General features: G+C 37.5%; 2 protein-coding genes across 2 annotated transcripts; one reads left to right on the plus strand and one right to left on the minus strand.

Moving 5' to 3' along the window:
* The first annotated feature begins 30,746 nt into the window (after nucleotides 1-30,746).
* On the plus strand, nucleotides 30,747-80,365 carry FBXL5 (F-box and leucine rich repeat protein 5). Its single transcript, XM_043970355.1, has 11 exons — nucleotides 30,747-30,927; nucleotides 42,292-42,507; nucleotides 46,908-47,003; nucleotides 49,039-49,225; nucleotides 51,714-51,896; nucleotides 53,844-53,969; nucleotides 57,978-58,126; nucleotides 58,602-58,684; nucleotides 58,900-59,625; nucleotides 65,531-65,679; nucleotides 79,568-80,365. The coding sequence occupies exons 1-11, from the start codon at nucleotides 30,844-30,846 to the stop codon at nucleotides 79,642-79,644; spliced, it is 2,076 nt and encodes a 691-aa protein (XP_043826290.1). The 5' UTR covers nucleotides 30,747-30,843; the 3' UTR covers nucleotides 79,645-80,365.
* An 18,817-nt stretch (nucleotides 80,366-99,182) lies between these two features.
* On the minus strand, nucleotides 99,183-238,884 carry CC2D2A (coiled-coil and C2 domain containing 2A). Its single transcript, XM_043969640.1, has 39 exons — nucleotides 238,204-238,884; nucleotides 236,865-237,113; nucleotides 231,854-231,902; nucleotides 229,466-229,546; nucleotides 226,143-226,266; nucleotides 212,541-212,629; nucleotides 212,101-212,202; nucleotides 206,146-206,250; nucleotides 205,284-205,460; nucleotides 199,489-199,651; nucleotides 195,633-195,769; nucleotides 193,238-193,369; nucleotides 185,351-185,560; nucleotides 184,615-184,721; nucleotides 180,746-180,886; nucleotides 178,727-178,883; nucleotides 176,657-176,889; nucleotides 174,661-174,838; nucleotides 163,371-163,527; nucleotides 162,131-162,278; nucleotides 159,652-159,781; nucleotides 155,436-155,639; nucleotides 153,090-153,182; nucleotides 147,475-147,566; nucleotides 140,889-141,056; nucleotides 137,093-137,198; nucleotides 136,829-136,938; nucleotides 134,228-134,324; nucleotides 131,670-131,768; nucleotides 127,711-127,887; nucleotides 123,589-123,609; nucleotides 118,942-119,145; nucleotides 113,692-113,781; nucleotides 112,327-112,440; nucleotides 107,564-107,698; nucleotides 106,814-106,936; nucleotides 105,903-105,961; nucleotides 100,983-101,160; nucleotides 99,183-99,663 (listed from the first exon to the last, which is right to left on the minus strand). Exons 3-39 carry the CDS (start codon nucleotides 231,890-231,892, stop codon nucleotides 99,475-99,477), a joined length of 4,869 nt encoding a protein of 1,622 aa, XP_043825575.1. The 5' UTR covers nucleotides 231,893-231,902; nucleotides 236,865-237,113; nucleotides 238,204-238,884; the 3' UTR covers nucleotides 99,183-99,474.
* Between the last annotated feature and the right edge of the window lie 2,102 nt (nucleotides 238,885-240,986).

Raw genomic sequence — 240,986 nt, forward strand, 5'->3', positions numbered from 1 at the left:
TCCCTACCCTGTCCCTTTAAACTGCTAAGTACTGGCTGTTTTGCCTTTAAATTTTCAAATGGGTTTTTTCAACTCCCTAAATACCCTATTTTTTATTTTAGTCTGTTTAACCAGACAAATGGGAGATAAGATCATGTTAATGCTTTGTTTTTGTGGATTTTTACTTTTTATTTTTGTTAGAAGAGCCAGCAAGGTGCTCACACAAGGGAATATAAATATCCCCCCCTCTCCCAACCATGCTTTTTCAGAGAAATCTCTTATTCCTGCAACTTTTCCAAGTTCTAATACTAATTGTTGCTCTAATTTTGCATGCCTGGAGGCTATGACCCAACCTCTAGAAGCTTTTAATCCCCCTAGCAGTGGGGGAAGGGGAAACCAGGCCTGAGTTCAAAATCAAGTCTGATTCAAATTGCCCTGGTCCCTCCCCTCCTCTCCAGACCCCACCTTCTACCCCTCCCTTGGCCAAGCCCCTTGATCCTCCTGCTGGGGAGGTCAGGAGATATAATCCATCTTTCTCAGGTCCTCATCTTGCACATGCGCAGCTTTCTCTACCTGCATTTGCAGCTTCAGGCTCAGGCCTTCCCCAGCCTGGCTGTGCTTATGACTCAACCTTAGAAAACCCTTTAAATTCCAGATATGCTCATTTTGTTCATAATTTTGCTAATCTGCTTTTGTCTTTAATTAGTAACCTTATAAAGCATTTGTATGGTGAAAGGACTGACAGACAATATTAGAGGGGTTAAAGGAGAAAAACTTAAGCTGAATAAAAAGTGACAATCATCATCATAGTTCAAGACTCTGCTTCTTTTGCCATGGAAGGGTATATATATATATATATATATATATATATATATATATATATATATATTTTAGTGAGGCAACTGGGGTTAAGTGACTTGCCCAGGGTCACACAGCTAGTAAGTGTTAAGTGTCTGAGGCTGAATTTGAACTCAGGTACACCTGAATCCAGGGCCGGTGCTCTATCCACTGTGCCATCTAGCTGCCCTGGAAGGGTATATATTTTACAGAAATGTCGAAGTAAACAGCAAGGTATTGATATGAGTATTGGGGATTTTAGATATTGGAATCAAAAGTGTTCTAAATTCACTCAGAGTAATAATATCAGTTCAGAGGTTACATAGGATTTCTATGCTATTACATCTACATTTTGAAATTAATGGTATGGGTTTATTTTCATAGAGATTTTCATGCTTTTGAGATTGTGTTTTATACTTAGTTTTTAAAACAAGGAGAATATTTGTAAAAGCTTTTCATAGTCATGTGATCAAGTTTATATTTTATAATACTCTTATTAATGTTAAGTTCATATTCATTTAGATTTCCCTAGTTTGAATTTCATTGTCTTTTATTCTTTCATGTGTGTTTTCTTCTATTCATTCATCTATCTAATTTAGAAACGTTGCAAGATGGTTTTGATTTCATAATACAATGTTAATTCTAGGAGTATTGTGCTCCCATATTCTGAGTTGTTTGTTTTTGTTATTTTTTTCTCTCAACTGATTGTTTGATCAAACTCTTTAAAGCATTTCCCTGGCAAATTGGTTGCCATGGCAAGTGTAAATTGATTCTAGAAATATTATTTTTGATAAGCCTATTCCAAAAAAAAAGGGGACATTTGTAAAAGTTTTCTTTTTTTGAAAAAAGTTTTCTTTAGGATTGTGTTGTGCTTTAACTTGTATTTAAATATGTTCTGATTTTTCACAAAAGTAATTGTATACTTAGTAAAAAAAAGGTATTATTTGAAATTGTTGCATAATTGTATATTATATTCTGAGTCAAGGTACATTCACATTTTTTGCAATCATTTATTATCATCAATTTTTAAATCCATATGAGACTTGGATTATGGGAACTTATCATTTAAGACATTAATTGCCTTTATTCTGAGTTATCAGATGCCAGTTGGCAAAGATACCATCCAATATGTTCAGAGGAATACATGCAAGAGCAGACATTGAACTGTCACATGAGGGGAGACATGCATGAAGTCAAGGTATGACCGAGGGAACAGCTTTTGACAAATGTTGAGGCTGGATTCTCTCGGTTTAATTTTTTATTTTATTTTTCCCCACAATATTGTACAGATGGCTGGAAGTTTTGATCCCACCCATCTCATTCTACACCTGGCTTCTATGCCCCCTCCTATATGCCTGATGCCATGGACATCTCAATCCCATGCATTTGATTAAGTCTGACTCAGTTTCCTCCAATATGTTTGGAGCCTGGCATACTGCATGACTTGAGCAATAGCTCAAGTGTGGGAATGCTCATATCCCATCATTTCTCTGTTCTTTTACGGTAACTTGCCTAGAGGGCTCCTGGTTTACAGGAGGGTGGAGCCTCAGTGGCAGATTGTACCAGGCTTAGAGCTTTGCTGCAGGCCCCCTGTTGTGAGCTGCAAGGGGCTAAAATTCTAGCTAGTCTGTCTAAAATATCCAATGAATAGTGACCAATCAATTATAAGCTTTAGCAAGAGTTTAGACTTTTAAGTATTTATTAAGGAGAATAAGGATTCGGTGAAGAGAAAGAGAAAGGTCTAGATTCATCCATCTATTAAAGGGAGAGCGCATTTCTAGCTCCACTCTCCACCCAAGTCTGAGGAAAAAGAGCGAGAGAGCCAGCCTTGCCCCCTCTTCCTCCCACAAGCAAACATCACTTCCTGATGTCAAAGAAAAGCCACATGGCCTTGCCCTCAGAGGCCTTCTCCTCATGGTGGAGCTTTCCTACAGTAAGTCTCCAGGAGGTGGCATCATTCCAATTGTTACAGAGCCTAGCTGCTGTTGTTCTTGGACCTCACTCCATTCCCACCCAGATAAGACAGACCTTTCATGCCAGATTAGTAAACTGCTTCTCTGCTCTTGGAACAATTCTGAGGCACTTTTCTAGTTGTTTGAAGGGGAAATTTGGGAAGTCTATGGAGTGTTCCTTCCTCACTCCACCATCTCGACCCCAGAAGATGCTCTATCCAGTTCTGCCTCTAACCCATACTAACTATGTAACCCTTGGACAGAAATTTTAACCTCTCAGACCACTACACGGCTATCTATATTACCAAAGAGTTGCCTGTTTGTTTTGGTGGAAGGATAATCTGCATCAGGAGTTTCCCATATTGATTGAAGCACAGTCCTGGGCCCCTCCTCCTCAAGAAAAAAAAAAAACCTAGAACATTATTTTTCCATTGGCAGAGTCAAAACAGCAGGATAATTCAAGTGAGGCAATAGTTCTATATGAAAACCTTTTCCTTTATGTTCCTAACTTTTTAAAAATTTTGTTCTGATGAGACATGTATATTTCTGAAATATTCTGCAGTCATTTTTTGCTTTGTTGCTCAGTACAACTCTATACAGTAGGTCAATGTTACTCTTTTTCTTTGTAGGCCAGTCATTATGCTATACTTTTACATTGTTCAGTCACTTTTTTCAGTCATGTCTGACTTTTCATGACCCTATTTGGGGTTTTCTTGGCAAAGATACTAAAGTGGTCTGCCATTTCCTTCTCCAGCTTGTTTTACAAATGAGGAAACTGAGGTCAATAGGGTTAAGTGACTTACCCAGGATCACACACCTAGTAAGTTTCTGAGGCAATATTTGAACTCAGAAAGATGTCTTCCTGATTCCCAGTCTAGTGCTCTATCCACTGTGCCACCTAGCTGCCCGTTTCCTATGTAATCATATTTAATTTAAGAATTAGAAGGAAACTTAGAAATCATCCAGTCATTCCTCCTCATTTTATAGATGATAAAGCAAGGTCCCCAAAATAAACTGGTCCAATGTAGCAAAGATACAATGGAAAAAGTATTGTCTCTAAAGTCTCTACATCAAAGCTTCTTAAACTGGTAGTCATGGGGCAGCTAGGTGGCACAGTGGATAGAGCACCGGCCCTGGAGTCAGGAGTACCTGAGTTCAAATCCGGTCTCAGACACTTAACACTTACTAGCTGTGTGACCCTGGGCAAGTCACTTAACCCCAATTGCCTCACTAAAAAACAACAACAACAAAAAAAAAAAACTGGGAGTCATAACCCAATATGAGGTTACATAATTGAATGTGGGGGACATGAAAATTTTGGCATTAGTAAAAGGTTATGTATACCTACTTTATATACTTATATACCTGGAGTCACATAAACATTTCTCACCTAAAAAGGAGTCACGAATAGAAAAAGTTTAAGAAGGCCTGGGCTAAAAAGACTATAAAATTGTGCATACCCTTTGACCCAGCAATACCACTATTAGGCCTATTTTCCAAAGAGATCATAAAAAATGGAAAAGGACACACATGTACAAAAATATTCATAGCTGCTCTTTTTGTGATGGCAAAGAATCGGAAATTGAGGGGATGCCCATCAATTGGGGAATGGCTGAACAAGTTGTGGTATATGACTGCAATGAAACACTATTGTGCTGTAAGAAATGATGAGCAGGCAGATTTCAGAAAAACATGGAAAGACTTACATGAACTGATGCTGAGTGAAGTAAGCAGAACCAAGAGAACATGGTACACAGTAACAGCAACATTATGTGATGATCAACTATGATAGAATTAGCTCTCCTCAGCAATACAATGATTCAAGACAATTCCAAGAGATTCATGATGAAAAATGCTTTCTACAACCATAGAAAGAACTATAGAATTGGAATGCTGATGGGAGCATACTATTTTCACTTTTGTTGTCATTTTTTGTTTTGTTTCTTCTTTCTTGTGTTTTTCCCTTTTGTTCTGATTCTTCTCTTATAACATGACTAATGTGGAAATATGTTTAATATGATTGTAATGTATAACCTATATTGTATTGATAGCTTTGGGATGGGGGAGGGAAGTGAGGGAGTAAGAAATATTTGGAGCTCAAAATCTTACAAAAATGAATGTTGTTGGGGCAGCTAGGTGGCGCAGTGGATAAAGTACCAGCCCTGGAGTCAGGAGTACCTGAGTTCAAATCTGGCTTCAGACATTTGACACTTACTAGCTGTGTGACCCTGGGCAAGTCACTTAACCCCCATTGCCCCACCAAAAAAAATAAAGTTAAATAAATAATACATTACCAGAGTTGGTATTTGAACTCAGATCTCTTGAATATGAGAACACTGGGTATGAAGTCAAAAGTTGTTTTTCTGAAAAGTTGGAGAGCTTGATTTTTTTCCTGAGAATTAAGGCCTTTGCTTAGATTATTGAGCCATAATTTTTCTTCGAGTTACCAGTTCAGTAACAGGCACCATTTTACAAGTCTAACAATTTGATCCACCACTGGGGCAAGGGACTAGGGCACTGGCCCTTCTTCTTCTCCACTAAGAGGACTTCTCTAGCCTGGACCCATGAATATGATGACTGGGTTCTGCTTTTGGGGAGCTTAACTGAATCAAAGCAGGAAAGCAGGGTCAGACTTCCTTTTTCTCACACTTTCTGGCTCAACACACCTCTCCTTCCCCCTATCTCCCAAGGAAAATTACTTTTAGCTTAAGTTTGGCTCATTACTAAATTCTTTACAAATGGAGATTAGAAAGATACTCAATGTATAATATGAATCAGGTTGTGTGTGTGTGTGTGTGTGTGTGTGTGTGTGTTTTGGCGGGGCAATGAGGGTTAAGTGACTTGCCTAGGGTCACACAGCTAGTAAGTGTCAAATGTCTGAGGCTGGATTTGAATGCAGGTCTTCCTGAATCCAGGGCCTGTGCTTTATCCACTGTGCCACCTAGCTCCCCCAATATGAATCAGTTTTTGAACGGCTATTTATTTCCTCTAGGCAAAAGAAATTCTCAATATACACAAACATTCTTTGACAGGATACAGGACAGCTAGGTGGCACAGTGGATAAAGCACAGGCCCTGGATTCAGGAAGACCTGCATTCAAGTCCAGCCCCTGACACTTGACACTTACTAGCTATGTGACCCTGGGCAAGTCACTTAATCCTCATTGCCTTGCAAAAACTAAACAAACAAACAAACAAACAAACAAAAACCCCAGGATACAGTAATTATATTCTTCTGGAAGGCTGATGCTTGAAACTTCAAGAAATGATGCAGTTTGTAGGTATTTTGCATTTCTTTGCTCCATCTAAACAATTGCCTCTAGGTCAGCATTTTCTGAGAAACCCAGCCAGGCTTCTTCACATTGCAGGTGGTCATCCTATCCAATGTAGAATCTTCCCCTGCTCTCAGTGAATGCCAACCTGGGGACACAAGATTTTGAAATATCAAATACACAAAACTTCCTCGAAGGCTGATTGATTCCATCTCAGCATCGTTTGGCCACTGTTTGGAAAGAAACATAAAGCAAAAAAAAAAATGGTAGCCAGGAACTCTAAAGCCCAGGCTCAACTCAACTCACCTGGTGAGCAGAGGAGCCTGTCCCTTACTCTTCAAAGGAAAGTTTCTAATGGTCCTTACATGATTTGTATACAGAAAGAGAATGGTGACCATGGTTAGGGTCACCCCTTTTTAAAGGTATACTGAGTTGGCTACTGCTCAATACTAAGAGGATTATTTCATCATTCCAAAGCACTTAGCCCTTTTCAGGGAAGGGAGGGATGGGGGTGGGGAAAGAACAAGTACATATTACCAGCTACTATGTGCCCAGCCCTATACTGAGGGCTACACAAATATTATCTTATTTCATCCTCATTTGATTAAATCGGAGCAGCATTTTCAGTGTTGTGACAACATATGTGGCATACCAGAAGGAAACAGGACAGATCTGCTCTTACTCGATGGGTCATGCACCATGCATGCACAATGCATGCTCCAATCCCCACCAGACGAGGGGGAAAAGGTTGATATACTGGACTATAATTAACCTAGAAATTGTAAAGCTACACAAAGAAACCAAGATGGAGAAATGAAGGATATCTGGGGGGATAATACAAGATCCTTTATAATATTATTGAGGCAAAATATATTTTTAGAAATGTTTTGGGTTTTCCAGGTTGGCTTTCTACTCCACTGATATTGGTTTTCTAAAATCCCAGAGCATTTTCAGTCATCTCAAAGAACTTAGTGAAATTCTCTTCTAAATGCACAGGTTTAATTTTAATTCATTTGAATTATTTTTGAAGGATATATCATACTAGCACCAGTGTGACCTTGGGTAAGTCACTTGACCCCTATGGACCTCAGTTTGCACATCCATAAAATGAAAGTTATACTAGATGAACTTAGAGGTCACTTCCAATAATAAATGTGCCATCTATGGCTTTAAGGCTATTAGAGAATCAGGGTGGGATACTATTAGGGAATGCCACTGCATCAAACCATGAGGGGGTTCAAAATGGTTAGGAATCACTGGGATTCAATTTATTTGGAGAAATGCTCAATTCTCTGTTTCAATGTAATTGGGTAGACTTGAGCCAACAGATGTCATTTTCAAACAGCTGGAGAACTTGTTCCTCTGTGGAAGGATGAAGTAATTGACTGCTAGATTTCATCATAAAAGTAACTGGAAGCCTGATGACTTTCAGGAAGTGTGTCATTTCTGGAGACACTTATTGAGTAAAGCTTTCTCAATGACTAGAGAAACTCTGCCTTAGAATCAAAACAATGTAGAATACCTCTTATGCTTTTCTGCAGGTAGTTATATAATGTTAACCTGGAAATTAAGGCAACAATCAATAGAGGAGAAATAAGGTCTTTAATCGGGGCAAAGGAACTATAGCTCATGGTATTGCAAAGCTCGGAAGCTAGGAATACCCAAAGATGGGAACAGAGGACAGGGTTTTAATGGGGTAACAGAACAAAAAGATTGCTCCAGAGTGACATATAGCTAATTAATGTAAATGAACCTTTGACAAAAGAAATAATAGAACAGCTCCTCATTTAAGTATAGGTGTTGCTGACTCTGAATAGAAGCTACTTTTTACATAATAACATAAAGTCCAGGGAGTAAGGTGGGGAACTTTGGGAGGGGATAAGTTGCTTGGGGGAAGGTCCATAAGTCCGTCAAGAGTCTGGAAATGACAAAGACAGGCAGCCCCAGGCAATTCACCTGCCTGGGAAAGAGGGGACTGGGTGGGGAATCAGTTCTCAGTAAATTTTGTAGTTCTCAATAATAATGATATAATTATATAATAATATCTCTCCAATAGTAAAAAAAAGACAGTTATATTTATAGTATGGATAAATTGATTATCAGTCTTATTATAATAATCTCCACTTTAGGGAGGTACAGGGGAGGGCTTATCCTAATTTGGAGTTCCTGGGGGCTTAAGACAACCCCAGAGGCCAGTACCTTTTTCCATGGAGGTGTATTTTGGGGGTTTATGCATCATAAGGTGAATCTGGGGACAAATCTGGCCTTTTCTGCACATATCAGTTTTTGATTCCCATGTCCAGTTTTCAAAATATCTTCATTTATCGGTTTGAATTTCTATACCCTGTCTGTGTATTACTGTGATAGTTAAGGTCTCTATTACCTGCCTCTGTATGTTGGTGTTATGGGAATAGCAAGAAACTAGGCTTTGACTTGTATTAATGAATATTCAAGTCTTAAGTTATCCATTAACTGGGGTCTGAATGCCTTTTAGAGCTCATAGCTGAATTAGAGCTTGGGTCTTAGGTTTTTCTGTTAACCCCTTTTTTGCCTCCTACATCAAGATGATCACCCCATGGTCTTCTATAAAAGGATTTGCCTGTCTCCTGCTCAAGGAGAAAGGTATCTCAGAGAGTCATGCCTCTAGTGCTATGCCTTCTCCCCATAAGAAGTCCAAGGACCTCTCTCTTGGTTTACTTTCCCTAGCACCTAAATAAACTATTATTTTATTCTAATTGGATTTGTGTGCAAGAGGGTGTAATTCTTGTGTGTGTGTGTGTGTGTGTGTGTGTGTGTGTGTGTGAGAGAGAGAGAGAGAGAGAGAGAGAGAGAGAGGCATTTGGAGTTAAGTGACTTGCCCAAGGTCACACAGCTAGTAAGTGTAAAATATCTGAGGTCACTCTTGAACTCAGGTCCTCCTGAATCCAGGGCCTGTGCTCCATCCACTGCACCACCTAGCTGCTCCCAAGGGTGTAATTCTTTAAAGAGGAATTCCTAAGAATACCCACACCCAAATCCCCATCAATTTGTTTTGCTTGACTGCATATTTGCTACCAGGATTTTCTTTTATCTGTTTCCAGTGAGGGAAGGGAAAGGGGAAAGGAAAATAACATTTAACAAATTGAAAAAAATAATAAGTCTTTGATTTCTCTTTTGATACCCTAGCGCCAAAAAACCCCAAACAAAACATATTAATTATAATTAGACCGTGTGAGAGAGTGTAATTCTTTACTGAGTAATATCTAAGAACCCCTACCTGTGGCATCTTCCTCTCTCTCTCTCTCTCTCTCTCTAGTCCTTTGACCTGGTCTCAGAAGGAGTCCTTTTATTTGCTTAAGGCTAACACCTCTATTTGTGTCCTTAATTCAAGTCCTTACTGCTTTCTTGAATATTTTGTGTTAACCTGGAAATTAAGGAAACAATCAATATAAGAGAAATAAGGTCTTTAATCAGGGCAGAGGAAACTATAGCTCCTGGGTAAAGCAAACCTCTGAAGCTAGGAATACCCAAAGACAGGAAACAAGGACTGGGTTTTTATGAGGTAACAGAACTGAGGGAGCTATGAAACTACCCTAGGGAAAGGTAAGTTTCTCACTGACAGAAACTATTTAATGTAAATGAATCTTTTTACATAATAACCTAAAGTCCCGGAAGTAAGCTTGGGAATCTTTGGGAGGGGATAGTTTTCTAGCAAGATCCATAAGAGGTCAAGAGTCTGGAAATGACAAAGACTGGTTAGCCCAAGGCAATTCATTTGCCTGGGGAAAAGGGGAGTGGGTAGGGAATCAGTTTCCAGTAAATTTTGCAGTTCTCACTTGTTTTAGCTCAATAATTCCCTTTCTCATCTCCAAAGTTTCATTATCTAGAGTTGCAGCAATTTTCAAACTTTTGGTCTCCTGAATCCTTTACATTCTCAAAAACTACTGAGGATCTACTTAGTAACCCCTCCTCACCCCAACTTTTGTTCAGTTGGCTTATACCTATTGACATTTATATGAAAACATATTAGTATTGTTATGAAAATTGTTGTGACCCTGCAGACACCCTTAACGTGTCTTGGGAAATCCCAGGGGTCCCCAGACCAGTTTTGCAAACACTGATCTAGAGTCAAAAACTAGAGTCAAACATGTTGCTTCTACTTCTTTACCAATTAAACATTTAACCAACTTTTTGCAATCTGGTTTTTTATCCCATAATTTTACTTTTTTTTTTTTTTAGTGAAGCAATTGGGGTTAAGTGACTTGCCCAGGGTCACACAGCTAGTAAGTGTTAAGTGTCTGAGGTCAGATTTGAACTCAGGTCCTCCTGACTCCAGGGCTGGTGATTTATCCACTTCGCCACCTAGCTGCCCCTCATCCCATAATTTTAGTAAAAAAACCATTTTTTTCTCTCAAAAGTTACCAATTTACTTCCTGCTAAACTCAACGTTTTTTCCCCTCAGTCTTTATTATCCTTGACTTTGTCACGGGGTGCAGAGCACCCCAGAAGTTCTCTGGGGCACATCAAGGAATCTTCTCCTTGAGAAACTAACAGATAACACCTAGAGAGATAAGTGGAACCAAATCAGACTGAGCTAGCTTCAGATTCCCACCCTTTATTCTGGTCTCCCTTACCCTGGGGAGATAAATTTGGGTGTAGCTGTGGCCTTTGTGTCCTGTAAAGAGATCTGTAGCCACCCCTCACCCAATTCCTCTAGTCACTACCAGTGGGGGATGGTCCTCCACTCCTCACCCAATTCCCCCAGCTACCTCCAGTGGGGGATAGTACTCCCTCACTAAAAGAACTTTCCATAGTCAAATGGTAACCCCTCCCCCCATCAGTCTTCTATAAAAGTACCTGCCATTCTCCTGTTCGAGGAGATTGGTACTTCTAAGCCACTTGCTTTATACCTATCTCCCCACGAGAAGTCCAAGGATTTCTGTCATGGTTTCCCTCCCCCAACCCTTCCCTTCCCTTGCTCCTAAATAAATTACCACCTTATTCTAACTACTTTTGTGTGCAAGAGGGTGTAATTCTTTAAAGAGGAATTCCCAAGAACTCCAACCCCTGATTGAACCCGTACCCCATTCCCCACCATTACAACTTCTTGGTAGCTTTTTTGACACTGTTGGCTACCTTCTCCTTACTCTTTCCTCCGCTGGCTTTCATGAAGCAGCTCTATCTCATGGTCCTCACTCTCCCTGTCTGATGATTCCTTTTTGATCTCCTCTGCTGGATCATAATTTAGTATCTGCTCTCTAAACATGGCTACTCTACAAGCATCGTCCTAGGTACTCTTTTCTTTCTCAATACTCTACCTACAATTACTCCCATGATTCCAATATTATGTCCAATCTCTCTCTCTCTCTCTCTCTCTCTCTCTCTCTCTCTCTCTCTCTCTCTCTCTCTCTCCAGCATTTTTTGTTTGTTTGTTTGTTTTTGGTGGGGCAATGGGGGTTAAGTGACTTGCCCAGGGTCACACACCTAGTAAGTGTCAAGTGTCTGAGGCTGGATTTGAACTCAGGTCCTCCTGTATCCAGGGCCGGTGCTTTATCCACTGTGCCACCTAGCTCCCCCCTCTCTCCAGCATTAACAACAGTGTTTAGTAGACTATCTTCTTGGAATTGCATTGTTTCTGCTAAACTACCTTAAATCTAGGCACAGACTTCTCTGAGCTAAAAGGCCTATAAAAACAGTTTCAAGTTCTCTCCCAGTGGACCTTGTTATTTGGGTTGATTATGCCCCACTAGGCCTCATTGTAGAGTGGAATTCCCTTACCTTATCTCTGCTCCACACCCCTCAAAACACAGAATAACATTTTAAATAAAAGTAATACACTGTTCCTTAATTGTTTGGGTGTCCTTTTTTCAGGTACTTTGTTAAACCATAAAACTCTATATAAATGGGTGCTATCATTGTCATTATTTTGTTTAATTGGCTTCTTTTTATTCTTTCTAATATATACTATGCTCCAAATAGCAGTTTAACAGGAAGGACTGAGGTAGGTTTAAGAAGGGAATTCTGATGATGGTTGCCACAAGATAGATTTAAGAATTACTAAAATATTTACTCTTGCTTAAAGGGATTTGAAGGAATTCTTTAACGCAGAGGTCCTAAGATCATCTGAGAGAATAATTCTTCCCACTTTGGTTGATTTGACTGGTTGATTTGGGTGGTTACCACATGGATAGCAATGCCAAAGAATGCAGGGAGATGCACATATAATTTTATACAATGATATTTTATACATACCTTAAGGCAATGTTGTTGCTCAGTTGTTTCAGTCATGTCTGATTCTCTGTGACTCTATATGGGGTTTTCCTGGCAAAGATACTGGAGTGGTTTGTCATTTCCATCTCCAGCTCATTATATAGATGAAGAACTGAGGTAAACAGGGTCACACAGCTAGTAAGTGTTGTAATGGGGGGAATGGGGTATGGGATGGGGTAGGGGTTGGGGTTCTTAGGAATTCCTCTTTAAAGAATTACACCCTCTTGCACACAAAAGTAGTTAGAATAAGGTGGTAGTTTATTTAGGAGCAAGGGAGGGGAAGGGTGGGGGGAAGGAAACCATGACAGAAATCCTTGGACTTCTCATGGGGAGATAGGCACAAAGCACATGGCTCAGAGGTACCAATTCTCCTCAAACAGGAGACTGGAAGGTACTTTTATAGAGGACTGATGGGGGTGGACCATCTGCCTGTGGAAAGTTCCTTTAGTGAGGGAGGACCATCCCCCACTGGTAGTGACTAGAGGAATTGGGTGAGGAGTGGAGGACCATCCCCCACTGGTAGTGACTAGAGGAATTGGGTGAGGAGTGGAGGACCATCCCCCACTGGTAGTGACTAGAGGAATTGGGTGAGGGGTTGCTACAGACCTCTCTTCAGGACACAAAGGCCGCAGCCACACCCAAACTCATCTCCTCAGGGTAAGGAAGAAAAGAATGAAGGGTGGGAATCTGAAGCTAGCTCATTCTGATTTGGTTCTGCTCATCTCTCTAGGTGTTCTCTGTCCTCTGGTTTAGTTTCTCAAGGAGAAGATTCCTTGATGTGCCCCAGAGAAATTCTGGGGTGCTCTGTACCCCATGACAGTGTCTAAGACTGGATTTGAACTTAGATCATCCTGACTCCAGATCCAGCATTCAATCCACTGTACCACTTTAGCTTCCCCTAAGTCAACATTACAACAAGGCAAAAGGAAGCTATCCAATGAGGATGCTCAGCTATTTTCCTCATTTAGGAGGTTGAATAAAAGGAATTAGATGTCAGGCTATTTGGGGAAAGAATAGTTTAACCTTGGGGTTAGATCATGTTAATTTTGGGTTCTTAGGGTTTACAAAGGTCAGGCTTGTTCCAGTGCAATAGTGCATTTCTCTGAGGTTAGCGTGGTAAAAATTATTTGTGGTAAAAAATTATTGGAGTTTTAGCTGACTCATTTGGGAGGGGCCACACCTGGCCCACCCTGAAGTTACATATGCTATTGAGGTTAGAAGGAGAACTCTCCATAGGTAGTTTTTGAAGGACTTCCCCTTTGGGGGGAGGAAGATTGAACGCTCCATGAAGGGAGGCTGAGGCTCTTCCGGAGTGCTAGCTCTTTTTTTTTTCCAGGTTTTGATGAGTGAACACAGAAAACCCTAAATTCCTTTGAATTAGCTTAATTGGAAACGATCTGGGGATTACATAGGCTAAGTTTAGAGTTAAGAGAATTTATCTGTATTTCTTTCTTTCTTTTTTTTTTTTTTTTTAGTGAGGCACTTGGGGTTAAGTGACTTGCCCAGGGTCACACAGCTAGTAAGTGTGAAGGGTCTGAGGTCAGATTTGAACTCAGGTACTCCTGACTCCAGGGCCAGTGCTCTATCCACTGCGCCATCTAGCTGCCCCTGTATTTCTTTTTTCCTATTTCCTTATCTTTGATTTTTATTAGTTTCACCTTTGTTGTTTAATTAATTCCCAAGTAATAAAATCTGATCCTTCTTTGAATTAAAGCTGTGAGGCTCCTTTCTTATTAGCCTGGGAGAGATATCTAAAAGGGCAGTTCCGAGGGGAGGGTGAACCCAAAGGTCCCTCATATTTCCAGGACCCCAATATTCTGGCAAGTCACCCAATTAATGCTCCATATATCAAATTTTGGCCCTCGCATCAGTCTTTTTTTTTTTTTTTTGGTGAGGCAATGGGGGTTAAGTGACTTGCCCAGGGTCACACAGCTAGTAAGTGTTAAGTGTCTGAGGCCAGATTTGAACTCAGGTCCTCCTGACTCCAGGGCTGGTGCTCTATCCACTGTGCCACCTAGCTGCCCCCCTCACATTAGTTTTATCAGAATATCCTGATGGGGCAGGAAATCTCTTAAGATAGTATTGGTCAGGAGCAGCTAGGTGGCATAGTGGATAAAGTAACTGGCCCTGAATTCAGATTTCAAATCTGAAGATTTCAAATGCAAGTAGAGTACATCAAGACTTTAGAACAGGTAGTCAAATTTGCCTCAGTCATAGACTGTGGTCTATGTGGTTGCAAAATCACAAACATCTTAGAGTTGCACAGGTGTTTAGGAGGTTTTTAATCAAAGCCATCTAAAGTATTGTCCTTGCTGTCATTACCATTTTAGTAGGGACAGCAATGTGTGTCTAATAAGGTTGGAAATATAGGTTGGGGCCATATTACAGACGACTAAGGAGCCTCTATTTTCACAGAATCTCAGAATTTGCCCGCTGAAGGGGCCTCATTGGTTGTCTAGTCCAATATGCATTATAAAATGGCTATCAGCTATTCCTCCAGCTTCTCCTTGAAAACTTCCAAATCAGGGGTACCATAGCCATTCAAGGTTTTTGAGGAGAAAAAAAGATGATTAGATCAAAGCATTAGGACTTTTATTTTGGCTACTATGTGAAAGAAGGATTGCAATGGATACAAACCAGAGGCAAGGAAATTGGTTAAGAGGCTATTATAATAACTCAGGTAAAATCAAGCAAACAAATAAATTAGGATGGTGGATTTATAAAGGACAAATGGGAGACAGATTGTGGATGTAGGGTAGATAGGACTGGTCAACTGCATGTGAGAATTGAGAGATGAACCTTATTTTTCATTACATACAATTAACCAGGATTCGTCTTAAATAGAAAATAAAATAGTAAAGACTTAGCTAGCAGGAAAATTGAAGGTTTGTTGTTTTTTTTGATAGGGCCATGGGGGTTAAGTGACTTGCCCAGGGTCACACAGCTAGTAAGTGTCAAATGTCTGAGGCCGGATTTGAACTCAGGTCTTCCTGAATCCAGAGCCAGTGCTTTATCTACTGTGCCACCTAGCTGCCCGAAAATTGAAGTTTAAGATGAAAATTCTCTTGAAATGGTTTCATGCATGAGTGTGGTTATAATAGAGGGTGAATATGCCATTTGAAAAAAAAAATGTTTCTTCTTCCAGATTAATCAGGCAGGAAAATAAGACACAAGGAAATCAAAAAGAGCACAGGACCTTCTACTGATCAGAAATACCAAGAAGGTTAAAAGTATGTTCCTCTCCTTAGCTCTAAACTCCTAAGTAGGATGAATAGACAGTCTGTGGGCATGGTAAAGAGAAGATTATAGAATCATATTTGCCCAGGAGATGCCTATACTAGGAGAAGTATGCAGGAACTAAGACTGACTGAGGGAATAGCAGATTCATATTCACTCAGTGGTACATATTCTTTCAGTTGAGCTGAGGGCTCACTCATCTCCAGTACTAAAATTATTCTTCTTATAGTTGAATTTGTATCAGTTTAATGTGCATATGTCTCTACTCTGATGCTTTTATACAAAATTCTAAACAATTTCTTGGTTTTGATATACATTTTCAGACTCTATTTCCAACAATGGAATTATTGGGTAAAAGGGGCTGATTATTATTGTAACTTTTACTATATATTGCTAGATTGTTCTTAAAAAGACTTGACAAGTTTGCAGTTCTACTGGTAATGAACAAACCCTCCATTTTGTAATTTAGTCATGCACCAAAAAATTGTGAATAGTTCAAGATGTTTAAAGTCTATTTTTCAACTTTCACTTCTATTTGACCTCTGCTTCATCCTTGTCTCCTTGTGTACATTTAGAAAGAAGTCTCCCAATGGTCTCTCTGTTGTTATTTTGTTGTTGTTGTTGTTGCCCTTGGTTACTATATTTGCTTGCCCTTCCTGTATTTCTATTATCTGAGGTGTTTGAGAAGCAAATAATCTCTTGGGGTCTAGTTTTCTTCTCAAGACTGTTTCTAATTTTCTATTGAAAATTCATCTTTTTTTCATTTATGGTTAGGTTCAGATTTGCAGGGTAGGTCATCTTGGGATACATACATCTTGAGCTTCATTGTTCCTCTGAACACATTCCATTACCTTCTGTGTTTTCAGGTGGGTGCAGAATAATCTTGTGTCAATTGAATTTCCTTTCCTTTGTATTTGAAGGACTCCTTCTACATCACTTGTAGGATTATCATTTCTCTTATAAAGTATTTTTTTAAATTTATTTTTTTTCCCGTTACATGTAAAGATAGTTCTCAACTTTTGTTCATACAAGCTTTCCAATTTCAGATTTTTCTCCCTCCCTCCCTTCCCTCCCCCCTCCCCTAGACAGCTGGTAATCTGATATAGGTTTTATATATATATATATATATATATATATATGTGTGTGTGTGTGTGTGTGTGTGTGTATGTATATGTATATGTATGTATATGTGCATATATATGTATATGTATGTATATATAATAACATTAAACATATTTCTGCATTAGTCATGTTATAAGAGAAAGATCATAGCAATGAAGAAAAACCTCAAAATAGAAAAACAACAACAACAGCACCAAAAACAAAAGAAATAGTATGGTTCATTCAGCATCTATACTCCACAGTTCTTTTTTTTTTTTCCTGGATTTGGAGATCCTCTTCCATCATGAATTCCCTGGAACTCTTCTGCACCATTGCACACACAATGTTGATGATACTGTGTACAATGTTCTTCTGCTTCTGCTCATCTCACTCATCATCAGCCCACACAAGACCCTTCAGGTTTCTCTGAACTCCTCCTGCTCATCGTTTCTTACAGCACAATAGTATTCCATTACATTCATATACCACAACTTGTCCAGCCATTCCCCAATTGATGGGCATCCCCTCAACTTCCAATTCCTTGCCACCACATAAAGAGCAGCTATAAATATTTTTGTATATGTGGGTCCTTTTCCCCTTTCCATGAGGGATTATCATTTCTCAATGTGTCTTGGAGTTTTCAGTCTCAAGGTTTTGTTTTGTTTTGTTTTTTTTCCTGGAGATCTAAGGATTATTTTAATTGACACTTTGTCTTCTGTGTTCAGAAGTTCTAGGCAGTTTTCTTTTACTCTTTCTTATGTTCTTCAGGTTTTTTGACACGTGTTCTTTTGGGAGACTTATATTTTTTAATTTGTCTCTACACAACCTGTCTTCAAGATCATTATGGTTTTTTTTCTTTGTTTGTTTTTTTAGTGAGGCAATTGGGGTTAAGTGACTTGCCCAGGGTCACACAGCTAGTAAGTGTTAAGTGTCTGAGGTCAAATTTGAACTCAGGTACTACTGACTCCAGGACCGGTGCTCTATCCACTGCGCCACCTAGCTGCCCCCAAGATCATTATGTTTTGCTTATAGGGCGAGTATCTTTTCTTTTAATGTTATTGTTTTTTGCTTCCATTCTTCTAGGTTGTCCTGTACTTCCATGCATCTTCATTCCCAATAAGTTATCCTCTCTTTTGTTTTTTTGGTGACACTGGCCAATGCAAATTCAAGTTTTTCTATTCTGCCAATTATTTCTGCTTGCAGGTTGTAAATTCTGCTCTTACAATTCTTATTACTTGGGGCAGCTAGATGGTGCAGTGGAGAAAGCACTGGCCCTGGATTCAGGAATACCTGAGTTCAAATTCAGCCTCAGACACTTAACACTCACTAGCTGTGTGACCCTGGGCAAGTCACTTAACCCCAATTGCCTCACCAAAAAAAAAGAATCCAAAAACAATTCTTATTTTTTAAACCATTCAGGAATAGTATGTTGTGATTTTATGTTCTTCTCAAAATCCATAGTGTCCTTTTCCGTATCAGGTGTTGAATCATTTTGTCTTTATTTTACACTATATATTCATAGATGCCCAAATTCTCTTACTAGATCTGGAGTCATATTTCCATATGCTGTTAATATTTTCCCATTATCTGTTTATAATCAAGGTCTTAGAGTTTTCTTTCTCCTGAGATTTTTGGCGATTTCAGTCTTTTCCCCCTTGTTTTCCCTTATTACTTTCTGATTTGTTCCCCTCTTGGGGTAATTTTCCTGGGGGATGGATCTCAAGGCATGTCAGATTCCTCCTATGCCCAGCAATTTGTGGTTCATCAGATTAGGTCTCTTACCCAAGTGATTCCTAAGGTGAGAGACTTAGTCTGAGCTGCAGGCTAGGCTCTTTCCCTCAAGCTTAATAGGTTGCCATACTGCCCTTCCTAAAACGAGTCCTTGCCTCCTTTCATCCATTCCCCAACTCTCTGGTTCAGTGGCACAGACCGTTGCTGCTATAATAGCCTTGGTAAATTTCTGCTATTTGAACTCCTGGCATTGTGAGGAGGGCAGGGTGGAGTGTAGAACTGAGCTCTATTAAAGCCTGGACACATGTTCTCCCTCAATTCCCTCTTTTCCTTAGCTCTTTGGCAGAGCTCTGTTGCAGCACAGAAGGCTCCCTGGTGGCTACTGTTGCCTGAGCAAGTTCCTGCGTTTTGTAGTTTATATGTCCTTGCCACTGGACAGAGGGAGAAGCTGTTAGAATGTGCAGTTGAATGCTGTTGCAGCCAATAGGTCTTCTTGTACACAGCCTTGCTGCTGGGAGCATGGTGGGTGGTAGGTGCTCCTGGAGAGGGTGCTGAGTGAGCTCTTGTAAAGGGTTTGTTTATTAAATTTTTGCCTTGTTTGGATTCTTGCTGCCCTAGACTATGGAGACAACTGAAATTGCTTTATAACTGCTGCATTATTCCTATTTTGGAGAGGTTTGAGAAGTAGAAGATCAGAGAAAATGCCTAATCCTCCATCTTGTTAGTCATGTGACCCAGAAATCCCCATGAACAAGTATACCCACCTCTGCTAGAACTGTTTCATTGCTGTAAATCAGTGGTTCTTAACCTGGGATGTGTGAATAGTTTGATAACTGTATTTAAAATATAAGAAGTTTCCTTTATAATCCTATTTATTTTATTTTATGCATTTAATAACATAATGATGAAAAGGGGTCCATAGGCTTAACCAGATTGCCCAAGAAGCCAGGAAATTTAAAAAGTTAAAGAACCCTCACTTTAAATTATTCCTGCAAATTTGATGAGTGTAAGTTGTTTTAATTTGCATCTCTTATTATTAGTGAGCTTTATTATTATAATTAAGAGTATTAGGGTACAGCTAGGTGGTGCAGTGGATAAAGCACTGGCCCTGGATTCAGGAGGACTTGAGTTCAAATCCGGCCTCAAACACTTGGCACTTACTAGGTGTGTGACCTTCTCCCCACACAAAAAAGAATATTATAAGTGATAATCAAGTGATTTTTAAAATCGTTTTTATTTTTTCTTTTGACAATTGTCTGTTTACAGACCTTGTACCTTACTGTGTTGGCTAAGGGGAGAATTCTTAACCAAACAAATGATAGAGATCATAGCAAAAGATAAATAGACAAAACAAAACCAATATAGCTGGATTAACAGAGAAAGCTATCCTGGGGTGAAGGGATGGGGAAAGGACAGAATCTTTCTATGAGATGTCTCTGGTAAGATAGGAGAGGAACACAAATATGTAACATTCAGGTCATTACCCAGTGGATAAGTAGTCGAAAGATACAAACAAACAATTCTTCAAAGAAGAATTTCAAACTATTAATTATCTTATGAAAATTGCTTTAAATTAATAATGTAAGAAATGTAAGCATTCAAAGGACTTACTAGTAGGACTATTTCCTAAATTTTATTGAATGGAGCATGGCTGGGGAGGGTTCTCTTTACATTTTTTTTTTTGGCAGGGCCATGGGGGTTAAGTGACTTGCCCAGGGTCACACAGCTAGTAAGTATCAAGTGTCTGAGGCCAGATTTGAACTCAGGTACAATATTACTAACTGTAGTATTAAGTGAGTCAGTAGTTGCGGTTCACTTTAAACCCAGCAAACTGATAAAGATGAAGAAAGATGATGATAGTCAATGTTGAAGGGGCCATAGAAGTCCCCACACAAATCTACCATTGTAGAACTGAGGATAGGTCCAATCATCCTAGAAAGCAATTTTTAATTATAATAAGTAATGAAAAGGTCTATACCTTTTAACCCAGTGGTCTCACTACTTCCTAGAATGCTCCCAAAGTGGTCATTAACACCAAAATATGTATAGAGGCACTTGTTGTGATAGCAAAGAATGATAAACAAAGTAGATGCTCATCAGTTGGAGAATGGTTAAATAAATTATGGTGGGTAAATGTGATGGGATATTATTGTGCTTGAACAATGAATTAAAACAATGAATATGGACAATACAATGAGAGGCATGGGAAGACTTCTATGAAGTGGTATAAAGTGAAGTAAGCAGAACCATAAAAACAATATGACCAGGAGTATCACAGTGTAAACTAAAAGAACAATTGCAACATCAAAACTGAATGTGTCAAGGCAGCTAGGTGGCGCAGTGGATAGAGCACTGGCCCTGGAGTCAGGAGTACCTGAGTTCAAATCTTGCTTCAGACACTTAATACTTACTAGCTGTGTGACCCTGGGCAAGTCACTTAACCCCCATTGCCTCACCAAAAAAAAAATAATTAAAAAAACAAAACAAACAAAAAAACCCTGAATGTGTCATAATTGCAATGACTAAACTTGATCTCAAAGAAGATATATGAGAAAATACCTCCCTGTCTTCTTTGTAGAGGGTGAGAACTGTGAGAAAATAATTTTTAATAATGGATTTCTTGGGGGGACCCAGAGATCACTTTATTAGTCCTTGAAAATCTGGGACAAATCCAATGGAGCAAAAGGAATGAAGAGAAGATTCTCTTGTCTAGATCAGGGAAGGACTGATTAAAGGAAGGATCAAACCACATCTAGATAATGGACTTTGCCTTGAGCAACTTCAGTGAGGGTCTTTTGCATTCTTTTCCCAGATGGAATTGAATGATGCTAACCAATTAGCTTTGATCAATGTAAAATGACTCAACTGTATCAAAAGAGGATAGAAACTCTTGGAAGATGCCATGAGAGACTGGTAGGTCTTCTGAGTCTTCAGGGGCTTCTGGGGCTTTTCTCCTGCTTGTGCTAACTGGCATGCTGAAGCTCTCTCCCAGCTTTCTCTACCACCTACCTGTGTTAAGGGCTAAAATTCTAGCTAGTCTGTCTAAAATATCTAATGAGTGGTCGCCAATAAATTATAAGCTTTAGCAAGAGTTAGGCTTTTAAGCATTTATTAAGGAAAACAAGAATTTGGTAAAGAGAGAGAAAAAGGCCTAGATTCCTATCTATTAAAGGGAGAGCACATTTCTAGCTCTGCTCTCCACCAGAGTCCAAAGGAAAGAGAGCGAGACTGAGCACCAGTCTCTTCCTTCCTCCTCCCACTAGCCCGTGTCACTTCCTGACGCCAAAGAAAAGACTCCTGGTCTTGCCCTCAAAGACCTTCGCTTCATGGGCGGAACTCTTCTACAGTAAGTCTCCAGCAGGTGGCGTCATTCCAATAGTTACACCTGAAACCATGAGAAGTTAGGGAGACACATGGTCAATTCTTTATTGGTATAATATTAATAAAATAATAATATGCTTACCCAAAATTGATAGCTCCAGCAATAGTAATCAATTTAAAAAAAACCCCACAGAACTATGAATATAGAACGCTACATGTCCTGCTGGATTTGATTAATGTGTTGATAATTTCTGAAATTTTTTTTTCCTTTTTTTTGTCATAAAGGATTTGCTTCTCAGATTTGGGTATAGGTAGGGATATGGTGTGAAGTGAAGTTGTAAAAACAAAAAGATATCAGTAAAAAATTTTTTTAAAAAAAGAAAATACTTCAATTGCATATACTGTCAGACTTAGTAAATGTGTTGTTTTTGCACGACCTTTTTTTTTTTTCTCCCTTCATTACCAGAAGTGGCTTTCTGGATAACAGAAGGGTATATTTGGAAATAAAAGTAAGGAAAAACAAAAGATATCAATAAAAAGAAACAAGAAACATTTCCTTTTTTTCCTCTATTAGCTAATGGATTCACACAGGTAGCAGAACCCAAATAGAAAAAAAAAAGGATAGATAACAATCTTAAAATAAATTAAGAATATTACAAGTATACATACAACTATATCCTAAGAAATTAGAAAACTCACAGGAAATAGATATTTGCTTTTGGAAATATATATTACTCAAATTAAAATAAAAAGAAACTAATAATCAAGATAGACTAAGCTCAGAGATAGAAATAAGACAAATCAGTAGAAAATTATCCTGTAAAGAACACCTTGTCCAAATGGATTCATAGGTGATATATTTCAAAATTTAAATGAAGAAAATTTATTACATATTAAGAATTATTAATATACTTATTAATACACTTATTGCTAATGAAAGACGAACTACTACCCCACATGGTGAATATGGTATAAGTTTAAAAGCCTAATACTAAAAAAAGAATTAAGAATCAATTTCCCTAATGCATATGGGCACAAAAATACTAATTAAATATTAGGAGACAATATATTATATAACAATATATTAAATATTATTCAAAATGACAAAGCAGAGTTTACATAAGGTATGTGGTTGTTGTACCTTCTTGAAGAGGATGAAAATGACGTTACTGTGTTGGAGTCAAGTACAGTGTTGTCCAACTGTGGCTGATTAGACCAATAACAAGCTCAAAAGGCTCTATCACAGGTTGGACAGTAGAGCTATCTCATGTTCCCTTTGAGCTACTGCAATTCTGCTTAGTTCATAGAGCACACCGCCTTCTTTGATGCAGGAACACTTGCTGGGTGGTCCTTTGTCAGTATCGCCCATGTCATGCAATTGATTCTAAAGTTCTTCAGAGAGAACTTGAGACTGTCCTTGTATTGCTTCTTCTGACCTCTATATGAATGCTTGCTTTATGAGAGTTCTCTGTAAAATAGTCTTTTAGGAAAACATATGTTTGGCATTCGAACAATGTGCCCAGCCCAAGAGAATTGTGCTCTCTGCAGTAAATTTTCAATGTTTGGCAGTTTAGCTTAAAAAAGGATCTCAGTGTCAAGTACCTTATCTTGCCAGGTGATCTTGAGAATTTTTCTAAAACAATTCGGATGGAAGTGATTCAGTTTTCTGGCATGGTGCTGGCATATTTCGTAGGCATACAACAATAAGGTCAGCACAATGGCTCTTCAGTTTGGTAGGCAGTCTAATACTTCTCTCCCACACTTTCCTTTGGAGCCTCCCAAACACTGAGCTAGCTCTGACAAAGTGTGCACCAACTTCATCATCTACGTTTACATCCCAGGAAAGTATATTTCCAAGGTGAGTGAACTTATCCACAGTATTCAAAATTTCTGCATTTGCTGTAACCAATGGTTCCATATATGAATGGTGTAGTATTGGCTGATGGAGAGTCTCTGTTTTCTTGGTGTTAGGCCAAAATTAGTACAAGCTGCAGAGAATCTATTCATATTTTGTTGCATCTCAGCCTCAGAGACCATATTGAGTGCACAATCAGATATCTAAGGTATGTAAGGCTGGTTCAACAGCAGAATTATGAACATGATACAACATATAAACAGAAGGAAGTTAAAAATCCTATCAGTATGGGGCAGTTAGGTGACTCAGTGGATAAAGCATTGGCCCTGGATTCAGGAGTACCTGAGTTCAAATCCAGCCTCAGACACTTGACACTTACTAGCTGTGTGACTCTGGGCAAGTCACTTAACCCCCATTGCCCCGCAAAAAAAGAAAAAAATTTTAAAAATCCCATCAGTAGATATAGAAATAGTGATTTAAAAAACCCAACATTAATTCATGATAAAAATACTAAAAAGCTTGAAGTTTAAAAGTCTGCTACTTTATTAACTGAAGAGTAGCCTGGAGAACAATCTACACAGTAATTGCAATATTATTAAAGACATTCAGCTTTGAAAGACTTGGTAACTGATCAACACAATGACCCACAATAACGGTATCTTCCTCTATCAAGATAGGGAATTAATGGATTTGGAATGCAGATTTAAGCTTATTTTTTTCTCCTCCTTTTTCTTTTTTTCTTTTTCTTTCCGGTAACTTGGCTAACATAGAAAAGTATTTTGTATGACATCACATATTTGTGATAGGTTTTGTCTTTCTTGGGCAGCTAAGTGGTACAGTGGATAGAGTGCCCATCCTAGAGTCAGAAGGGTCTGAGTTCAAATCTGGCCTCAGATACTTACTAGCAGTGTGACTCTGGGGATGTCACTTAACTGTTTGCCTCAGTGTTTCATCTGTAAAATGAGCTGGAGAAGGGAATGGCAAACTACTTCAGCAACTTTTTGAAGAAAACCCTGTAAGTGAGATTTTCCCCAACCATTTGAGATAAGTGATTTAACTATGGTAATAATCAGTATGTAGTCTACAAACTGTGATTTAAACTGTTTAGGTAATCTTTAATAGTTTAAGAAAATGATAATAGAGTAAGATCGATATTAGTGGAGCATATATACATGCTATATTGTAGAATGATTCTGAAACCAATCCAATTGAAATCAGCTAAATCTGCTAAATCCAGCTTAAAGGTCAAATACTAAAAATAGTGAGTCCTGAGCTAGAATGGACTAATCAGCTCTTAAGGAAAGGTACCTTTGGAAGTTGGAGTTGATGGATTTCACCATCCAATTCTTTCATCTGTGGTTTCCAGCACTCTATGTAAAGTCCACTATGGTGGATCCACTAGTTGGATTATATAATACATCATTCTATGTAGACTTGTTGTACACACAGCACTTTGTGTAGTGTAAATGGTATTTGTGGGAATAGTCTGTCTAAAAATAGTATGTATAAATACTTTTGAGCCCTGATTTGAGGATAAATACCTCCTACTCCCAAGGTTCGGGATCTTTGGGTCCTAGACCTGAGACTGGCTTTATTGTGAGACAGGTACCCTCTCTCAATAAACCTATTTCCCTACATCCTGGAGACTTCATTGTTTCTTTCTTCATTGTTCTTAGAAATTTTTTGCGATAACCCTAAATGGGGCCATGATAAGTTGGATATGATATTAACTAACCAATTGCCTTTCTTGCCTTCTCAATATGGAAGGGGAGAATTCAGAACCGAAAAAAAAAAGGCTCTCACTTAAAAAAAAATTGAAAAAGAAGTAACTTGGATGTCAGCTCTGAGACCCCTAGCTATCTCCACTTCAGTGGAATTTTGGGGGTAGTCCTAGTAATGTAAATATGCCTTGAGTTCTCATTTCAGTACAAACTCTCTATTCAAACCATATAGGAGGCACAAATCAAAGAGCAAAGTACTAAATATAGAATATCAAGATAACTACACAGGGAAAAAATGAACAGTTCAACCATTCTCATTCCTTTAACTCCTTACTTAAATATAAAATAGCACAACCTCTTGGAGCTTCATGTGTCAATGAAAAGTAACTGACTCTCAGGGAAATGAAAAAACTCACCAAGAGGTTTGATTGTCAGCAGATTGAGATGTGTAGTAGCCTCTTGGATTTAGGGATTTGCTTCAACTCTGGTACCAGATTTCTTTATTTTACCTCCAATACAGTCTCTGGAGCCTAAATTTCTTATGTATGGGCTACAACACCAGTACTCCCTGTACTCAGCATGCCACATCAGTTTGCTCTTCTGTTTGCCCCCCTTAGCATACCTTCTTTGGATGGCAAGAAAGTAATGTTCCCATTATCCTCCCTCTTACTCCTAACTCTTTTCTTTAACAAAGTCCTTTGGGTACAATTCCTGTATCAAGGTAGAAGATCTGTAGAATTCTGACATCCTAGAATTTTCCTCTCAGTGAGAAAAAGCTTCCTTGCCTCAGTTAATTAGTCAGCCAGTCTAATAATAATAATAAGCATTTATTAAGCTACTGTTAAGGGTTAAAATTCTAGCTAGTCTGTCTAAAATATTTAATGAGTGGTCGCCAATAAATTATAAGCTTTAGCAAGAGTTAGACTTTTAAGCCTTTATTAAGGAGAATAAGAATTTGGTAAAGAGAGAGAAAGGCCTAGATCCCTATCTATTAAAGGGAGAGCACATTTCTAGCTCCGCTCTCCACCAGAGTCCTCAGGCAAGAGCGCGAGACTGAGCGCCAGTCTCTTCCTTCCTCCTCCCACTAGCCCACGTCACTTCCTGACTCCTGGTCTTGCCCTCAAAGACCTTCGCTTCATGGGCAGAACTCTTCTACAGTAAGTCTCCAGCAGGTGGCGTCATTCCAATGGTTACACTACTATGTATCAGGCACTGTCATAAGTGCTGGGGATATAAAGAAAAATAAAAAATATTTCCCATAGAATTCAGACATTATGGGTAATTTCTAACATGCCCCTTATTAGAGAAGCAACTAACTCCCTTTCCCCCAGAAAGGCATATCTCAAATTTTCTACAGAAAGTGAATGGGAAAATAGGGTTCCATATGAAAAAAGAGATAGGAAACAACAGAATATATATTCATAAAGTAAGGTACAACTATATTCAAAATTATTTTTAAAAATCTAGAGTTATGATAATATTTCATTTCAGTAAACTGGTTACCTTTTTCCTTAATATTATTTACTCCTAAAAACTATTTTATGCCCAGTCCAAGATGCTCTTGAAAAATCTCATAGAAGTTATTGATTGACTAGTTTGATTGACAATTTTACTAACTGTAGTATTGAGTCAGTAGTTGTGGTTTTTTTTTTAAATTGCAACACACTTTGATTTTGTAAGCCAACTACTAGGAAAACACAGGTTTGCATCATAATGTAGACATATAGTTACAATAGTGAACTCACACAAAGAATCATATAAATAATTAAGTTTAATTTTTTTCTTTCTTTTTTTTTTTTTAGTGAGGCAATTGGGGTTAAGTGACTTGTCCAGGGTCACACAGCTGGTAAGTGTTAAGTGTCTGAGGCCGGAATTGAACTCAGGTCCTCCTGATTCCAGGGCTGGTGCTCTATCCACTGTACCACCTAGCTACCCCAAGTTTACTTTTTAATCAGAAAATCTTAATTGCTTTGAAAAAAATGAGTCATATTCTGCCAACCCTAGCTTTATGAAACCAGGAATTACTGAGTTCATAGAAAATTAAATGTGTTCAATCTAAACTCTTCATTTTACAGTTGAAGAAAGTGATGCCCAGAAAGGAAAAGTTACTTGGTTAAGGTCACAAAGATAGTAGTAGAGTTCATATAGATAATAAGAGTTGGGATTTGAATACAGATACTCTCCCTTTAAATTCAGTGTTCTCACTGATCCATATTAGCTCTTTTGTATTTTCCATTATATTACACTGATGTATACAGTACTCTCAGTTCAATAAACACTTATTAAGTGCCTATTATGTGCAAAGTACTAACATATCATTCTTTCACGTCACTAGGGAAGCATTTAGGTATTATTGCTATAATATGCCATGCTTGGTACACAAAGATAACCCTTTTGACCCATCATCAATAGGGTATCCACTTAGAGTGTAGATGGTTCAGCTCAATCATCTGATCTCTCTTGTGACCACAGAATATATTTGTAAAATGGTTGGTTAGGGTCAGAGGTGTAGTATGTGGTCATGGAACAGTGAACTCACCCCCAGAGGAGGTCACTGATCTTTACAGAGTGGGTCATATCCATGGCCTTGGCCTCTTTAGCTAATCAGCTGTCGTTGCTATAACCTGAAGTGATAATACTTAACCAATATTTTCCATTTCTCTCTTGTAAGGGTAAAGTTCAGTTTACATCAGCTGTTTTATTCTGGCTATCTCATGTGATAAAATGCCACACTAGTCAGCTTCTGGAGTGTTATTGGTTAGCTTATATGAGCTGAAATTCATCTTTGGAAGGAAAAAGATAACCCCTGGAAATTATCTCATGTTATAACTTCAGTTCTGTAACTTAAAGAAGACAAAACTGAATGTTCAGAATCCTGGGTGGTATTCAGTGGTGGTGGTGGGGGGAGGTTGTCTCCTGTTTAAAGGACAGCAGGGCTCAAATCTCATGTCACAATAAATCTCTTAGGGTAGATCTATTATTATTTCTGTTGCAACACTGAATTGTTTGATGCATATACCTATCCTTGACTTACCAGCCTATTATAAGACAAAATAATTTCCAGGAATTAGAGAGAAGGCTAGAGTGAGACAACTGAATGAAAGAAAAGTGAGAGTAGGAGAAAGCAAAAGTGATCTAGCAGTCCTCCACGTGGAAATAAGAAATTCAAATTAAGACAATTTCTAGAGAGAAGTTCAGAGAACAACATGAGACAGTAATTGGTACTAAAGAGCAAAGACGGAGTTTTTTCATTTGAGTCTTAAAGTGAATGTCTTATATTGTTATGTTTTGTGCATTAGGCTACCCAATGGATCCAAGATTGAAGGTTTATCCTGGTATGAATCTGGTACTTTTACTTCCTATTATATAGTCATATAAAGAACCTCCAACTCTAACTTTACAATGACTTCTATTTTTTTGTAAACTAGACCTGGGATTTTCTTCCTCAGTGTTGTCTTTTTACCAGTGTTCTAGGACAATTTAGCCACATCCTTGCTTTCCCCTAGATTTACTTACTTCATCCTATAGTGAGTCAGTTATTTAGTCAAGGTACTTGGCAAGATTTAGGGGTATGGCCTATCACTGACAGGGGTCCTTATTAGGAGCACTTGTATTAGGTACTGTTAGGGAGATACAAAACAAAGGGATAATGTAGCAACCCTGATTTGGGAGTCTGCAACCAATTCACACTCCGGTGTCCATCACTTAAAAGCTGGGAGACCTTAGTTTTCTTTGATAATGAGAACTACAAAATTTACTGAGAACTGATTCCCCACCCAGTCCCCTCTTTCCCAGGCAGGTGAATTGCCTGGGGCTGACTGTCTTTGTCATTTCCAGACCCTTGAGGGACTTATGGACCTTCCCCCAAGCAACTTATCCCCTCTCTATGTTCCCCACCTTACTCCCCGGACTTTATGTTATTATGTAAAAAGGGTCCACCTGCATTAAGTAGTTTCTATTCAGAGTCAGTAACGCCTATACTTAAATGAGGAGCTGTTCTATTATTTCTTTTGTCAAAGGTTCATTTACATTAATTAGCTATATGTCACTCTGGAGCAATCTTTTTGTTCTCTTACCCCATTAAAACCCTGTCCTCGGTTCTCATCATTGGGTATTCCTAGCTTCTGAGCTTTGCTATAGTTCCTCTGCCCCGATTAAAGACCTTATTTCTCCTCTATTGATTGTTGCCTTAATTTCCAGGTTAACAATGCTGTTTCCTTAAAAATAGGCGGAAATGAAGGATAAATTAGAGCATCTCCGTTCTACCTCTAAAATTCTGTTCTTTTGTTCCTCTCTGCCCTAATCCAGCTTCTCTTTCTTGACTGGGCAATGCCAATTTTGTCTTGTACCGGAAATACATACTTCATCACCAAGTCCTTTCCTACTATTAAAAGATATATTTTACCATCAAAATACCCAGCAATTTTTGTCTATTGAATGAAAATTAGAAAGTAATTCCCTTTCTTATTTCTCCGATCACACAATTCGCACACATCTTTCACATCTACAACCACATAAAAAAAGAACTAATAAGGAATCAAAGAATTTTAGCACAGAATGAGAGATCATCTAATGCATCTTCGATATGGAGAAACCGAGGCCAAGAGAAGTTACGGGAACTAGTCCAAGGTTACAAGCTCCGTCGTAGTGTTTGCTGATACTATATATAAAAAAAACCTTTATAATAATTCCTTCTGCCACCATGATTTCTATACGAGTATCTGCCGTGGTAGAGTCTGAACAATGCAAGGCCCACGCGGCTTTCGGTGCTGACGATTGCGATGGGAGCCGCCTGGGAATTCGGAGAACTCCCGCACCAAGTCCGGGGAATGACAGTTCTGGGTAGAACATGGTCAGTGGGCCAGCGCAGGGCTTATCCCGGAGATCGGGACGGCGGGCTAACTTTGGCCTCGGGCACCGAGCGCTCCGAGTTTCCTGGTCCAACGATGTTACCTAACCGCAACACCGCTACAATCATGGCTATTATTGTAGTTGGCACCGGCAGGGAAAAGATGAATCAGAGTGGGGGAAACCGCGGAGGGGTTGGGGGGGGTGGGTGGTCTGAGATTAAAAACTGCAAACGGGAGGGAGGGGACGGAGAAAATGCACCTTCTCCTCACCCTCCCTACCCCCAGCATGTTGAAAACATTTCGCCAGAATGCATCATTTCGAGTAGCGCCAACTGAAAAAGTCTTGTTTTTTTTCCCCTGGGGTAGTGACTGAGTGAAGTAGTGGGAAACAAGGTAGAAGAATGCAGGAGGCTCAGCAAGGATTAGGGAGCCTGCAGGAGTCGCAAGAGCAGTAGCAGACGCTCCGGCGGGGGAAGCGCGCGTGCCTCGATCACGTGAGCTGGGTCCTTTCTCCCTCCCTCTGCGGGCCCCCCCCCAACCCCCCAGCATGGCGGCGGCCTGCGAGCCCACAGGCCTCCCCCTGGGAGGGAGGGGAAGAAGAGCATTGGGAGTGCGCGCCTGACGGCACGGTGCTGGCGCATGCGCGCGCAGGGGAGGGGCGGTCGGCGCGCGGCCGCCTCTGCCCGGCGGTGAGGGAGTCTATGGAGAGGCGGCGGCTGAGGAGGAGGAGGCGGAGGAGATGGCTCCCTTCCCCGAAGAGGTGGACGTGTTCACCGCCCCGCACTGGCGGATGAAGCAGCTGGTGGGGCTCTACTGCGACAAGGTAAAGGCGAGGGTGGGGCCTCCACCTCCGGGAAGCTGGGGGGCGGGCGACCGAAGCGGCCGCGGCCCCGGCCCCCCTTGGGCGGCCTGCGCGGCGGCCGCAGCCCCCGCGAATTAGTGCCTGCGCAGCGCAGCTGTCACCGCCTCTGCCTCCGCGGGGATGCCCCGGCCCCAGCCTCCCGGGCCCGCCTCCGCGCCCCTCGGCCCCGGAGCCCGGGAGCCCCGGGGGCGCGGGGGCTGAGCTAGGCCTCCCCGGCGGCGCTCTCGGGGGTTGGGCGCTCGGCTGCTAGGAGACTCGGGAGTTCATGGGCTGGGAGGAGGTGATGATGCCCTCCCCCGTCTCCTGCCCTCCTCTGCACCCCTTTCCCCAATTCACCCCCCATCTCACTCCCCTTCCCCATCTCGCCCCTCACCTATCCCCCCCTTCTCGCATCTCACCCCTCCCCCATCCCAACCCCCTTCCCTATCCTCACTCCTTCCTTGTCCCTCCTCCATCTCCCCCTCCCTCATCGCTCCCCTTTTCTCACCCCCATTTCTCCCCTTCCCCCATCTCACTTCTCCTCCCACCCTCCCCCCTTACTCTCTCCTCTTTCATCATAGAACCCTCTTATTCATCTCCCCCTTTCCCAATTGACCCCCTCCCCAACTGATAACTCTCCCTATCTACTCCCTCATTTCACCATTTCCCTCCTCCCCTCCACAATCTTACGATCTCCCCCCTCTTCTCCCCCTTTTCACCCCCTTCCTTCATCTCTCCCCTCTCCCCATCTACCTCCCTCCCCTGCTTCCCAATTCAATGTGTTTGATTCTCTCAGACTTGCTTCACCCACCCCCACCTCACCTCCCCACCCACCCCTTTAACTTTATTTGTTTGTATGGGGGGTTGGGATACCGAGCGCCTCACTTTCTTCCCCCTATGCTCCCTGCTCGTTTGGAAGGACCCTGAGCCAACAAGAGCTTCTGCCCGGGGGGGTGAGGCGGGTGTGCGAAAGACCTGGTTGGGTTTGTATCCTCACTCACCTGTGTGATCTCAAGCAAGTTACGTGATCACTCTCTGCCTCAGTTTCCTCAACTGCAAAATGAAGAGGATGAACTAGATGATGTCCGGCCCTCTCCAAGCCCTGAAATCCGTTTATGAATTTGAGGATTTTTGGTGCTAATGATTTCATTACCTTGAGATTGCTTAGACCCTGTCTCCTTTCAGTTTTGAAGTCGGCCAAGAGCTTGACTTTCTGCTACATGCTGCCTAAAAATAAAGAAAGAATAATTTTAAAATCTTTATTTATGTGTTTTGTTGAGTCCATTATAGATGATGATGGGGGGGGGGAAGGCTAGGCAAAGATTATCTCAGATAACTGTTCAAATTAGCTACCAATTCATAGCATTTACAGTTTCACATTTTCGAGTCTACTTAACTCGAAAAACAGAGGAGGTAATAACTTTTTTGTGTGTATGTGAAGGACATTACAATTATTGTTCATTTAAAAAATCTCATTGATGGTTGGAAAGATTTTAACTGTTCTGTCAGGTTGTTTATAGTAATGTCCAAATAGTTTAGTACTAATGCAGTACCAAGGAACAACACCATAGATTGTTCAATTTGGATTTTGTGTCCTTTAAAAAATTTTTTTGCCTGCCATTTAGAGATGTAAATGGAGAGTTGTCTACAAGTCAGACGGTCTTAGTCTGAATTTCCTTTTGCTTACTAGCTGTGTGACCTTAGGTTAGGCTTCAGTTTCTTCATCTATAAAGTAAAGGGGTTGGATTAGACGACCTCTAAAGTCACTTTCAGCTCTAAATTCAACAGTGTTATGAAATGGCCAAAGATAGAAAAAGCCTGCGAGGGAAAAGCATGTGACTTGAACAGTAGATAAAACTGGACATTATAGAACAGAATAATTGGTTGTTTAGTGGTAACTTTTTAAAAACAAACTTTCACATTTTGTGACTTCACCATTGTGGTTACAGATGAAAAAAAATGGTTTTGTGACATTTAAGATCAAATGCTAATTGATGGGAGACTGGATTAGTGGGACCTAATGAGACTTATGCCCACAGGATTGTTTAGTGGCTTATATGTTTTATGATGGAACACTTTGCCTCCTTTTTTCACTGAATTAGAAATCAAGAAAATTCTGGCATAAATGAAACAATTTGAAAATTGAGAAAAAATGTACAGACTATTCCTGTAAATGTTGTAAGTTACATAGTCTTCTAATGTTTACCCATTAGTTTGTTTAGGAGAAGCTTGCTTCTTTCTGGACAGAATGTTAAAATGAACTTGGTGTAGCATCCAAATGGATTATTTTATTTATGCAGACACTAAATAAAGATGAAGTGATCCTCATTCTGTGAACCATAGACTAATTAGTCAACAAATGATAAGTGCCTACTATGTGCCTGGCACTATACATACTAAGTCCTGGGGATACATCAAAAGGCTGGGGGCTGGGGGAGTTAATGGCATGCCTCTGAGAGGCTGTGGGTTGTAAATCTGCACGTGGAAATCCTGAACCTTTTGGTTGTTGGGAAAGGATTGGTCTTCACCTATGTGATAGCATTTGAGTTCCTCCTGGGCTTAAAAATCTTATTATAGCTTTCAGATCTGAAGTGGGAAATTTCTCCAGCTAAATATTTCAAGCATTATTGGAAAAATAATTATTCTTATATCAGATAACATCTTAAATTCTGAGGCATCATCTCAAATATATTGACCACTTGTACTCACTCAAAATAGCTATCAATGCCTTTTTTACAATAAAACTTTGAAACTTAAAACACTGATGGGAAAACTAACTCCTCTAATGCAGATGGGCACTTACTTGGTAGGGTACCGTTGCCTGGGGGCAGTGAAAGGTCTAGTGACCTGCCCTGGGTAACACAGCAGGTATATGTCAGGCAGTACTTGAGCCCAGGTCTTTTGACTTTGAGACCTACTCCTTTCTATCCACCTTACTGTGTTAGCCTTTTATTTTATTTATATATATAGAGAGAGAGGGAGAGAGGGAGAGAGGGAGAGAGGGAGAGAGGGGGAGGGGGAGGGGGAGGGAAAGGGAAAGTAAAGAAAAGGCTTAGGAGTATACTTTGTTTAGATTCTAAATTATTTGGTGGGCACAGAGATTGAGTACTAAGTAACTATAGAGTCAATTCATATTAGCTTGTGAACTAGCATTTTAGAAATAGGCATGTGCAAATAATTTTAAACCATTGAAGCAAGTGGGGAGCTTGCTGGCACAGTGGATAGAACACTGGGCTTGGAGTCAGGAAGATCTGTGTTCAAATGTGGCTTCAGACACATCCTAGAAGATTCACACTGGTCAAGTTATTTAAGCCTTAGTTTACTTATCTGTAAAATGGGGACAGTAGTGCCAACTTTCCAGGGTTGTTGTGAGGATGAAATGAGGTAATAATTGTAAAGTGTTTTTAGTACAGTGCCTAGCACAGAGTAAATGCTACATAAATGTTGTTAGATATTAAGTCTCTGGCAACATTATTAAGCTAGATTTTGTTAGTGTCTATGGCATTTCCTTAGGTTTCCCAATTATTTAAACTTTTTAAAATCACTTTTACACTTGTTAAATCCACAATAACGCTGAGATAGAGCAGTTTATTTCTATTTTGAAGATGGGGAGGTAAATACTGAATAGCTTGCCCAAGGTCATACAAGCAGTTAGCAGTGAATCACAGCAAGAATCTGGGTTTTCTAAATCTGTGCTGTCTCTATTCCTTGAAGAAGTTAAACTTCATTTCTTTAATATGTGAATACTTCATGAATTTCGTCATTGTGTCCCTTAGCACTGTCATAGATTGCAACTTTGTTATACTTTTAATAGTCTCTGAGTTTTTGTGACCAAAAAAAAAATTCATCACCTGTTGAAAATCTAATTGTGATGATCCTATTTCAACTTAGACTGATCTTTGGACAACAGACTGATGTGCAGTCAATCACTGGGCCTGTAAGTTGAAGTCTTATTGCTTTGGTGTAGGATCTTTCTGAATTTGAGTTCTACAGAACCTAGGGTTACCATCATGCCATTATAATGCTCTGAAGTTGGACTTTGATGGAAGCATTTTTCTACTAGGTAGTTAAGATTGAAATCCTTGTGCATTTCACTTATTCTCTACCCTTTTTTTCCTACTTCAGGATCTACTTGATTACGAAAAAGTAGGGGGAAAGAAAGGGAAAGAGGGTGATAATGGTTTCGCTTAAGATAAGAGGATATTTTATAGTAGTCTACCAGAATGTTTCTAAAATAACCTAAATTTGTCTTATTTGATATTAGATACATACAGGAATGTAAGTTTCTCTTTTTCAAATAACAAACATTAAATGCTTACTAACACTGTGCTAGCTAGTCTGCGGATAGAAAAATAGATTTCAACAAGGACCTTACCCTTTTTTTTTTTGGCAGGGCAATGAGGGTTGAGTGACTTTCCCAGGGTCACCTAGCTAGTAAGTGTCAAGTGTCTGAGGGCAGATTTGAACTCAGGTCCTCCTGAATCCAGGGCTGGTGTTATCCACTGCCCCACCTAGCTGCCCCCAACAAGGACCTTACTCTTAAGGATTTTTCATTTATTTAATTGAAGGGAGTGAAGGCATTTATACCATTTGCCTTAATACAAAGGACAATATAAGAAAAAGAGTCAGGTAAAGTTCTATGAGATATTTGAATATCTAATAGATGTGATGTAGGTTCTCTCCTAAGACCCTGTCCTTAGGCAGTGTTTCTCTGGTCAGATCGTTAATTGATACATACAACTGCAACCTCCCCCCCCCCCCAAACAAACAAACAAACACCCCACCACACAACCCTGTCATCTTTTAATTTTAGATGCATTTCTTTTTGTGCAAAATCTTTAGTCAAATCTATTCAAAATTTCAAATTAGTTTCCAATTTGCTTAATGGGAATAAAATGTTAATATAAAGTTCATCCTTTTCATCTTTGAGACTTTTTTTCTGGCTTTTTAAAAAATGACAAATTATTTACATTATTGATCTATTTAGTGTTTATTATGTAATGCAAAGTGTTTACTATATAGTATGAGGTATGCTTCTAAGCCCATTTTCATTTTATATCAGTTTATTTTATTTTTTATTATATTTTCACATTACATACTAATTTTACTAAGAGTTCTTTTTAGTCATGGGTTTTATCATGTGCTAACCTATGAATTCTATTTCTGAATTCTCTTAACTGTTATTTTTTTTTCCCCCATACCATACAGTTTTGTAATTGTTGCTTTATAGTAAATATGGAAATTTGGTAGGACAAGTCTTTTTTCTCAGTTATGTTTTTATATTCTTGCTTGCTAGAATTTTGTCATGATTTTAATTGTATAAAGTAAACTTGATATTGTGATTGTTATTTTTTAAGTCTGTAAATCATTTTGGAAAGAACACTCTTCAATTTATTTATTTTATCTAACCAAGCAAAGGAGAGCCTGTTATTTGTTCAGTTCTTTGATTTCTCTCAAAACAATTTTGAAGTTGACTTGGTAAGTCAGTGCCCAAATATTTAGTAATCTTTATTGTGCAAAAGATGTCTATTTCTCGATTTTTGTACATGGTATGTAGAATTGAAGATTACTTTTGTGAGTTTATCTCATGTCTTGCTATTTTACTGAAAACATTTATTATCTCTGTTCATCTCCTTTTTTCTCTACACTTTTCCCCTTAGAGATCTCATTTGTTCCCATGTGCTCAATTATTAGCTCTATACAGATTACTCCCAATTCTTTATATGTAACTCCATTCTCCCCAGGGCTATAGTCTCCAATTATTTGCTGGACATGGATGCCTTGATATCTGCAGGCACCTCAAAAATCAAAGTACCTAAGATTGAATGCTTAATTGGTATTTCTGAGCCTTAAGCCTGCTCCTCTTCCTTATTTTCCTTAGTTCTTTCGATTGTATTGTCATTCTCACAGTTAAACAGGCTTGAAACCTCAGCAACATCTGATTCTTCACTTTCTTGATCTTGATATTACAGTTACCTGTGAGGTCCTATTGATTATACTTACATAATATTTCTTGTTATCTGTCTCTACTCCATTCACACTGTTACCATACCTCATCACTTCTTGTCTGGACCATCTTCTTAACCTCCTTACCAGTTTTTCTACCTATGGTTTCTGCCTAACCTTTCCACTCTGTCTTTAATATAGCTGTCAGAATAATCTTCTAATGCATAGCTCTTGTTTCTTCTTTGCTCAACAACTATAACTGACTTTCTTTTTCTTTCTTTTTTTGGGGGGGGGGCGGGGCAATGAGGGTTAAGTGACTTGCCCAGGATCACATAGCTAGTAAGTGTCAAGTGTCTGAGGCCAGATTTGAACTCAGGTACTCCTGACTCCAGGGCCGGTGCTCTATCCACTGCACCACCTAGCTGCCCCCTATAATTGGCTTTCTACTGCTTATGGGATAAAATATAATTTCATTGGCCTTTAAAGACCCATGCAATCTTGGTTCCACCTGGGTTCAATGTACCTTTTTAGATGTATAAATTACTTTTGAATTATACATTCACATACTCTTTATTCTAGCCAAGAATATTACCTGTTGAAATCCTTTCAAGATTCAGCTCAACAGCTACTTCTTCCATGAAGCCTTCCCAGATCGTTCCTCCCTCCTCAAATTTTCGGAGTACTTTTTGTATGGATTTTTCTTTTGCACCATTTATACTGCCTTAAATAGTTCTGTGCATATCTCAGTCCTTGCAACTAGATTGTAAACTTATTGGCAGGCTGGTTAAACACTTGTTGTTGACACAAATACATTATCAAATTGAATTGGAAAAGGGAAAAGCAAGCAACATTAATGTCTTATGGGCTGATAGCCTCGGCGGTGTAGCATGATATAATGGAGAAAATATTGGCCAGTCTTGTAGTCAGGATGACCCTAACTTCAGTCTTCTTCTTACATAGAACTGGATTTGTGATTTTGGGCAGGTTAGTAAAGATCTTATTGTGCCAGGTTGGGAGTTCCATCATGTTAATAAAAACAGATTTGGAATAACTTCTCTTCCTCCCCATGCTCTTGGTATTTATCAGAAGATCTAGGTTATTGAAATATTTGGTGTACACCAGTAACTTAGTGGGATCAGATTTTGAGGTATTCTTTATGTTGGATATTTTCCTATATGATCAGTTTATGATACTTTCAAGAGCCATACCTTGGAGATACTGCAGATTCGGTTCCAGATCACTTCAATAAAGGGAGTCACATGAATTTTTTGGGTTCCCAGTGCATATAAAAGTTGTTTTTAAACTATACTGTAGACTAGTAAGTGTGCAATAATATGTCTTTAAAAACATACAAACCTAATTTTAAAAATATTGCTAAAAATGCTATCATCAGAGCCTTCAGTGAGCTTGCTTTCTTTCCTTCCTTCCTTCCTTTCTTTTTTGCTGATAGAAGGTCTTGCCTGGATGTTGATAGCTGCTTTCTGATCCAGGTGGTTTCTGAAGGTTGGAGTGGCAGTGACAATTTCTTAAAAGAAGACAATGAAGTTTGCTGCATTGACTCTTCCTTTCACTTGAACACTTAGAGGCCATTGTAGGGTTATAAATTGATTTAACTTCAATGTTGTTGTCTTTAGAGGAATAGGGAGGCTGGTGGAGAGGGAGGAAGAGAGACCAGGAACAGCTGATGATTGGAACAATAAGAACACGGGGTAATTGTGACACCCCCAAACCAATTATAATAGTAACATTAAAGATCACTGATCACCATAACAGATAAGATAATAATCATAATCAAATAATAAAAAAAAAACCTAGTGTGTGAGGATCGCATTATTTATATAGGCCAACTTGCAAATCATTTATGTTCACAGCTTGGAGATTACTTACTTGTACAATTTAAAAAGTACTTTTAATTACTAATTATAACATTTAGTCAGGTGTTGCTGGAATTTAATTTATTTCAATTCAAACATTTACAAAGCCGAATGTATTTAATTTCTCAAATGTACTCTTAGAACAGTTATCATTTGGATTGAAATTAAAAAAAAATCTATATGTAAAATTTCCCAATTACCTCTCCACAATAAAACCCTCCTTGTAACAAAGAGGCATAATTATGCAACCTCCCCCCCCCCCCAATATGTTGGTATTTTACAACTTTACTATTTCTCTGGAGTATATACCACCATTCTTTCAAACACCTAGATTGACAAGTTTGGAGCTCTTTGGCTCCTTAGAACCAGTACTTCTTTCCATTGTGCTACTCTGCCTTCCCTTCCTATTTATTACCGCAGTTATCCATTTTCTTCTTATTTGGGTTTTTGTGTGAATGAAAAATTAAAGACCAAAAAAGAGAACTGTAGTAGCTTTTAAAAAATATTTGTCATTCTTTTTTAAAGCAGTGAGTAGTGGGGGCAACTTAGGTGGTGCAGTGGATAAAGCACCAGCCTTGGATTCAGGAAGTTTGAATCCAGCTCCAGACACTTGACACTAGCTGTGTGACCCTGGGCAAGTCACTTAACCCTCATTGCCCCACAAAAAATAAAGTAAAAAAAATAAAATAAAGCAGTGAGTAGTGTAGTAAGTAGAGCCCTACTGGGTCAGAGCTTTCTGATTTAGAGTTCTAGTAAGCTCTTTGAGGGGAAGGGATTGTTGGGCTTTTTTTTTTTTAATCCTTTGTATCTCCAGTACTTACCATAGTACCTAGAACATGGTAGCAAGCCATAAATTGCTTATCAATTGCTTCATGGGGTAATAGAAGTCATCTACCCTAACCTCCAAAGAAGCTGTGATTTTCCCAAGGTTATTCAGATAGTAAGTGGCAGAACCAGGATGTGAGTTCCTTGAGAGGTCTAAATGTTTACTTACTCCAAGGCTTGAATTCTGTCCACTATGCCAGAATTCTTCCTAAAGGTTTATTACATACTTTTCATCTTTTGGGGGTCTAAATTATTCTTATTATAAAAAATATTATGATGTGGCCAACTTCCTTTTGTTTTTAACATATTTACTAATTGCAAATATATTTGAAAGTTTTTTTCCTCTGTTCCACCCCACCCCAATCTCTTCATTTTGATCTTGATCAAATAAAAATATTGTATTTTTTAGAAGCAAAAAAACCACAAATTGGTAATTGCATTACTTTTAGATTTACCTTTGAAATAAAATGTCTTCTATGTAGCTTCTTTCTGAGATACACAGACAAGGCTTCTATAAAACAATCTAATCTATGGTGTAGACATGGTCAGATAAAACAAAGCACAAGGCTGGAAATCTTCACTGGTAGTTTTCAACCAAAGATTATTTTAAATGGAAAAAATAGAATACTTGGTTCACAAGGAACCATTAATAGTATGTTTCTTTAGTCAAGACTTGTTAAAATATGCTTACCCAGACATAATTTATCTTAAGAAAGATGCCTATTAATCTACCTTGCTTTATTTATTTATTTGTTCATTCATTCATGTTTTTTTGGTGGGGGGGCAATGAAGATTAAGTGACTTGCCCAGGGTCACCAAGCTAGTAAGTTTCAAGTGTCTGAGGCTAGATTTGAACTCAGGTCCTCATGAATCCTGGGCCTGTGCTTTATCCACTTAACCACCTAGCTGCCCCTACTTTGCTTTATTTGTTTATTTTTTTAAAGTGAGGCAATTGGGGTTAAGTGACTTGCCCAGGGTCACACAGCTCGTAAGTGTTAAGTGTCTGAGGCTGGATTTGAACTCAGGTGCTCCTGATTCCAGGGCCAGCACTCTGTCCACTGCGCCATTAATGATGAACTGTCATTGGACTGAAATTATAGTTGAAAAATAGTATTAAGACAGATCAGACCCTAAGTGTTGAAATTGCAAAGCACGTTTAGAAAGTATAGTTTTGTTTAATCATGGACATTTTCATAATTGTGGTTGACTTAACCAGAAAATAAATTCAATAAATACTTAATTGCCTAATGTGTTGTTTGTTAGTCAATATGACTCCTCCCTTCCCTGTCCCCATTTAATTGGGAATTGATATAAGGGTTTGCAGGTTTGAATATTTGAATTTTGTTTGGATACTGTAACCCAATTTTGAAGTGTATTCATTGGTTATTTTAATTTTGTCATTTAATTGAAGTGATTAAAAAACTAGATCAAGGAGCAGTCATTGCTGCTTTTGGACACTCGAATTTGGGAAAGTCATCAAATTGTGAAACTCATTTTCTTGCTCTTTAGATTAAATACTCTGCTTAACCATTATTTTTCTATTATTGATAATATACTCGTTTCTGTAGTCTGCACTATATTTCTCTTAGTTGCTTGGTTGGTATCCCTAATATTTGTTGTGAAACTATCCCAGAAGAGAGTAAAAAGACATTCTCTTAGACAATTTATTGTCTTTGATTTTTGAAAGAAATGCTTAGCAAACTTAAGTATTTGAAGTGCTTAATTTTGTACCTCCTGTATTAATAGTCATGATAACATTTTAGAGGGAGCTTATAATCTATCATCCTTGGAAAGATACTTGGGAGTACAGCTACTTTACCAAGTGCAAAACAGGTGTATAGACTTCTTAATGTTGTGCCAAATAATGTATGTTGGGGGAACCAAGTTGTAATTTTTATCTCATTACTTAAAAATTAGCCCAGTTCTGCCCCCCCCCCCATGCTAGGTTCTCAACCTATTCAGAACTGTTTCTCAGGTTTATAATTTTATTCATTTCACCCTTAAGTACACCTAAAGTAATGTCATAGAACCAGTCTTTAATGTTTTTGTTGTTTCCATTGATACAAAAATGCAGTAAGTACTGTTCTGGAGTCATAGAAAAATAGAATTTTAAAATTTAATGTATCCTAGTCCTTGGGTCATAAGATCATACATGGATAAAGAACTCAAAGGGACCACAGAGGAAATTTAGCACAAACCTCTCATTGTGCAGATGAAAAAACTCTTAACTAAGGTGGAAAGTTTCAAAGGTGCATTCGAATCCAGGTTTTTTGATTCCATAGCCCAATGCTTTCTACTTATTTTACCATACTGACAAATAATAAATACAGGAAGAGACAAATAAACACAACACTGAATGATGTCAGCAGAGTTTAGACAAAAAAACTTCCAACAGTTCATTCAAATAGACTAGGTTTATGATCTTGAAGCTTATTATCTCTTTTTAGTCATCCAAACCATTGAGAGATGAGTCATTTAGGAAGAGGGAGAGTGAGTAGTTTGCCTAAGATTACACAGCTAGTTGTTGGCAGAGTTTATATATCAGAATTCAGGTATTCTGAATTCTATTTTAGCAGCTTGCAGCATTTCCAGAGTCCAAAGTATGAAAGTCAGGGCCTTTTAAAATAAATGGAAGGATTGTAATATTCTTTGTACATGTTAATTTGAATTTTTATTTTGAATAATTTTATTTTCATTTCAGCTTTCTAAAACCAACTTTTCCAACAACAATGATTTTCGTGCTCTTCTGCAATCCCTGTATGCTACATTCAAGGAATTCAAAATGCATGAGCAGATTGAGAATGAATACATTATTGGCTTGCTACAGCAACGCAGCCGGACCATTTATAATGTACACTCTGACAACAAACTTTCTGAAATGCTTAGCCTCTTTGAGAAAGGGTTGAAGAATGTGAAGGTAAGCTTTAAAATATTTAATTAATATTTTTATAGTCTCAGATTTATGTCATTGGCAAAACTTGCTGAAATTTCTTATCAGTCAACGTACAGGCATTTACTGGAGACAAATACATTTTTTAAATGAATTTTCTTAACTCCCAAAGGGCTTATTTGCCATTTAGGATACAACATGTCTATATCAATTTTAGAATAAATACAAACATAAAAATTCTAGGCATAAAGGATACCACTCAGTATTTTTTTGGTGTTTAACATGACTTTCATAGTGAACTAAACCGAATTCTTCCAGATCTTTCTAAAATGCTGTCAGGTGGAAACATTAAAATTTTCAAGTTTGTTTGGGTTAATTCCAGGACAGATGTTAATTCCATGGACAGATGCAGTGACTTAGAACTGACTTAGAACTGAATGCTTCAATTCATCATATGTTTGTTGCCAGTTTAAGTTTAGTCTTATATTTCTTTTTTGTTGTTGGAGTAGAATAATAAAATAGTGAAATAAGATGATGTGATAACAAGATATTTTTGAAGATTGTTTTTTTTTTTTTTTTTTTGGTGAGGCAATTGGGGTTAAGTGACTTGCCCAGGGTCACACAGCTAGTAAGTGTTAAGTGTCTGAGGCTGGATTTGAACTCAGGTCCTCCTGACTCCAGGGCCGGTGCTCCATCCACTGCGCCACCTAGCTGCCCTATATTTTTGAAGATTGTGACTAAGTTCACTTAAAAGTGTTGAGTACTTTTACACTTAGTCCTGATTTATCCATACTTCCAGTTTTGATGGAATAGTCCCAGATAGCAATCAGTCATTGTCTTTGTATGTTAATTTTACAAATTGAGTTTTTATTTATAATCCTGACTCTTAGATAAAGAAAAATTGAAAAGGTTTGCGGGGTTTGAATAGTTGAATTTTGTTTGGATACTGCAACCTGATTTTGAAGTGTTTTCTTTGGTTATTTTAATTTTGTCATTTAATTGAAGTGATTAAAAGCTAGATCAATGAGCAGTCATTGCTGCTTTTGGACACTCAAATTTGGGAAAGTCATCAAATTTGTCAATAACTTCTCATTATTCATAAGAATTAGAATGTTGAGCACAAACATTACCTGATTTTTACATATTAAACTCCTAATGTATTTGTTTTGTCATAGTTCAGGCCCAGTATGCTTTACAAAGTTGTGAGGAAAGTGCTCTATAAACTCTATAGCTTTGTAAAAATGAGTTATTGGGTATTTTTTTTTTTTTTAGTGAGGCAATTGGGGTTAAGTGACTTGCCCAGGGTCACACAGCTAGTAAGTGTTAAGTGTCTGAGGCCGGATTTGAACTCAGGTACTCCTGACTCCAGGGCCGGTGCTCTATCCACTGTGCCACCTAGCTGCCCCTTTATTGGGTATTTTTATGGTTAAATTTTTAAATTGGAGTGAGCAAGGGTGTTCACCATTTTTCTGAAATGGAGCTACTTGATTAATTTAAGAATAACTTCATATTTATATAATGCTTTTTATATTTCATGAAGTATTGCATAGAAGACAGAATTTCTGAGAGTGTGAGTTGTGTCATGGAGATCAACTTTGTGGGACTTTGAGATATTGTGAACTATAATTTGGGGACTCCTTGCTTAGAGTTGTGACTTAAGTGTTTCCCCTCATTGACCACATGCAAAAAAGGGTAGCTACAAAAGACTTTTAGGGAACCTATGGAGGGAATGTCAGAAACCTTGGAGTAGTGGCAAATATCTGCTGTGCCTTGATGTAAATTGGGGTACTAGTTTATACTAAAATCTGAGAAGCAGATTTTAAAAAGAAAAATTAGGTGAACGCTATTAAGTGTGGTTATTTAAAACTGTAAATTGTAGTGTTAGAGAATACTTTTTGTATAAGGCAGCCTGATATACTGGAGAACACTGAACTTTGAGTTGAAAGGCTTAGATCTAAGCAAGTCTCAGTTTAGGTATCTACTGACTGTTACTGTGGGACAGTCACAGAGAAGTTAAGTGAACATGCTTTTAATTTTTTTTTTTTTTTTAGTGAGGCAATTGGGGTTAACTGACTTGCCCAGGGTCACACAGCTAGTAAGTGTTAAGTGTCTGAGGCCGGATTTGAACTCAGGTACTCCTGACTCCAGGGCCAGTGCTTTATCCACTACGCCACCTAGCTGCCCCTGTACAACTTATTTTAAAGGATAATTAGGAAGAAAACGCTTTGTAAACTACAATGTACTATATAAGTGTTTTGGTTGTTTTGTTTTGTTTTTGTGGGGCAATTGGGGTTAAGTGACTTGCCCAGGGTCACACAGCTAGTAAGTGTTAAGTGTCTGAGGCCAGATTTGAACTCAGGTACTCCCGAATCCAGGGCTGGTGCTCTATCCACTGCGCCATCTAGATGCCCCTATAAGTGTTGTTGATTAAGTCATTGGTAATATCCTGAGTGGGTAAGGTAACTAGGTGGTATAATGAATAGAGCTCTGGGATTAGAATCAGGAAGACTTATCTTCATGAGTTCAAATCTAGCCTCAGACATTTGCTAGTTGTATGACCCTGGGCAAGTCACTTGTCTCTGTTTGCCTCTGTAAAATGAGCTTGGAGAAGAAAATGGCAAAGCACTGTAGTATCCTTGCAAAGAAAACCCCAAGTGGGGTTGCAAGGAGTCAGACACAACTGAACAGCAGCAACATCCTGAGTAAGGGTTCTTTTGGAAACAATATTTTTTTCATATTAGAGATAAAGTACTGGACCTGGCTTCAGGAAGACCTGGATTCAAATGCGGCCTCAGACACTTGACACTGGGCAAGTCACTTAACCCTCATTTCCTCACCAAAAAAAAAAAAAAGAGAGAGAGAAAGTTCTGATGAGGAAATAGGAGGAGTTGGCATAGGTAAGAAATATACCAACCACTTTAGATGTTAAAAGCCCATGTATTGAAATGGAAATCCAGGACAGGTATTATATTTAAGGATAAATGTGAAATTCTACATGACAGGTTCCTATGAGGAGAAAATGTTGCGTGGCAAATACTAAGTTTGATAAGAAAAGCTGTAGACAAAAAAATTGTGTTTTTTTAAAAAGCCATAATGGGGGGGGAAAGAATCAAAGAAGGGGGCAGCTAGATGGCACAGTGGATGGAGCACCAGCCCTGGAGTCAGGAGTACCTGAGTTCAAATCCGGCCTCAGACACTTGACGCTTACTAGCTGTGTGACCCTGGGCAAGTCACTTAACCCCAATTGCCTCACTAAAACAAAACAAAACCAAAAAACAAAACAAAACAAAAAAGAATCAAAGAAGGAATAAAGCCATTATTATTTTTTATTATTTATATCATTTTAAAAATTCAATTTTTTTTTTTTGGTGGGGCAGTGAGGTTTAAGTGACTTGCCCAGGGTCACACAGCTAGTACGTGTTGAGTGTCCAAGACCGGATTTAAACTCAGGTCCTCCTGAATCTAGGGCCACTGCTTTGTGCACTAAGCCACCTAGCTGCCCCAGAAATAAAAAACATTATTTGGGGATTGGATGGAATGGAATGATGATAATGGACAATCAAGAGAAGGCAAAACTATTCAACTCACTCTCACAAGTTTTGTCTCACCAAGTATTGATTTTTTGGGGAGGGTTTGTTTTGTGAGGCAGTCACCGTTAAGTGACTTGCCCAGGGTGGTGACACAGCTAGTGTATCTGAGGTAAAATTTGAACTCAGGTCCTCCTGACTCCAGGGCTGATACTATATCCACTAAGCCAACTAGATGCCCCTGTGATTTTTCTAAAGCTGTATTTATTTACCTCCTTGTGTTAAGACCTCTCCTAGTTCTAACTATGATCCTGTAATCTTTGTGGAGTATCACCACTAGAAGTACTTAATAAAATTGTATATCTCCTAAGGTTGCCCCATTTAACATGATTTCCAATCAATAGCATTGGTACATTATAACCAAAAATCACTGTCAAGTTATAAGATCTTGTTATAATGTTTTTTGATCATTTGCCCACTTAAAACATTTATGATGGTGTCTTGCTTATATCATATTTTGGTAGTATCAGTTATAACTGTTAGCAGGAAAATGAAGGTAAATTGAATTTATTATTGAAATTCTTATAAAATAATTTTTTGGACTTATAAGCAATTAATGATCATCTTAAATTTTAATAGAGTAAAAGTGTGCATAATCAAAATTTTGAGGTCTTTTGTCATATAGCAGAAAAAAGTGTATTACATTAAAGGAACTGAAGGGTTACTATTTTAAGGGCTCCCCCCCCCAACTAGGTTGATGTTTATGTTGTAATAACTTGTAACAATTTCGCATAAAAGTTTAAAACTGCTCCCTGAGATCTGTATGGGATATAACCAAAACAAAATATTTCAGCATTTGTTACCTTTGTTTTAAAGTACACTTCTTTTTGTTTTATCCAGAATGAGTATGAGCAACTAAATTATGCAAAGCAACTGAAGGAGAGACTGGAAGCTTTTACAAGAGATTTTCTTCCTCACATGAAAGAAGAAGAAGAAGTGAGCATACGTGAATTTTTTCTTATGAATCAGCTTTGTCATTGCTTTGATAGGGGTGAAATTGGCTCCACACCTATCTTTTTGTGAACTGTTATAGAGAAGGCCAAGAGAGCAAGAAGGTCTAGATTGTTTGTATATTAATTCCTTAATTTAACAATCAAATTCCTTATATGTGCATAGCTTTGCAGTAGGTACCTGGTAGTTTGCAATTATGTTTTGAGATCCCTCTGATACCTGTATAGTGAACTTTTAAGATGATATGTATATTTCCACACTAATTTTAGGGAATCATCATGACAATTTTGCGCTAGTGGTGTTTGAGTTTGTATCAGTGCAGATCAGTTGAATAAATATTTATGGAGCATTTAAAAGAGCCCTATGATGGGCAGTCCTCATGGAACTTAGAAGCAAATAAATATTATATTTTCTAGCACAGCATGAGTATTCATACTGAAAGCTCTTGTAGCTCCCTGCAAAGAATATAAAATTGGCCACATTTCTGTACTTTCCTTTGCTAAACAGAATACTTCTAGATTGTGTGTGTGTGTGTGTGTGTGTGTGTGTGTGTGTTAGAGTCACAATCTAAAACTGATTATACCTTAGGAGTGTGTCCTCTCTTGTGTTCTTAGTATGGATCAACATTGTCTTTTTCCTTTAATGTACCCTTTCAGATAGGCAATTTGTATATTTTATTTACTCCAGTTTGTGTTGAGAAGATGGTCTTTCCCTTTGCCTATCCTAGCCAGTGTGTGCCCGTCCTCTAACTGATTAACCCTGATCATGACATTAACCTCTGTTGGCCTCATTTTACTCATCTGTAGAATAGGGACAATGAATAGCACCTCCTGCTGTTAGCACCATTCACTTTTATGTGTCCTGAATGAGATAATATGTATGTGAAATGCTTGGCAAAATGTACAGCCCTATGTATTAGCTATTATGACCACCACTACTGTAACATTTTCCAAAATAGCCCAACTTAATATAAAATATTACATATATAATAAGACACATGGTACAACTCCAGTATTTTTCCAGTGTTCCCCCCTTCCCCCCTAAAATGATAGAAAGGAAACATCACTACAACAAACCAGATTAATTTGAGCACTGGTTTAGTCATCACTGCTCATTTTGTGAAGCAACTTTTGAATTCGTTCCCCCAACTTGGAATTTATTCCTTGATGATTTGCTACCCACATGAATGGAAGATGCCCTGATTTATATCAATAAAACACATTTATATTTACAAAGATGTTTAATGGTTGATTTTTGGTAGTATTAATGATGGTCATATAGGTTGTCCTGCTTCCTTTAGGCAGACCTACATTTAAAACATTTAGTTAAATAATTGTATTTTAAATTAGAGTTGTCTGGGAATTAAGTTCTTTTTCATTATTCTAATGAGTCATGAGACCTGCTAAAAAAGACATGCTGAATGAGAGTAAAACTTGGTAATGATTAAAAGTTAAAATCTGTTTTGAAGCTTAGACTTGTTTTGTTTAGTAGTAGTCTCTTTAATCTATTCCATTTCACTTTTGTTCATTTTGATTTGTTTAGAGGTAGTTAAACATTAAAAATAACCAAATAACAGATATCCTTTGCAGTAAATTTAATGTCATTATAGCATTTCCCTCTTTTGGGCATGGTGCAGAATAATAAATATATTTCTTTTTAATTGAAAGTTGGATCAGGATCTTAATACTTTTTGTGGGGGGGGGGGGGCATGGGGGTTAAATGACTTGCCCAGGGTCACACAGCTAGTAAGTGTCAAGTGTCAAGTGTCTGAGGCTGGATTTGAACTCACGTACTCCTGAATCCAGGGCCAGTGCTTTATCCACTTGCCCACCTAGCTGCCCCCAGGATCTTATTTCTTTTTAGGGGGATTTTTATGTAATGCTAGAATTCTGAATATTAAGATTTTTCTGAATTTGTGAAGGGAATTGCCTTTAAATGTAGAAAAATATTTGTATAGCATCACTAATACATGAAAATTGTAACATTTCTTTTCAAATAATTTTTCTTTGTAATAACTTAGGTTTTTCAGCCAATGTTGATGGAATATTTTACTTATGAAGAGCTAAAGGACATTAAAAAGAAAGTGATTGCACAACATTGTTCTCACAAGGACACTGCAGAACTTCTCAGAGGGCTGAGTCTCTGGAATCAAGCTGAAGAGAGACAGAAGTTTTTTAAGTATTCTGTGGATGAAAAAGCAGATAAAGGTAGGAGTTAATGAAGTTCAAAGTTAAATCACTGTTTACCATTATAGTTCAAAAATACTTCAACTTCTTAAAATGAAATGTAGATTTTTTTTTTGGTAGGGAGTTTGGAAATGAAGCTGGTACTTTAATTCAGAATTGAAGTAATTATTTTAAAGTATAAATTTGGTTTAAGCTCCTTATCCTGAACTTTTAAGTATATGCATTCTAAACAAAGGCATTTTAGTCTCAGGAGACAGAGGTCCCTCTGGTACTTTTTAGATGTAAATATGGGAAGAGGGAAATTACAAGAAACTTCCTTTTTGTTTTTTTGTTTTTTTAATGTGTATTTTTTGCTTATCATATGCATATTACTGTGAAGGATTTTTTTTTGTATGTTCTCAGTATATAAAATACCTTCTTGTTTGTTTTGATGACAATATGAATATAAATCAATCAGCAAGTGTTTACTGAGTGCCAGGTACTTTGCTAGGTGCTGGGGATACGAATACAATGAATGATTTAGTCCCTACCCATAAAGAGCTTACCTTCTTTTTTTGTTTTGTTTTGTGTGTGGGGCAATGAGGGTTAAGTGACTTGCCCAGGGTCACACAGCTAGTAAGTGTCAAGTGTCTGAGGCCGGATTTGAACTCATGTCCTCCTGAATCCAGGGCTGTACCACCTAGCTGCCCCCAAGAACTTACCTTCTAATGGAGGAGACACCAAGGAGATATAAACACACACACACACACACACACACACACACACACACACACACACACACGAATATATGTATATACATATAAACATATATAGGCATCTGTACATATTCACAATGTAAGTATAACTTCATATTTTGTCTGTGGAGGAATAGACATACATACATACATACACACACACACACATACATACATACATACATACATACATACATACATACATACCTGTACATGTGTGTGTATAGCTGTAGCTAGCTAGTTAGATAAGTCTATTCCTACACATATACAAAGAATAGATACAAATGATCAGGGATCTGTTTCCAAATCCATTAATACATTTTTTCCCCTGCATAGTTACATTATCTGCAAAATTAGATTGGACTATATATCTACAATAATATATTATTCATTCTTGTGACCCTCTCTCCCATTATCTTTTCACTGAGTCCAGTGTATACACAGACTTTATCTGTATAGAGTTCTTTGAGAAAGCAATTATAAAAATAAAAACTGTGTGTGACTTTATCAATATTACCTTTAATTCTTCTGCCATCCTGTTATTTATTAATATTTTATGAAGTATTTATAGCTATATTTCAGTGGAAAGCCCTTTGCTCCTCCAAGACAGAATATTTAGTCATAATAATGCTGTTGAAATGCTCTGAGTGATGTTTGATGAAATTTGTTCCCTTTGCTCCCTTCTTTATTAAATGAAAAGCATGGAGACTCTATAATTTGAAACAAAAATGTGTAGGTCATCATTAAATCCATAAAACTTTTTCACTGGGATCCTTTACTGGGAATCACAAGCTTATGTCTATATGCCAGTTGTGTCATGTTTTATTGTAATTATAACATACTATTTAAAAGCATCATACCTGGTTAATTTTAATTTCCCACTCCTTCAAAGAAAATGCTAGTTGCATTGTTTGATCTTTCTCTCTTTCTTTCTCTCTCTCTTGCTCTCTCTCTCTCTCTCTCTCTCTCTCTCTTTTTTTCCCCCTCTCCCTTTCTCTCTCCCCCTCTTTCCCTCCCTCCCTCCCTCCTTCCCTTCATTCCTAGGTTATTTTGTGAATCTAGTCAGTTATAGAACATAATTAATTCTTGGTATAATTTATAAGATGAAGTTTTTATAATTTTATGTTACATTTTATATATTTTTTCATCCTTGAGAAACTCATTATTAAAGTTATAGACTTGATATGTGAAATTGTTCATGTTACAATTACACTGAAAAACAATGACTTGTTAGTACATGATGTGTGAGGTTTTATACAAAGGTCAGAATAATTGATAGGATTTTGACTTGTTTAATTTTGAAAAGTAATTGTTAATAATAGAATCTGGTTAAGCATCCAGTAAATAAAGGGATTCAGTTTTTGGATTTCATAATTTGGCACACTTTACACATGTTGTTTGTTTTAATAAAGGCTTGTCTGCGCTTAAAGCTGTACAACCTGTCTAGTTCCTTTTTCAATGATACTGTCTGTGCTACAAAGTGAAGATTGTTTTCCTCTGACGCCATTGTAAAAGAAAATTAACTCAGTTTCTTCATAATTGTGTATCCCATTAGTAAAGTATTACTTATGTCATAGTAGTTTGACTCTACGGATCATTAGCAAGTTAAGAATTCTCATGGTACCTCTAATGCATATTGTTTCATTTGTACACCTTGCAGGCAGGAGGAATCCGATTTCAGGCATTGGTTTTTATATGTAGAATTATATGATTGTGTTTTTGCTTTTCATTTCTTATAGGCTTTAGTGTTGAGTGGTTGTATTTTTTTTCCTCAGAAACTGAAGCGCCAGATTACTCCACAAATATTACCCATCTTCCTCCTGAAGTAATGCTGACAATTTTCAGTTATCTTAATCCTCAAGAGTTATGTCGATGCAGTCAGGTTAGCACTAAATGGTCTCAACTGGCTAAAACTGGATCTCTCTGGAAGCATCTTTATCCTGTTCATTGGGCTAGAGGTAAGTGATGACAACTTTATTTTTGTTTTATAAAAATATTTAAGCTGTTTATTTAGAGCTGGGAGTCATCTAAGTTAAATAAAAAAGGTAAAGTGGGAAAGCTCCATCTAACAAACTAATTCCATAAAATGGAAATATTTTTTAATTATTTTAAAATTAAATACAAACTAAAATAGGTTAGTTGAAGTTTAAAATAATTGGAAGAGGCTGAATATTGATTTAAATAGAAATTCTGTTAAATTAAGCTAACTCTTGGGGAAGAATGGTATAGAATTTAGTGGTTATCCAAAATTATTTTGCCTAGTATTTTTGCTCTTTTGAATATCATTGTTTATGTTGATGCATTCTTTTTCTTTCAAAACATTCAATTTGAATTCAAATTTCATTATAACTTAATCCCTTTCGCATCAATACATTATAGAAAGTTTGGGCTTTTCATGAGGACTCCATGCAGGCAAAAGATAAAATGCAACATAATATGAACTACTTTTCCCTCTTTGATTTAAAAATAATTTAAGTATTGCTTCTCTAGGTGAGTATTATTTAGCTTTAGATTCATATTTGTAAATTTTGTAACCATTTGTTTACTATGAATTGTGACAATTAAGATTGAAAATACTTTTTCCTACCAAATTGTGTATATGTGAACATATACATAACCCGATTATATTTTTACATTCCTTTCTTATTGTTTCTTTTTAATTCATTTCACTCTTAAAAATGTTAGTTAGAAATGATGTATTCTGTGACAATAATTAAGAGCCATTTGGGGCAATTTATAAATATTCTACATATTCTTTTGGATGTTACACTAAATTATTAGAATTGATACTTGTTTCTTTCGAGATAGTTTTCCTGATGATTTTTATATAGTAATAAAATAATGAGTGATGTGTCAAAAAAAGGGTAAATACACTGGGCACTTTTTGTCCTTATGTAGATGTTTTGAAATTTTTAATTGTGTCCCAGACAAATTAGATACCATATGATATAAAAGTTTCTATAAAGTCTAATATTTTAAGGTATTTGAGCCATGGTATATGTCCTTAAACACAGGGCCAACATAAAGATACTTAATTTCTATGTGACCTACATTTTTGCTTCTTTTGAGTAAGTTTAATCAAAAAGTCTATGCAAGAAGTAATAGTTTTATTCGGTCCTTCAAGCACATTGGTCATCTTGGATGTACGTAATACTAAAATAGTTGAGAAAAGACTTTACCTGTACAGATGTCATGTGCTTTGTATTAAAATAGTAATTGCAGTATGTTCTGCTAGAACTTTAGCTTTTCCTTTTATCTTCCCCTTTGACTTCTGTACCCAATTACGTCTGTTTTCCTGATCAATTCACTGCAGGCCAGAAACTCCTGCCTTTGTGTATCAACACCAGCTTATTGGGGTACTACTGCCATGGCCAGTATGCAGCCACAGTTTTCACCAGTAGGGGTCAGAGGTTAGGTCACTTTCATTGACTTCTAAGTTTGCATGTAAGATTATTGCTGTATTGCTATGGTTACCTGTAGGAATGGGATTATACTTTTTTGCTTTTCAAGCTAAAACAAAAACAAAAATGAGTCCAGGCTCTTCAAAAATAAAAGAATACAGACTAGTATGTTTATATGTTTATTGGACAATTGCATACTTTCAAAAGGAACAGGGGTATACCCTAAACACATTATTAATTAATTTTTCCTGTGCTTACATTTCATGTTGAACATATCAAAGTGCCAAAAGGTCAGATCCTGTTACAGTGAACTTCAATGAAGTATCCACAGTATTTGTTGAACTGGAATTTTGATGTATTAGAAATTGATGGGCCACTCTCTGTAACTCAGAAGTATCTTCAGAATGTTTTCATTATGCAGTGATATTTGTTGTAATGGGATTTGATGTAAGATGATTTGGTCTGCACTTATTTTTTAATTTTCCTTTTCCTTTTGTTGAGAAGGTGATTGGTATAGTGGTCCAGCAACTGAACTTGATACTGAACCTGATGAGGAATGGGTGAAAAACAGAAAAGATGAAAGTCGAGCTTTTCAGGAATGGGATGAAGATGCTGATATAGATGAATCTGGTAAGCCAAATTATTGACAAAAATCAATTTTTGCAAAGTGTTTTCTGTTTTTTCACAAATTGTATACAAATAGTTTTGCATTTAAAAATTTTTAACTTAAGTGATTACATAAACAAATTAAAATTGTATCATTGCTGACTGAAAATAGTTTTGTCAGTGCAGAATTGTTTTATAGCCATGTTTTTGGATAATAAAATTTGTTTTAAAGTTTTTGTATTAGTAAGGTGCTAATACTGTTATTTTAACTGAAAATAATTGAAAGAAAATTATTTTCTTTTATCTACCTGAGAGCCAGTGTAGCTTCAGAAAGGGACAAGGAACAGTCAGTATGGTGTTTGCTGCCTGACAACTGCAGGGGAAATGCCAGTAGCAGAACAGAAGTCTGTATGCAACATTCATCGATCTGACCAAGGTTTTTGATACTGTCAGTCATGTGGGCTTGTGGAAAATCATGGCAAAATTTGTTTGCCTGGGAAAGTTTGTCAGTTCTATATGTCAGTTTCTTCATGGCATGTTTGCCTCCATTTTGGATGATAAATGATGCTCTTGCACTTTCTCTGTCACTAGTGGACTGAAGCAGGGCTGTACTTGTTTCCATGATGTTTTTTAGTAATGTTGTTAGATGACTTCAAGGAGGACAAAAATGGCATCAAGGTCACCTGTCTACTGTACTGATAGTAAATTGTTTAACTTGAAAAGGCTATAAGCCAAGACTAAAATAGAGGAAGAGTTTGTGCATGGCTTTTGTTCACAGATGATTGTGCACTCAGTGCAGCCTCTGAATCTCCGATCCTTATGTTAATTTTAGCCTAACAACACCAAGAAAACAGAGGTTCTCCACCAGCCAGCATTATGGCATCGACACATGGAATCATTTTTACAGCAAATGGAGAAACTTTGAATGCTGTGGATATCTTCACTTAACTTGTCAGTATACTTTACAGGAACGTACATATAGATGATGAGGTTGACACATGCATTGCCATAGCTTGCTCGGTGTTTGGGATCCTTTGAAAGAAAGTATGGGAGTGAAGAGGTATTAGGCTGCCTTACCAAGGTGAAGGTCTTCAGAACTGTTGTGTGGATCTCATTGTTGTATGCTTGTGAAATCTGTATTCCTTCACCATGCCAGGAAACTGAATTGCTTCCATTATTGTCTTAGGAAGATTCTGAAGATCACCTGGCAAGATAAGGTACTTGACACTGAGATCTTTCTTGTGCTGAACTTCCACACATTCAAACAGTACTGCGGAGAATGTAGTTCCCATGGGCTGGCCACATTGTTGTAATGCCAAATATATGTTTGCTTAAAAGACTATTTTACAGAGAACTCTGACAATGCAAGCATTCACATGGAGGTCAGAAGAAGCAATCCAAGGACATTCTCAAGTTTTCTCTGAAAAGCTATGGAATCAATTGTATGACATGGGAGACACTGGCACAAGACTGCCCAACTTGGCATGCCTGCATCAAAGAAGGCACTGTGTTTTATGAGCAATGCAGAATCTTAATAACACAAATGAAATGTGAGATGTGCAACTTTGGAGACATCTACATTCTCAGTGTTCATATGGACTATTCATGCCTGGCTTGTGGTAGAACTTTCTGAACTCATATTGGTCTGATCAGCCACAGTCCAACACACTAGTACCTAGACTCCAACATAGTGATGAAATTTTGATTCTCTTTGAGATTGAAGGGCAACCATCACCCCCACCAAAACCCCGCCTTCTGCAAAAAGGCTTTCCAGTCCTCCTTAATACTAGTGCCTTCTCTGATCTCCACTCTATCCTCTTTATATCTTGTATACGTGTTTGCACCCATTAGGATGTGAACTGCTTTTCTTTGTATCTCAAGCACTTAGCCTCTGCCTGGCAGTAGTAGTAGGTGCTTAATAAATGCTTCTTGAATAATGTAATTTCTTTTTTAAAAAGTCGTCTTTGAATTTCATGTTTAATGAAAAGAACATGGTGTACTGTACATGGAGTCAGAAGTTCATAATTTTAATTCTGGCTTTGCCATTAACTAGCCATTAGACTTTAATCAAGAAAGTTAACTTGTTATTTCCTCAGTTTCCCCATTGTAAAGGAGGTGTCATTAAATATTCTTCAATCCCTTCCAGCTCAAATAATCTGATTCTTCGAGATCTATCTTTGGGGGGGGGGCGGGGCGGGGCAATGAGGGTTAAGTGACTTGCCCAAGGTCACACAGCTAGTAAGTGTCAAGTGTCTGAGGCTGGATTTGAACTCAGGTCCTCCTGAATCTAGGGCCGGTGCTTTATCCACTGTGCCACCTTGCTGCCCTGAGAGGAACCTTTTTAAAAAAAAAAATTTTTTTTTCCTGTTCCAAATTCTTTTCCTCTCTCTACCCCTCCTCTTTCACTGAGAAGGCAAGAAACGTACCAATTATACATAAGTCATTAAAAACATTTCTGTGTTAGTCATGTTGAAAATAGAAAGCAAGAAATATAAAAGAAAAAAAACCAGTTCAATTCCATTAGTTCTCTCTGGAGATGGATAATTTTTTTTTTCATTACTGATTTTTAAAAAAATTAATAAAGTATTTTATTTTTTTCTCAGTACATGTAAAGATAGTTCTCAACTTTTGTTTATACAAGCTTTCCATTTTCAGATTTTTCTCCCCCCCCCCAGACAACAGGTAATCTTATATAGGTTATATATATATATATATATATATATACACACACACACATACACACACACATAATAACATTAATCCTATTTCTGCATTAGTCATGTTATAAAAGCAAAAATCAGAGCAATGATGAAAAACCTCAAAATAGGAAAAAAAACAACAGCACCAAAAAACAAAAGAAATAGTATGGTTCATTCAGCATCTATACTCCACAGTTCTTTTTTTTTTTTTTCCCCTTGGATTTGGAGATCCTCTTCTATCACAAGTTCCCTGGAACTCTTCTGTACCATTGCATTGGTGAGAAGAATATAGTCCATCACAGTAGATCAGCACTCAATGTTGATGATACTGTGTACAATGTTCTTCTGGTTCTGCTCATCTCACTCATCATCAGCCCACACAAGACCCTCCAGGTTTCTCTGAACTCCTCCTGCTCATCGTTTCTTACAGCACAATAGTATGATGGATAATATTTTTAATCATAGGTACTTTGGAAATGATTTGAATCAATGTATTGATCAGAGTAGCTAAATTTTTTACAGTTGATCATCATTACAATATTGATGTTACTGTGTACTGTGTTCTTCTGGTTCGGTGCATTTCACTTTGTATCAGTTCATGTAAGTGTTCTCCAGGATTTTCAGAAAGCATCCATCTCATCATTTCTTTTAGCAAAAGTAGTATTCCATCACAAGCCTATACCACAAGTTGTTGAGCCATTCCCCAAGTGATGGGCATTCCCTCAATTTCCAGTTCTTTGCCATTACAAAAAAGTTTCTATTTGTTTTTTTTTAAACAAATAGGTCCTTTTCCTTTTTTCTCTGATCTCTTTGGGATATATATAGATCTAGTAGTAGTTTTTCTGTGTCAAGGGTTATGCATATTTTCATAGCCCTTTGGACATAGTTCCAAATTGTTCTCTACAACATTTGGACTAGTTCACAGCTTCCCCAGCAGATAGGAGATCTGTCTAAAATTATGCTAATTTTAAGGTAGAAAAGGGAAGAAAATTAAGAGGCCAGAGTTGTAGGTTAAATAATTGGTTCTTTTTCTGCTATAACAGAACTGTTTAATAATTGACTAGTTAATTACTTTCTAAATTATGTTGTAAAAGAAGAAAATATTTTGTTCATGCTTTTCACCTACATCACAAAATGCTGTTTTTAAAATGTTTAAGTCTGGCCCCAGCATAGTATAAAACATTCTGGCCTTTGGGAGGACTTAAGAAATTATGAATGATGGAAAATACACATTATTATTGCTACTCTCACACTTCTTTAAAGTCATTCAATATGTAATGTACCACTTAAAATTGCCATATCTTTAAGAATTAACTTTTTTTTTTTTTTACAGAAGAGTCTGTAGAAGAATCAGTTGCCATCAATATTGCACAAATGGAAAAACGTTTACTACATGGCTTAATTCAAAACATTCTCCCACATGTTGGCACCTCTGTAAAAACTTTGGTATTAGCATATAGCTGTGCAGTTTCCAGTAAAATGGTAAGTATCAATCAGTATACTAAGGTGGTTATGAATGAATGCCTTTATTAATAATAGTAACTTTGCACAACTGCAGGTTTGCAATCAATGAGGTGTTGTAAATTGATTTTGTTTTAAGTATGGATTCGGACTGGAAATCTGAGGTTCCTTTTAGCTTTAAAATGGTATGACTCGGGGGCAGCTAAATGGCGCAGTGGTTAAAGCACCGGCCCTGAATTCAGGAGTACCTGAGTTCAAATCCAGCCTCAGACACTTGACACTTACTAGCTGTGTGACCCTGGGCAAGTCACTTAACCCCCATTGCCTGCAAAAAAAAAAAAAAAAAAAGGTATGACTCCAAATAGGTAAATAAATATGTATGTCTTGGTGAAGGGAAAGTTGTTTAAATTATTATGTTATACATATTTTTTATCTAAGAATCACAAAGCCTAAACATTTTAATTAAAAAATTCTTATCCCTTCCTTTCCCTCCCAGGTTAGACAAATTTTAGAGCTTTGCCCTAACCTGGAACATTTAGATCTCACCCAGACTGACATCTCAGACTCTGCATTTGACAGGTACGTTATTTTTCAATTTATCCACATTATGAAAATAGTACAATTTTTCTTTTTGTAGTTTACATGATTATTTAAATTGTAATTTGTTTTTTATTATGATATGTACCATTTGAAATGGTAAACCTTTGGCATAGTTTGGTCTGCAGCTTTGTAGATTGTTAATTATTTTGGAATTTTTAAAAAAAGACTAATAAGTTTTTAACTCTTGGTTATAGTTGGTCTTGGCTTGGTTGCTGCCAGAGTCTTCGACATCTTGATCTCTCAGGTTGCGAGAAAATTACAGACGTGGCTTTAGAGAAGATTTCCAGAGCTTTGGGAATCCTCTCATCTCATAAAGGTGGCATTCTGAAGACTTGCAGAAACAAAAGCACATCAACTACATGGAGAAATAAAGACGTTACCATGCAGTCTACCAGCAAATATGCTTGTTTGCATGATATAACTAATGAAAGTCTTGGCAAAGAAGTAGATAATGAACACCACTGGACTAAACCTGTTCCTTCTGAAAATTTCAATTCTGCTTATGTGTGGATGTTAGATGCTGAAGATTTGGCTGATATTGAGGATGCTGTAGAATGGAGACATAGAAATGTTGAAGGTCTTTCTGTAATGGAAACAGCCTCTAATAGCAATTGTTCCACTTCTGGTTGTTATAATAAGGACATTGTTGGACTAAGGACTAGTGTTTGTTGGCAGCAGCATTGTGCTTCTCCTGCCTTCACATATTGTGGTCATGCATTTTGTTGTACTGGGACCACATTAAGAACTATACCCTCACTCCCAGAATCTTCTACACTCTGTAGAAAAGCAACAAGGACTAGACAGTCTGTGGGAAAAGACTTACTTTACTCTGGGAGTGAAAAATCTGATCAAGAGACTGGACGTGTACTTCTTTTTCTCAGTTTATCTGGCTGTTATCAGATCACAGATCATGGGCTCAGGTAGGTAACTCATTGTAGAATGTTAGGAAATGCAAGAGCTGAGCCAGAACCATTCAATTCTGAAGTTCTGATGAATGATGAAATAATATAACATGGTCATCAATAGTATCAAAATGTTTACTGAAGTCTTTACGGAAATTTTTGGCCCCTTATAAGATGATGTGTTGCAGGTGTGCTGTATTATTCATAATTTATCTATGTCTGAAAAGTTATTTGTAAGTTGAGTCATTGTAAATTAAATCTTATGTTCATTGCACCTTAAAGGAATCATCTGGTTGATTCCTTTTGGGTTGTTTTTTCTTTTGTTTTGTTTTGGCCAGGCGGTGGGGGTTATGTGACTTGCCCAGGATCACAGAGCTAGTAAGTGTCAAGTCTCTGAGGCTGGATTTGAACTCAGGTACTCCTGAATCCAGGGCCAGTGCTTTATCCACGGCGCCACCTAGCTGCCCCTGATTTCTTTTGTAATGAGCAAATACTTTTATGGTGTAAAAGTCACTTTAAACTATTTTCTGAATGGTATTTTGTCTATATTAACCTTAAAATGTTAAATTACTATCCTTATAACTGAATTACCAATCCAGTTTTTATATACTTTAGTAATATCAGTTAATGTATTATATAATGGGGAACATGCTATTTTGAAGGGCCCCCCTCTGTGTTGGACAGTGTCTGAAAGCCATAGTTCCTATTGTAACTTTTCAGGAGCAGTTTCTAGATTGGAAGTAAACTAGCTCACACTAAAGTTTGAATTCTGTGTGTGGCCGTGATATACTAGTTTTCATGCCTGGAAAGGCATACTGTATCACTCTTTGGTAGTGAAGCTATTTGTGATAGACTTTACCATATTTACATTTTATTTGAGGAAATATTTAACATTGTCAGTAACTTTTTTTTTAATTTACTTTTTCCCCCAATTACATGTAGTCAATTTTTAACATTCATTTTTTAGAAAATATTCATTTAAAATTTTTTTTTGAGTTCTAAATTTTCTCCCTCCTTTACCTACCCCTTCTTTGAGATGGTAAGCAATTTGATATGTTACTACATGTGCAGTCATACCAAACATTTCCATATCAGTTGTGTTGTGAAAGAAGACACGGACCAAAAGAAACCACCCCTAAAAAAGTGAAAAATAGTATGCTTTGATCTGCATTTAGACTCTATCAATTCTTGGATGTATCCTTAACTTTAAAAAAAAATCATTGATTGGTACTTATTAAACTTTTATGGTTTGATAAGATCTCATGAAAATTTTCTTTACCAAAGAAGTATGGGATAAATTACATCAATTAAAATATCACTCTAAGGGAGGCATAAGCTTGCACCGAGTCATTTGCAACTTCTTTGTACTAATTTTATAAATTGGTGCTGCCCAATATTTGAGTTACACTTTTGTTTTTTTAGTGAGGCATTTGGGGTTAAGTGACTTGCCCACAGTCACACAGCTAGTAAGTGTTAAGTGTCTGAGGCTGGATTTGAACTCAGGTACTCCTGACTCCAGGGCCAGTGTACTATCCACTGTGCCACCTAGCTGCCCCTAAGTTACACTTTTAACATCCCATTGCAACCCTATCCTGCTTTGTTGATTACCCTAGATGTAAGAACTAGTGGATATTGAACAACTTGTACCCTATATTCAGTTTAGATTTTATTGAAGATTTTATTTGCTGAAATGTAAGGCTTTGGGCAGAACAGCTGTTAAAAACAAATATATGTTTTATCATAAAACAGCTTGAGGAAAGTTTTAAAAAAATTCTTATAGTAGCCAAAAATACTTTTGAGATGCATACAGATCACGACTGGGCTTTATCACGATAAGCTTAGTTAGGATTGTTTTGCCAGATTAAATACTCTTGGCACTCTACACAGTGCCAAATTAATTTTACATATGCTTTGATTTTTTTCTGATCCATTATTTGTAGAGATATAGATAGATAGATAAACAGACACAAATACTTTAACCAAAAAGCAAAAGACTTGATAATCCTTTCTTTCTTCTCCAATTTACTATCATACTCATAGTTGTTACAAAGTTTATCCCTTCTTCTAACACCTAACGATGTGGAAAAGATCTTGAAAATTTTCTCAGTGGATGTCTTTGCCCTGTTTTTTGAGGAAAAAAAAAATCAAGAACTGAGTTCCCTCTTCTCACCTAATCCACACTTCAGTATCCCTTCTGTGTCTTCTTTCCTTCTTTGCTCCAATTTCTGAGGAAGAGGGAGGTGGTCTTTTTCTTTGCCAAGGCTTTTGCTATCTACATGTACCTATGCCCAGTTCCCTCTTGGTCTCTGTCAGGAGCTTTCCTCACTGACTATTCTCCTTTGTCTTCTCTTCCTCCCTTTATGACATTGAATTTATTTTTGTTTATGTATATCTATATAGCTATACATCTCTCTATTTAAAATTTTACATGATTTTTTTTTTTTAGTGAGGCATTTGGGGTTAAGTGACTTGCCCAGGGTCACACAGCTAGTAAGTGTTAAGTGTCTGAGGCCGGATTTGAACTCAGGTACTCCTGACTCCAGGGCCAGTGCTCTATCCACTGTGCCACCTAGCTGCCCCAATTTTACATGATATTACCAAACCTGCCTTGTTTTGCGTCTCTTCTGTGTATTTTTAAATGTTTCGTTGACATTGTTTTCATTTTCCTTTCAATAATTTCCTTCTGTTTTTTCCATCCATTGCATTCTTTCTTACTGACTATAATATATACTTAGATCTTTCTTGTCCTAAAAAAGCAAAACAGAAAAAAAGTGAAACTTGATTTGACCCCCATTATTCTGCACTCCTCTCATCTTTACCTTCCAAGAGTAAACCTTCCTTCCAAGCTTTCCTTTCAATACACATCAATTCATCAAGCCTTGATTTTCCCCCCCACCCCCACCCCACAGCCCCAAAATTTAATGTCTTCTCCTCCCTTAAATTCTATTGTATTTATTTTTGTACATAGTATATCCCCCTTCTGAGATTGTAAGCAAGTTCCTTGAGGTCAGTGACTTTTCTTTATATGCCTTGTATATAATAAATTCTAAATAAGGTTGTTGAATTGAGATATGGTACTGGGTAATGAAGACTGGTGTTCCAGACAGAGGACATGGAGTTTAATCTTGCTACTATCTGTTAGTAACTGTGTGATCTTTGGCAAATCACTCTCTCTAGGTAAGGAACTTGATGGCTCCTAAGATTTCTTCTGCCTCTGAATACATGATCTTACACACCATATTTTTCCTTTGTAACTGCCAGACACACAGCAGAGATTGTTTCGGTTATCTTCTTTGTATCCGGCGTGTAGTGCCTGGCATACAGTAGTTGCTTAAATACAAGTTGGCTGATTAATAGATTGGACATAGGTGTGGCTAGATGAGTAGGAACATCCACTTTTGTCTGCTTTTGAGATGGAGTTTTAGTTTTAAAGTTTGCTTTTTAACTTTTCAAGGGAAGTTTATTTGCAGAGTACAGTATCTCTGAAGACTTGTTGAGTGTATGTACAGGTTAGATGAAGGAAACCGGTTCAGACCACTGTTTAAAGCTCATTCACCTAATGAATACAGTATGGTTTGTGCATTTAAGCCCTAGTTTCTTATGTCCAGATCTAGTGTCCCAGATCTAATGCTTTCCCAAGCATTTTCAGGTAACATTACCATGGTGTCAGGAATAAAAACTATAATCCTTTTACAGTTATTTAAGTAATCTCAGAAAATTCCATTTTCCCTCCTGAATAGCAAATGACTTACTTTAAACACTTCAGGGTTTTGTGATTGTCAGTAAATGAAGCACTTTTTCATGCTTGCTTGGTGATCTTTCTGAATTAATTTGGCCCAAACACTGTTGATTGTGGTGATAAGCTTTCTCTGAATTTGTTCTTGTTTAGTCATTTCGGTTGTGTCTGACTCTTCATGAGCCCATTTGGGGTTTTCTTGGCAGAGATGCTGGAGTGGTTTGGCATTTCCTTCTCTACCTCTTTTTACAGATAAAGAAACTAAGGCAAACATGGTTAAGTAATTTGCCTAAGGGTCACACAACTAGTAAGTGTCTGAGGACGCATTTGAACTTGGGGCTTCCTGACTCCAGACCTGGCACTTTATCCACTGTAGCTAGTCTAATTGGATTACAGACAGGCAACTTTCTGTCAATCACTCCATTGATATTTTTGAAGCCTTTAATTCTTGGTTGGACCCATGGGAACTAATACTCTTACTTTTGTATATGGTTGTAGACCCAGCTTCATCTCCATGCCAAGAAATAAGGCATTAGAGGAGGATTGACTATTTGCCTATGTTGAACAAAGATTATTGCATTCATGTTGAAATTTGAAGTGCCTCCTTTTTGCATGGAAATACTTTCTGTAGTATGGCATGTCAATCTTGTTGATTGTTATTTACCTATTGCCCATTCTAGGGCAATAGGAACTCTTAAAATACGCTTGCCAATCCTTCAGAGATTCAGAACTGCTGCTGTTGTGACCAGCATTCCCTACCAGGTGGGAAATTATATTAAAATGTATTTCCTTATCAAAATTTTGGGAATGTATGTGAGTAAATCTTATATTGTATATTTGACATGTTTTCAGATATAATAAATAATCCCTTTTTTATTTTTCCAAATTTTTGCATTATACTTTTATGATTTTATATGCCTTCCTCAATCATCATAGTTCACTATTTTTATGCTACTTTTATGTTTTTAGTTTTGAACTCATTTTAGCTTTTAATAGCTTTTTTTTTTTTTTTTTGCGTGGGGTAATGGGGGTTAAGTGACTTGCCCAGGGTTACACAGCTAGTAAATGTCAAGTGTCTGAGGCTGGATTTGAACTCAGGTACTCCTGAATCCAGGGCTGGTGCTTTATCCACTGCGCCACCTAGCCGCCCCCTTAATAGCTTTCTTAATAAAAGTTCTAGTGCTTATTTTATTTTGGACAGTAGAGAATGGCTAGAAATCACAGAATGTGAAAGCAACAACTTTTTTCTTTAAAGATTTCAGGTTACTGGAATACATTTTACTAAGGCAGGTTAGGGGTTTCCTTGTTCCTGAGATCTTTGAGGGATCAAGTTAACTTGAATATAATGTTGCCTGAATGAAGTCTACTATTTAAAAATGATGGTGGTGGGGCAGCTAGATGGCCAAGTGGATAGAGCACTGGCCCTGGATTCAGGAGTACCTGAGTTCAAATCTGGCCTCAGACACTTAACACTTACTAGCTGTGTGACCCTGGGCAAGTCACTTAACCCCAATTGCCCCTCAAAAAAAAAACACCAAAAAAACACCAACAAAAAAAATGATGGTGGTGGTGGTGGTGTGTCTGTGTGTGTGTGTGTGTGTGTGTATGTGTGTGTGTGTGTGTGTGTGTAGACTAAGGTTGTCATTTCAACACTGTTGTGAGGTCCTAGCAAGCAAATTCCTCTACCAATGTAGATTAGTACCTGTACTGAAACTGTAATAGTCTTAGAGCAAAGGTTCTTAACTTGGGGGAAAATTACATTTTTATTTAATATAGTTTCCTTTATAATCCTATATATTTTATTTTGTGGATTTAAAAACATTATTCCAAGAAGTAGGGTTTATAATTTTCCCCAGAGAGCCAAACTCACATGAAAGGTTAACTCCTTTCTTAAAAGAGTAGCCTGGGACACTGAGAGGTTAAACAGTTGTTATTTCTCCAAGGTCTCACAGCCTGTATGTATCAGAGATAATCCTTGAAGCAGGACTTCTTGACTCCAAGACTAGTTTTTTTTTTCCTATTTCACCATGCTAACCTCTCTGTTTTATAAATTTTGATAAATACTTTTATTTCTGATTTCTATGGACATTATGTAGAAAAAAATTTAAACTGTTCAAGTGGACCATCAGAATTCTTGCTCAGTCTTTTGGACAGCTTAATGTGATTTGATTCTTTCTTTTTTAACAGGGTTCTGACTCTGGGAGGAGGACTGCCTCATTTGGAGCACCTTAATCTATCTGGCTGTCTTACTGTCACTGGTGCTGGCCTGCAGGAATTGGTTTCAGCTTGTCCTTCTCTAAATGATGAACACTTTTACTACTGTGACAACATTAACGGTAATGTTTCTTTCTTTTTTTAAAAAGTGAGATAATCAATTAGAAGTTGTGCTTTAAAACCACTAATATTTATACTCATTTGCTTGGCTATCTTTTTTTCATCAGGCTACTTTCATTAATTTCAAATTCATTTCTTCCCAATTTGGTAAATATAACAATTAAATTTACATTTACTAGCTTCTCTTAAGGTAAGTTTTACTTGTGAATAAATTTATACTTAGATTATAAGCCTTATCAAATGTTATTGTAGTATATGGCCGTTTAAGTATTCAAATTGGTGGATGTTTAGAAGTGTTTGCAATTTAATTGGTTACAAAGGGTTTAGAAACATCTGGATCATAGGGGAACATCCCCTGTTGATAGGCATTGGACTGAGTTTCTATTTCCTAGTTATTTCTGTGGCCCTTTTACAGTAATTATAACTCCTTTGCTTCTAGTGGCAGCCATGACTTTGTCTCTGAGTTGAGTTATAAATTAGAGTAAATATTTGAAAAACAAGCATAGTGTAACAAAATCTAGAGTAAAAATGAGCCTTAAAGATCACCTAATATGAGGTAAAGGGTCTTCTACCATTCAACAAAGTACAGTTAGGATTCAGATCAGCATTTTCTTTTTCCTTGAACAGTGGGCAACCCTTTTATAGAACTTTTAAAAATTCTTGGAAATATGAAGTACAGAGGGTAGAAACTTTGCTCACAGCTTGGGGGTGCATCAGAGTTTTAAGAACAAACAGAACAAAGCTGCCTTGGGGAGACTACATCCGAGGATCCTGTTGAATTTTTGGACAGTGGGCTTGTAGGAGGGAGTAGTGGTGGTGCTGGAATATTAGTTTAGGATGCCCAAATACCCTGGAATTACTCTGAAGTTAATCAGAATCCTTAAAGGGTTCCTGATCCCTCATTCTCTCTACTAGAAGGTCTTTTATTTTTAATATTTGGAGGATCTGTGGATAGCTCTAGTTGTTTTAGTCTGGTAATGAGACATATATTTAGGGTCATCCTAGTGACATTATTTAAAATTACACTAAAGTTCAAGGTGTTGATTAAGATGATTAAGTACTTTAAAAGTAACAGCTACAGGGCAGCTTGGTGGCGCAGTGGATAGAGCACCAGCCCTGGAGTCAGGAGTACCTGAGTTCAAATCTGGCCTCAGACACTTAACACTTACTAGCTGTGTGACCCTGGGCAAGTCACTTAATCCCAATTGCCTCACTTAAAAAAAAAAAGTAACAGCTAAAATGCAAGTAAAAACAAATAAGGCAAGTCAATTTGTTAGCATAAGCTTGCTATGTATAGCTCACCCTCAGATTCCCCTTTTCCTACTTGCCTTCTACCCCTTTATTCCCCTTCCCCAGCCCAAATAACAGGTGGTGATTTCTGTTTAAAAATAATTTAATAACTCTGAACTGTGATTCCCTCTCCTGGATGGATGTGTGGAGGTGCTTTGGTGTTTTTCTTTAGGGTAAAATCACCAACTCAGTTTAGGAAAACAGGAAAAAATAATTCTTGTTTAAATGAAGGTATAGAAAAAGTAAGCAGATAAAGAGATCTATTTAGTGGTTTCTGAGACCAGTTCAGTAATGTTAGGGTCAGAGCTGGAGTGGGGTGGGGGAATCATCCCTTTCTTTTTGTATCAACAGTAATAGGCCAAAGAGTACTGCTCTTGCCGTATTGTCTTCAATCTAATATTAAGGGCAAACTGGAAAGGCAAGTGGGTACCTTGGATTCTCAGTGGAAAAAGTGGTAGTTTTTTAGCTGGAATCCATTAAGTTTATTAATTGTAAATTTCTCTAAACTGCAGTGAAGATATTTTTGGCATTAGAATAACTGTATAGTCATCAAAAATCAAAAGGTCTTTTGCTTGTAAATATTTGTGACTTTTGGAGGATAATATAAAATTAATTTTTTCTCTGCCTTAAAAAAAAGTCAGACTATAAAGAATAGGAACTTGAAATAACCACTGATATAATTTTATGTAGATTATTTAATAAATATATATCTTATTATTGAAGTTCAACAAATTGCAGTTATGCCTGTGAAGAGAAATTTATTTACAGTAGCTTAAGTGATGATGACCACTAAATTCATTAAGGGTTATTTTATATGACATTAGTAAAATAATAAATTGTTCCTGTGTTTTTATTGCATTTACATATATACGTAGTATGTGTAAGATGCTGAGCTACAAAGAGAGATATAACACAGGCCATTGCTCTCAAGGATATATTGAGATAGTAGAGAAAAGTACAAATAACTGGTGTTATGGGCCAGTGAACTAAGTGTAAGAGGTAGATAAACTTTCACCTTAAGAGGATATGGTAGGAAGGGATCAAATAAAGCTTCACTGAAGAATGACATCTAATTTTGGCTTTGAATAAAAATAGCCGACATACATATGAATTTATGTGTATATATTTGTGTATTTGTATATCTATATCTATATCTATCCATATAGTATTTTAAGTTTTTCAAAACACACACACATAAAATTTAAAACTCATCATGGTCCTGAGGGATGATACAACAAATGATATTAATTCCATTTTACAGTTGAGTACTAAATGCACATTTGAAATCCAAGGACCTCCAAGTTTGAATCCTGGCTCTGCCATTTAACTACCTGTGTGACCATAGGCTAGTCACTTAATATCTTTAGTTTTCAACTTCCTCATTTGTAAAGTGAGAGGACTAGATTTGATGATCTTTTTAAGGTCCCATACAGTGATCACTAGATCTGTGATTCTATGATTTGCTCTATCACTCATCTAGTTAGTTTCAGAAAATGAATGAATTAAAAAAAAACATGAATTAAGAGCCTATTAAATGCTAGCCTCTGTGCTTGGATAAAAATATGAAAGTGAGCCAGTCTTCATCTCCCACTTTGTTCTAGTAAAGAGAGACAAAACTTTAGGGTAATGGTGACCAGAGAAAAGAAAGATTTGTTTTTAGGAGTTTCAGAGGAAGATGAATAGTATCATAGTGTCATAGATACGGTATTTGGTTGTCATTCACTTTCTAGAAGCAGCGGTAGTTTTGATTAGATTATTCTTTCAGAGTATGGGTGAATGGAGAGCAGTTTGGAGGAGAGATTGCAAAATGATGAATGTGAAACATAGTTTTAACTTGGCTTCTTATCTTGTTCCATGGATATCAGTGTGCTGTGAATGTGGGTGAAAAGCGCATCTTCATTTCAATATGATTGAATTTCCTCTGTATTTAGAAACATCCTAAGGAGTACCTAGGCTTTACCAGACTTCCAAAAGGGTCCTTGACACAAAAAAGGTTAACCTTAATATAACTAGAGTGTGTTAGGTCAGTTTGCACTCTTTAATCAGGACAGCTCTGTCCTGAGGTGAGAATTCAAAAGTTTGGGGGATTAAATGCCCCAGAAATGCATGTTCTATGAAGATTTGTTCTGGTGGGCACTTTTTCAGGTGGAGATGAAGGGGTAGTGTCAAGGCAGATGAAAGACAAAATTTGAGCCCATGTTTTCTTGATACTAAGTCCATTACTTTTTGCGCTGTTCAATGCTGCTGCTTTAAATTTAGGTGGGTAGGTTGGAGTCAGATTGTGGGAGGAAGTAGGGTTAGAATGCCAGTCAGGAGTTAATTTATTTAGTGACCCTTGGGAAGCCAAAGATTTTCAAGTAGAAGAATGATCTTTTATCATACGAGTACATTAGGAAGGTTAATAGAACAATGGTATTAGGGTATTGATAAAAAGAAGGGAATAATGAAGGCAAAAAGATCAGTTAGTATAGTAACCCATTACAGTGCTTAAAACAAGAAAATAAGAGTACCTGAACTTGAGTTGTAAACACTTTGCAGAGTTTTCAATTACCTTGAAAAAAAGAAGATCCATGCAATGATTCTATTCATTTAGTCATCCTTAGGAGGCAGTTAGCTAGTTTACTGACTTTAACTATGATATATATCTAAATATTACTCTACAGGTGTATATATATTTGTATATGTTTATATATGGCACAGCACCCTCACAAATGTGAAAAGACAGGAACAAGTTTAGGCCCCATCCCAAACCTTTATTTGTAATTCTGTTCACATTCATTTAATACACTAAATAAGTAAAACAACATACTGCATCCATAAAGTCCTATGCAGGAGAAATTCGTTTCACACATTATGCAGAGTCTTTGAAGCTGCGGTGTTTCTGTAGCAACTGCTTCCCCCATTTCCTTCTACGAAAAGTGTGTAAGATACTAGGATCACTGTTGGAGAAAGTCATGTGACTTGAATTTGGTTGGTAGACAAAGAGGAGATGGTCCCAAAGAGAGTGCATAGCTCATAATTCTTTATCCTACCGAAACTTTTAACAAAATTTAACTGTTTATTTTTATTTATTTTTTGGAGGCAGTTGGAGTTAAGTTACTTGCTTGGGGTCACACAATGAGTATCTGAGGCCAGATTTGAACTCAGCTCCTTCTGACTCTAGGGCTGGTGCTTTATCCACTGTGCCAAATAGCTGCCAGCTTAACTGTTTTTTTGTTTTGCGGGTCAATAAGGGTTAAGGGACTTGCCCAGGGTCACACAGGGCCAGTGCTTTATCCACTGTGCTACCTAGCTGCCTCCAGCTTAACTGTTTATAGTAAATTTATATATGTATACTTATTGTAGTAATAAAATAGATGAATAATATATATTATATGCATTTATTACTCCCTAAATATTTTTATCTTTTTTTTTTGATGAGGCAGTTGGGGTTAAGTGACTTGCCCAGGGTCACACAGCTAGTAAGTATTAAGCGTCTGAAGCTGGATTTGAACTCTGGTACTCCTGACTCCAGGCCGGTGCTCTATCCACTGCGCCACCTAGCTGCCCCTATATATATATATATATATATATATATTTTTTTTTTTTTAAAACATAACCATGTCATCTGCAGTTTTCTGTAGTATCACACAAATCTCCAAGAATTCCCATTTAATTATTGATGGCCAGCCCACAAATAACCAAAACCATGAATGTGAAATCCTTGAATATCCAGGAATGACTATATAGAAACACACTAGAAGTCCCAAAGTCAGAGAGACTATAGAAGTCATATGGTTAAAACCTTAATATCTTTCCCCTTGGAGTGATCAGAACCCTACTCTGAAATTTATTTGGAAGAGAATTTGAAGAATGTTAGACTCCAGTTTTAGATGATTAGTGAGGAATACTTCTTACATTTGACATATTGGGAGTTTAATTGATACATCAGTTGAAATTTATTATAAAGGCACAGATATCTTGACCATAGAAGAGTTGGTTTTTTTGTTTTTGTTTTTTAAATTTTAGTCAGTTTTTTGGAGTCTCTTTGTCAAGAGCGTTCACCTTTTCTAGATATTTCTAAGGAAGGGATGTCTGTAGTTTAAAGAAGTTTCTAGAATTTCAGAATTAATAGAATGTCAGAACTGGAAGCAATCTTAAAGATCATCCAGTTGAACTTCCTTATATTATAGGTTGAAAACTGAAGTCCAGAGATTAAAAATTGATCTGTTTTAAGTAGATATGTAGAAACAGCTAGCTATTATAAAATTTAAATTATCGTGTAGTATTGTCATGCAAAATTCAAACCTTAATATTGAGGGTTTTTAAGGCATTTTTTACCTTGGTGATAGTAATTTAAAAAAAAATTAGTTTAGCTTATCTAATATTAGACTTTGATTCGATAAACCTTGAAACAATTTAGATGCTACTTTTTTAGGGGTCCATACCTCTGATTTTATCCTTGCAGAATACTCCTACTGATGCATATTAGCAATATATCTCTAATTTAGCATCAGAGAAGTTAAATTACTTGCCCATGGTTACATAGCTATAGAATGTGTTGGAAGCGGGACTGGAAGTTTAGATCTTCCTAACGCTTATACCAGTCATCTAATCCACCTTAAGCCATACTTTCTTTCTGAGGCCACCTAATAAAGAATCAAATAGATTTGAATTTTGTTTGCTTTTTCAATGTTTCAGTTTTAATTGTAAATTCTTGTAAAGATTCAAAAGGTGAAATTAAGTTTATTGAACATGCTGTTGATACTTAAGACATAGTACTTTGAATTCACAGAAAAATTTAAAATAACTCCACAAGAGAAATGTTTTTAACTCTTTTTTTTTTGGTTTGTTTTTGTGGGGCAGTGAGGGTTAAGTGACTTGCCCAGGGTCACACGACTAGTAGGTGTCAAGTGTCTGAGATGGGATTTGAACTCAGGTCCTCCTGAATCCAGGACCATTGCTTTATCCATTGTGCCACCTAGCTGCCCGTAACTCAGTTTTAAACTCTTGTTTTTTGCACCCTGACAGATATGATTTGAAAAGCATGGCAACTCTTCACACTTTACACGGAAGCTTGCTTTATGTATAATATTTACCATTGTAATATAAACTTGTGCCCTGTCATTCTAGCCAATTTCCCTCAAAGCAATGTTGTGATAGAATCTTTTCCTTATGTCATTTGGACAACTTGTTTATTACCTTGGAAATGAAAAGTAAGATTTCATTGTACTTAATTTTGTACAATGTTCCAATTATTTACCTTCTTCTAAAAATACTCAGTATTTATTGAACTCTTATTATGTAGGCCCTATAAATTATTTAGCATAAATGCTTTGATGCCCCAGTTTTCCTGTTTGTGCCCTTTTAAAAAAGGAAAAGTATCCTAGCTAGTTAGTATGTCTTCTGCAGGTTTAGAATAAGATTTATGTATTTGAGGAAGTATGCAGAAGAGGTGAAATACTGAAGAATTAAGGGAAGTTATTTGGGTAAAAAAATTTGTAAACAATTACCTAATTAAATGCATGCAACTAACTTTTCCTTTTGTCAACATTGTCACTACTGAAGGAAAGAATGGGTTTTTTATTTTAAAAATAAATATAAAAAATTGAAATGACTAGTGATATATGACATAATATGTTCCCCATCAAATGTCAGCCCTTGTACTAACAATTGGTGTTTTGAGGAAGGGTGGGTAGAAGGGAAGGAGGACTGAGTTACCCAGCAGTGAATTGGGATTGAGTGTCTGTCTATTCACTTTATTGTGCTTGTGTCATGTGCCAATTTACCAGCTAGTTTGGTTTGACACTTTGTTTCCCTTTATGGCACTTAACAAGATTTGAACATAAATTCAATTTTGGAATGAGAAAAAAGTCATATCTTTAAGACTCGGACTTTCATAATCCTCCATTACTTAAAAACACATTTTAAAAAAATCTACAGTTTTAAGATTCTAATTCAATAGTGTTTTGACTATGTGCACTTTAAAAAGTAATTATTTGCTTTTCAAAGCATATAAAAAAGTCATAGATTAATTCATAGTTCTGGAGGTAATACAGCTTTAGATGATTTGTTGTTTTATGTTTTTAATTTAAGTTGAAGAGGAGTAAAGGTAAGTTAAGGTAAGTGCAGATGTACATCAAAAATTATATAAAAGAAAGTAGACAATTTATCAGCATTCCAGTAACATTTTGGGGGACAGTAATCAGATTTGACTTTATAGTTATTTTCCTTCAAGCGATATTTAGAAAAATTTTATTTTTCTCACAAATTGTAGTTCATTTTTATTTTCTGAAACATTTTAGATAATAGTCATATATACATTTTAGTTTAAAATTTTTAGAATTGTTTAGAATACTTTGGTTTTAAAATATTGTAATCATAATAAGCCTAGTTTGCCAAGTACATTGTACTTATCTTATTGGATTGGAATCTTCTCATAAGTGTCTAAAGAAGATTATTTTTTGAATTATTTCCTGTGCGGTAAAATATGCATATACATCTTATACCAGTCATATCATTTTAAAAGTTATTTTACTTAAATAGTATATTTTATACATTTTTACAATCCACTTAACTTTTTATATGGGAATTTCTACGTTGATAGTTTGCTGATTCTTATGTACTAAAACATTTTTATTTATAACTTATTAGTTTCTATGCTTCAGATCCTTGTGACTCCTGGGTATTAAAAACTATTCCTCTTTGCCCAACATATACCCAGCCTTAGGGTGAAAGCAGTGCTTGTTACTAAGGATTGCTTTACCCATTCACTTTCCCTTTTTTGTCCCTCTTTGTCATGGCAATTAAGGAAAATCAAGTGATGAGTTGCCACCACATCCATGGATTGATTACAAGAGCTTTTTAACCAAATGGCTATGCCATTTATAAAATTTGAATTTTGAGATGGTGAAGATGGTTGGGATTACAGCTTCTTTGACAAATCATACTTTCTGATTTTGACATTTTCCAAATTTAGTGAGGCAATGGAAGGAGCAATGGATTTGGTGTCACAGGGCCTGGGTTTGATTCTTAGCTCTCCTTATTTGTGTCTTTGAGTAGGGTCATTTCCTGTCTCAGGACCTCAGTTTCTTTATCTGTTAAATGTGAGGGTTGTATTAGATGCCCCTCATATTCTATATCCTCTGCTTTTGGGGACATTGATCTCTATTTTACTTGAAAAGAAACCCTTTGAAATTCAAAATATTCACAGGAAGTTTTGAGCGAGACAACTTTTAAATCATTTTTACAATAGTTGATGCTGAGCATTAAATATGTTATCAAAAGAGTGTAAAATGGGTGACAGCTCAGTTCTGAAGCAGGTCTTCATGTTGATTTCAGTATTTTATTTGATATAATTTCTCAAGAATACTGGGCATATTCAAACATAAACATTTGAACTGAGCCTTGATTTGAGTTACGGATTTTAAGAGCCAGAAAGGATGAAGGAAAACATTCCAGATATGGGGGAACAGCCTGTGTATAGGCAGAGAGGCAGGAGATATGATGACATTTATGGAGAACAACAAGGAGACATTTTTGTCTGGGAACAGAGTGTATGAGGGGGAGTAATTGCACTTAAGTCTAGAAAGAGTCATTGGAGCCTGATTGTAAATGGCTTTAAATTCTGAACTTGGAAGTTTACATTTTTATCCTACATGCCAGAAGGAATCCCTGAAGTGTCTTGAGCATGGGAGTGACATGGTCCTATCTGTGCATTAGGAATATCAATTTTGTGGAGATTTGTGGAGGATGTTTCAGAGAAGATTATTGGAGGTGAGATCAAGTAGAAGGCTGCTGCATAGTTTAGGGGAGAAGTGACAAGGGCCTGAACTATTATTGTATTTATGATGTAAATGGAAAGACAACAGATGCAAAAAAAAAAAAGTTGTGGAACTAGAATCGGCACAATTGGTAAGTGATTAAAATGAGAAATTTAGAAAGGTGACAACAAACCTTATAAACCTGGGTGTTTTAAAGAGTAGGATGATGGTCTCCTCCAATAGAAATTGGGAGAGAAAGGTGAGTTTTGGGGCAGAGATAATGAACTATTTTGTGGCCATGCTGAATTTAAGTTGCCTTTGCAATGTCCAGGTGTAGATATTGAGGTAGTCAATGTGTTGGACTAGAGTTTAAGGGAATGATGAGTACGGATTGTAGATTTGAGAGCCATTTTTATAGAAATTACCATTACCAGATGAGATTATCAAGAGAAACTAGTGAAAGAATGTTTAAGACAGAGCCAGGGCCATACCCAAGTATAGGGCAAGGCATAGCATCATTGATTTAGAGTTGAAAGGGATGTCAGAGGTTATTTGTTCTCTTCTAAGGCCCTCATTTTATAGAAGTGGAGACTGAGGTCCAGAAGAGTTGAAATGATTTGCCCAATGTCACACAGTTGACTGATGAATATAGCTGGAATTCCAAGACAAAAAGTGAGTCTTTCCTCTTAGGGATCTTAGATTCATTCTGTAATTAAATACAAAGTTAGGAGAGAAAGTAGTAGCATTGGCAGGGATCTGGAAAGGTTCCATATAGAAGGTACTTCTTTCGTTGTTTTGAAGGGAGTGAGGTATTTTCTGAGGTAGAAATGAGGAGGGCGTGTCTTCTAAATATGGGTGGCAAGTGCAAAGGAGTGCCAGGGATGAGGAGCAGGAGGAAGGCTTGTCTGTAGAGCAGCCTATGGGAGGAGAGTAATGTGCAGTGAAACTGGAAGCATAGGTTGGAGCCAGGTTGTGGAAGGCTTTTAGAAGCTAAACAAGCCTTTATGTGGATACCCTGGAATTTATTGAGTAAGAGAGTTTCATGGCCAGATTTGTGTTGAAGAAAAATCACTTTGCAGCTGTTTGCAGAATAGAAAGCACTAGAGAGAGAGAAACTTCAGGCAGGGAGACCAATTAGGAGAATTCTGAAGTCCCTTCCAGGTCATCCATCTGGGTAAGAGGTGATAAAAGACTGAACTGAGATAGTGACTATGAGTTGTGATAAGTGGGTTGGTGAGAAGTCAAGAATAAGGCCAAGGATATGAAACTGAGAGACTGGAAGAATAGTGGTGCTATTCATAGAAACTGAGAAGTTTAGTAGAGGGGTACATTTGTTAGGAGAGATGATGTTTTCTTTTGGACAGGTGGAATTCTGGATGTCTGTGAATTTGAAATATTTAATAGATGTTGATGTGGGCTGGAACTCAGGAAAGACTAGGGTAGAATAAATAGATCTTGGGAGTCATCTGCACAGAGATGATAATTAAACCCATGGGAGCTGATAAGGTCACTAGTACTACTACTACTAACATACATGTATTTGACACTTTAAGGTTTGCAAAATGCTTGACAAATAATCACATTTGATCCTTACCTGTGAAATAGTTGCTAGTCATTACCCCATTTTTTAAAGATGAGAAGACTGAGGCTAAGAGGGCAAATGATTTACCTAGTTCCACAAGTATTGGAGGCAAGATTTGTACTCAAAGTTGCAAAAGCTTCTAGGTCTTCTAACTCCATGTTTAGTACTCTGTCCTCATTGTACCATCAATCTACCACCAATACCAAGAGAGAATGTAACAAAAGAAAGATGAGGACCTCGGTTAGAGCATTTTGGGTAAACCCACACTTAAGGGTGTCATTGAAGATGAGGCAGTAAAGGAGATGGAGAAGTAGACCGGCAAGAGGAAAAACAAGAGACCAGTGATGTCATTAAAAAACCCAGCAAGGAGAGTATTTTGGAGGAGGTGGCCATCTGTGTCAGATGATGCAAAAAGACCAAGGAGGAGGACAGAAAAGACCCATCTGATTCGCCAATTAAGAGATTACTGGTGACTTTGGAGAGAGCATTTTCACTTGAGTGAGGCTAGAACCCACATAGGGTTGAGAAGTTAGAGGAGAGGAAATGGAGGAAAGGGAAGTAGATCTCTTTAAAAAGTAGTTTTCCCTGAGAAAGGAGAACACACACACACACACACACACACACACACACACACACACACACACACACACACACAGCTTGAGGGGGTATTAGTGCTTGTTAAAGTTATTATTATTATTATTATTTTTGGTGAGGAGAGTTTTTTATTTTTAATGGAGGAAACATTTCTATTTTACAGATAGAAAGGCTATCTTATTACAGATTGGAGTAAAAGGAGGCTATTGAAGGGTTTTAAAAGGAAAAGAAAAGAGATATGGCCCACACTAAATGATCTCAGTTTTCTCAGTGAGTTTAAAAGGCAGGGTTCTCAGATGAGATAGTGAGGGATGTATGGAATATTAGAAGAGGAGCGAGGAGGTTTGGATCAGCTTCTGTGCAGAGTGGGACAGAGAATCAGTTATAGAAGAATAAAATGATTGCTTTACTGCATTAATGCAGTTGGCCTAATTCAAGTTTGGGAGCATAATTTGTAGTGGACACCTTGTTTATTTGTATTACTAGCTCTAGTAATCCAGCAGGGTTGGCAAGGCATGACTACTGACAGGACAAAGGCTTCTAGAGGCATGGGAACATTGTGGGGTTGAATTGGTAACTATAGGTAAATATTGGAGAGAAAGGGCAGAGAGTTCTTAGGGGCTGGTGGAATTGGAATTCATGATGGAGAAATAAGATATAGGGGCGGGGAATGGTATAATCCAGGGCACAGGCATCTCTGCTTGTAGCAGAGATGTAGTGAAGGAGTAGATAATGAGATTTGAGGAAATTTAGGCACTGGGAGGTTAGGGTGCTTGTCCTTGAGCATGTTTTTTCAGAAAAAAATATTTCTGCTTTAAAAAACTGGAATCATTTTTTCCAGGTACTTTTTGTTAATAAGCTTTCAGACTCGCCCATCTTGGGAGAAAAAAAAAATTAAGCTGCTGAAAAGCAGTTTATTAATTTCCTTTACTGGTTACATATTTTGACATATTGAAATGTTTGTACTTGTATTTATTTTAATTCCATTGGTCATTTTTACTGATAAATTTACTATTCTGTAGTTTCTGTAATTTCACACTAAGAGTGAGAACATGGAATTAAATTCTCAGAAACAAATATACTTTGTATTTTAATTGCTTGTAATTATTAATTTATATAATGATCAAGCTAGTCTGTAGTTATCTTTTACATTCAGTACTTCAGAGATCAGATACTTCAGTGGTTATAGGTTAGAGGTATCAAACTCATGCCTTGCAAAACTCCAGAATAGATTAATGTGTAATTGGGAAATGTTTAACAAAATAAATAAAAATACAACACACCACAGATACTGTTAATTTTGTGGTTTTCTAAGTTAGTATTCTGCCCTCAGGGATCATTTCTATTTGAGTTTAATGCCACAGGCATAGGCATTGCGCTTACAGATGCAGATTTCAACCCTTTCATCCTTGAGTGGATAGTTTTTCTGAGCTTTGGTGCTCAGATTTACCTTTGGCCAATCCCCTCTACTGATGTACTACTTCTCCAAACTTAACTAAGCCAGATAATAGAAATACATTCCGACTCTATATTGGATTTTTTAAAAGTGTGACTATATTAGTATGACTATTTCTGAAGTTTTGTTCTGAAATTATCCATGAGTTATAAAGCCAGATTTTCAATGATAATATGCTACTTAGTTTGTCCAGTGAAACAGTTCATAGAGGCCATCTTAAAAAAATCAAGCACTTCTTAGGAATCACCACTGCTAATATTTTAGATTGATCTAATTGATAAAAAATCCGACTTACTCTTGAATTTTTCAGTTTTGAATGAGATAAAATTTGATGAGGCCTTGATAGTTAAAATGTATTTTGCCACATTCTTTTGTTTTTGTTTTTGAAAGCTCACATTGATTGAATTTATTTTTTCTTTTAATAAACATTTTTATTTAAAGTTTTGAGTTGACCTATTGCTTTAAAATGTAGACACCTGTAATGAAACCTTTTTGATGGCAGTAATTTCATCTTGAACATGACTCTTCTTGCCATGCTCATGGTTCCTTTGCTAAATGCCTAGGCATCCAGAAAGCCCAGGGGATAAAATGTTAACCATGTTGTGAGTGGTTGGTTGGTTTTTTGGTACTTGCTGCTTCGTAAATGAATCACAAATCTCATAAGATCCTTGTGTTATTCATCTTTCCTTTTATTAATCTTTCATTACTAATATTAGATATAAGCCAAATGCTAAAAAACTGGATTTATCCTGAGAGTTATTATTAACAAAATTTTACTTTAAACGTTTTGAACTAAGATGCTGCTTTTATATTTTGTTTTCATTTTTAGGATTTTTATTGCAGCTGCATAACATACTTCATTTTGTTGGAGCAAACAAATACATTTTCTTAAATTTTTTTTTACTTGGAAATGTCTAAATTTTAATAGCTCTTTTGCGACCTACAGTCTTGTTTCTTTGGTTTTCTTGTCTACCAAGGGAGAGCATACTTATGTAAAATTTTGTTAACAGCTTCTTTTTCTTTGATTCAGTCCATTTAAAAAATCATAAAGTCAGGTTGTTTAGACATTCTTTTTTTAAAAAATTCTTAATTGTATAAATGTTGTATTTCTTACTTTTATAGTAATATATAACTTATAATAAAGACAGCCAATTATCCCAGTTATGTTAGATTATTCTCAAATTAAAAAAAAAATTCTTCCTTTCACATTTCTTCTGTTTCCACAGGTCCTCATGCTGAAACCGCCAGTGGATGCCAGAATTTGCAGTGTGGTTTTCGAGCCTGCTGCCGGTCTGGTGAATGACCCTTGATTTCCTGATCTTTGGCTACTTTATTTAGCTGAGCAGGCTTCCTTTCATGCACTTTACTTACAGTACACCTCTTGTGTTAACCATCCCTTTTTGAGTGTGACCTATTTTGGCCCCTTTCCTAAAACCTCAGAAATTTTAATTCACCAATGAATTGTTCAGTGTTGTATCTAATGCAGATCTCATTTTGTTTCAGAACAGGGTTGGGCTTGGTAATGAGGGTGGGAACAGATTGATCAAATTTCTTTTTAGTGTCTCTTTTTTTAATGACACAAGTATACTTTGGATTATTTTATGTTATAGAGTATGTGGGACCTACTGTTTTTCTTGAGCTATTCAAGTAGCATAACAAGCTTTGCAGATCATTTTAAGTTGTGCATCTTTAGAAGTATTGTTTTTTCCAAACCTTTTGAAATTTATGGAAACCAATTTTTTCCCCATTGCATTTTCTTTTATTTGATCATATCTATTAGAGCCAATATAAACATGCCCAATTATAAGATTCTTTAAAAGGTTATTATCAAATAAATTGGCTGCTTGGTGAATTAGCTGGTGTGAGCTCTATAAATATCCACTAAGTATGAAGTTCCTTCAAAACCCCACAGGTTCCTGCCAATGTCCCTAAACCTTCAGGAATGTTGAATCTTAGAAGGGATTTTCAACAATTTCACAATCATATGAACAAATGTATAAATAAAATCTACTTTGAAGACTTCACTGACTAATATCTGTGTTTTAATTTCATTTTTGGAAATAATGGTAGATGTTTACCTTGGTTTATAGTGGGACAAAGTAACTTTTTAAAAAATCTCTATTAAATCCTCAAAGCAATCTTTGACAGATGTGTCCATTTTGTTGAACTGTATTTTCTTTTTCTAAACATATACTAGGCAAGATTGTAAATTCTGCAAGCCTGTGATAGTTGCTTTTTGAAAAGACATAAGTGATCAGAGATCACCTATGATTAGAAATTAGGAATTAGATTAGAAATAGAGAGATTATGTTGAAAAGCATTTTAAGTGTTGAATCTTTCAGGGGGGGGAGGAGAGGGAATGAGGGTTAAGTGACTTGCCCAGGGTCACACAGCTAGTGTCAAGTGTCTGAGGCCAGATTTGAACTCAGGTTCTCCTGAATCCAGGGACAGTGCTTTAATCCACTGTGCTACCTGGCTGCTCCCCAGGAGATAACTTTTTGAAGACAAGTATTGTTATTTGCCTTCTGTTTTTTTGTTTTGTTTTGTTTTGTTTTTACAAGGCAATTGAGGTTAAGTGACTTGCCAAGGGTCACACAGCTAGTAAGTGTTAAGTGTCTGAAGCCAGATTTGAACTCAGGTCCTCCTGAATCCAGGGCCAGTGCTCTATCCACTGCGCCACCTAGCTGCCCCGGCTTCTGTTGACAGAATGTTAGGAAGGCGGCAGGGGTGAGATAGGGTACTGAGATGAGCATCACAGTTCTTAAACTATCTATAATTTAACTTGGCTTTGGTATTCTTAAGTGTGACAAGTTATGTTATTTGGTTGGTTTGTTTCTGAACCAAAAGGATTTGATCTTCAACAATGAAAAATTATGCCAATATGGAATGGATTGTTTTGTGAGCTAGTTTTAGCTCACAATCTTCATGAGAGGTTAAAAAAATGAAAAAATATATATTTTTCAATTAATGAACATATTTTTTTCCTTCCCACTTTTGCCCCTAATAATGACAAAAACCCCAATTCTCTCATAATAATATGCATAGTCAAGCAACACATTCTTAAAATCGATCATATTTTAAAAAATGTCTTTACACCTTGAGTCCTAATTAGAAGTCTTTAAACAAAGGCTAGATGCCCACTTGTTTAATACATGGTAGTAGTGATTTTGGGGGAGTATGGATTGGATTAGATATCTAGTGAGGGCCCTTCTTACTCTGAAATTCTATGGTATCCTCATATATACAAATTATCTCAATGCATGAAAGATGAGTTCCTTGAGGACAGGAACCATTTCATTTTTATCCCCATTACCTACCCTGGCACTTGGGTGCTTAGTAAATATTTGTTGATTGATTGATAGGGCTTTCATTAATTCCAGGTTGCTCCCTGCCACAGAAGTACAGATCACTTAACTTCTGGTTGCCTTAATCTACTGGTAAAGGAAATAGTAAGCCAGTGTGTTTGCCAAGAAAACTCCAAATGGGGTCAGGAAGAATTGGACACAGCTGAAAAACAACTGAACAACTAGAGGTAGGAATGTTGTGAATAGCAAGGAAGCCAATGTCACTGGACTGTAAGACTATGGGGAGGAGAGTGAAGTGTAAGAAGACAAGTTAGAAAGGGGCCAGGTTATGAAGAGCTTTAAAAGCCAAATGTTCTCCTGGAGGCAATATGGAGCCACTGGAAATGATTCACTGGGAGGATGCTATGGTCAGAATGTACTTTATAAGTGGAGGGTGCACTGGGGTGGGGAGACACGAGGCAGGGACACCACAAGACTATGGTAGTTGTCCAGGTCTAAGGTGATAAGGACCTGCACTAGGGTGGTAACGGCGTCAGAGGAGGGGGGTGGGCAAACACAGATATGGGAAAGTACATTTGACAGGGCTTGATGACAAATAGATTAGAGATGGGAGGTGAGAGTTAGGAGTAAGGGATGATATTTAAACTGCAAACTTGGATGTAATATAAAGTTATGAAGAAGGGAAGATTTGCGGGGAAAGATATTGAGCCCAGTTTTGGACAGGTCAAATTTAAGATGTCTACCTGATATCCAGTTCAAGATTTCCTGTATGCAATTGAAAATACACTGGAGGTCAGTAGAGAGTTTAGGGCTAGGTAAATCTAAGAATCATTGCATAGAGGTAATTAAATCTGTGGGAGCCGATGAAATCATCAACAAGATAATATAGTAATAGGGAGAGAAGGGAAGAGAGCCTAGGATAGAACCTTAGGGGATACCCATCATAATTACCTGCAAACTAGATGAAGATTCAGCAGAGGAAACTAGGAGACTGAGAAGTGGTCAGACAGGTAACACAAACACTGGAGAAGATGTCACAGAAACCTAAAGGAGATTAAGAAGAGGCTGTCCAAGTGTCAGGATGCAGGATGTCAGGAAGGATGAGGTTTGAGAAACAGCTTTCGTAATTAATTAAGAGATCACTGGTAACTGGAGAGAGCTAGACCATAAGACTTTAGAAGTGAATGAGAGGAGAGGAAATGGAAGCACCATAGTAGATAGCTTTCTCAAGGGTAGCCAGAAAAGGGAGGAGATCCATAGTGCGATAGCAAATATTGAGTAGAGAATTGTTTTTTGGTTGAAGGACACACAGAAGTGTAGGCAGCAAGGAATCAGGCATAAGATAGGGAAAGATGGAAGAATATTGGGTGAGGATGGTACAGGGAAAAAATCTTTTTGGAAAAGTTGGTATGTCATGGAACCATGTGTGCATCTAGAGGGGCTTGCCTTTGCAAGCAGGAAGACCATCTCTGAGTGAAGGAGGAGGTAGAGGAGAGGAGTCTGAGCTATGTGAGGTGAAGTGAAGAGGGAGCACTTGGTGAGTGGCCTCTTTTACCCAGTGAAATATAAGCCAGGGTTCTCAGCTGAGAGTGAGGGGCAGGAGAACCATGGGATAGTTTGAATAGAGAATGCAAGGTTTGGAACCATTGCTGTGATTCTGAGAGGGCAATAAGCAGTTACATAGTTCTAGGCACTGCTAAATTGATCCTCAAAACAGCCTTGTAAGGTAGATGGTATTATCTCTATTTTTCAATTGAGGAAAGTGAGGTCAGTTGACTTGCCCAGCTAATAACTAGAAATGAATTTGAATTTAGGTCTTCCTGACTCCATGACCATTGCTCTATCCCACTGTTTATTCCACAAACAGGGGCAGGTAGGTGACTCAGTGGGTAGAACAATGGCCCTTGAGTGGGGAGGGCCTGAGTTCAAATCCAACCTCAGACACTTGATATTTACTAGTGTGACCTAGGGCAAGTCACTTAACCTCGGTTGTGTCAAACATCCAGGGACATCTCTAGTTGTTCTGATATATATCTCGCCACTAGACCCAGATGGCTCTGAAGGCAGGAACAGAAGGATCTTGCATATTGACAAGGCTGCTGCTTACTCTCCATGCTTAGCAGCCTTCTCACCCTGGAAGATGTCTCTGCTCTTGTGGTGCCCTCCTAATGGCTAGCCCAGCCCAGCCAACCTCAATCCCTTATTGCTCTCTGAGCTCTGCTCTTAACCCTTCTCTGTGGATTACTTGACCATAACTACCACTATCTCCCTCCATGTTCTTGCTCCCCTCTTTCAGCTCCCTTTTCTGTTTTCTCCCGTTGGAATGTAAGCTCCTTGAATTCAGGGACTTTATTTTTGTTTGTATAGTATTTCTACCATTTAGCATAGTACCTGAACATAGTATTTACCAAATGCTTGTTGACTATTTGAAATAGAATAAAAGTGTGTGTGTGTGTGCGCACGCGCGAGCGCGCACCCATATGCACGCGCTTTGATTTCTATTGGAATATTAAAAATTCAGGACACATTAACATGTAAGTACCTGAAAATTACAGCTTTTTCCTTTGAACCTTCATTTTTGTAACTGCTTATTTGTGGCTATATGCAAAAGGAATCATCTTGGATTTAAATGAGAAGCCAAACACGTAATAACCAAAAAATATAACAATTTATATAAAATTCGGTATAGTTGAAAGAACATTGTGATCTATAACAATCCTTTTAAATCATATAGTATTAATCAATTTGCATTATACATCAGTTACATTTTCTATACAGTATTCTTTTAAAAAAATAAATTTGTATTGATTGCTTTGTTTTTATATCATTCACATATCCCAATGTATCTTCTTTTTCCCAGAGTCATCTTTTATTTAAAAAAACAAAAGAATAACAAAGAAAAAAATAATTTAGGAAAACTATCCAAGATCTTGAAAAAGTCTAAGTACTACACCTCTACAAAGAAATGGTATATGGTACCTTCTCAGATTTCTTTTCTATCATTCAGGTTTCTATTGTTTTGCTATTGTTCTTCCTATTTATAGTATTGTCATGTCTTCTCATGATCTTCTATATTCAATCTTTATTCAATTATTGTTTCTTATAGCACAGTAAAATTTCTAAATGTGAATGAATGAATGATCATTCATATTTAACAATTGGTTTAGCGATTCCCCAATTGATGGCTAAATACTTTTTTAAAAAGTGACTACTACAAAAAATGTTACTATAAATATTTTGGTGAAAATGGGGCCTTTTGCCACGGACTTCCTTGGCATATATATCTAGCAGTGGAATTTCTGAGTCAAAAAGCATGGCAATTTCTATCATTTTCTTTTTATAATTACAAATTCTTTCCAGAATAGTTGGGCAGATTTACAGCTCTACCAACAGTGGATAAGTAAGTATCTTTATACAAACTGTCCAATATTATTATTGTAAACAGTATATTATTGATAATATCAACAGGCCAGTGGTCAATCAAAATTTTAAATCCCAGAAGGATCTTAAATTTACCCTGGAAGAAGAGAACAGAATTAGCTCAAAGACCTTAACCTCATCAAAGTGGGTTCAAGGAGGGAATAACATACATATCCAATTGGGAGGAGTAATCTATTTAACCCTACAGGAAAGTAGGAGGGGAAGAGGAAAAGGAGGGAAGAGTGAATGAAGGGAGGGTAGAGCAAGGGAGGGGGCAGTCAGTAGCAAAACACTTTTGAGGAGGAATAGGGCAAAATAAGATAGAAAATAGAGTAGATATCATTGGAAGGGAATTAGGATGGAGGGAAATAGTTATGATAATTGTCTACAATGGCAAAATGTATGGTACCTACTCTGATGGGCTATTGTGAAGAAAATTCTTTATCAAGTTTTAAGGTACTATATAAAAGTTATGATCAACAGGATGCTATCAGAAAAACCTGGAAAGACCCACATGAACTGAGGCAGAGAGAAATGTACTGTATACAAAAGAACAGCAATAGTATAAGATGATCTGCTAAGAAGCATGTGGTTATTTTCAGCAAGGCAATGATCCAATATAACTCTGAAGGACTTCTGAAAATTGCAATACACCTTCAGAGAAAGAAATTATGATATCTGAAAACAGAAACACATTTTTTTTTTTGGACAACCCCTTAATCTGAAGTCTTGTTTTTATCTGATTTCTCATAACCTAGCTAATGTAGAGATGTTTTCCATGACTACTCATGTATAACTTACATTGAATTGCTTGAGTTCTTGTGGATGGGGGTGAGAAGGGAAGGAGGAAGAGAAGTTGGAACACAGTTTTAAAAAATTGATGTCAAAATGTGCTTTTACATGTTATTTGGAAAATAAAATTTTAAACAATAAAAAATGACATTTCTGTTAAAATAAAAAAAAAGGGAAAAAAATTTACAGTGGAAGTGATGTGGGCTGGAATTTGGGGTCAAATTGATTGCATCCCAAAAGTATTACAAGACTCAGTGATTTGGTTTCCCTACTTTTATTGCAATACTGTGAGTGACCACAGGGAGAGAACCAGAATAGTGGAAAGGTATTTCTCCAATAGTGAAAGAAAAGGCAGTTATATTTATAGTATGGATAAATTGATTATCAGTCTCATTATAGTAATCTCCACCTTAGGGAGGTACAGGGGAGGGCCTGTCATTTAGTCTAAAGTCTTCATGGCCTCTCTCCCTCTGTTCCTGTTATGAGTACTGAGTGATTTGTGGGGGTAAGAGAACTTAGCATCCTGACTTGTAAGTTATCCATTAACTGGGGGTCTGAGTCCCTTTTAGGGCTCATATCTAAATTAGAGCTTGGACCTTAGGTTTTTCTATTAACCCTTTTTTTGCCTCCTACATCAGAAGGGACCTTGGAGATCATCTAGTCCCATCCATTTATTTTATTTTTTTCTTTTGTTTTTTGGTGGGGCAGTGAGGGTTAAGTGACTTGCCCAGGGTCACACAGCTAGTAAGTGTCAAGTGGCTGAGGCTGGATTTGAACTCAGGTCCTCCTGAATCCAGGGCCGGTGCTTTTATCCACTGTGCCACCTAGCTCGGGGCCCCCCCCCCCCAATCCATTTATTTTAAAGATGAGAACTCTTGAGGATTTGTCAAAGTCACAAAGATAATAAGTAGTTGAGCTAATATTTAAATTCAGTTTTTCTGACTCTAAATTCAGACAATTCCCAAACAAAAGGTCTCCATTGTGCACTAACTGATTGCATGCCAGTGCTCCAGATTTGCTATAGGCATTTGTTTTGGAAAGCATTGTGTCCTAATTTGGGAGAAAGGGATGTTATCATTTAGCCTGTTGCCTTTTCTTCCCTCTCAAATCCCAGTTTTCCATTCAAATTAAATTATTAAGAGCTAAATTGGGGGGTGGGGAGATTCCCTTGGAAGACAAAGAAGTTGATTTCTGAAAGATAACAGTAAAGATTTCATGATAATAGAGCTGTCCAAAAATAGAATGATCTCTTGCTTTAGTGGTAGGGTGAGGGTAATAGTTTCTCTTGACTCCTGTTCTTCAAACAGGCTGGATGACCACTTGTTAGAGATATTTTGAGGGTTTGTGCTTTATCACCTGTCAAGTCTCATATTTTTACTTTTATTATTTTGATCAGCTAGTTTCCTACCTAAATCATTTGAGAGAGTTTTGTCCTAATCTGAAATTATTAGTTTACCCAGTTATTACTTGGCATAATTTAACCTATTTCTTCTTTGATTTTTTTTTAAAGTACTTTGGAAATCACTTCCATGATAAAACAATTCTTGAATGTACTCTTCAGGTTTTGTTGTTTGACTGCTTCCCACTCCTTTAATTGTTTTTGTTGCTTTTCCCTTTAGACTTTTTCAGTCTCTTGTCTCTTGTCTTTTTTTTTTTTTTTTTGTGGGGTGGGGGTGGGTGAGGCAAGTGGGGTTAAGTGACTTGCCCAGGGTCACACAACTAGTAAATTTTAAGTGTCTGAGGTCATATTTGAACTCAGGACCTCCTGACTCCTGGGCCAGTGCTTTATCTACTGCGCCACCTAGCTGCCCCTCCATATATTTTTTTCTCCATATATTTTTGAAATGTGGAAACCCAATTAGTTAGTTTTCCAGAAATTCTGACCATGGCTAAATATATTATCATTTGGTATTTAATATATTTTAATGTATCTATCAATTTACCTCAATGGTTTTTTTTTTCTTTTCTTTTTTGTGGGGCTATGGGGGGTTGAGTGACTTGCCCAGGGTCACACAGCCAGTAAGTGTCAAATATCTGAGGCTGGATTTGAACTCAGGTACTCCTGAATACAGGGCCGGTGCTTTATCCACTGCGCCACCCAGCTGCCCCCAATGGTATTTTTTAAAAAACAGTTTTTATATCATTTTTCTCATATGTAAAAGTAATTTTTAACATACCTTTTATTAATATAATTTCCGTGTTCCAAATTCCTTCCCTTCTTTTCCCTCCTTCCTCTTTGAGAAGTCAGCACTTTGATATAGATTATACATGTGCAGTCATGCAAAACATGTTTCTATATTACCTATGTTGCAAAACAGAACATAGACCAAAAAAACCAAAAACCCCAGCAGTCCCCAAACCAAAAAACTCCAAAAATCTAAACCTCCAAAACCAGGAAAATAAAGTGAAAAAAAAAGTATGCTTCAATCTACATTCAGATTCCATCAGTTCTTTCTCTGGAAGTGCATAGCATTTTTCATCTTAAGTCCTTTAGAATTGTCTTGGATCATTGTATGGCTGAAAATTAGCCAAGTCATTCACGGTTGATCATTGTAAAACATTGTTGTTACTGTGTACAATGACCTGATTCTTGGTTCACTTTGCATCAGTTCAATAGTATGTTTTTAAATAATATCTTGCTGTTTATATTCTTAACTTAAAATGAAATTTGCTAGGGTGAAGGAGCTGTTTGAGCAATTCGAAGTATTGGTTCAGCGATGTGCAAATTTCTTGGGATAGGCAATAATTTTGATATTTCATTTTGTGATAGCAATGACTGTGCTTCCACTTAATTTTGTTCAGATGAAACCACATTGAGTTAATTTCCTCTACCTTTAATTAATTCCCTGTTAGCTGAGTGCTGCATTTTATGCTATACATATTCCATTGCTGTCTTCTTGTGTTTTGTGTGTGTGTGGGGGGGGGGGCAATTGCGGTTAAGTGACTTGCCCAGGGTCACACAGCTAGTAAGTGTTAAGTGCCTGAGGCTGGATTTGAACTCAGGTCCTCCTGATTGCAGGGCTGGTGCTCTATCCACTGCCCCACCTAGCTGCCCCCTTCTTGTGTTTTTAAGAATAGATGATAGGGGCAGCTAGGTGGCACAGTGGATAGAGCACCAGCCCTGCAATCAGGAGGACCTGAGTTCAAATCCAGCCTCAGGCACTTAACACTTACTAGCTGTGTGACCCTGGGCAAGTCACATAACCCCAATTGCCTCACTAAAAAAAAAAAAAAGAATAGATGAAACATGTAAAAATTGTAGTTCTTAAGAGAGCACTCTTAGAGGTATTTCAATAGCTGTTGTTTCAAGGATCATTCAAGCCCACAATGAAACAGGATCCAAAACAAAACACAAAGGAGAGTATGCAGAGTGTTGTGAGATTTAAAATTGGATATTAGATCATAAATCTCCCCTACTTAACCCTTCCCTTAATTTATCTCCCAGACTAGTAAATGGAAGAAGCTTCTGGTTTTCTAGATAGAGCCTTTATTGTATATAAGGTGTTGTTGATTAGAAGGATAGGAAAATAGAAATACAGTACAAATCGTCTTAAATCTAGGCTTAGTCTATATTCCTTATAAAAACTCACCAAACCGATTTAGGCCACCTTTGGAGTGAGTCAGACCGTCTGTCCCGCGCCGCCAGGAGTCCCGCCAAGCCGGCAAAAAAGGCTACTCCCGTTCTCTCCACCCCGGAAGTCAAAAAAACCCGGCAGGCAGTCTGACATGCGCAGCAGGCGCACTGTACCTGGCAGGCAGTCTGACATGCGCAGCAGGCGGACTGTACCCGGCAGGCAGTCTGACATGCGCAGCAGGCAGACTGTTCATCTCCTCCCCAAAAGGGTGGTCCTTGAAAAACTGGCGTCTTTCACTTATCCTAACCGACTGTTAAAAACTTTCATATTTTACCACATTTCCCCCCTTTGCTTCCTCAAGAAACGGAATGTTTCCTTGATGGAACAGTAAAAAGAATATAATAACTTTTGCTGACTAATAATATGCGAACAACAATACAGAAAAGGAAGAGAGGAAAGTTTTGTCCAGAGGGGCGATTTTTTTTTTTCCTCATGAACCAACGCTTTGACATTAGTCTTGCAAAGGGAGAGCCTCTGCAGAGAGTACATGTTACAGATAGTATATAACAGAAAGGAGATAGTAAAAGCTAATAAAGCAAAACAGTTCATATAAAGTCTCTGAGTTCTCTTGTCTTCTTGAAGTGGTAAGATGTCATCAGGAGGAAACTGGATTCTGGTCTGGAAAACTGGATTCTGGACTCTGGTCTGGAAAGCTGGATTATCTTCTTTAACTGTTTGAATTGCTGTATTTTTAAAACCTTAGCATAGCATTGTCAATGATCAAATTAATAAATTCCATTACATTCCCTCCTTTATATGGTTAGACTTGTAATAGAGGGTTGAGGTAGTTATGCAATGTGTAACACTTTTTACCACCATGTGTCTGGATCAAAGCCAAATTTAGTATGTGTTCATGACACCTGAAAATGTTATGGAAAGGTTATCATACCATATCTCATGGTTCTGAGACAGCCAGTGATTGTGCTAGGCCACAGGTGAATTCAACTGAGTGAGATAAAAAGATAAATAAGTTCAGTTAAATTAGGTTAAATTAGGAGGGAGAGAGGATGAATACTGGACTGTGCCTAGTAATTGTGCTCTACATAGTCACCATCATAAGCAAACCATGGACTTACGTATACCTGTCTCTCCTTTTGTTGCACATATATTCTCTCCAGGGCCTGCGTCAGAGTTCACAGCAAGTTAGTCTCTGAAATGATAAGTTTCCATATTTCTGAAATCTCATTAATTTCACCAAAGACAATATGATGGTAAAAATGTGTGCTATGCTGCATAACTGAGAATATATTAGTGATATATACAATAATTCCAAACCATACCCAGAGTATAATGACATATAAATAATAAACGAATGTAAATAGCTGATTATATTAGACATTGTTACATAATCTTCTTTTAGACATTATTACATAATCTTCTTTTAGCAAGTAGACCACATCATCTTATACATGAATTCTCTGGTATAACAGTAGCAGATACTTAAAGTGGTGATTAATTCATCAAAAAGAAATAAGACTTCAATTAGCAAGATTCAATATTCAATGTTTTCAGTGAGGTATCAAGCAATTTCTGGTACTTTTTAGTTAAACAGAACAACATACAAGAGAAAGGAGAAAAATAAATAAATAAAACAAAACTCATTAGAACTCATGGTTCTCTCAAAAAGAAAGAGTAAATAAAAAAAAAGAATTCTGGTAGCTTCTGAGGCCCGATAGCCTCACCCACAGCATATACTTAAAATGTCTTTGAATAATCACTTAGTTTACAAAATTTAGTTTTAAAGAAAAGCAAAAGAAACAAAAGTAAAAAAAAAACCAAAGCAAAACCAAAAATAAAAAATAAAAAGGAAAAGATTCGCTAAGCACCCTTTTGTGCTCTTAAAGAACTTAAAGGTGCAGTCAATTCCAGGTCTTTTCAGTGCCTTTCAAAAGTCAAAACAAAAACAAAAAAACCCAAAAATTAATAAAAAAAAAAAATAGTTGAGGTAGGCCAGAAAACTAGGCCATGTACTTCAGTGCTTTTGCCTGTAGAAGGAAATGCTTGTTAAATTATAAGGTATTTAAGCTGCTAGAGTTTGGGGTATGCCACATTGTTTTAACTGGTTCCCCAATTCTCTGCATGCCAAAGTGGCAGGGGTTTCTGAATTGTCATTGATCTTTCTAATGCTGTCATAATGTTCTTTATGGTAGAAAATGTGGAGTTCTGTAGCATCAGTTTTGTCTGTGCCACTGATTTTCAATAAAGGCTGATTTAATTGATGAACCACAACATTCAGCTGATGCTGCTTAGCAAATGCTACAATTGTATCATTTCCTCCCCACTTTCCAAATTTCTTTAATTCATCAACATATTCTTCAAAAGGGGAGTCATTTACTATAAAAGACTCAAACTCTTGTCTATGGTTAATCATATAAGAAGCAGCTTCTTGTCTGTGTCTGAGATGATTTCTACAGTGACCTTCTAGCTGGTCTGCTAAAGCCCTAAAAAGGCAATTTCCGTCTCCTGATACTTTACGAAGACTGAGTCCCAAAGCATTTAACTGATCAGTGGGATTCTTAAATGGGAACTTCCTGTTTCCTCTGAACTTTCTTTGCTCTTTAACAGTTGCTATCGTTAGGGTTTTTACCTCTTTAGCGTCTACCTCAGGTCTATCTGAAATCTCTTCACCTATGAATGGTGCAGGCTTTATATGAGAGCAATGAATCCATGAGTCTTTTTCACCAATTTTAATGGCGGTAGGAGTTGTCAATAATACCTGAAAAGGTCCTTCCCAGGCAGGTTGAGTTCCACTGGTTCTCTGAAAATTCTTTACATATATTTTATCTCCTGGGTTGAAGTTATGCAATGAAAAGTCTAATGGTCCTGCCTGGACCACAGCTCCTGCCTCATGGAGTTCACGTAGCCTGGTCTGTAATTCCTGTATATAGGAAGCAACAGAAGTATCACCTCCCACCAGTGATGTATAAACTGGGGAAAAAGTTTTAGCTTGGATAGGAGGGTGACCAAAAAGCATTTCATAAGGAGATATATGAAGTTCTCCTCTTGGTCTACTTCGTAGATAGAATAATGCCAATGGTAGAACATCAGGCCATTTCAAATGGGTTTCAGTACATAATTTGCCAATCATACTCTTAAGCTCTTTATTCATACGTTCGACTTGGCCTGAACTTTGTGGATGGTAGGGCGTGTGGAATTTTGGAGTCACTCCCAAGAAAGAGTAGATTTGGGATAAAATCGAATCAGTGAAATGTGTGCCTTTGTCAGAATCGATGCGGGCTGGTGGGCCAAAACGAGGTACTATCTCTTTAAGAAGAATTTTGGCAACAAAGGCAGCTGTGGCTCGGGGGCTGGGAAAGGCCTCCACCCACCGAGTGAGCTGATCAACTATAACAAGGCAAAATTTATAATGTCCTGCTTTTGGCATAGTAATATAATCAATTTGTAAGTGCTCAAAAGGTGTATATGCTAGAGGACGCCCTCCATAAGCTTTGACCTTAAAAGCATACTGATTATAAGACTGACATGTGGAGCAGCCCGAGCAGATTCGAGATGCTGTATTAGTCACACCTGGTGCTATCCAGGTTCTCTTAATAGAGTCTACAATGCCTTGTGTACCAAAATGGCCTTTTCTGTGAACAGAGAGGCATACCTGGTGGTAGAATTTCCGGGGAAGAAATGGCTTACCTTCCGGAGACACCCAGATGCCATTGATCTGTTTCGCCTTAAATTTCTTTTTCCACTTTTCTACTTCAGAATCGTCATAGGTTAGGTTGGAAGGAATATCCTCAGAAGGTGAAAGGTTAAATACATGTTCAGGAGCTTCTAATGCAGCAAGCTTGGCTGCAGAATCGGCTCATGCATTTCCCTTTGAAACAGGATCACTATTCCCTGTGTGGGCAGGGCAATGTACAACGGCTAGGGAAGAAGGCAGTTTTAGGGCATCTAAGAGGTCCTTGATAAGGTCCCCATTGGCAATAGCCTTGCCCGAGGATGTTAGAAAGCCTCGTTGACGCCAAATCATACCAATAAAGTGGCATATGCCAAAGCCATATTTCGAGTCAGTAAAAATGGTGGCACTCTTATCTTTAGCTATATTACAGGCCTGTGTAAGAGCCACAAGTTCAGCAGCCTGTGCACTAAAATGGGAAGGCAGAGAAGCTGCCCAGAGGGTGTCATAATCAGAAACTACAGCAGCTCCAGTAAAACGGGTTCCCTCTCTCATAAATGAGGAACCATCTGTATAGAGGACAAGATCAGGATTTTCTAAAGGTGTATCAAAAAGATCATCACGGGGTTTTTCAGCCATATCAACTAAAGAAGCACAGTCATGCAACGGTTCCCCCGAGAATGGTAAGTTAGGGAGTAGTGTTGCTGGATTAAGAACTGTGCAGCGTTTTAAAGTGATATTCTCATTACCTAACAGGGTTATTTCATACTTAGCCAGCCTTTGATCTGAAAAGGCTTGTGTCCTGTGACGTAGTAAGAGGGCATTGCACAGTTAGAGGGTTACCTAGGACCAAATCAGAGGCTTTTTCTACCAAAAGCGCTGTGGCCGCCACTGCTCTAAGGCAAGGTGGCGCTCCAGCCGCTACAGGGTCCAGCTGAATTGAATAGTAGGCTATAGGACGTTGGTTAGGCCCCAGTGACTGAGTCAGGACTCCAGAAGCCACCCCCCTTTGTTCATGCACAAAGAGAGTGAAAGGCTTACTATAATCTGGCAGTCCTAGGGCAGGTGCTGATAACAAGGCCCGTTTTAATTCTTTTATGGCTGAGAGATGCTGGGGATCCAACTGTAAACTGTCTGGAACAGAACTTTTTGTAAGAGCTATGAGGGGTTTAGTAATTTCACCAAAAGAGGGTATCCATTGTCTACAGTACCCAGCTGCTCCCAGAATGGCTCTCAACTGCCTCTTAGTAGTGGGGGCAGAGAGTTGTTGAATGGCCTGGACTCTCTTAGAAGAGACAGAGCGAGTTCCAGCAGCCAAAATAAATCCTAAATATTCTACCTGGGGCAAACACCATTGTACCTTTGTCTTGGAAACCTTGTGTCCTCTCTTGTGCAGCTCCAGCAGTAAGTGACGGCTATCTTCCTGACAAATTTCAGCATTAGGAGAGGCCAAAAGTAAGTCATCTACATATTGTACTAGTATGGAGCCCTTAAAGGTAATAGAGGCCAGATCCTGCTGTAAAATTTGGGAAAATAATGTGGGACTGTCTACAAATCCCTGTGGGAGTCTAGTCCAGGTCCACTGTCTATTTTTCCAGGTAAAAGCAAATAAATATTGGAAGTCCTCATGTACTGGTATGGAGAAAAAGGCAGAGCAAAGGTCTACCACTGTGAAACATGTAGATTCATAGGGAATCGAGGAAATTATCGTAGCCGGGTTTGGAACTATGGAATGTCTAGGAATAACATAATTATTAATCGCTCTAAGATCTTGCACAAAACGATAAACAGGTTTACCATCTGGCCCAGGCTTGGGTTTTTTAACTGGCAAAATGGGAGTATTGCATGGAGAGTGATGACATGGAATAATAATACCCTGGCTTTTCAAAGCCTCAATTATAGGGGTGATCCCTTCTATTGCTTCCCTAGACAATGGATACTGTGGAATGGAGGGGGGTGGTCCCCCCTTAACTTTAAAGGTAACAGGCATGGCAGACTTAAGGAGCCCCACCTCATTAGGGGATGAGGCCCATAAAGACTCAGGAATGTCAGAGGGGATTTTGGATACCTCCCCTGCTGTTCCTTGAGCTTCTGTAAGTAAAATTGGTAATAAATGAACAGTATCCTCTGGCAATTGTAAGGAGACAGCCCCATCTGGAGCACAAGATATGGTTGCTCTAAGCTTGCAAAGGAGATCACGACCTAATAAATTTACAGGGGCATCAGGCATGAGTAAAAATGAATGTTCCACTGTTAAGGGCCCCATAGATACCATGCGAGGATTCAATTTTGCCACTCTCTGGCTCTTTCCTGAGACTCCCACTACATTCAAAAATCCTACAGGTCTACACCCAGCATCTGGTTTGCTTACTAATACTGATTTAGAGGCTCCTGTGTCTAGCAGACAATCATAATAAGTCTCCCCCACTTTTAAGGTGACATGTGGTTCATTACTCTGGGGAGGTGAATGGACTGGCACAAGTGCATTCAAAAAATCCGGATCTGGGAATATATGGCTTTCATTATCTATGTTCCATTCCTCCCCAAGACACCATCATTCCTGTGTCCTCTTCTGAGGGGGGTCTTGGTTACCATTATTCTGGTACTGCCTTTCTGTATTCCTCCAAAAAGATCTATTTCTATTTTGATTTCGCCTATAATTAGAATTAGAATTTCTTCTCCAAGTCCTACATTCTCTCAATTCATGCCCCTCCTTACGACAGTAACAACACACCTTAGTGTCCTTGTTCCAGTGTCCACATGGCTGACTAGGAATCGCTGGTGCCAGAATGCTCTGTTTAGGGTGATCTGGATCTTCCTCACGTGAGTCAAAGACATAATTTGCAAGTTCCTTAATTCTATCTACTGAGAGATTTCTCCAGTCTGGACATTGTTTCAGAAAGTATCTGCGTATTTCTGGCAGTGAATTATAAACAAATGTGTTGAGAATGATACAGGAATCTCTTAAATCTACTGGATCCAATCTGGTGTACTGTCTAGCGGCCTCACAAAGTCTATCATAAAATCTGTTTGGTCTTTCATTAGCCTCCTGAGGTAGGCTTAAAAATTTCTGCCAGTTTTCCGGTTTTCTAGAGCAAGATTCCATTCCCTTCAGAAGTGTTTCTCTAGCATCTTTTAATCTTTGGAAATCCCTATCATCATTATAATTCCACTCTGGATCCTTTAGAGGCCATTCCACATCGGCCTTACCTTTCGCAACAAGGGCATTTCCTGCTGAGATAATATCTGTAATCTCAGTTGGGGACAGTAAAGTTTCCAAAAGGCAAGTAACATCAGCCCAACTGGGTTGATATGCATTAAATATAGTCCTTAACTGTGAAATTACAGTGTTTGGATTTTTCTCAAAACTAGGGATGATTGATTTCCATGCGCTCAAGTCACTTGGTCTAAAGGGGCTATATTTTCTGACTTGAATTGGCACTCCCTTCTTACTATGTTCTATAGCTTCCTGCAGAGGGAGTAGTTTCTGCTGATCTGATTCTGAACTTGGATCATCTCTAGTAGAAACAGCCATTTTGAGGTCTCTCTCCATATGTGAGAGTTTCCCCCACATCATAACAATGATAATAACAAAAACAATGATAATAACAAAAACAAAAAAAAAACAACAAAAAAAAATAAAATCCTTAGTCGTATGAACTATGGATGTGGTATTAAAAGGTATTTCAATTGCAGGCATAAAATTTCTACTTATATTAAACGTATTTTCCCAAAGATTCTCACGTATACTATTATACAAAAAACTTTTTGCTGCCTGAATGAGGAAAAAACCAATAATGTTATGAAGGACCATTGAGTAAACTATTCCTCTAAGTCGGGATGTTATGCTGTCCCAATACATTCCGATGAGAAAAATCAAAGGGATGGTAGAATATTCAAGCATCTTGCCCTTTAAACTGGGCTGGCTTTTCTGTTTAAAGCGAGACTTTTAGAGGCTTAAAGTCTTTAAGGGAGATTAGACAAAGGGAAAGTCCGCGGGGGGGGGGGGGTATTTGGAAAATCCACCGAATTAGCCGGCTTATGGCCAAACTAGGGAGGGTGGGAGGGTCCTTAAGGTCCCTTCGGGGTCGCCAAACTGTGAGATTTAAAATTGGATATTAGATCATAAATCTCCCCTACTTAACCCTTCCCTTAATTTATCTCCCAGACTAGTAAATGGAAGAAGCTTCTGGTTTTCTAGATAGAGCCTTTATTGTATATAAGGTGTTGTTGATTAGAAGGATAGGAAAATAGAAATACAGTACAAATCGTCTTAAATCTAGGCTTAGTCTATATTCCTTATAAAAACTCACCAAACCGATTTAGGCCACCTTTGGAGTGAGTCAGACCGTCTGTCCCGCGCCGCCAGGAGTCCCGCCAAGCCGGCAAAAAAGGCTACTCCCGTTCTCTCCACCCCGGAAGTCAAAAAAACCCGGCAGGCAGTCTGACATGCGCAGCAGGCGCACTGTACCTGGCAGGCAGTCTGACATGCGCAGCAGGCGGACTGTACCCGGCAGGCAGTCTGACATGCGCAGCAGGCAGACTGTTCATCTCCTCCCCAAAAGGGTGGTCCTTGAAAAACTGGCGTCTTTCACTTATCCTAACCGACTGTTAAAAACTTTCATATTTTACCACAGTGTGAAAAAAAAGTCAAGAAGCACAAGTGCAACAAATAATTGCCACAAAACAGCCTGATGATCAGAAAACAAGCAATGAATTTTTAGAGACTTGCAGCTGGATGGGTTGTTATTGATCCCTCTTTACTGAGAAAGGAATAGACCTCTTGAAGTTGGAAGAATAGCAAGAAGACCAGTAAAAAACAAAACAAAAAATAGATGCTGCCCATTCTATAGGGCAGCTGGGGGGTGCACTGGATAGAGCACTACACCTGGAGTCAAGAAGACTTGAGTTCAAATTTGACCTCACACACACTGGGCAAATCTCTTAGTCCTGTTTTCTTCATCTGTAAAAAGAGCTGGAGAGAAGGAAATGGCAAACCACTGCAGTTGTTGTTTGTCCTTCATCATGAGGTGATGTCTTGACTTGTGGGTGAATTAATTGGATTTAATGAGGCAGAGTTTGCATAAAGTTGTCAGCTTCACTCTCTTCCAGAGTCAGTGAAGTCCAGTGGCAAGACAAAAGTCAAGATGACTGACAATGGCCCAGGATGCAGTGGATGACCTTGGCATGTTTGATGTCTGAGCAAGCTCCAAGCACTCCACAGTTCCTGCTTCAACTGCCTTCATTGCCATTGGAATAAATTGTTCTCATCCATCTGTTCTGCCAGGGAAAGTCTTGATGATGAAGAATTAAAGACTGTGTACCAAAAGCCTAAACTTATCATCGAATCATGTAAAGCAAGTAACAAAAGAGCTTGTGCCATTTTGTAAAAGTTTCTTAAAGATATTGTCTAAGTTAATAAATTAATTTAGTGTCAAGTCATACGCAACTCTAGTTTGGAGAGCTTCTGTGTAATCGGTAAATGCCTTCTTTATGTGGTAAAAATTATTGGTGATAGTTATTATTGCAGTTTTTAGCTGACTCATTTGGGAATGGCCACACCTGGGCCACCCTGAGGTTACGTATGCTACTGAGGTCAGGAGAACTCTCCATAGGCAGTTTTTGAAGGACCTCCCCTTTTGGGGAGGAAAGATTGAAGTTCTCTGAAGGAAGCAGAGGGTTCTTCTGGAACGCTAGGCTTCTTCCGGAACGGTGGTGGCCTCGCCAACTCTCTCCCCTTCTGGTGGTGGCTCAAGTTCTCAGGCTTCTAGGCTTTGGTGAGTTAATTATGGAAAACTCTAAATTCCTTTGAACTGGCTTAATTGGGGATTGCATAGGTTGGAGTTGAGTATTTATCTGCATTTCTTTTTTCCTATTTCCTTGTCTTTGATTTTTATTAGTTTCACCTTTGTTTAATTAATTCCCAAGTAATAAAATCTGATCCCTTTGTGAATTAAAGCTTAAAGGCTCCTTTCTTATTGGCCTGGGAGAAATATCTAAAAAGGGCAGTTCAGAGGGGAGGGTGAACCTAAAAGGTCCCTCATATTTTCGGGACCCCAATATTAAGGTGAGTCACCCAAATAACACTCTGTATATCAAATTTTGGCCCTCACATTTACAAATAGAAAAACTTTTCTATGTAAGCTTCAGAATAAAACTAGTAGTACCTAAATGAGGTAAATCCATCAGTTGTAGGTTTTGTGTTTTTTTTTTAATAGCCTTCAAATTAAGCGCACTCCTATCTTTGGCATCTGAAAATATACTCCTCTTTCCCCAAAGTGACCAGTGCTATTAGTTCTTGATTTAATTTTACCTGTAGCATGCTCAAAAATACAATGCACAATTTGGAGTATTTATTTGTTGCGAACAAGCGAAGCCACGTAGATCCATACAGAGAGAACATTTTTGGGGTAAGCATGTACATAGACAGCTAAAGCAAACTCAACATTGGAAATATCAATGTTGTGAACTCCAGTGCTGTATACAGCCTCTATCAAAGGCTTCACTTCAGAAAATGCCATATGAATTGGAAATCCGGAGAACTAGAAAGAAAAATGAAATCATTAAAGTTTTTTTTTAATTGGCATATTAAAAAAGCCTTTTCCTGAAATTTTCAGTTTGTTTTTTCCTGTAGATGTGTTGTAATTCTCATATATAATCGGCCCAACTGCTAGATTGGAGTTCTTCTGTTTAGTTATTCTGTTTATGCACAAAATAGGGTTTTTTGTTTGTTTTTTTGGGTGGGGCAATGAGGGTTAAGTGACTTGTTCAGAGTCACACAGCTAGTGTCAAGTGTCTGAAGTGGATTTGAACTCAGGTCCTCCTGAATCCAGGGCTGGTGCTTTATCTACTGCGCCACTTAGCTGCCCCCAAAAGTATATGTTTAATACACATAGTTTGAGACGTATGTGAATTAGACTGCTAACTGATAAGCAATCTAATTTATGGAAGTAGAATTAACTCTGTGATTATGTTAGTGTTTTGTTTTAACCTTAAAGGTAAGATGTTTTAGTCAGTATGTCAGAAAGTTACCCATAAATAACCATTTGGTCTTATAAACTAAACTATTCAGTCACTTGGCTGGTACATCTGAAGCAAGGCTTATTCTTGGTTATAGTAACTTTCTCGATTTTATATAAACCAGAGCTTAATAAGGGGGGGAAAAAGTATTTAGGAATTATGTTTACTTAAATCTGATGGGTTGATTAAATTTTTTTTCACCAATAAAATGTAAAAACAATTTTAGCATTCATTTTTTAAAATGTTGAGTTCCAAATTCTCTCCTTGCTCTCCCCTCATTGAGAAGGCAAGCAATTTGATATAGGGTATACATGTGCAATCCTACAAAATATATTTCCATATTAGACATGTAAAAAAACCACATACAAAAAAAGGAAAAGCAAAAATTAAAAGTATGATTGGTCTATTAAATAGCCAAATAGCATGCCATAAAGATTGCTTGATGTACTTTAATTGGTTGCTTAATCTAAAGTGATTTGGCTAATGGTTCTTAGTACTTGAATTGTATTTTTAAATGGTTAATTATTCCTTATGAAATCCTTTAACAAATTATTTCCCTAATCTCCCATTTGATGGATTAAATACCTTTTATATCTTACAGGTTTTAGAGAAAGTTAATGGTGTGCATTCAGAATTTATGGTCCCAATTGACATTTCTATTCATCTGATTAATGCATACACACAGATAAATAAAAAGTAAACTTATTGAGGTAAAAGTGAATTATCTGGGCAAGAAACTTGATTAGGTGATTTTCAGTCTCAAAGTGCTGTAATTTATTAATATTTCCTCAAATAGGAAATTATGTATTCATTTCAAAAGGCCATGTATATTATCTCTTACCCTATAATCTCCCAGCTGTCGGAGGAGTTCTGCTCTATGGTCATCTTCTACCTCTTTCCCTTGGTTCTTTTCCAGCAAAGGCAGGAAGTGTCGTAGAGTAGATGTACAATATCTATTCCATCGAGTCATGTGGCGTGGTCTCCATTCCATGATTTTCTCCTTCAGTATTTTTTCAATCCTGTATATGAAAAAAAGGGGCCTGTTCCTATAATCTAGTCACAATGCAGATTTGTAAGAGGATTCACTTATTATATGAGTCTGGTTTGCTCAATGGTTCAAGCCAACTACTTGTACAATTATAATAAATACCTCAGTTCCAGAGTTAGTAGAAAAGAAGCCCAAGGGAATCTATAAGCAAAATTTCACAGGGTGATTATGAAGAAAATGCTTTGGAAACCCTGGTGTGCTATCTAAATGAGAGTTATTTTATTATTACTTTTCATGAGTATTTCATTTTCTGATTTTTTTTTAAACCTTCCCTATCTTCTATAACCAGACTTGGACATAGAGGAGAAGGCTTTAAGGCTATCAAATTATTTTTTTTTTTGCTGGATAAGCATAAGATTTTAATTTTTAATTATATAATTTAATTATAATTTGTAATTTTAATTATAAGATTTTTATTTTTAAGAATTATTTCTGTTGACAAGATCCTTTTTACTCATATGGAGCATAAGGTAAATCGGAAGTTAAAAGGAATAGAAACGGGGCAGCTAGGTGGCGCAGTAGATAGAGCACTGGCCCTGAATTCAGGAGGACCTGAGTTCAAATTTGACCTCAGACATTTAACAATTACTAGCTGTGTGACCCTGGGCAAGTCACTTAACCCCAATTGCTTCACAAAAAAAAAAAAGGATAGAAACAGATATATTTAGGGGCTTAGTTGACTTTACATGATTGATAAACTGTGCTTCTAGTACTATGAAGTTACTTTGTAGGTTACTTTAAAATTTACGAGCCGCTTTCCTCACAACTACTCAAGTAATGTACAAGAGAGGAAACTACAAATCCTTGCCACTGGCCCTCAGGGTCATTGAACAATTAAGTATTAATAGAGCAACCAAACCATTCTTTTAGATTGTGTACCTAATATGTTCCATTGATTGATCTATTTTTTAACCAGTACAAAGCTGTTTTGAGAATTACTTCTTTGTAGTATAGTTTGAGCCCCTTTTGTACTTTTTTTCATTATTTTCCTTGATGTTCTTTACCTTTTTTTTAAACCTCCATGTAAATTTTGTTGTTTTTTCTAGTTCTATAAAGTAATTTTTTTTTTTTGTGGGGCAATGAGGGTTAAGTGACTTGCCCAGGGTCACACAGCTAGTAAGTGTCAAGTGTCTGAGGCTGGATTTGAACTCAGGGCCTCCTGAATCCAGGGGCGGTGCTTTCTCCACTGTACCACCTAGCTGCCCCAAAAGTAATTCTTTATTAGTTTGATTTTGATTGGTATAGCATTGAATAGGTAAATTAATTTAGTAGATTATAATTTTTATTATATTGACTCATCCTGACTATGAACAAATAAGATTTCTCTAATTATTTAGATGTGCCTTTATTTTTTCTTCTCTAAATGATGGTTTGTAGTTGTATTTTCATTTTGTGGATATCTTGGTAGGTAGACTTCCAACCAAGTAGTTTTTATTTTCTGTAGTCATTTAAAGCATTTAATACAATGCATGGTACACAGTAGGTATTTAATAAATTCTTATTTCCTTCCTATTATTTAAATAGAATTTCTCTTTCCAACTGTTCCTGCTGTGTTTTATTGGTATTATATAGATATTCTGATGATTTGTGTGGATTTGTTATATCCTACAGCTTGTTATTATTTCAATTAATTTTTTGTTTATTGAAGGTTCCTTAAGCACATCATCATATCATCTACAAAAGTGACAATTTTGTTTCTTTACCTTTGTTTATTCCCATAATTTTTTTCCTCTCTTATTGCTATAACATCGTACCACTGATTTCTAACTTCCCCATTCCTGTTGGTGTTGCTACCATTTTTCCAGTTATCTAGACTCTTGTAACCTCTGAGTAATCTTTTACCCTTCTTTTTTCTTCATTCTGTATGTCCAAATAAGTTGCCAAGATCTGTTGTTTCCACCTCTACAATTTCTCACAATTTGTTTGTTCACAATTCTCTACAATTTGTTTCCTCCTCAGCCCTCCCTCCTCAGCCCTCCCTCTTCAGCCACCTGAATTTAGGCCCTCCTAGCTTCTTGCTTAAGTTACTGTGATAGAGTCCTGACTGGTTTTGCCTCCAGTCTAGCCCTTCTCCACCAATTGTTGTACTTCACATTACTGCTTACTCTGAGTGATTTTCCTTTTGACACTGATCATGTTATTCTTCTACTCAGAATGTGTAGCTTCCCATTGCCTAGTGAATAAAAGCATTAACTCTCCTTGTTTTGGCTTTTAAGTACCTTTATTGTCTGGGTCCAAATTTAGCTTTCTCTAATGCTGCTTCTCCTCATAGACTCAATGCTTCAGTCTAACAGAATTATTCTCCATTCCCTGTTCTTTTTCAATTACTCTATGTCAGTGACTTTATTCATGTCATTCCTCATATTTGGAATGATTCTTTTTCTATTGAAACAGTTTTTTTCTTCAGGGCTAAATTCACATTTCTTTTCTTCCACTGATTCCTTCCTGACTGCCCAGGTAAAATGATTCTCTTTCCTTCCTCAAGTTTCTAATAGCCCTTGGTCTGGATCTTTCCTTTATGCTCAGATCATTCTCTTGTCTATTGTAATTTGTGGCTTTGTCTTTCATTGAGAGTAGCTAGGTGGTGCAGCAGATGGATTGCTGGGCTTGGAGTCAGAAAGACCTGAATTTAAATCTGGCCTCAGACACTTATTAGGTATGCAATTGTAGGCAAGTTACTTAACCCTGTCTACCTCAGTTTCCTCATCTGTAAAATGAGCTGGAGAAGGAAATGGCAAAGCACTCCAGTATCTCTGCCAAGAAAACCCCTAATGGGGTTACAAGGACTCAGACACAATTAAAACAACAACCATAAGCTTTTTTCCCATTAGACTGTACACTACTTTAGAATCAGGTTTCTATATCTCTTTGTATCATAGCTGCTAACACAGTGTCTTATACAAAAAAGGCATTTAATGTATTTTCAAATGAGTGCTTTTAGTAATGAGTTAACCTTTCTTAATTGGAGTTGTACAAGCAGCTGCTAAAGATCTCTTACTAATTTTGGTGTTTGTGGGGTTTTTTGTGGGGTATATATTTAGTTTTGATGGACATATCAATCACTTTTCAACAAACACTCCTCACCCCGGTATTCTTTTTTTTTTTTTTGCCCCAGTATTTTTCATAAAAATCAGTTAAAACTATATAACAGAGGGATTGAGACATCATAGCACCTTACAGTTTAATAGAGAGGAAGGATGTGTATTTTAATAATTAGGAATCAACATTATTTTTTTGACTTGAATTTTGTTACCTTTTAGTGTTATATTCATTTGTATTGTTGTAAACACCTTTGTATGTACTGTTCTTTTGGTTTTGATTTCTTCACTGTGCGGCTGTTTATGCAAGTTTTTTCATGTTTCTTTGAATTTTCCATAGTCATCACTTCTTTCTTTGTAATAATTCATTTCATTTGTATGCCACAGTTTGTTCAACTGTTCCTTAATCTTTGTGAACACATGCTGTATCCAGATTTCCTTTATTAGTGTGGCTGTGAATATTTTGGTAGAGAGGATTTTTCTTTTTCTGTTGTTGATGTGTGAGATGGAATCTGGTAGAGCTGATTCGTGGTTTAGGCACAGGTTGGACAAAGTAGCTCCCGAAGCCCCAACAATGGGATTCTGATGCTAAGGGCCACAATTAAACTAAAGGATTATAGGATCTAGCATTGTAAGAGACATGAGATGTCGCTTTGTCCAAGCTCTCTCCATTTTACAGATGAAGAAATAGTTCCAAAGAACTAAGGTTATTTGTCCAAAGGTAAACAGGTAAACAGTGGCAAAAGTAGGATGTAAACCTCACCTCTCCTGACTTCCAGTCCATTCTTCTGTTTACTCTGATATTCATACCAAGACTTAAGGAATTAGAACGTGAATCTTGGTTGTCATTTGGAGACAGGTATTTATGGACACTGAGGGGGTAAAATCTCATAATTTCAATTTAGAATATATGTGTCACAGAATGTTAGCATGGTAAGGGCTTTAGAGATTATTTTGTCCAATCCCTTTATTATATAGATGAAGAGAAGTGATTTCGTCAGGACCAAACTCGGGTGCTTCCTTGAGAGGGTCCTATTAGACCGATAAAGAAATTGCTAGCTTCTATTATTGTTATATAAAGCACTCTTTCTCTCCACCCCCATCCTGCTGCTGACATTTTTGAAAATAGCAAATAGGAGGTCCCTTTATTTATTTTTTTTTGCATGTGTCTTTAGTCATCTTGATTTTCTTATGAGCCAGAGAAAATAACAAAACATGTTATTTTTTGACTCATAATAGTTAACTGTTCAATACTGAATAAAACATTGCACAATTTAAACTCTAAACATAATTCACAACACATCTTCACATTACTGAACTTAAATGACTACCAACTGGTATCTGCTGCTGGCTGAAAGAAATTAGTGGTGAGTCATTTTTAATAATATCACGGGAAAGAGAATGATGGTCTGGACTTGAGGCATTTAGTTCTTATTTCATGCCCAGGGTTGGTCTAAAGGTCAAAACACCCTGTACCAACAGAGGTATAATTTGGGACAAGTTTGTTCATATACACCAAATAATAATATACAGTATGTGTACAGCGTAGGAAAAGATACTAATCTAGAAATGGACAAAATAACTAAATCCTCTGCCTCATTGATTGGGAGTACAGCTCACTGGATATTAGTTGTTACCCACAGAATTAGAAAGGGAATTAGAGAAAGAAAATTACCTGTCTTGTAGTTCTGAGGTAGCAACTTTGTCTGTACGTTGGTAAATCAATTCTTCAGGCTGAGAAGAAATGTTTTAGAATTTGAAAAGAATTAGAAGAATTAAAAAGCTTTTGATATCATGAAATAATATATCTTGAACATATCTCTGCCTGTTTGTGCAAAATAAATATTGAAAAGTTTTGGCTGTTAAAATGATTGTGTGTTCTCTTTCAAATGTTTATACACACACACACACATATATAAATTGGCAAATGTTCATTTGGACCCCTACTCTATTCAGATTATTCAGTTTGATACTTTATATAAATCATATAGAGATAATTAGATGATAGGTTCTATAGTAAGACTTTATAATGGGTTTCAGACTTGAATGTAATATTCACTACTTGTTTACCAAGTTATGAGGCTCACTTGTGCAACCACAAGAATGCTAACAAAGATGTCTATCTCCGTCCTATTTTGTTCAAATTCCACGTCCAAACCCAGGATGGGTGGGATGCCTTGATTATTTGGAAGGTCATCCAACTTATTTTTGTACCTCTGAACCATTCTCTCTTGTCTAACACAAGCAGGTGACAGTCTTACGACCACTTAGTGGAGATGACCCATGCTTCACCCAACCTGTGACTCCACTGCTGATACATCATTTTTGGCTCTCAGGAGGAAGATCTAGCAACCAATGAAATTCTGTATTTTGCCATGCCTCTTTTGCATATTTGGGTATTAAGCCCTATAAAAAAAAGATCCTAGGGACTAGGGGAAGATCAGCGTGAGGAAAATCTGAGGTCCACTTCATTAGAGGGTATAAAGGATCCTTTAATAAAGTGTTACTGACTCAGAACTCAACCCAGTGGTTTTTCTTGCAGATTGGGCAATTTTAATCCCCACATAATAAAGATAATATAAATACCTGAACACTTGAGAGCCCTGGATATGGAAGACTTCTTGAAAAAAAAGATTTCCATAGTTTGGGTTTGGTGATGTCAAAATTTATCCTCATTGGAGAATCATACCGTTGAATATTAAACCAAATCTAAAGAACCAATTGAAATACATTAGCAGTTATTAACCACTTTGGGGGTGGGGAGCTAGTCTATTTAGAACATTTATTTAGAACGTGTACAATATTAACATTCATTCTTGTGTATTTCTTTTGTCAAAAGAGAGACAATGCTATATATAATTGTAAGATTACTGTAAAACTGACTTAAGGGAAATGCACCTGTAACTTCTAAGAACTTCACTACATAATTACGGAAAGGAATAAGACTAATTCCTGATTGGACAGACCTCATATTTGCATTACCATTAGATTTACCCTCCCTCCCCAATATGTTGACACTACTTGGTTATTGGTGACTTTATATAATTCTTCGAACTTGACAAGGGAAATAATCCAAAGATCAACCCATCAACTAACAAGCATTTATTAAGGATGGTGAATTTAAACAAAAGGTATATTTGAATTACTTCTGTTCCTACAGCCAGATATGGTCAAACTATAATTTTAAAGTTAATTTGCCATTTTAAGTGATTATATGGAATTAAAGAAAAGACATGATTTACATACAGCAAACCAATAATGTACAACATTATTGAAATATTAAATGGAAAAAAGAGAGCAGTGATCTCTATATATAAGGAACTAGGGAAAACTTACATTATCAGGACTTATTAAGCAGCCCACACTTTTTAAAGGACAAAATGTATCAAACTGTCCATAAAAGCGTCCACTACAGGGATTCCATATTAAATATTGGCTTTGTTCCCAAGTTAGCACATAGGCAGTTGGACCCTGGAGGAAAAGTAAATACTTATTAAAAACTGGATGATTTTTAAGCTTATACTTCAGTAGTTCGCAAGCACTGGTTGGAGTTTTGCATTGTTAGATTATTACTTTAAATCATAAATTAATATTTCCCAAATTGCATAGTGAATACATTTGAAATTTTAGGTTGAAGCTGATTAAAACCATAAATTCAGTTGCCTGAGGATAAAATTCTATCCAAGGAACATTAACCACACTGCCCTGTTTATTTTTGTAGTGTAACAAAAAAAAAAAATGGGCTTAGGAGTTAAAGGAACAGGATTTTAAGTCTCTGCCTTATTTCCTTATCTAAAAAAATTTGGATTATAATGCTTACACTCCTTCAATACAGACCTCTATCACTTCATTATGAGTAGAGGTGACTCTGGACACCTGAAGGTTTTATTACTGGAGTGTGAGCTCTTGTCAAGTTTTACTAAGTGTGAAAGTTTTTGGGCACAGGTCCCACGATAAACTGTATTTTTCTTTTGAGGGACTAGCCAACCAAGGGCAGAGAAGCTCATAACATCACAAAGCGGACTTCTGATTTTTTTTTAAAGCAACTATTAATAGATTTCAACCTGCAACAGCAGAAGAATGCATATCCACTCAACAATAAAATGGACCTTTCCAGAGCAGGGAAGCCATATTTGCACTTCAAAGGGCTATTGGTTGGGGAAGGTTTTTTTTTTTTTTTAAATACTGTAAAGCTCTATGTATCTAAACAACTATTAATCCTTAATTTTGGCTTAAAAGAGATAACAGGAATGCTCTAATGCTAACATTGGTGGTATTTTGTCGGCAAGACAAGCAGATTAAATAATGATCTCAACCATGAGTAAAATAGTCACTGGAAGGAAGACTTTCTCTAAATGACCAGCAGCCATGTCCATAGCTTTATATATTACCATGATGCCCTCAAATACTCAACTTTCCCATGGAAGAATACTTTATTCCCACAGAAGATTTCACATTATTATGTCTTACAACCATGCCAAATATTAAGGAATATACTAAGGGCTATCTTTTCTAAATAATATGAAATAAGCTTTCCAAAGGAGATTTTCCCATAAAATCCTAGGACAAAATAATCCTCCTTTGTATATGAGACCTCTCCCTCTAAACCCTAAATTTCATATTTTAATTTTAATTTTTTGTTATTCTGAGTTGGACAAATTTCCAACAGCACGAACAGTTAAAAAATATGGAATGCTTTGCAAATTTGTGACTTTGGGTGTCAGCTTGGGGGAGGGGGCCATATGATTCTTCTCTGTATTTTTTCCAATTTTAACATCTGTGAACACAGCACTAATTTCCTAATTTAGAACAGATGTATAAAGCCTAGATCAGAAGTTGCCAACTTTTGAGAATTGAGGTGTCAAATTGCTGACAAAATCTATTTGGCACAACAGGGAGGGTCAGTAGCCGTTGTTGGGATAAGTGAATGGGGTAGAAGGAGACAGGAATCACAGGGACTTCCTTCTTGTGCACAAATCTCTACTGTTTCCCCCTTACACCTTAATCAGTTTGCTTCAAGTGACTCAAGTAGTAATAGGGCAGAGTGCAGAGGCCAGGCAGGCATAGGTAATTGGGAAATGTTCAACAAGAGACATAAAAATACAATACAACAAAGCCAATGTTTAATTTATGATTTGCTCAATCAGTATAATGTCCAAAGGGATCCTTTCGTTTGCATTTGACATCACTAGAAAAAGTTTAGAATTTGAAGTCAAGACACCTGGGTTCAAAGTCTTGCTCTACCATTTACTCCCTGTGTAACACAGGGAAGTCACCTGTACTCTCTGAGCCTCATGGAGCTATCTGTAAAAAAAATAAATCGAGTGGTCAGACCAGATGACCTTATGGTTATGGCTCCTTTTATAGTAATGAGTCATTATTGTTCCTTCCAGCTCTAAATCGTTGAAGCTCTAGGGAAGGATGAGCCTTTTTCTCATTCCCTTCTTAGTTGTAGATTATGGCCAGAGTATCTTCAGAACCCACCTAGTACTTTGTACCTCCCTAAAATACTTGTAAGTATTCTGTGTTACATTATACATGACATTTTTACACAATTAGACTCTAATCTCCGGGGGTGGGGGTAGGTATTATATCTTTTTATCTTCCCCAGCTTCTAGCCTAGTGTTTGACATGTAGTAGGTTCTTGATACAGTTGTCATTTGTCCTCCATTTTTTAAGAGAACCAATGATGCCATAATGTTGGGTAAAACAGTGGATGATGGATGATATCTTGACTTGTGTGAATTATATTAAAGTGAGGCAGAGTTGTCCAGAGGCATCAGCCTCACTCTCCCAGTCATTGAAGTCCAGCGGCAAGACAAAAGTTAAGACAATTGGCAATGACCTGGGATGCAATGGATGACCTTGGCGTCTTTGATATAAAAATAGAGAACAAAAACTCCATATTCCCAAGGAAATTTTCATTCTATCAGGGAAACAAGTATGTGTGTGCATGTATGTATGTATCCATACACATATCCATATCCATATACACAATAAATATAAAACAGATAAACACCAGGTAGTTAAAAAGGTAGTTAGGGAAGGAAGGTACTAAGAATTGGGCAGGGGGTGGGGTGGAAATCAGGAAGATTTTCACTTAGAAAGTGGTGCTTGAGTTATGTCTTTTGTTTTTGTTTTTGTTTTAAGTGAGGCGATTGGGGTTAAGTGACTTGCCCAGGGTCACACAGCTAGTAAGTGTTAAGTGTCTGAGGCCGGATTTGAACTCTGGTACTCCTGACTCCAGGGCCGGTGCTCTATCCACTGTGCCACCTAGCTGCCCCTTGAGTTATGTCTTGAAGGAAGAGAGGGATTCCACGAGGAAGGGGGGTGAGGAGGGAGTGTATTCCAGGCATGTGGGATATTCGGGGCAAAGGCTATGAAGTATCATGTATGATTAACAGGAAGAAAGCCAATTTGGTTGGACCGAAGAATAGAGGAAGGAAAGTAATATACAGACACACTAGAAAGATAGGTTTGGGTCAGGTTGTGGAGGGTTTTAAGAGCCAAACAGAGGAATTTATATTTTATCCTAGTCAATAGGAAGCTACTTGAGTTTATTAAGTAGGAAGATTACATGGTCACATCTGTGCTTAAGCAAAAATCATTTTGGCAACTATGTGGAGGATAGCTTGGAGTAGGGAGAAATTTGGGGGCAGAAAGATCAATCAGGAGGGTATTGCAACAATCACCATGAGAGCTGATGAAGGCCTGAACCAAAGTGGTGGAGATCTGAGTAGAGAGGAGAAGGATACTAGTAATATTGTGGAGATAGAAATTGTATGACATGGTGACTGATCACATAAGTGGGATGAAAGTGAGTAGATGAGGGTGATGTTAAAGTTCATCTCAAAGAACAGTGGTCCCTTTGAGAGAAGTAGGAAAGTTTGGAAGGGGGTGTGGTGGGAATAATGAGTTCTGTTTTGAACATGTTGGCATTGAATGCCTCTGGGATTTCTAGTTGGAAATGTCCAACAGGCAACCAGTAATATGGGGCTAAAGTTCAGGGTAAGATCAGGACTGTATATATAGATCTGTAGGTCATCTGCAAAGAGATGATTAATTAAGCCCATTGGAGCTGATAGGTCACTGAATGAGTGGAAAAAGAATAGAGAACTAACCCTCTTCTTTGTCTTCACTGTGACAGCTATTCTCTCCATTTACCATTAACCTCCTAGGCCAATAAACCTGTTTTGACTTTCCTTTTTAATCTTGACCTTTTAAAATCATGACCCTATCATTAACCAGTTCTGAAGAGTAAGACAAATTTTACAATTCTGATCAATGTCTTGGTACCAGTGCCTAGGTGGCACTCGCCTCTGGCATGATTGTTGATATAAGTTACTAATAACTGTCTTAAATAAAGATTGGGCTTTCCTCTGGTTTAAGAGGAAACCTCTTCTGACTTTTCTGGAAAAATCATGTCAACAATACAAATTAAATTCTTAGGACCTGAGGAATTCTCTATCATCTATGTAAACACACTGATGATGATGAATAATTAGATATAATAGGGCATCCACATGCTAAGTATCATCAACTTCTCTAAGCTATCACATCATTCACTTTGTAAGGATAATTAATTGGCCAGGGGTGTTCATTTAAAAATAGTTGTTGCATAAGGTGTGCTGGCACTAAAGATGGGTGAAATGAACTGGGAAAGCAGCCACCAGTAGTGACTAAACCCTCTGCAACTTTTTCTTTAATCTCCACATTCATCACAGTTCCCAGACACCTGGAGCTCTCCAAGTAAGGTGGTTGTTGTTGTTCAGTCGTTTCAGCTGTGTCTGACTCTTCCTGACCTCATCTGCGGTTTTCTTGGCAAAGATAATGGAGTGGTTTGCCATTTCCTTCTTCATCCAAATAAGGTATAATCTATCATCCCTAGCCTAAGCACAGGTCATTTTGCCACTTTCCCATAAGCAAATTTGTACATTTGTAGAAGATAAGTCTGTCCGTGATTAGATCTATTAAATCAAATTTCAACCTTAACTACTATTGGGGATATTTTAGAGGAGTTGCATATTTCATGAAAGGAAATGTTCGACTCCATGATTTCTGAGGACCCATTTAACTCTGGGAAATACAAATGATCTTACCTCAGGAATAGCATTGCCCATCACAAGCCAGGCTTTTTTACCCAGGGCCAGAAAATAATTGCACAACAGTACCGCATGCTCTTCTTCATCTCCCGCCAGCAGATCAAGAAATTGCTAATAAAGGAAGACATATTTTGCTAAATAGATTGGCAGCTAAATCATTTTGGCAAGCTCTTATTCACTTTCAACATGCCACATTTTAAAAAATGTCTTTAGTGTGAATGCCTTAATATAAACATCATCAATGAAAATTTGATATCCAATTTAACACACAACAAAGACATCACTTAAGTGCCTGGAATACCTCACTGATGTTTAAGGTGGCACTGACAGACAGAATGCACATGTGATTGCTGCAGATAGATGGGAAAAAGACAAGTCTCGCGTGTTAAATTTTACACTGAGAAACATACATGCTTTGAAAATGCTTTAGGTGAAAAGAAACAGCTAGCTCTAAAATTACCAATCTAGATGTTGTCAAAACATATTGTGTAACAATTCAATGAATTCATTTAGATACCTTTATTCTTGGACTTTCTGGTTTGTACCCAATAAGGAATTTTGTATTGAGATGGCATCTTAATCATAGGAGATGGGAGATAGTTTTTTTTTTAAAGGAAGTATATTAAATGCAATGAATATGCAGTAGAAATTCCATCTGATGAAACCCTCATGATAACATGGATGCTTGATCTTAAGAACACCCAAGGAAGGGCTGGCTCAGTATCAGTGTCAGCTGGAACAAAGGGTGCAGGACTACTGATGAAGTCTAATGATGATCGGTGGGGTTGCAGGACTTCCTAATCATTTCTAAGCTCAAAGAAGGATGGATTTATTAATGGGCAATTGAGGCGGCAAGGAGGATAAATGATTATCAAACTGAAGAAAAGTGGGTTGAAAAAAAAGTTGAAGGGGGATCTACCTACATGTGCTTCTGGGTGATATTAAATGCTTTGTAGGTTCCTATATCAATGGACAGAGCTGTTAGGCTCAGACAGAGTATGCTAGAGGACCCTAGGTTGCTAGAAGGCACAGTGGATAGAGAACTTAATTTATAGTCAAACTTATAATTTAACCTCAGACACTTACTAGCTGTGTGACATTGGGAAAATCTCTTGACATCTGCCTGCCTCAGTTTCCTCATTTGTAAAATTTGGATAATCACACCTACCTTCCAGAGTTGTGAGGCTCAAATAAGATAATATTTGTAAATTGCTTTGCAAGCCTTAAGGTGCAAAATAAATGCTAGCTATTATTATTATACTAACTGCTACGTGCTTAATAAATATTTTATGTCATCTTAGTCTAGGTAGTTAAGTTTGAAATAACAAATATATGAAGAAGAATGAAAAAGTCTTTACTTACATCTGATGTGCTCCATAAATCACAGATGCCACTAAAGGAAACATTGTCAGGCAAGAAAGGAATCAAAGCAACGTATCTGGCCACCAGCTCCTACCAAAGGACAAAAAGAGTGAGTATTTTGTGTTGGGCAAACTTTATGCCAGACGAACCATTCCCCAAACCTGTACTTTGGCTACTGTCCTTGACCTTTTCATCCCCCTCCCACTAGAACCTTGGAGTCTGACCCTGGGACCACTCTGAGTTTGGACAGGTGAGCTTTCCCTTTATCTTGTCTGGAACTAGGACACTATATCACTTCAAAGTAGTTTTGGAGGGGTGGTATTGGTAAGAGGGAGGGGAATCAGGAGTAGAGACATCAGGAAGAGGTTGTTTTAAGGAAGGGTAGCAGCTCTGTAAGTCGGAGCTAGGGAGGGAGTGCCTTCCGGCATAGGGTACAGACAGAGAAAATGGAGAGAAGACACTGGATCTGAGGGATATTGTGAAGATGGAAATTGGAAGATATGGTGACTGGAAATGTCTGGTGAGGGTGAGTAAGAAGCTGAGTATAATGCTGTTATATACCTTGGCTAAGTAATACTTTCAAATATTGTCTAGATATTTTAGCCAATGCAGAAAAAATCTTTAGGATAAATTTAAGGGTATTAGGAATCAATGTATTTAATTTTTTTTTAAAATCATAAAATAGTTACTGCCTACAGAACAAAATTGATTAACAGGGAGTTGAAATCCAAGATAAGACATAAGGGAAATGGTAAGAGAGTATGCCTCAGTATCTTTAAGTTATTAGACTCAGATAAATTTCATCCTAGGGTATTGAAAGAAATAGCAGTTGTGATTCCTTAGGGACTATTGTGGTCCTTGATGTATCATGGAGAGCAAGAGAGCAGGGTTTTCAAAAAAAAAAAAAAAAAAGGGAAAAGGTAGAGTCTGCACAATCTTTGATTTTAATTTTTGGCAAAATTCTGTATGGTTTGTGAACATTCAGAAATGAAAATGGTCATCCATTTGGCTTTATCAAGTACAGATGATGTCACTCTATTTACTTTGGGGGGGGGCAATGAGGGTTAAGTGACTTGCCCAGGGTCACACAGCTAGAAAGTGTTAAGTGTCTGAGGCTGGATTTGAACTCAGGTCCTCCTGAATCCAGGGCTAGTGCTTTATCCACTGTACCACCTAGCTGCCCCGATTAGTATCTTGTTTCTACTTCAGTGGGGAAACCCACTTGGCATGAAGCATTCCATTTTTGTATAACTCTAAACATCAGGAAGTTTTCCTTTACATCCAGCCCAAATCTGTATCTTTGCAACTGGGGATCATGGAATCAGGTCTCTAGAGTTGATCAGAGACCAACTATTCCAACCTCCATACTTCCAGATGAGGACACTGAAGCCTAGCAAGGTCAAGGTCCTTGCCCAGGCTCATATCAGTAAGAAACATCAGAGCACCAGCCCTGGAGTCAGGAGGACTTGAGTTCAAATGTGGCCTCAGACACTTAACACTTACTAGCTGTGGGACCCTGGGCAAGTCACTTAACCCCAATTGCCTCACTAAAAAAAAAAGAAAAAGAAAAGAAAAGAAACAACAGAGACAGGATCTGAACCCAAGTCCTCTGACTACATAGAGTCATTTCTTCTGCTGCTGAACCATCCTCTCTCCTATCCTTCTTTCCTCACTATTCCCTTTAGGCCCAAGAAGAACAAATCTCATTTTTATAAGAGATGGCCCTTCATATGGGTGAAGATGGCTACCATATTCTCCCTAAGTCTTCTTTGCCAGGCTAAATATTACCAGCTCCCTTAATGGATGCTTATGTAGTAGGACCTCACAGTTTTTCACCATTTTGGTTGCCCTACTCTGGAGGTTCTTGAGATTATCAATGTCCTTCCTAAAATATGGACTAAGTTCAGTACTAAATGCAATATTCCAGATGTCTGCATGTTTCAAGGCAGATTACAGGGGAATTCTCTATTTTCCAATCCTAAATTTAACCCAAGATGACAATAGCTTTCATTTATTTTTCTTTAATTTGTTTTGTTGTTTAAACAAATGTCAAATAAAATGAATATTTTTGGTATTCCTTCTCTCACTTTTTTTTTTTGGTATGGGGGAGAAATACTAGGCCAGTAATTTTACTGCTACAGGGAAATTCTGGTGAGGAAATTCTTTCTACAAATGTAGATTAATACCTTCTCTTCAATTTATAGTTTTACAGAGTTATGTGAGGCCCCGAGAGGTTAAGTGACTTAGCTAGAATCCCACAGCCATTATGTGTCTGAGGCAAGACTTGAATCAAGGTATTTTTAACCCTGAGGCCAGTTCTTTACTACACCATGCTGTCTTTTACCGCCAGTCCACTCTATGAATTTCTTTTGAACTTTCAATCCGCTCAGACCCCCTTATCTTTCTCGGACTATCCGCTATCTTATCACACTTCCTTAATTTTGTTCTTCTGAAGTTGAATTTTTGGACTCAGTTAAGACATTATCTTTGTCCAAATTTAATCTTATTAGATTTGCTCCAAAGTTCTGGACTATTGAGATATTTTTGGAGCTCATTTCTGTCACCTAATAGATTAATTAGCTTTGTTTTGTGTTATATGCAGATTCCATAGAGATACTCTCTATGCCTTCATCCAAGTAATTAGTAAAAACATTAAATAGCACTGGGCCAACTCTTTATTCCTGTGGCATTGCATGGTTGATATCAAACCATTAATAACTATTTTTTGCATCTAGTCATTCAAGCAGCTCCAAATCAACCTAACCATAGTATTGTTTACATACACCTCTCCATCTTGTCTACAACAATAGCATAGCAGATTTTATCAAAGTCTTTTCTGAAATCTAGATAGAGTTGACCTATTGAATTACCCTGATCTACCATTTTGGACAATGTCAAAAATGAAATGAAGTAATTCTGGCATGATTTGTTCTTGATTAAACCATTTTGGCTCTTTGTGATCATTGTTTCCTTTTCTGGATATTTGTCAACCATCCTTTCATTAACAGCTTCTACAATTTTGCCATGAATCAATGTCAAAGTTCATTGACCCAAATAATAGACTCTTCCTCCTTCCTTATCAATTGGCAAATGACACAAAGCTAAATGTTACATGACAGAGTCAAGATCTAGAAAAAGTTACTGACAGGCTAAAACAATGAGTCATTGCTAATAAGATGAAAATTGAGAGAGAAACATTGAAAGCCCTTGGGTTCAAAAAAATCATGTTAATAAAGATAGGACAAGGGGATATGTTAAACTCCATATCCATCAAAGTGTCAAGTATGTGCCACACACACTAAGTTCCCATTCCCCTTTGTCACAGGACTGACAAGAGAAGGGTATGATATAAATTTATGGAACAAGTTCCAACACCCATTCAGAAGTTAGAAAGACCCTTCTTGTTTAAAAGTTTCAGTTAATGTAGGGATTCAGCTTTGAGTCACTGCACTGAATAATGATGGGTAAGGTTATAAAAGTATACTGCATAGCCCAGATTTGGGAATACTGGAGTCTGTGGTGATGATACGACTCATGTGGTTGTCTCCTGATGCCATATATCCTTTCAGGAAACTTTACCTAAAACTATAGCCGTGAGTCAGAGCAATAGCTTGTAGTTTTTGCAGCTAGGGTAAGCCATGGTGAGGTGAGGAGAGGAAGGATACTGGGAGGTTGCTATATTCCTAGGGTTAAAGAAACTCACCTGGGGTATAGCCCAAGGGCCTTAACCCCTTGCTGTGGTTCTGTGTATAGTCATTTACCTCTAAGCAAGATAGAATTTGGGCAGAACATTTTAGGGTCATATGATTAGAGAAGAGTTCATGTGGAAAAAAAATTGGGTTTTAGTGGCCTGGAAACACAACATAAATAAACAATGCAACATGGCCACCTAAAAAGCCAATGTGCTAGGTTACATTAAAAGAGAAATATTTTCAGGCTGAGAGAAGTGAAGGTCCTATTGAGCCCTGCTCTGGTCAAGTCTCATATGGCATGTTCAATTCCAGATACTATATTTTGAGAAGAACATTGACAATTTGGATGGAGCATGTCCAAAAGTTATGGTACCCATAAGAGGACCCCCATGATGGAATTCCTCTGGAGCCCATACTCTAACAGGACTGGTCAAAAGACATGGGGGTTATTAGGCCTGGAGAGACAAGATCTGGGGAATGTAGGGGATGTAATTGTTTTCAGATATCTGAAGAGATCTCATGTGGGAGAGAATTTAGATCTGTTAGCTCCTGAGGACAGAACTAAGAATAACATGATGTGGAAAAGATCCTTGATCAGTTACAGGCTAGATGCCTTCTGATGTCCCTTCTGATTCTGAGATGCTCGGACTATTAAGTTGATGAGTTGCTGTGTTTGATTAGCTCGATAGCTGAGTCTGCTCTAAGCCATTCTGCCTTACAAGGGTAGGAAGTATTCATAAAACCAATACATTGTTAAAGGTCTTGTCCATCCTCCTCAGTTCACAAAGGAGGAACCCTAGAGCAACAAGTGCCTTCTTCAAGTGATCACAAATCCATTTGTCCCAGAGCTGGGGCTACAACATGGCTGACTTTCTACTATTCTGAACAAGTAAAGCTTGCTATACTGCTTCTGGTCTATTTGAATTTTGAAACTATCTCTAGATAGGATGCTAGGAACAGGACTTGAATGCTACACACGAATCTTGCTTGACTCGAGAGGGAAGTAGAATGAATGGCAGGCCATTTCAGCTCCCCATAAGGAAGGAGTCCTTAACAGAGGAGAAAAGGCTACCTCATGAAGTGAGCACCTATGCTGCCAGATATATATATATATATATATATATATATATATATATATATATATATATATATATATACACACACACACACACACACACACACACATATATATATATATATAAGCATTACCTGGGTCACTTGTCAGGAATATTAAAGGAGTCCTCATTTCTTGCACAAAAGTTTTATCAGTTGGCTTCTAAGTTCCCTTCTTGCACTACAATTTTATACTTGATAGGCATAGTGTAAAAATGGCATGATAAATTCCTCTTGATTTCTTTCAAGCTAGGGTCTCCTTTGTGAAATAACGATACTGTGTGAATCTTGATAACCCTTCAGATGCCCCCCGAATGAAGATATCCTTGGTACTAAAAAGTCCCTTCTGAACACATACATTTCTTAAAATGGTTGACATTTTAAGTGAAATTAAAATGTCTTATTCTTGGTTAAAAAGGACAATATTTAGGAATTCAATACTTACTGCTGTTGCTTGTGGATTATTGGGATACATATCTAGGATCTCCTGGGGTGGGTTTAAAGGCTTCAGGTAACGTGTGATAAAAACTGTTTTCCCACTTAAGTTGGTTACGGTGGTAAGGCATTGTCGTTTTGGAAATTTCAGGGCACATTCAACCTGAAACTTCTCTGTTGCTTGAAGTAATTTCTCATCTTCCTGGGAATCAAACTTCAGAAAGGGCATGAATTAACAAGTAGTTATGGATACACAATAGGTTATGTTTGTAATGGCAAGATCCACAATGAATGAGAATCATGACATGTAGCTAATAGAAGGATTTTTTTTACTAAGATGATTATTTTTAGTTTTCTATAGATTATGTGTATAACTCATCATGCTGTCAAACAACTGCCCACAAAACTGTCCAGCTCTTCTACTGCACTGAAATGGCTGCATTTGTTAATTTTTTTAAAAAAAGGAGATCAATTCTTTAAAGTCATTTAATGAATCAAATAATACCCACATGCAAATTATGAATGCAGAGCTGCTAGTGAACCTAAGATTGTCGACTTCTTTAATAGGAGATACATGATTAAAGATCACGGTGCTCTAAGGCAAATTGACAAAAAACCATTGCAGTCACAGACTGTGTTTTATGGTGTCCACCTCAAGCAAGTCTCATCACTCTTGTTTTCAGGTTGCTAAAACTATCTTTTAGGCTTAAACTTCAACAATAATCTAAATTTACAAGTTTACATATATGCCTATGTGTGTATGGAAGTTCCAGATCCAGTTACATGGGTACAAACAAGAATCCATCATTTCCAGAGAAAGGAAGTAGAAGCAGGACCGAAAATACGTAACAGTGATTTAGAATGATTCACTCCAGGATGAGTGACTGGCTTCCAGGGTCCTTAGGTAACTGTAAATACATATTAACAAAGAGCATGGCATGCTTGTCTAGAAACACACGTCACAGTCACAAAATCACTCAGATCATTGTTCCATTGTTAACAAGGTAAGAACATTCCCTCAACATTTTCAATTAGCTATTCATAAAAAAGTATATATATATATATATGTTTATATATACACACATACATGTGTGTGAGACTGCTGACTTCTATTTATAGTGTCTTTCATTTCAAAGGACCTCAATTTGTCAAGCTTACTAACTAAAGAAAACTATTTCTTAGTCCTTCTAATTGGTATTCATAGTTGAAATGTGAACCTCATTCTTGTATTGTATAAAAGAGATGGTTGGGGGTTATGTGGTGGAAATATCTCCATACTTTAAAAAAAATGTCTGGTTCACAGCCATGACTGCCATAAATGCTATTCTTCACAATAGGGCTAAAAGTTGACATCTGTCTTTGGCTTGGCATGAGAAAAAGAGGGAGCATTTAAGAATAGAATTAGAATTTTAGAGTTCAAAGGGAGATTAGAGGTCATCTAGTACAACCTTCCATTCCACATAAGAATCCCTTCTACAAAATCCCTTAACTGTCAGTTTCTACTTGAATGCTTTCCATGATGAGGAACTCATTATACCTCCCAAGATATCAGCCCATTCCATTTTTGGACAACTTTGATTGTTAGCAACTTCCTTGTGTTGAATCAAAATCTGTCTTCCTGTAATTTCTACCCTTTGCTTTTAGTTTTGTCCTCTTGAGCCAAACAGAAAGAATCTAATCCCTCTTCCACATGACAGGTTTTCAAATAACTGAAAACAGCTATCACTTTTCTCCCTCTCCCCCTGGGCTTCTTTTCTCTAGGATAAACCTCCCCACTTCCTTCAGTTCTTCCTCATCAGATGAGGTTTTAGGTCTCTTCACCCTCCAGGTTAATTCCCAGTTTTGAATCATCTCTATTAGATTGTGGGGTCTTTTACTGGACACAGTAGTATGGATGTGGTCTGACCATTGCAGTGGATAGCACTGGGTCTGGAGTCAGATAGAGCTGAGATCAAATCTTGCCTCAGATACTTACTAGCCATGTGACCCTGGGCAAACCAACTTAACCCTGTTTGCCTCAGTTTCTTCATCTGTAAAATGAACTGGAGAAGGAAATTGAAAACCACTCCAATATGTTTTCCAAGAAAACCCCAATTAGGGTCATGAAGAGTTGGATGTGACTGAAACACTTAAACAAAGTATTTGTTATCTATGCTTTAGAATGTAGGTTGGTGATGCTCTTAGGAGAAAAGATACAGGGGTTTGAAGAACACTGCTCTATTGTTGAGGTTATCAGGTAAAATGAAGTGTTTCTCAGAAAAAAGATTTGGAGAGAGACAGAGGGAAATTCTGACCTGTTTCTGAAGGTCAGAGGGAAAAAGAATGTGACATAGAGGGGAAAGGGAATATGAAGGACCATGAAACACTTGAAGCTATGTCATGGATATAAAGTTCTTACTGAACAGAAGAGAACAGAGCCTTCTGAGGGGCAAGTTGCTGCTTGTTGTCTCAGGTGTGATGATGTGGATCCCCAAGTACTGTCAGGTAAGACAACATCTACTGAGGGTTAGAGGAAGAAGGAAGAAGTCCTATTTAAATGATGACAACAAATTCTATGCTTTGCCACCGTCATTTAAACTTGTGGTTCACCTTCCAAACCTGCCTTTCTCTCTCAAAACCTTTGTCATCCGTCAGCAGATGACAACATTACCTCTGCTCCCCAAATCTTCCATTTCTCAATAAAAACTTCATGTTGTTCAGTCGTTTTTCAGTTGTGTCTGACTGTGACCCCATTTAGGGTTTTCTTGGCAAAGATACGGGGGTGTTTTTTTTTCTTTTCTTCTCAAGCTTATTTTACAGATGAGGAAAATGAGACAAACAGGATTAAGTGGCTTGTCCAGGGTCACACGGCTAGTAAATATCTGAGGCCACATTGTAACTCACAATGATGACTCTTCCTGACTCCAGGGCCAGTGCTCTATCCATTGTTCCACCTAGCTACCCATAAATACTTCATAGTTTTAAGTTGTACTTTCTGGATACTTTCTAGCAGAAATCAATTGTGCCATGAGTATCAACAGAAGTGGGTAACTGTTATCTGGTTGGATAAGTTTTCAGAGATTCTGCATCATGTCTTAGATATATGATCAAGCAAGGCAGAAGAGTGGTGATGAGAGGAAGGACTAGAGGGAAAGGAAGAATCTAAGAAGGATGTTTAGGAAAGGACAAAACCAAAAATGTTTAATAGGGAGATAACGTGGAGATAACACTTATGATAAATTGGGAGATGGAAGGAAAGTACCTAGCTTCCATTGATAAATTCAAATTTTTGTTGTTCAGTCATTTTTAGTCATATCTAATTCTTTGTGAGCCCATTTGGGGTTTTCTTGGCAAAGATACTGGAGTGGTTTGCCATTTCCTTCTCCAGCTCATTTTACAGATGAGGAAATTGAGGCAAACTGGGTTAAGTGACATGTCCAAGTCACACACCCAGTAAGTGTCTGAGGCTGGATTCGAACTCGGGGAGATGAGTCTTCCTGACTCCAGTACTAGCACTCTATCCAGTGCACTACCCAGTTGCCTGTTCAAATGGCCAGGCTCAAATGAATTACATCCCAGGGTATACAAAGTAATTAGTAAATTTCATTCCTATACCACTGCCAGTGATCTTTGAAGGACTGGGACACAGGGAACAAATTTTATACTAATTTTACAATAAACTTGACTTAAGTTCTTGGCAAAATTCTGGAACCTATTATTAGGAGCCTTTTATGATTGGTGAGTGAACGTTATCAAAGGAAGTGTGAATAATAAAGAGGCAAAATGGCTTCCTTAAGATCAAGAATGCCAGATTAATTTCATTTTTTTCTTTTGACCATGGTAACATTTGATAAAATCTCACACTAATCATGTAGACTGGTGGTATCAGATTCAAATATAAAAAAAATCCCTGTTGGCTGTATTTTGACTTAGAAAACTATAAACTAACATTATCTGTTATATTGTATTTTTATTTATTTTGTTCAACATTTCCTAATTACATTTTGGTCTGGTTCAGGCTTGAGAGTTTTGTGGCTGCTTGTGACCTGCAGGTTATGTGCATGGCTTCTTAAAACTTTTTCCACTTGTGACCCCTTTTCGTCCAAGACATTTTCATGTGACCCCTGGTATCAAGGTATATAAAACAGGCATACATAACCTTTTACTGTTGCCAAATTTTTCACGATCTGCACATTCAGTTATGCGACCCCATATGGGGTCATAAGTCACAGTTTAAGAAGTTTTGATGTAGAGGACAATCTGACAATTTAATTTAAATTGTTCATTTGGATATGAGAGGAAGAAACCCCAGAAGCAATGGGTAAAAGTTGCAAAGGGGACCAACTGAGGTTTAATGTCAGGTAAAAACCCCAACTTTTGACCTATATGAGCTATACCACAATGTAACACTCTGCCTTGAGAAGTGGCGGTTTGCCCCTCATTGGCTGTCTTCAAGCAAAGGCTGGATAAATCCTCTTTTGGGTAGAGGGGTCAGACCCGATTGCCTCTGAGATCCCTTCCCAGTTTTTGAGACTTTACAATTCTGTAAAGTGTATCTAGAAGAGGCTAGGCATACAGACTAGGACTTATTTTTACAAAATCAGAGTAGAGAAAGCTGCTACTTCAAGACCAGTAAGCAAATATTGATTGGTTTATTATAAAATGAAATATTTATTACCTTCTTTAGCATGTCAGTCATCTATCAGAAGCAAGCAAGAGAAAAAAAATAACAGGCAAAACAGTGTAATAACAGAAATATGAAGTTAAAAATGGAAATATTCAGTTTCTTTTACCAAAACAATACAATGAAGGAGCTGCTAAAATAGAGAAAGGCATTGAGCATTTACACTTATTTTTGTTTAAAATTTTTTCCATTAAGAAATACTTGAAAAATGGCACAGAAAAGTCCATTTGGTTCCTAGAGTGACTATGAAGATTGATACTCCATTCATTATTCTTGAAAGTTCTCAAAATGGAAAAATGCATCCAAATCCTACATCATGCCTTGTTTCAGTGGCTGTGTTATGGCCAGAGTTCCTCTTTCCTGAATAGACCATTTAAGAACAAACAATGCCTGCTCTCTCCACCTTTTATAATAGAACAACAGCTATACTGTTTGTGGCTCCTACCAGATGAGATGCCACCCTATGTGCCTCTCTCACCAGAAGGCATGAGAACATCTTTCTGAAGTTTTAGTGTGTAGTTAATTCCATATGCACAAGAGTCATACTTGCTGTGACCACACTGGGGCAGTGAGGCACCAAAAAAGGGAACAGATCAGAAAAAACCAATATTTTTACAAAGGGAGGAAAGAATGTACAAAGTTACATTTAAAAAAGAGAGAAACTTAAAGGACACTGCAGCACAATTAAAATGAATGAAAAATGATGTCAGTGCTTGTAAAGTATATGCCACTAATGATGGAAGGAATCTTAAAATGTATTAATTCTTTCAGATGTATTCACATGCTTTGGCAAAACCATGGGAAGACTTAACACACTTTAAAAGCCCTAAAAACAAAACAAAACTCCAAAACCCCACTTCACTTTCAGCTCTACCCCTTATTAGACTTTTCTACCTTCAAGGCTGACCAGCAGCCTTGATCCAATCTGGGACTCTCTTTCCCCCTAAACTCTCTCCACCCACCCGCCAAGCTTTCCAGTTTCCCATTGTGTGTTGTCTTCTTCCATTGTAATATAAGCTGCTTGTTTGCTTCTATTTGTATTCCCTACTACTTCACTGTTCTTGGCACATAGTTACTAAATTGTCTATCTATCTGTCAATCTGCCTACATGCCTGCCTACAGGTTTATATCTACATCATTGCATCATTCCTCTTTTGTTTTTGTCTCATTCTCTACCACCTATCTATTGATTGATTGATCTGTCTTTCATTCTTTTTTTTTTTTTTTTGCGCGGGGCAATGGGGGTTAAGTGACTTGCCCAGGGTCACACAGCTAGTATGTGTCAAGTGTCTGAGGCCGGATTTGAACTCAGGTACTCCTGAATCCAGGACCGGTGCTTTATCCATTGCGCCACCTAGCTGCCCCTGTCTTTCATTCTAAAACAGAGGTGTCAAACTCTTGGACTGGTTGAACCAGATTAAAATATAGCTGGGAAATCTTTTAAAAAATAAGAGGGGGGGGCAGCTAGGTGGCGCAGTGGGTAGAGCAAAGGCCCTGGATTCAGGAGTACCTGAGTTCAAATCCAGCCTCAGACACTTAACACTTACTAGCTGTGTGACCCTGGGCAAGTCACTTAACCCCAATTGCCTCACTAAAAAAAAAAAAAAAAAAAAAAAAAAAAATAAGAGGGGGGCAGCTAGGTAGTGTAGTGGATAAAACACCAGCCCTGGACTCAGGAGGACCTGAGTTCAAATCCGGCCTCAGACACTTGACACTTACTAGCTGTGTGACCCCGGGCAAGTCACTTAACCCCTGTTGCCCTGCCATAAAAACCCAACCAAACAAAAAACAAAAAACCCCAAAAAAGTAAGAGCATAAACCACAGATAATGTGAATTTGTAGTTTTCTAGGTCAATATGATACTTCAGGATTCTATTTCTATTTGAGTTTGACACCACTAAGTGAAAGCATCCAGGGGGATAATCCTTCAGAAAGTCTTGCTCAAATGTTTCTTTGGGACATGGAAATGATGCAGATTCTTAATGGCTAGTGAAGTACCAGCCCAGACAGATCCTACTAAGCTGGGGAGGCTTTGAGTGCAGACCCTGCGATATACCAAATGTCTAGTAAATTGGAGAGATTCATCATTAGAAAATTGGCCAAGAGGGGATGCATTCTTTCAGCCATTTCAACTCCTACTAAATAAATTCCCATGGCTTATTACTTAAAAGATCAAATATAAAATCCTCTGCCATTTAAATAGATTTTCACAACCTGGTCCCTTTCTATTTTTTCCAGTCTTCTTACACCTCACTTTCCTCCACATGCTCTGTGATATAGCCACAATGGCCTCCTTGTTCTTCCTTGAACAGTGCCCCATTTCCCTACTCTGTGCCTTTTCAGGGCTTTCCTCTATGCCTGGAATGCTCTCTCTCTCTCTTTGGAGGAGGGTCCCTCTTGGCTCCCTTCAAGATTCAGATCAAATACTGCTATATTCAAGAGGCTTTCTCAGTTCCTCTATCTCTACCTTGCCCCCTATAGCCAGTGCCTATGAGTTTATCTCCTTTCTCCCTAATATTAAAATGCAAACTCCTTAAGGGCAGGGACCATGTATTTTGCCTTTCTATGTATCCTTGGTGCTTAGCACAGTGCCTGGTATATAGCAGGAGATTCATAAATGACTGTGAATTGATTGAAGAGTCATGGGGAGGTTGTGACTTATGTCAGTGGAGGAAGATCCCACACTGATGAAATCACAAGTCCTTGAATTGTTTAAATAAATATAGGAAAAATATCATCTTTTTCCTTAGTGCAAATGTTTATGGAGTTATGCTTGCTTCCTTGTCTTGGATGTTATCTCTAGTTTACAGATATAGAAAAAAATATAATATAAATATAAATAAAATACACATATTTTCTCTTTAAAAATATTTTGAAATGATCCAAAGTGCTTTCTAGTGAACAAATGTATATGTCCATCATTCTGGAAGGGGACCATGATATCAGGGGGATGCCATGATTTGCAGTGAATTGGATTTAAGTGAGGGAGGGCCATTCAAGGTCACCAACCTCACTTTCTCCTCCAGAGTGATCTGAGTCCAGTGGCAAAATATAGATCAGGACGACTGGAGATGGTCCAGATGTTTAAGGAAATTAGGATTAAGTGACACAGCTAGTGAGTATCTTAAGGTGAACTTTGAACTCAGGTCCTCCTGACTATCCACGGAATCACCTAGCTGCCCCTTTCCAGTGAACAACACTTTAATGAAAAGCATATCTACTAAATAAATTATCTTTAAAATTGGTAAATAGGGATAACATTAAAATTTCTTTTATGTTGTTTTTACAAATTCAGACTAAGAAAAGAATTATAAGATTGCACTTTCATATGACTCTAAATTCATCCAATAAAGTACAAAAAGTAGATATAAGAATATATTTGAGCTTGGATATGTTCATAGGAAGGCAATGATAAATAGTTATCCGACTTCAATAAAGGCAAGACAAAGGAAACAGTCAAATTGAAACGTGAGGAAAGAGATTCCTCACAATGTAGATTGTTAAATTTAGGAATAGTGACCTACAAAGGCAATGAAATCACCTTTTTTTTTTTTTGGAGGTCTCTAAAAATCAACAAATAAACAAATAAAGGAAAGAAAAGTAAACTGGAACCTACACTTTTATTTGGCTATTCCTGCCTGAAGACACTGTGGGGTGACCTCTTAAGGTAGTTTACTAATATAATGAAATATATAGGTCTAGAGAAAGGAATATATATCACACCCCTTTTCCTTTTTGATCTCTTTTTGTAATTCATTTCAACACTGAAAGTATTAAGTCATTGGGTCCAAGCCAGAAAAAAATATGCCTAAATAAACTTTCTGTTAGAGAGCCTCATGCAAAAAAACCAAAACCAAAACAAAACCTAAAACACAATCTGTTCATATGCACAGGGGATAGAATTTTTTTTTTAAGTGAGGCAATTGGGGTTAAATGACTTGCCCAGGGTCACACAGCTAGTAAGTGTCAAGTGTCTGAGGCCGGATTTGAACTCAGGTATTCCTGACTCCAGGGCCGGTGCTCTATCCACTGCACCACCTAGCAGCCCCTGGGGATAGAATTTTAAAATGATCAACCAAAATCACTGATTAGTTTACAAATCTGGAAACCATTTACCTTTTCTCGAACTGATTCCCCAGGTACAAGGTGAGGTTCAATAGTCATAAAGAGTGTGATATAGGTGCCTTCACTCAGACTTCTGAGAGAATCAAAGCCCCTTTCATTAATTATGTTTCTCTCTTTACTGTAGCCCAGGAGAACCGGAGGAACATCTATTTTAAAGGTACCATCAATCTGTGAGAGAAATAAAATTCAGTAAATCTCCTCACGGAGAGTACAAAAGCAACAATCAACAAACACAACATATCTCATGAAATCTGTTTCCTGAGACACAAAAAAGGTTCAATATAGTATTTCAGCAGTGCAACAATGGGCAAGCCATTTCTCCTTCTGTGTCTTGTGTTCTCATCTGAAAACTGCACTAAATGACACCAACTTTCTTTTCTAGCTCAGGAGGTTAGAGGATCTGGGTTTTGATTCCCCCTTGATATTTCTTTCTAGGTAAACTTGTATAAGTCACCGAAGTTTCCCTGGCCCTCAATTTTCTAGTCTATAAAGTGAAAGGATTATACTCAGTAGCATCACAGGTCCTTTCTAACTCTAGAATGATGAGTCTATGGATTTGGCTAGGGTCTTCTATGATAGTAACTTCTATGAACACTAGTCAAATAGTATTAACAAACAAGTGTTGTTTTTTTCTGGGGACTGAAATTCACAAAAGTGACATGTACCCAATTTAAAGATTTATCCTTATTGATTGGTTTCCATATCTGAAAGGCTAATGAGATAAAATGAACTTTTAGAAAGTGCCAATTGCCCGTGAGGTTAAATTGAGCTCTTCTGTGCTTGAAGATATATTTTTCTTAGGTTACAAAGGTATTTTGCTTAAAAACCTGGAACAAAAAAATGTTAAGCGGCATAGGATTTTTAATTTGTAAGAGGAAAGTGTCATAAGAGAATTTTAATATAGCTGTCATTTTGTCTGAGACATCTGACTTTAGACCTGGTACTATCTGGTTGGTTCCTGTTCTGTCTGCAAATGGTAGCTAAAAACCCTTAGTAATCGCCAATTCAGTTATTATTTTACCTGCTATAGGGCTTCCCCTTCTATTCTTGATTCTCTGAGGTATAATTCTTTACCTTCCTTTTTGCTCTCTGTAAAATTCCAACTGTATCTTTCTGCTGATGTAACAAACACTATAAGATTTTTGAAAATGCTATTCCTGTTCCATTGTTATTTTGTGCATCACGGGACTGTGCTCCAAGAATATAATAAACTGGTTATTAAATGTCTCCATTTTTTGATAAGTATGATTGGCAGCAGTACCTATCAATGAGTAGTTTTAGAAATTATTTGTACCTACATGCAAAAAGAACCCAAGTGAAAAATAACTCTTGGGCAATTTAGTGGCCACCTAGATAAGTACTTTATTCCATTTATAGCTACCCATTGTCAATTCTGCCTAATGAGAAAGATTGACTTGACTGAGATGGATAAACATCCATCTCGACACTGCATGTAATCAAATTTGAAATTTGAGTTCTAAAGCATGGAATCACAGAATTTTAGGCCTCAGAGAAAATTTAGTTGAGCCCTCTCAATTTTACAGATAAGAAAACTGGGGCCCAGAGGGGGAAAATGAGTTGTCCCAGGCCATACAGCTAGTTTTTTATAGACCCTTTTTTTTTGGGGGGGGGTGAGGCAATTGGGGCTAAGTGACTTGCCCAGAGTCACACAGCTGTCTGAGGCCGGATTTGAACTCAGGACCTCCTGAATCCAGGGCCAGTGCTTTATCCACTGCACCTACTAGCTGCCCCCTTCATGGACTATATTTTTTTTGGGGGGGGGACAGTGAGAGTTAAGTGATTTTCCCAGGGTCACACAGCTAGTGTCAAGTATCTGAGGCTGGATTTGAACTCAAGTCCTCCTGAATCCAAGGCCAGTACTTTATCCACTGCATCACCTAGCTTCCCCCCATGGACTTTTTTTTTTTTAAATAATTTTTTTTATTTTACTTTTTTATTTTTTGTGAGGCAATTGGGATTAAGTGACTTGTCTATGTTCACACAGCTATTAAGTGTCAAGCGTCTGAGGCCGGATTTGAACTCAGGTCCTCCTGAATCCAAGGACAGTGCTCTATCCACTGTGCCATCTAGCTGCCCTGCCCTTGGACTCTTTTGTGTGTGTGTGTGTGTGTGTGTGTGTGTGTGTGTGTGTGAATTGTGGTTACGTGACTTGCCCAGGGTCACATAGGTAGTAAGTGTCAAGTGTCTGAGGCCAGATTTGAACTCAGGTCCTCCTGAATCCAGGGCTGGTGCTTTATCCACTGTGCCACCTAGCTGCCCCTGCCCATGGACTTTTTTTTTTTTTTTTTAGTGAGGCAATTGGGGTTAAGTGACTTGCTCAGGGTTACACAGCTAGTAAGTGTTAAGTGTCTGAGGCCAGATTTGAACTCAGGTACTCCTGACTCCAGGGCCAGTGCTCTATCCACTGCGCCATCTAGCTGCCCCACCTGCCCATGGACTCTTAAAGGCCATTTCTAGCCTGGCTTCCTGCCTGAGTCATGACTTTCCTCTACAACTTACCTTACCAACACAACAAAGTTGTACTCTATCTAGCCCACTTTGATAATGTTGCTTCAAGACAAGTCCCTTTATGGGGTTAAACAGGTAACTCTTTTGTTGGCTGGTAGATTAACTATAGTCCTAAAATTCAGGCCTACTGTTGCCATGGATGTAGTCTCAGGATATCAAGGGCACTAAATGGATTAAAGCTATTTTAGGAGAGAAATACTAAAGCAACCAAAGGTTTAACCCAACAAATCCTCTTAAGTAAATCCTCCAACTCTGCTGAAGTGTGTATTGAATGTGTCTCTATCTGTTTTCTCCCCTCTACTTCTTTGATCATGAATATTGATGGAATTGATTTTGATTGTAATTGATTCCCAAACATATTTTGTTCTTTCCTACTTTTTCCCTTTTATACCTTTTAAATTCCTACCTATCCTTTAAAGCAAAATTCAAATGCCACCTCCTTCTCTGATCCCCATGCCGGTAATGACCTTCCCTAATAGCAAGCATTTTATTTTTATACCTCTCTAATGCATTTCCAATCTCTGTCATCTATCTTTTAGAGAATAAGCAATTCGAGGGCAGTGAAATTTTTTATCTAAACTTTGTATCTTCTCCAGAATTTAGCGGTGTTTTGTTCATAGTAAGCACTTAATAATGTTGTTGAATTAGTATCATAATTTTCTGTTAAATGTTGTTTCTTCAAAGAACTTGCATATTCATTCACTTTGACTCTTCTGGCCAGTTTTTCAATACAGTATACTTTTTCATCCTCTACTAGTATTTTCAATTGTAAGGCAAACAAAATTCAAGGAAAAAGAGATAAGGGAAGAAAAAGAGAGAGCTTGTTTCACTAGCTGATTACTAACGTATGTTAATCAATAAACATTTATTAAGCACCTACTATGTGCAAGGCACTGTGCTAAGCACTGGGGATATAAGAACATGTATATTTTATGTCATACATGTGGGACAGCTAGGTGGCACAGTGGATAGAGCACCAGCCCTGGATTCAGGAGGACCCGAGTTCAAATCTGGCCTCAGACACTTAATAATTACTAGCTGTGTTACCCTGGGCAAGTCACTTAACCTCAATTGCCTCACCAAACAACAACAACAACAACAAAAACAAAACCAACAACATAAGTCATACATGTGACAAAAATGAGCATTGAGTGATGACTATAATAATATCACCTTCTATTTGCATTATAATTTGGGATTTTTAGAGTGTTTACCCATATATTATCTCAGTGCCTACAACAATTCCTCCTAGAGTACTCAGTTTTAAAAGGTAGAAGTTGACGAATCCACTCTAGTGAATTCTCAAACTGTCCACATACATTCTGCATGACTACAGGTGACCCAATTAGAAAAGATCCTGTTGACACATTTGTTGTGATTTTGTAGTGAGAACATTTCAGGACTAAATTTCAAATGCTTACCCTGCCCTGAAAATATAAAGTACTAAATGGAATTCGAACAGATCCCAACCAATGTCTCTCAATACGGGTGTGGATGCCACTTCCTCTTTCACGATCGTCCTGGAGAAGATATAAAAATTGGTAATGGTAAATTAATAACCAGTGATAAAGTCTATTATCTGATAGGTGTTGAAGTGGCTTCCATGTGTCAGGAGTTATACTAGGTGCTTTGGGATATCCCCCCAAAAAAGAATAAGAAGAGACAGGTTTTGTCTCAGTGGGACTTAACACAACTTCATTTGTAAATTCATATCTAAGATCCTCAGAATTCCTGGCTGGGAAGGAAATCCTTTCCAGCAGCAGCTGTCACAATAGGTTTAGATGAGGGAGATCATGAATGCAGGAAGACTTGTGGGGAAACAATGTGGCATGGTGGAAAAAAGGAAGCTGGATTTGAAACCAGAGGCTCTCAGTTCAAATCCTGTCTCAGTGCTTAAACCTCTATTTCCTCATCTTTAAAATGAGGTGGGTTGAACTGGATCCGGGAAGCTAGGCAGCACAGCAGATAGTGTACCAGCCCTCTCAAGTCCCAAGGATCTGAGTTCAAATTAGGCCTCAGCTACTTACTAGCTGTGTGATCCTGGGCAAATCGCTTAACCTTATTTGCATCAGTTTCCATATCTGTAAAATGAGTCGGAGAAGAAAATGGCAAACCCCTCCAGTATCTCTGCCAAGAAAACTCCAAATGGGGTCGTAAAGAGTAGGACACAACTGCCACGGATTGAACAAGAACTTGGTGAAAGGTGTCAAACAACTGCTTATGGGCTGCTCCTCTGCAGGTGAAGCCAGATTGAAGTGCAGTTGGGAAACATTTAACAAAGTAATCGAAGCTATAACAGAACATGGATACTGTTACATTATCGTTTTCTAAGTCAATGTGTGGCCCTGGGATCCTTCTGTACAGTTGTGTGGGCCCTGTTTCTGTTTGAACTTGACACCACTGACCTAGATGACCTCCAAGCTACCTTCCGTTTCTAAGGCTGTGTATGTGTGGTTACTGCAGTGGTTCAATTCAGTTGGGTGGCAAGGGGGGGCAGCAGCAGGAACAGTGAGGAGGGGGTGGATTTAGGAGATAATTTATAAGCAGAATTGACAGAATTGAGTAGTATTTAGTAGTATTCTATGGCCTTAGGACACAAAGTGTTTTTTTATCATCAAAGGGAGATTGCCGTGGTATGCATTAGACTCTGTTTATCAAGGCAGTAAATGATTTTTAAACAATGATTGAAACTAAAAGAGTTTACTTCTTATCTCTTAGTTATGCAAACATTTCATTTTATCAGATTGACCTATTACACTGAAGAATCAAATTATTATTATAAGAACTAATAAAACTTATCTAGATGTTCCATTCTTTCAGAAAAGGTATTTATAGGGTTTGTGGGGGTTTTTGCCAAATCTTAGGTAATTCATTAACATGTCACTATATAGAAAGTCTAGAAGTAATAGTCCTATAAACACCAGGTTGAACACTTTTCAACAAGACCTTGGAAAACTGGCTTGAGTTAGCCACTGATTCACAGAGAAAATGAGGCTGGAATAGGGATATTCCAGTTTAGAGGAATTAAGAAAAAACTGAAGGGCATCCCTAACATGACTTGGCATTAACACACACAAACACACACACACACACACACACACACACACACACACACACACAAACCTAAAGACAAACTTTGTGGCAAATTTCTTTGTTTAGCTCAATATCTTGTTATTTGCCCATTGTCAAACTAAATTTAGCTTGAACTCCTAACCTTGTCACTCATTAGAATCCTTTTGGGTGCTATTGCAGTTCTTGGTTTTGACAATGCTTATGGGTCATTCAAAGACTTCAACCCCTGCCTCTTTCAGCAAAATGATTCTAATTAGTTTGGATTGATTATGGACCCTTGCTAGCAAAGGAATGCCTTCACTGCAATTTGTGACCAGGAATCTGACAACCCTTTTCTCTCTGATCCTTAAATCAGAAAAGGTTCAGTTAGCACCATGGACCCCATTTATTTTCAGGGTTTTTGTTTGTTTTTTTGCAGGGCAATGAGGGTTAACTGACTTGCCCAGGGTCACACAGTAAGTGTCAAGTGGCTGAGGCTGGATTTGAACTCAGGTCCTCTTGAATCCAGGGCCGGTGCTTTATCCACTGTGCTACCTAGCTGCCCCCCCCCCCCATGGACTCTTTTTTTTTTTAAATAATTTTTTTATTTTACTTTTTTATTTTTGGTAACAGAACTCACCAATTCACTTTGACAGACCTCATCCAACTCACCCAATTCACCCATTGTAAGCATTATATTTAGAACCATTAGGAGGTATGAGAAATAGTATGGACATCTTTCTCAAAACCATCGACTTGGGGGCAGCTAGATGGCACAGTGGATAAAGCATCGGCCCTGGATTCAGGAGTATCTGAGTTCAAATCCGGCCTCAGACACTTAACACTTACTAGCTGTGTGACCCTGGGCAAGTCACTTAACCCCAATTGCCTCACCCCCCCAAAATTAAGAAAAAACCCATGGACTTACCTCTAAGATATCATAGAGTACTTCATCAAAAATGTTAATGAATATATCATCCTTTACTGATTGCATACTGGCTGTGCTATAATCACTGTTAGGAGCTCTGTCAAAGCAAAATACAGATTATTATAAAAATGAGTAAATGAGTGTGAAGGTAAATGGGGCTAAAAGAGTTAGCCCAAGTCCATGGCACCTAATCAAAAGCCTGCCCTTGTCCTCTTAACAAAGAACCAGTGGATGTGACTACATTCAATATGGGGAAATAGTTTCCTGATCTCAAAGGTTGAATTGTTGGGGAAACTCATCAAATTGCTCAGGTCGCTCCTCTGATCAACTTCCCTTACACTAGAATTTGTAAGCAGAGCATTTTCCTCACAACTCTGCAAAACAGGTAGCACAAATATGATTTTGCCCACTTTACAGATAGAGAATCTCAGGCTTTGAGATGTTGTCATCCACATATGGTCATGCAACATTTCATATAAGCAAACTAGGCCTTGAAGTTAGGTTTTTCATTTGCAGTAAAAGGATTTTTCTCAATTGGCTTTATGACCACCATCTCCTTAAAATACCTAGTAATATCACTATCCAGAGCATGTGGAGTTTAATTGAGACACTAAACTTTAGCTCAGATGATTAACTGGGTAGTGATAAGAGAATTTCTGGCTCAACTTTATTACCTCTATTTACTTAATCTGAGATATCAGCTACAGCTCTGGTACTGATTAGTTCTTGCTCTGTTTGGAAAATTCCAGCTTGGGATATCACTTATTGGCTAGTTTCTTATTTTAACTTGATACAGATCATCCCTTTCTGCTCTGTTGTTTGATGTGTCAATCTTTAACTTCCCATCCTACCTTCTGTAAAATTCTGATTACATCCATTCTGTTGAAAATGTTATTTGGGGCCCATTAATCAATCAATCAATCAATTAATTTATCTATCTATCTATTAATTAATTAATTTTTTTGGTGGGGCAGTGAGGGTTAAGTGACTTGCCCAGGGTCACACAGCTAGTAAGTGTCAAGTGTCTTGAGGCCGGTTTTGAACTCAGATCCTCCTGAATCCAGGACCAGCGCTTTATCTACTGCGCCACCTAGCTGCCCCCGGGGCCCATTGATTTTTGTGTACTGAGACTGTGCTTTGAGCATATGATAAATTGGTTATTAAAAAGCCTCTGCATGTTAAGTATAATTGACAATTGTACATATCAATGCACTTGGAAAATTTTTATGTCACATTCTAGGTGCAAGAAAATCAATTAATCCACAATTATTTATTAAGCACTTCATATGTGCTAGTCATTGGGGATGCAAAGACAATTATGAAGCAATCTCTGCCCTTTAGGAGCCTACATTTTATTGGAAGAACCAAAAGTATGTGAATAACCATGTACAAAATAAATGACAGTAATAATAATAACAATAATAGTTAACAATTATATAGTGCTTACTATGTGCGCTGCACTGTGCTAAGTGCTTTATAATAATTACCACATTAGATAATAAATTATACAAGGTCATTTTTTTTGGAGGGGAAAGGACAGAAGCAGCAAGGTGGAATCAGGAAAGACTTCAAGCAGAAGGTGTCAGTTGGACAGATTTTCTTTTCTTTTTAAAATTTATTTTCTATTTATTTATTCATCTATCTATCTATCTATCCATTCATTCATTTATTTATTTTGTTTTGTGTGTGTGTGTGTGTTTTTTTTTAGTTCGACAGATTTTCAAGGAAACATGTGCTTCTGTGAGGCAGAGAGGAGGTGTAAGTGCATTCATTCCAAACATGGGGAAAACCAGTACAAAGACAATGAAGGTGAGAGATGGAATATCATCTGTAATGAACAATAAAGGGGCCAGTTTGGTTGGAACATAGAGTGTAGGAGAAGGAATAATGTATAATAAGTTTGGAAAGGTAGATTGAGGTCAGACTGTGAAGGGCTTTAAAAACTAAATAGAGGAGCTTATATTTGATCCTAAAGTCAGAAGGGAGTTATTGGAGTTTGTTGACTCAGGAATGATGTGGTCAGTCCTGCACTCCAGGAAAATTACTTTAGCAACTTCAGTCAGGGAGACCAACACCTGAGGTGAGAGTTAGTGATGGCCTGAACTAGGGGGGTGGTTCTGTAAGTAGACAGAAGGGGATGGATTTGACAGATATTGTGGGGGTAGAAGCTACAAGATTTGGCAACTGATTGGATTGATGGAATGATGGAGACTAAATAATGCCAAAGTTATTAACCTTGGTGGTGGTACTCTTAGGCATAGGAAAGTTCAGAAGCAGGAAAAGGAACTAGGCTGAAGGGACAAGAGAATAATTCAGTTTTGGACTTCATCAACCTAAAAGCACACCTATTATGCACCTACTGATTCAGGCTTTTCACATATGGATATTTCCCTTTTCTTCACGATTGACCTGAAGCTCTACAGTGGATTAGTTTCTTATTTTTGCTTTGGCACTAATTAGTTGCCTGACTTGTGGGCAACCTGTTTCATCTCTCTAGATCATAGTTTCCTCTTCTGTAATATGAGGGGATGTTCTCTAAGGCCCTTAAAACATTTTGTCCATCTATGGAGAAAGAAAAAAAAATATATGATTTGCCCTTACCTAAATGGAAGTTCAAGTTCCTCATTCCAGCTAGGATTTGGACCTTCAGCTGTAGTAGTGTGGCAAACAGTTCTTTGAAAAGAAACTTCGACGAAAGGTCGAACTAAAACCTTAAAAATGAGAGCAAATTGGAAAAAAAATCCATAAAAAATAAATCAAAGGTTTTGCCTCAGGAAAAAATAAGGGGCAGATGGGCTGCCTCTCAGATTTAATTCTCAAATAAAATGTGAAAAAACATGAACTTCAGAATTTGGATTTTGTTACCTGGCTGAGCACATTGTCCACAGTATGGGCTGGACTTTGTGTTGATGGGGAAGTCACAAGTGTTTCACTGAAAGGCCTTGAAGATCGAGACGGCTGCTGGAGTTTGCTAGGAGAGAAAAGCCATAAAAGTTCCAGGTGACCTGCCAAGGATGAATTAATCTTCATAGCATTTAAGGAGGAAATGAAGTTGAGAATCACCCAAAGGACAAGGGAGAGGCAAAGGTGGGCATGAACAGGCTAGAATGTGTTATAAATAAGGAATTGCCCTAGAGAAGCAGTGTAGAGGAATTCATCAAGTAAATGTACTAGTGGAGAAATAGATTGGTGAGTCATATAGCGAGAGAAAGGGATAACAACCTGTGTGCTCCACTGGTTTCTATGTAGTGTTAAAAGAAGATGAACAAAATCCTAGGCATACTGGGTGGACTCCCTGTGGCAGACTTAATGGGAGTACATAGATGAGCAACACAAAGGGTATGGATAGACTCAAATCTGAATTGTTGGGCAGAATACCAACTTTAAAAATTTTAAGAATGGGGGCAGCTAGGTGGCGCAGTGGATAGAGCACTGGCCCTGGAGTCAGGAGTACCTGAATTCAAATGTGGCCTCAGACACTTAACACTTACTAGCTGTGTGACCCTGGGCAAGTCACTTAACCCCAATTGCCTCACTAAAAAAAAAAAATTTTTTTAAGAATGCTTTCAACTGGTGATGACATACTGAATATTCAAACCCTCCAAATTGCGTAGAATGAAAAGCTCTTCAAGTATAGATACCCAATGGAAGGAAAGCAAGCCAGGATGATATCATCCTGACTGTACATATCATCTCCACTGCCCCTCAGGTATTGTCCTAAAGATACCTTTGGTGAACCTGTCAAGGAGCTTATATGCCAACAACAAAAGCAACTACTTTATACACCTGTGCAACAGTCCACCAAACATGAACTGTAATAGAACAATAGTAGGCTATTGATTTGTCCAATGACCATTTCTATGTGAACTTCATTGGGACATGTCAGTCAGTTCATAATCATTGTGTTTGCTCTGTGGTCAGGAACTGTGGGAAAAATAGATGAGTCAAATGTTATACATAAATTTTCTCATTTGACTGTACCTTATCTTTGTTGCTTAGTATATTCTATTCACCTCAACAAATAAGAAAGGAATGGAAGGTAGAGAGAAAAAAAAGTTGGCCTGGCAAGTACCAAATACCAACTTTGATGAGATGACCAATTCAAGAGAATATTGTAGTCATACTTGAATGTATAAATATAGGTCTGTTTGTGCTTCTTTCTATAGACATGCCTTATTTTATTGAGCTTTGCAGATATCATGTTTTTTACAAATTGAAGGTTTGTGGTAATCCTGCATGAAGCAAGTCTATTGGCACCATTTTTACAACAGCATGTGCTTATATTGCATCTCTATGTCACATTTTGGTAATTCTCACAATATTTCAAACTTTTTCATGATCATTATATCAATTATGGTCATCAATGATCTTTGATGTTACTATTGTAATTGTTTTGGGGCATAGCAAATGGTGCCCATGTATTATGGATAAATGTTGTGTGTGTTCTTACTGCTCCACCTACCAGCTGTTCCCCCATCCCACTCCTCCTCAGTCCTCCTTATTCCATGAGACCCAAAAATATTAAAATTAGGCCAATTAATAACCCTACAATGAATGTAAGGAAGAGTCAATCACGAAGCAGCTTGTTGTCTTATTGTAAGAAATTTCCACTGCCAACCCAGTGTTTAGGAACTACCATCCAGATGAGCCTGTAGCCATCAACACTGTGGTCAGACCCACCATCAGTAAAAAAGATTATGACTTGCTGAAGGCTTAGATGATGGTTAGCATTTTTTAAAATAATAGAGTATGTTTTTAATCAAGGTATGTAAATTATTTTTAGACAATATAGACTATAGTATAGTTTAAGCATAACTTTTATATGCACTGGGAAACCAAAAACATTCATGTGACTTGCTTTATTGCGATATTATCTTTATTGTGATAGTCTGGAACTGAATCCGCAATATTTCCAAGGTATGCCTGTATTTATTTATTTGAGGCAAAGTGGACTGACTTCTAAAAAAAAAAATCTGTCCAGAGGCTTTAATAATAGAATCAACAAGTATATATTTTATGAGAAACACACCTTTTCATTTCACTGTTAAACTGTGATATTTTAGGGTGAAGGGATCATGTTAGTGATAAGAGAAAGTCATATAATGGTATTACTTCTTGTGCAGGCAACAGGAGACTATTACTAGGATCTTTTGGCTTTGTGATGACCAAATACCAGGAAAAATGTCAACAAGAGACCATTTGCATTCAATAAAAATAGCTCGCACTGACATAGTTTATGCTAGATCCATTTGGCCCTCACAACAGTAAAGTGAGTTAGCACAAGTATTACCAGCTTCACCCCCCCCCCCTTTTTTTTTCAGTTGAGTAAACAGAAGCTCAGAAAAATAGTGACTTTTAGTGAATGGTAAGAGCCAGAACTCAAACTCAGGTCTTCTGATTCCTAGTAACACACCTTACTGCCTGCCTCTCTTTATAAGAGTAGGCCAAGAGTGAGAAATAAGATGAAGTAAAAGGGAGGAGGAGGGACAGAGAATTAAGAGTAGCAAAGATGGAAAGGACCAGACTTCCTAGTGACCCCTGGAGCTAAGAAGCACCAGGACATAGAGTTGCTGCACTTCTTGGCCTCATCCCCCTGAAAGAAGTGTTATTTCTTTTTTTTTTTAAGTAAGGCAATTGGGGCCAAGTGACTTGCCCAGGGTCACACAGCTAGCAAGTGTTGTGTCTGAGGCCGGATCCGAACTCAGGTACTCCTGACTCCAGGACCAGTGCTCTATCCACTGCGCCACCTAGCTGCCCCCAAGAAGTGTTATTTCTTAATGCGAAGGCCTTTCCTTTTAACCAGATGAGGTAATCACCTGAATCACAGTTCACTTTTCACAAAATAAATGAAGCACAGCATCAGACAGAAAGTGGGGAGGTCTCTTTTAATATGGCCAGATGCTATAATAAAAAAAGGCCCTGGACCTGGAGGCAGGAGACCTGGGCTCTTATTCCAGCTCATTTAATCACTAGTAACACAGCCCTGAGCAAGTAACCTCAGTTTCTACATCCATAAAATGGGGATAATAATACTTGCACTGCCTCTTTCTTTGGTCTCTATAAGCCTTTAAGAGGGGTTTGTAAGCCTTAAAACACTGTAGAAGTTGGGGCAGCTAGGTGGTGCAGTGGATAGAGCACCGGCCCTGGAGTCAGGAATACCTGAGTTCAAATCCGGCCTCAGACACTTAACACTTACTAGCTGTGTGACCCTGGGCAAGTCACTTAACTCCAATTGCCTCACTTAAAAAAAACCAAAACAAAACAAAAAACCAAAACAAAACACTGTAGAAGAAATATGAGTGATGAGTAATCAGTGTTTGCAGAACAACTTTTGCTTCAACTTTTAGGGAAATAAGTACATAGAATAGAATAAATTCCCAATAGAATAAATGAATATTTTATTTGTTTTTTGGGGGGATAGGGTGGGGCAATGAGGGTTAAGTGACTTGCCCAGGGTCATACAGCTGGTAAGTGTCAAGTGTCTGAGGTTGGATTTGAACTCAGGTCCTCCTGAATCCAGGGCCAGTGCTTTAGCTGCTGTTCCACCTGGCTACCCCCAGGATGCTCTTTTCAGATGCAGATTGGACCAAATGAGCTTTCAAGTGTCATCTACCCCTTAAGCATCAGTCCCACCTTGGGCCAGGGGGTAGCTCTTTCTTACCTGGTTATGGGTTTCCGTACTGGAATGTCATAGGCTCTAAGCACATTCACCAAGACTTTGATGTCTCCATCTGACAGATTTTGTGTTGGAACCTTTTTCCTTCCTTTTCTTCTAGGCTTCAGAGGTCGCTTTTGTTCTGCCAACTTGAAGAGGCTCACACCCAGAATGCTAATGACCATAGAATAGGATGTTAAAGACGTTTTATTAATTTATTTTAATTTCCAGTTCCACCTTCTCTCCCCTTTTCTATCTCCTACCCTCTTTCCCATTGAGAAGGTGAGAAATCTGACACTTTCTCACAAACACAGTCATGCAAAGCATACTTCCACATTAGCTGTGTTCTGGAAAAAAAAAAAAAGCTATAAAATGAAGGAAAAAATCCTTTAATCTGTACCCTGAATCCATCAGTTCTTAATTTGGAGGTGGAGAGCATTTTATATCATGAATCCTATGGAGTTGTGGTGGATCATTGTATTGAATGGAGTTACTAAATCTTAAGGACATTTTAGAAAGTAAAAGTTCAAAAGACCATGAGACCTCAAAGATCTTTCAGAGACCCTCTGACCACCTAGGAGATTGAGGTTGACCTACATAACCCACTCTGATGGGAAAGACAATTTAGTAGGGATTTACTAAACTTATTTTAACTGCCCACTGCCAAAGGAAGCATATTGAAATTCTGGTCTTTCTCACCCCATCCTATACTATTCCACTACATGAATCCTCATTTCCAACCAGATCAGTCCATTAATTGTATAATGTATAAAAAGTTTGAGAGATAAAGTTTCTGGGTAATTAATAATTTTATTAATCCTGCTAGTATATAATTAATAAAAAGGGAAAGTGACACTCTTGAATACCAAAGACCCCTCATGGAACCCACTCAATGTGTATATGCCCTTAGAAGAGTGGGTGTTCCTAAGGGTGGCAATCAACTCTTATTAGTTAACAAGTAATGAGAAAAAAATGAATATTATAATGAGAGGTGGACCTATTCTAAAGAAGGGCTGGGGGAATGTGACTTTGATTATGTTATTTCCTTCCAAATTATCCCCAGCCTTGGGTAATCTAGACCCCTGCCCAAACCTGCCAAAGTGGAGCTGGAATTCACTTTAAATTCTTTGTAAGATTTTTCAGTTGTGTGGGGTGACAATTCCACTTAGATAAGATAATCTATGTGGGGTAAATATTTGGGAAAGGCAAGGATCTCCCAAATAATTTATTTAATAATCATTTCTCTTAATTGTTTAACAAAATACCTTTTCTTGAAATTGTGCTTATTTCACTTCCTCTAATAAGGAATGTTCCCCACACTCCTTCTCCACATATCCACATCCTACTCTTCCTCCAGCACCCAATTCCATTGACATATCTTCAAAAGAGCCTTTCAAAATCTCTTCCATTAGAAACAATATTTGCCTCCTCTGGACTCCTCAAGCACTTATCTATTTATTATCTATTTATTTTTGGTGAGGCAATTGGGGTTAAGTGACTTGCCCAGGGTCACACAGCTAGTAAGTGTTAAGTGTCTGAGGCCGGATTTGAACTCAGGTACTCCTGACTCCAGGGCTGGTGCTCTATCCACTGCGCCACCTAGCTGCCCCAGCAAGCACTTATCTAAATTTGGCTATCTTTGGACTTGAAACAATTATATAATATATAAATCCATGACCTGGGGCTCTGAAGATAAGGAATGCCCTCAATAAAAAAAAAATTAGGAAACAGACAATTCTGGAGCAAAATGAAAGAAATTAAGTCTATTTCCATATCTTAAGAAATGATGCAAAGAATAAGTTTTTTTTTGGGGGGGGCAGGGCAATGAGGGTTAAGTGACTGGTCAAGGTTCACACAGCTAATAAATGTCTAGTGTTTGAGGTCACATTTGAACTCAGGTCCTCCTGAATCCAGGACCAGTGCTTTATCCACTGCTCCACCTAGCTGCCCCAAGAATAAGTATTTTTGATATGTGTGCAACTTAATGCTTAATATTTTTGTAAAGAAAATAGCTCTAGCAACACAATTTTCTTAGGGAATCTCTCTCCACTTTGTGTAGAATATCAAGTGTTATAAAATCCAATTTGGGAAAGAAAAGCCTATATCACTTAGATGGCGCTTACTACATTTTACTTTGTATTTGATTTATCTATGTACTCATGTTCTCTCCTCTACCAGGTTGTTAGCTTTTGAACAGCAGCATTTATACATCTTTGTATCCTTCGTAGGGCTTCCCACAATACCTTGAACATAATAGACAGTCAATACATAATTTTTTTTCAGTCAATACATAATTAATGATTGAAAACAATGTGTCAGAAAAAAAAAAAAAGAAAAAGGAAGAAGAGCACGAACCAAAGAATTAAATCCGAATCTAGAAGCTAAAACTATGTGTACACCACCTTTAACTAAATCTCATTCCATAGGTGGAATTGTGGACAGCAAGCTAAAAGGTCAAGGGACAAAGTGAGCCCAGCAGGGCAATGGCTAGAATCCTATGGAAGGAGCCAAGATGGCCTCTCTGTGAAGCATCAGAGCACTGACCAATGTTCATGTGAAGTAAGGGCCCTAAACGGGTAAGAGCTACCACAGCTGAGCCCCAGGCCCGTCCACCGGTTTTCTTTATTTGATCTCTAAAGCAGGATTTCACCCCAGAATCGAGAGGGTTGGTAGCTCTCCCTAGTCTCTATCTGGCCTTCAGGGTAATTCAGTTCTTCCAGAACTTTCTGTCCTCAACACTGGAGGCTCTCTTTGTCTACTTTGTTCACTTGAGGAGGATGATACATTTTTCAAAAAAGTGACTAGAGGAAAGTGATTCTATCTAAGGCAGGATCTCTTTGGCAGTCCAGTGAAGCCTATGGACCCCTCCTCAGAATGACATTTTAAAAATATTTAAAATAAAATACATAGGGTCACAAAGGGAAACAATTATGTTGAAATAGTTATTAAAATAGTTTATAAAACAAACAAACAAGGTCATGGACTCCGGGTTAAGGGAAGGAAGATAAAGTAGAACACTGTTGAGTCACAGAGCATAGAAAATTTTTCTAAGATAATGCTTTTCTTTAATATTTTGAAAAAAATCAGGGTTTTAAAAAATAAATCTGTGTCACAATGACTCCAGATTTTGTGAGTTACTATGGCCAAAATATTTCTCTTCACTTGGTGGCCAACTTCATAATGAAAATCTCCTGCATGCCTAGCCTGGCTGCTCCTTGAGTAAGAGATACATAGTCCTCATTTGGCCACAATGGACTGGCATGGCTTTGTAGGCTTCAGTGATTCCTGCTCCCATATAAGTAGTCTCTGGTCCTTGCTGTGTTCTAACTGAAAATATTTTCTATATACGGTCTTGGAGGTGAGACAAGATAGAGGCCAACACTCTGAACAGCTTTGAGACATGAGCTTGCTTTAGCCTCTGATGAAAGAAAGCCTAAGATAGAACTGACTCTGGGGCTTGACTGTGTGAGCTGGTCCTACTTAGGGACATTTTTTTTTCAGTGCCTGGTTGGGCTTCATGCTCCGTTGGGCAGCCCACATCATCTGATAACAAGGTAGATTCTTTTTTTTTTTTTTGGTGAGGCAATTGAAGTTAAGTGACTTGCCCAGGGTTACAGAGCTAGTAAGTATCAAGTGTCTGAGGCTGGATTTGAACTCAGATAACAAGGTAGATTCTTTTTTTTTTTTTTTTTTTAGTGAGGCAATTGGGGTTAAGTGACTTGCCCAGGGTCACACAGCTAGTAAGTGTTAAGTGTCTGAGGCCGGATTTGAACTCAGGTACTCCTGACTCCGGGGCTGGTGCTCTATCCACTGCGCCATCTAGCTGCCCCCAAGGTAGATTCTTACCAAGACACCTGTCATAGGTCCCACGGATAGATAAGCTCTTTTAAGAAAGTTGATTAGCTACCAGCTCTGGCTATTTGTAGATTCATGCTCTGTTAGTACCAGGGGTAGGCAGCTTGTTCCAAGGAAATGGGCATGAATTTGGAATTCTTTTTTAAGTTATTGTGGGACTGGTGGTAGGGGGTGTGATCTGCTTAAGCACTTCCCTAAGTCAGTGCTCTGATCCTGGAGAGTGACCCACTTATGAGGGATTCTACACAGGGAGCTATGGCATGTTAACTGAGAGTACCAAACATAGAAGCAGACTACCAGATAAATGCAAAAACAAAATAGGAGAGCACATACCCTGAGCCATCAGAACTTAATGCCCCAAATAAAGCAGAATGGCATGCAGAAAAAGAAACAACATAAATGAAAAATATGTATCTATTCTACAAGTAACTTGCAGGATTGTAAACAAACCAAGGACCTGGATTTCCCCAAAGTGTAGGCAGGAGGGTTTTGGTGACTGTTACTTTGGACATACCCAACCCTATACCTGATCAAGGTAACTTTATAGATGGTTGTTGTACTTGAGTTCCAGTCCTGGATACCCAAGGAGAAGTGTCTGAAGGTTGGGGGTTGAGTAGAGGAAGAGTGTGTGGGCTATAATGGACTCTGTAGTAGACTTCTCCAGTTTCTCTTGCATTCTCCTACCTTAATGTTTCTAAAGAAAGAAAATCTCTGCAACAGAAATGTTCTTTTTTTGGGGGGGGCAGGTAGCCAGGTAATTTTGTGGAAAGCTAGAAAGAAGCCATGGCAGAAGGCAAGATGTTTACTGACGATACATTTATGACACAAAATCATAAATTCAGCTACCCTGTAGTCACAAGAAATGCTTCAGAATATTTTCATGCTTGCCTTTTCTCCTCCTTCACCCCTTCAGTCCCCAGTACATAGTTTTTGACATAATTCAATTCCCTCTCTCTCTCTCTCTCTCTCTCTCTCTCTCTCTCTCTCTCTCTCTCTTTTGTAGGGCAATGAGGGTTAAGTTACTTGCCCAGGGTCACATAGCTAGTAAGTGTCAAGTGTTTGAGGCCGGATTTGAACTCAGGTCCTCCTGAATCCAGGGCCGGTGCTCTATCTACTGCACCACTTAGCTGCCCCCTCCATTTTCTCTTATTCAACAATTTGAGGGAAATAGTTATAGCTCATCACAAAGAAAAAAAAGGGAAAAAAAAGGGAAAAAAGGGAAAGAAATGTAAAAAAGATCTGGATTCAAATCTTGGCTTTGCTACTTAATACTTGTACAATCTCAGGTAACTAATTTAACCTGAGTTTCAGTTTCTTCTATAAAATGAGGAGGTTGAACTGGATGAGCAGTAAGTAATAGCCCTTCAAACTTTAAGACCTAAAATAACCTAATGTAACACATTTATTAAGCTTCTTAATGTACAGTATTATATAAGGCACTGGGGGCCACAAGGAATTTATAATCTAAAAATGCAAATCAGATGTGTACTTAAATAAGTGTGATATGGCAGAATGGGATAAGAGCCACACAGACATCGGGACAATGTGTTTTCTGAAAATCTGAGGAGGGAGAGGTTGCCTGTAGTGGGGAAGATGTGAGAAAACTTCATAGAGAAGGTCGTGCCTGACCAACTTGGGCCTTGAAGGAAGAGAAGGACGTCAGTAGAGGGAGATTAGGAAGGAGTCTGTTTCAGATTCGGCAGATGGGCCTGTGTGAATCCATGAAGGCAGGAGAGTATGTGATGAGACTGAGAAATACCTAGCAGTCCAGTTTGGCTGAAATAGAGATTATGTGAGAGGACAGAGTGAGAAATCGGGATTTTTGGGAAAATTTCGAGGTTATTTATAGAAATGAAATTGACAAGGGAAATAGAGTCTACTAATGACTTATATGAATTTTCCAGGTGTCCTCCCACTGACTGTGGCCATGGTATTTTTCCCATTGATATAAGCAGATCCATTCCATCGCCATTTCCATTGGCTATTCTCCTTGGTCAGCTAAATCCCTATGCTTCTATGATAGCGAGGTAAAAATTGGATGGTGGTGGGAAGAGGGAGGGAGTTAGAATTGAAATGGAAGGATGGTGTTTGGGTTAACAGCCCTATGGGAGGAAAGAAGGTGGTAGGAATTGGTAAAGCCATCTTTGTATATAATTTCATAATGTTTTCTGTTCCTGGAATGCCATCTTCTTTCATCTCTACCTGATGAAATAACAACCATCCAGCAAGGCCCATCTTAAATGCCATCTAGTCAACCCTGATTCACCCTCCCTACCCAGTCTTACTCCCCCTCAAACCCAAAGCAATTTCTCCCTTCTCAGACCTCCTAGAGTATTTTGTTTCTGTACATGTCAGATTGAAAATTTCTCTTTGAATTTCTCCCAGCATTTGATGAGCCTTGCATAAGAGTGGGCATTTGTTAAATGCTTCTTGTTGAAATGAAATAAGGGGTGAGAAGGGCTCTAGTTAAGTGAGCTTGGGAAAGGAAGTTGTAGCCAATTAGCTGCAGGCCTTGTGTTGCCACTGCTTAAAGTTCCTTCTCATAGTGTGTGTCCAGAGCAGGGACTTTACTATATGTGTTACTAGCTATATCCTGGGACAAAATGAGACTTGAATGATGAGGAAATCCTACATTTACAGGCCATCCTTACTTGACAAAAGCCACTAATGTTAGCAAGGTAACAAAACTCAAAATTCTAAAAAGAACATTCCCCACTCCCCCTCTCCCCTTACTTACCTGATATTGGGAACATCCTCTTCTACAACCAGATCCGAAAGAAGAAAATGATGTTTTGCAATTAAGAAACGGTTTATCACAGATTCTCTAACCTGGGAGGGAAAAAGTCAGGTTCACTTGCAATTTTCTCAGTACATTCATGATGATAATTGACATTTATTTAGGACTTTAAGTTTTGAAAAGTATTCCCAGTCTTATTATTCCCATTTTACTGATTCTCTGGGAGATGAAGTGACTTTCAATGATCACACAGCTAATATGTGTCTGAGGTAAGATTTGAACCTCAGTGTTCTGACTCAGTACTTTATTCCTTCATGCTGTTTTGTAGATTATTATTTTAAAATGCACTATGCATTATTATTCTTTTTTTTTTTTTGGAGGGCAATGGGGGTTAAGTGACTTGCCCAGGGTCACACAGCTAGTAAATGTCAAGTGTCTGAGCCCAAATTTGAACTCAGGTACTCCTGAATGCAGGGCCGGTGCTTTATCCACTGCGCCACCTAGCTGCCCCTATGCATTATTATTCTAATGCAATTTAAAGGTTTGGGCTTGATTCCAAAAAACCCTCACCTGTATATCTAACTTGATGCCTAATTATGAATGAACTACAATTTGCCTTAATAATCAAATTAAAATTTTAATCCTGAAGTTTTAAGTCCATTTTTTGTGTGTTTTATCAATTAGTGATGGTTCCTATGATCCAGAGATCCCCAAGACTTTTTGTTGGGAGGAGCTACTTTTAATGTTTAACACGTGAGCAGTGATTATGGTAAAATAAATTGGTTTGGTCAGGGGCAGGGAGGAGATGGATGGAAGGGAAAGAAGCCTATCTTTCCACAATTCTGCAAGAAAATCCACAAATGCTACTATGGAAGCATAGTGGACAGTATCTGGAACATAACAAATGGAGAGAGTAATTGAAGCAGTCTTGTGATGGTGGTATACTATATATTATCTTGTCAGATAGAAGAAAAAGACAATGAGTTCCTATAGCAATTAATAAAATTGGCATGGAGCCAAAATATAGTAGTGATAGGGATTTTAATTAGCTGAACATTTGCTATTCTTGCTTTGCTAAAATCTGATAAATTCTTGACTGTGCCTTGCTGACAATTCCATATCTCAGAAGGCAGAGGAAGCAATGAGGGAAACCGCCACAGTATACTTCATTCTGACCAACAAGGCTGATAAAATGGAATTGATTGAGAATCTTGGGGAAAAAGGGACTGTTTTCTTAGGATTTGTGATAACCCACATGAGAGAGTGCTAGAGAGCATCTGATAATTTTGACATATAGATTGCAGTGATTTCATAAATGAGAGGCATGATTCCGTGACCTGAGACACTAAAATCAAAGGGGGTTCAAGAGGGATTGGGATCCCTCAAAAATGAAATACTATTGGGGGCAGCTAGGTGGCACAGTAGATAGAGCACTGGCCCTGGATTTAGGAGTACCTGAGTTCAAATCTGGCCTCAGATACTTGACACTTAGTAGCTGTGTGACCCTGGGCAAGTCACTTAACCCTCATTGCCCTGCAAAAAAAAAAAAAAAGAAATACCATCAACACTGATCCTAATGAATAAGAAAAGGAAGAAAAATGTAAAGCGTTTAAACTCTTTACTCTCTCTACTATTTATAATTTCATCAGCTACCTTGGATTTTATTCTCAGTTCTATGAAGATGATTCCCCAGGTCATCCAGCCCCAGTCTCTCTCCTGAACTACGGTCCTACATGACCAGTTACCAATGGAACATTTCATACTAGATATCAAATACATCTCAAATTAAAAATGTCCAAAACCCAAACTCATCATTTTCCCCTTCAAACCCACCCTTCAATAAATTTCTCTATTTCTGAGACACACCTGGCAAGGAAATCCTACCACTCTAGTTTCTCAAGTGTGCAACCTCAGAGTCATCTATGACTCTTCATTCTCCCTCATCCCACATATACAATCAGTTGCCAAGTCTAGTTATTTCTACCTCCATGACTTCTGTTCATCTCCACAGATTCACTCACAAGGCCATCACCCTGATTTTATCACACCTTGGCTAGACTATTGTAATAGCTTCTTCATTGCTTTAATTTCTTCAGGTCTTATTCTTTCTAATCTATTCTTCACACAGAAGTCTCATCATGTCACTTTCCCGTTCAATAAAATCCAGTAGTTCCTCATTACCTTTAGGATCAAATACAGACTGCTCTGTCAAAATTAACAATGCTCATTACTTGATTGATTGGTATTTAAATCCCTTCACAACCTGCCTACAACATGCCTTTCCATGCTTCTCAAACATTACACCCCTTCACACATTCTTCAGTCCAGTCAAACTGAACAACTTCCCATTTGTTCATATGTGACACCCAATTTCCCCTTTTTATGCCTTTGCCCCAGTTGTCCACCATGCCAAGAACTCATTCCCTCCTCACCTGACTCTTGGATCCCTAGTTTCCTTCAAAGCTCAATTCAAATGCTATTTTTTTCATAAGGTCTTTCCTCATCCATCAGTGCCTCTCCCACAAATTATTTTGTATTCACTGTATAAATATTCCTATATACTTAAGATGATATATAAATTGGGGCAGCTAGGTGGTACAGTGGGTAAAGCACTGGCCCTGGATTCATGAGGACCTGAGTTCAAATTCGGCCTCAGACACTTGACACTTACTAGCTATGTGAACCTGGGCAAGTTACTTAACCCTCATTGTCCCGCAAAAAAAAAAAAAAAAAAGGAGGCAGGCACTCTGTGGTTGGTTTTTTTTTTAAAAGATGATATATAAATTGCTTGGGACAAGCAAAAACTCTGATATGCTTTCATTTTGTGAAAGGAATGCTCATGCTTCTACTGAAACTTGTCTGACCCTAACAAGCTGAAAAAGGATTGAGTTGGTTTCCTTCCCTTCATTTATCTCTCTGTTAAGTGCTATATTTCATACCATACACATGTGTTTTGTGTTTTCTTTTATTGTGTTTTTAATTCTATGGTTTTTAACAATGACTGTTACTTTAAGGAAAATTGTAGCTTTAGAGAACACACTTCATTCACTGTTAGAGATATTGCAGTGGCTATTGGTGTGGGAAAGCAAAGCATTTCAAGGAACATTCAAACTGGCAATGAAACAGCATCAGTTTGTACAAAAACACAAAGGAAAATGCATTTGAAAACCAGAAAAATTTTAAGAACTGACAGACTATTGCTCTGACACAATTTAATTAATCCTTAGAAAATAAGCACAGACTTCAGAGGGACCAGAGACCTGGAGGGATTGTTATTCATTCTTCTCTAGTCAAAAGAATAGGTAGAAAAATAGCCAGTAACTGTTACTATAAAGGGGAAAAAACCCATCACATGGGCAAAACAATCCTTCAAGGTTCTACTAAAACTTTTTTTTTGTTTTGTTTTTTTGCAGGGCAATGAGGGTTAAGTGACTTGCCCAGGGTCACACAGCTAGTAAATGTCAAGTGTCTGAGGCTGAATTTGAACTCAGGTTCTCCTGAATCCAGGGCTGGTGCTTTATCCACTGCGCCACCTAGCTGCCCCCTCTATTAAAACTTGTCAGAAATGCAAGTGAGTTTGTATGATCTGGACTGTAAAAAGGACCCTCCAAAAATATTTTGAGGATTTTTTTTAAACTTCCAGTGGACCCGCAAGTCTTGTTCCCTTTCAGGGAATAATAAATTCTGATAAACACACTAATATTCTGAAAAGCAGAAATGTTTTGGAATATAGAAATTCACAAGTGATTACGTAATACTACAATATGACCTTTTACCATGCTCCAAATTTGTCCCAAAAGATAGAGAAATTTATCTAAGAGATAGAGAAAAGAAACATACTACAATAGCTCAAGAACTAACATGATTTATACTCCATTGAAAACTTATGGACTATAGGATAGCCTTGGAAAAATGAACTCTTCATCAATTTTGCTACCCACCTCCTGACTGAGAGGTTATGAATATGTGGTCTAGTATGAGACTTGGGCAATGTTGGGGTTTGTTTTGCTCTGCAATTTGATTAAAAAAATTTGTTTTTTCATCCTTGAAGTTTTTGGAGAAGCAGGAAGTAGTAGAGGAAGAGAGAATTGTGATTTTATCAAAATGAAAAACAAAGAAGAAAAGAGGCTCACTGAAGCATTTAAAACATGAATAGAAGAGAACTGAAGTAAGGTAAGTAGGGAGATCTGTACTATAGGATCTGTACTGTAAAACACATTACAAAATATGTTTTGAAGATTTATTGGACAAAATGTTTATAGTCAAAAAGGAAAGTTTTGGAAATATGTTGAATTTATCATATATCTAAAAAGAAAAACAAGCTCAGTATAATAGAAATTTTCTACTTTAGGGTAAGTTATCTTTTTCTGTTCTACTTTGTCTATGGAAATCTTCATCTCATTTGGTGTTGGTTAAATTTAGAATTAAAATATAATTTATTTAAAAAAAGAAAATCTATGGACTATACTAAAATGTAGACTTCATAAAATGCACTGATTATCAAAAGTATGTTTCATATCCAATGGGATAAAAATATAGCTTCATGATGTGGAATCAAAGAGCGTGTCAAAATCTTGTGAATTCAAATGCCAAATAGTTTAAAACAAGTGACTGTAGCAAAGGGAGGACATATTGTATTTTTTTTAAGGTGTAAAAAGTTGCACATTTTATTATGTCAATAAATTTCATTATTTTACTTCCTTCTAAGTAATTCAAATACCATTGTATATATATATATATACATATATATATATATATATGTGCTTGTTACCTTCCTTAGTAGAATATAAACTTCTTCAGAGTAGGTATTGCTTTTGTGTTATCTATGTATCCCCAACACATAGCCCAGTGTTTGGCAAGCAGTTGGTGCTTAATAAATGCTTACTAATTAATCCATTAATCTATTATTCTATGATGTACTTTCATTGCCATATTTCAGTCACATCACACTAAATCTAAATGATACCTATGAGGTCAAATTTATTTCTCTGTGTTAAAATATCAAGTTCACTTTGTTTATTGCCCTACTTTGTTTTTGATATATAGGTATCTGAAATGTAAATCTTATTTTTGACCCTCTTTCCAATTATTTCCTTTTATTCAGACACCTTCTCCATTTTAATTTTTCTCTCTGTGTAGGAGCTAATCGTCTCTGTAGTATCTGCTATTTTTAGCTGTTCATTTTTCCTTTCCTACTCTATTTCTAGTTTAAATCTCAGCTTCATCAAACAGAGAAAGCTTCCCAAATGTTCTTTTGAGTTCTCCTGAGGTATGCTCTGTCCATAGCCAGAAACCCCGAATTCCAGCTTGTTTAGCCATGGTCCAGAAAGCCAAATCCTGTTTTTCATCATCATCATCTCCACAGGCAGCTGTTTACTTCCTGCATCTTACTTTCTTTTCCAAAGCCCCACATTTCCAATGGAAGAAAAGAAGAAAACACCACCTGTGTCCCAATACACTTGAGTTTTCTGTCTAGGATCAGTGCCACATGACTTTTTTCTTTTTTTTCAATGCTAAACACATTTGTATCTGTGTTAACTAACATATTAATAATTTGTAATATACAACACAAGATTCTTTGCAAAAGAGAAAAAGATCAAATTTATTTTTCTCACCTGTTGGAGGTACTTGGCCACTACAGCTCTATGAGTATCTAAGTGATCCTTGGTTTCAATAACACCTCTGTCACGTATCCGTTTCTCATAGTCCTGCATTCAAAATAAGATGTAATTTTATCATTTAAAATTACTTTTGATATCACAAAGAACTCAAGTACGGCCCGCCTTTCATTGTTTGATTTTGTTTCATATAATCTTTTCTCCCCAACTCGATTGTAAATGTTATCTGATCTCCTCTGTTGGTTACTTATCTCTTCTCATTTGATTTCAGAATATGCTGTTCTCTGGATACGTGAGTTCATCAATATAAGCACTTCCTCTCCCACGGATGATTGCAACCTATCTGTCTATCTTTACTTCCTCTGCAGTCTTTTCCATGTCCTTTCTTAGGGGTAGCCATGGTGTAGTGGAAATAGCACTGTATCTAGACTTAGAGTCTGTGTCTCAGCTCTGAGACTTAGCTGTGGGAACTTGAGCCCATTCACTCCCGTACTCTGGGCTCCATTCACCCTATTTGTAAAACAGGAGAATCGGACTAGATATTCCCTATGGTTCTTTCCAGCTCTAAATCTATCATCTATGGACTCTACAATGGCTAAATATGGATGCAGGTATGTGGTACAGGTGATAGGCTTACTACTCGCTTAATACAGGGCAATGGAAAGCAATAATGGAAAGACCCAAGGGTGGTTGTGGATCCAAGTCTTCTAAAGGAAGGGTTAGGCAAAAAGAAGGCTGGCATCTCAAGATGAAGAGCAAAGTCAGGGATGAACCCAGGTAACATCTCTGATATGTGAGGCGGAAAAAAATTGGTCAAGTTGAGGCAAACACCAAATGGTGAGACCAGAGTGAGGCCCATGGCCTGCTGGGGAAAAGCTTACAGGAAGTTGAGACAAAGCATAGATGCCTCCAGGAAGAGAAATATTTTGCAGGTAGTTCTCTGACTCCACCTCCTGGCTTCCCTGCCTTCCTGCAAGTCTCCATTCATCCCTGCTAAAGCCTTTCCATTCCTCCTTAATGTTAGTGTTTTCTCCCTGAGATCAGTGTGTGTGTGTGTGTGTGTGTGTGTGTGTGTAGATATCAATAGATAGAATTAGGTAGATATCCAGTTAGATATCTATTGATATTCTCATATATATATATATATATATATATATATATATATATATATATAGAGAGAGAGAGAGAGAGAGAGAGAGAGAGAGAGAGAGAGAGAGAGAGAGAGAGAGGAGAGAGGTTTATCTATAGGTATCTATAGATAAAGAATATCTATGTATCTATCATCTATCTAACTAATCTTTGTACATAGGTGCTTGCACAATGTCTCCCCAATCAGATTGTGAATTCCATTAAGAGGGGTGAGTATTTTAGCGTTTTTTTGTAGCCCCAATGCTTCACACGGTGTCTGGCACACAGTAGGTACTTAAATGTTTGCCAACTTTTCTTGACCATTTTTGGTGCAGTAAGAATCTGGAGTCCCATCTTTGATACTCTTGATGTTTATGACCTTGAGGAAAAAAACTCACCTCTCTGGGCCTCAGTTTTCTTATCATTAAATGATGGGGTTGGACCAGATGAACTCTAAGGCCCCTTGCAGCTGTAAATCTATGATCCTAGGATTTATCAATTAATTCATAAGCATTTATTAAGTTCTTCCTAAGGGCCTTTCTCTAGAGCTCTTAATTTGGTGTCAACTTGTTTCTTAAAAAAATGTTTTTGATAACTGCATTTCAATATAATTGATTTTACTTATAATCTTATATGTTTTATTTTGTGCATTTAAGAATGGGATTCTAAGGAGAAGTCCATAGACTACACCAGATTGTCATGGGAGCTCATAAACACTCACACAGAGCTTCTACACTAGATCTTTGATATTTCATGTATGGCATATACATACATATTTGTCATGTATATTCCATACATATAAATGTATGAACATATAAATGTTCATAACCAGCTAATTCCTTGTTCTTGCTAAATAACAGGTCCATCTCCTTTTCTATTTCTATTTCTTCTTGATAATGTCTTTTATGCCATTTCTGACATGTAAGTCATTATTGGTAGGTAGTATGCTGTAGTCAGCTGATCACTAGACACTTTACAATGCCATGGTGCAGGAAGTACCCATATGGATGGAGCCAGAGAACCTTCAAAGTGTTGTTGGAAAAAATGGCTTTTTTTTTTTTGGCCAGGAAATGAGGTTTAAGTGACTTGCCCAGGGTCACACAGCTAGTAAGTGTCAAGTGTCTGAGGCCAGATTTGAACTCAGGGCCTCCTGAATCTAGGGCTGGTGCTCTATCCACTGTGCCACCTAGCTGCTCCCCAGAGAAAATGTCTTACCTGGAATACCTTTTCCATTATTTCTCGGTCATAAACGGGAACTTGCTTAAAATTCCGGAACTCAGGTACCTCCAGGCTTCTGAGACGTAGAAGTCTGAATCTCTTAGATCTGTTGAGCTCCTCATCTGAAGCAAAATTAAATTCTTGTTGCAACTGCTCCAGTCGGAAGAATTCTGGAATATAAGTATCTCCAGTGGTAGCAACCTAGAGAAGATAAGGAATATAAACTTACAACACATACATATCATTCAAATCAACCTGTCTTTGTAGACTGTGTGTGTGGAACCTACTAGGACAGAAATATTATACATGTAAATCAGCTCTTGGGATAATGAGCGATTTATTATTTAAGCATTTATTCTGTCATAGTATTCAAAATCCTACTGTGAGGACTCACCATGGCACAAAGGTGATTCTATGTTCTTTAAGGTTATGCCAGTGAAATTCAAGCTCTGGCAGTGAGGTGATGCAGTGGACAGAGGCCTATATGTGGAGTCAGGAAGACCTGAGATCAAATCCACTCTAGTTGTGTGATCCTGGGCAAGCTACTTAACTTTTTTTTGGTTCCAGTTTTCTCATTTGTAAAATGGGGACAATATCACCTAACTCACAGGGTTGTTGCAAGGATCAAATGAGAGAACACCTGTAATGTGCTTTGCAAACCTTAAAAGAGCAACATAAAAATGACCATACTGGAAAGGCTTCAGGTATGGGCATAGTGATGAACTGTGCATTTGCCATTTGAAGACTAGCCTAACTCAATTCAGAGACTCATCACCAGGCTGGCTAGAGGGTGATGAATCATGACAGCAAGTCTTTTTTTGTTTGTTTGTTTGTTTTTGTTTTGGTGACAGCAACTCTTGAAGATTGTTTATATTAAGTTACAGGAGGAGTCAAGGAGGTTGGGATCTGCATTGATGGTGACACATTTTTCAGGTTCTTTAAAACCGAAGCATATTATTCAGTAACGCAAAAGATCTGGTGTGGTAGCAAAATTCATTGAATTATACCTGTTATAATAACGATAAGAGCTGATGCTTATATAGTGCTTTAAGGCTTCTAGAGAACTTTAGATACATTATCTCATTTGGTTTTTTCAACAATTATTGGAAGAAAGTGGTAAATATGATCATAATCTTTTTTATAGAGGAGGAAAATCAAGGCTCAAAGAAATGATGGAATTTGCCCAAGATCACACAGTGAGTATCCCACCTGTAATTTCAACCCAATTGTCCTGACTTCTAGACCAGTACCATTCCATGTTGTTCAAGGCTGTGCTGGGGGCCATGAGGACACACAGATATACAAATGTAGCATGCTTTGTAGTGCCTTGCACACAGTAGGCATTTTTCCCTTTCTCCCCTTTTTTTTGCATGGCAAAGAGGGGTAAGTGACTTGCCCAGAGTCACACAGCTGGTAAGTGTCAAGTGTCTGAGGCCAGATTTGAATTCAGGTCCTCCTGAATACAGGACCGGTGCTTTATCTACTGCGCCCCCTAGTTGCCCACATAATAGGCATTTAATACATATTTGTTGAATAAGACATATTCCCTCTCCTGAAACCCATCCTTTATGGATCCAGTTGGTTCCTGGAATAAAAATAATAAAGTTAAGATTCTCCCAACCAAGCTAAAATTTGCATTATTGCTTAGAAGAGTTAAGATAAAACAGTTTTGTAATGAGAAAAATTACAAGTAAAGAAAGTGGGTGAAGAATCATTGGGCAAGGCAACCCACAGATGAGGAAATGGAGGGCCAGAGAGGATGAAGGACTTGCCCATGATCACACAATTGGTAAGTGTTTGAAGCAGGATATTTGGACCCAGATCTCTTCTGACTCCAGGATCAAGCCTCTTTTCATAGAACTAGCCCCAATGCCTCTCACACTTACCATCATGTTTTGCCTACTCCTGGCTCTCTTCTCAACAGCCTTCCCAGCAGCCAGATCATACTTGATACTCTGGAAGTTTAATCTCTTTCATCCCTGGAAATTCCATCTGATGACCCCAGTGCTTTCACTGGTGACTGCCCCAACTGGCCCCTGCTTCAGTTACTCCCTATTCCCCAGCCATCTGTTTCCCTAGGATCCTATTCATCATCCTTGTCACTTTCTGCACCAAAGGGACCCTTGTTGGTTATCACTTCCCTGTGTATGTGGTCTCCCCCAGTTAGAGAGAACGTTTCTTGAGGGCAGACACAGCCTTTGAATTTGCATTTCCATCCCCCAGCACTTAGTCCTGTGCTGGCCACAGGAGGGCTTCACCAATGCTTTTTCACTCCTTTCAGTCAGGCAGGAGTGAATGACTCTCTTCCACCCAGCAAAGTCCCTCCTGGGTTTCAAAAATGGCACAAGAAGACAGTGGTTTTGAGGAAACCACAGTCACGGGTTCAATTCCTGGGTGAACTGCTGAGTTTTGCTTTGTTCTGAAGCCAGAGAATATGATCCTGGGCTTCAAATACCTGCAAAGGTTCAGTGAGGGTACGTGGACTAATGTTATGACTAGTTCAGTATGAGGGGGAGCAGTTTATTAATAGAGATTCACTTGTTTGGGTGTCCCCAGTTCTCTTTCTGGGCTTATGCTTTTTTAACAGAGTACTCACCCCATGTCCAGGAGGCATGTTCAGCAAGCACAACTTAGTGTCTGTGTGTGTGTGTGTGTGTGTTTGTGTAATAAGTGATGTAAATCTGCTTTATACTAAGAAAACCTAATAAATAGGACCATTGGATTTAGAACTGGAAGGGAACTCGGTAACAGATTACTTTAAACCTCTAATTTTTTTTTTTTTTGTGAGGCAATTAGGGTTAAGTGACTTGCCCAGGGTCACACAGCTAGTAAGTGTTAAGTGTCTGAGGCCGGATTTGAAATCAGGTACTCCTGAATTCAGGGCCGGTGCTCCATCTACTGTGCCACCTAGCTGCTTAAACCTCTAATTTCACAGGAAGCAAGTGACCACGTATAAGGTTCAAGCCCAGGTCTTCTTCCTCTGAATGCAATGCTCTTTCTCTTTCTTTTTTTTTTTTTTTCAGTGAGGCAATTGGGGTTAAGTGACTTGCCCAGGGTCACACAGCTAGTAAGTATTAAGTGTCTGAGGCCGGATTTGAACTCAGGTACTCCTGACTCCAGGGCCGGTGCTCTATCCACTGCGCCACCTAGCTGCCCCTGCAATGCTCTTTCCATCCCACCATGCTGAATCTCAAACCATACTAGCTTTATAGATACAGATTTATAAAACAGAAAAGTTAGGCCTTTCCTTTTTAGCCTTTTCTTTTTCTTTGCAATTAAACACTCTAGCTGAACTTTTTTTTTCTTACTAGCTGTATGAACAAGAAGGGGTCATCTGGCCTGTCTGAATCCTAATTTTCCAATTTGCAAAGTGCAACTGGTGATATCTGTATTACTTCCCTATGGGTGTGAGAGGAAAGGGATTTGCAAACCTTAAAATGCTATAGAAATATGTTATTACTGTTGCAGGTACACAGCCAAAATACAAATTGAGAAGGAATTTATAAATATGGTAGGTGTAAAATTATTTTATGACAATATGGTTTTCAAAATTTACATGCAACAAATTATGCTGCTCTTAAATTTTGCAAATTTATTCTTTACTAATATCTACAATACCTGCATTAAGAAAGAGTATTTTGACAAAAAGCTTTTATTCCTTCAACAAACATTTCCTGAACATCTTTTATGCAGTAGGCACTCTGCAATAGACCCTGAAGGAACACAAAAATATGGTTCCTGCTTTTATGCAATATAAAGTCCAATACCGAATATTAAATGGTTTACAAATTATATGAACTCACATTGGGACAAATCTCTAAAAGGCTAGAATGTAAATGGAAAATCTTTACCCTGGTTATAATTATCTCACTGATGAAATCATCATAATAAAACACAATCACAGGAATATGTTGCTAGGAGCACTTCCCGGGCAGTATATTTGTTTATCTATTATATTTTTATGCTGATGTGAGCACTTCCAAGAAGACAATTCAATTGGCTGCCTGGAAAAAAATGAGATCCCTGACTGATCTAATCACCCAAACTTCTAGTGTGATGTTGGATAAAAATAGCTTAACTGCTAAGTATTGATGTAAAATATAAATTTCAGTTACCTTCAGCTAAGGTTATTTGTTTGGATATAATTATCCTCAGAAGGCTAAGTTACTTTTAGACACACGATTCACCAAGTGGGATTGGGAGTGTTCCTTACCATTATTAGCTGCATCAGTGAGGCATTGTTTGGGTCATTTGGGTCCAGCTTTGATTCTGTTGCCCACTTTGCCAACTTCTTCATGTCTGTTAAACCTGATGCACCAATGGATGCAATGGCATCGACTTTCCTTAAAGCATTGAAATAATAAAGTAAGTCTCACAGAATTTAGATTTAAAATCAGAATTTTGAATCAAGATAAGGAGAATCTATAAATTGATTTTTTTTTTTTAGTGAGGCAATTGGGGTTAAGTGACTTGCCCAGGGTCACACAGCTAGTAAGTGTTAAGTTTCTGAGGCTGGATTTGAACTCAGGTACTCCTGACTCCAGGGCCGGTGCTCTATCCACTGTGCCACCTAGCTGCCCCAATTGATTTTCATTATGGTTCTATTCTTTCCATTCTTCATTTGAGAGCCACTCCTCCCCCACCCCACCCCAAGCAGTGCATTATTTTCTGTATTTTCCTCACTTGATAACAAATAATAAATATGTTTGTGGCATCCAAGCAAATGAAAAGAATTATTGCTAACATAAATGGGAATAACCCAAACCAGATCCATGCTGAATACTAGAAACCAGTGTGAGAAATGAGCTTTGATTGCTCTCAGGGGGAGCTGGGCCAATCAAAGCAATCCATTGACTTCATATTATAGAAGCACCAGAAAGCTATAAATCATACTCAGCTGGTGACCATTTGTAGCAAGGGGCTGAGCACAAAGTTAAGGGAAAATAGAGCTGCACGGACCAGCATCCACTGTTGACAGAAGGGAATTTCAAGGCAGATCCAAGTAAGTCAGTGGGATTATAGATTTTAGAACTGGAAGAGACTTCTGAGATCTATTATAAGTATGTAGATACTTAGATATGTAGTTCTATAGTTATTTATATCTGTATATCATAGATGTATAGATAGCAACCCACATATCCATATCCAATACATATATAGATTGTAAGTATCTATATATATCTCTATACAAATATATCAGTATTATGTGTAGATGTATAAATATTGAGATAGAGATATGTAGATTTATAGACATAAACATATAGATATGTAGATATATAAATACCTAGCTGTATATCTATATATCTAAATATTGATATATATCAGTATCAATACATAGATGTATACAGGCATACCCATGTAGCTATATAGATATATAGCTATAACTTGGATTTATTCAGGCCTATTGGGAGTGTAAAGAGCTATAAGATATGGTCTCTGTTCTCAAGACTGGAAGTTATTACATATGTCTATCAATTTGTCAATCAATAAGCACTTATTAAGTGCTTGCTGTGTGTTAGCCGCAGAGAATATTAAAAAAAATGAAACTCTCTGCTCTGAAGGAATTTATATTTTGTTGGCTAGACAGCACATCTCTCTGCGAATATCTACAGAATATAAAGTATACACAAGATAACTTGTGGGGGGCACGAGTTACTAGAACCTGGGGTGAGTGGATGGGTGGAACAAAAGAGGCTTTTGTGGAAGGTGGCATTTGAACTGAGCTTTGAAGAAAGCTGGGGATTGGAAGTAGATATGAGGAGGGAACATATTCCAGATGTGAAGTATGGGCTGTCAAAGGCACACAGATAGGAGCTGTAATACTGCATATGAAGAACAGCAAGAAAATAATTAACAATACCAGGTGGAATTGCAAAGGGCCAAAGAGAATGTGGGCTAAGGACTCTAGAATTTCATAAGTCACTATTGGCTAGAGAGGCCTAGTGGAAAGGGAGTTAAATTTCCCTTTAGGTTTGAATCTGGGATCTGATATTTCCTACTTGTGTAACCTTAGTATTCTGAGCCTCAATATCTCCATCTGTAAAGTGGAGATGTCAGTACCAACATTGCCTATTTCACAGGATCATGATAAGAGAAGCACTTTGCAAACCTTAAAAAAACCCCAAAAAACACCCCCCCAAAACCCCAAAACCAAACCCAGACAGATCAATGTGAGATGTTAACAACCCAGATGTGACACCTCCTGGTTGTGTGCTCATGAGCAAGTCATTTTAAATATCTACACTTCAGTGTCCTTATCTACAAAGTGAAGATTATATCTGTCTCCCAAACTATTGTGAAGTTAGTGATTTATAAACTTTAAAGCACTCCTATAAATGTTAACCCTTGTTATTACAGGGTAACTGGGGTAAACTTCGTAGAGATGGGACTTAAATGGTCCTTCAAGGGAGTGTAGCCTTCAGAGAAGCAGGAACGTGCAGGGTTGGGGAGGAAGGCACCCCAAGCAACAGGGATGTTGGAAGGTGAAGTCCCATAACTATGACATTTTCCACCCTCACATGTTACAGTGGAACGTATCCTTTTTAGGAACAAGAAATCTCGCCAATAGCTGTTGTATTAACATGAGAAAATTAAAATAAGAGAATGAAATTAAAATAAGAAAATGAATGTAAAAACATGCTTTCTCTAAGTAGCCTTGAGTTCCTCTACAATTCATACTCATCAAGCCTTACCTTCGAATGCCAATGCTTTGCTGTGATGCTGGTGGGACCAAAGGCATCCCATTTTCTCCAATTGCCCAGGAAACACTATTGGACACTTTGCCAGAGGTCATCAAAATCATTTTGTTGCTGCCATCAGCTTCAAATGAAAAGGGCTCACCTGTAAGAAGCATATCACATACTGAGAAAATCCATAATCCATAGGAAGAGCAACTGAATTTTTCTGGTTGGAGTTGGTTTTGCGTGGCAGCAGGGAGGGAGTGCAAATAGCAAATATGACCTAGAGAAATGTTAGTTACCTTCAGAGACTTATTGGTAAGAATGCTCAGATACACTCTATAATATGAACACTTAATCTCTTGCTCCTACTCTCACCGTAGCCTATGAAGTGCATGTACACACACACACACACACACACACACACACACACACACACACACACCTGTGTCTATATCTGTGAAACATCCAGCTCCTTCACAATACTTCATAATTTTACCATTTAATGATATTTTGGGGACTGGATGTATTATTTCCTTGGTCTAGGGGACTCCTGGATGAGGAAATTCCCTTTACCAAAGCAGATTGGCAGCTGCTCTGCAACTTCTGGTCTTAGAGGATTGCCTGGGGACTGAGAGGTTAAGGGACTTGCCCAGGGTCATACAGTCAGTTATTTGTGAGAGTTAGGATTTGGACTTAACTGATCCTGTCTATAATGTTTGACATCTAGCCACTATACCATGTTGCCTTTTTAGCAGCCTATGAAACCTGAGGCCTATGAATTTTTTTCTTAAATAAACTTTAACCAGTGTATTTTAATATATTGGTTTTCTTGGAAAGCCTATGTATTTTGATTTATGCATTTAAAAATATTCTAAGAAGGGTTACATAGGCTTCTCCAGTCTGCCTTTTTTTTTTGTCCATGATACAAAAATGTTTAGAACCTTTGCTGTAAAGCATGTTTTTTCTTTCATCCGTTGTACAAAATGGAAATGATAGCAATCCGAGTTGTTCATCAAAAAAGGTAAGCAATTCCTATAGAACCAATGATATTTTAGAAAACACTACCCAAAACACATCTGTTAAAAATTTGCATGTAGGAATATACGTTACCTGAAAGATTGTAACATCCCCCAAATCTCTAATACCGATTTTATCACAATCCCATTGTTTAGAAGCAAAAGGAAGCATGCCTAACTGTGGTCAAATGCTAAAATATAAGCAAGAAACATTAGGGATAAGTAGCTTTTTGTACCGCTTCCGACTCCCTCGTGGTTCAGTGTCACATGCTGATTGCTGCTAAACTCAACTTCTTCAATAGAGGCCCTTCCAGTGAACACTGTCGTCTCAGGGATGGGTAAAAAGACTTCTGCTAACAGGTTAGTGCTGCCATAGCCAACTGTTTCATAGATCTAAATCCAGTTAAGAAAAAAAAATGTTAAATAAAGGCAATAATAATAATATAGATGATCTTTTGTACATGACAGTGGTAATAACAGGTCCCTTCTCCTTCCCAGTAAGGTACCTACCTGCTTTGAGTCCTTTTCCTGGTAGTAGGAATACATTCACTATTTCTCATCTGGTTCCTCTTGTAATATATTTTTAAAGCAGCTGACTTGGCTTAGGGACACAGTTTGGGATGATGGAATAGAGCAAAACTACCTGGCTCAGGTGAGGACTGAACCTGCATCCTTGGCATTACTATTGGGATGCTCTGACTAATGGAGCTAAAGAACCACCGACAAATAAAAATTGTGCCACTAAGGAGACTATTCCTTTAGATAGCTATGAAAATTCAGATAAAATTAGATAATATAAAAAGGGAAAAAAGACATTAGATATATACACTAAGTAGACAAAACAATGAAGCTAGATGGTTTGCCAAATTATTATTTTGTTAAGCTATCAATAAAGAAATCCTGAGTGAAATAAAAGATTGAACTATGAAGCTATATTTGAATTTTTAAAAATACAGCAAGGTTTAGTTAAAATAAAACACTGGACACATTAACAGTAGAAAAGATGAGTTCTGTTCAGATTAATCACAATTCCAGAGGATTGGTGATGATGCATGCTACTCCCCTACTGACAAAGAGGCAGTGGATTAAAAAGGTAGAATGAGACATACTTTTAGAAATGGACAACATGATGTTTGTTTTGCCTGATTCTGCATGTTTGTTATGAGTTTTGTTTTTATTTTCTTCCCCTCCCTCTCTGAGACAATGTGGGGAAGGGGAAAGGAGAAAAAAAGGAATGCTTGATAATTTGAAAAAAAATTACAAAAACAAGGCAAATTCTAAATCCATTGTGTGAATTGCGACCCACTGAATTAAGGTTCCTGTAGGTTGATCTATCTTACATGAATTATATAATATCTGTGTATCATCCTATTTGCCTTTTCCTTTGTTGAGTATGTAGTCAGGGCCAGTAATTAGTACTTCCAACACAATTCTAGTGATGGAAAATGTTCTTCCCATTTTTGTCATGGGAAACAGGACAATTAATGAATGAATGAATTCAGAAATCCAATTGAAAAATTTATTAAGGTTTTTTCTTTTAACTGTAGCCCATATAGAGCCAATTAATTTAAATTAATCATTTCCTGGGAGAAAGGCAAATCATTAAAATACAATAAAAAACTAAAGAGCATAGAATAAAGTGATGTGGCAACAGCTGCACTCAAACCATAAAGGATTTGACAGTGGCTAATTCAGTCAAGTCTTCATAGTTTGAATGTTAAGGAGAATGGGATCACATTCCTAGGCCTCCTTCCTGGAATTCTTTGCTTATCAGATACACTATCCCCTGAATTATCTAAAATACTTAAAAGCTACTTAGAATCTGTCTGCATAGATGAAATGAGGAAATATACTTTGTAAGATTCAAATAGGCAGAGCAGGAGATCAGTCATGGGATACTCATTGTTGGAACTCTTATGTTGTAGCTATGTTTATTAAGATATGGTCATGAATTCCCTAGTATAGTCGCCATCTTGAATATGTAGAATTACTTTTAGCTTTCAAAAGCTCCTCTTTGTCTAGTCATTCTTTTATCTTCATAACCACCTTAAGAGGTGGAAAGGGGAGGTGTTACTGTCCCCAAACAAAGTAAAAAATCGAGACACTGGGAGCTATAATTTGAGTCTCAGAGTTAGACAGTGATTGAGCCAGACTTATCAGAGGCAACAAGGACAGCCTATACTGAGCTAACTCCTAGAATGCTTGCTGCTGCTACTGCTGATATGCAATAAAAGACATTAATATAGCACTTTAAAGTTTGTAAAGTGCTTTATATTCATAAGCTAATTTGGGCTTCATAACAACTCTTCAAAGGAGAGGTTACAGGTATTATTATCTTCATTTATAGATAAGGAAACTGAGGTTCAGAGATAACGAGTGATTTGTCCAAAGTTTTATAACCATTAAGTGTCTGAGGTGGGATTTGGACCCAGGTCTTCCTGTCTCCAAGTGTAGTACTCTATTCACTACATCATGATACTTTTCACTAAACCATTAGCTCTTGACTTTTTTTTGAGGGGTGGGGGGTGGGTCATGCATCCTTTGAACAATCTGGTGAAATAGACTCCTTACAATAAAGTTTTTAAGTGAATAAAATAAAATACATAGGATTACAATGGAAACAAATTATATTGAACTATTGTTATATAAAAGAAGTTCATGAACTGCAGGTTAAGAATCTCTTCACTGTGCCAAGATGAAGCAAGGAAATTGCTTGAGAGTATTTCCTCAATAGCAAACGTGGCAATTAGGTTCAGTAGAAAAAGCTAAACTTGTAGAATCCAGGCTTCTAAGAGTATATGAAGAGATTTCACAAATTAGGGTGTCTCTATTTCAAGGAAGGCATATACTACTCTGTTAAGTTCCATATACAAGTTGTCCCAATAGTCTTAGTACAGGTCTGTTACTAGAATTTGAGCATTACATTACTTTTGGCTCTTCACCCAGACTATAGGCTCCATGAGGATAGACACAATCTCTCATCCTTCTTTTATACTTTCCATAGTGACTAGCACAGTGTTTGGCACATAGTAAATGATCAGTAAATGTTTCTGGAATGTTGAATGATTTTAATTTTTATCCTTTCATCTCACCACTTCCTGAAAAGTTAGGCTGACCTCAAAGTATCTAATGCCAAAAACCATAAAACATTCCTACTAGGTTTTCATGTTACTTTGTTTTACTGTTTTATTGTTTGAAGTGGTCAAATTTAATCCAGGGATCATAATTCAAGCATTATTAACATCAGAAAATAGACTCATATTGGTTCCATTGTTGTTAGTGTGCCCTAAATATATGTAGCTAAAACCCTTTTATGTCTTTAGTAGACTGTCTCAGTGACTTTCTATGATGATGAGTTTCTCTGAACTTAGCTAGGTAAGTCTTTTTTTTTTTTTTTGCGGGGCAATTGGGGTTAAGTGACTTGCCCAGGGTCACACAGCTAGTTAGTGTTAAGTGTCTGAGGCCAGATTTGAACTCAGGTATTCCTGAATCCAGGCCCGGTGCTCTATCCACTGTGCCATCTAGCTGCCCTGCTAGGTAAATCTTTGGACTGCACACGTGGAGTCCATTGGTTGGCTTGTATTTGAAGTTTTTCCAGTTTGGTAGGATTTGCTGGAGAGTAGAGTTCAGTTTATATGGGGGTATAGGGTATAGGTGAATATAAGTATATAGGGAATAGATAAATATAGATCATAGCCTTTGAGAACTCAGTCATCCACACCCCACGATGAGGCATTAGGATGGGATATATGCTTATAAAAATTTGCTGTACTCTAAAGTAAGACTTTTATTATGCTTCAGAGCCACCATGTTTTCTATGAGAACTGTTTCTATTATAATATGAATGAGGAAATGTCTTTTAATTTACATTCAGATTTTCAGGAATGTATCTGTTACACAAAGCAAGGTGAACATGAAGTCAGAATAGCAATTATCAAATGCTAAGAAGCTGAAACTATGAAGTTGTATTCTTTATTTTCTTTTTGATGTTTAGAAAAGAAAAATGCTTGTTTTAATTCAATACTTGGGTATTGCCAGCATTTATTGCTGAGCAGATAAGGTAATCACTGGAATCTTTGGGGAAATGAGTTAATATAACTCAACCTAAGATTCTGGGGGTAATTATTTATTCATATTACATTTCTTTCCCTAATTAAAAATACTCCAGAATTTTACTTCCATAGAGTTCCTTATTTTGCTTATAAAAGTTATTTAACTAATATATCTTGCAAGCTATATCCATTTCCAACTTTTGTCTTAGTATCCATGCAATCCGAGAAACAGTGAGTCCTGAGAAATAATTCAAAGTGTTCTAAAGTCATCTCAAAATGTCAAACTCTCTGAGAGCAGAGAAGGGAACTTAGTTTAGACAGCTGTTTTCTTCACCCTACTTAGATGCATAGGTAATTATCACATCTTGTAGCTTCTCCATTCTCAGTATACAAATCCAACTTGCCTTTTCTTTCCATTTCCATTTCTACTGCTTTAGTCCAGGCCCTAATCACAATATTCTTGGATCATTATACCAGCATCTCAACTGATCTTCTGTCCTGCAGCTTTCTTCACTCCAACGCATTCCTTACCCAGCTTCCAGTAAAATCTTCCCCAAACATTTTCTGTCACAAAATTTCCTGGCTCAAATAGATCTCCCTATTCACAATCCTCCTCACTCCACATCCAGATCTTTCAACAACCTAAGTTATTGACAACTCATTTGCCTAGTGTAGCCAAGGCAAGAAGGAAAAATAACTCGGGCTAATCTCCTCAAATGTTTACCTCACATAAAGCCTGTCTTAATGGGACATGGGTTCTTTCCACAGGCAAACAATAATTGAGTCAGCTAGGAGAGAATTAGATAGAATATCTATCCAACTAATTATAGATTTTTCTTTTCTACTCAACTCTATGGATGAGCCAGAGAAATCCAGAGAGGCCTAGGGAGGAGAAATTAAGACGATGTAATAGTAGAAATTGCCAAGTGGTTTAAAATGAAAGTTTCCATGGCAGGAGCATAAAAACTAATCATGCCTTATTTATTTATTTTTTTTTTGGGTGAGGCAGCTGGGGTTAAGTGATTTGCCCAGGGTCACACAGCTAGTAAGTGTCAAGGGTCTGAGGCCGGATTTGAACTCAGGTCCTCCTGAAACCAGAGCCGGTGCTTTATCCACTGCACCACCTAGCTGCCCCATCATGCCTTATTCTTTTTTTTTTTTCCTTTCTGGTTTTTGTTTTTGGTAGGGTAATGAGGGTTAAGTGACTTGCCCAGGGTCACACAGCTAGTGTCAAGTGTCTGATGTTGGATTTGAACTCGGGTCCTCCTGAATCCAGGGCTGGTGTTTTATCCACTGCGCCACCTAGCTGCCCCATCATGCCTTATTCTTAAGGAGAATTTATGTCGCTAAAGAATGAAGAAGATCCCTAATAGTTTATATTAGATGTCCATTCTTGAGAGCCATAAAGATGCATATGGTGTCAAAGTCATAAATGTGGGTGGCAAGTTAAGAAACAGAGGTAATTATCACAAGGCATTTCTTGTCCAAATTTCAGTTTTGCAATAACCAAAGGACATAGGAGAGAAATGAGAATCCAAGAATTACTTCTCAGACCTTGCTGTGGAAGAGCTGGTAATACCTCTAAAACCCAACCTGGTCCTACTTCCCTGGGTCTCTGCAATGGCACTACCAACATCCTAGTCTCAAAACCACGATGCGATATTTGCTACAGTCTCCTTTTCTCTCTTCATATCCAAACTGTCACCTGGTCCTTTCAGTTTTCTTTGTCATGTCTCCCAGATTTCCCTGGGTTTTTGTTGTCTAGTGCTACCATCCTAACTTCTTTTTCTACTTCCATTTTTTCTCTTTCTGTTATCTTGGTCTGTATCATGGATCTCTAAACTTTGTAAGAAGTTAACAGTCTTATTGGGGAAAACAAACTTAATCCAGCAAGCATCGACAACTACTGGACATGAATCAATTAGATACCACTACCCTGAGATAGCCCTTTGCCATCTCATGCCTGGTCTATTACAATACTCATACTTTGCCTGTACCTTTCCTGTTACTTTACGTTGACTTCTAATTGATTCATCTCCGGTAGTTGTTGATGTTTGTTGAATTAAATGTTTCACCTAACTAAACTATAAACTTCTTACAAAGTTTAATGATCCCTAATGAAACATCTGTTTTTAGACATGGCCAATGTGGGGTTTTGTTTTGCTGGACTATATATACTTGTAAAAGTTTTCTTTTTGTTTTTCTTTCAGGGGGTGGTAGTTAGGTGGGAGAAAATAAATGATTATTAAATAAAAAAACAATTTTAAATTAAAAAAAAGTTTAGAGAGCAAGTATTATGCTTCACTGTATCTTCTCCTTGCACAGTGCTGGTCACATAATAATAATTTGACCAATCAAACATTTTAAATGAAATCAATTGATCTTGGATTTAGAATCTGTGAATTTGTTAAAAATGCACTGGACATTAAGGTCTAAATTTGAAATCCGTGACTTTATTTGCACATACTTTAGAGGGTATCATCAATTTTTCTCCTAAAACTGCCAGCAATTCCTGAACCATTTCCTAATTCCAAGCTAGCAATTGCATGGACATTTTCCAAAGTGTATTATTTTCCTGATGTAGATAAATATTCCCTGAGAACTGAAATGCAATATCCCCCCAAATTAATTTCATCTGTAACTTCAGTCATTACAAATTATTCCATGAATCTACTACACTCCATGATCAGTTATTAAAATCCCCATGGAAAGCTTTAGTATCTAGCCAAGTTTAAAACTTTAATTAATTTTTATTTTCTAAAAAGATGCTACACAATTTAGATACTAGCATTGGGGCCAGCTGTCCTTAGCTACATACAAGTGGATCTGGGAAATATGACAACTTTATCGTTTCATTTAACAATTGTTTCTTAGTACTTTAAAGAATTAGTTTTTTAAAAAAGTTATTAAAAATAAAATAAACATCCTTGTTGTTATACAGCTTGCTAATAGATTCAATATCATGGAGCATGTAGCTTTTCATGTGCAGAAGTATGAGAAATAAAATATTGATATGCTGCTAATTGAGACAAGATTATACATTTAGATGTGAAAGGGACTTCAAAGATCAATGAGTCAAGTACACTTATTTTGTAGAGGAAAAACCTTAGGCCTAAAACAGGGAGAATTTGCTTTAGTTTACCAAGGAAGTGAGTGGTAGAGCCAGGATTTAAACCTCCAGATCTCCTGATTCTCATCACTGTACCAAACTGCCTCTCTACTCCCTTTACTCTCACATTAGTGGATATTTTCTTGCTCAGACTTTACGAGTCACTTTGTAGCTCCCATCACATTCCATTGCTTCACAGTTCTTCCATATTTACACCCATGATGAATACCTTCTCTATTAGATTATAAGCTCTCTGAGAACAGTTGCCATGTCTTAATCATTTTTGTATTTCACCTAGTACTTTGGCATTGTACATAACAGATGTTAATAAATTCCACAAATTCAATCCAACAAACTTTTATGAGACACCTCTTGGGTTCAAGGCACTGTGCTAGGCTTGAAGGAAATTCTATCTATTTCAATAAATGAGTGGATACATAATTCAGATGGTCCATGTCTTCATGGAGCATATGGTCTGGGAATGGGATAAAAGATATAGGATGCCATTATATATGATACATGATGAGTATATTGGAGAGGTATGAAACACTGCTATATGAAGTTTCAGGGGTTGGTCATAAAAAGTTGGTGAATGAATAAACAAATGAATGGAGGGCATTTTCAAGATGACAAAGGAATAAATAAAAATAGTAGTAATCCAAAATTTCATTAATAATAAATAGGAAAAGGGTCAGACAAAGGGAAGGAAGGGCAAGGACTTTGTTTTCTTTCTCAACTTTCCTTTTGCCTGTTCAGCGTGGGGCTGGTTTCCATGTCAAAGGCTGCAATCCTTACTATCTGTTGCCTTACTTTCATATCTCTGCTGTGCTTCCCTCTCTTCATTCTAGCCTTTCTATCTGGTCTTCATGGGCTATCCTTGGTCTTCCTCTGGTCATCTTTCCCTCTGCAGGGGAGGAATGGGAGGAAACATTAATGATTATCTGCAAATGTGCTATCATACCTTTGTAGAAGCAAAAGCTATACAGAATGGTCTTTCTCATTGATGGCAGCCTGAATCATGCAGAATCAGAACCCTAAGACCCTCATTGGGCAGAGTGTTTTCACATCTCAGGATCCCAGACCTACTTTAAGGACTACTAGTAGAAAGTTTTAGATTCAGAACAGAAGGAAAAAAAAATCATATAATCTGATTTACTTGGTACAGATTCATTCATTAAAATGACTTTCTTATTTAGATGGTCTTTAATCTCTTAGGAAGCTATCACCTCTTTTCAGGACTTACTTTAAGAAGTTCCTAGATCCCTTAAAGAATAATAAGAAACATACATCTTTGTTAACATATTTTGGAATTACTTTTTTGGTAGCACAGTGCATTTAGGCATAGATTCATGGGATCTCTTAATTGGAAAGGGGATTTAGAGACAATTTAATGCAGCATCGAGTGTAAGCTTGAATCCCCTCCATACCATTCCAAAGAGGTACAGTGACTAGGAATTGATTACCTAGAAGAAAACAAATTTCTCCTGTTAAGTAATTACTGGAGCTGGGATGTTTTTTTATCCTAGATAACATTATAGGAAAGAATAGGGTCTGCCATTTCGATTATTCTTCTTAAGATCAGTTGTTCCAAAACAGAGTTGAGATGCTGGATTCAACCACACCAAGCCTATAGCCTATTTGAGTGGCAAGGAGACTGGCTATATCTCCAAGTAAACCTACCAGTTACTTCTATGGTCTAAATCTACCCTCACCTTTGTGAATGACGATGGGTAAATAAAAGGAGAAGACTAGGGATGGGGCCCTTTTCCTAACAGTAATACTCAGTGAAGCCAGGGAAAAATCAAATACTATCAATAAAGAAAAGTCAAATGCTCTCTGTGCCTCTAAAACATAGCTGCCTCAAAATGCTTTTTTCTTTTTCTTTTTTTTGGTATCTTTTAAATTCTCCCCTTCTGCTGGTATGTTTTAGGTTCACATTAAACTTATAATAAAAAGTAAGGTTTGCTTTTCAAATTTTCTAAACAAATAGGGGATTATTTGGAATTATTATTTTCCTTAAAATTTAGAGGAAAATCTCAGGATTCATCCATTGAAATATACACAGTTCTTTCTAGTATTCTAGCATATGCTCTGAGCCAGATTTTTTAAGCTCATGATTTCATAGAGATAATACAGTTTTAATAAACTAAATAAAGATAATTTTACCTAAACTTTGTGATCATTTGAAATACCTCAGGTTAATCTGTGAGGAAAGCTTTTGAATATTTTACTTTCTTTTAAAATTCTTCTTTGAGTGAGAGAATTGCAAATTAAATACAAGTTTAAACACTGAGATGATGATGGGATTATGCAAGGCTCTGATTATGAAAGAATGTCCTTAAGTGTTGTGCAGATGTTATTGATTAATTGTTATGAGTACATGGGGGAAACACAATTTTTTAACTCCTAATTTTTTAACTTTATAAAAGTTAAAAATTTTTTTTTGAAGAAAGGGAAAAGGGCTAGATTTAGAAAACAAACACATTTCTTTTTCTAGTTTATGTCAAGGAATCAGTTACTCCCAATGTCAGGTTTAATTATTGGCTAGTATTTGTGAAAGTTATCTCTGGTGCCTTCCAGTATCTTGGGCCCCTCATCCTTTATCCCCAGTGCCTCTGTTTACTGATAGAGTCCTATAAAGAGTGGGAGCTATAGGGACAGAAGGAAAGGGGTTCTGGAAGTAATGGTAGTTGGAGTTGGGGACTACAATGATATTTAATTTCCAATGTACTTTTCTCTCAAGCACAAATCAATTAAAATGTGGACCCATATGATAATTTGTTTAGAACTGGAAAGGGCTTTTGTTCTTTTCTTTTTCTTTTTTTTCCTTTTTTTTTTTTTGGTGAGGCAAATGGGGGTTAAGTGACTTGCCAGGGTCACACAGCTAGTAAATGTTAAGTGTCTGAGGGCAGATTTAAACTCAGGTCCTCCTGACTCCAGGGCTGGTGCTCTATCCACTGTGCCACCTAGCTGCCCCTTGGAAAGGGCTTTTGAAATCATCTAAATTGGTCTTCTTATTTAACAAATGAAGGAGTCTTCACAAGAGGATTTACAAACACTTTTTCAGGAAAACCTCTCTTCTATACAATGGGGCAACCCTGTAGTATAGACCCTCTTACAAGGACTCCCAAATTATCATAATGCCTGGGAAAGGCTGTTTGGTAAAGGGGAAGATGAGAGAGACATATTGGGAAAGGAAAATGGTGTAAGAACAAAAAGTATCAATTTTAAAAAATGATATTCTGTTTCATTACTCTTTAGGAATTTGGAATGGAACAGAACTTCCTTGGCATTTTATGAGTTAGGCAATATTTCTTTACTTTAGAGGTTAAAAGGTTCTTAATGAGATTCTTGGTTTAGATTCTTCTTTCAGTAGCTTTCTATTATATCGATGGCAAGCTTGTTGAGGATTAGAGTAAAACAACAGGAAAGGATGGGGGAAAAGTAAGGGGGAGTATCCCCATGTCCCATGCCTTCCCTTCTCTCCTGTGTGGCCCATCCCCCCAAAGAGCCTAATCTATAGTTTAGCCATTATAATTCTTTCTAATCCTCCCAAAGTAGTTAGCTACTAAGGTTTAAGATACTGCTTTCCTCATTGTTATTAAAAATTTTTATGATGATACTAATAAACAAACCTCAGGAATTAAGAAAGGCTCTCAAATCTATTATCATAGAGGTGGGAATCAATCATAGGTTTTCTGACAGAAATATTAGCATTCTTTTCACTAAATTATGTCATTTGTCTCCATTTTAACATGAGTCTCTTGAAAACCGAGAGCTATATCTTTAATGTTAACATTCAGGTGTGGCTCCAGAAGGTACCATTGAGGATATATTTTGGGCAATGAAGCTTCCCTGGTACACTTAAAATCATATTACCCTTTGATTGTGGTACAATCACCTATTCCTAAGCCTATACCTATCTATATGGATGCCAGGAATTGATACTGGAGTATCTTTACCTAGGACAAGCTGATTCTAGTGGAATGGATCCCAGGTTCACTGTTGCCAACTCCAATGCATAAACCATAGAAATAAATTAGAAATTAATGTTTCTCTCAAAACGATTTCCATGGAATCAATGGGACTAATGGTTCTTGCAACAAATCTCAGACTAACTCTGCCAAGGTGACAGAGGCAGAAACACTACTTCTATCTATGACCTCCACCTTTTAGAAGGTCAAATGGATGTTTTTTGAGATTCTATCTAGAGTCACAGAATCTTGGAAGTTGTAACAAACCTGGTCCTATCCTTTCCCCGATGAAGCCAATGGTCAATTTATCTTCTAGACATTACAAATGTTATCTTTAAAAAAATGTATGTTAAAAAATCCTGAAATGGTTATTAAAAATTAAATTTATTACCTGAAGTGTTAAACTCTCTGGCCAATTATGTATCTGTAAATTGAAAATTTGTCCAAAATGAACTCGGAAGTCCATGCCTATTTGACGACTGACTGTCCTAGAAACTTCTTTGTTGTTGAAAAGGACTTTTAAAAATACTGAACGCTTCTTTATGTCTTCTCTTCTCAAGATTTCTGCCCTAGGAAATTAGAAAAATGGAATCATATTCTCATGCAAGCTTAGTACAAATTTTGATAAAGACTAGAAAGAACATCTGCAACTAATGTAACCAGACTTTAAAAAATGTGCTTCTTTCAGAAAAAAAGAAAACCAGTCTAAGTTCTGATGATTTGGGGACACATTTACAATCATCATCAACCAAAAGAGCAAATGACATGCTTAGTAGAGGCTAATATAGTATGTTGAAATTGACAGTTAAAACTTTGCATTGGAAAAACACATAAAGCTTAATGAGCTTTGTTGTGTGTCACTAGTCTCCAAAGACTTTATTACATCAAGCAGGTCTTGCAAACCATATCATAGATGGAGTCCTGTATTTGCAAGGAACTTCTAGGAATGTACTGCCTGTCTATCAAACACAGGGTATTCAAAATATAGATTCAGGAAGAGAATTTCACATTTTGGTAGTACTTGTCACCCATAAATCATTTAGTACATTTGTAACGATTGGAATGACGCCACCTGCTGGATACTTACTGTAGCAGAGTTCTGCCCATGAAGCGAAGGTCTTTGAGGGCAAGACCAGGAGTCTTTTCTTTGGCGGGGAGGAAGTGACGCAGACTAGTGGGAGGAGGAAGGAAGAGACTGGCGCTCGGTCTGGCGCTCTTTCCTCTGGACTCTGGCGGAGAAGGGAGCTAGAAATGCGCTCTCCCTTTAATAGATAGGAATCTAGACCTTTCTCTCTCTCTTTACCAAATTCTTATTCTCCTTAATAAATGCTTAAAAGTCTAACTCTTGCTAAAGCTTATAATTTATTGGCGACCACTCATTAAATATTTTAGACAGACTAGCTAGAATTTTAGCCCTTAACACATTGTAGCATACAGCAGAGTCATCTCATATTGGTTCAGATTTTGCCTCGTTGTAAGAAATTTTAGAAATTACATAAATATTTTCAGATAAGAGACCCTTTAGTAGGCCTTTTTTAACTTCCCCTTTCAGAGCGTAAGCCCTCTGATAGAAATGGGAAAACAGCAACAGCCAATAATTACCCAACTAAATACAAAGAATAAAAGTTGATGATCACCAGGTTGAATGTTGTTGTTTTTTACCAAAACAATTCATGAACAACCATTACTAAAGTAGAGAATATTTGCAATCTGCATTGAGGGAAGGAATATACCAATGTTCTTGAGAATCTCTATCTTTTATTATGTGTACATAAATATGGGGAACTAGGTGGTGTAGTGGATAGAGCACTGGGCCTGGAGTCAGGAAGACTATTCTTCCTGTGTTCAAATCTGGCCTCAGACATATCTTAGCTGTGTGACCCTGGGCAAGTCACTTAACCATATTTGCCTTAGCTTATTCCTCTCTAAAATGAGCTAGAGAAGGAAATGGAAAACCACTTCAGTATCTCTGCCAAGAAAACCTAAATGGGGTCAAGAAGAGTTGGACACAAATGAAAAATGACTCAACAAAAGAACATCATCACCAACAATACATTAATAGCAAGATTTGTGTGTATCTAGCTATCTCCTTTTTTTTTTTTTTTTGGTGAGGCAATGGGGGTTAAGTGACTTGCCCAGGGTCACACAGCTAGTAAGTGTCACGTGTCTGAGGCTGGATTTGAACTCAGGTCTTCCTGAATCCAGGGCTGCCCCTCTAGCTATCTCTTTTTAAGAGATCTTATTTTATGGATGTAGTCCATATTTAGACCAATATGGTATATGGCTATAATATACGTATGTCATTTATGTCAATGGAGAGGTAAAGAGTTATAAATAAGGGAAAGCCATGGATCAAAGATTACTTTAAGGTTTAAGAATCATTTTACCTTGGACAGTGCTCATTGGGTGTCACACTTCCAGCCAGGCTCAGTTCAGGGACTAAAACAGGCTCTCCAGGCTTTCTCCGGTTGTGTAAGGCTTTCTCTCTAACCTGTTGCTCTATTGTTGACCTATCAATAGGTTCTGGAGGAATGGGTTTCACAGGTTCCTCACCATATTCCGGCTCCTCAGTTACCTCATCTTGTTCTTCTGTTGCCTTCTTTTTCTTTTTCTTGATCCTCTACACAAAAGAAAGTGAAGTTACAAAGCTGATGGAAACTTTCACCTTTGTATCATACTATTACATTGCATTCCACTCAGGAGCTATTTTGTTGGACACTGTGGATCTAGCATTGGGCAAGGCAAAAAACATGCAAAATAGAATGTATAGAAGTATATATCATGGCCTTGTACTCAAGGAGCTTATATTTTACTCTAATAATGAGGAGGAAATAGAAGACTAAATATAATTAAGTACAACTATGCATAATGTATAACAGAATAATTATATAGAAATAGTATATAATATATTCATACAAATATAACACATTTATGATATAACATATTTATGCAAAATAACAATATATATACATGTAGTATATTTGTGCAAATACATAATATGTAAATGCAAATAATACAATATATGTATTGATATATTAACATACACATAATATATTTATGAATATATCATTATATATGTATATATAATCTATTTGTGTGATTATGTCATTATATGTAAACAAATATATTTATAGAATATAACATATATAACACATAAACCATAGATATAGAAAGTACGTAGCATATAATTGTGTTTACTTATATTCAGTCTTATATTTTCATATTATATATAAATGCCACGGGAGTTCAACAAGAGAATTAGAAAGAGGGGAAGTGCAAACTGTACCTTTCATTTGCTGAATAGGAATTTAATGCCTAAATTGTAAGAGGCTGTTTATAATTACTTCATTTATGTAGAAATTCTATATTTCATATATTTGATTTGTTGTCATTTCAAGTTGTCTTTGCAGTAGGAAGGATAGTTTTGTTCTGATCCATACACACTATGTTACCCACTTCCCCTTGTGACTAATGGTATGCATGTGAAAAATGGCCAGATGTGATTGGGATTTTAGTCTGTGGCTAAGGAAAAGAATAAAGCTAATAGGACCCTTTGGGGATTGAAATCATGAGCTTGTCCTCTCTGTCATAGTGTTCTATACAACTGTGATGTGTTCATGGAGGAGTATGTTTTACGAGACACGAGCTCAAGATGGCACTATTGTCCTCATTACCAGTTCTATAACTGTGGTGTTTGAGATCATGGTAACAGCAGGAAGTAGGGACTCCGGGTCAGAGAACATATTTGTGTATCCATAGGGCACTGATGGGGAGAATTCTTGAGAACAGAGCTCTTCTGAGTGTTGATTACTTAGAACCAATAGTTAATCAAGGCTTTTGCTTTTATAGCACATATCCTTTTTTGGTTTTTGTTCTTCCTAGACACAATCCTTAATGGTCACATTTTCAGCATCATCATTTTTTGGAGATTACTTGAGAATAATACTATTCGTTAGTTCACTCACTCATTCAAAAGCAATAGGTACTGAAGCAACACTGCCGATAGGAATCATGGCGCCCTTTAATGGCAAGAACATTACATTCCTGGCAGCAGATGCCACAGGGAGAAACACAGATAACTATATTCATACATGATATATACAATGGAAATGCCGAGGAGTCACAGAGAGAAGGCCATTGCGGCTGGAGGGTGGAAGGGGGATGGGGAGGACCACTAATGGAAAGTGGCATTTGAGCTGATTCTTGAAGGAAGCCAGGACGCAGAAACGAGGAGGGGATCCAGTGTTGCTGGGAAAGAAAATGTAAGAAGACTGAAAAAATGACAGCAGAGTGTCAGCTTGTGAAGGGATTGAAATGCTAAAGGGTTTTACATCTGACGTGGGGACGAGAGAAGGCCCACATTAGCCAAGGCTGCTTATCTTTGTGCTTGCCATAAAATCTCACACTCCGCATGGCCAAAGTTCAGCCCTGTTCAGTGTCGAAACTTCTCTACGTACCTGCGCTTTCTTCCAGGCTTTCCATTCTTGGTACTCGGTTTTATATTCCTCCATCTTCTTTTCATACTCTTCCATGTGCTCCTCTAATAACTCATTTGTTTCTGCTTGAATTTCTGTTTCAAATGTCTTTTCATCTATTTTCCAGTCAACTTCTTCCCTTTAAAATAATTTATATATATATATATTATATTTATATATATTTATACACTTTCCTTCAAAGGGGCACTTAAAGTGGGTAAAGTGCATTTAGTACTTTCAAAATGGAGGGGGAGCAAGGTGGTGAAGTGGATAGAACCCTGGCCCTGGAGTCAGGAGGACCATTGTTCAAATCCAGCCTCAGACACCTACTAGCTGTGTGATCTTGAGCAAGTCATTCAGCCCCAATTGTCCCTTTCCCCCTACCTCCCAAATGGTATTAATCCAAGTCACAAAGACTGTACTTAACGATGTGGGTATGATGAATCACTTCAAAATTCTTGAAACTTGTTTGAATTTATTTGTATAACCTAAGAGAGGTTTCATTACTATAGTGTGAAAAATGTCCAGTGCTATGCTAAAATCAAACTATGCCAATTATATTATTGTAGGGGCCATAAGTTCCAAGTGGTTCAGAATAACTCCTGTTTTATTTTCCTTAATGCAAATCCATCTGTTAAGTTCCATCATCCTGGGATTTCCTCTTCTCTGAATGGGCACCTGGAGCTTTCAAGACCTGGAGGATTTATAAGGACATCCAGCTCTACTTAACAATTACTAGATGCCCCAAAGCAAATGCCCACTATTTCACGGCTTCAGATTTTGACTTAATATATCACCATTTAATATACTAAATGCAACCTAAAATCTTACACATTCACTCTAATCTGCCAGTTTAGGTGGGATAGAGTAAACAAGTATTTTTTAATTATAAAGACAGAGAAGAGAAAGGTACACTATTTTAACTGGTAATAAAAAGCATTTCTTAAACAGCTCTGAATATTTTTTGTTACTGAAATATACTGTGTCTAAGATGGTAGAGAAAGCATGAGTAAAACAGAAAAACTGCAGAGAAATCTGTCATTTGGTCAATTAGCATTTATTAAGCCTACTGTGTCCTGGGCACTGCACTAAGTGCTGGGGATTAAAAGGAAAGGGGAAAATGAGCAATCCCTGCTCTTAAGGAGCTCACAGATTTGGGGACAGTTAGCTAGATAGGGATCTTCCATGGGGTTAAACACAGCTATGTGGTGGGGAACCCTTTATCTCTTTCCTTTTGTTCCTTGTCCTCTCCTGGGTAGGGGCTACCCAGAACCTGTCAGGGTTGTTTCACTGCTTCTGTGGCTTGGATGAGATGGGAGCAACCAAAGCTTTTCATTCACCCAAAACTCAGGCCAAAAAAGGAAATCCCTCCAACCCTGGGCTAGTGCTCTGCTGAAGGTTGCATAGAGTTTTTAAAATTTGAAAAAAAACATGAAAAATATCTTATTTTCTCCCTCATATTGTGATGTCTATGTAGAAGATAGCATATTTTTCCTTTTAACTTTTTTATAAGTATATTTGAGAATAAAGTAATCAGTGTTCCAAGGTAAAACATCAATATGGTATTATTGTATCTCTCTGAGCCTCTATTTCCTCATTGATAAATTGGAGTGAAGCATAGTAGCTGTCCCTACCTCAGGGGGCGAGGAAAATTCTTTGTGAACAATAATGTCCTATAAAAATGTGAGATATTATTATTATCATATGTCTGAATTTTTCACTCTTCCTATGGGCTTTCTGATACATAATATATTTAAGTGGGATAGTATATTACCAAAAAAAATTTTAGGGCTTGAAGGGGTCTCAGAGGCTAGCTAGTCTAACTTGTACCTGATTAAGAATTCTTATAGTATTTCTGATATGCAGCCTGGAAAGGAAAAGAAAACCAGAGATTCCCCTGACATTATTTTGAAAGGGTTTAACCATCGATGACCATTCTCTGAACTATATATAAAAATAGTTTCTGGCCTACTGAGAAGCATATGTGTGATCAGAACATACTTCCTCAAAAATAGTTTTATGGGGGTGTTGGTAAACTTCTGAAAGTCTCGAAGGGATTTCATTTCTTTCCAAACTTTTATCATGGTCTTAAGCAATATTCGATCTTTTTCTTCTTCGGCATCACGTAGTTTCCGTGTTTGTCTACAAAATATATAGAACACACATGTATGAAACATTATCCTGGAATAAGTAAGCCTCCAAGTTAAAAAAAACAATAAGAACAGGAGCTAAATGAACTTTCTTCCATTTGATAGTTGAAATATTTCAAACCAAGAGGATAACTAATTAATAATACAAATTTCAAGTGGGCTGTATTCTATTCCCTTCAGTTCAGAGACATAGTGTTTATGATGAATTCTGCTGTATTGTATAACTCTTTAAGAATTCTTCTTAGAGCTGTACATCATTAAAGAAACAAGCTTGCTTTGAAATTATGTGAATAAGCAGTTGGTTGCTTTGTTGAAGAAGTTTCCATGCAAAGTAGCTATGCAAACTGGTAAAATTATAGGCCCAGATCATTAGATTTACACTTCCCAATGTAAAGATTTGCATGATTCACTTTTTTTCAAGGGATTAATTAGTAACCTCTAATAGTAAAATATACCAAGGATACATCACAATATACCACTTTCACTCAATAATTAGGTAGTTATCTCCTTTTTTAATGCAATGTAAAATATTTGCAATTGCAAATTAAATGTACAATTTTTCCTTTTCTTATCAATTTTAATCACAGAAGCCCCCAAAAGATTTCAAGGAGAGTTCTGAGCAAATGAAACATTTAATTGGTGGTTTAAACAGGCAAAAAGTTGCAACATTGCACTCAATAATATAATACAGAAGCTAGGAAGAGCTGGGTTTAAGTCTTTTCTCTGGGGCATAATAATTATGCACCAGACCTTGGGTAAGTCACATCACTCTCTGTGTTCTAGGCAACTCTGCAATGCAAAGAAGGCTCTGCTTTTGAATTGGTGGAGGGAGCTTCCTTACCTGATAGTTCCCTATAGCAATGAAATCACTGTTCCAGGTTCTGTCCCTAATACAGGACAAGGATTTTAGTTTAGTAATTTAATTGCAGAGCATACAACCATCACAAATTAGCCTTATAACATATTTGAATATTTTTGAGTCAAGTAAACACAAATTAACATGAATTGTTGAAGAGTAAAAGTCTACTTTGATTTCAGACATTTAACTACTGAAAAGCAGATCATCCCATTGGGAACAAAATTAAGAAATAGGCGAATGGTCATTTGCAAACTTGGATACTGACTGCACAGCATGGACCATATTACATAGAGCCAACAGAGGCATGGACTAGACAATAGTACATGTGATAAAGACGAAGTTTGAGTGGACTGCTGTCCTACACTATATATTCTTTTCCTGTCAAGGTTTATTTAAAATGAAAATGAATCAAAGACCTAAATGAAAAACCAGAGAAGGAGACATTTCACTTACCTGACATCAGAAGGGAATGAACTGATCCATATTAATGAAATTTCCCGATAACTTTAAGAGCCTGTCTTTCATTTAAACTATTTTGAATATAAATCTTCCCAAAATAGATTTTGTTTCCCTGCCTTCTTTAACGGAGCTATGAAACATAACTTAACCTTTCCTTGATGACTCAGTATGACCATTAAGAATATCATTTGTTGTGTTGGGCTGTTATACAGTGATGGCTTCAGTAGTTATTGAGGTATTTGGGCTGTTTACTCTTATACTAAGTGGCCCCAGACTGCTGTGCTTTTTGGATTCTTGTGTCTTCTTCTAATAGTTATTCTGTCTCTTCCATTCCTACGAGGCTACCAACTGTCGCTTCTTACTGCTCCCATCTGTATGACTGACTCCAGTATCCCCAGTCCTTCTGATTTGTTGTTTCTAATTGTCTGTGGGCTAGAAAAGCAGGTAATTAAACTTTGTCTAAAGTAAGAATAAATGTATTCTGCATAAAGTCCAAAAAGCTTCTTTATGAGTCAAGTAATTAAATGAAATGGAAAGTCTTTTTCAGATACTCTTAAGGTCTTTTTAAAGTTCCCTTCTTGGTTCTCTGTTATGTTCTGAATGGCTTATTTACATGAGGAGTGAACTCTTGATAAAGCAAGGTATTAATGATATATTATAGCAACATATATTTCCCCTTTCTCCTCTACTGAGATTCTCTTCCCATGTCTACTTTTGCCATGGAGGTAACCTTGGGACCTCAAAGTCTGTATTAGCAGAGTTCAAAGCCATGGCAGGTCTTGCCAAATGAAAGGGTGTTGGACTTGGAGTCAGGAAAACCTGAGTTTAAATCCTGCCTCAGACACTCATTAGCTGTGTGATCCTAGGTAAGTCACTCATTCTCTCTCACCTTCAGTTCCTTATCTATAATATGGCAGTAATAATAGCACCAACCTCCCCATGTTGTTTTGAACATTGAATAAGGTAACATGTAAAGTGCTTAGCAAACCTTAAAATGTCATATAAAATAATCATTACTATCACCACCACCTCTACCACTGTTACTACAATTATAAGTATGGATTTGGTGATGGAATGTTTTCTGTCATTGAGGACCAACCTTTCTCAGTTCATGCAATCTCATCACTGTTTAACATTTAGTTGCAAGAACTCTGAGATCATCTAAGTTATGAGTTTGCAGTCTGTGGCCACAGAGGATGAAATTATAGATCCTTGAAATACTTCCACCACTTCTTCTCATCCACAGCAATATGAAGACCAGCTATGCCTTTATGACTTTGTGTGTTATAATTATAATGAAGAGGGCTTACAGAGGTGTGAATGGTGGTTACTTAACCTGACCAAATTTTTAAAGACTCTTTTGGGAGGTCTAGGGGGAGGTGAAGAGAATTTGGTTGTTAGATGCAGAAAAAAATTAAGTTTACCCAGAGTTGAAAGCTTGGAGCAATTGACTATGTGGTTGGACATGCTTTATCATGTGAGAAAATAATTATTAATAATGTTTTTTTGGGGAGACCCCCCTCCCCACTCGAAAGTTAACTCAGAAACTTTAGCTGGTCTCTTCCAAAGCCAGTCCAAAGGTACAATAGAGATGAGACTGACCAATTCAGTGAAGTAAGGAAATTAAAACCACACCTATTTGAATGTGCCTTTGCCCTCAGGGCATCTGTTTTTGCAGGTTATATCAACCAATAAAATTGAATGATGTTAGCCAGTTAGCTTTGATCAATGTGTAAGAGCCACCTCTATTGGAAGAGGAAAAAGGACTGAGACCAGGAGGCGAAACGCCATTCTGGGTTCACACACTAGACACAGAAGGCTGTCACTGGTGAGCACTCTCCTCTTAGTACAGAATAGGTAATGTAGAGACAATATGGTACTGGGGGGGTTTTGGCTTGGGTTAAATGCCACCTGGTCAACTCTTTACTAACATTTAATATGATTTAATAAATGTTTAATGCCTAAAACTGGTGCAATGGCCATTAATTTATAAGAAGCAATATTTTAGAGAAACTTGGCTTAGTTCCCCAATTAGCCAGAAACACCTAGCCCAATAATAATTTATAAAATACAATCACAAAATGCAAAATGGGGTTTTGAAGTTTTATGTGCCATATTTTTTGCATAGGACCAATTAGCAATTGTGACTAATGATTTGTAAAATGACAAACACTATGATAAAAATAGAGGCAGAGGACTGGATCTATGGGAGGTTAAGCAATTTACCTATTACATGTTGAAGGTGGGACATGAACCCAGGTCTTTTTGAACTTGAGGCTGACTTTCAGGACTCATTATTTCTATTGGCCAAGAGATTTTTTTTGCATCTAAAGGAAGGGTCTAGAAATTCCTTACAACATTAAAAAACAACAACAGTGATGACAAGTTAACATTTTACTCACCGAATTTCAAATTTATACTTGTTCATGCTTTCTTGAGCTGTGTGGCCAGACCCATGGGGTTTGGTGTAATCAGGGAGAGTGTGTACAGCATTCCTCAGAGCACTGAGCTAACAACAAATAATAACAGTTCTGAGTTATGAACATTTTTTTTTTCTGAGAGAACAATATTATCCACAAGAAGCAGGGTGACTGTCTAGTGCCATGAGAAAACAGAACTAAATAATTCAACATTGACAAAATTAATCTCAAATTGGGACAGCCTTAGACAAAATATGAGCCACATTTGTAAACTTGGTATGCTTCATCAGGTCATCTGATCTGTTCCTAAGCCTCTGAGCAAGACTTCACTGAGATCATAAAGGGGAGAAATACGTCTATTTTTCTAATTTAAATTCCCTCCTTGTTCTAGGACATGAAAATCTATTTAGTACTATTGACATTTTAATGTGTATACAACCAGGGTAAGGAGAGTAGAGTATTTGTGTGTGTGTGTGTGTGTGTGTGTATGTGTGACTTAGAAATATCAATGGTACAGTTGTCACAGCAAGATATATGTAAATCAGAGACTCATGGGACTGAAAGAAAACCAAGTATAGCTTTTTGAATACAGGAAGGATCTCATATAAAGTATCCCAGAAAGAAGGGCAATCTGTAAAGAAATATTTTATTGTTAGAATTTAATCTACCTGAACTCACTAAAAATCCAGCCTAATAAAAGAGAACTAATCATAAATACCTTATCTGTGAGAAATTTTGTCTTGTTCCTCTGACGTCTTGCAAGATATTGATCATATAACTGAGCCAATTTGGCTGCTAAAACATGCTCCCGGCTAAAGCAGGGATGATGAGTAAATATTAATCCTGAAATGTCAATGTCCAGTTGAAACTGACCCAGAGAATCTCCAGAACCAACAATGTATTGGTTATTGCGTACAGAGTTGACTGCCTGAAAAAGAGGGGGTGGGGTGCGTTAAAGACCTTCCCAGATAATTATCTCTGTTTGTGTCTATACCATATTCTAGACAAATATTTAATTGACTTTTGTACAATATACTGTGTACATACAAGTTGGTAAATGCTTGGGTTGCCTAAGTAAGTTGCTAGGTATTAGGTATTCACCCTTACTGTAGTTACTCTTAGTTCCAGGGAACAAACAATATGAGAGTATGAAGAATAAACTCTGATGTGTAACTTTATGTAAGGCAGCTAGGTAGCATAAAGGATAGCATGTTGGACTTGGATTTAGGAAGACCTGAGTTCAAATCCTGACCTTAGTAGCTTTAAGACCCCTGGAAAGTCACCTCTCTCAGTCTCAGTTTCCTTATCTGTAAACTGGGGATAATAATAGTACCTACCTCACAGGGTTGTTTTGAGGATCAAATGATGTAAGTTATATAAAGTGCTTTACAAACCTTAAAGTTCTGTATAAATGAGACCTGTTATTATTGTTATCATTATTATTATTATGTCCCCTATTCCTTTTATATCTTTGATATTTTTCTAATTAACCAGCAGAGGAATAAAATTTTATTATACCCAGAAAATATAAAATTGTATATCTTTTTTACCTATAAATAAAATACATGTATATGTATATATTTATTTATGCATATGATATACATAAATATTTTATATATGTTTTTATTGCACCTGTAATTTCACTGGTATGGGGGACTCTTTCATCCAATGCAACTTTGCAACATATAGTCTCAGACAGGTAGCCTGTACAATAAGAAGCTAATGACTTACCCATAGTCACATAGTTAAGATGTTTCAGAGATAGAAATTGAAGCTGTCTTCCAGATTCTGAGGCTGGTTGGTCCTTCTCCATTATGTTCTAACACCCCTTATTTTATTTATATGCATGTATATCCATAATAATAATATTAGATATTTTTAAAAATAGAATGATAAATTTTGGTTATATGATTAATATCTATCTGTATTCATATAATGAATCCTGTCATTGCTATGTAATCAATCCTTCAGTAAAGTACAATTCCAATCATTTGTTGTGGCATGGCAAGGAGCCTGAATTCTTAAGGGTTACACCAGTAGCCTCTGTCAGACCTTCAAGATGGAAAGGCCCTGAGCACTGATTCAGGGGTGAACTTTGTGCCTATCCTCCAAGAACTGGTCTAGCTAAGCTCAGAAAGGTCTTTGCCCAGAAAATTTGTCATTAGACAATTTTTTTAGACACTCCTCAACATGCTCTATCACTAATGCGGAGGTGGAGAGAGGAAGGAGTATAATCTATATCAGTGAGAGAAATATTTATACCTATGACATAGATCTTATGAAATCTTGATGTGTATACTTCATCTCTCTCTCTTGGTATATGAAATGTTCATATCCTCTTAAGTAATCATGAAGCATGAAAAAAATGACCACATTTGAAGAAGGGCTTATAAGTTATGAGGTCTATATCCAGCAAGGGTTAAATATTAAATAACAAAAACATCATTAAAAGGGTCAAGCTAGGGAAAGGACAATGGGGACAGGCCATACTTTTTTTTTTTTTTGGTGTAGGCATACAATTTTTAAAGCAAAGTATAAGGCAACATGAAGAAATTAAATAGGAAAGAGGTCATGTGGAGGAAAGTAAAGAGATGAACTAAACCACAAAGAAAAACAGACTCTCTAGAAACAAACAGAAAGCTCCCACTGGTTCAATATTAGGAGGTGGTGCAGTAGATAGAGCTCCAGGTCTGGAGTCAGGAAAGACCTGAGGTAAAATCTGGTCTCAGACACTTACTATCTGTGTGACCCTGGGAAAGTCTTTAACTCTGTTTGCCTCAGTTTCCTCATCTGTAAAATGAACTGGAGAAGGAAATGGCAAACCATTCCAGTATCAGCCAAGAAAACCCCAAATGGAGTCACAGAGTCAGATGCAACTGAAATGGCTGAACAACAATTATCCATAGTAATAATAACAACAAATCATATGGTTATGCCAATAGATGTGGAAATAGCTTTTAATAAGGTATAGGACCCATTCCTGTTAAAAAAAACACTAGAAAAAATTAAAAGTAAAACACTAGAAAGCACATGGTAAGTGAATCTTTCCTTATAATGATACATGGTGTCTATCTAAAGGGGTAGCTAGGTGGTACAGTGGATAGAACACTGGACCTAGAGTTAGGAAAATTTGAGTACAAATATGGCCTCAGATACTTATTAGCTGTGTGACCTTGGACAAGTCATGTTTCTCTTATTTGCCTCAGTTCCTCATCTGTAAAATGAGACCCCAATATCTTTGCCAAGGAAACCTCACAGAAAAAAATTCATGGAGTCATGTAAGGTTGGACACAATTGAACAATAACAATGACAACAACAACAATCCATCTATCTAAAACCAAGAGCCAATATTATGTGTAATAGGGATAAACTAGAAGATTTTCCAATAAGATCAGAAGTAAAGCAAAGGGATCCATTTTTTATATAGTGTTAGATGTTCTGCTTATAGCAATAAGATAAAGAAATTGAGAAAATAAGAAAGGATAGACAAAGAAAAAATAAATTATTGCTTTTTTGCAGAGAATATTATGGTTTATTTAGAGTGCCTTAGAGAGTGAACCAATCTAAATAATTAACATTAGCAAAATTGCATGATATAAAATAAACTTGCATAAACTGCTAGCATGTATGTGTATTATAAAAAATCCATTAGGAAGAAATAAAATAACTTTCATTTTACATAACTAAAGAAAATATAAAATACTTGAGAGGCTACCTGCCAAGACACATGCAGGAACTACATAATATAAGAAAGTAGACTAGAGAATATACAAGCCAAGAAAAATGCACAAGAGTCTTGTTTCTAACAAAAAACCTTCAGAAATACTTTAGAAAATTTGATCGCTGCTATGAATAAATGTAGGGTTCTGAGTGTAATTTTAGTTCACAAATTCATAGATTTAGAGCCAGGAAGGACTTGAGAGGTCACCTAGTCCAACTCCTTTTACAGACGAGGAAACAGAAGTCTAAAGATGCAAAGTTACTAACCCAAGGTCATGTAGAATATTAAGTGGCAAGTTGACTTAATGTGAAAAGTTAGGATGAAACTTGAAACTCCCAATCCAGCTCATTTTTCACCGACCTTACCTCCCATGCTTCCAAAACTGATCTCACTTCAGAATTATTTTATCTTTCTCTCTAAATGATCGTATGGTTATTGCCATTAATATCATGTGCCCCCCAAAGCAAGGATAATACCAATTCTTACATTATTAAAATAAGAAGAATGGAATTGTAGAAATAAATTAGGAAGGATATAAATTCATAGTTGCATAACATTCTCCTTGAACCTTGGTTTATAAAACTATGGTGAGTATGTCGTGTGTGTGTCTGAGTGTATGTGCAAGGAAGCCCATATCATCTTTTATTCCAAACTAGTTCTGGGGCCATTCCCTCTTCCCCTTGCCTCAAACTTTACTGAGGATGTCAGTTGAGACCAAAATAACTACATTGGACCTTTGTATCCATTAGTACAACAAATTTAACATCCATATGGATTTACAAGGAGGGAAGAACATGACAATAAAGATTCTATTTCATCCACATCCATGTTTTATGGCAATTCAGAGATCACTTGCTTATTAATACTTGGTATGGATGTCAAATAGTTGTAGCCTGGGACCACCTTCATATTTCTGTTAAGATATCTTCCATTGTATCCTCTCTTACATTTGATTTGGGTTCGAGATATTAAATCATGTCCAATTACAAGATACAGCTGCCGAATGTATTTTTTTCTGTTCATAAATGCATATGACCACATGTAACTAAATTATTTCTAAACTTCCTATAGGACTATCTCCAGATAAATCCCAAAATTCAGACTAAACAGAAACATTCCTCTCTAACTGATTTATTCCTCACTTGGACTAAAATAATTCCACTTCCCCTGTTTGGTGGCTTTTTTTTAAATAGCTGGCTTACAAATTTTACAGGAACATTTTTGGGTGGTGTTCTCAAGGCCTATTCTGTAGCATTCCAGGTGTGTATTAAAGTAACTTTTAGAATCAGTGTTCTATTTATTCTTTTTCCATTTGGTTACCTAGGATACTTACATTTTACTTCATTGTATCCAAATCTACATGACCTAATATTTTAATAATTTGCTGTGATCTCAGCCTGGAGTTTAGGTCATCTAATCCTAAACTATAGTTAAAAAAAGATTGGTTTGGGACAGAGAGAATTTCATCCTGGATGAAATGTCATCTAGGAAATATATTGTTTTGATATTAAAATGAAACTGACTATTTAGTCCAATTCAAAACTGGAAAACAAAACAAAACAAAAAACCCAACCCTAGTCCCAGAAGTGTTCCATGAGGAAACTAGTAGGTACGTAAAGTGCCTCAGATATTTGCCAATGTATTTACTTTCGGGGAAAAACAATACTTCCTAGCATGTTTAAAATAAAAACTTCTACATTAACACCAGGAAATTACCAAACCCTTAACAGAAAAAATAAGCATATAAAAATGAAGAATGTTAAGCAGTTGGGAAATCAAAGTTCTCTTTGGGTTAATCAGAAAGTTGAAAAATTTGTACATATGGGAAATTGGTCTAAATATTGGGACTCCAATTTAGGACTGGGATTCTGAAAACAGAAGTCTTTGGAGGATTTTTAGACAGTTGTAACAGCAGTTGTAGTGAGCTATATTTTATACTCACTGATTAATATTATTCTCAGTCTCACCATTATTTTCTTTCTTAGATTCTTGAGTTGTTTTTCCCAAGATATATTAATTTGCATTTTCCCCTAAACTGAAATTAATCCCTTCCCCAATATAAAGCAATTCTTGTAGTTCTTTATCTTCAGTGGCATTTGTTAAAAGTTTCAGATTTAGTAACACAAGAGATGTCATTAGTATTTTTTCCATTCTCTTTCTCAAGTAAGGGGGAAAAATTAATAGAGCTGGGACAAATGCCAAAACACATACTTGAGTGAATTCCATATGTCAACTCAATAGTAATGATAGGAAGAAATCAAGATCTTATAATATGTGTCAAATGCATAATGAATTTTTCTGATCATATGAAGACGAATAGAATAGGAAGTTCCATTCTGGTCAACCAGATTCCTGAAATGGTTGCCAAAGAGTCAGTTTTCTTTAGTCTTTTTATAGGTCCAAGACATTTCATTCAATTGCCCAGGAAAACAGGTTTAGTTTTCAACCATTTTAAGGTATATGGATCACAAGAGCAAAGGATTATATGCATACATACACAAACATGCAGATATAGAATACACATGTGCACATGCTCATACACATACATATGTGCACACACATGTACACATATACAAATGCACATATACACAAACCACATCCATAATACATCCACATCTACCTTCCACATACATATGTATATGTATATGTATATGTATATGTATATGTATATGTATATGTATATGTATATATGTATGTAGAACTGGGCAAGACCTTAGAAGTCATCTAGTTCAATCCCTCATTTTGTAGGGAAGGAAATTAAGGCTTTAAGAATTTAAGTGACTTTTCCAACCCAAAGAGCTAATGGCAGAGCTGGGATTCTAAGTTTAGAGTTCTTTTCATTCTACAAAGCATCTTTCAAATAATGATGAGGATTTAGATAGATTTCAGGGTAGACCATATGTTCTATGCTTTAGGTTAAGGGGAGAAAGAACCGAGACAGGGAGTAGAGGGAAGAAGGCATTATTTTAAAAATTTGCTGCTTTCTTAGTTGCAGAGCTATGAGAATGTCCTTATGGTACAAATAAATAATGGAAACAGAGGCACCAAATAATTACTAACCATTGATTCTGGGGGAAGTCCTTAAAAGTAGCAGGAGCTTTCTAGAAATAATAGAGAGCCATGGGGGAAAGGAAGAGAGAAAAGGGCTGAGAATATACAGATTTTTTTTTTTAAATTGCACTTTGGTGAGTGGTGTTCAAGGCTCTAAATGATTGACTGAAGAGAAGTTAAATTTTACTGTCTTGAAGAAACTGAGCTATGAAGAAGAAAACTGAAAATATAATTTGGTGAACTAGTACTGTATGGAGTATACAAGCCCTTCCCCAAACCACTAATCCTACCACACATAAAGTGCATCCCAGGAGCAGTTTTAAGCTTTAATAACTACAGAAGTACAAATGCTACAAATTTACAAAAATATCATTTGAAAGTTTAATTATTTATATTTTTGCCCACATTTTGTGATTTTTGAATAATACATTTATCATTTGGACAAGATGGGACAACCTCTCATGCATCCTATGTGCTAAGTTTCTCAATTAGTGAATCAGTAGATAAGAGATCTACTTGCTCTTACTTACAGGCCACCCCGTTTACCTGATCTGTCTTCATTAGACAGTTTCCTGTAGGGGTCACAATCAAAACTGTTGTGCATGCATCAAAACCTTGTCCTTTGGAAGATTTTAAGACCACGATTACAAATGTAATGCTTTCTGTCACTGAGCAGAAGTGGATGAAAATTTTTACAAAGTTAGAAAATCAGCTAGAGTGATGTGTGACCATAAGATGGTAGTTGAATAAGAAATATGTCAATATTTAAAAATTTTATATAACACCTTTAAAATAATACTTTCTGGAGATTTCTAGCAATATACTTCTGAAGTTAGTAAAGCTTAAAACTTACCCTTTTGCAACAACTCGCATTTTGTTCAGTTGTTTTACAGTCATGTCTTACTCTTCATGATTCATTTGGGGTTTTCTTGGCAAAAGATAGTAGAGTGGGGGGCAGCTAGGTGGCACAGTGGATAGAGCACTGGCCTTGGAGTCAGGAGGACCTGAGTTCAAATCTGGACTCAGAAACTTAACACTTATTAGCTGTGTGTCACTGGGTAAGTCACTTAACCCCAATTGCCTCACCGCCCCCCCCCCAAAAAAAAGAATGGGTTTTAAATTATATACTTTTCCTAGTCTGGTTTACTGAGGGACTATGAGTATAGAGGCTGTATGTCTATTTTCTATTTCTACTGCCTGGCTGGAGAAAGTAATTGATGCAGAAAAGGATCTGCCTATATCACTAAATAGATTTAGAATGTAAGAATTCCTCAACTTTAACACTCTTATATTAGAGATAAAACAACAACAACTGAGACCTATACCAATTAAGCAATTTTTGTAAGAACACACAGTAATTGGCGGTGCTTGAGTCTGGAACTTGAGTCTCATGGTTAACTATCCAGTGGTTTTTTCCCCCCATTACACCATATTTAAAACAATAGTGCTACTAAAAATGAAAAGCATGTGGCATATATCTATTCATAAAAATGTTCATATGAAATAATATAAAATGAAACAAACAAGCACACAAGACTATAAATTCACAAGCATTATAACCATGCAAATATATATATCTACATATACATATATGTATGTATATATTTTTTAGCAAAATGTACAACACACTTGTTAATTATATCTCTTCCTTCCATTATCTTCCCTAATATTTTTTCTTTTAGAGTATTTATATGTTATACACTTAAACTCTATGATTATAATGCATCATGCCTTAAGACATTGTAAGAGCTTAGTAAATATCTCAGTATTGAATATTTAGCAGGAAGGAACATTAAGGCTAGTATATTCTTAAAATGTGAAACTGTTATTACCTTTTTATATAATGTTTCTAGTCCTGCTTCTATACCTTCTTCTGGCGAGAATATTGGTGGTCTTGTAGAAAACTGTTTAATTGGATTGGGGAGTGCTAGGATCCTGCCATCATCACCAAACCATTTTCTCTCCTGTGAGATGAGCACAGAGAGTGCATTTTAATTTCTGTAATATGGAAATGATTTGCAAAATGACAACATTTCCAGAGCAATTTAATGTCAAACATGCATATCTTATGACATAATTTTTGGTATTTCCTCTCCTAGAAATAAAACTTCACGTATTTTTCCCATCAAAATTTTAGTCCTGATCTGTAATCTATTTTTACTACTCCCAAATGAAACTTTACAAAAAATGGAACAAGAACCTAAAGATGGGTCTCAAAAAAGCTATTCTATTGTATGCTATTGTATAGTTTATTCTATTGTATTCTATGTATTCCTTTTCATTAAAGTATTTTTTCCTAAATTTTAACCAAATAAACATTAAGAATAAAGAAAAGGTTGGTCATGGCAAGGCTAAGCCAATATAATAAAAATGGCAATACTATATAAATGAATTCATTTATTCAATACCATACTGAAAAACTATTTAGGGATTACTTTACAGAATTATTAAAATAATAACAAAATTCATATGAAAGAACAAAAGATCAAGAATATGATGGGGAACAATAAAAAAAGAAAAGGAAAGGGGCCTAATAATACCGTATCTCAAACTAAACTACAAAGCTGTAATCATCAAAACACTTGGGTACTGGTTAAAACATAGAGAGATTGGTCAGTGGAATAGATTAGGTATACAATAGACATAGGCAAATGACCACGGAAGCATAGTGTTTGCTAAACTTGAAGATCCCAGATATTGGGGCAAGAATTGTAGAGAGTAGTTTGGCAGACACTACATGTAGACCAATATCTCACCCTGTATAAGATTCAAATGGGCTTCTGATTTAGACATAAAAGGTGACATAACCAATAAACAAGTACAACATGGAAGAAATTGCTTGTAAGATCTGTGGATAGGGAAGAACTTCATGATGGAACAAGATCTAGAGAGGTTCATAGGAGGTAAGATGGACAGTTTTGATTACATAAAATTAAAAAGGTTTTGCATTAAATAAAATGAAGAGCTAAAATGAGAAGAGAAGCAGGAAACTAGGAAAAAATTATCTGAAAAAAGTTTCTCTGATGAAAGGTCTCATTTCTAAAATGCATAGGGAATAGAATCAAATTTACAAGAAAAAGAGCTATTTCCCAATTGATAAATGGCCAAAGGACATGAACAGTTTTCAGAAGAAATCCAAGCTATCAATGGCCATGTGAAAAAAAATGCTCTGTCACAATTAATTAGAGAAACAAAAATTCAAATACCTCTGAGGTACTACCTCACAACCATCAGCTTGACAAAATTAACCCAAAAAAGAGAAATGACAAATACTGAATGGGCTGTGGGAAAACAGGTACTTTAATGAATTGTTGGTGGAGTTGTGAAATGGTCCAACCATTCAGGAAAGCAATTTGGAACTATGGCCCCCAAACTATTAAACTGTGTATACCCTTTGATTCAGTGATACAGCAGTAGGTTGTTACCCCAAAGAGATAAAATAAAAACAAAAAAGACTTATACGTACAAAAATATTTATAGAAGCTCTTTTTTGGTGGCAAAGAATTAAAGACTTTGGAGATACCCAACAATTAGGGAATGGGTGAATAAATTATGGCATCTGAATGTGATGGAATACTATTGTACTGTAAAAAACTATGAATGGGATGGTTTCAGAGAAACTTGGAAAGATTTGTATGAATTAATGAAAAATGAATCGAGCAAAACTAGAGGAATAATTTCTAAAAATAACAACCACACTATAAAGATAGTCAACTTTGAAAGACTTAATAACTCTGATCAACACAGTGACCAACCACAATTCCAAAACATGCATGATAAAACATGCTATCTGCTTCCAAATAGAAAGGTAGTGGACTAAGAGTTCAGACTGAAGAATATTTTTTCTTTCTTTTTTTTCCTTTATAATTTTTTTTTGGACATAGCTAATATGAGAATTTGTTTCACAATACTACATATTTGTAATGGATTTTATTTTTGTTTTTGTTTTTACCTTCTCAGTGAGTAGGGGGAAGAAAAGAAAATTCAGAACTGAAAATAAAATTGAATTTAAAAATGCAAAAAAGGAAGCTTGATTATGACATAAAAATCAACTTTATTTAGATATCTAAAATACTATACTCTTCCCATGGGCAAAAAGATAAACATACAAAATTCAGTATCTATATAAAACCAGGAATGATGACTGCTATTGAGATTCCATGTATATATTCATATATAAATATGTAATACATATTAGCTTATATTATATGGATACTGATTACTTACTTGTTCCTGTATCAGCAATCGATTCTCCATAATGTTTTGATTACTTCGTGGGACCATTGGCCTTTCTCCAGTGTAAAGACCTTCATCTTCAAGGTACCTTGGTTGCATATTTTCAGGAATTTTTTTATAAATAGGCACTAGGTGGTAAAAAAAATCATTATACTGTGCTTTTCAAACTGTTTAAAGAGATATAATATATTGAGCGGTAGTATGGTATAGTAGAAAGAGATAGATTTAGAATCAGGAGAAAGGAGTTCAAATCCCTGGATCAGTATTTGTATTTCTTAGGGCAAATCATTAAACTCTTCCAAATATCAGTTTCTTCATCTGAAAAAATGGGAACAATAATATATTGTAAAGGCATATCATGAGGACAAATGAGATTATATGCAAAAATTGACTTGAAAACATTAAGTAGTATATAAATGCCAATTGTGTGTGGGTTTTTTTTTTTTGGTGGGGTAATGGGGGTTAAGTGACTCACCCAGGGTCACACAGCTACTAAGTGTCAGGTGTCTGAGGCCAGATTTGAACTCAAGTACTCCTGATTCCAGGGCCGGTGCTTTACCCACTGCACCACCTAGCTACCCCTAATGCCAATTGTTTTTATCATTGTTAGTCTGATTCTTAATTTCATGATGATCATGGATGATCATGATGATCTGGGACATGATTTGCTATTTCTTTTAAAACAGTTTTTTTCCAAGTTGATTCTCTAGAACTGATATAACAAATGTATAGATTAAGAATATAAAATTATATAAGTCCCATCCCATACCTCCTAAATATTTAGATGTTCAATTCACTGCATGTTCAATATGCTACCCATGTGACCTTGAGTAAGTCACTTTAACTTTCTATGCCTCACTTTTCTCATTTGTAAGATGAAGGGGTGGAACCAGATGAACTTCATGGTGTTTTCAGGTTGTTGACATTTGTTATGTTTTCTGTTTTTTTCCCACTTAAATATTGCTCCATATGGTTATACATGAATTGAAATTTCTTGAGGACAGTAACCATAGCTTATTTATCTTTGTATATCCCTTAGCACCTGGAATAGTAAGGTCTTAATAAATACTTCCAGAATGAATGAATGAATGAATGAATGGTTGAAGGAAGGAAAGAAGGAAGGAACAAATGAATGAGTGAGTGATTGTTTTGGGATGGGGTGAGAGCAGCAATCTAGGTGTGATCTTCGATTCTTTTTTTGTTTGACCAACATGTTGCTACAACTGATACTGTTTACATACATTCAGATGGCACCTCCTTCTGGTTTCCTGATAAATACACAAATCCCCTATTGGGTGCTATATCGGTTACATACTAGTAACTCAGGGACTACAGCCTGTGAGAACATTAATGTAACATAGAGAAGCTCTGGAGAACAGCCCTGAATCCTGTGACTGCTGCTTTGATTTAGGAGATATGTGGATAGTAATTTAAAGGTCTGGGAGAAAGGGAAAGGAAAAAGGAAGGATATAAACTAGCTCTATCCTTCAAAATTTTCCAATTAGTCACGAAAAAATAGGAAGACTCTTCCTCTGGGTCTATGATTTCAGATTAAGTTATTCTTTCAGCCTACTACAAAGAGGAAGCCCATGCTGATTCTGAACTGCCTTCATCCCCTGTACTCTCAAGTTTCTTCCACAGTGTCTCCACTCTCTTAAGGAACAACTCGGATCCAAATTAAATCAAGCTTTCTAGGGCTCCCTTGAGTAAATCAGAAGCCTTGTGTGGTGTTCCCTTCTGACTTGACATTCCTTTAGCCTGGAGCCTGGCCCAGATCCTAAGCAGACTCCACTCTCTGGTCTTGTTTATGCTGGGCTCCAGAGGTATCCAATGGTGTAGGAGGAACAACAAAGAACTCTCTTTAGAGATTCTTCTTCTTTTTTTTTTTTTTTGCTTTTCAACTTTATTTATTTATTTAGAATTTTCCCCATCTTACATGTAAAAACAAATTGTAACATCGATTTCTAAAACTTTGTGTTTCAAATTCTCTTCCTTTAGAGATTGTTCTAAGATAACACTCACATCAGAGATGTTTTCCAACTTCAGTTTCCTTCCTCTCTGGGTGTTTCCAAAGGTACTGTCCTCTGATTTCTCTTCATTCTCCTCACTTTCCTCCTCAGAGATATTATCCATTCCCACAACTATTATTAACTTTATAAGCTTTCTGAGCTTCTCACACAATGGGGTACATATTCTTTTCCAATCACCAATCTATACTAAAGGGACACTGAAAGGATTAAGAAATTATAGCTTACTGAATATCTGAGATTCAACATATCATATAAAAGTAAAATTTTATTCTTTTAACATGATTCTACATTTATTGGAATTCTTATACAGCTGAATTTTCAGGCAGAGATGATTTAAGAAAAAGGAGTCACAAGAGGAAGAAAGGAATATGAATTTGTAACTGAGCTGATAAAATACTTCAAACCACAAAGACTGAGAAAAGAGTGTTCCCTCATGATAATCAATCACTGTAACACACCATCTGGTGATGAATATTTCTGGCTTTTTTCCTTTCCCTTTTTTTAAGAGATGAAAATAATTTTTCAAAGAAAAAGATAAAATAGTTTAGAAATCAGAAGCATTTGTAGTAATTTTACTTCTTTTAAAAGGAATTCCTCAAGCATGGACTTTGATTGTTCTTAAACATTGGTCTTGAGACATGTAGGTTGTAAATCATTTAGGCTTTCAAACTGAATGTGCATTTTATTATATTTATATGAAGATTTCTACTAACTTAACTGTGAGCAAAATATCCACCAGTTATTTAAATCTTAGGAAAGCATATACAAAAGTCTTATCTGTCAAGACTAAAATCTGTCAACCATGTAAATGCCCATCAATGTCCTGCCATTCATAGAACCTGAGTACCAAAAAGAGCATTAGTGATTAATTAGTTCAATCACCCATTCAATGCAGGAGCCTTCTATAATTACATCTTCCATTTACTTACCATTCAACAATTTTAAGCCTTAAATATAGCTTTTGCCCCCACTTCTTAAGTGTATCTTCTATTTTGATTTTGACATGGACTTCCTAGTCGTTACATCCAATGGTTTTTTTTCTCAGTCCTCTGACCTAAGGACCTCCTTGACTCACCTGTGTAACATCCATCCTTACCTTCTCTCCTCTCTTTGTTTCCATGGAACTATACTATACTTATTCTCTTACCTTTATGATATATTCTACCATCTTCTGCCACTTTTCACTGTCTTCAAATGTCCCATAAATATGAGCATTCCCCCAATTCTGTCCTCCCCTTTCTTTTCTTTCTCTTCAATTTCTCCCTCCGAGAGCTGTCTTTTTACATATAGCTTCTACCCAGATGACTCACAGATCAATGTATTGAAGTTTGAACTCACTCCCAAGCTCTAATTCCCTTTTTCCAAGTCATCATGTTCCCTTCTACTGTCTGAAATCACAAAAGTTGATTAAATTTTCAAGAAATCTTTCTTAAAGTGTCATCAACTAGGGATACCTCTCCTTTGGCTTCTAATAGATTCTGAAATTAATTTCTCAAGTGAAACTTGCTTGGAATAATTTATGACTATAGAAATGTGAAGAGGACTGGTATATCTGAATAGGAGAGACTTTAATTAAAATGAGAAAAGAACCATCAGGCTACAGTGTTTTTAAAACATTAGAAAACATTACCAAGTAAGGTTTTAGAATATGAATATTTAAAAAGTAAGACAGATATTTTAAATCTACAGTCAGACAATGCCTGAGTGTAGGCAAATAATAGATTCAGTGGCAGTCCTTTTATATTATGTACAATCCATATCTTGTTTTCAAGACAGCGATCAACAAGCAAGAGAGACAAAATAGAAATCTCTCATACCTGTAATAGAACTGGGTCTGAAGAGAATCTCTCTTTCCTTCTTCTGCATTTCATGGATGCTTTCGTATTCTGCTGCTCTTATTACCAGAAAATCATGGACTGTCTGATCTAAATCAAGCAAGAAGTCATCAGCCTCTTTCTCATTAACAGCCTCCTCTTCATCCTACAATTGCATTAAAAAAACTTTGTTCAAACTGTATTTTGCTCTTAACTTGCTTAGAAAAGGACTTGTTATAAATTAATGTTTTAACACATCTCACACAGCATTCTCTTCCTATTTTGTTTTTCAAAAGCTTAAGCATAATTGTTGCCTCTGATTCCAAAGCCTTTTGTAATCATCATTATTATGAATAATAGCTTTCATAAATATACATACACGTTACATTGAAATGTGCAAAATGCTCTTCTCAAAACAACCCTGTGAGGTATTATAGATAACATATACGACAGGTATTATGCCCATTTTGCGGGTGAAGAAACTAAGGCTTGGAGAGGTTAACTAAACTCACCCAAGGGAATAATCAGAGTTGGCAGTTAAATTGATGTATGTTATCTATTGTTAACCCCTGCTTTATGTTGAAACTCCATGTCTTATTTCTGTAACTTAAGGTTTGTGTTTTGGCTTCAGTTGCTATATTATTCTGCTTTGTTCACTGTTCTTTCTGGAATGGTTTTAAGTCAGAAAGATCCCCAGAACCTGGATAAAGGGGTTCATACAACTCTTTAAGATAGCAGCTAAGTGGGGAAAGCTTGCTTAAAAGGAGCCATAGTTAGAATGATACAGGATTTACTTAAGAAAGGGACTGTAACTGTTTTCTTGGATACTGTGTCTTAGGGCTAAATTTCTTATAGGTGCTTCAAATGAAAGTATGAGTTTCTGGCAATAATTTTGCAGAATGGAACATCATTGATACCACCTCTCAGTCTTTCTCACCTGATCCGCAGATCATCTCCAAACTATCCTGAAACATTATAATAATGATATAGAAAAGTGGTGCATTTTTAGCTAGTTTTTTTTTTAGTGAGGCAATTGGGGTTAAGTGACTTGCCCAGGGTCACACAGCTAGTAAGTGTTAAGTGTCTGAGGCCGGATTTGAACTCAGGTACTCCTGACTCCAGGGCCGGTGCTCTATCCACTGCGCCACCTAGCTGCCCCCTAGTTAGTTTTTAATATAAATAACTAGGCTAATGTTTTCCTGGTTATGGAAACATCAAAATTATTAACCCCTTTCTGTTGGTTAAGAGAAAATGAAGGATGGAGAAGTGAAACCATTGACAGATATGCCCTGCTTAAGGTTGGTGATTGTTCCTTCAAAATATGATATTGAAAGAAATAGTGCTGTAGGGAGCAGTTAGGGTCTCAAGAGTAACCTTGTTCTAAATGGGTTCCCATCAGAACAATGTCACAGCTGTTCTTCAAAACTTTGAACTGGTCTTTGGTTATAAAGTATTAATGATGTTATTGCCAGTGGATGTTCACAATGCCCTCTTTATTATGGTGCCATTTTTACTTTAAGAAGAGATTGTTTATTTTTCAAAGACTCTTAAGAAGCCTGGGGTAATAAAATGGAAAAATTACACCACTTGGCCTTTAAGGTTGTTCTTTGTTACCATTGATGTTTTTTATCTAGTATATTCTTATTGACCATGAACTCTTCAGTTTTCCTTCAGAAGGAGAAGAAGAAAAAGAAGAGAAGAAGGAGAAAAAGGAGTAAAGAAGAAGAGAAGAAAAAGAAGAAGTGAAGAAGAAAAGAAGAGAAGAAGAAAAAGAAAAAGAAAAAGAAGAAGAGAAGTCAGAGAGGAGAGAAGAGAGAGAGGGGGAGGGAGGGAGGGAGGGGCAGACTACAAAGATTAGAAATCTTTGACATGAAGAACAAAGGGTGAGAGCCATGCAATCAAAACCTACAAAGTTCTAATAGGGATTCATTCACCAAATCCTAGAATTAAAAAATAAGACACTTGAAAGCTTGAAGCTTGAAAGGGATTTTAGGACAAAGCAAAGGAAGTAAAACTTTATATACTGGGCAATAAACTTAAGAATCTTGTGGCCCTAAGAGGTGGTGTTGGCCAATATGATAAAAAGGTCAATGCGGGATTAACTATCTTTACTGATGATGTTCCACAATAGAACACTGAGGGAAATGAGGGATCTTTGGAGCACAAAGGGAGGAGTGCATTATAATCTTCTGAGGTTTGTTCATGGAAGATAACCATACATTCTGATAAACATTCCTTAGTCACACTGTAATTTTCTGAGTGTAGTGTTGGCATGACCTAATAGAGAAATTAAAGTTTTGTGTTTTTATGCTTAAACCATAGTAGTGAAAATTGACAGGAACAAACTGGAAGCAAAAAGTTAATATTAAAATGTCTACCATAATTAGCAACCTTACTATAATGTGTTTACTATAGAAGAGAACTCAGTCTTAAGTCTCAGGTTTCATAAATGGGGATTTAATTCAATTACTGCAGTTCCAAGAAGACTTCATTACATTAAGATAGTTCCTCAGGGTGGCATAGTCCCCAAAGATAGCATTGTAGTATAGCTCCTGTGAATTACTGTTCTTTAAATTTGGAAGTAAAGCATTGACTAATTATCTTTAGGTAAAATAGTCATTTTAAGTACAGTTTTCTGATATGTAACTAATCTTAAAATGTTCAAGGCATAGGAAACTGGAACTATGATATAACTCTGAGTAACACATACTTTTGAATTGTAAGAAAAATGAAAAACTAAATTTTGAAATATGGCATTTAAACTGTAAATATTAGCATTCCCAGGGCATGGAAAGGGTTTCATTAATTTACACTGGAAAAAGTTGATTGGTGATATCATAGACATCCATTTCTTTATAGAATACATGAATTTAGGCCAATTTGGTTGTAAACTAAATGTCAATCAAATGTATCCTAGTTTTTCATTCCCTTTGTATGCAAAACTGAAAGCATGTCAGAATAAATTCTCCCTAAACTGAGTAAAAAAATATTCATTGTAGGTTGGTCATTACAGCACTTTGCCTATTGGAAATTGAATTCTTGTCTAGTTGTTCACTGTTCCTTCACAGTGTATTTAGGATTTTGTGGATCTTCTCTTTATCACTAGGGCCTTACATTCACCTCCCCAGGTTAAAGATACTTCTTTCATAATTGGGTACCCTTTTAGTCTAGGTACATTTCTGTGACCTTTTTTTCTGCCTGCTTCTGCCTAGGTAGTTTCAATGTCCAATGGAACTGGGATACACACACATGTGTGTGTTTATGTGTGTATCTTTGAACATGTGTGTATCTTTGGCAGTAGGTACCACAATCTAACACACATTCCAATTTAAAATTTCCTTAACTTCAAAGTTTTAATTTATTTTAAATATGTTCCCTATTTCCTATATAATATCAGCTAGGTAATTTATTTTTTTTCCCTTAAAAATGAGGGATAAATGTAGGAGATTGCTTCTTTTATAATTTCAGTGTTATCTGTGGCCCTGAGCCCTCCTATGACACTTTCAGGTTTGGTCTATGCTTCACTCCCAAGTTGTTGTGACCATTTTTTGCTCAAAGTACTTTTAAAACTATGTTCAAGACAGGTGGTGATTTGGTCGAGTGAAGGAGATTTGTAATTCAGTGTGTATCTAAGTTCAAGTCAGAAGTATTGGAGGGGGGTTTCATATTAGGCCAGGGGGTTGGACTAGATGACTGCTATTGTTCTGTCCAATTATGAGATTTAAAGAATTATAATGTATCTTATCCAGAGGCTTCTGGACTTATCATAATTATAGACTTGGATTTTTCACTAGTCATGAACCAGACAATGCCCCATCTTGGCATAGCATTGACCTTGGTTTCTTGAAGTCTAAATTAACTAATGTGTGAGCTCCGGCAGGTCCGATGGTAGGTAAGAGATTGTTTATTTTCTGAGAGGACCAGACTAGGTAAACAGAGAGATATTAATCACCAAAAGGTTGACCACTAGGTGAATATACTATTTTTTTTTTTTTGGTGAGGCAATTGGGGTCAAGTGACTTGCCCAGGGTCACACAGCTAGTAAATGTCAAGGGTCTGAGGTCGGATTTGAACTCATGTCCTCCTGAATCCAGGGCCGGTGCTTTATCCACTGCACCACCTAGCCGCCACAGGTGAATATACTTTTGACAAAAGTAACTTAAGATTGGTTAAGGTATTGAAAATTTATGACCTGAATCAGTGGAATACCCTTATTAAAGAAATTACAATCCTAGAAATAAAAATAACTGAAAAAATGAAGCCAAGATAGTGTTTAGACACTCTAAAATTGGGTCTGTATCTTTCTTAAATTTGGAGATTTGAGTAATGAGTCTGGTCTAAAAAAATTCTTGAGTTGCTTATAGTAGTACGAAGAGCACACAAAGTCTGTAGTTTTAAGCTTTAGTAACTAAAAACTTTTGAGATGTCTAGCATAATGTATCTCCTTAGAATAGAAACTCTTTGAAGGCAGAGGTTATCTCACTTTTGCCTTTGAACCTGTCATAGTACCTGGTACTCTACTAGTTATTTAGTAAGTATCTATCAAAATGAATTCAGTTTGGGCAAAGAACCCTAGGCAAAAGACAACAGATTCCCCTTAAAGAATTCATCTGTGGCCCAAGACTCTTTTTATGCCAAGGTCTTTTATTGCCCTAGATGAAGAATTCTTACAAATTTGTAGAGGGCATTTTTTCAAAGGTAGACTTTGCCTAGAAGCAGTGTGGTGTAATAGAAAGAACAGTGGATTTAGAACCAGGAGGCCTTAGTTCAAATGTTGCTTCTGACATAGTAGCTATACAATCCTGGGTGAATCACTCCACTGCTAGGAAATAGTTTTCCTCATATGTAAAATGGAAGGTAATATATATCCTACCTATCACACAGGGTTGTTGTTAGAAAAAATATTTTGTAAACCCTAAAGAATTATGTAAATGAGTTACTGTGATCTGAAGGTCAGTGGGATAGTATGCCATTGATATTGTATCATTCTAAGAATAATGCATACATGCATGCAGGTATGAATGTTTGCTTCAATCTATGATTTTATTGGTGTGGAGAGCCCCTGCAATACTGAAAAGCTCTCCATTTGTGCAGATCAGCAGCTTTTCTGTTACTCAGCCCTGCCTGGGGCTCTGAGAAGTTAGTGACTTTTCTATGGTTAGACCACTAGAAGAAGACACAGGTAGGTTCTGACCTTAATTCTTCATGACACCTATGCTGGTCTGTTAGCCAAAAGATGTTCTATTTCATGCATATAGTCAGAGGGCTGAGGCTCTTTGCTTATTATCACATTTGAGCAAAAAAATCTATTGTACTCCAAGCAAAACTACAAAGGCTATTTTCTTGGCTTTAAAGGCAGAAACATTCCTTGTTGGATAAGTGATAATCACTGAACTGAGTTTTAATTCAGGGGCATTTTAAAAGAGCCTTCAAGACTGTATTCCTAAATGATTTTTTTTAAAAGATCAAATTTATTCTGTATATTTACTAATGAAAATTGGTAAAGTAATGGCAAGAATCTCAGTCAGTTAAGCGCTCATTATGTGTCAGGCACTGGGCTAAGTGCTGGTAAAGCTAATGTATGATCATTGCTTTATACATTTAAAGCACTATAAAACATCAGTTAGTATTATTAATATCAAATGAATATGGTATCACATTTTTATGTGCTGGCCTTCACAAGCAGAAATGACCTACAATCAAGAACTAACAGATACTCTCCTAGCAGTCAGGAGATATTTGTTCTGAACCATTACACTCCTTTGCCTAGGATGCTGTCATTATTGTGATTTTTGTACCATTTTTCCTACTTGTTCTTCATGAGCTGGTTGCTCTTCCTCTTCCTCCCCTTCTTCCACCTCCTGATTAGATTCCTCTCTTTTTTTGTCTTTTGTTTCATCCTTTTCTGGTTCAGGATCAAAATTGAAAGTAAAGAAGTTGTAGGCTTCTTCTGCAGTTGGGAATCCAGGGGGAACCTACACAGGGAGGCAATAGTATTTTTAGATGATTTAAATTTAAATAACCTCAGTATAAACAACTGACTAAAAGCAATTTTTCTGTAAGCAATAGCAATAACATTCCAGTCACCACACAAGATTGGTATCTCAAAAAGTTAGTGGACTATAGACAATGAACTTTAATGAATGGGATTTATTGCCTCGAGGTGTTTCTTTATAGGTCAAATTTTGATTAGTTCACTTTTCATGAACCATAAAAAGCTTTTTCTAAATCACACAAATATTTTATTTGTAGCCATGAGACCTGATCATTTTAGCAGTGATTTTCAAAATGCCAAGGTAAATTTTCATAGGTAAATGCTAGAGTAATTCTATTTAATTAATAGTAAGATATAACTTCTTACACATTCAATTTTGTAAAGGCCAACTGCATTCTTGGTTGTTTGGGTTATTTTTTGGTTTCTAGTATATACAGGCAAGATACTAACTTTTTATTAACCTTTAGGAATCCAATGTATTTTTACAGTACAGCCTATTCTTCCATAAAATATTTCTTTTCCCTTGAGCCTCATGTGAGGAAGAGAACAATGCATAGGGATGAATGGAATGTCAAATTTGGAAACTGGTTAATCATTTCATTGTCCTCCTATCCTCTCCTAAAGAAGAAAAAAATAACATCAAAGGAAAACACACCAATTCTGACCTGTGCTTTGAATTTGGTCTTCCTTCCAAAATCTTGAAACTTGACTCTTGTAGATCTCTGGGAACTTCCTCTGGTGGCCTCCCTTAATACACTTTTGCCTGGCTGCTTAAAAAAAAAAAAAGAAAAATGAAAAAAAAATAAGCCCTTTAAATGAATACCTGTATACTAAAGATTTTTTCCAACATTTCATCTGAAGTGAGGTGACTAACTTTTTAAAGGCTATGTCAGCTAATCTGTCAGATCCTGTAAATGTGGAGGAAAAAAAGTATAAACTTTTGCCTACGAATTGTAGTCTCTCATCAGAGTACAGCTGAGCTAAATTTCAATTGTCTTATCACCTTAAGTCTGGACCCTGAAATGATAAATCATTTTAGCTACTGCTATGCATGAAGATTAGCTGGTAAGGCAATGTGGGTGTGGGGATGGAGGTTACAATATGGAAGAGTGGTGAAATCCCCACACAGATTCTTGTTGTTCTGAAAAGAAATCTTAAGCTGGGGATACTGAAAATGTACTAGGGAAGGAGAGATGAACCCTTGAAAAGGGTTATTGGTTATTGTAATTCCATAAGGAATGGATGCAGTAATAAAATACACAAATGAAAAGGAAGGTTAAGTGATGAAATATGGCCTTTCCTAATTCTGATCCTCAGTGACCTCTCTGCAGCATTTGAAACTCTTCTCTTACTCCTTTCTCTGGATCATCTCTTCTTCCTAGGTTTCTCCTAGGTCTTTCCTCCTACTCCTCCTATCTCTCTAAGAAGGCTTCAGTCTATGTCTCTCTATCTCTCTGTCTCTGTCTGTCTCTGTCCCTGTCTCTGTCTCTGTCTGTCTGTCTGTCTCTCTCTCTCTCTCTCTCTTTGCGGGGCAATGAAGGTTAAGTGACTTGCCCAGGTTCACACAGCTAGTAAGTGTCAAGTGTCTGAGGTCAAATTTGAACTTGAGTCCTCCTGAATCCAGGGCCCATGCTTTATCCACTGCGCCACCTAGCTGTCCCTGCCTCAGTTTCTTTTGTCTGTTTTTCATCTATGTTCTGCCTATTAATCATGGATATCCCCCTAAATGGTCTGTCTTGGGCTTTCTTCTCATTCTGTTTTATCTCACTCAGATCTCATCTACTGCCATAAGTTCAATGATCATCTAGCTTGTGTCTCTACTGAGGCTCATTAGCAACAGCTCTTTAGACCTCTCGAACTGGATTCTAGTAGACATCTCAAACTCAAGGTATCCAAAGCAGAATTCTTGTTATTCTCTCTCCCCCAATCCCTCTCCCATTTTGAATTTTCCTACTGATGTCATAAAGTTGTTATTCAATCATTTTTAGCTATGTCTGACTCTTCCTGACCCCATTTAGGGTTTTCTTGGCAAAGACACTGGAGTGTTTTGCCATTTCCTTCTCCAGCTCATTTTACAGATGAGGAAAATGAGGCAAACATGGTTAAGTGACTTGTCCAGGGGCACACAGCTAGTAAGTGTCTGAGGCTAGATTTGAACTCAGGAAGATGAGTCTTCCTGACTCCAGGCCCTGTACTCTACCCACTGCACCACCTGGCTGCCCCACATATATAATACTCCATTCTTACTGGCTATTTTCCAGGCCCTTGAATGTTCTCCTCTCATCACTGTCCCTTTGATTTTCTGGCTTCTTCCAAGTGTTCCCAGCTTCTGCACAAGGCCTTTCTTGGTCTCTTGCCTGCCCCCGCCTTCCCCAACCTTCTCCTAAATGCTAAAGCCTTCCCCCCTGAGATTATCTCCCATCTACTCAGCATAGAATATCTTGCATGTAACTTATTGATTATTGACTCACCTAATAGAATGTGAATTCCTTTAGGGCAGGGACTATTGTTTTGTTTTGTTTTTTGCCTTTATATCCCCAGTCTTAGTCTAGTATCTAGTACACAATAATGATTAATCAGTATTTTCTGTTTTGTTTTGTTTTGTTTTGTTTTGTTTGTTTTGGCAGGGCAATGAGGGTTAAGTGACTTGCCCAGGGTCACACAGCTAGTAAGTGTCAAGTGTCTTGAGTTCAGATTTGAACTCAGGGCCTCCTGAATCCAGGGCTGGTGCTTTATCCACTTCGCCACCTAGCTGCCCCAATCAATATTTCTGACTGAATGTTTTTCAAGCACTACTCAGTACTCTTAGCTGAATATGATGTGTTCAGAAGACTCTTATATGGAAAGAGTCAGGGATGTGCAGAAAGGGAATGTAGAGGCATGGTAGAATATAAAAAATCCACTGGATTTGTAGTAAAAGGATTTGAATCTTGCCTTTGCTGCTATCTGTGGGAGCCTGATGAGCATAGCTATTCTCCTTTCTAGACTTTAGCCCCCTCTTCTGGGGAGACAGAGCAAGTGATTTGTAGAGTCCCTTCCAACTCTTAAGTCTTAACAATTCTGTGGATAGCCCATACATTAAATAACATTTATTAAATGCCTACCATGTGCCAGGGGGCAGCTAGATGTCTCAATGGAGAGAACCCTGGGCCTGGAGTTGGGAAGACCTGAGTTAGTATTTGGCCCCAGACACTTATTAGCTACCCAGGGCAAGTCACTTAACCTCTTTTTGCTTTCATCCACAAGAGAAGGAAATAGCAAACCATTCTAGTACCTTTGCTATGAAAACTCCATGGAAAATATTGGCTTGCTAATGGTCCACAGGAGTCAAAAAGAGTCAGACACGACTGAATATCACATGCCAGACACTGGTTACAAAGACAAAAATGAAAAAAAATCTTTTCTTTCAAGAATTTTATATTTTGTCAGGGTAGACAATATCTACATATATAAACATAAATAAAGAAATATATATATATATATATATACATGTGTATAATAAGCACAAGAATAAATAGATGGTGTTTTAGCAAGAAAGGGAGCAAACAGTTGAGATAAGGAAAGGCTTCATGTAGAAGCTGGTGCTTACAGCAGGTATATGAGGTTTTTTTTTTTGGGGGGAGGGTGAGGCAATAGGGGTTAAGTGACTTGCCCAGGGTCACACAGCTAGTAAGTGTTAAGTGTCTGAGGCTGGATTTGAACTCAGGTACTCCTGAATCCAGGGCTGGTGCTCTATCCACTGTACCACCTAGCTGCCCCTGCACCACCTAGCTTCCCCAAAGGAGACCATTTTGATGAGAATTGTTTTATAAACATTGTAGTAGTGCAATTGAAAGCTCAGGGAATGGAATCATCACCAGAGGTCTAGTGAGTATAGTCTAATAATATGAATAATAATAGTAACTGGTATTTATATTAGCACTTTAAGATTTGCAAAGTATTTTTCATCTATTTTCTCCCTAGAACCGTACAACCTTCCTGGAAGTAGAAGAACAAAATAATAAGGTTGGAAAATAGGGTAGAGTCTGGTTGTAAAGGTCTTTCCTAAAACCCTTTAGAATGTTAGGAGTCTTACTTTTCTATTTTTATCCCCAGAGTCCTTGCACTATATGAGTGCTATTCATTAAGGTCTGCAAAATTATTTACATATATGATCTCATTTGATCCTCAGAAGGGTCCTGTAAAAGTAGTGCTAAATCCAGTATCAACATCTTATGATTTAAAATGGGATCAAGCACACAGGAAGTTTTAAAGAGATGCTCTCAGGTCATTCTCTCTTACACCCAAATGACCTCCTAAAACCTACCTCTCCTTTTCAGTCCCCTGCTGTTCAGGGCTAGCCGAAGATCCCCAGGCACAAGAAGCAACACAAGTGATATTTTATTGCTTATGCTTGTCATTTCCGCACGAGAGGAAGTACTCACCTCCCCCACTACAGAATTAACATAATAAACATAATCTTATGATTGAATATAAGATATGAACATCAGCAATCATGTATCAAATATTAATCTGACTGGACACAATACAATAATCATGCTTTAGTTATAATCATAGATCATTTGCACAAGAATTGCTTACATTTATATGTTCTCATCGTTCAGAACAGCATACCATTTGGTTAAAAATATGCTTACTACTCCAGCTCCTATGTGGGTACTCCCCCCTCCCAATTTATCTTTCATCCATATAGCAAGCATTGCTATTAGCTCCATTGCTATTAGCTACCACTGTCCCCTCATTGGCCCAGAAATTTTGCTTTCAACTCATATGGAAGCTAAATGTTTTTAGTTATGATTATATTTCTTACTTTGACACTTCAAAGTTAGTGGTATCATCTCTGATGACACTCCTTTTTATGATGCCCAGCATTCTTTAGTGAACAGCTTAATGAGTTACTGTGGCTCCAGATTTTCAACACCTAGTGGTCCAGATTCTTGTATAATGATTGATTATTTATTATTTTATTATATTTTTGGGAGGGGCAAATGAGAGTTAAGTGAATTGCCCAGGGACAACAAGTGTCAAGTGTCTGAGGCTGGATTTGAACTCAGGTCCTACCTGAATCCAAGGGCAGTGCTTTACCCACTACACACCTAGCTGACCCCATATCCTAGATTTATTTCCTGATGTATAATACGCTTCTATATCAAGCCTTCCTAATTCTATAACTGGTCTGATGATGTCACTCCATTGCTCACAAATCTTCAATGCTCTCTCCATTGCCTTGGGAATACTACCTCTTGCTATTTAAATTCTTTTACAATCTGGCTCCAATCTAATTTCTAGCTTATTTCTAACCAATTCTCCTTACATGCTTTATGGTCCAGTCAACCAGGACATGTCTTAGGGTTTTATTTACTCCACTCTCTACCCCTGAAATGCTCATGCCCAATAGCCCAGCCAATTGAAATCCTACTCATCCTTGAATCATATCTCTCTGAAGTTTTCACCAAGGCAGCTGGCTAGCAGTAACCCTTCCCTTTTAGTTACTATCATGGCACACTATCCATTTTCCTCTTGTGCACTTGGCATAATATATTTTGTATTCATATCTATCTATCTATCTATCTATCTATCTATCTATCTATCTATCTATCTATCTATCTATCTATCCTATACTAGTGACTCCCTGTGTTTCTGGAGGCAGTGCCCACAACAACTAAATTATAGGTCTTTGAAATTTTGAAGCAAGTGTCTCAGCCTTATCTTCCCCTACTAGATTGTGAGGAGCTTGAGGCATACTTGGTACTGTAACTTACCCATTTTTATTTCTTTCCATGCCTTTCAAAGTATTCTTTGATAACAGGTACTTAATGAAGATTTCTTGAATTGATTGTAATAGAATTAGAGCAAAAATGGGGGTCATTGACTTTATAGCCCTGTGTAGGATTATGTTTTAATGATATCTTATCTTTGACCTGGTGCACGCTGCATGCTCTCTAGGCTCCAGCCAAACTGGCCCATTGACTGACAGTCCATCTCCTGATACCAGGCTTTGTACACATTATTGTCCATGCCAGAAATGTTCTCCCTCACCATCTCTGCTTCTCCCACCTCCTAGCTTTCTTTAAGTGCCACTTCTTCAAGAGACCTTTTGCGATTCTGGAAGCTGTAAGCATTGGTGTCCAAAATCATCTTTTATTTATTTTGTATGCATCCCATACTAAGGTATCTGTGAAAATACTTTGTCTCTCCAATATGATGTAGGCTCCTTGAGGGAGCACCCTGTCTTACTTTTCCATTTTTGTTTCCTGGTATCAAGTACATAGTAGGCACTTAACAAGTGCTGACTGATTGATATCTTTCTCTGGGCATCAGTTTCTGCATCTGTAAAATGGAGTTGGCCTATATGATTTTAAGCTGTTTCCTATTCTAAATCTTAGAGCATTTCAATAGGGTTTCAAAAATACATTATTTTAAAAAGAAACCAGAGCCTGTTGGCTTCCTATTGGCTCATATTTAGGTTTATCTGAATGGAGAACCACAAAATTAAATTTGAAAAATCATTAGACATCTTTTCATATCACAGTTACAGGGACTTTTAATGAAACGATAATATTATATTTCTTTGTCTATTCATGACAACAAAGGATTTTAAAGCCTGCTACATTTCTTACCTCTTCATCAAATCCAGTCACTTCTTCTTCTTCTCTGTGATTTACAAAGTGCCTGGGTCTTGGGCTAGGGATTTCCTGCAGCAAAGCATTTTCTGCTTTGGACTAAAAAAAAAAGTCAAAAAGGAAATCATTAGCTGTGTCATGTCAGTAATACAGAAAGTGATTCTGTCACTCAGGTCTCAGTTGATATTAATCAGTAAAAAATAGTCAGGGTTTTCACTCTTAAGAGGAAAATGAGAATCAAATTAATTGTTTAGAAAATTAGATAAAATTCTTCTTGTGGGTAATAATCATCCATGCCAACCTAAAATACCACATTAACATTTGCAACACAAAGGATAAATCCAATATATTCAAATGAATGCAGCATTAAGCAAATGAGCTAGAGAAGAGCTATGGAATTGCAATCAGCATTGAGCAAATTATTAATGTATCCTCACCCTTGCAGCCTTTAATTTTTTCCTCATTCTTTCCCTCATGGAAAATTCTGCGAAGCCTGTTCTTGAAGTGGAAGGAATAGGAGGTAAATCTATAACAAAAATGTAAGAATAACTTTTAGAACTTGAATTTTGAGGTAGTCACGTTAACAAGCATTTAATAAATGCCTACTGCATTCCAGTCACTGTTCTGGAGATATAGAAATACAGTGATCTTAAATTATTAGGTGAAAATTGAAATTCCTTTTTCAAATTAATAATAATAATTAACACTTATATTTTGCTTTTCAATTTGAAAAGTAATTTTATGTAATATTATATCACTTGATCCTTATAACAACCCAGTGAAAGAAGGCAGGAAAATTATCATTGTTTCCATTTTGCAAATCCTCAATATAATAATAACTAACATTTGCATAGTACCTTAAGGTTTGCCAAGCCTTTATCTCAATTGATCCTCTAAGGAATGAATGAGTGAACAAATGAATGAGATTTTATTGTTCATTTTCGCAGAGGACCAATGACATCACAGGTTGACATCACACCACCCTCTGCTTCTCCCCCAACACACACACACACACACACACACACACACACACACACACACAGAGTCTTCTGTCTTGGTAATCTGTCCTACTCCCTTTGTTTCTTAGTTCTTTGGCCTAGCACTACCTGTCCAGCACGACTTTCCCTCGCACTAGCAGATTAGAGCTTTGTAGAACTGTTCTACACGGTTGCAGCCCTTAGCAGGTTTTTGCACCTGAAGAGTTATGGCCAAGCTGGCAGCTGTGGCTCAACTAAACTTCTGCAACCTGGAACTGGACTCTCCATGGCACTAGAAAGGAGAGTAGACCAGGGTTTAAGAGTAGATTTTTTCGGGGGTAAACTTGTGTTGTGCATTTGAGTCTGCAAGTGCAGCCTCAATTCTGGTAGCATGAGAGGTGGGGGAGAAGTCCTGAGTGAGTTCAGGGTCAATAGGCATCCATCCATGGTTTTTTAACCTTCTTTTGGATTCTAGGTATCCTAGACAATGGAGTCATCTGAAGTTGCTTTATCTTTGGTACATAATTTCTGTTTTGGAGAGGTTTGAGAGAAAGTGGGGATCAGAGCAAGTGTCCTCCATTTTGTTGCCTGTGTGACCCAGAAGCCTACAAAACCCACTTTTTAAGTCTAATTCATAAAGGAAGCATGCCTTCTACCCCTACCCCCATGGATATATACAGGTATTGGGAAGCTGGATTCCAAATAAAAATGAGCAGTAGAATCAAAAAAACATGGAACAGGAATTAGGTTGTCTTGACTCTAACATAGTTTCCTCTTTTGTAATAGGAAGGTGTTAGAGTCCATATCTCTGTACAGTCTGTATCTATGAAATGTGATGGCTATTTATTGTCTAAGACATATTATCCACATAACCCCCATGTTATACAAAATGTAATAATCTCCTAACCTTTACCTTTTGTTTTTGGATGGGACCTGTGATTTCACTGATTTAGTAATAATAAATAACACTCATATACAGTTTACTATGTCATTGGATCCTCACAACAGCCCTGTGAGGTACATGCTATTATTATACCATTTTACAGATGAGGGGACTGAGGTGAATAGACGTTAAGTGACAATCCTCTATGTCACCTATAGCTGCATTCATGGAACTCCCAGAGAAGAAACTCTCTCCAATGGGGGCTGGCCCCCTTTGTATATAACTTATAGCCTAATAGAGAGTTACCTGGGACACTGAGAGGTTAACTGACAATCCCCTATACCACCTAGCTGCATTCATGGAACTCCCAGAGAAGAAACTCTCTTCAATGGGGGATGCCCCCCTTTTTAAATAACTTATAGTCTATTAGAGAGTTATCTGGGACACCAAGAGGTTAAGTGACTTGCCCAGAGTCACAAGCCAGTATGTGTCAGAGGCAGGAGTTGAACACAAATCTTCCTGACTTTGAGACTCTCTCTGGACCATCAGTCTTCAGAACTGTTAGTCACAAAATGATGTGATCTTTGTTTTGGTAGTGCTTAACCAAATGGTGTTTCTTTAACAGCTGCAAACACTATAACATCTAATATAATTTAAAAAAATTATTGTCAATTACGCCACTACATTGCTAGTCAGATGTGTGATCCAAACACTACTCTGTTTTTCCTGCCCTTGGGAAAAAATCTATTTGCCAAAATTTTAGTAAGGGAATGATTTCACATTTATATAAAGTATCATATTCACCAAATATAGTTGACAGGGCCAAAAAGACATGAAATGAATGCACAGCATTACTAATACCAAAGTATGTGAGGTAAAAAGAACATTCAATTTTTTGCATTAATATATTTCCATTCAAAGACATGCATAAACTTATAGGTAATGACAGGCTTTTAGGAGAGTCAATTAAAAGGAATAGATACATACTGTCCTTCAAATATAAATCTAATGTAGATTTCCATGTAAAAAGTGGTGTAACTTATTAAGTAAGAGATTAGAAATTTAAAGCTATGAAGTTCTCTTCTTGAGCAGTTCTAGCTATCAAGCAAGCAAGCAATCACTTGACAAGTATTTATTAAGCACCTACTATGTGCTTAATAAAGAATCATAACAGATGATAGAGGGCTGACCTTGAAGTTAGGAAGACTTGGGTTCAAGTCCTGTCTCTGACACATACCAGCCGTGTGACTATGGGCAAGTCCCTTAACCTTTCTGTGACTCCAGTCAACACTCTAAGGTATAATAAGTTATAGAGAAGTAGCCAGTCTTCATTTGCGGAAAGAAGTATTCTGATGGGGGGCAGCTAGTGGTGAAGTGGATAAAGCACTGGCCCAGGATTCAGGAGGACCTGAGTTCAAATCTGGCCTCAGACACTTGACACTAGTTGTGTGACCCTGGGCAAGTGACTTAACCCTCATTTCCCCTCAAAAAACAAAACGAAACAAAAGAAATATGCTGATGGAATGAAATGCCTAACTAGATCTGAGAGAATTTTGTTGTTGTTGAATAGCTTCAGTCATGTCTGACTCTCTGTAACCCAATTTAGGGTTTTCTTGGCAAAGATACTGAAGTGGTTTACCATTTCCTTCTCCAGCTCATATGAGGAAACTGAGGTAAACAGGTTAAGTGACTTGCCCATAGTCACAAAGTTAGTAAGTGTGTGAGGTGACACTTGAATTCATGAAGATGAGTCTTCCTGATTCCAAGCCCATTGCTCTATCCACTGTGTACCTAGCTGCCCCATCTGAGAGAACAGCCTATACAATATAACTCTAGGATTCTGGAAAGTTTCTATGTTACCAGGGCATTAGAATAATTAATGGATTAGATAAAGGGGGGCAGAGACACACTTTCCAGAAGGCCATTGTTAAAATGTACTTTGATTCCTCTTTCTCATTAGTACAGATTAATTATCAAGCTAGTTGACAGTTTAGTAATCTGGAGAATTGGTCCTGAGACACAGAACAGATGAATTTAGTAATGAGAGAGAGAGAGAGAGAGAGAGAGAGAGAGAGAGAGAGAGAGAGAAAAGAACGGTAGAAAAGATCCCTAATTGAGGATGGGGCAGACTCAGATACCAGGGCATAGAGAAAGGGTCCAATATAATTTCCATGTCCATGACTTAGTGTAACCCCTGCCAGTATCAGAAGCAGGATTCATACTTAGGCTTCTATGTTCATTTTGCTCTAATTGAGCCACCCACATCAGAGTGTAAAGAGATTCCAACCTAGGAACAGAGGATGCCTACACTGTTCTTCCTAAGTCCTTGGACTCTGCCTACTTGGAACAGCTTGAGTTGATTTCCCTGGTCTTGATCTGATTTTTTGTTTGCTTATAACTGCAGTATCTTCCAGTTTTCTCCTTAGTAGCTGGACTCCTGGTCTTGGCTTTTCATGGCCAGTCAGCCCTGTTCTGGCAACATAGTGGCAACTGTGGAAAAGAGGCTCTAAAGAGAGAATAACTGAAAGGTGGATCAAGCCAAAGATAACCTTTACCTTGACAATCTTGCCTCAGGCTGGTCTTACTTTTCCTTTGGAACAGTTTCCTAAAATCCCCTTATACTCTTTCATTATAGGGAGACATATCTTATACCCAAGTTATTCTTTTTGTTGGTGCGAGTTAGAAACATTATGTGTGAATTACAAATTCCCCTCATGCCACTTTTTAAGTCTCCTATGCTAGTCCCTCCAAGACCTGAAAAGTTTTGAAAACTTCCCCTTGAAATAAATTTGCCATTTCCTCTAATTAATCTCAAATTCTATGGGATTCTAAAACATCTTTTTAACGAACACTGAACAGTTGGCCCTAAAATAGTCCTTTAATCATAGAAATATAGAACAGCTGTTAGTAATGAAGAACTCTGTGTTTATGAGAACCTACTTAACATTTGATAGCTACTCCCTGAAGAGTCAGAACAAGATGGAAACAGAGGGGCTAAAGGGGAAATGTGTACTTTTTAGGATATTTGTTTCACTTGGAACATGACTTTAAATAGATATCAAGTTTTAGTTTCTAAGGTTTGTTAATTTCTGCTGCTAGTAAATCAAGACTTGGTATCTCTGGTATAATTCATTCATTCATTCAACCAACTGATAAACTAATAAACATTTATTAAGTGCTTAAATTCTATGTCCCACAATATCCTAAGGGCTAGGGATGAATGTATGTATGTGTTTACATATGTGTGTATGTGTGTATATATGTATGTATCTGTGCATGAAAGAGGCAAAAATAGTCCCTTCCTCAAGGACTCTCCTCAAGGACATGGTCCAGTTGAATTAGGTACATGCATTTGAATTAGGTACAGACAAAACTCAATGAGGTAGCCAGGTGGCTTAGTGGATTGAACTCTGGGTCTGGAGTCAAGAAGACCCATCTTCCTGAGTTCAAATATGGCCTTAGACACTTATTAGCTGTGGGACGCTGGGCAAGTCACTGAACCTCTGTTTGCCTTAATCCCCTGGAGAAGGAAATGGCAAAACCATTCCAGTATCTTTGTCAAGAAAGCCCCATGAACAGTATTGGAGTGCTATGGTCTGTGGGGTCACGAAGAGTTGGGCATGACTGAACAATAATAGACAAGATCCATACAGATCATTGTTTCTATTATTAAATGCCTATTGCTAATGTTTTACACCTGTGCTTCTGCTTATTTATTCTTTCTTTTAGCTATTTCAGAACCTTAGAGGAAAAGGCTGCAGCAGCTAAAGGGAGTGAAATCAAGGGTCAAAGTATAGTCACAGTTTATATAGTAGGAGAGTCAATTAAAAGGAATAGATACATACTGTCCTTCAAATATAAATCTAATGTAGATTTCCATGTAAAAAGCGGTGTAACTTATTAAGTAAGAGATTAGAAATTTAAAGCTATGAAGTGCTCTTCTTGAGCAGTTCTAGCTATCAAGCAAGAAAGCAATCACTCTTTGGTGACTACAACTCATTTGGGTGATGACTAGACTAAATCAGTAGTGATTAAGGTAGGAGTTAGGAAGCTAACAGTCATTTGCTTTCAAGGGTTAATTTCTTTGGGACTAGAAATGCATCTAGCAACACTAATGAATTTTGTCTTATTTCTTCCAGGCAGTGAAGGTGTTAGGAATTTAAAAACATTTCATTGCAGCTGACTTATAGCCCTGATTATCCAGTATTGAAATGATATCTAAGTAGACATCAATATGTTAGCAGGGCATGGTATGCATGGCTGATGTGGGTAACATGGCAGGTCATTCAATCTCACATGCCAGCCTCTGGCCACAATGTTCCACATAACAACCAAGCATTTAGAATTGTTATCATTAGGACTATAAGGGCCAAGTATGAGGAGCTGAGACCATGAGATCTTGAGACAAAGTTGAGAGTATGGGGTAAGAGATAGGCCTGGAACTAGGCTGGATCTGTGGTAGGGCCTACAATCTGCAACCAGGTGAATTGTCCAGAATGGAGGCATACATAAGGTTATTAAGAGATCATAGGGTCACAAATCTACATCTGAAAGGTCATTTAGGTCAATACCTGCATTTTACAGGTGAGGAAACTAAGGCCCAAAGAATTTAAGTTACTTTAAAGCTTGTGAAAGTGAGAGTAAGGTCATCAGTTAGAACCAGATAGGTCGGCGTCAAGCATACAGAAATAGTGAGCAATGAGACAGAGATGAGGTAGATAGAAATCAAAGACAATTCAAGAAGGTAGAGCCAGAAAGGAAGTTGGAAGTGAATCATAGGAAAACATTCAGGAGCAAATAAGCAGAAGGATTTGGATGTGAGATATCAGCAGTAGAAAGGACCTGGATAATAGAAGCAATGCTTTGTTGTTACTGAGATGCTTCCTGTTGGAATGTAGGCAAATGGGAAGCCTGGCTATTTTGGAGGTGCTAAGGGGGAAAACTGAGCTGGAATGAGAGAAAGGCAGTTATTAAGAGAGATGTCTTGACACTTCTCTTTCTTTTATTATTCCAACTCTCAGTCATTCTCTAAGAACTAACTGTTTTCAGTTAAGTGGCAAGGGTTCTTAGGTATTTATTAGGTATTAGGTAAGGCTTGCAAATATATGATATAATTTGGGGGAAGCCAAAAAGGTCCCTTGTGCATATTATCTCTCTGATACAAGGCACAGTGCTTGAAATATCACTATTAGAGATTAAATCCATTTGTATAACTATTAATATCTTTCTTTATAAATCACAAGACATCAAAGAAACAAAGCTATCTATAATCATATAAAATGCTCTAGATCACTATTGATCAGAGAAATACAAATTAAAACAACTCTAAGGTATCACCTCATACCTATCAGAGTGGCAAATATAACAAAACCAGAAAATATTGGATGTTGGAGGAGATGTGGGAAAGCTGGGACATTAATCCACTGTTGGTGGAGTTGTGAAAAGATCCAACCATTCTGGAGAGCAATTTGGAACTATGCCCAAAGAGCTATAGCATACCCTTTGATCTAGCAATACTCCTGCTAAGTATAAACCTAGCAATCCCAAAGACATCCCCCAAAAGAGAAAAAGACCTATTTGTACAAAATATTTATAGCAGCTCTTTTTGTGGTGGCTAAGAATTGGAAATCAAAGGAATGCCCATCAATTGGGGAATGGCTAAACAAGCTGTGGTATATGATGGTGATGGAATATTATTATGCTATAAGAAATGACAAGCAGGATGATTTCAGAAAGGCCTGGAAAGACTTGTATGAACTGATGTATAGTGAAGTGAGCAGAACCAAGAGAACATTGTGTACAGAGACAGCAATAATGTTTGATGAACTATGAAAGTGTTAACTATTCTCAACAATCCAATGATCCAAGACAATCCCTAAGGACTATTGATGAAACATATCCACCTCCAAAGAAAGAACTGATATTGATGGAACACAGACTGAAGCTGGCTATTTTTCATTTTCTTTCATTCTTTTATTTTATTCAAGTTTACTTATACAAAATGACTAATATGGTAATGTTTTACAAAATCATACATGTATAACCTATATCTGATTGCTCACCACCTTAAGTTAGGGGAGGGAAGGAAGGAGGGATAAAAATTGGAACCTAAAACTATAAATAAAAATGTTGTAAAAATTTTTTAAAAATCACACATATGCCTAGGATAGGATAGCAATTAATTAATTAATTTACACAAATACTTCAAGCATCTGTTCTTTAATTAATCAGGGTAGGTCCCTCTACCAATAAAAATGGCAACCCCACTGTAAGTTATCATACTGTCTTTGCAAGTTTCTGTAGTCAATAGATTAACTATCTTGGAGTCAACCTTCAAGGGATGATTCTCTAGGCACTTGGCTAAGTTGGTTCTTTATAAAACAGGAACAGGAGTCAGAGTCAGATACATAGTGGAAACATATCACTGTTGGATTTGCCAGAGTTTGTGTTTTGCTGGCAAGACCTTAAAAAACTCAGGATCAAGCTCCATACCAAGATATGGCACCGAAGGATGTTAGCAGAGGAATTCACTGATGCTCTAGTATAACTGTTTTGTCAAATTACTTTTCTCTCTGACAATAATGCCCCAGGAAAATACAGGGCACTAGGTATTTGAGAGAAGGGATAGAGGAAATGGAATAAAAGGAGATAGAGTGCTGCAGTGGAAAGCATACCAGTTCTGAAGTCAGAGGAGCTAGATTCAAATTCTGCCTTGTCATTTACTACCTATGTGAATATAGGGATAGTTAAGTGATGCAATGGATAGTTCTGGGCCTGCTGTCAGAAAGATGAGTTCAAATCTGGTCTCAGTCACTTACCAGCTGTATTACCTTAGTCAAGACACTTAACCTCTGTTTGTCTAAAGTATAAAAAAGGGGATAGGAATAGCACCTACCTCTTAGGGTTGTTGTGCAGATCAAATGAGACAATATCTGTAAAGTGCTTAGCACAGTCCCTGGCACATAGTCATTGTTTTATATAGATGCTATCCCCTTCCTTTCCCCAATTGGGAAAGTTACTTAATTTCTCTAGTCTTAGAGTATAAAATGAGGGTCTTATACTAGATGATGTCTAAAGTCCTTTCAAAGTCTAAATCTGATCTGATGAACTTATGACACAGAGAGGAGAAGTAGGAGGTACCAAAGACAACCTTTGTCTAATATGACAAAAATCCATTTTAACTGCTTGCACTGACATGTAAAACCTACCACATGATCCATCTACATATTCTTCACCAGGCTGTTGTAGCAACATGATCATTGCTGATTACTGTGGTAACTGCAAGTGATTTTTTCTTTTCTTGAATACAGATAATTTTGAACATATCAAAAAGGACATATATTCAAAAGTATTTGTCATACCTCTTTCTGTGGTAGCAAAGAACTGGAAACCCCAAGCGGGTGCCCATAAATTGGGAGATAATCTGAACAAAATACGGTCTATGAATATAATGCAATCCTATTGTGCCATAAAAAATTATGAAATAGATGGTTTTAGAAAAACCTGAGAAGACTTCTATGAGTTGATGCAGGGTAAAACAAGGAGACACAGGAGAATAATTTGAACAATGACAATAATTGTAAAGACAAAGAACTCTGATCAAGGTAATGACCAACCATCATTCCAAGGAAGTTATGAAGCCTGCTACCTCACCTCCTGAGAGAGAAGTGATAGGGCTTAAGATGCAAAATGAGATGTATATTTTTAACATGTTAACAAAATGAGGTGTATATCTTTGGACATGGTCAATTTGGAATAATTTGGGGGGCATTGATTTGCTATAAGAATTTTAATATTTTTCTTTCCAATGGTGGGTTGGACTGGTGAGCCAATAAATGCTTATTAATTAAAAAAAATTAAATGGAAAAAAATTTAAATGAATCATTCCAGCAATGCTTCTTCTTCTTGAGGGGCAATGAGGGTTAAGTGACTTGCCTAGGTTCACACAGCTAGCAAGTGTCAAGTGTCTGAGGCCAGATTTGAACTCAGGTTCTCCTGAACCCAGAGCCAGTGCTTCGTCTACTGTACTACTTAGCTGCCCCTCCAGTAATGCTTCTTAAAGCATCAGATGTACTTTATGGTAGAGGATAAAAGCAGAAAATTAAAATGTAACTATCACAAAGCATTGTGAGAACACTGAAATGTTGGCCAGGTTACCTTTTCTTCATGTGTTAGAATGTATCTAAGATAGATTACATATGTCATGTGCAAGGTGAATATTTCTTTCTCCAATTGCATTTTCCTCATTGACTTTTTCACAGAATAAGAAAGAGATGGCCCTACATGTAACAATAATCTTATTTAATATTAGCACCACTTAGACAATACTGCCTCTATAGTTAAGAAGTAAATAAAATACATAGAAGAACATGACAGAATTAAAATTGCATGTTTATTAAGAACCTACTGAGGGGTAGCTAGGTGGTACAGTGGATAGAGCACTGACCCTGGACTCAGGAGGGCCTGAGTTCAAATCCAGCCTCAGACACTTGACACTTAGTAGCTGTGTGACCCTGGGCAAGTCACTTAACCCCAATTGCCTCACCAAAAAAAACAAAACCCAAACACACACACACAGACACACAGACACACAGACACACAGACCCTACTGTATACAAAGCAGTCTCCCAGGTACTAGATGCGTCTCAGAAATAAATAAATCACAGTTCCTGCCCTTGTGGGGTGCTGGTAGTTCTGGTGGAGTTTATTGGGGGTTTTATAATAAATATGCAAATAACTAGAAACTAAATAAAACAAGTTCAGAAGGATAGAAACTGAACCAGTGATTTTTTTGATAATAGCAACTCTCATGTGAAGAAAATCCCTCTACCAATGCAAATGAGATAACATATTAAAATACTCTATAAACCTTAAAGCACTATGTGCATTCTAACTACAATTATTAGATCACTGAGAGGTGAAATAACCTGCCTTGGAGTTAGGGTTAATTTTCAGATCCCTTAATTCCAGCCAGCATCAGTTGGAAGTGGGACTTGAACTCTTCCTGGCTTTAAGGCCAGCTTTCTACCTACTACCTCATGCCACCTTTTTGCATAAGAAAAAGGCAAAAGGCTATTTGAGGCTTGAGGAAGGAAATCTTTCCAATCAGGTTTGGGGGAGGAGAGATGGGAGAAATCAGGGGAACCTTCACAGAGGAGGAGGATTTTGAGCTGACCCTTGAAAGATGGGTAGGATTTAATAGACATGGATAGGGAAGTGAAAAACTTTAAGATACAGGGAGTAGCAAAAGGAAAGATGCAGAGGCAGGGGAAGCAAGACACATACAACAAATAACAAGGAATCCAGTTTAGGTGGAACATAGAAAATCGAGAGGGGAGAAGTTGGAAGCAAGGCTAGGCAGGTCAGGTGGCACCAGATTATGGAATACCATCAGTGGAATCCTAAGGCATCTGCATTGCATTCATTAGGCAGTTAGGAGCCCACTGGTAGTTTTCAGAAGAGTGACGTGATCAGACCTGTACAGAAGGCAGATTAATTTGGCAGGGATGTGAACTATGGCTCAGAGAAGGGCAGGAACTAGAAAGTGAGGAGAGTAGTGAATAGCTTATTACAACAGCTAATGAGGGATAATGAAGGCCTGCTGGTGGAAATGGGAATAGAAAAGAGAGCATAAATCTGAGAGTGATAGCAAAAATGACTGTGGTACAGTGGCAAGAGCCAGGGAGTCAGAGGGCTGGAATTAAAATCATGCTACTGGCCCTTACGATCTATGTGATGTTGGTTAAACTACTTAAACTCTCTGGGCCTCAGTTTCCCCTTCTGTAAAATGAAGTGGGTAGAGTAGATAGCTTCTGAGGTGGCTCCTAGCTCCAGATCTATCATCCCTATTAAGAAGGCACTTTGGGAGTGTACAGACTTGTTCCAATGTTGCTGTCACAGCTCAAAAACAGTTTTAGAAGTGCTTCAGAGCTCAAAATGTGTCCTCAAAAATGTTCTATTGTTGCTTTAAAAAATACTGTTACCCTTTCCAAACATTACCCTCCTAATCCAACACAACATTCCCTTGTAACAAAACACAGTTAAGCAACTCAAAACTGTTACACTGTGTCTGACAACTTGTGCCTCATTCTCTGATAGCCCCTCCCTTGGAATAAATTCTTCATCAAAACAGCAACCACGTCTGTCTGCATTAAACATATTCCTTACAGTAACCTCAATAGTGACACACATTAGTAATTCTTTGAAAGTGAATTCTATTTTTCAAAGGAGCCAAAAATAATTGTGAGCCAGTGGTCATGATTTCATCAAATCATACCATTTCTGGCCAAATATGGAGCACAACCATAGAGTAACAAGGCTCATATTCTTGCATGACTTATACATCAATTCTGAAAATAGAATTTCAAGTGTTATGCTAATGGAAGCATCTCTGGAATAAGTATATAACATTTCAAGGGGACTACACTTCAAAAGGGATGAAATGAATCTGGTTCCATGTATTCTTTAATCATGTTTAACTTCAAAAGTCAATAACTTATGACTCTAATGATGAGGTTGTAATAACACAAATCACACTTTTTTTCTGTGACTCTGTATGTGGTTCTCAAGATGTGCCATTGCCAGAAAATTCAACACGCTGCAGCCAACCTGGTGCTGAGTAGTTTTGATTGAAATTACACTCAGCCACAGTGGATAAAGCACTGGCCCTGGATTCAGGAGGATCTCAGTTCAAATCCAGCCTCAAACACTTGACACTAACTAGCTGTGTGACCCTGGGCAAGTCACTTAACCCTCATTGCCCCACAAAAAAAGAAATTACACTCAGCTGCAGTCAGAAGACACATAGTCCAGAGCTAGGTTCATACTCAAAGCCTTTCCAATTTGATAGGATCCGTCAGAGACTGCAGTCTACTGGCATAGATTTCCAGAAAGTAGGGTCACCTCCTGCCATGATGATGGATTAGATGAGAACTTTAGTGGACTTTTCACTTCCTCATTAAAAATAAATAGCAGGGGCTGCTAGATGACGCAGTGGATAAAGCACTGGCCCTGGATTCAGGAGTACCTGACTTCAAATCTGGCCTCAGACCCTTCACACTTACTAGCTGTGTGACTCTGGGCAAGTCACTTAACCCCAATTGCCTCACAAAAAAAAAGAATAAATAGCAGACACTGTGTGAAGTAGTGGATATAGAGGTGGCCCCAGAGCTAGGAAGACCCGAGTTCAAGTGTAGCCTCTGACAGATGCTAGCTCTATGACCATGGGTAAGTAATTTAACCTCTTGGTGCTCTAGGCAGCCAAGGCTCTAAATTGCAGACAAACCACCTCTCTGCACTGATAGAGGTAGTTTTCTTACCTAGAATTTCCTTATACTAATGATATCACAAATCTACTCCCTATCGCTCTACTTTCAGAATTGGGAGCATGTGCTAAGTGTTAGAAATACAACAAAATACAAGACAAACACAGTCCCTCTTATTAAGGAACTCATGGGGAAAGACAACGTGCAAAAACTAAATCCTCTGGAATTTAGTGTGTGCATTACCCATTTTTGTACCTAATCCCACACTGCCTTGTATGTGACTTAGATTGGCCCCAAGTTTAAAAAAATTCCTCATAAAACCTATCACAAGAAGCAACCATAAAACTCACCACATGAAGCAGCAATAGATAAAGAGCTAGCCTCAGAGTCAAGAAGATCTGTGTTCAAGACTTGCTTCTGACAGAAATTGGCTATGTGACCCTGGGCAAGTCATTTAATCTCCTTAGTGCACCAGACATTTAATAATGATAATAGCTAGTATTTACATAGCACTTCCATACCGTTAAAATGTTTTTACAAAAATTATCTCATTTTATCCCCACAACAACCCTGGGAGGTAGGTACCCCCCATTTTCCAAATGAGGAAACTGACAGAGATTAAATGATTTGCCCTAAGTTACACAGCTAGTAAGTCTCTCAGCCGAGATTAGAATTTATGTCTTTTTGACTTTAGGTCCCATATTCTACCCCCTGTACCTTACCTGTAAGATATCTAAGATTATAAATTGTAATGAAAATGCTAATCTGCATTTGTAGAAGTATCCTGATTGAGTTCTCTATATCAATAAACATTTTCTATATATTGGTCTGACCCTAAACAAATAAGCAAGCAAACATCACCACAGTTGTGAGCATGCAGTGATCACTTATTAAATGAACTTGAGACAAACTCACTCCGTGGCCCTTGTCGGATGGCCATGCTTAGGAGATTTGGTTCTGACTCCTCTTGATGCTGTTCCTGTTGAAAGCCAAGATTGGCTTCCCCTTCCAAATGTTCCTCAAGGCCAGAGTCCTGCAGCTGAATAAGCATCAAAGAAAAAGTTCATTGAAATACCCACAAAATGCCACTCTCCCCATATTTTAGGAGATGAATCTCCATTATTCCACTATGTGTGTGTGTTTAGTCATTTTCAGTTGTATCTGATTCTTTGTGACCCCGTTTGGGGTTTTCTTGGCAAAGGTATTGGAGTGGTTTGCCATTTCCTTCTCTAGCTCATTTTACAGATGAGGAAACTGAGTCAAACTGGGTTAAGTGACATGTCCAGAGTCACACAGATAGGAAATGCCTGAGGCTGGATTTGAACTCATGAAGATCAGTCTTCCTGATGCCAAGCCTAGCACTCTATCCACTGTGCCAGCTAGCTAACTTATTGTTCCACTATACTGGTAAAAAAGAAGAATTATATAAGATGGATTAGATAGGAAGTAGAATATAACATTCATAGATTTAGAGTTGGAATAGTCTTCAGGGAACATTATGACCAACCACTTCATTTTACAGATGAGGACAAGGAAGTCCAGAGACAACATGCCTTGCTCAATGTCACTTGGACGACAGTGATGGTATTAGGACCTGAATTTAGGACTTCCAAATCTGGTGGCCTTTCCTATTCTACTATGCTGCTACTTCTGAGCAGTTTGTCACTGCAAATTGGGCTTATGTTTCTAGATTCTTGAGGTTGTCTCCTATAATGTTGTCAACAAATTTCTAAACAAATGTTTTAATTTGTTTCTGCTTAAAATATGGATGTCCCCACTTGTAGGGGGGATATAAGAAAGCACAAAACAAGGCAAGACTGTTCCCAGGTTTAAAATAAAAGCATTGCGAATCTCTTTAGAAGTGCCCAAGCATCTTCTCCTCAGCACTCGATTCCTAGGGAAACTACTCACTGTTTCCCTCTCCCACTCAATTCTCCACATGTCTGAGCAGGAATTGGGAAAGCAGTGGGTGGAGAAGACATGGAGATCTCTCTCAGTGCTTCCCCCTACCCTCTACACACCTTACTTCTGGGCTTCCTGTACTCTGCTCCTTTGCTTAGCCCCACTTAACCCCCAAACAGTGGCTGTTCCTAGCCAAGATTCCCTTTTACACTTGCAGTAGATCCTAAGGACTAGAGATCCCTTCTCTTCCTGCCTACAACTCCCTCCCCTCTTTTCCCTCACAAATCACAGGCTCCTTATATGAACCCTGAGCTGCTTGGGCTTGGAAAGAAATTGCCCTCAGACGAGCTGGAAGCTGTAGGAGTCAAGAGCATCAGGGGCTCTTTTCCCCAAGTGGCAGGCACTGTGAGCCAAGCACATCTGGGGCAGTCAGTGTCGCTAAGCTGCTCTGTGCTCCCTCCCCAGACCCCATCAGATTTTCCCAGCCAGCTCGCTTCCCTCTGTCCTCACTTAATCTGATCGGTGCCCAGGCTAACCCAGCCCCTAGGATGCCAGAGACATCACGTGCTGCTCAAGATGGCGTCCCCTGCCTCCCCGAGGAGCCTGGATTCTACAAAGCTCACCCTGTCTCCCTGCTCCAGGACAAAAGAGTCGCGCTTTCTATGGACCCTGTAGATCGTATCTTCTCTTAAGCCTTTTACCTTCAGTGAGGTTGTTCACAGCCAGAGAAGATGCCCTCCTGGGTTCTGGGGAGAGGGGATGGATTATCAACTCGGATCCTGGGTGGCGGGATTTCTGTCCCAGCTGAATCCAACAAAACAGTTAAAAAAAGGACAAGGGAAATCTCAGCACTCGATGTGGAAAACAGAGAGAGTCCCATGGATTCTTAGGCCTGCACTGCCATCTATAGACCATTTTTGTTTGTGGCTGGCAGGCCACTGCAAAGAACTTTCCTCTCTGCCTAGTATATTCAATCAATCTTTTGTGAAATGATACTCCTGGGCACTGATGGGAGTAAGAGGCATGGGGCTCTAAGGCCAATTTCAAAAGGTATTTCCTGCACCCATTGTTCTAGGAATGATGATGACGACGACGATGAGGCGGAGGAGGAGAATAATGGTGAGGACGCTAGTTACATGCTGAGATATAAAGTTAAAATTCATGGGTAAAATACTAAAAATAATGACAATGTTAATACGTTAAGGGACCTGTGATCTCAATGAAGTACAGATCACAATTCATCAACACCTCCTAATCCTGTATGACTTTTACCCATGTCCTACTATAAATCCTCAACAAAGGCTCTTCTCAACATACTAGAAGCCTTCCTCTGGCCTATGGCTTCTTACTCTTTCTATGTCATGCATCTCTTTGGCAGTCTGGCGAAGCCCTTCTCAGAATAATATTTTTCAGTGTGTGGGATAAAATATATAGGATTACAAAAGAAACCAATTTTATTGAAATAAAGATATAATTCTTCCTCAACCAACCTCACAGACTCCTTGCAATCTAGCCATGGGTCCCAAGGTGAAGAACCCTTTCTCTAGGTCTCTTGGTTGCCAGATATCCAGATTATTATACAGAATTGGATGGACAGTCCAGAGAGTTAATTGATTACCATACAAATCTTAGACAGACCCTGAAAGTGAACAATGAACTGAGTCCAGAATTAAATATGAGGAAGAGAGCAAATTGGGTTGTATTTGAGGAATTAGAAAGTGCTTTTAAGCTTTTCCATGAAACAAAACCCTGCCATTTCTCCTGGGGGTAGAGTCAATGTATCATAGTGGATAGAATATCTGGCTTTTAGTTAGAAAGCCCTCAGTTCAAACCTTGTCTTTGACACTGTGTGATGCTGGAAAAGTCACAAAGCCTTGGTGAGTCTCAGGCAATTCCCTAAGGTTTATTTTCAGTCATACGTTGGTTAAGGCTCCAGTAGCATATAGGGTTAAGGTCTGGTAGATAGATAGATATCTGGATTTGTGGAGGGGGACTCCTCAACCACATATTCAACCACAGACCTCTCATGTATCCACAGATTCTGGTAATGCAATACAGATACAAATCATACAATTGTCATGGAATCCAGATTGCAGACCACTCAAAGGGCGATGGAGAGCTATGGAGTGGGTCTGAAGAGGCTGTAGTGTATTCCTAATGAAGGCCACTTGCATGAAAAAAGTGAGAGTTATAACCAGAAAAGTAGGTGGTTTGGTTTGAAAAGCAAGGGACAATGGAGGAAGAGCCCATGTGCTGTGGTGGTACCCAGAGGATGCTACAACATTGTTAAACATTAATCAAAAGAAAGACAAATGTCAGAGTAGTGATAGCCCTACCTGTTTCTTTCTTCTTTGTTTTTGAACTTTCAACTTTTTCTTCAGTTTTTCTGCCTCTTTATCTTCATTTTCAACAAATTCCTTTGTCCAAAAAATAAAAAATGAAAAAGTTGAAGTGCTATAGGTTTATTTGCTTAAATTTAAAACAATTTAACAGGGAAATATCTAGAACTGTTATTTTTTAAAATTCAAAACAAAATCACAGCAAAGATGAAAAGGCTTTGGCCATCTACTTCATTTTGTTAGCCTTTGTTAGGAAATAAGAGACTATATACCTTTCTGAACACAATTACCTCTCTCATCCCTGCCACTCCACCACCATCAATGCCACCATCAATATTGGCACCATGTGATCTGTGATCAGATCCTGGCTCTGTCACTTAGTAGCTGTGTAATCTTAGGAGAGTCACTTAATTCCCCTGAGCCTCAATTTCCTCATCAGTAAAATAGCAGAGTTTGATTACATGACCTTTAAGAATCCTTTTTTCTAGCATTTTGTAATTCCATTAATTTTTAAAAATTATTCAGTGGGCTGTACAAAACCATACTGTATTCTTGTATGTGTGCACTCTCTCTCTCTCTCCTGTATCTCCCTCTCTCCATATCCATTATAAATATATATGTATCGGGGCAGCTAGGTGGCGCAGTGGATAGAGCACCGGCCCTGGATTCAGGAGTACCTGAGTTCAAATCCGGCCTCAGACACTTAACACTTACTAGCTGTGTGACCCTGGGCAAGTCACTTAACCCCAATTGCCCCCAAAAAAGAAAAAAAATAAATATATATGTATCTATTACATATATACCTACCTACCTACCTACATATATATGGATAGATTAATTCATCACTTTATATTAGATCATAGGATCAGAGATCTAGATCTTAGACTTCATCTACTCCAGACTTTTTATTTTGCAGATGAGGAAACAGGCTCAGGGAGGTTCTAACTCACCCAAGATAGTGTATTGTAAGATCCTTAAGGACAGAAACTGTCTTTTGTCTCTTTTTGTATCCCTAGCACTTAGCATAGTACCTGACATTTAGGAGGCACTTGATAAATGTATATTGAATTATTATTAAATATATTTTATAGATACATGTATGTGTATATTACACATACACACATATACACACATACACACATGTGTGCGAGTGTGTGTGTGTGTGTGCGCGTGTGTGTGTGTGTGTGTGTGCCCTTGTAGCTTAGAGGGGAGGTTTAACCCAAGGCCACTTGAATACAGAACCAGTGGTCTTTCCACTGTACCATGTTGCTTTCTGTCGTAGATGGGTTCACAAAAATTTTTATGCTAGTAGATGTTTTATCAGTCACCTCATAATTTGCCTTTGGCCCTACAGATGTTTATCCAGACTGCACAAAAATTTCTCTGGCCCTTTTATTCAGGACAGATTCTGGGACAAGCATCCTGGTTGGTAGGGAAAGTTTGTAGTTTTGGAGAGTTAATAATAAAAGCACTTTAAATCCTTTGATCCTTACTACACTGCTCTGAGGCAGGTCCTAGGCACTGCTTCAGGGGGAGGTGAGAAAACTTTCTGGGAGTGAACAGAGAAGTTGTTTTGACTCCATTGACAGAAAAGGAGGAGCCATAATGGGAAAGCAATAAACTTGCTTGTGGAACTTAGGGGAACTGAAATGGGAGGGCAATTTGCAGCTGTCTTGGGGGGGCAAGAAGAGGAAGAAGAAATAGGAGGAAGTGAAGGACAGTCTCCTCCACAAAACCATAGAACATAAGAATTTGAACAGGCCTTAGAATTCAACCCTCATATTTTACATATAAGGAAACTTAGGTCTAGAGAAGGGAACTGACTTGCCTAAGGTCATACAACCAGTACAATTTCTGTCTTCCAATATTCAAGAAATAAAGAGATAAACTTTCTGAACATTCACATTAATTTTAAACTTTTTGAGGACAGGGACTATTTTCTATTTGAAAAAATGGTAGCAATATTGTTTAACAGCCTACTTCCTTGTAAAATCGTAAAACATGTTAGAATTGAGAATTATTTCCTCTTTTCCCAAATTCTTAGTAGAGACAGGCATGTGCTGGGGCCAGCTTGAACATACTTGAGATTGTTAAATTTTCAGTGAGAATGTTTATACTTTGGAAATCTGGGAACACTAAATCAGGGCTTGTTTTCTTGCTTTGTTGACTGTCGAGACTTAAGAAAGTGATGGAGAAAATGTTAGTAGAGATTAAACTCAAAAGAAGGTCAGTCCCTACCTGAGAGTGAGTTGTTAAACATTTACCAGCATAACCCTGAGTAGAGAACACTCTGTACATGGTAGGTGCACCAGAAATAGCCATTCATTGTTAGGGCGATTTCTTCACTCACAAAGAACCTTAAAAATCACATAAGCATTTACTTACCTCTGAGATGATTTTCAGTTTTTCTTCTTTGTGACTCATTTCTGGATCCCTGACAAACAAAGTAAAAACAAAGGAATCAGGTATCACGTGTTATTGTTGTTTAGGAAGCTTGAACTGAGTATGACTCAGGTTGGATGTTTGTGAAACATTAGTAAGAATACTAGAAAATTAAAGGGCTAGATCATCATCTGTTCTGGTAGGACTACAGCTAAACCACAGCTTAGAGTTTGTTAAATTTACCTAATTTAGATCGAAAATTAATTCCATGATCCTCTTTGATAAATGGGGGCAACTTGGCCAACTCCTCTAACTTATACTGTTCTTCCTTCTTCCCTGCTCCCACTGCTGTTCGGCCAATACAGGTTCATCTATGTGACCATTACAGTATCACTCTAAAATGTTTTCCTTATATTCTCTTCTTCTCCCCTTTCCAATCTATCTTTCAGATTAGTCTTTCTTATGGAGATATCTAGTTATGCAATTCTGTTAAAAAACCAAACTTTTGGCGACCACTTATTGCTCCAGGATAATATATGAACTTCTTAGTCTAGCAGTACTAGACCCACTCTTCCAAATCTCACTAAGCCCTCCTTTCACTCCATTTCCCTTCTATTTCAACCAAAAAGGACAATGAGTTGGTCCCTAAACTCAATATGCTTTTATTCAATTCCAATCAATGAACATTTATTAAACACCTACTATTTGTAAGACACTATGTAAGGTGCTAGGGATACAAAGACTCCTCACCCCTGAAGAAAAACAATACCTGTCCTCAAGGTGTTTACATTCTACTGTAGTGTGGAAGAGGGGCACAACACATAAACAAATAAGCCAAGACAAAATAATTTAGGAAGGAGAGAACACTAAAAAACTAAGGGGATCCAAAAAGACTTCCAGTGGGAGGTGGCACCTGAGTTGATCTTCGAAGGAAGCTAAAGATTATAAGAATTACCAGGAGACCAATATCCACAGTGACTATAATAATGCAATTGAAAACAAAAGTGAAAGGCAATTTTACTAATTGTAATGACCGATCTTGGCTCCAAAGACCAGATAATAACTTCTCTCCTCTTGGTAGAAGACTAAGGGTGCAGACTGTGAACACTACACTGTCAGATGTAGTTGCTGTGCTGGTTGGTTTTGCTTGCTGTTTTCTATGTAACAGGGGAGAGTTCAATGACAGAGAAGAGATATCAGGTAAGAAATGTAATATAGGGGACAGCTAGGTGGTGTAGTGGATAAAGCACTGGCCCTGGATTCAGGAAGACCTGAGTTCAAATCTAGCCTCAGACACTTGACACTTACTAGCTGTGTGACCCTGGGCAAGTCACTTAACCCTCATTGCCCCGCAAAAAAGAAAAAAGAAATGTAATGTAAAAACAAGAGGTATCAATAAAAGGAAAAGAAGGGAGAATTATAAGAGAGGAAAGGAGTAGGATTAAAGGCAAGTGAGACAGGGAGCTAGAACATGATAAAGTATGGTAGAGAACCTTTCACAAATGCCCTAGGTGTCATTCAATAACACCCACTTCATAAATTGTCAGTGACTCCTCTAGTTCATCTCTTTGGTGAAAAGCTGTACACAATTATTTCTTTTCTTCAAAGGAAATTTTATTCCAAGATAATGAACTCTTCTTGATAATACACATTCCCAAGGCATTCTTATCACTTAATGTGGTTTGCTTCCCTCTACCTGCCAAGATTCTAATACTGAAAGACCCTTATCAGCCAGTTAGTCCTTTCTTCCCCATCTCATCCCCTATCTCCCCCTTCCCATTATATTCACCATACTTCCCATTTTCCCATGGCTCTAGGGCTGGGATTCTCTAAGTGATTTGGACACAGAATAGTCTTGTCTTGCTAAGCATTGATAGAATCAATGAGTGCTTCTCCAGTGCCTCAGAATGGAAAAAAGTCAGGAAAATCTTGGAGGAACCAATGTTAGAAGGAAGACTTGAGAACTCTGATAAATGCAATGGCCAACCGTAGTTCTAGAAGACAGATTATGAAGCAAGCTACCCACTTGTTGACAGAGATGATGGACTCAAGATGGAGAATAAGATGTACTTTTGGATACAGCCAAAGTGGGGGTTTGTTTTGCCGGACAGTATATTGATTACAAGGGTTTTGTTTTTATCCCTACTCCCATCCTCAATTTGGAGGAGGGGAAGAGAGAACAAGGGGGAAAATAAAACCATAAAATTTATTTTAGAAGAAGATGGGGAAGTGAAACCTACTTTTATATCAAAAACTGTCTCACAATTCTTTTTTATACATGCATAATTTCACATTTAATAGTTGAGAGACAAAATTAAAGCTGGTAGTAATTTTTTTTCACAGAATCATTATTCCTATCTCATTGAACAATGACAATCCAAATTGGAATGGAATACCCTGGGAAATGTCAGCTCATTTTTCTTTTTCTACCCCTTCCAGAGCTATACATTTGTCACTGATCCCTGATGAGTTTTCCCCCACCCAAAGCGTTTTAGGGGTACTATAGGAGATACTCAATAAACATCCACTGAACTGATGAACTGATTTGGAAAACAATTATTTCACTTCTCATCATTTAATAGCAGAGATTGTAAACACTCGAGAGAAAAAGTTTAGTACCCAGTTACTATCTAGAACATCCAATTTATATCAAAACTACGCGCTATGGAGGTAGGATAACATAGTTGATAAAGAGCTGGTCTAGAGCCAGGAAGACTTGGATTCAAATTTGACCTCTGACACAAAGTGACTGAAACATAATTTGTCCCTGGACATATCGCAACCTCTCAGTTCCCCAAATAATTCTTGGAGACTATAAGTTACAGAGACGATGCATAATCGTTTCTGTCTTTGGAGCTGCCACAATGGGAGTTCCCTATATTAATGAAACCACAGAACTGGACCCTCCGAAATCATATCGAGATAACAAAAATATTTTTATACTTCAAATCTATAATTCCACCAGTGTGAGTATTTATTTCCTCCACAACTTTGGGAGGAGATCTTTAGGAATTGCTACAGTTCCAAAATTTATCATCCTTCAGCCAACATAGTGGTGAGCATCTTCCAACTCAGCCAGCTCTGTGCTCAGACACGAAACATACATTCTGTCCCTGGGTCCATATGCAAAGCTTCCTCAAATTCAAGTCTGATCTTGCCATTCCTCTGCCTGTAAAACGGCATAAACACATATAAGGTTGGCATTTAAAACCTTCACAATCTGGCTCCAGTCTATTTTTCCAGGTGCTTTACATATTACTTCCATTCATGTGTCCCCATCTCATAATCAGACTAACCTACTTGCTTTGCTGTTCTCTGTAATCAAAGTTCCATCTTCTGTCTCATAGTTGGAATGCTCTTTCTGCTCACACCTCTGCCTCTTGGAATACACAGCACCCTTATTGGTTCAGGCCATGTGACATTTTCAACAGGGTACCTTTCCTGATCTCCTTAATCATGAATGCTCTCTTCCTTTTCAAATTATCATGTATATATTGCTTACCTCCTATATCCCCTGGTAAGAGGAAACTTGATTTAGTGGCTAGTAGGCCCGCCCCCTTGACTATGTGACCCTGGACAAGCCACTTAACTTCTCAGGGCCCTGGTCAATTTTCTAAGACTAAATTGCAGAAGAGGTGCTGATCTGCATCAGTAGATAGAATTTGCTTAGGAAGAGCTTCTTACAATTGATGTAATCAGGTCTAGCCCTCTCCCTTATCTCTCCCTGTAGAATATATTCTCTGTAAGGGCACTGTTTCTAATTTTGTTGTTGCATCCCCAGTACTTAACTCACTATCTCGCACATAGTAGGTACTTAATTTAATACTTCATAGTGTGGATTAGAGATATGATGCCTTGGACTCTTCTAGGTTAGCCTTTGACAACCCAGTGCCACCTATATTAGTGGTATAACACAAATATATTTAATAAAATATAATAATTTTACTAGAATATAAAAGTCATACATTCATACATATACAGTAGAGTGGATATAGAGCTGGCCTTGAAGCCAAGGAGACTTGGGTTCAACTCCTAACTCTGATATATACTGGCTGTGTGACCCTGAGCAAGTCACTTAACCTCCCAGGGTTATAAACAAGGCTCTAAGACTTTTTTACAAAACGATTTTGTAATTACATTGGTAGAAGGAGTTTTCTCACCCAGAAGTTCCCTGTATCAGTGAAATGAAAGGTCCAATCCCTCTATTCCCAATAGTTTTCTCTGTAAACAGTCACTTTATATGTAAATATATATGGTACACACATCTATGTATGTAAATAATATATACATAGGCATATATTACATATGTACACACAAAGGGATGTATATGTAGTGATTTGCATTACTATTTTGGCTGAAGTATACATATGTATCAATACATATGTCATATATAATATACATAAACAATAACACACATATTATCTGTATACATACACATCTTAATAACACTGTTCCTACAGAGGAAAAAAGTCATTTAAAACTGCATCTAATATATTATTTTTGTGTCTGTTCAAAATAACAGGAATAACCTTTTGGATGATGGTTATAAGGCCCCTTGCTCTAATTACTGCCAAGAAAAATGATGCTCCATGTACCCGGGGCTTCCCATCAAATATCCCTCCTTCTTAAGTGAAGATACAAAGGCCTGAGGCTACACAATATACTGAAATATTTCCATCAAGTTACAAAATAAACTGAATAGCTAGTAAGGGAGCACAGAAATAGGCCTTGAAATCAGTGCTGAGAGTCAGAGTAGCTGCCTGCATTTCCCGCTTACAAAAATCAGGTACCAGATTTGAGCTAAATCCAAATCGTCTATGATCACAGAACTTGGAATCGTGCCACATTCTTTTCAGAAGCAAAACCACCAGGAAACATGAAGCAGGGCATGTAGAATTCATGAAACCCACACCCTGTTGTACTCAGGTAGGCTGAATCCTGGACATCTGTGCTGCAAATCTGAGAGTGTCCCCGGGTTCATGGCTGTGAGCATGTTTATAAATGCCTTCTTTACCTGTAAGAACTTTACTCAAAGCCCTGGAAAGGTTCACTTCTCTTAAGCCTAGAGACGAGAGCAGAGTGTGCAGTCTTTGTGCTGAATCTTCTAACGGATAACGGCTGGAGTCAGGACAGGCTTTCCTTAGGCTTCACTTCCGAAGTTGTAAGAAGCTGCTCACATAACAAAAACTGCCAGCGTAGCAACGCCTGTTGCTAAGGGAGGTCACGTAGATTTTTTTTTTAAAGTGACAGCTTACAAGGAAGTCTTTTATGGGAAGCAAAGGGAAAAAAACACATATTGGGTAAAGAGAGGAGCTGATCCAACTGGAAAAGAACAGAGACCAGACTCAGACAGGAGACAGAGGGAGGGACACAGAGCAGCCAAGATTCAGCCCCCCCTCCCCCTCCCTGGCTTTCAAATATACAATGTCATAAGAGTTTATTCTAGAAAAATTAATAGTCCAGTTCAGACAGATTCAGGGATTTGGGAATTCAGAGTGGTGAGGGGTCTCTTTTCTGACATCAAGGTTTTTATTTAGGATTTTTCTGGAGCAAAATTTTTTTCCCTCTTGTGCTGACTCTCTGTTACCCAGCCTGCTTCTCAGTTGTTTCTCCTTACTGTCAACTGATTTGCATTCATTAATATGACTATCCACCCAAGCATAGTAAGGAAGGTGGATTTTTTTTTTGAAGGTGGATATTTTTAATCCATCTTCCCTAGATTAGATCCCATCAATGTATCAGATTTTGCTGGTAGGGCTATTCCATAGTGCAAATTGCAGTGTGTCATCCTCTGCCACTGTTATCCACCCTCTCCCCCAAATCCTCTGATAAGAGCCTAGTCAACATTCTGGGGCCTTTCTCTAACACTCTTGACATTGATTGGATACCAAGAAAACACCAGCCTTTCTATTGTTTACTCTGGGGCCCATTTTCTTTTCTGGTCATGTGTCTCTTTGATGATAGGAGGATGAACAGGCTGCACCCAAAGCCTATATATACAGACATGCCTACATACACACATAGATAGTGTGTGTGTATATACTTGTGCAAGGTTGCAAGGTCACATAGTGAATGACTAGTAGAATCATAAGTCTGGTGCTCTTGGTGTACTGGATAAAGTATTATCAGTGACTTATAGGAATATAAAGAGTCTAGAAAAAGAAATCTGAAACTTTGAATCCTAAACTACTTTTAAAAATCATATATAAGCCTTAAAAAGTGGCTCCTAAATAGCTTCACAATTGATATTAGCTGTGATGTTAATCTATTGTGTGAATTGATTTATTGTGACATGTCTCATTCTAAACCACTTCAATAGGTAAGGCTGAATGACAGCAATAAAATTCAGTTACCTTTGGAGAAAACAGATTTAAGAGGTGTGATCCTCCTCTTCTTCCTTCTTTCCTTCCATAACCATTTACTAAAGATAAATTTTCTTAGCATGGCCTATTCTCTGACCATCTTCCACCTCATGAGAAACTTTGAGTTCATTCAAGGGGGTCCCCTGCTCTGAGAGATGAGATTTTTGTCTTGTTTTGCTTTGATTCAGATCTGCAATGCACAATCTTCTCATCATGCCCACATCTGGTTTCTCTCCTCCCCATTCCAGTATGGCTTCATGTGTTGTCTTCCCCCCTTAGAATGTAAGCTTCTTGAGGACAGGGACTATATTGTTTTCTTGTATTTGTATTCTCAGTACTTAGCACAATTGTTGGCACATAGCCAAGCATATTAAATCCTCTGTCTGTCAGTCTGCCTGCCTTTCTACCTGTCCATCCATCTGTCCTTCTGTCTATCTGTATAATACTGTGCTGGGTGTTCCCTGTTTTCAAAGAGTCTATCATAGATTACATTGTAACATCAATATTTTTTTTGGGGGGGCAGTGAGGGCTAAGTGACTTGCCCAGGGTCACACAGCTAGTAAGTGTCAAGTGTCTGAGGCCGGATTTGAATTCAGGTCCTCCTGAATCCAGTGCCGTGCTTTATTCACTACACCACCTAGCTGCCCCTACATTGTAACATCTATCCTCTACATAATTATATTTCTGGACCACAAATTGTTTCATTTATTTTAAATGATTTTTTCCAACTATTGTTAAATACCATTTGGATATGCAGGAAATGCTAGGTAGTATTCAAAACATATAGGCAGACTCTAGAGCTAGAAGGCACTTTAGAGTTTGCCTAGTCTATATGACCCTCTCACTTTAAAAAGGAAGTCATGACATCTAGAGAGGCTAAGGGATTTCCCAGTGGCCTCTGAGTTAATTAGGGTTTGAATGTGGAATTTTATCCAGAATGCACAACTCCAAGCAAAGTGGTCCATCAAGAAAGTTACAAACTCCCAATGGTCCATGTCCTCTGTTAGTTTATACAAAAAGATGGAATGCCATATGTGCTTTCATGCTTTGACCTACATTTCCATGGAGAGCAGCACTTTCTCCACTTGTACTGTTTGTGGTTTATCAAATATATTTTGTACATTTAATTATCCATGCTCCTTCTTTCATTTTATTTGTACCTGAATTTTTGCTCTTGAGTGTAGCAAGACCTGTTATGCTTCTTTTGAAAGATTTATGCAATAAAATTACTTTTTTTCTGGCTACCTGGGGCAGTTGTGATATAGCAAGAAGAACAATGAACTTGGAATCAGACAACCTGGGATTCAGTCCCAGCTCTGACCATTATTAGCTCTATAAACAAGAAGATGAGTTTCTCTTGTAAAAGGATGCAACTTATTCAAAGGGAATAGGATAAGTCAGAGGCTGGAGGTGGTAAATAGCATTGAATGTTCCTTATTGAAAGAAATCTGGGAAACAGAGGGGAAAAACATAGTAAAGAGAATTTGTGTGAAGATCAATAAAGCAAGAAATAAAAGTGATACTGGCATTAGACTATACTATGGACCACTTGGATAGAAAAAAAGATATAGGCAATAGATAAATGATGGATTTTGAAAATATATCACAAGGCTTGCAGACATGATAAAATAATAATGATGACGATTTTCAATTGTCAAGACATCTACTTGAACTTTCTCTGGCCAAAACAGCAAAGCAGTTAATGATTCGTTGACTTTCCTTCAATAATAATTTCATTCTACTAAAGGTAAAAAAATCAATGAGAGTGACTTACCTTCTGGACCAATGAGGATGAGTTGGTTTCCAGAGTGGAAATGAAGGAAAATTTAGAGGAAAATAACTACACCTTCTTGGATTTTGTGATAAAGGAGAGGAAAGCTAAGCATAGTCTGTCTTGTACCTTAGATTTTAGGAGAGCAGCTTTCAAAGGATTCACAGAAGGGTCAGGTAGGCTGCCATAGGTAAAATTCTAGAAGGGAAGTCAGACCTGGAGTGATGAGGGGCTCTTGAGCAGGAAACTTCAAAGGATGAAAGAGGGAATTTTGATGACAAAAAAGAGGATTTGTCCAAACATACAAATATAGATTTTCAGGAGACACATCAACTAACTTAGAATTTTAAAAGCTAGGGGCTTTTATAGATCATAGGAGCAGGGTCAGGAAATAGAGGATTAATACAAAAGGATCCTACAGTCCTATACATAGTGTTAGGAGTGTTAAAGATCAAAATAAATGGAAAACTATTTTGTGGCAAAGAGGAGGACCAAAGGAGGAAGAAGAGAGATTTTCAGGGTGTATGGAATGATGATAAAAGATAATAGCGAGAAGCTTGAATGGCTCATTTGTTATATTACTCAGTTTTCATTGAATTAAGTTGAGTTGAATTTGTTTTGCTGAGGACAGTGATCTTTGGATTAGAAAAGAGTGCAAAAATGGTTAATGGGGAATTTATGCCCAAGATAAAGCGAGGAGATAGTAAGATAGCACTTAGGGGGCATCTAGGTGTCAAATGGATAAAGCACCGACCCTGGATTCAGGAGGACCTGCGTTCAAATCTGGCCTCAGACACTTGACACTAGCTGTGTGACTCTTTAACTCTTATTGCCCTGCAAAAAAAGAAAGAAAGTACTTAGCTCCCCTGGTGAATTTAAATAACCAATATCATATGATTATAACCCAGAATACTAAAAAAATTTTCATATGTGACAGAGGAAGCACAGTGGATAGAACACAGGCCCTGGAGTTAAGAAGAACTGAATCTGGGGCAGCTAGGTG

The sequence above is a fragment of the Dromiciops gliroides genome, chromosome 6 (assembly GCF_019393635.1).
Source record: "Dromiciops gliroides isolate mDroGli1 chromosome 6, mDroGli1.pri, whole genome shotgun sequence".
NCBI lineage: Eukaryota > Metazoa > Chordata > Mammalia > Microbiotheria > Microbiotheriidae > Dromiciops > Dromiciops gliroides.

Excerpts from the sequence above, each read along its gene's own strand:
- FBXL5 (XM_043970355.1), top strand. The coding sequence starts at position 30,844 with ATGGCTCCCTTCCCCGAAGAGGTGGACGTGTTCACCGCCCCGCACTGG. Across the intron at positions 49,226-51,713 it reads GGATGAAAAAGCAGATAAAG|AAACTGAAGCGCCAGATTAC; the intron begins GTAGGAGTTAAT and ends TTTTTTCCTCAG. Across the intron at positions 51,897-53,843 it reads TCCTGTTCATTGGGCTAGAG|GTGATTGGTATAGTGGTCCA; the intron begins GTAAGTGATGAC and ends TTTGTTGAGAAG.
- CC2D2A (XM_043969640.1), bottom strand. The coding sequence starts at position 231,892 with ATGAGTCACAAAGAAGAAAAACTGAAAATCATCTCAGAG. Across the intron at positions 206,251-212,100 it reads TGACTGGATTTGATGAAGAG|CAGCCAGGCAAAAGTGTATT; the intron begins GTAAGAAATGTA and ends TTTTTTTTTAAG. Across the intron at positions 180,887-184,614 it reads AAGTATAAATTTGAAATTCG|ACAAACACGGAAACTACGTG; the intron begins GTGAGTAAAATG and ends TATATTTTGTAG.